At 40.4% G+C, this 288,358-nt stretch overlaps 3 protein-coding genes across 5 annotated transcripts in view; 2 read left to right on the forward strand and 1 right to left on the reverse strand.

Annotated features, from left to right (window-relative positions):
- The first annotated feature begins 660 nt into the window (after window positions 1-660).
- On the forward strand, window positions 661-33,809 carry LOC149314611 (1-aminocyclopropane-1-carboxylate synthase-like protein 1). 2 transcript variants are annotated; one of them, XM_089521482.1, is made up of 15 exons: window positions 661-1,324; window positions 3,933-4,549; window positions 8,363-8,422; window positions 9,890-9,960; window positions 12,944-13,013; window positions 15,397-15,463; window positions 16,814-16,911; window positions 19,511-19,588; window positions 20,284-20,384; window positions 22,136-22,225; window positions 23,468-23,513; window positions 23,659-23,800; window positions 25,842-25,984; window positions 29,643-29,796; window positions 31,610-33,809. In XM_089521482.1, the coding sequence occupies exons 1-15, from the start codon at window positions 661-663 to the stop codon at window positions 31,906-31,908; spliced, it is 2,700 nt and encodes an 899-aa protein (XP_089377608.1). In that variant the 3' UTR covers window positions 31,909-33,809. The 2 variants fall into 2 exon arrangements, with proteins under 2 accessions (XP_089377608.1, XP_089377609.1); XM_089521483.1 differs by lacking the exon at window positions 661-1,324 and adding an exon at window positions 1,900-1,922.
- Window positions 33,810-51,986: 18,177 nt separating this feature from the next.
- On the forward strand, window positions 51,987-180,547 carry LOC149314612 (exostosin-2). Its single transcript, XM_089521484.1, has 14 exons — window positions 51,987-52,160; window positions 57,676-58,241; window positions 59,352-59,441; window positions 69,816-69,932; window positions 75,348-75,543; window positions 87,754-87,893; window positions 88,899-88,992; window positions 126,719-126,850; window positions 133,462-133,651; window positions 154,007-154,173; window positions 172,404-172,547; window positions 174,703-174,831; window positions 175,888-175,970; window positions 179,788-180,547. Exons 2-14 carry the CDS (start codon window positions 57,706-57,708, stop codon window positions 179,924-179,926), a joined length of 2,157 nt encoding a protein of 718 aa, XP_089377610.1. The 5' UTR covers window positions 51,987-52,160; window positions 57,676-57,705; the 3' UTR covers window positions 179,927-180,547.
- An 18,447-nt stretch (window positions 180,548-198,994) lies between these two features.
- ALX4 (ALX homeobox 4) overlaps window positions 198,995-288,358 on the reverse strand; it is a 107,722-nt gene continuing 18,358 nt past the window's right edge. For both annotated transcript variants that reach the window (XM_089523503.1, XM_089523502.1), the window contains 3 exons: window positions 246,224-246,534; window positions 209,123-209,251; window positions 198,995-200,312 (listed from right to left, as the gene is read on the reverse strand). In XM_089523503.1, the coding sequence (XP_089379629.1) occupies window positions 199,989-200,312; window positions 209,123-209,251; window positions 246,224-246,534 (764 nt within the window). In that variant the 3' untranslated portion in view covers window positions 198,995-199,988. The remainder of the gene's footprint in view (window positions 200,313-209,122; window positions 209,252-246,223; window positions 246,535-288,358) is intronic.

A 288,358-nucleotide genomic window follows, 5' to 3' on the forward strand; every position in this document is an offset into this window, starting at 1 on the left:
GGCTGGCCCTTTGGGTCTGCAACTCTACCATTCTGATTCTATCATTGCAGTGGGAAGCCTATGCTTTCTTGAGCACAGTACAGGCATTCGGCCGCTGCGCCGCCCTCACAGATTCCAAGCCAAGCAGGAAGCGCGTGGAGGGGGCGGGGCTTCATCAGTCCCCGCCCCCTTGTTGCTGTGCCGCAGCCCCGCCCCCTCGAGCTCGTTGTGATTGACGCGGGCCAAAGTTTATCCCGGAATAAAGTCAGCACGCATGTGCCGTCACACCGGATGTGAAGGGGCCTCTGCCTTCTCCATTGCTCCAGGGCTGCCTTCGCCTCTTAACATCCCAACGTATATATATATATATATATATATATATATGTCTGTGTAGATATAGAGATATATATAGCCATGACTATAAAGATGTCTATATAGATGCGCCTCGCAAGGAGGAGCCGAGCCAAAGCGCTCTAAACGGAGGCCTTTGCAGAGAAGGCGCGAAATGGCGGCCCTGGCGACTCAGACCCTCGGAGCGAAGGGCGCCATACGCGGGATCTAACCCGGGCCGAACCCGCTCCAAGCGCGCTCTCCCTTGCCTTGCCTTGCCTTGCCTCCCTGGGCGCTGTCTTTGTTTCTTGCCGCCTGCCCCGGAGGGAGGGAGGGAGGGAGGGAGGGTGGATGGAGTTCCGCGGGAAGCGCTACGAGCGCGGGAGCAACTGGTCGGAGGCGGAGGTGTGGGCGCTGCTGGGGCTGTGGGCGGACGCGGCGGTGCAGGCGGAGCTGGAGAGCTGCCTCCGCAACCAGCACGTCTTCAACCGGATCGCGGAGGTGCTGCGCGGGAAGGGCGTCCACCGCACGGGCGACCAGTGCCGGGAGAAGATCAAGAAGATGAAGCTGGAGTACCGGCGGGTCAAGGACAACCCCAAGGCCGCCCCGAGAGGAGCCGGAGCAGGGGCCAGGGCCTGGAAGTTCTACGGCGCCATGGACCGCGTCCTCTCCGGCAGGCAGCCCTTGGCCCACAACGGCGGCGGCGGCGGCGGCGGCCTCCCTGCCGGGCCCCCTCCTCCTCCTCCTCCTCCTCCGCGGCCCTCGGGGCCCCCTGCCTCCGCCTCCTTGGCCTTCCCGGCCCCGCAGTCCCCCGTCCAGCTCATGGAGATCAAGTGCGAGGAGGTGGACGAGGAGGAGGAGGAGGAGGGAGAGCAGGGACTCCGGCCTCAGCCCCCTTTCCCTCCTCCTCCTCCGGGGGACTCGGCCGAGGAGGAGCAGGAGGCGGAGAGGTCGCAGGAGGGCTCCCCCGCCTCCAGAGGGGAGGCCCCCCTCGACACAAGCGTCTCGCCCTCAGGTACGAAGGACAGCCTCTTCCTCAGACTTGGGGGAAGGCGCTTCTGGGGACTACAGCTCCCAGAATCCCCTAGCTATCATGGTCACTGATAGGGCCTCTGGGAGATGTAGTCCCCCAGAGTCACTTTCCCAAGCTTAGCAGAGGCCCTCTGGCCTTCAGGTGGGAGTGGCGCTTCCCCTCATGCCAAAGCCAGAGCTTGGGGAAGTGACTCTTGGGGACTACAGCTCCCAGAATCCCCTGGGGACTGAAGACCTAGTCCCCCAAAGCCACTTTCCCAAGCTTAGCAGAGCCTCTTCTCAAATCTTGAGTAGGCCAAGGTTTACACACCTTGTTGACATATCCCTGTGAGGCAAGTGAGGGGAAGGGAGGATACTAGTCTGTTGACTGGATGGCATTTTGGCACCACAAATTGTTTCACGCACCCCCCACCCCCCCTTTTTGTTTGGAGTAGATCTAGATTTGGCCCCCAGTGCCTTGCAGCCAGTTGCTACGGCTCTTCAGCAAAGAAACTACCACTATTAACTGCATTTCCCAATGGAATAGTAGTCCCGTTTGACTGTGGCAGCAAAAGGAACTAAAGAGTCCTGTGATAATAAAGGTTAATAATAATAACAACACATTTGTTCTGACATGGCTTTTTCCAGACTGTAGCCTTCTTCATGGCAGTTCAGGGCTGGGGATTTTGCAGCTCTCCAGAGGTTGAACTTCAGCTCTCAGCCACCTGCTTCTTACTCAGTGGTGAGAAATTGCAGTACAACCTTTGGAGGGCTGAAGAGTCCCCACCCCTCAAATAGATGGTTACCTGTTGTCATCACTCACACAGCAACACCATAGCTTTTGGCCCTATGTGTGGTGGATGCAACAAGAAAGGAGAAATATACTGTGATGCCCAGGGGCCTCTTGGGCAGAGATGTTTGAGATGGACTGGGATTTCTATCTCTGAACTTGCTGGTTGTATTCTGCAGATAAGGACTAGAGAAATACACTCAATTTGCCTTACTAGTTTACTTGGCAGGTTGCGGTCTGATAGTTCCCATATTGAAATGGAAGTCCCATTATTCCTCATGTCTCTTCCCTTTCGTTTCTGCTGTCTTGTACAACTGGAATTCTGCTCATACTAGCATCTGGGATGAGGTGTAGTAAAAAGCATTATGTGAAACATAGGCTGAGACAGTCTTGACCTCTCTTTCATCAGCAGATATAACAATAGTGGTAGAGGAAATCTTCAGGTTATGATCTGGCAGCCCTCTCTGCACGTTAGTCACTCTTGCTAGTTTGACATCGCAGTTTCATATTTTCCAACATTTCACTTATGAAAACTGGGAAATGTGTTTTGTCCTGGTGACAGAATTTAGTGATGAGGAAGAACATACAAGGTAGGAGAGGCTGCAGCTATCTGCACAGTTCTGCCCTTCCTTTCCTCTCCCCTCTGTTGACTTAACTACTTTTTGGGGAAACTGCTTTTGCACTTTGAACTCAGTCTGCAGCGAGAGAAGTAAGCTGAGGGAAAAGAGGGAGCGTGAAACTGGGACATTTGAGAAACAGCTGAAAAAGTGGAAGGATAGAAGATTAATCAGGACTCTCCCTGCCAAATTGAAACAGTTGAAGGCATCTAGTTCTTTAGCTTGAAAAGATGTATCACCTTAGAGTTTTAATTTTATTCAAGCATGAAAAGTGGGAGCTGTAAAACCAGAGAGTATCTAAAACTGAGCTTTTGGTTACTGCTTGAAATAGGTATGGCAAGATAATTAATGCCTCAGTGGACATTATCTTAAAGATCTGTGATTTCTTTGGTACAGTAGCCCCTTCGTTGATGAAGTTTGCAACTATTGCACACAGTCGTTTTATTTGTAGTTGTTATGGTCATTTCATCGCCTTTAGTCTTGAGGTCAAATTAAATTAGATCAAATTAAAATTAAAATATCCAGTTTTTACACACTGTGGCATGATTTCATTTTATATTCAAATCAGAAACATAGCAATATTGATCAAAACAATATCTATTACTCAGATTATAAAAAGGATTAAAATGCTTTGATTGAGAGTTCCTGCATGGCAGAATGGGGTTGGACTAGATGGCCCTTGTGGTCTCTTCCAACTCTACGATTCTATGATTCTATGAGACTCCTCAAACTGCCAATAGATTCCACTTACACTTTTACCTGTGAAGTGAAAGGGGAAGTATCTCAAAGTCACTTTTGAATTCTCCAATATTTATAATAATTTAATTTAAAAAGAAAAAAGAATAAGTACAACGTAATCCATTATTTGGTATTGTCCATAACTATGACTAAAGACCTCTGGGACTGTAATATCTTTGAGTGTTAGAAGCACCTTCATGGCTGAGCCACTGCAGCCAGCCCCTGTAACTGAATTATGTGGGGGAGGGCTGCCATTTTGCAAAGTGGCAAAAAAGTTTTCCATTTGGGAGGTACGCATCTTATTCTGTAGCATAAAAGGGGGGGGGGGGGGAGAAATGTGGCAACACCTTTAAGACTAACTGGTTTTTATTTTAGTATGAGCTTTCATGGATATAAACTCACTTTTTCAGATGCAGTATTGCTGTTGTTATTTCTATAAATGGTTTCTTTTGTCTGTCTACTTTTAGGTTTCAGTGAGCCCAATATGGCTTCTTCCTCCCGGATCCAAAGTCTTGGGCCGCGACCTGGTTTTTCCACTTTGCACTACTTGAGGAAGAAGCGGAAAGCCCAGAGGCTGAGGGATCCCCTGGATGCACTCTTGCTGAAGACCCTAACTGCACAGAGGGAAATGGAAGAACGCTTTTTGCAAATGGAAGAACGTCGATTCCAGCGTGACCTGGAGGTAGAGGAGCGGCGGATGCAGCTTGAGCAGCGTCGTTTTGAACTGGAACGGGACCATGAATTCCGCATGTTCAATGTTTTTGCCCAGATGCTCAGCATCTTAAAACAGAGCAATACTGGTTCCTCTGCAAGTGGACAGCCTCAGGGTATGGAGCTTAACCAAACATTTTCAGAAAGCCCAGGAGCAGGAGAACGGGTCCAGGAGGAAGGACAGACCTCACAGCTAGGGCGACCCACTTTGGACAGGACAACCAATGTATACAGTTTCTACAACCATAATGATTTCCAAAGCAGCCCCTACCTCTCTGTCCGAGGCAGCATTGCTAGCATCTGCTGGGGCTCAGCAGAAGAAGGTTATAGTGCTTATCATGCTGACAAGTATGATGAAGACAAAAATCCCAACGTGAGTGCCAGTCTTTTTGCTACATGTTTGAAAAAAGTAATTATCACTTTGCTGATCATCCTTTTTAATTATTATTTACACACCAACAGAAGAAGCAACAAAAAAGGCAAGTCTCTCTTATCAGGCAACTATATTTCAACATTTGATTTAATGTTGGTGCAGGGGAGGGAAATGCAGTTATGAGTCTTGGCTCGAAATGGGCAGTGGGGTCCTAACTCAAAGATGTGGTGGCTGTAGGGGTTAGGAATAGGCAGAAGCCTCTTGTGTCAGTCAAACTTGCATTTTGGCAGCATAAACCCCCTCCTGCTGGATGATCTCAGAACTCAGCAAGCAGAAGGACTTACCTGCACAACCACTCTGCAGACTCTAAGATCAGTCAGCAGAAGGAAAAAGAGTGGGGGGGAGCAAGACACCAGCGAGGGAGAAGAGACGCGCCAAGCCCAAACCTCCCAAGACACAGCTAGTATGCTGTACAAAGTTAGGCCAGAGTGATGATAGCCCTAAGTAAATTTTAGGAAAATCCGGGAAGAATTTGGATTCATCACAGCTTTAGCTGGTGCCAGTGTGTTCCAAGGCTGTTATTCTGTGTAAACTTACTTGGGAGCAAGCCTTATTGAAGTTGATGTCCTGTATTTCTCAGGAACTTTGCCTACTTTGGGGCTGTAAGGGATTAGATTTAAAGTTCCGCGGACGGAAAGGATTTGCAGAGAGTGAAAAAAGAATGCCTTAACAAAAATGCTGTTTCTTAGTTCCTAGTTGGAGAATCCTAGAAGTCATAGGAACATGGTTAGCAATAGTTTTTGTAAAATAAATAAATAAAAGTGAGTAGGGGGATGATATTGTTTTCCCGGGAGCCTCAGATTCCCTCTCCCACAAGGTGAAAGTTAGTATTACAGTATAACTCACATTGGTGCATCTGGTAGCTTCCCCCATGCCTGCTAACTGTTACAATTGGGAAGAATGTATTTTTGCCCATATTGTGTTTCAGGAGGTAATGATAAAACCTCTCTTCCCTGCACTTTGTAGTCCTGATAAAAACCAAGAGTAACCCCAGGCATTGTTGCTAGCCACATAATTAAAGTAATACTTAGTTTGGCCCTAATTTTAAATAACAGGTAGAATCATCCAAGATATTCAAGAAGAGTCTTAACTTTACCAGAAAATTTACAGTTACATATTCTTAGTTGTGTCTCTGAATAGTTTGCCTCATGATAGCCCTAGTCCAGAAAGACCTCGTTGTATGCTATGGCCATTTACTTCTACCTCCATTGCTGAAACTACCTGCTCAGTTCTGACTGAAGGGTTGTTTGTTGTGGTCATGATGATAATGCCAGAAACATTTGTGTACACTTTCTATATTACAAAAACTTAGAGGTAATGTGTGCTGCAAAAATAATGCAGTTTGATACTGCTTTAACTGCTATGGCTCAGTGCTATAAAATTCAGGGATTTGTAGTCTTCCCTGACACTTATGCCACAACAAACTACAAATCCCAGGATTCCATAGAACTGAGCCATGACAGTTAAAGCTGTGTCAGACTGCATTATTTCTGTAGTGCTGATGCAGCCTTAATCAAAGTAAGGTCCAAAACACATTACAGAAATACAGTGGTACCCCGGGATACGAATTGATCGCGTTACGAAATTTCCGGGGTACGAAAAAGTTAGATTGGAAAAAACTGTTCCGGGTAACGAAAGATTTTTCGGGTTACGAAATTCATTTCGGCGCGTTTCGGTGCGAAATTCAAATGCGAAGCGCGGCTAGCGGCTTTCCAGCGCTAACGGAAAGCCTTTTCGGGTTGCGAAATGTATCGGGTTACGAACGGCGCCGCGGAACGAATTAATTTCGTAACCCGAGGTAGCACTGTAATCCAATTTGAGACCGCTTTAACTGTCCTGGCTCTGTACTAGGGAATCCTGGGAACTGTAATTTATTGCCGAAACAGAGCTCTCTAACAAAGGCGGGTTACAGACTGCCCGTTTGGGGCGGTCTGCACCCGCCCCTTTCCCCGGTGTATCGGGGCCTCAGTGGTTAGACCAGCAGCCGCTGAGGCCCCGATCCGCCACTTTCCGGGCTGCGGGGAAGCAGCAAAAGGCCGCTTCCCTGCAGCCTGGAAAGGGGTGTCCTTGGGGCTTCAAGCCAAAGAAGGCTAAATGTCTCACAAAACTACAGTTCCCAGGATTCTCTGGTATTGAGCCAGGGCAGGTAAAGCGGTCTCAAGCTGGATTATCTCTGTAGTGTGTTTTGCACCTAAGTTTCTGCACTCCACTGAAGTTTGAAGGATCCCACAATTTTCTCTCCAGAATAATATCAACAACATTTTCTCTCACTTCACATGTATTTTGCACATTTAATTCTTCATTTTTCAGTTCTGAATAGCTCCCAGAGTAGCATGAAGAGGGAAAAACATCACCATTTTGCATCCTTCTGAGGTTGCTAAAATGAGTATCCAAATTGTTGGGGGCAGTTAGCTTACATTTTGTAAACTTAGGGAGTGCTTAAGTGCACTGATAAACTGTATAGAAATGTACTTGCTATTGCTATTTCCATGCTATTTTAAACTTATCACAGCATTAGTATTAGAGCTAAGGGTGTTTACTCTCATTTTTAGCATTATGTCCTTGAAAGTTCCTCTTTCCTTCACTAATAGCGACCCTGGGCGCGTTACAGACGCGCCGAAGGGGCATATTAGGGTTAGGAAGAGGCGTAGTAGGGTTGAGAACCCTAGTACGGACCGAGTCCGTACAAAATGGCGGCACCCATCCACACGGGGGCCGCCATATTGACATAGCAGATGCGTTGCGTCTGCACATTGCACAGCGCAAATGATGCTGCGAGTGCGCCATTGGTGCCTCACGGTGTCATAACCGCGCCGCAAAGAGGAGCACCATTTTGGGGCTTTTTTTTGCAGCGCAGAGGAGCCGCGTGATTTGTACGCTGGGGCTCCTCTGCGCTGCAAATGGCGGTGGTGGCAGACTACCCGTTTTGGGCGGTCTGTAACGCGCCTTAATTCAGTATTAATTTCTATTAATAGTTTTGTTATCTGTGATTTGTTATTTCATGATGGTTAGTGTATTTCATCATATTGAATTGGACAGGACAGTCTTGAGTTCAAGTGTTCGCCTAGCCATGAAGCTTACTGGGTCCATTGGGCTGCTCATAATTTCTCCATCTGTTCTACCTCAACTGGGTTGTTGTGAGGAAACAATGGAATAAGCCCATGAACTTTATAGAGATAGGATATAATATATCATAATACATAATGCTTGTATCTTGGTAAAAGCAGCATCTGGTCTAAGTTACTCTCTCAAAGGAAGATGCTATCTTGCATTTTCTTTTTATATTGTATGAAAAATAAGGCTGTTATGGATGATAATAAATCAGTGGCATGGCATAGCATTAATTGGGAAACATGCATCTGGGCTATATAAATATAGACAAATTAGAACTGAAGTCTCTCATATAATTTATGTAGTGGGATAAATTCTGGAACCCGCCATTGTGGAAACCTCACTCTAAAACTGATTATAAGGTCAGTTACATTCACAAATGACTTGCACAACAAATTACTGGCTATTTACTTTCATAATTGATATTTAAAATATTCTTCTATGAAGTGCTAATTTGCTCTGCTCCTTTTCAAAAAACAAACAAACTCTCCTGTTCACACAGAGAATATTTATGAGAATGTTTACTGATTTTCTATGGAAATGACGTTTGAGATGGCATTGTGTGATGCCAGCTAATACTGAAGACTTATATGTACAGAGATGGATTGTTTGCCTTCACAAAACCTCTATGTCTGTCTCCAGGGTATCATTAATTTTGGCACAAGTGAGAATAAACTCTGCTTTGATCTGATGTCCAAGCGGGTAAGACCATTTTAAATGCATTTCAAGCTGTAATTGTAGCTTTCCAGATCACTCTTGTTCATTTGCACTTTAATTCTAATACTAGTTGGATCTTTACTCTTCTGCTCGGGTAGTTTATGAACTTCTCCCATTTTGTCGTTTGGTGGGGGGAAATGGCATCTTTCTGTGATTGTTTGTTGTCTACCTATATATCCCCTATATCTCTGTCAAAGCTGTGAGACCACTTACTGCCCTGTTTCTCCTCCAAACCTCTACTGTCTCCTTTCTCCCCTGTAGTATGTATGTTTTCAGCTTTTCTTGGAGGAAGTGGGGGGAAACCGCAGGCAAAGGAAGCAGTGGAGAATTGAGAAAGGTGCCTTGACAACCTCCTCCTTTAAAAAAGAGCAGCAGGGATGTCTAGATAAACATTATCTACTTCCAGAGCTCACATAAAATAGTTCTCAGTGACTGACCCGAATATTTTGAACTTCAGCTCCTCAAAATCCCCAGCCAGCATAGCCAGTGGTCTGGGATTCTGCATGCTGAAGTCCATAACATCTGAGGACTAACAGTTGAAAAGTGCTGGAAGTGGAAAGGACTTTAAAAATAATCAAGTCCAACATCCTAGAATATTACTTAATCCTTACCCAGAATACAGTAAGGCTGACATCCATGGCTTGGAAATATATATTTTTTAAAATATCCCAAAAAGCAAACCTTGATTTTTCTGTTTTATATAAGAGACATTTTACTGTTTGGTTGTATTTAATGGGACTTGAACATCCACAGATTTTGATATCCATGGGTGTGGGGGACAGTGTTCTAGAACTAAACCTTAGCAGATCCTAGGGCCCATTGTATCTCACCCTGTCAAAGAAAGGGAAGAATATTTTTTGTTAACCTGGTAGTTTTTCTTTAAATGTCCAGGATTTGCTTCAGATTTTAAATTGTGGGTGCTTTGATTCAAGGGTGTCAATCCATTGCTTATCCCACAAATTTAATGCTTACATAGCATTTGCCATTTGTAATGATATTCTTATTCCAATGAAATTAAATGGTATGGAGTGCTTGATGGAGGTAAAATAGGACCCATACAGACAAGCCAAAATAAAGCTGCTTCGGGTCACTTTGGAGGTATGCATGCATCCTAAAAGGCCGGATGCCATGCCAGAACCATGATCCAGTCCTAAGGGCTGGAGCACAGCTTTGGCACAGCTTCTGGACTCTTAGGACACATGCATCATTTAAACAGCATACCTCCAAAGTGACCTGAAGCAGCTTTATTTTGGCCTGTCTGTATGGGGCCATAGTGATTGTTTGGGGGCTTGGCGGGGTTGTGTGTGCACCTTTTAAAAAATATGTAAGAATAAACCTCAGCTAAAGTCAGAAAGTATTGTCCTAAGTATTAGGTTCTGTTGGTTCATGGTTAGCTTTCCATTTCTGATTATTCCCTTAGTGATAATTTCTTCTCCTTCTCATTGCTGGTAGTTAACGCAAAGTGACATGAATGTCATGGAGCCTCCATGGCTGCAATATCCAGACTGGAAGGGCCACATGTTGTAAGTACGCTGTGCTCTGAATCTTTGAGAATGTGTTCACCCTTTTTTCTCCATATGTGTTAACTAGGTAAGGAGAATTAGTATTATTGTTCTTGTTGAAGTTCCTTTAAAAATTAAGGGTGAAGATCAGTAGCACTACTTAGAAGCAACAAAGGAAATGTGGTTGTTTTGTTTTGGAAAGAAAACACAGGACATGAAGAGGATTGCAGAGTTTACTAAATTATGATATGTGAGAAAAGAATTGATTATCAAAGGTTGACATATGGAGTATTTGACCCTTTGAAGTTTTATCAAATTAGTTTACCTGTTAATAATCATCTATATCTAAACCTTGGTCCTTATGAAGTCAAAACAGCACCACCCAAAAAAGAACTATCAGCTGGATTGAAGTTCGCAAAAGTACAAGATAGCGCCTACCTCTACTTCCAGGACTTGACTAGTGGGAACACAAAAATAGCCCAGTAAAGACTGGACATACTCAGAACACTTAGCATCTTTTTGGTGGGGAGTGAATGGAAAACCAGTAGAGTAGGGCAATGGAATGGAGGGTATTGTTGTTATGTGGCTTCATGGCAACTCTGATTTATGGTGGCCCTTTCCTAGGCTTTGCTTAGCAAGATTTATTCTGAGGAAGTTTGCCGTTGCCCTCTAAGGCTAAGAAAGTAGGATTTGCCGAAGGTCACTCAGTTGATTTCCATAGCTGAGCAAAATTTGAACCCTGGTTAACAATTTTACACAAACCACCACCAGTTTTATAGAGGTGTAATGTATAAAACATCAAAGTTCACTGTTTCCAGGCTAGAAAAATGTGCCAAATGCTCTCCAGAGGTACCAGAAGAGGCAGGAATTGCTGATCTCAAGAGGACTTGGTTGGGATGAGCTGGTTTGGCATTAGGCAATAGTTCCTCTTCAGAGGTGCATACAGACAGAGAGCAAATGGAAAGAACTATGCTCTTCTGCTTTACCTTCTCCAGCAGGCTTCCCAGATGGAGAGTGCACATCAGGAAACACAGAGAGGTAGCCCATCCCCTGCTGGACCTTCTGCTGCAGTTGCAGAGGGCACAATAGAAGAGGCAACACATCTCCAGTACAGCAATCAAATACACTAAAAAGGCCCCCTGCTCCCAAAAGTCATTTACAAAATGCCCACTGAGTTCTCTCTTACCACTCTGTCCTTGCCAAAAGATTCTTTGTCATTTTTACTGCTGCAGCATGCTTAGCAAAGTTACCCATTTTGGCCTTGTTTCTATTACCCTTTTGTTTCCTTTCTATCAGAACCCCTCCACCTGAGCAAGCAAAGGAAACTCTTCCTTCCAGCTACATCAAAACACCAAGATTCCAGTTTCTTCTTCCCCCTCACAATACTATTCTAAGCAAGCAAAGGAAACTCTTTCCTCCTGGCAGTGCCAAGACTGCAATTATTCTTCCCCTCCGCAACTGCCTCAACCTAGGCATGTAAAGAAACCCAATCCAGGCTGCTTATTTTCTTTTCTGATGAGTTGTGCCTTCTCATAATGTGCCCAAAGTAAGACAGCCTCACTTTCATTATCTGGGTTTCCAGTGAGAGTTCAGACTTAATCTATTCAAGGACAGCCAAAAGACACAAATAAATGAATAGGTCATACTTTGTCATACTTTGGGCACATCATGAGAAGGCACAACTCATCAGAAAATAAAATAATTCTAGGAAAGGTTGAAGATAGTAGAAAGAGAAGAAGACTACACATCAGAGGGCTAGACTCAATTAGGGAGGTCATGGGCATGGGTCTACAAAACCTAAGCAGAGCAGTGGAAGACATGGGGTCATGGAGATGTCTCATCCACAGGGTCACCATGACAACAAAAACCCACCAAACACTGATCCTTTTATCAGGTCAAGCAAAATGCACAATCCTTTGCAATCCAATATGTCTCCATGCTTTGTGAGGCCACAGGCCCCTTTGTAGGTGGAGGACATTGAATTTCTCAAGAAGCCTTCATGCTTTTGCATCAGGAAAACTTTAGGTAATGTTGAGGTAAAACATGCCAATCCAGTCCAAAATTTTGGGGAAAAATTGTTTTACAATTGCAAAAACATGAAGGCTTCTTGAGAAATTCAGTGTCTTCCACCTAGAAAGGGTCATGAGGCCTCACAAAGGATGGAGACATTGGATTGCTAATGAAGTATCCTTTTTATGTTGCAAATAGATATTAATTTTCCTGGACTTTGAGACTCTCCCTGTAGCCACAGAAGGCTGAGGTTCCATCCTGCAAGAATACCATTCCATAATATCTGAACTAAGCACAAAGATAGCAAAATGCAGGTCTAAGACAAACATCTTCAATTTTTTTTCTTCCTGTATGGTTTTTAACACCTTACCTGCGGAAGAAGCCAGTGTAACTTTGAAAGCTTTCAACATGTATATTGTGCATTTTGGTTGGCCCAATACAGTATTACTGTTTGGTGGGTTTTGTCAACACGGCCAACACGGCTACCCCTGGGTGTTTTAGGGTCACTATGAGTCGAGCCTGACTGAAGGGCAATAAACAACAACAATTTGTAAGCCATCTTATTTGAGGGGAAAGACAAGGTTTGCATAGAGGAGGAAATGGTGATGATGATGAAAAAAACAACAAAAAGTTCTGATTGATAGACCCATGGAATACATCTCTTGTCACTCACTGAAACTGCTAAGAGTCATGCTTGAGGCTTTAAATTTAAGGGGGAAGTCAAAGAGGATAGGCTGACACTTGGCCAGAAGGAGACTGGCATTTCCAGTCACTACTATGTAAATGTGCCTTATATTGGGGAAAAACACACTCACTCTGACTTTAGCTGACTAGGTAGCCTAGTGGTAGCTGTTTAAAGCCAATGAACATGTTTTCTGGTTGGTTCAGGAACGATATTTATCATAACCCCTTTTTGATCTTCTATAGTACAGCTTTAGAGCAGAGTCAAGTTTTGCAAAAAGTAATTCCATGGTTGCTTTTATGTCTCCTTCAGCTTGCGAGAAGAAGTGGCTCGATTTTTGACCTATTACTGTAAAGCACCTGCACCTCTTAAAGCAGAAAATGTAGGTCAACTTACATCCTAGTTTGTTTGTTTGTTCCCAGAAATGTATTGATGTTCACTGTCAAACAGCTTTATCTAAAATAACTATCTGTCACACCAAACACTGAAAAGCCATATTGTAGCCATTAAATTGAATGTTGTGAGCTGAGGTGCTTTGTTTAAATTTATATATAATATACATTTACCTCTGCTCTGACTGCCTACCTACTGGCAAGGTGTAAAAAATAACCAGAGGTTATGTTCATGACCTGACTTTTATAATGGGTATTTTTCATGATTATGTAATTAAATGCATTAATTTCTTTTTTAAATTGAATTTTCAAACTTATAACATTATACACAATGAATAATAATATGAATAACAATATTTCTTATTCTTTCTGATTGTCTTATTGACAAAAAAGAAGTCAAAAATTTACTTCAAATTAAACTGCTAGGTTTTAACTCTCACAAATTATTAACCTGCATCCCACAAATGTTACTACAGTGGGGAGACAAGCCATATATCTACACAGGTTGTGCTGGTGGGGTAGATGACTTTGTCCTCTTCCAGCTTTCTTGGTTACTGTGATGGACATAGAAGAGCAATGAAACACTCTGTCTTTGGGAGTCATTCTATAAGTGAGAAATTAGCTTATGTGTAAAGTTTTTTCCCTTCCACTGTTGAGTCCTTGCTCTATTTGCCTTATTCACTCTACACCAGTTTGATTATCATCTCTAGCCTTTGATGAACTCCTGTCTTCCAAAATACTGTCTCCCTCCCCCCACATAACTCAGTTTTAAAACCTCCTGGTCAAGTTCGTGAGACTGTTGGCAAAAACGTTTCTGTCATCTGGTGTGAGGTGCAACCCATCCCTTGCCAGAAGACATCTTGTCAGGCTCACAAACCACTGATTCTGTTCCCCTCAGCAAGGAGTTCCTCACACCACCACCACACACTTCCTCAGAGGCTTGGCAGTGGCTATTCCATGTGGCGGTACTCCCATGGTCCCCTGCACTTTTCCCTGAGAAATGTCCCTGCTGCTCTTCCTGATCATTCCTATTAAAGGAGGGGGCTTCAAATTGGTTCTATAGCTGCAAGCTCCCAGAACAATCCCTGGGTTCCCTACTTCTACTTGTCACATTCCTCCAACTGTCTACCTCCTGTGTAATGAAACTGATCTCCCCCCAGAAACTTCCTCTGTGTGTTCCCCATCCAGGACTGTCCATTATCTTCTATCCTGGAAAACCTCTTGCTCCCAAATATGCTGAAGTGTACATACCTGAGCCTCCAGCTGCTGGACCTTCTCTTCCAACTTGCACTTGGTGCAGAGGAGGTTACCTACATCCATAGGCAAGAACACAAGCCTACCATAACTGTTGCAGGTGACTGCAGCAGCTACCTCTCTGTCCATATTCAGAAGACTTAAGTAGGCACTGAAACAGGACTCTGAAATTCCCCCTCAAAAACTCCCGCATTAAACACCCATGTAAAAGACCTATGTTGGCCTGGCTTTTTCACCAAACTCTATCAGCGAGCTGAAGTGAGTGAGGGCTACAATGTAGCTAACTCCTTCCCCAAGCAAGTCTCTGACTCACTTCCCATACTTGACCATGGTTAAGCAGTAAATGCTGATGACAACAAGTGGCTTGTCCTCTCAAAATAACAACTTCCCAGTTTTTGGCCTGTTACAGACTGCCAAAATAAAGCTGCTTCAGGTCTCTTTGGAGGTATGCTATTTAAATGATGCATGCATCCTAAGAATCCGGAAGCTGCACCAAAGCTGGAATGGAGTGTGGCTTTGGCGCGACCTCCAGACCCATGCATCATTTAAATTGCATACCTCCAAAGAGACCCAAAGCAGCTTTATTTTGGCAGTCTGTAACAGGCCTTTGAGTTGTTCATATGCCTCAACCAATTGCCTCATGCAGATTGGGGCTCTCTCTGGTTGAGCATTTAAATTTTTATCTGTATAATATGCTGAGTCATTTTCAAGGTTGATATCTCACCTGTAAAGGCTGATATTAGCCTGTTACAGACAGCCAAAATAAAGCTGCTTCGAGTCACAGTGGAGGTATGGTGTTTCAATGATGCATGCGTCCTAAAAGTCCAGAAGTCGCACCAAAGCCACGCTCCAGCCCTAAGGACTGGAGCATGGCTTTGGTGTGGCTTCTGGACTCTTAGGATGCATGCATCATTGAAACACCATACCTCCACTGTGACTCGAAGCAGCTTTATTTTGGCTGTCTGTAACAGGCCCTTGTGAGGGCAGCATTTTCAGTCCATAAGCAGACCAGCTCTTCATTTTAATTTATCTAATTGGAAGCCATGGATTTAAAAAAAAAAAGATTTTTGTCCTTGCTTTTCACTGGGAATAACATCTGGCCCAACATCTCTTCTGCAGGTGATTGTGCAAAATGGCTGTGGCTCTCTGTTTTCTTCTTTGGCTACAGTTCTCTGTGATCCAGGAGGTAAGTGAAATTGCTTCAGCAATTTAATATATGTATGAGAAGATAACAAAGGAGGAGCTTTGCAGAGAATAATGATGAAAATTTTGATACTTTCTGTAGCATTTATGTCAGACTTTGTCATGCATTTTGCTTGTGCATGAAACAACATACTATTTGTTGTTGTGTGCCTTCAAGTCAGTTCTGCAAGATTTGTTCAGCAGAGGTTTGCCTTTGCCTTCCTTTGAGGCTGAGAGAGTGTGACTTGCCCAAGGTCTTACACTAGTTTTCCATGGATGAGGGGACATTCAAACCATAGTCTCCAGAGTCATAATCCAATGCTCAAACCACTACACTACCATGTACTTTCACTAAATAGTTCCTGTTAATCGGAACAGGTTTGGAGAACCTTGATCCTATGAGATGCTACTGCTGTAAAGTATATTAAAAAAGTGGAGGTAATCATATTGGCTCAAAGAGTAATGCCAAAATTTGTATTCTGGTACTACCTTTATTATTAGAAATCTGTATACAGTATGTTGTCCTTTGATCTTACACTCTACTTTTGGCCTTCTGGGCTTGTAAATCTATCCTTTGTGTAACAATTTTGATATCCATTAATTTTGTGATATCAAGTGTCTACGCCGATTGGAATTTCATGGAGAAAGTGTGGGTTGCAGGAATAGGTTTTATTGGACTGTGTAACAATAGAAACTCTCCCATTTTTGCTAGCAAATGATGTGTCAAAATTTGGTGATATTTGATCCGGCAGACAATGGGAAGATAGGGAAGGAAGTTGTGTTCATTTAGATCTCGTTGAAACTGGTTTTGGATCTTTCCAGTTAGTTTTTTAACATCCATTTTATTCAATACATCTAGGGCACTTGAAGTGCTCTCCATCTCCAGAAATGATGGGCAAGGAAGCACTGGAGAGATATTCTTGTTTTCCCCACTGCATTTCTGGATTATGTTCAAATGGAGAACACTGTGCATTTTCCTGACACTAAGGGTGAATGCTCATCTCCTTATAGGAATTTACACTTCTCCCTTCTTCTGAAGATACAAAGAATAAGGGGCTGATATTAATGAGTAATGTGTCATCTCATTCAACTTTTAAAGAATGTCTAGAGTGCACTAGATATAATTTCCTTATTGCTTTTGTTAACATGTTGATTGGATTACCCTTGCACAAGCTCACTGTTACCTCTTTTCCAAAATTTCTCTATTTCCTCTTCACTCTTGCTTCATATTGGCTAATTTTGTTGTTTTCTTGAATGTACAACAAAAACTGATCACCTGTCTGAAATGGGATTTTGTGAAAAATATTGGTTCTGTTGCAACACTGTTTAACTGGCTTTATTCTTTTTCTTTCAGAAGCCTTCCTGATTCCCTCCCCTTTCTATGGAGGCATCACCCAAAGTGTGTTTCTGTATGGAAATGTCAAGCTGGTCTATGTCTATTTAGACAGTCAGGTGAGAAAGAGAGTAGATACTTGCCACACTGTATAATCCTGTAATATTTTCTGCCTACAAATCTTCTAATTTGACAGTACAGTTGGCCCTCTGTATCCATGGATTCTTTATCCACAGATTCAAGCATCCACAGCTTGAAAATGTTTTTTTTTAAAGTATAAATTCCAAATAGCAAACCTTGATTTTAACATTTTATGTAAGGGACACCACTTTCCTATGCCATTGTATTTAATGGAACTTGATGATTTTGGTATCCACGCAAGGTCCTAGAACCAAACCCCATCATTTAACAAGGGCCCATTATACACATGTTGGGTCTTCCACTCATGGGGAATATTGTGGTGGAGTTGCTGAACTGGCTAGCAGAGGATGTTATAGGCACAGTGCACATATGGGTTGGCATCCTGTTAATGGCATATATAGGTGTAAATTCACCTTATACCTCTGTATGTCTTTTTTTAGTTGTTGCAAAGGCTGGTATTCACCCTCTGCAATGGCCAATCTCCACAACATACAGTTGAGCTGCTGCAGCCTCCACCCATGGCCATTCTGTGGCTGATGCAGAACAAAGAGGATCGGAGAAATGTCTTGCTATGTCCCTTTAGCCATATGTTAAATCAAGGGTAGGCAACCTTTTTGAGCCGGGGGCCGGGTTGCTGTCCCTCAGACAACTGGGGGGCCGAAGCCGGGAGGGGGGAGCTTCCATCCTCCGGGGCGGGGCCGCATGCCGGGGGTGGAGCTTCCACCCTCTGGGGCGGAGCTGCATACCGGGGGCGGAGCTTCCACCCTCCGTGGGCGGGGCTTTCTCTGCTCCCTTTCCCGACCTCCAGCTGTCTGAGAGACAGCTAGAAGTGTGTGTGTGTGGGGGGGAATTGGGAGAGGCGGTGACAGGCACGGGCCTGCTCCTCCTGCCCTTTCTTGGCCACTAGCTGCCTTTCAGAGATAACTGGGGACCAGTAAGGGTCCGTGAGGGGCAGGAGCAAAAGGCGCGCGGCCCCTGCTCCTTTCCTCAGGGCTTCGCCAGGCCTGAGGTGTCCTCCGAAGGACACCTCAGGTCTGCCGAAGCCCCGCAGGGAGGAGGAGGCATGTGCCCGCCCTCTCCTCCTCGGTCCCTTCGGGGCCCTTCGGCCGAAGGGGAGGGAGGCCGAAGGGAAGGGCTTGGGCACCCGTCCCAGGCCCTTCCCTTCGGCTCTTTCCTTCGGGCGAAAGGGCTCCAAGGGGCCCTTTCGGCCGAAGGGAAGGGCTTGGGCAGGCTGCCTCCTGGGCTCCTCCACGGCCCTTGCAGCCCCAGGCCTCTCTCTCCGTGTTGAAATCTCTACATTGGCTGCCGATTAGCTTCCGGGCGCAATACAAAGTGTCGGTTATTACCTATAAAGCCCTATATGGCCTGGGCCGAACTACTTAAGGGAACGCCTCTTCCTACATAATCCACCCCGCACTCTCAGGACATCTGGCACCAAAATATTAGAACACCCCAAAACCAGGTTGAAAACCACCTCTTGTAAAACTCTTTCTGCGATGGCCCCTGGACTTTGGAACAACCTACTGGAAGAGATCCGTCTTATACCTTCTTTAGAAGCCTTCAAGAGGCATTGAAGATGGATCTCTTACAGCAGGCCTATCCAACGGATCTCCTCTAATCTGATTTTGAACATCTGAATACGATGACTTGATTCTTACGACTGTGAGCAATACTGTAACAACTCCTCCTTTTTTATTTCTGATTGATGTATTTTGTATTATCTGTGTATTTTATGATGTTTTTACTGCTGTAATCTCGCTTTGATCCGAAGGGAGAAGCGGGAGATCTAAATAAAATGTATTCTTATTCTTATTATTGTTATTATTGATTCTTGCTTTTTTGTTGGTGGGATATATTTCCTTCTGTGTATCATTAAAGCAGTATAGACAACCTTTTGTTGGTGTAATATGTCTTTAAACAACAGAAAAAATATTGATAGTTGGAATGTTTGGTTGGTTGAGAGTTATGGCTGAAGTAGCAGTGTGGTTTGACTCCTGTGTGTGGACTAGGTTTGGAGCTGTGAAGTAGATTTTGAAGTTGATTTATTATTATTATTAATTTTATTTTTATCCCGCCTTTCTCCAAAAGTGGGACCCAAGGCGGCTAGCAACATATAGAAAACATAAGTATGAAAAGTGGTCAGTATACCAATACCAATAACTGGGAGGTTTTGCTTCTATATTCTGCTATGCACATTGTTTTTGGCTGTAGCTGGGTGATTTTTACCCTAACTGTGCCAGGAGTTGGCCTTGTTCTCAATTATTATTACTGGCAGACACCTTTGTAGTATTTTGCTTGTTTTTGAATTAGCAGTTTGTCATCTTTGTATTCCTATTAACACATAAGTGAATATCCAACTCCCGATAAAAGATGAACTCCATCCTCTGCTAATAGCTGTTTTATTTGTGATATCACCTGGAAGTGTTTTAACAATAAATTTTTATCCCTGTTAATATATAGTTGAAGGGAGCTGAGCCATGACTTGGCTTGTTGCTGTATGAAATAGCAATAGCTCTTGTTTGGTTCAGAAAAGCTATCATGGGGAATCATTTACTGTATTGTTTGGTAATGTTTCAGATCACTGGCACATGCACCCGTCCATTCCAGCTCACTGTGGATAAGCTCAGGAAGGCCTTGCAGGATGCACAGTCAGAGGTGAGTTTGAGAAATCTTACAGTTTCTGGGTTTACTTCCACATAACAGTGTGAGTGTACTCATTGATAGGATCTTGCTAGGAGTGATGTAAAAGTTTTGGATGTACATAGTTTTGAAGTATTTCACTTCCAAGGAATCATCTAGCTGATTTTGGTAGTGTTTCATGTTTTTTGAATGTGGATTGATGGACAACTAACTTTTACAGGGACAGTGTTTGGAATGTATTGAGTGTAAGAGAGGTAGCAACATTGGGTCCAGCCCAAATTAACTAATAAATGCCAAAGAGCTTTTACAGCCTCCTTCCCCCGCATTCCTTCTCATAAACATACTTTGGCACAACCTTACTGTTAGAGTTCCCTTGAACATTTTAACATACTTCATTGTTATAATAATTACCACTCCATTAACAATGTGTGTTGCATATATACAAATACACATACAGCATGTACATTGCAGGATAAATTATTTTATGTCTGATGGTGTGGGATGTGGTCTACAAACGTGAATGTGTTGATCTTTAAGAAGCCACAAGATTCTTAGCTGTTTCCAATACCAAGGGCTGCTAAATTCTATACAGACCACTCTCTCGGGATAATGAGATTTCTTGATAGGCTATATTATATTATGTTATATTATGATATATTATATTGTGTGCATAGTTTTTTTTAATGACTCTGATTATCTTTTTTTTCTAGGGTGTCAGGGTAAAGGGTTTAATCCTCTTGAATCCACAAAATCCTTTGGGGGACATTTATTCTATCTCAGAGTTACATGGCTTCCTGGAGTTTGCCAAAAGGTATGAAAATCTCAGAAACTCAAATAGACGAAATACCTTAGGTTGCCTAATCTGTTTGAAGTGTGTGTGTGTGTGTTGTGTACCTTCAAGTTGTTTCAACCAATGCAACCCTAAGATGAATCTGTCATTACAGTTCTTATCAAAGTTTGTTCAGAGAGGGTTTGCCATTACCTTATCTGAAACTGAGAGAGTGTCACTTGTCCAAGGTCAACTAGTAGGTTTCAGCGGTAGAGCAGGAATTTGAACCCTGGTCTGTCAGATTTCTAGTCCAGCACTCAAAACTACTATACCACATTAACACTCTATTGGAATATTTTAGTATTATTATTATTATTATTATTAACCTTTATTTATGAAGCGCTGTAAATTTACACAGCGCTGTACATACAATCTTTTAGTTAGACGATTCCCTGCCCTCGGGCTTACAATCTAAAAAGACATGACACAGAAGGAGAAGGGAGTGGTGGAGGGAAAGGATAAGAGGTCCAGCAGTTCCTCTCTACCTCCGAGGCCTGGACCAAGGCAGATGGACTGGAGGGAGGGGGAGGCTTCATAATGGATGGTTAATCATTTTCCAGGGAAATACATACTCTCAAGTAGGATAATACATATACAGTACATAGCAATACAGGAAAGGGTTCAATAAACAGGCACCACAAGAACATCAAATAGTGAGCGACAATTATGCAATGCCTGGGAACGCTTCTCTGAACAGGATGGTTTTCAACTCCGTTTTGAAGCTGGTTAAAGAAGTGATGGCTCTTGCTTGTGGGGGAAGAAGGTTCCAGGAGTGAGGGGCAGCAAGTGAAAAGGGGCGAATCCGGGATGGGGCAGAGGAAATCCTGGGCTGAACTGATGCAATTAAAAAATTAAATTTTCACAACCTGGACAGAGAAAATATCTAGAGATCTTTCCTGCTAGGGTTGCAACTTCCACCAGCACTTAACAATATAGGTAATTGTAAAAAATGGGAGTTCAGTAACAGTTGAAGAATCACACTTTGCCCTCCCTGCTCAACCGATATATCTCACTCCTTTTATAACTTGTTGAATAGTTTTCATTAATTTTATAGATTCCAGCTATTAGCATTGGATATGACAGACCCCTGCACTCAGACCTACGCACTGCCTCATTTAGTAATTTTACATAGACAGTGAACATCATAGTGAACAGCAATAGCACAACCGCTGTGGGACCACAGAAATAGTACCCCAGAATCACGTTCTGAAAACAGCTGTCTAATTAAAAATACAACCAGTAGAGCACTGTGCCTAGGTCAGGAGAGAGATTTGAAAGGTGGCACCAAACATATTCAAGGAGAGAGTTCTTAATATAAAAGGCAGCAAAGTAAAATGTGAAGGTCATTCAAGGGAACAGGAAATCTCCAGATGTCTGAATGGTGAATTAGAGAAGCAAAAGTGGGGTTGAATTGCTGGTTTCCATCCCAATAGATTGTTATCTTGTTTTCTTTGTGGGAAAAACTAACTATTGAAGGGAGAATTAGATCAAAGCTGCCTTCTGTCTTTATCAGTGTGTGTCAGAGAAAAGGAATTATTTATAGGGGAAACCTGATGTTGATTGAGGTTTTCCTGCAGGGAGAGAGTGACTGTAGCTGGTAGATATGATGCTTTGGCTCCTTTTGGCTCTGTGATTTGGAAATTATTTTCATAGGCAGCTCCAAATTCCTGCTACCCAGTAATCTCCCTACCCATTACTGAAAAAATTCCCTCTCTTTTTATCTTCTGTCCTAGGCATGAATTGCATGTTATCGTGGATGAGATCTACATGCTGTCAGTTTTTGATGATTCTGCCACATTTCACAGTGTGCTAGAAATGGAGAGGTAAATCCAATTTCAGTGTTTTAGTCACCTATTAGTGACACTTGTCAATAATGTAAAGCTTGGTGAAAAAAAATAGTACTAAGTTAACAGCATTCTGGCAAAGACTGATTTCAGAGATGTACAAGGCCCTCCCATGTCAGAAATCGGAACTACACAATTTCTTTGTAAGAACTAGTGTGATACATTCCTTTGTAATTTGGGAAGAAAATGCTTCCTGTGCTTCTTCACCAGAATAGCCAGGGGTTTCAAAGCATGGGTTTCTAACACCATTTGTCATCAGTGTTAACTTTTTCAATTTTTAAGGGAGAAGCACACTGTACAATTAGTCTTGATATTTCTTTGCATTTAGAGGGCATTTGTTTCAAGCACTTCCCAGCACATTTAGAACAGGGATGGGAACTGTATAACCCTCCAGATATTGTTGGGCTAGAGATCTCATCAGCCCTAGCCAGTATATTCAGTGGTGAGGAATACTGGGAGATAGAGTTCAGCACCCATCTCGAGGACTGAACTGTTCTCACCCTTGTGTGAAAACAATTAAGTCTGTAAACGTTTGTGTGGTCACTGTAAACATGTGTGTGTGGTCATTTGGTGAGAAACCAAATTAGGTTTTCCATATATGTAAACAGAAGAGAAGCCTGAGCACAGTGGAGATGGGGTGAGGGAGAGTTCCCTGCTGTGGTCCTGTTTTTTGTTTTAAGTACTCTGCTGTTTGTATTTTCAATGGCATTTTTCACTGAAATGCAAATGTTATATTAATTATCATTGTTTTACATCACCTTTCGCTCAGTATGTTCAAGGCAGTGTACATGACTTTCTTCCTTTTAGCTTCAGAATAGTCCTGTAATGTGGGTCAGGTTGATAAAGAGTGACTACCTCAAAGCCTCCTGGTTACTTTCTTGGCTCAGTAGGGACCTGAATCTGAATCTCCCACATCTCAGTTCAATACTCTAATCATGAAACCATACTGGCTGACATAGCTGTTGGAGTGAGTGTTTTGTGATGACTGTTACATGAGAAGAAAAATGTCTCTGTCGATGCTATCCTTAGACTACATGTACTTTTCTGTATTTATACCATGCACATCAAGTCTAGTTTGGCTCTTAAGAATGAAGCCTTAATTTTTAAAAACACAGCACAATGAACATGTAATGTCATCTGGAGAATTGAACTGCTGGTCTCATATCAAGAAAGCTCTGCAATTGTTGCTAAAATTACTGTTTTAATTTCGTTTATTTGCAGATTGCCTGATCCACAGAGAACCCATGTCATGTGGGGAACTACTAAGGTGAGTGCTGTTTTCTCAAGTTCAGGTGGTATTATCTCAAAGACCTGGACCATGTGTGAGAAACTGAGTAACAAAATATTGGTTGGATAAAAAGATGTACTCATGTTATAATGGTGTAATTATTTGACCTACTCCACACTGACAGGATTTTGCTATCTCTGGAATTCGGTTTGGAACCTTGTACACACTAAATCAAGATGTCATCAGTGCTGTTGCTTCCTTGTGTTACTTCCATGGAATCTGTGGACCTATGCAATACAAACTTGCACAGTTGCTCAGAGACAGAGGTGAGATACAGGATTCTTGAGACCTTCAGTATTTTGTTCTTCCAAGTGACCGTTGCTGAAACTGCTGCTTTCCAGAACAGTGTTCATAATCTATATTATATGGAACCTTAGAAATTCTGTAGAGGAGTTTCAGAGAGTCCTTAAGCTGACTGCAATAAAAGTATTATTTTGTTTGATTTCCATCCGGTATAAACAAGGGTCTATAGGTTCATTTGATTCTCAAAGGGATGCAGAACCCAAAAGAGGTTAAAAGCTATTAATCTCAGAATATATATTGAAGATGGCTGAAAATTTAGTGGAGCTGTAAATTTAAAAAGATACCCTAATGCAGTCAAGTATAAAATAATTCTGTTTATGAAGTCCTGTCCATATGAATACAAATGCACAAATGTATAAGGAGGAAAGCAGGATCGTGCTTGAGACCATACCTCCAACTTCTTTGCATTCATTCAAATGTATGAAAGGTCTGTTTTTGATATATGGCTGCAACACTATTTGTAACTGTGCTGTACCTACTCAGGGACACTTTTCAGACATTCTTGACAAATGCGTGGATATCATGAGTGTGTTGCCAACAATTGTATTGATACTGTTGGCAGGTCAGCAAGTGCAGCCTTTCTCTAATTCTCCATGTGTTCAGTGAATGGATGGAAGGATCCCTCTGCATTGTAGTTGGGTGAAGAAGATAGATGGTCAAATGTGTGTGAAACGTGCTTTTTAAAGGGTGTCTTCACACATTGCAACTCTTCGTGTACACCTAAACCAAATAAATGTCACTGTAATGAACAGACATGTGGTATAAACAAATAAGACAAGGAAGATTTTGAGTGATGTTTTAGCATTGAAATCTTTGATGGTGGAGAAGGAGAAAGGAAAAATAAGAAAAAGCAGTAGGATGAGGTAACTATTCTAATGTCCTGCATGCGATGTGGATAGTGGTGGAAATTCTCAATGTATTTCTTATCTAAGACTGGTTCAGTAAGTCCTCATTCGATGGTTACTAGCAATGGTCTGTATATGGGAATGGGTCACAGATCAGATAAAACAGGCCGAATGTGCCCATTTCCTTTGTTGATATTGTTATTTGCCTTCAAATCAACATTGACTTATGGCAGCCCTATGAATGAGAGACCTCCAATAGGCCAGGTCATCCATTGACCTCAGGTCTTGTGAACTTGGGGCCATGGCTTCTTTAGAATCATAGAGTTGGAAAGGTCATCCATTCCAAGCCACTGCCATGTTGGAATACACAAAGCACTCCCAACAGGTGGCCAGTGAGCTTTTGTTTAAAAAAATCTCCAAAGAAAGAGACTTCACCACACTCTGAGGCAGCATATTCAACTGCTGAACAGCATTTACTGTCAGGAAGTTCTTCCCAATATTTAGGTGGAATCTCTTTTCCTGTAGTTTGCTTTGTGTACTTCTTTCTGGAACAACAGAAAATAAACTTGTTCCATCCTCAATATGATATCCCTTCAACTATTTAAACATGGCTACCTTGTCACTTCTTAACCTTCTCTTCCCCAAGCTAAACATACCCAGCTCCCTAACCCACTCCTCATAAACTGCTCCTTGACTGAAGTCAGTCCACCTATGCAGTCTCCCCCTTTTTCTGCTACTTCTACTTTACCAAGCATTATTTTCTTATGAACTGAGTTGTATCATCTCATGATATGTCCAAAGTATGATAGCCTCACTTTAGTCATTTTCACTTCTAGTGAGAATTCAGGGTTGATTTTCTCTTAAAGCCATTCATTTGTCTTTTTCATAGTCCATGGTATCCATAAAACTCTCATCCAGCACTATATTTCAGATGAGTTGATTTTCTTCCTGTCAGCTTTCTTCACTGTTCAGCTTCACATCCATGCATAGGAATTGAAAATACTATGGCCTGGATGATTCTGGCTTTGATATTTCTATGCCTGAAGCATAAGCTTTTCATTGGGGTTATTTCACACATTTAGCTGCAAAATCAACAAGAAATCAAGTTAGTATGTGGACATGTTTGATCCTGCCCTAAGTGTCTTCTTTTCTTGGCTAGACTGGATCAACCAGGTGTTCTTACGGACCAATCATGACAGGCTGAAAGCTGCCCATACTTTTGTGACAGATGAGCTGAAGACCCTTGGGGTTCCCTTCCTCAATCGCAATGCTGGCCTCTTTGTGTGGATTGACTTCCGAAAGGTTAGTAGTCATTAGAGGAGACTGGATCCTCTGGATCAAACCCAAGGGTCCATCTGGCCCAGTATTCTTTTTAACAAGGGGAAGACAGATTGTTTTTGTAAGGAAGATAAACACCCAATAGGACTCATCTGTTGTTTGCATACAGAATCTGTTATTCAGATCCATAACAATTTTGGCTGGGTGAGTCTGGAAATTGTTAATCTCAGTAATACCTTTTCCATGCTTTGAGTCATGGGTATACTGCATCAGAACATGAAGTTTCCACTTTGCTATTATAACAATTAGGCAATTATAGACCTATGCTCTGGTAAGCTATTCTGAGGAAGAGGAGTGACAGGTTAGCTCCCCCCCCCCTTTTTTTTTTTCTTTCATTATAAATAATTAATAATTTTTTTTATTTCTATCCCGCTTTTTGCCAGGCAATCAAAGCGGCGTACAACAGGTTAAAATACATCCATATATACATAATACCCCCCCCCCTTTAAAACAAGATTAAACAATGTAAGATTAAAAACTAAGAGCTAAATAAAAATCATCATAGGCAGAGTTCGCTGGATGGGAAGTCTTATTTGTGGCCGAGCATTTTATTCTTCTATACAAGGAAAGCAAGTTCAGGAAGACTGCTCTGTATTGATACTCTCTGTAAAATATTGAACACTGACTTTTCAGGGTTTGAAATTGGATGGAGAGCTTCCACAGATAGCAGAGGCTCCCAAATGACACAGCATCATGTGACACCAATAAGATTAATAGTTTTAGTATGACATGAGGTTTCATGGATGTATACAGTTTACTTGGTTATAGGTGAAATGAAGACCATGAATAGTGACCATTAGATTATGAACAATGGTCAAAGCAAAACACAGACATCCTGGCAATAGGTATAACAGTGAGCATATGTGATGGAATAAGTATCTATTATCTGATATGAACATCCATTCCAATCACTAATCTTTCTTCAAAATCCCTTCACACTGTAAAGCAATGAAGAGATGAGTTTACAGGTGAGAATCTGTGTTGTTCTGTGCTGCTGAAATCACTAAAAGTCCTGTTGCATCTTGAGTGCTTAGTAACATTGGCCCTACACAAAACTATTGTAATGTCCAATATATTAATACATGGCTATACTAAGAAACTACTGTTTCAATTCATTCCTTTGGAAAGTAGCTGAAACAGGAAGAGAGGGAAGTGGGAGAGGAAGGCAAGCACATTCCCACTCAGGGACGTAGCTAGGATTTTAGGAATGGGGGGGGGGGGGTCCAGACTAAGTGCCACCATTATAATGGGGCTTTAGTGTGGTGGTGCAGCAGCACACACAATTCATTTTTCTAATGGAAGGGGGGGTCCGGAACCCAAGAAACCCCCCCCCCTTGGCTACGTCCCTGTCCCACTCCTTGTGTGTTTAATCAACATGAAAATGGAAAGCCAGGATAGAGGTCTTTCTGCATTAATTTGTACAAGTTTATTTGGGCATCTGGTTGCCCACAATGGGAAACTGGATGCTAGACTAGATAGACCTTTGCTCTAATCCATCAAGGCTCTTACAGTTTTATGTTCTTAAAAGGTCTCTGATTTCAGGATGAAATAAAGGTTTAGGCTGGATTTCTGTTGGGACTATGCATCAACTTAACTCCTGGCTGTGTCAGTGATTGTGCTTTTTAAAAGCTTGTGTAAGGAAATAGGTATCTTGCCTAAAGTGCAGTGGACCAATTTACAGACTTTACTCTGTGTGGGCACAGCTCTGCCCTCACATGACCAAAACAGATGCTGATTGACCACAGGTGTGTTGGGAAGCCACCAGGTAAAGTGACTTCCTGCTGCCCTCCAGCTATCTGCCTCTGCTGTCTATGTAGTTATGCTCTGCCAGCTTAGGATCATGGCCCTAGATATATACTATATATACTCATGTATAAGTCTAGAAATTTAAATTTAAAAATTGACCCAAAAAACCTTAGTCAACTTATCCACGGGTCAATGTAAGTATTGTACTTTAACTCTTATTAAAAACAGAAACTATCCTTTGGTGAAAGGCAAGAGTGTTATCTGTCCTGGAAGGACTGACTTCCTTTACTTTTTTATCCATCCAGCCTTTAGTGTGAGCACAAACAGTTATGCCTGCTGGAATGTTGTAAGTTCTTTTGCATTGTTTTTCTTTGCTTCATCGTTTAGATCCTTTGTTATGTGCCCCTACGTTTTACCCTTGACTTATCCACAGGTCATATCAAAATCCATAATTTTCTCCCCAAAACTTGCCCTCAACTTATACATGAGGTTGACTTATAGTTGAGCATATACGATGTGTGAGTGTGAGTGTGTGTATTTAAATAAGATTTACACCCTTCTCAGTTTGAGTATTCATTTTCCAAAATTATATTTATTTTAAAAAAAAAATTTGTAGAGCCTATCCTACCTGTAAATATATAAATGACTTTGTTCAGGTATCTTTTATGAGGCAGTTATGTTGAGTTTTTTGGGTGGTGTAATTCATATGCACTGCTTTTCTGGAATAGATATTATTATTTATTATTATTATTAAGCTTTATTTATATAGCGCTGTAAATTTACACAGCACTGTACATACAATCTTTTAATTGGGCGGTTCCCTGCCCTCAGGCTTACAGTCTAAGAAGACATGACACAAAAGGGGAAGGGAGTGGAGGATGGAGCCAGAAGCCTTCTGGGAAGGGCTCAGTTCCTTTGGGGAGGCCTGGTGGGATTGGCCCACCCCTCTCTCCCTCAGATATGTATTGCTGTGGATGCTGGATTGCTTATGGGACTTACATTTTAATGTTTGTGAAGTGTTTTAGTTGGATTGCTTGTGTTGATAATTTGATTTGGATACTGTACCTAAAATTTTGGGAAGGAACCACTTTTCAATGACAAGGCACATGCTTTCTGTGCAGTAGGTCCCATTTTCAACCATAGATCTCTCCACCAAAATGGATCAGATAGCAACTGATAAGAAAGATCTCTGCTTATGATTCTGGAGAACCATTGTCTGACAGAGGAGACAGTATTGGGGAAGGCAATCTAATGTGGTCTACGGCAACATCTTTATGTCTACTCTGCTTGAAACAACCTAGGGATAAAGTGGCAGGCTTAAATACTGTGAAGGCACCAGATCCCATCTAATTTGGAAGCTAAGCAGGGTCAGGCATGTGTAATACCTGGACGGAGGACCACCATGTCATACCAGTTGCTTAGATTATATTTCAGAGAAAGACAATGACAACCCCCTCTGAATATTATTTTTCTGAGAAAATCCTATGAAATTAATGTAGTTGCCATTAGTTAAAAGTGTTTTGAAGGCACACACACATTTTGTTTTTACTACCATCAAGAAAAATGTATAAGAATCACATTTTTTTTTCTTTTTAGTTCACAGGAAGAATTTGAAAGTGTTCCCATTTTCTTTAACCCCATTTAAACCAATGTTGCCACATTCCCAGAAACAGGGAAATGTTTTCCTTATCTCTATTAAATCTGTTCTTATCTTTGATGGGCAAGGCCTTTAGCTTATTGCTTGATATCTCACTTTCTACTTACCATGTTGAGGATCATAGGTCTTCAGTTTCTTCCTGCAGACAAGAGCATCTGAATATCACTTCTCCTTATGATATGTTTGTTGACTCTTTACTTTAATGTTAACTGATTCCAGTACCTGCGTAGAAGAACATTTGAAGAAGAAATGCAACTCTGGAGGCGCTTCTTGGACAACAAGGTCCTGCTCTCTCATGGGAAAGGTTTTGAATGCAGTGAGCCTGGCTGGTTCCGCATCATCTTTGCTGACAAGATGGATCGGCTTCAGCTAGGTCAGTGTTATTCTTCTCCCACTGGTGAACTGATGAGGCAGATGTAGCCCACCTGCCAGGTATTATAGCTTGATACATCGGACCATTGGCCCATATAGCTATCCATTTCAGTATCCTCTATATTAGTGTTTGAAAAAGTGGAGTCTAGGGGCAGCATGCAGACCACTCCCAATTGTTTGTTAGGTCATCAAGGGACCCCTTCCCCACCCTATTTTTTTAATTTTTTAATTATTAAAAAATAATTTTATTTAAAGTTAGACTCAGAATGCCCTTGCACTCCCAAAAGAAGCCATTTTAAAGCAGGAAGTCAACTGGAATTAACTGTGCTTTAAAAAGGCTCCTCCTGGAACCAGCATTGCTCCCACACTCCCTAACATCTTACAACTTAAAAGCTTTGAATAGTGGGAGATACACCAAGGGTTATGTACAATTCTGAGACTACAGGTAATTGCCCAGCCCAGTCTTAACACTGACTGGTAGTAGCTTTGTAGGGTATGTTCTTTTGAGAACGATGCTGAAAGGTACTTAACCACTCTGGTGTAGTCCTCCACTCTTCCTCCTCCTCCTCCTCCTCATTATTATTATTATTACTTTCCACTGATAAAAACAGTGATTTATTATATTTATTATTTATTTATTATATGATAAAAACAGTAATTTAATATTAATGTCATCATCACCATCACCACCATCATCATCTTTTCCTGCTCCACCCGCATAGGGAACTCAAGGCACCTTATAAATTGAAACAAAAACAATATAGCTAAAAATACAAAATATAAATATTTCAGTAATTAAACCGTTAGCAACATTAAAAACAATCAAAACGGTTGATGTGATTTAATCCCTCCTGACTGCAGTTCTTTGTACCAGATGAAGTCTCCACTTTCCTTCCCTTGCTGTCTCCCCTGTTTTTTTGGTAACTATGCTCCCAGGTAAGAGTCAGACATGTCTGATAGGCTGTGTTTAGCTGAGAGAGGCCTGGTAAAGAAAACCGCTGGCCTGTGAAAGGAGTCACGGCATAGCATCCACACGCTTGATGCCATGACCCCGCCCTCATGGTGCCATTTGGCATGTGTCCATTTACATGGCACACACCATGATGACGCCACTGTGGCACAGCACCTAAATGGCACAGCACAGAAGGAGCATCATCATGGCTTGCCATCACACCTGTGATGTCCCTTCCAGGACGCTAAAAAGAAGCTGCTTTTCAAAGCTTCTTGTGCCCTCCGGAGGCCACGGCATGCGGTTGCTGCAGCCCCAGTCCAGGGTGAAAAGTGGCAGCTACATGCCGCTTGTCTGTACAGCACCAGAGTTAACAGATGAGCATACCATTGTTTTCTCATTATTTTTAACATACTTGCTTTTCCCTGCCTTCTAGGACTTTTTTCTTTATTTTTGGTACCAGGAAGTTATATTAAATCAGGAGGGATTAAATCACATTAAATTTGATGGAGTTCACTTTTACAGTAAAGGATAGATATGACTGGACTGAAGAGTTCTGAAACAATTGATTTGTAGGCAACTGTGATGAATCATGATGAGAATTATGGCAAATGTAGACTAATAAAGAAATACAGCATCTTTCTCCTCCCCCCACCCCAAAGTTGAGAACCTTTGGCTTACATTATTCTTCGGAATATGCACGTAGGACCAGGAATGTGGGGCAAGCCATAAAGTGGTTAGCTGCAGCTTTTCTATGGGGTTGTGACAGTTTGTTAGGCTTGTTTGATGCTGTCCCCTCTCAGCAGTTTTGGCACTTTAGCTACTCATTCCAATCAACTTTTCTTCTGTCCACCTTTTCTGCCAGGCCTGCAGAGGATTCGAGAGGTTCTAGAAGAATGCGAACATGAAATCCTGATTGAAAATAAAGCCCAGTCCTGCCAGTCTGACTCAGAAGGAAAAGCAGACAGCACAGATGAAGTGATCTTTGTGTCTCATCGCCAAGAGCCTGTCTCTAGTGGTAGTGCCAATCTGGGTGATCTTATTGGCCTTCTGCAACAGCAAATGCGTTCATCTGACTGGCTGCAAAAAAACACAGTGGAGCAGTTTGCAGAGGAGAAACCAGAGGTCTATGATGTTTTCAACAAATTGGTGGGGAAACAATAGTGAACTCAAGCACATTTTGTGCAGGGACTGTACTGGAAGTTCTTGCTGGATTGACTGATACAATGTTATATTTTCTATAACAAGTGTTGTAGGGAACCATTTTGTAAACCTCCTTCCTTGGCCCTTCTTTCAAGATTGTACTGGATTGGGGCCAGCTACAAAAGGGTGGCTTTTATGCTATTTCAGCTTCTTGTATTTTATATGCTTGTTTCTAATTATCAAGCTCATGTTTTCATGTGGAGAGAGGCAATGTTGTTTGGGATGTTTCAGGTTTCATGTTTTTTAAAGGAAAGAATTTTTGTTTTTTGGGGGGGTGCGTGGGTTTAACAGCTTCTTAAAGCATTCTCTATGGCCTAAATGAAAACAAAGTACCAATAATCTAACTTGAGCAGTTCATCAACAAGTCACTTTAATACAGAATGTAGATGCAGGTTTAGGTGGACACAAGCTCAGATATTCTAGTACGGGTAAATAATATTTGTATATTAGTCATGTATTCCATTATGTGTTTGTTACTAAATTCCAGTATTCCAAAGACCAGTATAAGAAGTAATGCTTCCTACCTCTGAGAAATGAATAAGGGACCACAAGCTCAGACATACTCCCTCTGTCTGTTTCATTCTCACATATTAATTGTCTCTCTTTGCTCCTGACTTTAACAATTGTGAGATCCCTGAAGTGACATTATTCATGAAGTAGTTCTTATTCCTACAGTGACCATAATCATAATAAACCATAAACATAGCTCACTTGCAGGTAGGATTTGAAGCAAGTTCTGCTTAGTGTTAACTCTATGTTATCCACTATGTGTTCAACCAGATATAGTGGATAATGTTTAAGGCAAGAGAATCCCCATGAAATGGGGAATGGAATATAGCATCTTGCAGTCCCTTCCTGATTCTTTAAGGAAATGTCACTGTTACATCTGCATTAACCTGGAAACATTAACACTAGAAACAAATGAAATCTTTGTGGCTTAAGACTGAAAATTCTGAATTATTTCAATTATCTTCAATCCTCAAGAATTCAAGAGTCTTAGAGATAACAAGTGGTGGCCAGTCTTCAGCCCAAATCCTAGCTCTTCAATTATTGCCATTCATTTGGGTTTTCCATCTATGGTAGAACGGAAGGGCATTCATTCTCAGTTCAAAGACTGACTTTGAACTGTATTATTGCTTCAATCTTGTATTCTTGTTTCCTAAAAGCTATTTGTAGATCTATGATTATACAGTCATATAATGGACGGTGTCACCTGGTGTAATGGTTGTTGGAGAGGTTGAGGAGAAACCAGGAAATAATGTTTCACTTAAATTACATTGGCCTAAATCCAGCCATTGGGACTTGGCAAGTCAAAATTGATGTAAACTCCACTGATTAGATGGCTCTGCTCTGAATGGAACTAGCAACTGGATTTATGCCACTGAGTGAAATGTTAAAAGGACAAAATCCTTAATACTGATCATAATTAAAGCAGAGAAAATGAAATGGTAGAACTATACCATGATACTTATTACTCCAAAATTTGTGGAAAGACACAATTTTTCTGTTAATTTATTTGTTTCTGGCTCTTGCTGAGACTTTATGAAATATGTCAGCTGAATTGAAAAAAATGTTTTCCAGATTTTCTTTAACCAATCAGGTAATTTGTGGCATTTGGAAATATTTGCAGGAAAAGACAATGTAAATTAGAAAAGATTAGATTAGAATGTATTGTTTTTCAATCTGTGTAATATGTAATACCATTGGCAAATTGTTCTTAACCAATTCTTTAATTTTCACTAATTTAATTCCAAAAATATTACACAATATCCAGCTTCAATCCCTCTTCTCTATCTGTTAATTCAAATGCTTGGTCCACTTTGTTTTAAATGAAAATGAGTATGATGATCTTCTAATAATAAACCCTTAACTTTTGTTCACCAGTTTACAATCTGAATACTTTGTAATCCATGTCTCTATTTTTCCCCCCTGGTTTATCTCAAAGATAGTATACTGTAAATGACACATTTGAAAATTCTGAGAAAGAGGAGACTAAAATTGATTATTTAGGCCTGGTACACACTGCCAGGACGTGATGTCCTGGCGGTGATAGTAGGTCTCGAGAGCATGCACTGACCGCACACTCCCAAGCCCTGCTATGTGTGGGTGGTGCCATTACTGAGCGGCACCACCCACACGGGGGATGTAGGGATGATGTGTGGGCATCTCAGTGCCCATGCATCTCTTGCTGGAAGCGTTGCAGCTCTTCTGATGCCACAAAAAAGGAGGCACTCTAGGCGGCTTCTATTTTACTGTGCAGTTGCATCATGGCATTTGGTTGCTGCAGCACACCTGTGCAGTTTAAAGGGCCGGCAATTCTATGCTGGTCTGTACTGCACCCTAGATACTCAGTTCTTACATTGAAATGGTTATAGGTCTATAGTAGGCCCAAAATTAAGGATGAAACAAATGAACTGAATTCTGCTGTTCCCCAAAAAATTGGACACAGGAGATGGCTATAGCTTTTCTTAAAAAATACCTCAGTCATTTGGCTGTATAGGAGAAGTAGATTTGATCATGATCCATGTAGAAGCAGAAACTGTTTATTTACAGGAGTTTAAATATTGACTGCACTACACAATTACAGCACTTTGATACCACTGTATCTGTCATGGCTGTATTTTATGGAATTATGGGATTCGTAGTTTGGATTGAAGTAGAGGATCCAGTGTGTTGTAGTGGTTTGAGAGTTGGATTCTGATTCTGGAGACCAGGGTATGATTTCCAGCTCAGCCACAAAACCCACTGGGTGACTTTGGGCAAGTCACACTCTCTCAGCCTCAGGGGAAAACAATGGCAAACCTCCTCTGAACAACTCTTGCCAAGAAAACCAAATGTCTCCTTCTTTGGAGGTCTTTAAGCAGAGGCTGGATGGCCATCTGTCAGGGATGCTTTGATTGAGAGTTCCTGCATGGCAGGGGGTTGGACTGGATTGCCCTTGTGTTCTCTTCCAACTCTACAATTCTACAATTCTATGATTCAGTGAGGACAGATTCACCTTACAATCACCATAAGTCACAAATGGCTTGAGGGCACACAACAGAACTCTAGCAGAGGCTCCTAAGTACCTAATAAAATTATAAATCTCAGGATTCCACAGCATCGGATAATGGCAGTTAAAGCAGAATCAAAGCGCTCTGATTGAGCAGCATGAAGGGCCCCAAAAGTGACTTCTGGCAGTCTGTCCTTCCCCTATAGAATTTGCTGGGATTAGATTTTTCCAGCCAGTTGCTCTGCTTGTACCACATTTTAGGGGCAAAATGGTGTTTGTGTTAAGTCAACAAGAATGTCTGCTGCATAATGCCCTAGTAATAGATGGAATGTGTATGTAGTTTTATTAAAATGCATTTTTCAGCCCATCTTATCCTGTGGAGGTCATAAAGTACGATGGCATACGTGCTCAATATGAACCTGTGTTGCCTAGCAACATCTTCAGGATGAGGGTTCTAGGAGAAGGATGGAAGATCTTGCTTTATTTTGTAGCTCTGCTGATATAAAGCAACATTTCTCAAATGGTGGCACTGCCAGTACGTAATACTGAGCTCATTTTTCTGTGGGTCAAATATTGCAGCATACCCAGTATCATAAAATCATAGAATTAGAAAGAAACCAGAAGGGTCATCCAGTCCAACCAACACTATGCATGAATACGTAAAGTATTTCCTGAAGGAGGAAGGAATGAAGTAATCCAGGATTAATGGAGAATATGTTAAAAGTAAAAGTATGAAAGGAGAAGACAGGAGAATAGAATCAGAATACTTGTGTGAAGTCACTTAAAGCCTCTGGATAAGCAGCCTTTGACCAAAATGTGGAGGCTATACTGATGCTATAGAACTTCTACCTGGATAGAGAATAAAGACCATAAGCGACGTTGACTAGAATCATGGAATCATAGAATTATCGAGTTGGAAGAGACCTTAAGGGCCATTAAGTCCAACCCCCTGCCATGCAGGAACACACAATCAAAGTACCCCCAACAGATGGCCTCTGTTTAAAGACCTCTAAGGAAGGAGATTCCACTCTATGGAAGTGTGTTCCACTGTCGATGCAGCTGTTTGATTTTGCCTAAGCCTACTGGGAAGGGCAAGATTCTATCTCTTCCTCTCCTCTCCCTTGTTCTGAGCTGAGTGCAAACTGTGTTTGCACTCTGAACTCAGTTTGCAACAGTTGAAGTAAGCTGGGGGAGGGGGAGAGAAAAAGGAGGAGGAGGAGAGAAAAACAGCTGAAGAAATGGGATAACAGAGGATTAACTGACTATCCCTGTCAAATTGGGACAGTTGAAGGGTATGGCATGAGGCATTCTGCTGTGCAAACTGATTTACCTACAGTTATTTATGTCCCTATATACAATTAGGTCTATAAAGTAGGTACATGAAAAATCCCAATGAAACAGGCCCAGCAGTATAGAAGGTATGGTATGCTAAGTAATGATCAGTAAGCTGTCTTTGGTAGGGTACAATGTTAAAGTGGAAGAGAGGGGTGAAGGCAGAGATATATTCAAATCTTTTACACTAAGTGTCAAGTCAAGTTTCAAGTTTCTACCTTCAAGTCTCAGGTTAAGACTCAAGTACTGTACTTGCAAGATACTTTCAAGTCAAGAAGTCAAGTCTTAAGTTTAGGAACCAATTTTAACAGGGAAAAAATGAGATGATGGAGTGTGTGGAGTGGTGGTGATGGAGTTTCAATAACTAGAAAATCGAGAAGACATGCACAAAGTTAGGTAAAAAAAAATGGTCATAGGCAATTTATCAATTTAGAAAAATGAGGTCTACTCAGCAGCCTGTTCTGCTGCACATCAAAGGAGCCTTCTAAAGCTTTCTCTAGGAGCAGCAGGCAAGACTCACTTCTACAGTAGGCAAAAAGCAGTGAGATGGAAGCATTGTTCAAAGAAGGAAAATCATTTTCCATTTTGTAATGCTTCTGGATGAAGTTAGGCCTGCAAGTTGGACACTAAAAATATACAAGTCACAAGTTCAGTCAACTCAGTGCATCATTTATTGCCAAGTCAAGTCCCAGTTGAGTCACTGAAATAAGTAGAGTCTGCCTTGAATCTGAGTCAATCAATTCTAGCCTTCATCAATGGGAGAAGGCATCTGTTCTGCCCCCTCATTGTTGCCCATTCTTTCCTCTTCTCCTCATTGCAGCTCCTCCCAGTGCCCCAGTTATTTTTTTATGCTGGACCTTGTATTACTGATGCATCCTGTCTTTCCACTTCTCCCCGTTCTTCTGATAATGAGAAGTTGGGCAATGGGCACACTACAATTTTGGGAGGAGCATACTTAGTTTGGGCCCTATTCTGAGCCATATATTACTGTATAGCAGGAATGGCAAATGTGTGGCCATGCAGATATTGATGGAGTGCAGATCCCCTCACCCTTCACAATTGGCAGTGCTACTCAACATCTGGAAACCCACACATATTATAGTCTTGTTGCAAAGGAAGGTAGGGCATACTCAAGCATTTAGACACAGCGTTGCATCCTTTGTGCTATCCTAATGTGAGTTCATGGGTTGAGGATAATGCTAGAGCAGGACAGGCTAGGTTCTGGCTCACCTATGGGCTATGTGGCTTCCTAGGTGCTTTGTTTTTCATTACCCAATATACTGTATTTTGCAGGTCGACTGTATTCAGGTTGGTGAGTCATACATCTGTATAGAGTACAGAGACTTGTCTTTTAACTGTGTAACATGGTGGGAGTAGGCTGTATAAAAGAACAACATAAAATGACATTTTACCATGTCCTCAGGTCCAGATTTTTCTGCAATTTCTTGTTCAAAAGAGTTTACTTTTTGTCCTCAGCTAGCTAGGAACATTTATTCATAGTAAAGGACACAAGCAAAGCCAAGCATAACAAAAATATACTGGATAAACCCTGGAAGCAAGTGCTATTTTTAGCTGCTCTGTGTATTCCCTGCTGTTCTCCACTACATTCTGAATGTGTACAGATACATGTACGAGGGCTTAGCTATTCTGGGCGAGCCCTCCTCGTGACCTTTCCTTTCTGAACAAACACTCAAATACAGAAAATGTGTGGTGGATTAAAGATGAATACTATGAGAAACTATGACAACTGCCTTTAATTAATCTTTTTTTTTAGATTGCATTTCTGTGGCAGAAAAAGCTAAACACAGTTGATCAGGCAGTTTTACATCTACAGATAAGATACCTAGGTCAGACTGATTTAGGGGCTGTATGTACAGCCCCGAAGAGGCAGCCTCCAGCCACCCCTTTCCTAGCTGGATCAGGCTGTGGCAACCTCATGCAGAGGCTCCGCAAAAAGGGTGCCATAGCTGTGTTGCCATGGCTATATGGTGCTCCTTTTGTGCTGCATTGTGTGGATGCAAAGCTGGAGGAGCACCATTAGGGTGCCCTGGGGGCTGAGTCAGGTGTGCGTTGTGAGGATGCTACCCCAATCCCACCCCCATGCTGGCCTTAATGGCTGGTGTGTACAGGGCCTTCGCTGATACCATATAAGTTGGGTGTACTTTGAGTTAAACAGAAAAGAACCCCCGAATTTATATGTGTTACATGTTCTTTATGGCTGATGTGGGCCAAACCTCATGTAGCATGAAGCAAACTCTCCTCAGTTTGATGCCCTCCAGACATATTGGATCAAAATTTCATAGTTTCCAAGCAAAATGGTTATGTTGGTTGGGATGGTAGGACTTATAACCCAGTACTTCTGAAGGACATCAGTTTGAGGCAGTTGGCATGCTGTACGTGTGAGTGACAGTGCAGTAGTTTTGTAAAAATAAATTAGGATCTGCTAGATATGTGGTATAGGGAAGTGTACTGTATCATGACCTAAATTTATTTTCTTTTGTTTCTTCTACAATCTTATAGCCAACAGAGGTGTATTATCTAGTATTGGCTTTTCATGTAACTGCCCTCTCAGAATTAATTCAGTCTTAAATTCATTTTTGATCCCAAATTTGGGAGGAATATTTCTTTGCAGGAGTCCTTGGGAGAGGGCTATATCACATCAGAAATTAAACATTTATATGCATTCCTAGTTTATACTTGATACTTTTTCTGACAGTGATACTGATATTTATTTTCTTCTTGAGGGTAATGTAAATCAGGGCTAGCATGTTATGAGAAAAGACCAGAGAACACCACAGTTTTCTATAGTAATCTTAGTCCTAACCCTACAATACTTCAGTTGAAAAGACAACAAGGTGATAACTTTCCGTTTCACTGTACAATATCCTGTCATCATCAATCCAGCATCACTAAAGATACTGTAGCTAGCTAAGGAATTCCAGCTAAGCCCTGTTGCCATTCTGCCTTCCCCTGCAGTTTCAGCTCTATTTAATAACAAGGAACAAATGACAGCCAGTATGCTGCTGCATGGAGAATATGAATGAATGATAGAAGAGTAACTGGCTGCAAGCTGCAGACGATTTGTGATTTGAAACCAATGCTTCACCTCCTTTGTACTGCACATGAACGCAAAAGGGTGGGGAAAAAGCCCTGCTCTGACGCATTTATACAAATTAATAGCTTGTCACCCTGGAGCTGATGAATAATTTTGCAGGATATAAATGGCAAGCCAGAGTCTAAAAATAGACTGGGTTGCTGTAGATCGGTCTGCCTTAGCTACACCACTGGAATATAAACAAGATCCCTTGCTGGGTTTTCTGCAAAGCCAAGGAAATCTCTGTTCAAAAATGTATGTTCCCATTCCCACAAACCTAAGGACAAGAAGAACACTTTAAAAAATAATAACTGAATTCATTTAATTTTATAAACCCCCCCCCCACACACACACACATACACACAGTGAAATTTTCCTTTTTTTACTTGATAGGGTTGAAATTCAATTGCCAAATGTTGCTTTTGTGATAGATCTGACGCATTACTTCTTGAAAATCAGAGAAAATAACAGAAAAGCAGGTTTGTGGGCACTGAATGGGCATCAGCATGGCATGTTCCTTAGGTTATAGTACCCATCTCTGCTTTGCAACCGCACGTAGACTGGCCATGTGACAAAGCTCTTCCCTTGGAGGGCTTCATGACATGTAGTCACTATTTCCACAGATGAGTGCCTCTTCATTCATGAAGCAAAAACACTCAATTCATGATGTACCATTTGTTCTCTGGTATTAATAAAACAGAGTCATGCTATGTGTTTTATCAATGGAAACTTACTGATCTCCACATGTGGGCACATTTCACATGGAATCAGATTTCTCCACACAGCCATTTCCCACTGCTCAAAGGCAGGCAGCACAATCACTTGTATCTTGCAATCACATCTGCTCATGTCATGACATCTGGAAGTCCAATGTCAGAGACCCACAAACGTAACTGTCCACATATTACTGCCTTTATGGAGTTGATCTCCTCCAGTTTGAATGGGATTAAAAGTGCAGGCAAACCTATCCCTTCCTATCAAAGGTAGCCAATTTGTCATGAAAAACAGGAATGGCATGCCTTGTTCTTGCACATTTTAACACCAAATGGATCTCCAGGAACCAGCAGGTGACGCTTTACATAGCACGGAGATAAACTATCACTCACTATGTAGCTTCCCATCATGTTGCTGCTGTTAAAGGCACAACATTCAGGATTGGTTGGCAGCTCATTAAACTGAGTATTTACATCACAAATCAGTGGATTGGATTTAGACTTCTCCTTGTCAACCAAGTCAGCTGCGATTGTGCAGGTACTGAATCAGTGTCTACACACTATAATGGATGAGGACCAATACATTGAAGTTAAATCCGGATAAGATGCAGGCAGTGTGAATTGGTGGCTTTCTTCTCCTTCTTCTTCTTCTTCTTCTTCTTCTTCTTCTTCTTCTTCTTCTTCTTCTTCTTCTTTTGTAACTGGGAAAGCAACTGGATAGGATTGCACTCTGCCTGAAGGAGCAGGTCTATAGTACTTTCAGTACTTCTAGATCCAGATTCTGGCTTTGACTGATCTGGCAGCTACAGCTTTTCCCTGACAGCGATGACTTAGGTGGCATCTGCAGTTCAGAAACAATCCAGTTTGATGCCACTTTAAATGCCATGGCTAAGTTGCAATTCTGGGAACGGTTGTGGCACCAGAGCTCTCTAACAGGGAAGGTTAAACATGTCACAAAATTACAGTGTCCAGAATTCCATAGGATTGAGCCATGATATCAAACTGGATTATTTCTTCAGTGAAGATGCAGCCTCAGGGATAATGTAGTTCGTGCACTGGTAACTTCCTGATTAGACTACTGCAATGCACTCTACATGGGACTGAACTTGAAGATGATTTAAAAGTTGCACCTAAGGCAAAAAACATCAACTGGGTGGCTAATTAGAACATCATATAAAATCTATATAACAAGAGTCTGAAAGGAATTGTACTGGTTGCCAGTACATTTCTGGTCCTAATTCAAGATGCTGATGCTAACATTTGAAGACCTAGACAACGTGGGATTTCAGTATTTAAAGGAATGCCTCTTCCTTTATATGCCTGCTCAAAGATTAAGGTTTACTAGAAAGGTATTCCTCTCACTGGTGGGGCAATAAACTCTATGAGGATATGGAAAAGGTTCTGTTGTGACACTCTAGCTGTGGAATGTCCTATCTTTAGAGGCATGATTGGGAACAATGTTGGCCTCAATTGCAACACAAATTAAAACATTTTTTTAAAAATTAAAGCTTTTGGGGGCTCAGTTTGTGCATGTACATGTGCATGGTTCTATTTTAACTTGTTTTCATTTGTTGTATAGTTCAACATGATAGCTAGTGTGATATAGTGGTTTGAGCTTGTACTATGATGCTGGAGACCAGGGTTGGTTCAAATCCCTACTCAGCTATGGAAACCCACTCAGTGACTTTTGTTACCCCAAAACCTAGGGTCCTAGGAGGGCACCCACAAATTGAATTCAATGGGGAAATTAATGTAGCTGAATAGGGAGTAGTGGGAGGGCCAGGGTAACTCTAGCTGGGATTTGTGGCCTATACAGTACATATCAGTTCTGAACCCAAAGAACCCCAGAGGTAGGTTCAAATTAGTTTACTTTATTTCTAAAAAGGGGAATCAACACACATGCAAAGCACTTTCTTACACACACATGCAAGAACTAAGATATAAAAAGTGGTAGCAGACAGCGAACAAAAGGATTTGCAATGGGAAATGCATACCAGTTCTAGAAGCCATGCTCCAATCTGGAGAAAAGCTGGGAGTTGAATGGGACTCAGTCTGTTGCTGTATGGCACAGGCAGCAGTACTGAGGTGTCAAGCTTGAATCAGACAGAGATTCCAACTGAACCAAAGTGGGAGGACCCAAATGGGCATATATGGGGCAAACTGTCTTGAGGCAATTTGAGTGAATTTTCCAGGAATATTAGAAACAATGAGGTTTCTAGATGGTTGATGGTTTTAACTTTCAAGTTACAAAAGGAATATTTTAGGCTGATGGTAATGACACTGATTTAATCAAGCAGTGATAAAATCAGGAGAACCCCAGGGAGTTTGGGACAGAATAAGGTTTTAGGAAATACAATGGAGGCTAGCAGGGAGATTGGCTTGCTGCTTTAGGCTGACAGACTTCTTTTATCTTTGACATTCAAGAGAAAATGCACGTGGCAGGGGGTTAGGAAGAAGCAATACTTACACCCATTAAGTTACATGGGTCCTTACCATATGCCCTCAGGTCTTATGTGACTACTCATGAGAAGTTCACTTGGCTTTGCAAAGGTCACCATGGCCTCTCCAGCATCGGGCTGTTGGTCTCTATGTAACTGCTATTATAACAAAATATTTGTACCCCAAAATAATACAGAGTATGCAGAGTGTACTAACACCATGGGCAAGTCACACTGTCTCAGCGGAAGGCATCAGTGCAACACCCTCTCAGTAAATCTTGCTAACCATAGTAGGTTCACTTTAGGTTCGCCATAAATTGAAAGTGTCTTGAAGGCATACAATAACAACAACAGTTCAATATATATCTAGACAAGGGTTTCTCAATCATGATTACTTGAAACCTTAGGGTTCTGCAAGAGATCGCTAGGGGTTACACAAGAGAGTGTGATAAAAATGATTTATTTGTCTGTGTATATAATAATTTTTATATAGGGATTCCCAACATGAAGACTAATTTAAGCGTACCCTGAATTTAAAAAGCAGTGAATGCTTGTTCTAGAATCTAAATGATCTTCTACAGTTTTACACCTTAAATTGTTTTAAAATGTTTAAATTGATTATATCCTACTCTGCCTTCAGATCTTTGGATATAGATCAGGATATAAATATTTTAATAAAATAAATGGTAACAGCTATGCTTCCATCACATCATCACCAAATAGATTTCAGTGGGGTTAGTCTAAGCATTAGTACCTTTTGCTCCAGCCCAAGTTTCAGAGTTGTGGCCCTGGAAGAATGATGAAACCTAATTAATTAGATATCTATTTAAGAATCAAAGAAGAAATCCAAATCATCTTATTTCTGCACTGTCTGTCTAGACACCACTCTCTCATTTCTATCTATCCATTGTCCCACTTAGCTATCAACATTCTTATTATAATAATGTAAGCACATTATTTGATATTTGGAACTGCTAGGGAACCCTAGGAACTGTCCTTCTTGCTACTTATCACGTAGACTGGCAGAGCCAGCACATGGAAAAGATCAACTTACTAATGACATCTACATATAAGATTGTCTACATTTCAAGGCATAGGCATCTGCTGTCATGATGACTTACATCCTATAGACATTTAACTTAGACCTCTTAGTCACAAACATCTTATTCCAGAGCTGATGCAACATCATATAAATGCAGATCCCCTGCCAGCCCTAGCTATGCAATGTGTAATTTCATCATCCGCATCAGGACAGTCAGTGGGAGCATGCTCCCCAAAATAGCAAGACATAAGTTTAAGATGAGCATTTCTGCTTGTTTCTAACGGCTGTGTAAACGTGCACGTTCCTAGGAAGAGGTCTCAGCAGAGTTCACTTTCCTTTAAGCAAGCATGGGAAGAGAGCAATATGCTATTCATATAGAGCAATCAGTGTAGCACAGTCCTATGCCTGCTTACATGGAAGTTCTAAATACCATAAAAAGGCACTGTCTGATCTTGGAAGCTAAGGAGGGTCAGCTCTGGTTAGTACTTGGATGGGAAACCACCAACCAATACTAGGTGCTGTAGGCTATATTTCAGAGGAAGGAACTGGCAAAACAAAATCTGAGTATTCCTTGCCTAAGAAAATCCTATGAAACTTGTGGAGTTGCCATAAATTGACAGATGACTCGAAGACACACACACAGAATCACACAAGTTCTACTATTTAAATTTGTGTAAAACCAGTAACTAAACTAACACAATGAACAAAATGGAAATCAGATCCCAAATATGTGAAAATAATAGCCCTTTGGGCAAACATGATCAATCAGACTGGATGTGTGTACTATACCTCTGCATAAGCATCTCCATTATTCACAGTCCTCAAGTTACTGGCCTATGCTAACATCTCCACTCAGTTTAGTGGAGGTTAGTCCCGGGCTAAAATGCATCAGACTGAAGTCTGATCCTTCAATCCTTAGTTGTGTTTTAAACCACTGTGTGCAATGGGGTTAGGGATTCTTAATTCCATGTGATCAGGATGTTACAAATAAGTTCTCTCTATGTTTGACAAAAAGTGTCCTAAACACAAAAGTCCAGTCCCAAACCATCCAGATCAACCATGTATCTTTGGCAACTTTCCACAGACATAACCCCATAGCGAGAGCCATGTGTATTCCACAAATCTGTTATCTGGCACTAAACCATTATTATTATTATTATTATTATTATTATTATTAAGCTTTATTTATATAGCACTGTAGATTTACATAAACATGGGAATATTATTTACAGTACTTCACAAAGGTGATGGGTGATCCAAGACAATGATGATTCTAAAAACACCCTGTGAGTTTTTCAATTAAAAAAACAGACCTAAGGACTTTCTAGTAGTTTCCCCTGACTGATCAGCCAGATGTCTCTACATAGCCCATGTACAGAATATAAATGTAGTGAATCTTTCTCACCTTAATTTTTTTAAAAAAATAACAAGTCAATTAACAGCCACTAATGCTATTAGTGCACTTCTAATGCAAAGAGAGCCAGCATGGTGTAGTGGTTTGAATGTTGGAGTATGACTCTGGAGATGAGGGTTTGCCATGGAAACCCAATTAGAGATCCACATAACTGTAGCACTATCTAGCCCACAGTTAACCAGCTTGCCTGCAAGATCATGGGGACCTTGTGAAAAGCCCTACTGAATCAAGATATAGTACACCCATAGCACTCCCCTGGTCTATAAAGCTTGGCAATTTACCAAAAAAGAGAGAGATGATTAGTTTGGCATGACTTGTTCCTGAGAAGCCCATGCTGGCTCTTTAGTAATTGCATAATTCCTCTCTAAGTGTGCACACACTGACTGGTCAATGATCTGTTCTAGAACCTTTCTTGGTAGTGATGACAAACTAACTCACCAGTAGTTGCATTCTTGGTAGGGCATAGTGCAGGGAGGCAGGTTAAGGGAGAGTCATGAAGAGAATGTGATGGCAGTAGCAGCTCCAGTGGTGCAATTCTGAAGATGTGTCATATTGGCTGCTCTGTATGCAGTATCTTCCCTTTTAAAAATAAATACACTTAGGATTGCTGTGAGGACTTGTGTGGTAAAGACAGTAGGTAGGTATTGCTTTACTACTTTATTTATTCTGGTTTGCAGAATGCTTATTGTATGAATTGTTCTACTTTCACCAGTTAGAACACTGTTTTCCTTTTGGGAGAATCTGCCTGATTCATCAAGGACATTTTTCCAAAAAGCCTTTAAATGGTTAATCTAACTAATTTATTGATTAAGTGGAGAAGCATTGTGTAATACTGATGGTCTCTAGCTGCTATGTTTATCCTCTAACCCATTTTTAAAGCCATGTTGCTCCCTTTTATTTACAGAGGCTTATGACCATGAATTAATTTGCAGAGTATGGTTTTTTAAATGGGGAGGGGGGTTGCTCCCCTTTCATCCTCTTAATTTTAAAATGGTTTTACACTTTTCACTTCAGTGCAGTTTTGATACTTTATTTAATTGGTTTCAGGGTTTTTTAAAAAAATGATAGTATTAAAATTTATTTTAACTGTATTCCATTTTAATTATATTTTCAGGTACTTTAAATCCTGCACAGAGGGAAAGGTGAAGTATTAAATAAATGAATAAATAAATGGGGTCCAAAACTAAAGTTTAGCAATACCTTTATTAGGAACATTATTAAGCCACAATATCTGACCTAATTGTGGTTTTTTTTTACCTTTTCTGCCCCTCCCCTATTCTCTACATTCTCTAAATCATACCCTGATGAAGAATATGGAAAATCTGAAAACTTGCACACTTTCATGGCATTGGAATTGATTTTAATAAAGATATTGTCCAATTTTGGATTTTAACCATAATGACTTAAAATAGACTTTAAATAGAACAGCACTGCCCTCTAGTGTTGATGTTCATGCTACAGCCTTAGGAAAACAAAGGTTAGATGACAGACTTGAGGACAATTCATGATAAGTTATTCATTTAATTTACATCCTATCTTACAAAAAAAAAAAAAAAAAAGCATTTTTAAAGGCATTTTATAGATAATCTATAGGCAGAGTATAGACTCAAGGCCATGTAATACATCAAAAATGAAGATGGCAATGAAGGAAACTCATGTGACTACATGAAAAAGAGAAAAGGACTTCTGGCATCTATGTGAAAGAGGGAACTTCAGCAGTTTATCATAAAAGCTGCATATGCTGAGATTCTCTTTTCCACAAATTTATTAAAGGTACAAGAAAAGGGATTTTGTAATACCTTTGGGACTTGAGGGCATAGTTACACAGGGCAAATGAACCAGTTTATCCTATCCCTCACATCGCCCTGTCTTACAACACAGGGCCACAGGCTCAATTCAACTGTGAATTATCTTCACATGGGAAGGGCAGTTCTGCCCTGAATCTGGGCCATCCCTACATTAAAATAAATGTTTAAAAAAACTTCCTTTAGCTCCAAATATTCCAATAAAATCCAGAGCACTCTGGAGCGACCCCAGACAGCTGTGCCCAGAGCATCCCACTGTGCCACCTGCTCCCCTGTGAGTTGCTCCCTCTGAAGACAAAATGAGGCACCCAGTGATGTGCTCAACACTGGGCATCTCTTTACCTCAGAGGGAGTGACTCACATCATCAGTGGCAGTGGTGGGTGGCACAGCAGGACATGTGTGCAGACAGCTGCCTGGCATTGCTCCCAAGTGCCAAGGTAACGGGGAATTCAAGGCAGCTTTGGGTCCAGAATACGAAAGAAACATCCTGCAGTATTCTGACCTATGTAGATCCACCCTGAAAGAAAAAAAGTTGTCATCTCAACTGAAAAATGTCATCTCAGTATCCCTTTCTATACTGATCCAGATTGACACAGCTATGTCTTTGAATTGTTCATATAGCTATGCTATTTGAAATAGGCAGGCACCCCTTTCCACAAGTGGTAGAATAAAGCAGAGATGTGCTGATGCCAGTTCAAAGTAACTCTGTGGAACAAGTTGTTTTGGGCTATGCATGACTATCAAAAGTCAGCTTCATAAGGGAAGATACTATATGGACAGGAAAGCTAGGCTGGAGAGAGCAACTTTCTTTAGACCAGTGCTATTCCAAGTGGTGGTCCATGGACTGATGTCAGTCTGTGAGCTATTGGCTGCTGGGCTGTGGTAAATTTCCAGGAAAGTAACAAATAGTTGTAGTCAGATATGACACTCTCTTTTAACACATTGGTGGAAAAACTTGCCACTCCCTACATCAGATAGGATCATAGAGCTGGAAAAGACCACAAGGACCATTCAGTGCAATTCCCCTACCATGTAGGAGTACACAATCTAACCACCTCCAACAGACGGCCATCCAGCCTCTGTTTAAAAACCTCCAAAGAAGGAGACTGCACAGTACTCTGAGGCAGCATGTTTGATTGTCAACCAGCTCTTACAATCAGAATTTTCTTCCTAATGTTTAGGTGAAATCTCTTTTCCTGTAGTTTGCATCCATTGCTCCATCCTAGTCTCTGGGAAAGCAGAAAATAAACTTGCTCCATCCTCAATATGATAAGCCTTCAAATATTTGAACATGGATATCCTGTCACCTCTTAACCTTCTCTTCCCCAGGCTAAATATACCCATCTCCCTAAGCTGCTCCTCATAGGGCATGGTTTCATCTAGACCATTGTAGTCATCCTCTTTTGGACATGCTTCCAGCTTGTCTATATTCTTCTTTAATTGTGGTGACCAGAACAGTACACAGTACTCAAGGTGACCAAAGCAGAATAGAGTGGCATTATTACTTCCCTCTGTCTAGACGCTATACTCCTATTGATGCAGCCAAGGGTGATATTGGTTTTGTTTGTTTATTTGTTTGTTTTGTTTTTGCTGCTACCTCACACTGTTGATTCATGTGGTCTACTAAGATTCCTAGATCTCTTTCACATGTGCCATTGTCAAGCCAGATGTCACCCATCCTGTATCTGTGCATTTCATTTGCTCTGCCTCGATACAGTACTTTACATTTCTCCCTGTTGAAATTCATTTAGTTAGTTCTGGCCCAGTTTTTGAGTCTGTGAAAGTCATTTTGAATTGTGATCCTGTCCTCTGGGTATTGGCTACCCCTACTAATTTGGTGTCATCTGCAAATTTGATAAACATGCACTGTATTTCATCATCCAAGTCCTTGATAAAGCTCTTGAATAGCACTAGCCCCAGGACAGTACCTTGTGGCACTCCGCTAGTCACTTCTTCTAAGACTAGGGTTGCCATACCTCAGGACCGCCAGACCGGGACAAATGTAGGACAACGTTTTCAAATGTAGGACACTCCCCCCCTTTTTTTAAATGGAGGACACCCCACGCCCCTTCCCAGCCTCTAAGCAGACCGAGACTGCCTTAAAGGCCAGGAAGGGGCACGGGCGTCGTCCATTTAATAAAAAAAGTATCCTACATAAAAAAAAGTGTCCCTCCTTCCTGGACTCTGGGGAGACCGAGCCCTCCTTAGAAGCCAGGAAAGAGAGGGAGAGGCGGCTGCGATCGCCGCCGGCTTCCTTCTTCTTCCCTGGCCTTTAAGGAAGCTCCAGCCTCCTTAGAAGCCAGGAAAGAGAGGGAAAGCCGGCTGCGATCGCTGCCGGCCTCCTCCCTTTTCCCTGGCCTTTAAGGAGTCCCAGGCCTCCTTAAACGCCAGGAAGGCGAGGGAGAGCTGGCCACGATCGCTGCCCCTGGCCCCTGCTGACGCCTGGGAGGCGCACGCAGAGGAGCCCGTCCCCTTTGGCCAGCTGGCCAAAGGCCGGCTGGCAACAAAGCAGGGGACGAGCTCCTGCTTCAGAGGCCTGCGCGTGGGGCCGGGTCCAATGCATTGCTGGGGGCCAAACCGGACCATGACTGGGAGGGGCCCCCAAAAGTGTGCTTTTCCTGGCGGCCACCGGGTTATGGCATCCCTATCTAAGACGTTTAAGAAACACTCTTTTAAACTACTAAGAGGCTGTACAGACTGGCCATGAAGGCTGGCCTGGGGGTGGAGTCGGGGTGTGGTGTCCTCATGACACAAACCCCAACTCTGCCCCATGCTGGTGTGACACCACATGCCACACCATGCAGCGGGCGGTGTCATGGTTCTCCTCTGGCGCTGTATTTAGATGACTCAGAGCCAAAGGAGTGCTGAAAAGCTGTGGTGCAGGGGGCTATGGCACCCTTTCCATGGCACAGAAAGGTGAGATCAGCGCAGCAGTGTGCAGTTGCTGTGGCCCCAATCTGTCACCAAAAGCCCCATGGCTGCTGGCAACATGGCTTTTCAATGCTCTTTTGGCACTGCATCATCTAGATGCAGCGCCAGAGAAGCACCGTGATGCCGCCCGCCATGTGATGCGACATGCTGGCCCGGAGGTGGGGTCGGGGCATGTCTCATGTGGATGCCACACCCCAACTCCACCCCCAGGATGGCCTTAATGGCCAGTCTGTACAGCCTTTAAGTCAGGGTGGCATATATGAGAGATCTGAGTGTTATATACTCAATTTCTACTAAGGTGTAGGTAAAGGATCTGGAGCCCTGGTGGTGCAGTGGTTAAATGCCTATATTGCAGCCACTCACTCACAAACCATAAGGTTGTGAGTTCAATACCAGCAAAAGGGCTCAAGCTCGACTCAGGCTTGCATCCTTCCAAGGTTACTAAAACAAGTACCCAGATTGTTGGGGGCAATTAGCTTACACTTTGTAAACCGCTTAGGGAGTGCTTAAGTGCAGTGATAAGCGGTATAGAAATGTACTTGCTATTGCTATAGTTCCATTAGTTCAGTGTTTGCTCTCATGTATGTAGTTTTTAGTTTTGCTACCGCGACTCTCCCAAATGAAGGAAGACTGAATGTTGGAGTACCGACCCTTGGGCTTGTACGATGTTGTGAATATGTGATCTGGTTGCTCAAAATTTAAAGCTACACTGTGCATGGTTTTAACTAACAGAAGGACCAAGGAGTTTGGCAGAATGAAATAATTGGGGAGGGCACAGTAGTCTGCAGCAGTCTCACTTCATTTAGAGTCATCTTGAGTTTCTTCTACCCTCCAGAAAAGCATTATTTTGTAAAATGAAGAAGGTAAAAGAAGCTGCTACATCTGCCTTTGTTTCAATCTGCTTCCAGATGAAAAAAAAAGTCAGAAACAAAAACTCTTGCATGATAGGAAATAATTATCCTCAAGACAGCTGTTTCAAGCATAATTGCTTCCCCATAGGCAATCCCTATTAATAACCACTGCATCTTGAATAGGGTACAGATATCATTTGCCTCTCTGAGAATAATGCTATTAAGCATCCTATAAATATTATACAATCAGTTTGGAAATGTAGATGTCTTGTCATCTAATGACTTGCAATAGAAGCACGGAGGTCCTCAGGGAACTGGCGGAGTACATTTGCAGATAATGGTTGCTACCTAAAGGCAAATACACCCAACTGTTGCCTCCTTGCTGTGTACTTGATGTCAGTGGTGGGCAGCTCTGGTGGCTCCAGGTCTGTTTTATTGCATCTTGGCAGAATTGGGGGCGGCACAGCTGTCGAAACATGAAAGTAACAAAACCCAAAGTGGTCAAAAGCCCAGTTCTAATTTTGAAAAGCTCTTCCAGAATTTCAAATAGCACAAGAAACCCTGATGGATTCCAGGAACGGTAATTCATCCTCTTGTTTTACAGGAAAAGGGTAGTCTGGAGGAATTAGGCGGTGTTCAACACCCACAAGCAGAGCCTCAGTGCTTTGCCCATCCCTGATATATACAGGGCACCTGCACCAACCACAAACTTGCCACCGATGGATTTGAACAAAAAAAGGTCCAGCTTTTTAAATGGGTGCGCGTGCACATGGCATCTCGCCCATTGAAAACAATGGCTTTGAGCATCTATGTCTTTTGCTATCCACAAGGGAGTCCAGAATGGCTCCCCCATGGATAGCAAGGGCCGACTGTAGTTGCGGCCATAGTAAAGTCACTGTCCAGGTGTCTATTTCAAGTAGCTATCTCAATGAATACTTGATCTATTTGACGAGCTCCACATGCTCTAGGATGCTCAATGGTTTACGCAGTGTGTTTTCAGTGTTTAAAAAGCCCAACGCATTTCAGCCACATTAGGCCATCTTCAGGGGCTGAAAACAAATATAAATACACTTAAAATGTAGTATTTAAAACACTATGTCAGGAGAGATGGCATCATTTGTCTCTAGTCCCCAAACTGTGCCCTTTAAAAGATGTTGGACTTCAGCTCCCAGAAGCCTCAGCCATGTTGGCCAAATGTCTGGGATTCTGGGAGTTGAAGTCCAAAGTCTCTTAAAGGGCAGAGTTTGGGGATCGCTATGGTCCTGTAATGTGGAGAGTGGTTACAGCGCCAGTGATCCACGGCAACCACAGTGCTGTCAATCAAAACAGGTTACTTCCGCATTGCTCACGCAACCATAGAGAGGTCCTTGCTAGAGTGTCTCGGGCGCAGGGGAAGTGACGTCTCCGGTGGCCGGAAGCCGGAAGCGCCGGGGCGTGTGTGTATGTTTCTGTGAGTGGGGCTGCGGCGGGTGCTCCTCTGGCAGGGCGCCCCTGGAGAAGAGCGGAGGCGGGGTGGCGCCTGCCGGGGGAGCGGAGCGCGCGGCCGGGAAGCCTCCTCCTCCTCCTCCTCCGGGGCCTTCCCTCTCGGCCGGGCGAGCGGGTGAGTCAGTGGAGGCGGAGGCGTTCCGAGGCTGAGTCCAACTGCTCAGTCGTTTACCCGCAGCTGTGGTCCCAGAGACACTGCATGAAGGATCCATTTGAACGTCCTTCAGAGCAGATTTGGAGAGAGAGAGAGCCCTGGCCCTTGAGAGCAGCTTCTTTTCTGCTGCTCCAGAGACTAGGACCCGGAGCAATGGACGCCAGCCCCAGGAGCGCAGCGGAGTCTCCCTCCTTGGGGGTCTTTCAGCAGAGGCTGGAGGGCCATCTGCCACTGGGGTGCTTTGGCGAGAGACCCTGCAGGGCAGAAGGGGGCTGGACTGGGTGGCCCTTCTTGGGCTCTCTTCCGACTCTGAGGTTCTGTGATTCAGAGAACCTGGCTTTCCACTCTGCAGTCACCCCTCGAAGGTGTTCTCTTTGGAGTAGAAGAAAACCTTGGGATAAACAGACACGGAATTTCTATGCTTTTAACTGCCAAGGAACCCTGGTAACTGCAGAATCACAGAGCTGGAAGAGACGGCAAGGGCCAGCCAGTCCAGCCCCTTTATTCTGCCATGCAGGAACTCTCCATCAAAGCACCCCCTTTGACAGATGGCCATCCAGCCTCTGCTTAAAGACCTCCAAGGAGGGAGACTCCACCACACTCCCAGGGAGTGTGCTCCACTCTCCAACAGCCCTTACTCTCAGGACATTCCTCCTAATGTTTCTCTGCAGCTTGCATCCATTGCTCTGGGTCCTGTTCTCTGGAGCAGCAGCAAACAAGCATGCTCCCTCCTCAATATGACATCCCTTCATGTATTTAGACAGAGCTGTAGTTTATTGTGGCACCGGACAGAGGAGCCTAAATATTGCACAAAGCTACATTTCCCAGGATTCCCTAGCACTGAGCCAAGGTAGTCAAAGCAGTCCCAGACTGGATTATTTCTGCCGTGTGTTTCGGTCCCCAGTGGAGTGATACAAACCCATGGATGGAAAGTACAGCAGCAGCAGTGCTGAAGAGCATAATGGTCCATTCAGCGCTGCGGAAATAATCCAGTTTGAGACCGCTTCAACTGCCCTGGCTCAGTGCTTGGGAATCCTGGGAGTTGTAGTTCATTGTGGCCCCAGAGCTCTCTTTGACAGGGAAGGCTAAACGTCTCCCAAAACTACAATTCCCAGGATTCCATAGCATGGAGCCATGGTGGCTAAAGTGGTGTCAAATTGGATTATTTGTGCAGTGCCGACGCAGCCTCATATAATTTGTTAATGTTAATAATTATTTCTTTCACAGGTTTTACTACTATCCCAGTGAGACATCTCCCACATTGCAGTTTTATTCATAGGTCCAAAGTGCACTGCAGAAGTAATCCCTTTTCAGACTGCTTTAACTGCCCTGGCTCAGTGCTGAGGAATTCTGGGAACTGGATATTTAGTCTTCTCTGTCAGTGCTGTCATAATAAATTACAATTCCCTGCAGAGACGTAGCCAAGGGGGGTGGGGTTCTTGGGGTCCAGACCCCCCCTTCCATTAGAAAAATGAATGGTGTGTGCTGCTGTGCCCAAGCCCCATTATAATGGTGGCACTTAGTCTGGATCCCCCCTTCCTAAAATCCTGGTTACGTCCCTGTTCCCTGGATTCCCTAGCACTGAGCCAGGGCAGTTAAAGCGGTCTCAAACTGGATTACTTCTGCAGTGTGGATTGGATCCTTGTGCTGCTGTACTCAGTTTTCATTCCTGGGTTTGTATCTGCCTGCTTTTTGGCCACCTAACAATTATGGTAAAACGGTTGCGCGTTTGGGAGGGAAATATTCTAGAATACTGTAACTTGCTTGAAGTGGCCATTTGATTGCCATTTACTACTACTAAGCTATTTATTTCTGATTTTACAGAAAACCCAGTACAGTTTAGGTATCCCTTATACAAAATGCTTGGGACCCGAAATATTCTGTATTTTGGATCAAGATTTTGACATACCTAGAGATGGGACCCAGGTCTAAACACAGAATTCATTTATGTTTCATATTCACCTTATACAATACACATAGCCTGGAGGAAATTTTATACAATGCTTTAAATAATTTTGTACTTGAAGAAAAGTTTGTGTACATCGAATCATTGGAAAGGAAACGTGTCACTAACTCAGTCACCCATGAAAAGAAATGTGATTTTTATTTCGGAATAAGGGAAGTTCAACCTGTAATGCTATTTCTGTAAAGGGCTGTTTCCATAATCTTAAATTATTCGTTGAAGAATGCAAATGCACTTCCTTTTTCTTTTTGGAGAAGAAAAATTCACTGTTTTAAAACATAATTATTTGGTGCTAAAGGGTTCACTGTTGAGTAATCATCCATATAAATATGAATAAGAACTTCCAAGCAATTACATATGTACTGGAGTCTGAGATGTAAAATATTTTCCTTAACAGCTCAATGTCATAAAGGGCCATCTAAGTGCAGGGTCACCAGATGTCATGACCGCAAAGGAGGAAGGCAAGGCACCGTAAAACTTAGGACATTCAAGAAAAATGGAGGACATTACCAAAGAAAAGCTAAAAACACTCGTAAATAGAAGTTCATGTTCCTTAGGCACATAATGGAGGGTGTTTTGGCATTCTTCCTGGGAGAAGGTTGAAATGGAAAAGAAGGACATCTTGCAGATTGCATTCTCTGTGAATGAAATATGTGATGTTGCATTTGAAGCTCAGAGCCTACCTCTGCCATTGTACCCTGTTCCTTAGCCAAATTACTTGTCTCTGGCCCCATACAGACAGACCAAAATAAAGCTGCTTCGAGTCACTTTGGAAGTATGCTGTTTCAATGATGTATGCATCCTAAGAGTCCGGAAGCTGCATCAAAGCTGCGCTCCAGTTCTTAGGACTGGATTGTGGTTTTGACGTGGCTTCCGGACTCTTAGGACGCATGCATCACTTAAACAGCATGCCTCCAAAGTGACTCGAAGCAGCTTTATTTTGGCCTGTCTGTATGGGGCCTCTGTTTCTTTTGTATAAGATCACTGTTACAGCAGAAGACTATGTATTCAGCATTTTGGTACTTTGGAATTGGGACTTCTCGCCTTGTTCTTACCCTGTATTCCTGTTCTTGAGCAAGTTACTTTTAGCCTCATTAGTTTGGCTTCTGGGAAATGAATGTTTTGTGACTGGCCTACTGTAAGAGTCCCAGAACACTATAAAAATTTCTAATGTTCTTGTTGACCCAAAAAGGCTCTTGAAAATATTAAGACTTCCCAATTCAAAATGTGTGACTTTTCAAGTGGTGCAATGTTTAAACTGAATGATAATCCAATGGAAACTAGGATTCAAATCTCTTCTGACATAAAGGAGAGGGAGACGGGATTGCTAGACACTTCAGTTTTATCTGTGCTGTCTTCTTTCAAGCTAAGTTGAGTCTTTGTACATACTTATAGGATACATCTTTGGTTCCAGCCACTTTGTTATGGCAGTGTTTTACAAATATTGTTGATTGTTATGGCCTGAATCTTACTGTTGATTGCTACTGGATAAGTAGATTTTACATACATGCTGATTCATCATTCATCAGTTGATTTAGTGGATCTGCTTTAGTTGGGACTACCAACAGGATTCAGACTACAGGGACCAGAACACTCTTCGTTGCTTTTGCTGCAACAGACCCCAGTGGAAATTGCTCATATGTTGGGCCTGTCCACCATTATGTCTTTTCTGACATTTTTGAATTTGAGGGCCACTTTGTACGTGATATTTTGTACTTTGATGCCAGTGTTCAGGTACTAAATACTTGTGTAATCATGAAGGATTTCAACATGTATTAATAACTCTTTTTCCTATTAAAATATGCGAACCAAGCGAGCGGCAATTGGGATCTTGCTGGTATATACAAGGTCATGGTCCTGACTTTACAGGACCTGAGCAGTGCAGTTGAAGACAGGGGTCTTGGAGATTCCTTGTACACAGGGTCTCTGTGAGTTGTGGTCGACTCGAGGGCAGTTAACAACTTTGAAACAATGCAGTGTAGATTTATATATTTGTACAAGACCCAGTGTAGTGTAGTGCTTAGAACAGTAATGTCCAAACTCTGACCCTCCAGATGTTTTGGACTTCAGCTCCCAGAAGCCTCAACCACCATGGCCAATGGTCTGGGATGCTGGTAGCTGAAGTCCAAAACTCCTGGAGGGACAGAGTTTGGACATCACTGGCTTAGAGTGTCCAACTGTGACTCCAGAGAACAGGGTTTGATTCTTGGCTCTGCCATGAAACCCACTGGTTGACTTTGGGCAAGTCACATGCTCTCAGCCTCAGGAGGAAACAATGGCACACTACCTCTGAACAAATCTTGCCTAGAAAACCACATGATAAGTTCACCTTAAAAATATATTAATCAAATCCATGAGTTATCAAATTAGTATATTAGCACTAGTATGCGTATATGCCGAACAGTGCATGTGGCTCTTTAATCCCTTTCATGCACTCAGATTCTTTACCAATCCAGACCCTCTGTGATCTGATCATTTCTTAGGACGCATGCATCATTGAAACACCATACCTCCACTGTGACTCGAAGCAGCTTTATTTTGGCTGTCTGTAACAGGCCTATATTAGTGCAAAACCTTTACAAATTGCGAACTGTATTTCAGCAGGCTACCCATATAGCTAAGAGCCTCCTCTGTGAAACAAGAAGTCCTGGCTCAAACCATGATTCTGCTGTGGACTTGAAAGGTGCCTTGGACAAGATATTGTCTCCCGGTGTCAGACCTTCATCACAATATGTAGGCAGTAGTACTAATATACCTTGCAGAGTAATTGTGAGGATTATTGAGAAATTGTGTGATTTGCTTTGGCAAGGCCCCAAGCACTCCATATATGTGTTGTTGACATTTTAGTTTCCTCCAGGAAGGGAGGAATAGTTATTCATAAAAGTCAGCTATAGAATTGGGATGTGGGATGGTGGACAGTTATGATAAATTGCTAAACCAAAACAAAATTTCTGTGTGACAGATTGGTGTGTTGGAAACACTGTTGCAATCCACTGCAGCTAGAGATGTAACAGTTCCAGAAATTTTGAAGCTGTTGTGGAATGTAGATGATTTGTTTGTTGGAAAAAAACAGACATGGTGGCAAATTGAAATATGAAACAAGTTGTTTTTCCTATCAAAATTAAATTTATTGTAGGATTTTAGTGGTTAAGATGCCAATTCTGATGATCGGAAGATTGGAAGGCTGGCAGTTCAAGGCCTGAGTGCCGCATGATGGGATGAGCTCCTGTCCCAGCTTTTGCCAACCTATCAGTTCGAAAGCATGCAAATGCAAGTAAATAGGTACCACTTTGGTGGGAAGGTAACAATGTTTGGTGTAGTCATGTTGGCCATTTGATCACCAGATTAGTCTTCGGACAATGCTGGCTCTTTGGCTTAGTAATAGAAATGAGCACCACTCCTTACGATCACTTACGGCTAGACATTCTTGTCAAGGTACTACCTTTACCTTTTTAACAACATACATTTCTATTTCTAGTTTTAATCTTGTTTTGTATATATTCTTTTCCTCAGAAGCCAGTGGGAAAATTGGCTTGTTCCATTATGTGTGCGTCAGTTAAATATAACACCCGGGGTCCAGCCCTCATCCCAAGAATGAAGACCAAACACCGCATCTACTATATCGCTCTCTTTTCTGTTGTGCTGCTGGGACTTATTGCCACAGGCATGTTTCAGTTTTGGCCCCACTCCATAGAGTCTTCAAATGACTGGACAGTTGAAAAACGGAGCATTCATGATGTACCTGTAGTCAAGATTCCTGCAGACAGTGCCATCCCAGAGCGTGGAGACCGCAGCTGCAGGATGCATACATGTTTTGATGTTTACCGCTGTGGATTCAATCCCAAAAATAAGATCAAGGTCTATATTTACTCTCTAAAGAAGTATGTGGATGAATATGGCATGCCAGTCAGCCATACCATTTCCAGGGAATACAATGAACTGTTGACTGCTATCTCTGACAGTGATTTCTACACAGATGATGTCAACCGTGCCTGCCTTTTTGTGCCATCTATTGATATGCTAAACCAGAACACTCTCCATATCAAGGAAACATCTCAGGCTTTGGCACAGCTCTCCCGGTACCTTCAGAAACCTTACTATGTGTACTAGAGTTAAAATAGGAAATCGGAGACTAAGGGGCTCAACAGACGGCCACCCCTGTGCTGTCCCTAGAAGTACCAGATTGGGGCTGCGGCAACCGTATACCATGGGCCCAATCTGGCCTTTCTGCAGAGCAAAAAGCAACTCCTTTTCATGCTGCAGAAAGGGCGCGTAGCTGCCACTGCCACAGCTTTTTGATGATCCTTTGGTGCAGCATGTTTAAATGCTGAACCAGCAGAGTACCATGATACCCACTGCTGTGCAGTTGGGTGCATGCCATGATACTGATGTGGGGGCGGCCATCGTGCATACTCCATGCCACGCCCACGCCAGTGTATAAAGTCCATCTGTACAGGCTCTAAGGGCCAGAGCAGATGGCAGGAAAAAACTGCTCGGTTCTGGATATTTTGAAAGCAGGTCAAAACCCCACTATCCACATGGCCCACTCCCAAGGCAGGCTGGACACCCACAGGCTGTCTGTACCATGAAGCGTTTAGATGCACTGTGCAGTTTTTTTCTTTGTCGCTTGCCCACCATACATAGGCACCATTGAACAAACCTCCCTCTTCCTGCCCAGATGCCATTCCATTGGACACCTGCCCATATTACCAGCCACACATTTGCATGTGGAATGCACCGCCTGTACAGTGTGTCAGTGCATTGATGTGTCCAGTGATGAGGTCATGAGGTTACCAGCGCATGTACCACAGGTAAACGTAGTGGGAACACCAAACAAGCGTGAATGACCCGTTAGGTGTAATATTGGCCAGATTGTTATCATCTTGGTGATGATTAAGATGATTATCAGGCATGCCAGCTTCAAACTGTTTGAGAGTGACCCTACTTTCAGCCAGATATAGAACTCTTGGCAAAAAGTGAAGCTATGGTGGCCAAAAGTCATGCTACATTATCTCTGTTAAGGTAATGGGAATGACAAAGCCTATGGGAATTCATGATGGTTGGATTATTTTGCTTAGAGGTGTTCAGTTTAGTTTCCTCCAGAGGTCTCTGTACATATCTGCTTCCCCCTGAAGCTCTGGTTCCTGTTAGTGATCAGATTTTTCTTTTCGATATTCTTTCTTTTTCAGCTGGGATCGAGGGACAAATCACCTCTTGTTCAACATGTTGCCTGGAGGAGCACCTGACTACAACACAGCACTAGATGTTCCAAGGGACAGGTAGGCAATTTGTTGCTGCTTCTTTTTTGAGACCCAGTACAGAATACATTATTATTTATTATTATTAACCTTTATTTATGAAGCGCTGTAAATTTACACAGCGCTGTACATACAATCTTTTAGTTAGACGATTCCCTGCCCTCGGGCTTACAATCTAAAAAGACATGACACAGAAGGAGAAGGGAGTGGTGGAGGGAAAGGGTAAGAGGTCCAGCAGTTCCTCTCTACCTCCAAGGCCTGGACCAAGGCAGATGGACTGGAGGGAGGGCGAGGCTTCATAATGGATGGTTAATCATTTTCCAGGCTAATGTAGCCTTTGACGCAAGACTCTCCCAGAGTAAATTTTTCTGGGGTTTGGAGGGGCATTTTTGGCATCGTCTGGAGGGTTCCAGCAACAGAAACTTGGCCTGAGACCAGCTGAAGTTTCTTACTCCATTTTATTACTTGTCAATAAATAAATTAGATTTAAAGTTTCTGAGACTCCAAACATGAATGTTATGGCTTGGGTAATTCAGCCAGTAGAGAAAACACTCATCTTCTTGGCATTTGTGGATTTGGCTTCTTGTGAAATTTAAGTATGGACAAATATACTTTGCATTTCAAGCAGTGTTGTATTTAATTTTCTCTATACTGTTTTCTAATAATAATATGCTCTGTGTTTGTGTAGTGTGCCTTCAAGTCGTTTCCGACTTATCATAACCTTTAATTAGTTGACCCGATTTATAGGTAGTGCTAAAGGCCTTGTTTTATTGAAAATTAAAATGTAGATTTTTGTTTAAATTTAATGGCACTCAGAAATAGGTTTCTAGTTTGTGTCTTGTTACTTTCAATATCTGGGTGTGGTTACATAGAAAGAAAAATCTGGAATCCCAAGAGGATACATCTGCAACAGAATTGCCTATCTCAGTGAATTTGTGGGGAGGGTATTTCCTCCCTTTTGATGGTTCTCCTACATACCACAAACCTTGTAAGAAGTTCTCCAGAGTCCATTTCCAATTTATTTGGGGGTGGGGGTGTAGTGGAGTTCTGTTTCACTGGCACAGTTGTGCCAGAGTGTCAGTGTTTTTAATCTGAAGGGAATTCTTTTTAGTTGAAAGCAATAGAATTTTTGCCAGTGTTTTCATTATGTGACTAGTATCTATATTGCACTCAAATTATACAAGCATACCAGAAGGTTCTTTAGAGCAGTGTGTCTCAGGTTATGTGATGCGAGGGACTAGCAATTATTTTTTCCTGTGTGCTGCAGTCCAGTATCACATTTATGCCTATTGACTAGAATTGCTTATTTCTTTTCTGGTAACTTGTAATTGAGCAGCAACCAATGGCTCAGGGGCTGGCACTGTTTCAGGGATCAGGGATACATTGAGTATCACTTCTTTAGAGTTACAGCTGTCAATGAGTATGTTTGTTTCACCAGTATTTGCTGAATTGTTTACTTAAAAAAAGATTGTACAGTTGTCCCTCCATATTCGCTAGGCTTAGGGGAACAAGACCCCCGTGAATATGGAAAAACCGCAAATAACAAAAACACTGTTTTTAGCTGAGAGGACACCTCTCTAGGAATCTCTAGGTCCTCCAGTGCAACTCTGTGGTCAATGTCCAACATACACTGACCATAGAATGGCACTGGAGTAGCTACAAATGGTCTTTCAGTGCAACTTTTAGTTAAAGTTGACCACAGACTTGCACTGGAGGACCTAGACAGTCCTAGAGAGAACATATTAATGAAATCAGTGAATAAACAAATCCGCAAATATCAAAGCTGCAAATATGGAGGGATGACTGTATATGTTTTAGAAGGGGTAATTGAGTGCAAGCTAGAAAAATGATGACTTCATGTGCACAGGAAATTTAAAAGTAATAGAATAGGTGTCTTTTTAAATTCTTGGATGTAAATATCAACTGTATAGTGGCCTTCTTTTTAAAAAGGCCCTAAACCTGTGTAGATTTCAGATGTGCCTGGCCTCTAGAGGGCAGTCAAACATTATTTGTCTTTCAATCTTTTTTAAAAACAATCAGAAATAGTCTACCTAAGAGAGAGAACATAACTCCTATGTTTGATCATAGAATCATAGCGAAGTTCATCTCCTTGTCTTCAGCCATGGGAAGCCAAATTTTCCTGGGATGTTCATGAGCAAGGTGTGATGTGGTTAATATTCTCAGGTGTTTGTCTCATACATCTGTTGCTCAAACATTTGTTTGAAAATTATTTAAGAGGATACAAATAGAGCAGGTAAATAAATAATTGGAGAACTGGAATAAGGATGTTCCATTTTTATGCTTGTTAGTTGGTAGTAAGGTTGTCTGAACCTTATTTAAAGTTTGTAGTCATTAGTTTAACATGAAGGAATTTATTCTGTTAGTTAATCACAAAATGTGTAAGTAAGTGCTTCCATTTTTGGACATGAGCCAACTACCAGTCAATTACAATGGATGATATTGAGATCAAGTGTTTTAATGTGAAGAAGGTGGAGAAATTATATTGTTCCTCCATCTTTTAAAATTATTTTGTAAATCTTCTAGGTTAGTTTTATATTATTTATTGGATTGGATTGGCCACAATAATTTTTTTATATTCTTAAAAATATTTTTATTGAATTTAATTAATATATATGCATTCATTAGCATGCATAAGTTCTGAATCTTATACAATGTACATATTTTAAATCTTATACTATTTTATACAATCTTGATCTTATAAAATCTAAATATGCTGTCTTTAATACTAACTATATCCTGATTTCCTTAGATATCCTTCCCCCATTATTCATTGATTCTAAGTGCCTTTCTTTATCTTTACTTACAGCCTTTCCCTCTTTACTACTAAGTTGTTATCTTACCTAAATTTAACTTATATTTGTGTCTTTACAGCTGAATAATTACTAATTTCTATATACTAATTCTTTCTTTATTAACATTTCTCATATATATTATAATAAAATAATATTATTCCTCTATAGTATATTTTCCTATCCTAAATATATCTTATCTTTATATCTATATCTTCAAATTACCCCCATTGCTCCTTTATGTATGTAGTTACAGCTGACGACTCTGTATCAAAATTTTCAAAGGCCGTTTCTTAATTTTTGTGTCAATTTATCCATTTCACTCATGTCTAATAAATTAAGTTTCCAATCATCAATCTCTGCTATTTCTGATTTCTTCCAATTTTTTACGTATAAAATTCTTGCGGTAGTTAGCATATAAAATAAGATTTTACCAACTTCTTTTCCAATTCTCTATTTGTCATACCCAACAAAAAGATCTCCGGTTTGAATCCAACTTAATTTTTAATATATCTTTGATTATTTTATTTATATTATTTCAATATTTCTTAGCTAAATCACAGCTCCACCAGCAGTGTATGTATGTCCCTCTTTCTTTACCACATTTCCAGCATTTATGGTTCTGTAATTTATATATTTTAACAGTTTTGTTTGGAGCCACCTAAAGAACATTTTGAACCAGTTTTCTTTTAATCTTTGGGAAACCATATATTTGATTCTTTTATAATCCAACTATATTTGGATTGGCCACAAGAATTTGACAGAAGGTTTGATAATTGCTGAATAGTAAACAGCAACATCAATAAGAGTAGTGAAGAAAACAAGCAATATCTAGTATGGTTTTAAAAATCAAGCATCAGTTAGTCAGTGTTAGCTACTGGGTTCCCACTGGCGGTAGCAGCGTTACAAATGAAAAGAAAAATACTAGTTCTTCCATCTTGCTAAAGAAGCTGGATATTTACTAAATCTCTGTGGAGGTGATCGCTCAGAGCCTGCTAGTGTAGCATTCACTATTAATGTTACTGCTCTGAGCTGATGTAATGCATGATTGCAAATAATAGTATTAGAGACTGTTTAAACTGTGTAAAATAGTGTCCATTGAATTGAAATGCATGGGTATGAGGAGAGATAAACCATCATCTCTTGACAATTACCTTTTTAAAACCCAATACTCTAGCTTTAAGGACAAAATTATTTTTGTTTTATATGAATTGTTTCATAGCGATCCCATAGAATTATAGCGTTGGAAGAGACCACAAGGGCCATCCAGTCCAACCCCCTGCCATGCAGGAACTCACAATCAAAGCACCCCTGACAGATGGCTATCAAGCCTCTGTTTAAAGACCTCCAAAGAAGGAGACTCCATCACACTCCAAGGGAGTGTGTTCTACTATCGAACAGTTCTTACTGTAAGGAAGTTCCTCCTAATGTTGAGGTGGAATCTCTTTTCCTGGAGCTTGCATCCATTGTTCTGGGTCCTATTCTCTGGAGCAGCAGAAAACAAGCATGCTTCATCTTCAACATGACATTCCTTCAAATATTTAAACAAGGCTATCATATCACCTCTTAACTTTCTCTTCTCCAGGCTAAACATACCCAGCTCCCTACGTCGTTCCTCATAGGACATGTTTTCCAGACCCTTCACCATTTTGGTGGCCGTTGTCCGGACATGCTCCAACTTGTCAACACCCTTTTTGAATTGTGGTGCTCAGTAAGGCCTGACCAAGGCAAAATAGAGTTACACTATTACTTCCCTTGATCTAGACACAATACTTGTATTGATGCAGCCTAGAATCACATTGGGTTTTTTAGCTGGTGCATCACACTGTTGACTCATGTTCAACTTGTGGTCTACTAGGACTCCTAGATCCCTTTCACACATAGTCTCAATAAGCCCTAAGTGCCGTACTTAACATTTTTCTGTGTTGAAATTCATTTTATTAGCTTTGTCCCAGATTTCTAATCTATTACGGTCATTTTGAATTTTGATCCTGTCCTCTGGGGTATTACCTATTTCTCCATATCATTTGCAAATTTGGTAAGCATGCCCTCTATTCTTTCATCCAAGTCATTGATAAAAATGTTGAATAGCACTGGGCCCAGGACAGGACCCTATGGCACTCCACTAGTCACTTCTCTCCAGGATGAGAAGTTGAGTAGTTACATTCGTCCAGCCGCCCAGAATGCACTGTTTAAAGAAAACGTTTATGCTTTAAAGCAGCAGTTGTTGCTGACTATCTCTGAACTACTCTGATAGAGTTTTATCAGAGCTTCATAAAATTTCTGCTTCCCTAGGCAAATACAGCACGCCCGTGCCATACGCGGGCGTGCCATACGTGGCCTTGAGCATACGCGCTAAAGCCGTGGGGCGTGCGCGGGGCGTGCGCGGGGCGCGCGCGGGGCGGAAGGGGCGGCACATCCCATTCAATTGAATGGGCGCGCGCACCCGCGCTGCCACGCCACCACGCACGAGCCCCATTGTTTCCAATGGGGCTCGAGCATAGGCGGAATTCGCCTTACGCGGAGGGATCTGGAACGGATCCCCCGCGTAAGGCGAGGACGGACTGTAGTTCCTAGGCAAATTATTTCTGTTGTCCACTGGGCTGTTAAAGGCTGCATGTTCAGGTCTTACCATCACGAAGGTAAGGCTGGTTCCTTAAAAGAATAGAGGTTTTAGGGAGATCAACAAAACAAATGGCATTCTAGGACAAAGAACGAGCATGAATTGAGAAACATTAGTACTAATATGGAAAAGAAACTCAGGAACTAATAATACATTTATCTTGTTTCAGTGACATTGAAAGACTTACATACTTTCAGAGGTCTAAGAGTTAACCTCTTGGTTCTTCTGCTTTAGAAATGGAAATCCAAGCTGAGGTTCTTAACTGGGTGTTTTCTCCCTCTGGCTTACTTAGGTAGATGCACACCTGTTTCCTCAAGGTTAATGAAGTGTTGTTATGTTGCTTATGAGATGTAAATTAAAACAACCTGGTTACTATTTTTTTAATCAGGAAGGAGAAACTAGGTTTAAAAGTGCAGGAAAATTAGCATGTAAGCCAAATCCATTTTTTTGTCCCACACCTCTGAAATTTGGAATGTGATGCTTGAAGGGTAACAGCAGTGTTCTGTAGTGTTACATGGCATGTCACTGAAATAAATGGAAAATTATGCAAAATAATCAGTTTAGGTTTTAGGATTGAAAATTCATCCAACACTTCTGTCATCCAGTACCCAAACAGCTTATTGTACTGCAGAAATACAGATGTCCTAAGCTGGTGTATTTGGACTTGCTTCTCCTTTTCTAAAAAGAGAGCTTTGAAATGTCAGTTTGCTGTAGCACCCTTCATCTGTAATTCTTGCAGCACTTTGCAGTCTACATGTAGTATTAATTGGTTTTCCATGCCAAAATTAAGCACCTGCTCTTACATTTCTATGCTCAAAATAAGCAGAAGAAATGTTCCCATTTCCATATGAAGCAATTATTTGATTTTGTTGGCTGTGGAAATGGTATATAGATGATGGAAGGATTGAATGAAGACTTGACTAATGATCATGTAAAAGAGGAAAGCCCTGTAGTCCTGACCTCCTGAGCATTGGAATTATCATTTTTAGGAGTTAGCTCACAGCTGATTCAGTAGTAAGCAAATTCAGTGAACAGCCACACACCATGACTGGTTTTGCACCTTGCCCATAATGAAAATGATGAATGAAATCTCACAGAACACTAGCTCAAAGTAATACGGTTGCTAGCTGGTTTTATCATGGTTGACAGAGATAATGGTTTGTATCCAGGTTCTTTTCCTTACATAAGATCATCCTGAACAGAGCTTCTAATCACAGAAATAAATAATGGATCCAGTATTTGCTGGTTCTCCCCTTCTTTTATAGACCTCAGCAACACCTTCTCCCTTGCTGTTCCCACAGTCTCACAAACCTCTGGAACAGGTGGGGGGGGGGTGGGCTTGGAAACTGCTTGGAGAAGGAAAATAAACAAAGATTGCTATTTTTTCCATTCCACTAGTGGGATTTGTTCACTGGATGAAAAGCCTCCTGTAAACACAAGGGTAAGATTTTGGATCCATCGCAACAAATGCTGCTGCTGTTCAGGAATGTTGCAATATATATCTTGAGGAATTTGTTGTGTTAGCTTCCTATCCATGCAGGAAATCTCAATCAAAGCATCCCCGACAGATGGGCATCAAGCCTCTGTTTAAAGACCTCCAGTGAGGATACTCCACCACACTCTGAGGGAGTATGTTCCACTGTCGAACAGCCCTTACTGTCAGGAAGTTCTTCCTAATGTTGAGGTGGAATCTCTTTTCCTGGAACTTGCTTCCATTGTTCCGGGTCCTGTTCTCTGGAGCAGCAGAAAACAAGCTTGCTCCCTCCTCAATATGACATCCCTTCAAATATTTAAACAGGGCTATCATATCACCTCTTAACCTTCTTTTCTCCTGGCTAAATATCCCCAGCTCCCTAAGTCATTCCTGATAGGACATGGTTTCCAGGCCCTTCACCATTTTAGTCGCCCTCCTTTGGACACGTTCCAGTTTCTCAATGTTCTTTTTGAATTGTAGTGCCCAGAATTGGGCACAGTATTCCAGGTGGGGGCTGACCAGAGCAGAATAGAGTGGTACTATTACTTCCCTTGATCTAGACACTATACTTTTATTTATGCAACCTAAAATTGCATTGGCCTTTATAGCTGCCACATTGCAAGGTTGACTCATGTTCAACTTGTGGTTTACTTGGAGTCCCAGATCCCTTTCACACGTAATCTCATTCAGCCAGGTGTCCCCCATCCTATATCTGTGCATTTCATTTTTTCCTCCCTAAGTGCAGTACCTTACATTTCTCCCTGTTGAATTTCATTTTGTTAGCTTTGGCCCAGCTTTCTAGTCTATTCAAGTCATTTTGAATTTTGATCCTGTCCTCTGGGGTATTTGCTACTCTTCCTAATTTGATGTTATCTGCAAATTTGATAAGTATACCCCCAATTCTGTCGTCCAAGTCATTGATAAAGATGTTGAATAGCACTGGTCCCTGAACAGAGCCCTGTGGGACCCCACTGGTCACTTCTCTCCAGGATGAAAAGGTGCCATTGTTGAGCACCTTTTGGTTTCGGCTGGTCAACCAATTACAAATCCATGTAACAGTTACCTTGTCTAGCCCACATTTTACAAGCTTCTTTGCAAGAATGCCATGGGGAACCTTGTCAAAGGCCTTACTGAAATCAAGATATACTACATCCACAGCATTCCCTTCATCTAACAAGCTGGTAATTTTATCAAAGAAAGAGATCAGATTTGTCTGGCATGACTTGCTTCTCTGAAACCCATGTTGACTTTTTGTGATTATGGAATTGCCTTCTAGATGTTCACAAACTCTCTGTAATAGTAAAAACAATGGTACAGTCAAGCTAAAAACAGTGTAAAAACAAAGCAAAAACATGGGTTAAAAACATTATATTCTCAACAGGATTCCAACCATTTGCTGTTGGGGATAAAGAATAGAAGAAGGTAATGGTAAAAGCAGTGACGCTACTTGAGGACTGATGTACCTAAAGAAATATGAAAGCAAAATATATATTATGTCCTGTAGTGAAAGACAGAGCTGATAGTCTACATAGGCGTGGTACAGATTGCCAAAAAGAGATGCTGGGGAGGCGCCTCTCTTTGCTCCGCAGCAGCGCCACCGCAACCAAATTGTGTGACGCTCCTGCGCAGCAAAAAAGGAGCGCCCAGATGTGGCTCTTATTTGCGGTGCAGTTGCACTGCCACATGCCACCAGAGGTGGTGTGATGCCATTGCATGCATTTTAACATAGTGGAAGGTTATTTGCCATGGTGTCTTACATTTGTTCTTTGCTACCAGTTTTTGAAATCTTCTAGAGCTGGAGTAAGCAACATCTCTCAGTGGGGTTATTGCACTGGACACCCCCCCCCCAACACACACACACACTCTGGAGGCTGTACCTGACCTATGTTAATGCCAATTAATGGCAGCAAAATAGCTGGATTTAGCCAGATAATGCATTTGTAAGATTATCACTTTTAACCAGTCTATGCTGCTTTTTTCATAAAAACACAGTGCATAGTGGCAGCACACCATGTATTTAAGGTGGATCCCACTCTCAAAAGCATGATGTGCCTTAGGACCAAGACCCACAACTTCCATGTTTGTTTGGCTAAAATCAGCTGCCCACCTTTGCTCTAGAGCTAGGCATTGGAAAGCTTTGTGCTAACTATGGCACTTTACAGACCGCCCAAAAAGGGCGGTCTGCCGGTTCCGCTGGTTGCTGCATCCAGGAACCGCAGCGGCCAAACCGCGTGATTCCCGGATGCAACAAAAAGAAGCCGAAAAAAGCGGCTTCTTTTTGTGCTGCGGAAATGGCACCCCAAAGCGCCAATGGCGCACTGGTGGCATCATTTCCGCCATGTGACGTGCGGACGCTAGGCGTCCGTGACGTTAAGATGGCGGTGCCTGTGTAGAATGGGTGCTGCCATTTTGTACATGCTGAGTGCGTACTAGGGTTAGGGGCGTCCGGAAAGGATGTCCCTTTCTAACCCTAGTAAGTGCGTGGCATGTACTTTTTACCCGTGAGGAACGGGCCTATAATCCATTGGAGTATCCAGGACACTGATTCCATTATATAATTTTCTTCATACTTATACTGGATGACTCCAAGCTAATAGCGATGATATAACAGATAATAGTTTTTCCACTGAGGAAGACAGTTGTCGAAACGCATTTGGTTTTATCTGTATTTGTACATTTGTATGTCACCTGGGACTTCCAGTTTCCAGCATTTTATGCCTATTGGCAAAACTGATGTCTTATATTATTATTATGCCAGCCATGACACTACTTATCAAAAATACTTATCAGTTTTAAATGCAGACATATTGCTAAACACAGCTCAAGGCATAAGCTCAGTGAAACTACAGGGACAAGAACATTGCCTGTTTAAAATTCCAAGGTTGCTTCTTAGAGGAAGACTGTCAAATCCTGCATCTCAAATGAGATGATATGATTTTGGGTATAAAGAAATGGTCTCACTTCGTTCTCCTCAAAAATTGTACTAGAATTGGATTCTTTGCCCCTGTTCATATGTATAGTATTCATTCTTTCATTAAATTAGTATGTCATGTCTAGAAAGGTCCTCAATAAGATTGCCCCATCTCTCTGGACATTTTTTGTTATTTTAGTCTGGCATGTATACTGTGTTTAGATTGTTCCTGGTTAAAGATGAAACTGGGATTCTTCAGGCATATGTTAGTTTCTATTTGGGAATGGCGGACTGAGTGCATACAAAGTGAAGGTTTGCCCACCTCTCTTACTACATATCTATATCAGCCTTTCTATTTCTGAATCATTCAGAGTGGCTCAAAGATGAATAGAGAAATCAAGAGCCAGTATCTGATTTTCCTAGTTAGGCACCTAAGATCTGAATTTTTAAAATATATTATTGTTGAATCAACATACTAGTAATTCTACATAGGAAGTTTCCAGTGCACTTTACCTCAGATTATCTAAATGTATTGCTTGGATAAATGTGGTTTTAACATATTTTTTAAAAATTTCAGAGCTCTATTGGCAGGAGGTGGTTTTTCTACATGGACCTACCGGCAAGGATATGATGTCAGTATTCCCGTCTACAGTCCACTGTCTGCTGAGGTGCAGTTGCCAATTAAAGGACTGGGGTAAGATGACAGTGAGCGGAATGATACAATATATCCCCACTTGTAATGGTTTAGAACATTAGACTTCAATCAGTAAAACCATAAACAGGCAGGAACAGGCAAAATTCTGCTAAAATCTGTGCTCTTGTAATTGTTATGAGCTGTGCAGATGACATGTGGCTACACCTTATCTGTTGGCAAACTGTTCTATATGTAGCATCGTTGAGACTGAAAGAAAGAGGTTGGTAGCCTGATTTTTCGTAAACTTAAGCCTGCTTCCTCAGAAGAATGGTCTATCATGTTTTGTGAGCATGTTCTATAAGCAGTACAGTAACCCCAAGTTCTTACAGAATTCATAAAGGAATTATCTGTTTTCTTTCTATTATGATTTCTGCGCAATAAATGATGTTTCCCTTTGGCAGTCCGGTTTCGTAGGAAACATTAACAATCAGAGGTGTAAAGGGCTGATATACTGCTTGATTTCTGGATCTTCTGTTTATTAAAATTATTATCTAAACCTGTCTTGTGTATCCCTAGATTCTTTTTCCTTCATCACCCTAGTCTCTGACAGTTCCAAACTTCCCTATGCGTATAATGAATAAGAATGCCTAAATTTCACAGTCTTCTTTACCTGTTGAATTCAGCTTTCCTTGTTGAATTATAGATCCTTTAGAAGAAAAATGAAATGAAATTGGATATAATGGAACTAGAACTAGAGCATATAGACATGAGAAATGTCCTGAAAATCACCTAACAAGAGCGTATTCTAGTTCGGTGAAGGATAAAATGTGTTCAGAAGTTGTGAGGTTGTCCCTTATAGCCCCATCCCCCAAACTATACAGTTTGTTCTGTTCTTGCTGTATACACATTAATGTGAGTGTCTCATTTGAGTAAGACTTTGCATGTACCTGTAAGTCCATGTGTATGGATGCCTCCCTGGATTTTGATCCCTGGTTCCAGAATTCAGTGAAGTGTCCATGTTTAAATATTTGGTGTGAAAGCTTCCCCAGTGGTTGTGGCCTCTACCTGCATCAGCCCTCCCTCCAGACTACCTTAAACACAATTTTAAGCAAACTTCTCAAACAGATTGCAGGTCAATGACTCCAGTGCTGTGCCTCTTCTTCTCCTTTGCTTGATGAAGAAGCCAGTGAACTTCAAAAGCTGGCATAATGTATTTTGCATCTTTTGGTTGGCTTAATGAAGGTATCACCATGGTGTGCATTTTGGAATTTATTGTATTTTGATGCATGGTCAACAAGAATACCACTCCATATAACACAAGACCAGGTTTTCATCTGTTTTAGATTTATCATATATACTCAACTATAAGCCAACCTCATGTATAAGTCGAGGGCATGTTTTGGGACCAAAATTATGGATTTTGACATGACTCATTGATAGTTCGAGGTCAAAACTTTGGGGCATGTAACACAGCAAAGTTTCGAAGAGAAAAGCAAAGAAAAACAATGCCAAAGAACTTACAGACAGCAGGCATAACTGTTTGTGGTCACACTAAAGGCAAAATGGATGAGAGAGTAGTGGGTGAGGTGGGGGTCAGTGCTTCCAGAACAGATTACGCTCTTGCCTTTCACCAGGAGATTGTTCCTCTTTTTATAAGAGTTAAAGTACAGTATTTACATTGACCCATTGATAAGTCGACTTAGGGTTTAGGAGTCAATTTTTTGACTAAAATATCTAGACTTATACATGAGTATGTACATTCAATTCTCTGCAAAGGTACTGCATAGATGACAGTATCTTTTAATAGGACTTTGGGGGCTAAATCCAATTTCTGTTTTACATAGAATAGATCCATTGAAATCAATTGGATTTAAGTTAGTTAAAACTAACACCTCACTTTTATTTCTGTGAGTTTGCTGTAAATACGATGAAAACTGCATTTAGCCCTTTGTCCTCAAAGTTATGTTATGTGTGTGAGAGAAAACATTTAAAATTCTGATCTGATTGCAGTTGTGCATTACAGTTATTTGGCTTTGAATTAGAAATTGATCTCTTTTTATAAATTTGTAGCCAAGCGTGACAGATTTTTCTTTCTTTAAAGAATGGCTTCAATCATATGCCACTTAGCTCAGACCATTGGCATTTCTAGCACTTACCTACAGCTGTGCTGATATATACTTTCAACTCTTATTCATTTTGGAGATCTGCTATGAGTTTAAATATATTTTTATTATAAATACATGGTATCATAAAACCAAGACTGCTAATATTAAGTAGGTGAACAGATTCTGATAACAAAACTAACATTTTGTCTTAACATTTTGATCAGAGCATCAAGGCAATGATATTAAGTAGAACAGTGAGCAATGCGTGTTTTCATTTCTGTTACTGAGCTGTAAATTTAAACAACAGACAACTATTAAGAGACAATATAAGTATGAAAAATACTTTATACCTTATACAGTCAGTGTAGACTATCTGGCTCAATTTAAGGCAGCTGCTTTCCCCACATTAACTTGCCAGTTCTTGAGGGTCGTAAAGCAGATGCTCAGCAGACAGAATATCTGTTGAGCAAATGGCTCCAGATGACTCAAGTGAACCAAAACATTCATGAGGGAAAGCACTCTCTCCTTATCCTAAGTATGATGAGGAGCTAAACCCTGACTGTAAGGCACACATTTGTATTTTGATAATGCTCATGTAATTTAATCTATAGAATATTTACACACATTACCTTTAAATACATGATACATGTAAATACATGATTACCTTTAAATACATGATAACTGAAACCTGGTATTGCTTCTTAACAACAGATGTATTATTTTGTTATCTGTACCAGGAAAGTATTGGTAATTCACTAATTCTCGGGTAGTTTTTAAGTGGACTTTTTGTTAAATTATTATTTTCTGTTTTTCCTTAGATGTTAGTTGTTAGAGTGGGGAACTATAAATTAAACAATTTGAAAACAAAAACCATAGCCCCAAACCAAGCAATGATTACTAATTCAAGCACTTAATGAACAGCCAAGCTTTAACTTGGTACCAAAATGATGCCAGCATTCATGCAAGTCTGACTTTTAAGGGAAGGATATTCAATAATGCTACTAAAATAACCCATAGGCCACTCAGCCTATCACTTGGTTCTCTTAACACTAGCATTTTGTTTGCAGAAGAGTTCTTCTTTTTGGAATAGATTCAATGCCTGTGATCTGCAGAGGATAAACCTAAGCTACGAAATATTTGCTGTGTATCTACTGTATTGCTAAGCAAATATAGATATTGGATATATTGGATCCAAATACTGGATATTTCAGCAGCAGACATCAGGAGCAAAATAGCTTCTTTTACATATATTGCCACAGAATCTTTTACAGGCTGCTGTTATGACTGCCATCAAGCCAAATAAAGCAATAGTGTATACCAGTGGTTCTCAACCTTCCTAATGCCGCAACCCTTTAATATAGTTCCTCATGTTGTGGTGACCCCCAGCCATAAAATTATTTTCATTGCTAATATGCAAATATGTGTTTTCCAATGGTCTTAGGTGACCATTGTGAAAAGGTCATTCGACCCCCAAAGGGGTCCCGACCCACAGGTTGGGAACCACTGGTGTATACATTTAGTTTTAGAGGAAATCCTAGTTAGTATGAAACCTAAATTTTTCGGTTTTTTAGTAAAAGGCACATCATTCTGGTGCTTTTCAATTGGCACTTAAAGTGTATCTTCAACAGTGTTTAATAACAACAACATTTTTGAATGAAGTCCCACTTATTTCAGTAGAACTAATGGACATCTGAAGAAAGCCAGTGTGGTATAGTGGTGTGAGTGTTGGACTGTGACTCTGGAGACCAGGGTTTGATTCCCTGTTTGGCCATGATACTCACTCAGTGATCTTGAGCAGGTCACACTCTCTTAGCCTGAGAGGATGGCAATGGCAAACCTCTGAACAACTCTTGACAAGAAAACTCCATGACAGGTTCATTTTAGGGTCACTGATAAGTCAGAGACAACTTGAAGGCACACAGCAGCAACAACAGTGCACATTTACCTGTGAGAAATTTCACTGAATTCATTGGAACTTACATAAGTAAATATGCATAAGTATAAACAGTTGGCACTCCGTATCACGGATTCTTTATTTATGGATTAAAGCATCCACAGTTTGAAAATATTTTTTTAAAGTATAAATTCCAAATAGCAAATCTTGATTTTGCCTTTTTATATATGGGCCACTATTTTACTATTTTACAACACCATTGTATTTAATGGGACTTGAACATCCATGGATTTTGGTATCCACAGAGGGTCCTGGAACCATACTCCAGAGGATAACAAGGGCCCACTGTACATTATGGTGGAATTTATTGTATCTATTGTGTCTTATTCGTAAACGTGTATCTCATTTGTATGCCAGTATCTAATGCTGGCTACATATATAACATATATACAAATCCCTATGAAGTCAAAGGCTTTCATGGCTGGCATCCATAGTTTTTTGTGGGTTTTTTGGGCTATGTGGCTGTCAGCAACTGCTGGGCCCAATAACCATTGTCAGAGTATAGCAGAGTATCTGGTGAATCTTTGAAGCGTGTTCACAGCCCTCAGTGAAGATAACAGCAGAAGGATGTCTTCCAGAAATGATGGAATGCAGGTCACTGGGAACTGTCCAGCTTTCACTGCCAGGCTTCTGCTGATTAACGACCAGACAAGCCAAGCTCCTGAAAGTGCTTATCTTTATTTACAAAGTGCAAACCAAATAACCAACGCGACTTTTACTATACAGAACTCACAATCCACTCCTCTCTCAAAAACCCACAACAATTACCAGAAGTCCCTGAGTTTATATAGACACAATGCCATGTGGTCCTACAAACTCAGCCTCTTCCTGTCCCACACAGAAAACTGTTCCCTTGTCTAAACAGACACATGTTCATCTTCAGACTTCCTGCACGCAGGCAGTAGAATAACCTTGTTGCTATGATCAGCAGCTGTAGCTCATCAGCTTCATCCTGTGGGTGCTGATTGCTCATGGTCACCACACATCTAAACATTTCGTGTTAGTTGGCTTTTAACCCTTAACAGTGGCCATGTTCTATAAGAGTTTATTCCTGACGTTTCACCAGCATCTGTGGCTGGCATCTTCAGAGAATGCTAATCTGGAAGAGAGAGAGAGAGAGAGAGAGAGAGAGAGAGAGAGAGAGAGGGTGTGTGTATATATTCTGTGTGACCCTGGGTGAGGAGGCGTGATTCCCATGTTAATCTGTGTATTGTTCTGTTGTTGATGGCCTTTACTTTTCCAATGTGTGATAGCTTCCAACTGTCATCTTGTTAACTCTAAAATGCTAATGAAGAGGAAATACTTAGAAGCATGTCTATAAGGCTATCAAGCATGACGACATATAGTGTAGTATATACCAGATTACCTAGTGGGAAGACTGCCTGATTTGCAGTTTCTCATTGTTGTTCTCTTCAGTCCTCGCAGGTACTTCCTTCTGTCCTCTCAAATGACTCTTCACCCTGAATACCGTTCTGAATTGGAAACTCTTCAAGCAGAAAATGCAGAGTCTGTGCTGATCTTGGACAAGTGTACCAATCTCTCAGAGGGAATACCATTTATTCGTAAACGTTGCCACAAGAATCAGATCTTTGATTATCCTCAGGTGCTTCAGGTACTGCTTGTTGCTCCTGTCACTTTTTATTCATTTGATTACATGTCAGTATTTCTTTAATGTAGTTTGTAGCCTTTTATTGATTTATACATACTCATTTGGATCCAGAGTTACTTTTCTATGAACAGAAGGGTTCTTTCTGTTAATGAAGGGGTAGACAACTGTTGGGATGTAGGAGACAGGGACCCAGGGGACCTTGTTGGGCTGCTTTCACTTGCCTTTTTAAAAAACAATTGTCCCCCAGTGCCTCTTTGGGACATGGGAGGAATTTTGCCATTTTTTCTCTGTTTTGTACCCAGAGAGGCCTTTTAAAAGACAAAATGACCTCATAGTCAACTTCTAGGCTACTTCCTTTTGAGCCTAAAATGGCCTGGAGAGACCTGAAATATGACAAAATTGCCCCCTTCAACAGTTGGGGACCTAGGGAACAAAACGACAAAAAATGGCACACAGGCCACTCTTTCCCTATTCCTGCTTTAATGGAAGGCACAAACATCCAGTGGAGATTCCTGGTAGAGTCAGGAGGAGGAGAGGTGGTTTTTTCTTGTTCTTTGTTCACCCTTCAGTCTCTGATGCCACTGTCCCACACTCTTCTGGCACACCCTGCAGAGGCCTACACAAATTTGTGAAAGGCACAGGAGGGCTGCAGCAGGAAGGAAGATTTTATGAGAATCACCTCTCATTTCTGACAGTAGTACCCTGTGAGCAGGATTGCATGCGTTGTCATTTCCAGGATGGTTCTTTATAGAATGTCATGTGTTACTTTTTAAGCTAGATAATAGATTATTTATAGAAAAATACTATGTGCTATTGAAAATTGTGCAAGCTTTAGTTTTCTCTGTTGCTTTAAAAGAATTCAGGCTTACACTCTTTGTGTTCTTATGCACCTTCACAATAATTTGAATAAATTAGGTTAAGAGAGAGCAACTGACCTAAAGTCACCTAGTGAGCTTCATGGTGAAGAAGCAATCTACATATTGGTTTCACACATGCTGTAAGTCACACTGGCTTTCATGAGTATCAAGGGATGAGATCTTCTCTTTCCTTTTCTGTTTGGAGTATGCCCAGTATTATTAGAAATTACTAATGCTGGGTTTTTAATTAGACGTTGCTTCTCTCCTGAATTTTGTCTTGCATTCCTCACTCTGATCTCTGATACAACAGCCACTCTTTTCCTCTTCCAGTTGAAAGTTCAAAAGAAAGTGTCTGTCTGTCTATCTATCTATCTATCTATCTATCTATCTATCTATCTTCCTTCTATTTAATATGTTACCTTTCTCCCAAAGTGGGACCCAAGATGGCTTACAAAAGAGATCAATTAAAACCTGACAATAAACATTTTTTAAAAATGATTAAAATGATCAAATTAAAACAGTAAAAATTGTTTAAATTTTATTTATTTATTTACTATATTTATGCCCTGCTCTTCAGCCCTAAAGGCTCTCAGTGCAGCTTACACGTTTTCAGACGGTTTCCTGCCCTCGGGCTTACAATCTAAAAAGACATGACACAAAAGGAGAAGGGAATGGTGGTGGGAAAGGAGATCACATCTAGTGGTTCCTCTCTCCCTCTGAGGCCTGGACCATTGGAGATGGACTTCTTCTTGCTCTGGGTAGCCCTAATGGAATTGAGCCTGCCTTTTCACTCCTTCCTAGGCCAGATGATGACAGATGGACTGGAGGGAGGGCTCTTCTTCATGCTAGCCCTGATGAAGTTGGGACTGCCTTTTCACTCCCTCCCAAGCTGGCATACAAAAAGCATAAAAAACTTTTAAAAATAAAACACACCTCCCCCAGTATGAAGCCTCCCTGTGCATGATGGAACGCACTCCCTCGGAGGGTAATAGAGTCTCCTTCCTTGGAGGTCTTTAAACAGAGGCTGGATGGCCATCTGTCAGGGATGCTTTGATTTGGATTTCCTGCATGGCAGGGGGTTGGACTGGATGGCCCTAGTGGTCTCTTCCAACTCTATGATTCTATGGCCTGTTACAGACAGCCAAAATAAAGCTGCTTCGAGTCACTTTGGAGATATGGTATTTCAATGATGCATGAGTCCTAAGAGTCTGGAAGCTTCACCAAAGCTGCACTCCAGTTCTTAGGACTGGAGCGTGGCTTTGGTGCGGCCTTTGGACTCTTAGGATGCATGTATCATTGAAATACCATACCTCCAAAGTGACTCGAAGCAGCTTTATTTTGGCTGTCTGTAACAGGCCTATGATTACATATTAAAAGCTTGATTAAACAAAAAGGTCTGTCTGCCAGAGAAAGGAGAGCAGGGACGGGGTTAGCCTAACCCAGTGCTTCTCAATTATTTTCTGTCATGCCCCCCCAGGAAGAAGAAAACATTTTGCGCCCCCCCCCCCGCGCGACTGTAAATAGTAATTGCCGAGGTCAAATGAGCCCCCCTTTACGGAGCCTCGTGCCCCCCCCTGGGGGGCGCGCCCCACTATTTGAGAAGTACTGGCCTAACCTCATGTGTAACAGAATTCCAGAGAAGATACAGGGGGTAGCTGTGTTGGCTATTTAGTAAATTTTTACCCAGAGGGTAAGAGCAAGAAACTGAGAAAATTCTCTCCTGTGTCTTCCTGTGATGGTTGTGGGACTGAGAGAGAAAGCCCTCCACCATAGATTTTAAGATTCTAGCAGGTTTGTATAAGAAGATACAGTCTATCAGATAATCTGGACCAAGCATGTGTCACTGTAGCCAGATCTGGCATTTCAATAAACAAATGCAGCTGGTGCACTAGTTTTAACTGTGCAAATGTATTTTGTATTTATTTTCATTATTTATTATTTATTTCATTTCTGTGCTGTTTTTCCCCAGAAAAGGACCTAAGGAGGCTCACAAATAAAACCGTCTAAAAACTTTACAATAAAAATTTAAAAGACAATTAAAATCAACTAGTTAAAAAAATATAAGATTACATAAGAAATGTATATCACGTCCACACCATATGCGGGCTTGCCATACATGGACTCAAGGTCATGCAGGTGGCAAGCCCCCATAGAAGGAATGAGGTTTATACCCAAGCCATGCAGCGTGCGGCGGTGTGCCCCCATTCATACAAAGGGGACTTGAGGTCCTACATTTTTTGCTTGCAAATTTTTTACAGTGGACTGACTATTGAGTAGTGGACTATTGAGTAGTCTTTGTTTTCTTTTTGTGGACCAGAGTTGTACAAAGAACAGTGGAAAGAGCTGGGAGAAGTTAACCACCCCCACCCCCAGTTTCATTCAGCCAAGTCTCTGTAATTCAAGCCAGTTTAGCATTCTCATCCAGGATCAGGTATTGGATCAAGGGTGTTTTTCCATTTACCGACCTGGCATTGAGCAGCAATTTAGGAACCCTGTTGCCAAGGCTGTCCAGATTATTTACAGTGGAGGACAACATGGGGATAACAAACACCCTGTAGCTCTCCCTTCTACCATGATAATAGGACTTTTCCACACTCCATATCTCCCTCTGAACATTATTGTTGTAATGGCTGCTGCCGGGGCAGCTTTCTCTCCTGTGCTCCCCATGTAACACCTTTCTTTCTTTCTTTCTTTCTTTTGGTGGCAGGAATGTTTGTTTTTGAAAAAGAGCACAGCTTCAAATTTTAAAAAGCTATAAAAAAAAACCCCATGCACTCTTCCTCCTCCTTCTAAACAAAGGGACTTGCCCTCACCTCACCCCCAAAGCAGCAACCCCACCGGGAATGGGCCAGCTGCCACACACACCAGGTTTTATCCTCTTGCAAAACAGATGGATGTTCCCCTGATTTGTTAGTTAGTAACTGGCTGAATACCTGAGGACTGATTCTGTGGGGAATATCGATGTTTGGAGCAAGCAACAGTCCATCAGGCAAGATAAAGAGCGACAGGTAGACTTCTTACTGTGGTAATGGTGTTCTTCTCCCTCCCACGTGCTGATTCTCTTCAGACACAAGAGGCACCCAAGTGTTATCCCCTTTCAAAGGGACCCTGTGGCTTGTTAGCCAGTAGCTGGCTGAATACCTTAGGCCTGGTCCTGGTTCTTCAAGGTGTAAAGAATAGAATTTGCTGTTTTCTGGCTTTATATAATCAAAAAATTTCTTATCACTTTGTGAGTGACAATTTGGTTGCTTTCAGCATATGTTTTGTGGATAGGAAATATATAAAATAAGTTATTATGATTATTCTTTGGTAACGCCTTAGATAAATTGGCGTGGTGGGCTGGCTGCTTTCTGGTGAAAGTGTCCAAAGCTAATAGGGCTGTGGCTAGGTTGGATGCTTAAATTAATCTATCAAATTACTGGTAAGTATGTTTTGATTTACATTTATACACAGATGAGGGTGAGAAGCTGGAGTGAAAGTGAGAAGCCACTAGATAGCTAATCAGCAGTAGAGGCAATTTGTGATAAGATTTGGAGAAGTTCTTAAAGCAAATGACAACAAAATTAAAGTAGGGTCCTTGCTGATGAACATGCTTGCATAATTCATCTAGACGTTTTTGAGTTAACCTGGGGATTCTTAATTTCTATTTTTGTCTTCCTTGTCCAAGACCGTCAAAGCAGCAACAGTTTTACAGAATATGGGTATATAACAAGCAAATGTAGAGCAGAAATAAATCCAAGAAACAAAGTAAAAGCAAGGTAGAATATTAATAAATTATCTATATGTTAGCATAAATTCCAGAATTCCTTAATTTAAAATGAATGTATTCCATCTCTGTTCAATAATATATATTTACACTGATGTTCACTCTGTGTATGGATATGGGGTGATGTAGTAAGTGACGCAGCAACCTGATTTTCTTTATATGACCAGGTTTGCTGGAGATGAGTTTTGTCCGTGCATATACTCTCTTTCCTTCTTTCATGGCACACTCTGGGAGATGTTGCAGGTGAATGAGTCTTGCAGTAGCAATGCCCTTTATGTCACACTCTGCAACTAATGTCACTATTTGAGTTCACCCTTGTACTGAGCACTGCTGTAAAGTTTTTTGGGGGGGGTAGGGGGTGTCTCCATACTTACTTATTGGTGAAGATTTTTGTAGGTTTGCATTTCCATTTGTACAAACATATTTCTACAGGAAACTAGCTTTCCTTTTCTGACAAATTGTTTTTAAATGTAGTTTAATTTTAAATTTAAAAATTAGATTTCATATCTGTAATGCTATAATCTGGGAAGTAGCTGTACTTGAGAGGCCTTTTTCTTCAGAAAAGCAAAATAAAACCTGATATGTATGTATGTATGTATGTATGTTGTGCTCCACCATGTACAGCAAGGTAGGCAACACTCAGGCTGCGTGCAAACCCTCAAGGTTGTCTTTCTGTCCCACAGCCCTTCCCTAAACTGCTACTTAAATTCACGGGCAAAAAGCACTATTAAATTTTGGCAGCAAAATGGGAAAACTCTTTCAAAGCATGCAGAAAAATGCTGGCATTAAAGGGGGGAGGGGTATTTCCTACTGAACACACTAAAACAATCATTTCTTGCTACTTTTAAAGGCCTTTTTATGGTTTTCTGCCAAATTTCAAAAGTACATGTGGGGGGAGGCATGGTAGGATTTGGGAATAGGTTTATCTTTGTGCTTCTAACTGTTGCTCCTCATCTCATATTGTACTAAACATTGAACCTTTGGGTTTCTACATGAGGCAAAGGTTTCAACTCTAGCAGAGTGAACTTTTGAGTTGTATAAGAATGATATTAAACGTTTTATAACAAGAAATAAACTGAATTTTTCTTTTCTAATGTGAACTTGTTTGTTTTTGTTACTTCAAAGGGAGGCTGAATTGATGAGAATTTTGACTGTTTTAAAAAGAAGAAAAATCTTATAAGCTGTTGTGGAGAGAGAGTTAAAATACTTTTCTTCACAGAACTCTACATCTTCCTTTGGAATGTCTGGCTGATAACAGCAATGATGTGATGAGAAGATGTATTTATAGTAACTTTTGTCTAGACAGGAAAAGTGGTTAGTTGGGTAGATCCATGTGTGGGTATATTGTTCTGTTAAATCTTATTTTTGCCCTTACCCCTAGCAAAACTAGATCTTTTCTCCTGCAGCTCTATAAACCTGATAAATGGCATTTCTGGTATTACGTTATATTTCATAACATTGTTATGCATGTGAAATTTAATATTGGGATGTCAAGGGAATCAAACCTAGTGGATTACAGTAGGTGTTTTTAGACCTCTCAGTGACTGTCGATACCATTGACCATGGTATCCTTCTGGGATGCCTGGGGGATTTGGGAATTGGAGAAACTGTGCTGCAGTGGTTCTGGTCACACCTCTCAGGCGGGTTCCAGATGGTGGCGCTTGGGGATAGTAGCTCCTCAAAAAAGGATCCCACAAGGTCCCATTCTATCCTCACAAAAAGTCCCACAGGGTGCCATTCTATCCCCAATGCTTTATAACATTTACATGAAACTGCTGGGAGAGATCATCCGGGGACATGGGGTGGGTGTTATCAATACATTGATGACACCCAAACATATTTATCCTTGCCTTCCAAAATACTACAGATAGTGTGCCTCCTCTGAATGAATGCCTGGAGGAAGTATTGGGCTGGATGAGGAAAACAAAATTGAATCCAGCCAAAACAGAGGTGCTGGCCATCAAGGGTCCTAATCTAGGAATGAAGGTGTGCCAACCAGTTCTGGATAGGGTTACACTCCCCCTGAAGGACTGTGTTTGCAGCTTGGAAGTATTCCTGGATGTCAGCCCAGGTAGATGCGATGGTTAGGATACACCAGCTGATACACCAGCTGCGCCCCTTCCTAGATCTGGAGGACCTAAAGATAGTGGTGTACATGCTAGTAACCTCAAGGTTGGACCTCTGCAATGCACTTTACATTGGGCTGCCTTTGTGCCAAGTTCGGAAACTTCAGTTGATTCAAAATATGACAGCCAGATTGGTTAAAGGAACATCCAAGAGTGAACGTATTACACCCATACTCAACTCACTCCATTTGCTTCCAGTTAGTTTCTGGGCAAAGTACAAAGTGTTGGTTTTGACCTTTAAAGCCCTACGTGGTTTGGGTCCAGGTTATCTACAGGATCGCCTTCTCCCGTACAATCCACCCCGAACACTGAGGTCCTCTAGGGGGGCAGTTGCTACAGCTTGCAAGAACCCAACTGGTAGCAGTTACCCAGAGGTCCTTCTCATTGGCCGTCCCAAGACTGTGATCGGGAGCCAGTGAAGAGATTTTAGAACAGGTTATATGGTGAAACCTGGATGAACCAGTGACCAATCTGGCAGCCGCATTTTGAACCAATTGAAGCTTCTGAACTTGGTACAAGGGTAGAATTCATTACAGAAATCAAGACGAGAGATTACCGTGCAAGTATCACTGCTTCCAGGTCCTTTTTGTCCAGATAGGGACACAGTTGGCATATCAACTGAAGTTGGTACCAAGCACTCCTGGCTGTCACATCCACTTGAGATGATAATTGTAGTGACGAGTTCAGGAGTACTCCCAGACTGCTAACTTCTTCCTTTAGGGGAAGTGTGACCCCGTCCAGGACTGGTTCCTGGACTAGGGGTTCCTATTGTGAGTACCTCCGTTTTCTCTGGATTCAACTTGAGTTTCTCAATGTCTTTTTTGAATTGTGCCCAGTGCCCAGAAGTAGACCATAAGTTGAACATGGGTCAACAGTGTGATGCGGCAGCTAACAAGGCCAATACAATTTTAGGCTGCATCAATAAAAGTATAGTGTCTAGATCAAGAGAAGTAATAGTGCCACTGTATTCTGCTTTGGTCAGGCCCCACCTGGAATATTGTGTCCAGTTCTGGGCACCACAATTCAAAAAGGACGTTGAGAAACTTGAGCATGTCCAAAGGGTCTGGAAACCATGTCCTATGAGGAACGACTTAGGGAGCTGGGTATGTTTAGCCAGGAGAAGAGAAAGTTAAGAGGTGATATAATAGACCTGTTTAAATATTTGAAGGGATGTCATATTGAGGAGGGAGCTAGCTTGTTTTTTGCTGCTCCAGAGAACAGGACCTGGAGCAATGCATGCAAGCTACAGGAAAAGAGATTCCACCTCAACATTAAGAGGAACTTCCTGACAGTGAGGGCTGTTTGACAGTGGAACACACTCCCTCAGAGAGTGGTGGAATCTCCTTTCTTGGAAGTCTTTAAACAGAGGCTGGATGGCCATCTGTCGGGTATGCTTTGATTAAGATTTCCTGCATGGCAGGGGGTTGGACTGGATGGCCCTTGTGGTCTGTTCCAACTCTACGATTCTATGATTCTCTTCTGGCAGGCCTATCCAGGCAGTTTTTAATCATGAATTTTAAACATGAATTTTATATTTAATTATTGTCCTATGCATTGTAATATAAATAATGCATAGAGATGTAGCTTAATATGTGTATTTTATGTAATGATTGTGTTTTAACTATGTTGTAATCCACCTCGAGCTGTGAGGAGAGTGGGTAAGAAATAAATTAATAATAATTTTATTTAAGAATATATTATTATTATTATTATTATTATTATTATTATTATTATTTGGAGGAGACGCACAGCACTTCTTGAGCCTTAAATACTCTCTGTCAGTGGAGGGTCCGTCACCAGAGATCTGTACTGTTGCTGTTGTGGAAGAAAATTATTTGGGGAAAACAGACCAAGTGCTGTGTATTCACTTCAATGAAAAAGAGCAAAATGCTACACTGAGAGAACACTATGTCATTCTTGATTTTGGAATGATGTTTTTGTATTTTACTGTCACTGTATTCTTTTTGTATACCACTCTGGAATCCACTTTTTTGGGTTAAGAGTACCGTAGTATCGCTTTTTTATTACAAATACAGTAGTATAAGTGGAAGCGAAATCTGCCCCTTGCTTTAATACTGTGTTTGAGCATGTCGGAAAGAATTACATTTCCCCCTCTTATCTCACAGGTTCTCCTCACTCCAGTCCTTTATAATTCTTGTAGGAGTCGCTGGATGTCTTTCACTTTTATAGGACAAAATAAAACTACAGTATAGGGCATACAGTGCTGAAAGCCAGTTGTGATCAAACCACAGAAGCCTTCCAGTGAAAGCAAATGCATTTCATCGTGTAATTTGTTCCACATGTTAAAATTAGATTTGCTTTGGCACTGTCTGTGCAAGATGCTTTTGTGATTTCTTCATGCTATGACCCTTTAAACAAACAGTGTTTAAGCCAAACTGAAAGGTGAAAATGGGGGAGTTTATTCCATACAAAACTTTTCCCTTTTCTATGAAATAGAACATCTACCTTCCTGAGAGGTTATGTGCACACAGAACATTATCAGCAAAGTTCTTTCCTATTTTATCACAGTAGGTATCTTGCAGTCTCCTCAATTGTTCCTCAAGAGCAATGACAGTGCCCATCCACAATGTGAACACTAATTTTGCAAACCAAATCTGGTTTCTTCACAAAAGTATAATCCTTGTCACAGGCACTGAACATTAATTTGGCACAAAGTACAAACAACATTCTTATTTGAATAATATATAGACAATTTCAGCCCATCCCCTTGAACAAAATTCTGTGTCCTTTGTTACTACTTTTATTGGGTTCCACAAAGGAGTGGGTGTCTTGGGATGTTGCTATTCTAAGAAGCCTTGCAAAAATAGAAAGTGGGTTCCACAACTAATCGGCTATTACAATCCAGAGTAAACTTTGAAATGCTGGTATAGAACTGTCTTCTTTCCCTCCAGTTCACATTGGCATTTGGGTCACTATAACTTGGACCTGACTTCAAGGCACACAACAACAAATATATACATTAGGAAAACCTGATCAGCCAGGGGTCTCTGAATTAGGGCAGTTTAAATACATCTTAATTAGTTAATTGTGTGAATTTTAATTGATTGATCTATGCAGTCTGTATAATTTTGCATATGAATGAAATTATTGAAGAAAATACTTTATTTTCTGTTTTTAAAGATGATACTTGTCCATGTCATCACATAATCCTAGAAGAGGCATTCTTCCTTTTGTGAGAATAGTGGGGCAACAGATGTACAGTGGGGCAAAAAAGTATTTAGTCAGCCACCAATTGTGCAAGTTCTCCCACTTAAAAAGATGAGAGGTGCCTGTAATTGACATCATAGGTAGACCTCAACTATGAGAGACAAAATGAGAAAACAAATCCAGACAATCACTTTGTCTTGATTTGGAAAGAATTTATTTGCAAATTATGGTGGAAAATAAGTATCTGGTCAATATTAAAAGTTCATCTCAATACTTTGTTATATATCCTTTGTTGGCCATGACAGAGGTCAAACGTTTCCTGTAAGTCTTCACAAGGTTGGCACACACTGTTGCTGGTATGTTGGCCCATTCCTCCATGCAGATCTCCTCTACAGTAGTGATGTTTTGGGTCTGTTGCTGGGCAACACGGATTTTCAACTCTCTCCTAAGGTTTTCTATGGGGTTGAGATCTGGAGACTGGCTAGGCCACTCCAGGACCATGCAGTGCTTCTTACAAAGCCACTCCTTCATTGCCCGGGCAGTGTGCTTGGGATTGTTGTCATGCTGAAAGTCCCAGCCACGTTTCATCTTCAATGCCCTTGCTGATGGAAGGAGGTTTGCACTCAAAATCTCACAAGACATGACCCCATTCATTCTTTCCTGTACACGGATCAGTCGTCCTGGTCCCTTTGCAGAGAAACAGACCCAAAGCATGATGTTGCCACCCCCATGCTTCACAGTAGCTTTGGTGTTCTTTGGATGCAACTCGGCATTCTCTCTCCTCCAAACATGATGAGTTGTGTTTCTACCAAACAGTTCTACTTTGGTTTCATCTGACCATATGACATTCTCCCGATCCTCTTCTGGATCATCCACATGCTCTTTAGAAAACTTCAGATGTCCCTGGACATGTTCTTGCTTAAGGAGGGGGACACATCTGGCACTGCAGGATCTGAGTCCCTGGCGGCACAGTGTGTTACTGATGGTAGCCTTTGTTACGTTGGTCCCAGCTCTCCACAGGTCATTGACTAGGTCCCCCCGTGTGGTTCTGAGATTTTTGCTCACCATTCTTGTGATCATTTTGACCCCACGGGGTGAGATCTTGCGTGGAGCCCCAGATCGAGGGCATTTATCAGTGGTCTTGTATGTCTTCCATTTTCTAATTATTGCTCCCACAGTTGATTTCTTTACATCAAGCTGCTTGCCTATTGCAGATTCAGTCTTCCCAGTCTGGTGCAGGTCTACAATGTTGTTTCTGGTGTCCTTCGACAGCTATTTGGTCTTCACCATAATGGAGTTTGGAGTGTGACTGTTTGAGGTTGTGGACAGGTGTCTTTTATACTGATAAAGGGTTCAAACGGGTGCCATTAATACAGGTAATGAGTGGAGGACAGAGGAGCCTCTTAAAGAAGAAGTTACAGGTCTGTGAGAGCCAGAAATCTTGCTTGTTTGACGATGATCAAATACTTATTTTCCATCATATTTTGCAAATAAATTCTTTCCAAATCAAGACAAAGTGATTGTCTGGATTTGTTTTCTCATTTTGTCTCTCATAGTTGAGGTCTACCTATGATGTCAATTACAGGCCCCTCTTATCTTTTTAAGTGGGAGAACGTGCACAATTGGTGGCTGACTAAATACTTTTTTGCCCCACTGTATCTTCTAATATTTGAAGGAGTCATATCAAGCATTTGTTAGCAGTCTTTACAATAAAACACAGTCTAGTTAATTGGGAACACCATTTTAATAATTCAGAAGGCTTCTAAATCTGTCTAGGTAATGGGCAACCCCAGACACATGGACACTGGTGCTTCAGAATGCTTTCACAGGTGTCTGCTTGTTTGGTCTGCACTGGTATACATTTGGCCCTCTGTAGCCACAGATTTCTGCATCCATAGATTCAACCAACCACAGTTCAAAAATATTCACTCACAAAAATATCCAAAAAGGGAATCTTGATGTTGCTGTTTTATATAAGGAATACCATTTTACTATGCTATTGAATAATGGAACTTGAGCATTCACAGATATGGGTATCCACAGGGCATGAAACCAAATCCTAGCAGATACCAAGGGCCTACTAGGAAATCCTCTGGAACCAGTTTTGAGGCAATGAATAATCTATCTATTAGAATAATAATAATAATAATAATAATAATAATAATAGGCACTTGTATTGCAGATAAGTTATAGGAAATAACAGAATCAAGAATAATTCAACTATATTTTTCCAGGCTGCCAGAGTGTGGAAAGGAGTTTGTCTGACCATGTGTATGTTGCTGCTGTTTGCTAACAGGAAGCCACATTCTGCATTGTTCTGCGAGGAGCCCGCTTGGGACAAGCTGTATTGAGTGATGTACTTCAAGCTGGTTGCATTCCTGTTGTCATTGCTGATTCTTACATCCTGCCTTTCTCTGAAGTTCTGGACTGGAAGAGGTATATTCATCATGTGCTTAATAGTTGCATCTTACTTGCAAACTGTGTCAATATGCAGCACTGACACTAAGTGAAATGCTGCAGTTAAGATAATTGTATAGATTGAAATCCATTGGAGCTCATGCAGGGTATATATAAAATATTTATGTGGTGCATTTGGGATAAATAGGTATAATATTTTATTGATCAGTCTTTCCTTACATATTAATTTCCATATGTTCCATACATGAACATATGTTTCATGTTTCTTCTTGTGCTCATCAACCTTGCTACAAGACAAAAGGTTTCCCATTTTAGATTATTAATTAGCTGAATTGAGAAGACACTGAGTTGGATTCAGACTTTTCTCCCACTAGTTGAAACACTCCTTGACTGAAGCTTTACTATGGACATTTTGGCTGAGAGTAATGCGTGGGAAGTGCCAATGTCATGATCCACACATTAGGTGACACCATCTCTCATGGTATCCTGGGGAGTCCTCTTGCTTCAGAGCAGATTTTTAGGGGGTTCAGTGGGAGAGCAAAATTAGCAAAAATCATTTTCATGAATCCACTATTGGAATAAACTGCCTGTGAATGAAGGGGGCTTTCCTACACTTTGCTTTCTTTGAAGTACAGTGGTCCCCCGGGTTACGAAATTAATTCGTTCCGCTGCCCTTTTCGTAACCCGGAAGGCTTTCGCAAGCCGAATTGCCATAGGCGCTAATGGGGAAAAGCCGCGATTTGGTGCGAAATAGCGCCGAAAAGCACCAAAAGTTTTTTCGTAACCCGAAAAAACTTTCGTAACGCGGAACAGTTTTTTTAAATAATTTTTTTTCGTAACCCGGGAATTTCGTAAGGCGGCGCATTCGTATCCCGGGGTACCACTGTATATGGTTGTCATGGGGAGATTGCCAGTACATGTATAGAGTCATAGAATCATGGATCCAGATCGATAGATATAATGTTGTTTTGTGCCATTTTCTAAAACTACCCCTGGTTTCTTTTTTACATTTTTTGTAATTAGAGCTTCTGTAGTGATACCTGAAGAAAAGATGTCTGAGATGTACAGCATTCTTCAAAGCATACCCCAACGACAAATTGAGGAGATGCAAAGACAGGTACAGTAGATCCATGAAGCCAAAGCCTTTGGTTTACAGGTCTTCAGTTTACATGTTGGGATGGAAGTCATAATGTTCTACATGTTTCCATAATGTAACTTTTAAAGTAGTTCAGAGGAGATGCTGATAGTTGCATGTTGCTGACTGAATTGTTTAAAGCTGGTACACTGAAGTTATTAGGACTTACTTTTATATATTATTTTGGATCAACATTGTTTACCTTGAAAGATGAAAATACTGCCTGCAACTTAAACAATTTGGATGGCATTTGCCTCTGCCCAAATGAGTAGGACATGTTTCTGACTTTACAGTTAAATTGTATTTGCTCTTTAGTTTTTGGAAGTGATAAGCAAAATCACAGCAGAAAGGGCTTCAGAGGAGAAATATATAAAGTTTCTTTGAAGAACTGGATAGGAGTTGGAACTTTGGTCATTGCATCCTATTTACCTGTGGAATTTTGAATGATCACTTAGAACCAGCAGGACTGGTCAGTACAGAATTGTGTAAACATAAAATATCTCTTACGAACCTGGTCTTTATTAACAAACACCTTAAATGCATTTTAAAATGTAGTAGGTAATAATAATGTTGTGGTTTTAAAGTTATTTTGTCCAGATCATGAAGCACTAAGGCACCTACTTTATATATTCGCATATAAGTTGAGAAATGTAGGTCAAAAAATTGACCCCAAAATACATGGGTCAATATGGTCCCAAGCCTCTTCCCAGATGGGCTCTCCCTGCAGGGGAAAGCACAGCTGGGGAGAGGCTGGGAAGGGCAACGGATGTATAGCCTAAAGTTCAGCATGTTATTCTTTCCCTGGAGGAGAAAACTTATAATGGTATCGGCAGCATTGGCTTCCAAATACAGATGTTTAAGGAAATACAAGAATATATAAGCTATAACCTTATTGTTTAGTTAAACTATTTAAATTGTTACTATTAAGGTAATGATTGTTTTTCTCCTTCCAGTAAAGTTTAACCAAATCAGTATTCTTTTAATATATATAACTGTTAAACTAATCTGAAAGTGAAACTCTAAAAGTGAAACCTTCATTTGGTTGTAAATATTAAAATTATACCAGCAAGAATTAGTCTTTGGTAACTCTTGAATTGTGTAATATATGTATTATGCCTATAGCAAGGAAGCTCTAAGTACCCTCTGTTTTGTGTGTCAAATGATTAAATCAAGTCTTTCTGAGTAGTGATTTAAATCATGATTTAAGTCAAATTGATTTAAATCAAATCCACCCTGTCTGAGTATTCCTTGCCTGAAGAATACTGTGAAATTAAGCCCTATGAAATTCATAGGATTGCCATAAGTCGACGGGTGACTTGAAAGCACACATACATGCACTTTTGAAATCTAGAGCTGGTAAGGGTTTTCCACAAAAAAGGAGACACAGAAGACTGCAGCAGCTGTAGGACCATAGCATTAATTTTCCATGCAAGCAAAATTATGCTAAAAATTCTGCAGTATAGACTCCTATTATATGTGGACAGAGAAATAGCAGAAGTGCAAGCAGGTTCAGGAAAGGAAGATGCACTAGTGACATATGATGGTTAATGGAGTGTACCAAGGAATTCCAGAAGGAAAACAGCATGTGCTTTATAGACTACAGCAAAGCCTTTGACTGCATAGATCACAAAAAGCTATGGAATGCTCTTAAAAGCATGGGACTGTCACTAGATTTGATAGTCTGATGACAAATCTGTACTTAGGATTTCTTGTTAGAATAGAATATGGAGAAACAGAATAGTCCCAATTGGCAAAAAGGTCAAACAAGACTGCATTCTATCACCCTACTTGTTCAGCTTGTACACAGAAAATATCATATGAAGAGCAAGCTTAGATTTAGAAGATAGAGGAATGAAGATAAGAGAAAGGAACATCAACAATTTAAGATACGCGGGTGACACTATGCTACTAGCAGAAAACATCACAGACTTGGAACAAGTACTAAGGAAGGTCAAAGAAAAAAGTGCATAGGCAGCCTTACTGCTAAACATAAGGAAACATAAGGACCTAAGCAGAACAGTGGAAGATGGGGCAGAACAGTGGAGGGTGCTTGGAGATGTCTCATCCACTGGGTTGCCATGAGTCAGAGTCAACATGAGGGCAGTTAACGACAGTGACAAGAGTTTTACTGTTCCAAGTCCTGGAAACTGATGTACACTTGGATCATGTTCGAGGTAGTTAGATTTGATTACATACTTAAATTTGCTCAGTTGATCTTTTTCTTTTCCCAAGACACTGCAAGTAAAACGTATAGCCAGAAGATGTCTCCCTTCCCTTGCTTCATTCTGATTTTGATAGTTAGAGACAATATGGATGAAAAAACCAATAGACATGAAAATACTAATATTACTTCCTGTGAGAATGTTTATAAATATGATCTGATATCCATGTCTTTTAACTATTCAGATTAGTATTGATTCTTACAGCAAATACAAGAGCACGTGTTTACAGTGAGTAATTTTTGTACTGTGCTTGTAGCAGATGCTGCCAGGGTACACACACAAAGAGAGATTTGGAATTGCTTTTATCGGCATTTCCCCTGTCCTCCATTAAGTCAATGAAGGATGTAAGATTTGTCAAATATAGAAGCATAAAATTAGAGCCACATCTTTCTGTGTTCTGGAATCAGAACTGTAGAGTTGGGAAGGCTCCATCAGTTCATCGACTCAATCCATGACTTAGTATTTAAAGCAAATTTTACTTCTTTTGCTTTAAATTAACTTGTGCCAAGGAAATTACTGCTGTTCCTTCATGGTGTGTGCTGTCAATGTGCAAAAGTACTATAAAGCCTCTCCCACATCCACTGTTAGCATAATGCACGTTTGGTTTAAGTTAGTTCTCCTTAGGGTTGCCAAGTTGGGAAATAACTTGAAGTCACACAACAAAATTAGTGAAATGTTCAGTTTTTTAAAGAAAGGCAGGGGGAGAAAAATTGAACAATATAAGATTCATTGATTGTAATGAATATATGGTACAGTCAGCCCTTCTTATACACAGATTTTTTATACACAGATTCAAGCATACACGCTTTGAAAATGTTCAAAAAAGTATAAATGTCTAATATCAAACCTTGATTTTCCATTTTTTATAAGGGACAGCATTTTGCTATGTCATTATATTTAATGGGACTTGAGTATCCACGGATTTTGTTATACATGGGGGATCTTGGAACCAAACCCCAACGTATAACAAGGGTCCACTGTATAAGGTACTGTAGTTTGTCTTGTGGGAAATATTTTGATACCTCTTCGGAGTAATTTGTGGCCCTAGATGCCTAGGAAAGTTGATCATGGATAGAAATTTCAGATTCTCAGCCAATTTTGATAGAACCAACATCTAATTTTCGGTTTTTAATGAACAGCGGTAGAGGGGATTCCCCCTGCCCCCAGTCCTAGTAGTAGGATTCATATACAGACAAACAAGCCACAATATACCCCTGAGCATACCTAGCCAGTAGTTATTTTACATACTGCTTATGGCATGCTGTGCACAGAACACACAGATTTACTTTATTGTCAGCCTATCTATTAGCAGATGTTCATATAGAGACATCTGTGGAATTTCCAGTGACACATTGGTGTGTGGTAGTTGTGTGAAAAACATATTCAGAAAATTATCTCCAACGTAATTATGAATAACAAACTTGTCCATGGATCACATTCTTCGTTTGGGTTTAAAAGCTCACCACTTGTTCAACAGCTGTTTCCTTTTTTCTTTCTTCTTTCTTCTCCTCCCCCCCCCCCCCCATCTCCTTCTCCTCCTTTTTTACTTCTTCTTCAACCATGATGGCCCTTGACACAAAGGTTGGAAGCATACTTGTTTTCTATCTAGGCTTCTTTTCTTCACTGGTTGTTTAAAAGAGATGCAGTTCTGTGGTGCTGTGAAGGTACCAATGTTTAAATAAGTGAATCATTTTATGAATGCTTCAAGGGTTGTTTTGAATGAAAAATTCAGAGAGAATTCCAAGCCTGGGACTGTTCAAAAGCTGATGCGTTGTGGCATTGTGCGTTGTCACAAGGGGCCAAGGTAATAAAGATATGGGAAACTCTTGGTAGGTTTGGAAAAACTGAAAAATGCTTCTTCCTACAGCTGAAAGGTATTTAAGGCCCTGGACAGATGGGCCCTTTGCGGCGTCATGGTGACATGCTAGGGTTGACTTGGGGCAGTGCGTGCACACACTCTTCAACCCTAGCACGTGATGAGGACGTTGCAGCTGCGCAGCACCATCTACATGGCATGCACAGCTATGATGTCGCAGCAGCACAGCATCCAAACAGCGCTGCGCAGCTGCGATGCCATTGCGCCATCTCCGGTGATTTGCAGCGGTGCAACTGCGCCGCAGAAAGGAACCACTTCTGGGTGTTCCTTTTTTGCTGTGCAGCAGCGTCGTACAATTTGGTTGCTGTGGTGCTGCTGTGGAGCAATGAGAGGCGCCTCCCCGGCACCTCTTTTTGGCGCTCTGTACCACGCCTAACTCACCAACATTTGTTCACTGTGATTTTAATTTCTTCAATAAAGGTTTGTATCCCCTGCTCCTTAGCAATTTTCAGGATTGTTATAGAACAGTGGTTCTTAGCCTGAGGTCCACCGACCCACAGAAGTCATGATGTCCTTCTCACAGGCAGTCTAACAGAATCTTAAAGCTGGAAGGGGCTTCAAAGGGAGCAGAGTTATTGACTTCCATGTGTACAAGTCCCTCCCCCATTGTCACTCAGCTGTACAGCCTGCCTCTTCCCTGGAGCAGAGCAGCCTCAGGACAGGAGCCAAGGCAAAGGCAGACTGGCTGGCTTGGCCTGTGTGTTGCTGTTCAGTTTGTTCCAGCTACAAAGCAGAGATAAGAAGAAGCAGGAGGAAAGTTACCTCCATTTTTTAACCAATGGTATAATTGTTAATTGTTCTGTTGTTGTTATTTTGGGTTTTAAATCCTGAGTTAAGTCTTGAGGGTCCATGACAAGAAAATATATTTAAAGGGGATCCCTGGTAAAGAAAGGGTTAACAACCACTGGCATAAACTTTTGGATTTTTTTTTAAGCCCAGGTAGATCTTGGGAGAAATATCATGTGGCAGTGTGTAGCACTAATTTTCTTCATAATTAATATCCCCCTTTTATTTTACTTATACAGTGCGTCCATACCATACACGGGCGCACTATATGCGGCTTTTTGCTTACGCGGATGTCACACGACAATGTAAACAATGGTGTGTGCGCCTGTGGCGCACACACCACTACACCATAGCATGCACACACACCATTGTTTCCTGTGGGGCACAAGCATACGTGGATTTTCCCTTACGCGGGGGGAGGGTCCGGAACGGATCCCCGCATAAGGGGAGGGTCCACTGTACATTGCACTCGCTCAGTTGCTCAGTATTTAGTTGTGTATCCACTATTTTTATTTTCAGTGATGCTTCTTACTGGTTATATGTGGACTCACACAGCCACTTTTCATGAACTATGTACAAACCAGGAAGCCACAGTTCACTAAAAGTTCTCGGACATCCAACCAAGGAACGATGGTTAACAGTTTCAAGCAACTTACAGTTAAAGTTGGATTCAAGATGCTGGCTTGCTTGTGGTTAACTGTGGCAGCTGTCTCCATTAGTGCTAAGAGAGGAGTGAAGCAACAGCTAAGGGTTGTGTGTAGATGTGCTGAGCTTTTCCATGCTATAGTCTTTAAAACCAGATTTGATTATCTGAACCAAACCACTATAGAGTTTGCATCAGTGATGTGCGTGTAGAACCAGATTCCTGCATTTCCTTCACAAGTGATGGAAGGAACTATGCACGTTCCCTGACTAGTGTTTAGTGTGATGAGGGGAGGAAGCCTTTTACAATACAAATTTGCTGTTTGGAAAGATAAGACTGTCTCAGCTATCTTCCCATATGCTCTGCTCTTGCTGCTACATTGCTTGAATGCTGTAGGGAATTGGGAATGTTCTTTTGACCAGCAAAAGAATGAAACAGCCCTTTGGTGTGGCTTTCATGTTTTTGATTAAAGGTGAAATATAAGGATGGGTGACTTTGGTTCATCTCCCCAAAGTGTAAGATAGGCAGTTCTTCCCTCAAAATGCAAAACACCAAGCCTAAACAAAATAAACAAAAACAAAAAGTGGCTAGAAATCCACATCTAGTTTTGAGTTGGGGGCAGGTGTTGAGGAAGGCTTCTGAGATTGACAAATGCCTCCCTACAGATTTTGAGGAGAAAGAGCTTTGGGGTAGAGGTGTTTAGGTCACGTGGCCCTGCACTTTATTCACCCATCATACAACAAAATATCTTAATTGCATACTACATCATAGGAATTATAGAACTAGAAATCTTGTTCTTCATGCGAAAAAATATTTCTAGCTATTACACTATCGATCTTGTGTGGATTTGAAGGAATATAGCCTTCCTTATATTTCCACAGCAAATTTGTATAGTCTTTGCTACTTGTTCTTGGATCAGTGTCCATATACTGTTTGATGTGCTCCCCTGGTGTTCTTTCAATCTAGAAAAACAATCAGCGCAGTGCATGTAGTGACCTTTGTTGTCAGGTTCCAGACTCTGCAGACTTAGATTTATTATAAGTTAGCTGAGGTGGGAGGGATATTATTTTTCCTAATTTTCTTCATTGATACTATCTTCAGCTTTATAACATGTATTCTTGGGCAAGGGAGATATTATGTTTCTTATGTTTTAGGTACACATGGAAAAACTGGAGGCAAAAGCGCAATGTGGTGTTAGGATACAATTAGCTGTTGACACTTAGTGTTGTGTGCCAACTATGGGATGCAGGGTAATTAAGATATGTATCGGTCTGATGTATCAATCCCTGTGTGCTTTCATTCCCCAGTATATACCATATATACCATATATATTCAACTATAAGTTGACCTCATGTATAATGAGAGAAATTGTGGATTTTGATACAATCTGTGGATAAGTCGAGGGTGAAAATTAGGGACTTGTAACAAAGGATGTAAAGGATAAAACAAAGGAAAACAATGTCAAAGAACTTACAAAACATCAGCAGTTACTGTATAACTGTTTATGATGACACTAAAGACTGGATGGATGAGAGAGAGTAAAGAGTGGTCAGTGCTTCAAGGACAGATGATATTTTTGCCTTTCACCAGGGAATGGTTCCTTTTTTGATAAGAGTTAAAGTACAGTACTTACATTGATCCGTAGATAACTTGACTAAGTTTTTTTTAGGTCAATTTTTTGACTAACATTTCTAGACTTACTATATAGTAATAATATAGACTTATTATATATACTCTAGAAATTTAGGTCAAAAAATTCACCCCCCAAAAACTGACTCGACTTATCCATGGGACGATTAAGTATTGTATTTTAACTCTTATTCAAAAGACAGAACCATCTCCTGATGAGAGGAGTATAATCTAACTTGGAAGCACTGACCTTCCCCCCTACTCTCTCATCCATCCAGCCTTAAGAGTGAGTGCAAAGAGTTATGTCTTCTGAAATTTGGCTTTGCTTCATCCTTTAGATCCTTTGTTATATGCCCCAAAATTTTACCCTTTACTTATCCACAGGTCATATCAAAATCCATAATTCTGGCCCCCAAACTTGACCTTGATTTATACATGAGGTCGACTTGTAGTCAAGTATATATGACATACAAGAGTATATACAGTATATACCTTAGATGTGATATTAATCAGTAAAGTTGGCTACTTTTATGGTAGTTAATTTGTTGATTTCTAGTTATGATGCCTTGCCCATCTGCAATTAGGTGTTTTCCTTCCTGGTCTTAAGAATCTAAACTCCAAAGCCATGTCATAGGTATTGTGTGTGTTTGCATGTGTGCACACACTTTTGTTTCAACTTACTCTGACCTTTATGATGAATTATTATCCACTGTATATTTCTACAGCCAGAGATCTAAGTTTGTAAAAGATTGGCTACGCAAGTATAATTCCAGAGTAATATCGGCCCTGTCCAGATGGGCCTTCAAGTACGTCCTGGCGACATACTATGGTTGCCTTGGTGCGTTGCTTATATACGCCCCGCAACCCTAGTACATCGCCAGGACGTCAAAATGGTGGCGCACTGTCTACATGGGCACTGCCATTTTGACGTAATGGCCACACCGCATCCAAACGGCGCGGTGCGGCTGTTACGTTTTGGTGCCGCTGTAGGGCGCTTGTGGCGCCCTTTCAGCTGTGCCAGAAGCAGCTCCATTTTGGAGCTCCTTCTGCTGTGTGTATCGCTGGTGCAGCCTTTAAAAAGCCGTGCCAGCGATACAGAGAGAAAGGGCCCGAGCGGCCCCTTTCTCCCTTTCCCCGCCACTGTCGGGGTGTCCTTAGGGCATGAAGCTCCAAGGACACCCCTTTCCAGGCAGCAGGGAAGCGGCATTTTGCCACTTCCCCGAGGCCAGGAAAAGCAGTGGATCGGGGCCTCCGGGGCTGCCACTGTGGCAGCTGAGGCCCCGATCTGTTGGGGAAAGGGGCGGGTGCAGGTGGTCCCAAAGGGGTGGTCTGTATCCCGCCATACTTAGATTAACAGGGCTACTGATGTGAAACTGAGATGAAATCCTGAGTAGGGATTCTACATAATACTATGTGAGTGTGATAAAGTTATTTCATTAGTTTATGAAAATGTTTTATAGATTTGGTTAATTTGGAGGAGACATACCCTAGAACAATATAGGAAAACCAAATATGCAGGTTGTGTTCTTTTATCCTAAATGCGTGGGGTAAGAAATGTTTGGGATTTTGGATTTTTTCAGATTTTGGAATATTTGCATAAAATCAATGAGCTATCTTGGAGATGGGGCTAAGTCTAAACATGAAATTAATTTATGTTTTGTATACACATAACCTTAAGGTGTAATTTTACACATAATATTTTAATAATTTTGTGCATGAAACAAAGTGTGTGTACATGAATCATTGGAAAGCAAAGGCATCACTATCTTAGCCATCCATGGGGACAGTTGTGGATTTTGAGTATTTCAGATTTCAGAATTCTGGCTAAGGGATATTCAACCTTTTATTTGTGTTTAAGAAAGTTGAGCTGAATATATCTTGACAGATCACTTTTTTGTTTGAAAATGTCATTGATATTTCAACCCTTGGCAGATATTTGATGAGAAACTTCCCTTTGCTGGTAATCTGGATCCTAGAGTATGAAAATATAAAGAAACATATTTTTGGCATGAACTATTATAATATTTGTGCTGCACACAGAATCATGCATACTAGCGTACACTAGTGTTTAAAAGGGATTAGTTGTATATCAGTATTTCTTATTTAGTGATGGCAACACTAAAACTAGAGTGATGTTTGCTGTAACTTTGAATCGTCACAACTTGAATGTTCTCTTGACACTTCACTGACCAGCTTTACTGAAATTTCTGCTGCTTGTATATCAAAGTACATAACTTGCTGTAAAACTGAAATGGTTTTCTGACACCTGGGCATTCAGATTTTTGATTGAAAATTTTTATCCTTTTAGACTGTTGTGATTAAACCTGTTCTAGAGCACCTCTGTTGTAGCCCCAAGAAGAAAAATCCTTTAAACAAGAAATAGCGTAAAATTTGCAACATGGTCAAGCCTAAAAAATATGTGAGTTTCTGCTGCTTAGAGGGAAATGCATTCCATACTATATTGGAATTAAATCATCTCTTTTAAGGTGGGTGTTCAATATATGCTCATGTGTTACTTTAGCCCCCAGGAAAAGTGCTTGGATATTGTGTAGGCAAACTTTATGTAATGTGACCTTACTTTATAGAACTGCCAGAAAAACATATGAATATAAACCAGAGATGAGAAGCTGTGGGATTTTGTGGCTTGTTCAAAATCTATGAATTGGGAGATTTGAGTTTTATTCTTCCCTCTTTCATCTGCTTTCTGTGATTTGCAGTAAGACCTTGGGCAGGTCTAGCAGTCTCCACCTTTCATAATCAACTAGGCTAAACATTTTGCTACACAGGGCCCCAAACCTACCTGAAATTTTGACACATCTCTGCCTACTAATCCTGCAATCTGATTTGTGTTCATGTTTAATCCCATGCAGTTATGGCTTAAAAGAATAAAAATATGGTGGCCATGTGTGCTTGGAAAATGTATGTATCCCTGTTTTTTTCCCCTTTTTCTGGAAGCCCATCCTTTTTGTTTTACAGAAACCAGAGGTTTCTTTTGGCTTTATCTAACCCCAGCAGACTTGCCACTTGGAAGAGACATGAACCAATTGAACTTAAGAAGTGATAGCAAGCTGGCTGAACACATGGATTTCTGAGACCACCCCATGTCTGCCTAAGCAAATCTGTTGCCAGCAAGATTTCTTTAAAACAAAAACAAAAACCCATAAGCAATTATCTCAGTCTCACTCTGCTTTACATTATATCCACATGAAGCTTGAAAGCAAGAACTACTATGAGTTGTAAGTTTACAGACATCTCTTTCTGTGTATATAGTATAATCCTGTCATTTATAGTGCAGTACATCTCTGCCTTTGGTCTACTTTTAATTCTGCATCACAGCAGACACAGGAATGTTCACAGAGTGTACAAGTTGAGAGGAAAAGACTGTGAATGTGTGTATAAGTAGCAGAGGCAAGTACTTGATTTTTATCCTGTTCTTCCTTTAGGGAGCTCAATTATCTCTCCTTCCTTTTGGTTAACCTCCCAGCAACCCTGCAAAGTTGGTTGCATTGACAGATAGTGACTTTCTCAAGGATACCTTATAATCTTCATAGGAGTGAAGGACTAAACTCCCAATTGTGCAAAAGAAACATGAAAATCTGTGCAAAGGATAAACATAAGTTGAATGATTTGGGGAGCAAAGTGCTTATAGCAGAGTGAGACCGTGTAGAGATAATGGAAGATCAGAGAACAGAAAATGTCAGTAGTCAAGGCAAAGATGACCAAAAAATGAAGCAGAATCTCTGGGCCCTTTCACACCACATAGTTATAGTGCAGTGATTCCACTTCAATTGCTATGGCAACATCCTATGGAATCCTGAAAAGTTTAGGGAGTGGTCTTTAGAATTCTCAGCCAGAGAGCTCTAGTGCCTCCGTAGACTACAAACACTGATATTTCATAGGATGGAACTGTGACAGTTAATGTGGATTCATAATGCTGTGACTTGTGTATTGTAAAGGGGTACTTGGTTGCCGGGGCAGGAAGGAAGGATTAAAACAGACTGCAGGCTGTATATAAGAGCGAAGAGGCTGTTAAAAACAGTGGATAGTGATATTAATTTAGAAGGAAATTGTATGAGGGTAGGATGGTTTAACAGGAAAGTTCAGATCTTGGAAAACTAGGTTTGAAAATTAATTTAATACTATTGAAAGTTAGTAATTGGAAAATCAATTCACTACTTAAATTCTAATAATTAAAAATAATTTAATTAGTAACGTGAATTTGTGTGTAAGTGTGTGTAATTGTTAACACAAATTAACACATTGATTGAAGCATTGTGTTTGAGCAAACAGTGGGATTTACAAAAAATAACATGGAGGTTGGCATTGTTAATTTAGAGGACTACTTTTTGTTACGGGTTTCCACAAAAGGACACTTTTTGGCTTTTAAAGCCTCCTTCCTCTAACCAACCTAGATTTTTTTCAAACAAAACGTATATAGTGTGCTCTTGGTATCTGCTGGGGTTTGGTTCTAGGTGCCTCCCATGGATACCAAAATCTGTGGATGTTCACATCCCATTAAATGCAATGGATGCCCTTATATAAAATGGCAAAATCAAGGTTTGCTTTTTGGAATTTATATATATTGAATTTATGGATAAAAAAATCCAGGTATATGAAGGGCCGACTGTAATATAATTGTTGCCTGGGAATGGTATGTGTAGAAAGAATCAGGTTGGAAAAGCCTTATAACCTCTTCTTCTCAGTTAGTCACTCATCTGCATTTCACTTTTCTTTCCGCCCCTACCAATATGTACACTTCTCTCTTTTCAAATATTATTTTTTTTCAAAATTTGTAAAGAGCTACTCATTTCAGTTAGAGGCTACTAATCCACTGCAAGTACAGTAATAGTAGATAAGTACAAAGATTGGTTAGTGAATGAAGAGCAAATAATTCTTAATCAGAATTTTTGGAAAGTGTCTGAGTATATGTAGAATATTTTTCTGCACAACTGAATCACTCATCCTTTCTGCCTCCCCTTTCCTAGTCAAGACATGTGGTCTGCAAAAATAAATGGTAGAGCACATTCAGGGGCCAGGGATTCTAAATAATAATAATAATAATAATAATAATAATAATAATAATTTGTATACCGCCCTATGGGAAACCAATCCGGGCGGTTGACAACAGTAAAATATAAAATACAATTAAAAACACTTTATCCCTCCCCCCCCTTAAGACAGTATTAAACAGTTTAACATATTAAAAACACAATATCAAAGCATAAAAACAACAATTAAAAACTAAAACCCCTGATATCCCTCTGTTGATCCTCAACCATCACTAAGATGGGGCCACGGGAGGAATGAGGGAATCAGGGAACCTGGGCCGGGATGGTTAATCTGGAAAGGCCTGCCAGAAGAGATCCGTCTTGACAGCTTTTTTAAAGCTGTCTAATGATGTCAACTGACGGATCTCATCTGGCAGGTCGTTCCAGAGTTTGGGGGCAACAGCAGAGAATGCCCTATGGGAGGTCGCCGCAAGCCTAGATTTTAGAGGCTGCAGTAAGTTCTTCCCAGAGGACCGGAGAGCGTGGGGAGGATTGTACGGGAGGAGGCGGTCCCTGAGATAGCTTGGACCCAAGCCATTTAGGGCTTTAAAGGTGATAACCAACACCTTGTACTGGGCCCGGAAGCTGATAGGCAGCCAGTGGAGGGACCTCAAAACCGGAGTAACGTGGTCCCTCCTAGATGTTCCTGAGACAAGCCTGGCTGCCATGTTTTGAACCAGCTGTAATTTCTGAGTCAAGCACAGGGGTAGCCCCATGTAGAGCGCATTACAGAAGTCAAGGCGTGAGGTTACCAGCGCGTGCACAACCGTCTCGAGATCCCTTACTTCCAGAAAAGGGCGCAGCTGGCGTATCAGCCGAAGCTGATAACAGGCACTCCTGACCGTCGCATTTACCTGATTTGTCATCAGGAGCGACGAGTCAAGGAGCACCCCCAGACTGCGAACACAGTCACTGGAGGAGAGTGTGACCCCATCCAGGGCTGGAGGTTGCAACCCAATTCTTGGTTTCGGGGCCGCTACCATGAGCACCTCCGTCTTGTCTGGATTCAGTTTCAATCTGTTTTTCCTCATCTAGCCCATTACCGCCTGAAGACATTCATTGAGAGAAGAGATGCCATCGGAATTCGAGGCCGACGAACGAGATACAGAGAAATAGATTTGGGTGTCATCAGCGTACTGATAACACCCAGCACCATGACTCCGTATTATCTCACCCAGCGGCTTCATATAGATGTTAAATAACATCGGGGACAAAATAGCCCCCTGAGGAACCCCACAAGTGAGGTACCTCTTACTGGAGCTACAGTCCCCGAATAGCACCCTCTGAGACCTGCCCGAGAGAAAGGACCAGAACCACTGCAAAGCAGTGCCCCCGATACCTATCCCCCTCAGGCGGTCTAAGAGGATGCCATGATCTATAGTATCAAAAGCCGCTGAGAGGTCTAAGAGCACCAACAGGGTCACACTCCCCCTGTCAATGCTCAGACGCAGATCATCGGTCAAGGCAACCATGGCAGTCTCAACCCCAAAGCCTGGCATCTTAATTTTAATTATCTTGTAGCTAACAATCCACTTTTCTGTGTTCCCATATTCCTTTAACCGAATAATTAAAAACGGGTGAATAGGATCCTGGCTTGGCCATGGAAACGCACTGGGTGACCTTGGCCAAGTCACATTCTCCCAGCATCAAGATGACAAAGTCAAACCACCTGTGAAAAAAATCTTGCCAAGAAAACCCCATGATAGGGTCACCATAAGTCAGAAATGGCTTTGGAGGCACACAACAACAACTATAAGGATGAAGAATGAGGAAAGGGGAAAGTAAAAAGGCAGAATGGAAAGGATGAAGGAGAGAAGAAGCCATGAGAAAAAGAAATGAATGGGTTAGAGGCAAACTTTTCACTTATTCATCCACATACATAGCACTTTGTTACCACCTTCCTTGGAGGTCTTTAAACAGAGGCTGTATGGCCATCTGTCGGGGGTGCTTTGAGTTCCTGCATGGCAGGAGGTTGGCCTGGATGATCCTTGAGGACTTTTCCAACTCTGTGATTCTGTTATTCTAAGATTACAACAGGATTCACTGCAGTTCATCCCAAATAATAGTATACTGGCCTGTATTCTATGATTCTGTGTATATTATACTGTAATATATAACAGAAACCAGTGCACCATTGTCACACACATCATTGAAAGATTCCAAACACTTTCCCCCCATACAAGCTTGTGGGGAGAGGGCACTTGCTCCTCAGGCCTGAAAGTCCTGGGATTCTGAAATGGCCTGAGGTACTTGAGGATCGTGGTCTCTTGCTATACTAACAGATCATGCCTGCCGTGCAGCCTCATTTCACTCAAAGACTTATGTTTTATTCATTTTTCTTTCCCAAATGCAGCCCTTTTTCTGCTCACTAAACCTGTTTCCTCTGCACTGACCTGGGCTCTAGAAAGTTTTCTCTGTGCCTACTATCTTCCCAAAGAAATCACACAGATTAGCTTGCCAAACATCAAAGCCACATGATGCATTTTCTCCAGTTTTCATCAGCCTTCTCTTGAGGAGCTGTTTTCCTGAATGTGACACAGAGCAGGAGAGAGACAGCTGCAGACACTAGCAAATCTAATGATTTCTGATTATCTAATTCACTAAAAGATATTTTAATCTCAGTATTAATTGTGTATTCTAGTGAGAAGAATTTGCTAGAAATTGTAGCAAGTCAGTAAAGTTTCAAGTTAAATAGTGAGTTAATTCAAGATCTGGAAGGTACTCAAGACACTCAGTTTATGAGGTTGCCATGGAACAGTGAAATGGGCATGGTTCCCCATCACTTTTTCTTTTATTCTGAGGGGTTGTAGGTTCATTGCTGTTTGTCAGCTACTCTGTATTGGCCAGATATTACCTCTAGGCACCTACTGGATACCTGGGCTTCGAACTCATGAACAACAGTATTGCCCAGATAGGGAAATCCACATCAACACTCCCTTTAAGTATAATTAAGGACTGGAATTTCAAGAAATTTATAGTATAGAATGAATACATGATTTTATGTCTTTTTGTGCTGCTTATTCGTCTACAAAGTAGTAGTATACATTCTGCATCACTTGGGAGGATTATTTATCCCATAGGCGTTACTTAGTCTAGGTGCATTGTTTCTCTATGCTGTTAGTAGAGTCTCAGTCTAGGCCTGTGTGTCTCATAATAGACTTCACATAGTCTAGACATCTTTCTTAAATAGACATTACATAGTTTTAGGCAATGTATGCATGCTATTGCTTATGTGGCACATCCCCAAATTTACAAGGCATGTGGTACTCACAGAGCATTGCTATGATAAAGGAGAAGCATCTTATACAATATTGGTTCTCCATAGGTATATCTCACATTACATCTGTAGAGGAACTTAGACATCTCTAAACAGGCATCTCAATATATTTCATTAATCCAGCATAGCTATTGTTACAGAAAGCTAAATTCTGTCTGTTTGGACCAACGTTGTTAATGAAAAGCACTGTGTTCTCACCCATTCTAGTGACTGTTTTTCGCCAAGCAGCCGTGATGTCTTTTAGATGGTCACACAGAGCATCATCTTAAGCACAGTCAGAGACTGGCCCACTTTTATTAGTTTGTCTCTCTTTTATAGAGCTCACAAAGGTTTGTTCATAATTTCTGAACCAGTAAACATACCGTGCCTTGAAAGACAAAATACTCACAGACCACTGACTCACAAATTTTGGCTCTTGGCCTTCATGCATGACTAAGTACTCTACTTGTTTTTCTCACTCTCTTTCACTGGGTTCCTCCATTTGGTTTCTGTCAAGGTCATTACTCTGTCTGGATCTGGTTACATCACTTACTAGATCTCTCAGCTGTAATAGAAAATTGTTTTGCCTTAGTTGTTTTCCTTAGTTTTTGTTTACATTTTAGCCAGCTTGGTAGTCCTTTATTCTACATATTTTACGCTTTCACTGTATATAACAATAGTGTGTAAAAAGAAAAGAGAGGTGGGCTTAAGAGACCTTGGTATGAGCTTCCATTTGTGGCAATACTGAAAGAAAAATTAAACAATGGGGAAAAGGCAGCAGAGAACAAAATCGTGGATACCTGTGGCATAAAGGAGGTCAGGTGGGAAAGTATGTTGGGTTGCATCACAGAAAAGCTGAAAACAGGGAGGGCTAAATAGTGACATTCTTTTGTTTCCTCTTACTGTAAGTTTCTTTGGATCTCTAACTATGGAGATCTAATCCATTGAGATGATCATGTATAAGTGAGTTTTGTTGGACAGGAAGTAGTTCCTGTTCTGTTGGTGACACAGCCTGTTCTAGGTCCTCAGTCCCAAACGTAATCTGGAAAGGTTGGTGGAGGAAAACAGTGTTGCTTTTTAAGCATCTCATATAGTATAAGAGAGTCTGAAATTGAAGTAGTTAAAAGACACTGGTCTTTGAGCTAATGAGCTGGTTTTCTTTTTGTTGGCAGCAGCCACCGTTGCTGCCAAAGTTCTCTTAATTCAGATATTTGGTTTTAACATGTTACTTGATGGGGAACTATGTGTGGTGGCTGCAGTCAGCAGTCTTATCCAAGCTATAAGGAAAATAATAATAATTACATAAGAGTTGGTTTCTGCACAAACTTCATTCATTCTAATGGAACTTGTGCAGGAGATACTCCTAGTGGATTTTGTCCAATGCAGATGGAACCACCTAACTTGTCTGTGAATCCCTTAAGAGAGATATTGTAATAACAAGTGAAGCATCTCTGGACTTAATCAGGTAGCAACCTCAGATTTCTATTATGTCATTTCCCCCTTAATACCAAATGAAAGCGTAAAATTGGTGTTGTCTGGCCTCTTTATTGAAGAGAAACATGTTTCTGGCACTGCAATGGCAGCATTTTTACTTTTGTTCTTATTGTCTCAACTCTGACCTCAAAGTGGGCTTTAGTCTCCAGGTCAAATCAAACATTTGCAAGACTAAATAATTTATTTCTTCTTAATGCCACATTAAAACAGCATGAGTGACTGCTTTCTGTGACCCTTCCCCCTTATAATTTAATGTGCTGCTTTGGGCTCTTCTTTAAAGAGTACTCTGTGGAGTAATTTTGGCTCTTATCAGTTTGCTGACAGCTATATAAGCTATTATTGGGTCCAGACAATATGTGCAGGCATGTGAAACCTCTCATTTTTAAATGAGGAGGAGGGAGGGGTCTGTACCAAATGGATTTTTGGAGCAGGGAGATATGGGAGGGAGGGAAATATGTCCAGGATAGCTGCACACTAACTCCTCTTTCTGTGTATAAACAGCCTCCATTCATGCTACAGTCTATATGTGGATGATTTGAAGAAAATGAAAATGTACAGGATTTTAAAAGAAATGAAAAGAATACCTATGAGCAAATGCTAAGTATTTAGAAGGCTTTTAATGCATATTGGACTTCCAGCTAGCCATCTTCCTCATGAAGGAAAGCAGCTTCTGTCTTAAGGCTTTTTAAAGTCATTATCACATTGAAAAGAACTTTTATCCATCTGCCATTTGCAGTATTTTAGATTGTGTGACTTGAGAGCCTAACCCCACTTTAATCCTCCCAGACTGCCTCTCTAGAATTCTTCCTTCATAAATGTCAGTCTGGGACACTTTTCCATCTTATCAGATATATGAGGCAGAAGCTCTCCTGTTTCCACTGAGAGAGATCTTTGCATCAGACAGTAAGGGAAAGGGGGATGGGAGATGAAGATCCTCTGGCTACTTGCCAAGACTAATAAAAGGAGTTGAAGAATCTTCAGTATTCATTAAATTCTTTTTTACAAAACAAAATAAAACTATAAAGTCAGTTTTCCCTGAGAGATGCCTCCATAGAGTATTTTCTGTTCTGTACTGGTTAGGCACACTTGGACTAATGTTGTCCCATGTGTACACATTTGTATCATTCTAAGTGCCACATTTAACAAAGAATGTTGAACAACTGGACTGTATCCAGAGGACGAGAAGGATGGTGAGGGAATCCCTTTAAGACAAAGCCCATGGGAAGCAATTAAAAGAGATGTATATGTTGCCTAGAAGAAAGAAAGATTGGCATGTTTTAAAGCAAACAAAAATAATAAATAACTAATGAAATTAAGATGAGATGTGATAGATGTGATTAAAATTTACCTTGGCTAATGTTTGTTCTTACAAATCAGTTGCTTCAAGATTGACTGTATCAGTAAAAGGCTTGAATGACCTCCTCTTTTGAATGTTACCTCTGAAGTTATGAGGGTTAGAGGATACCTTGCTTGACCTCAAGTTAGCAGCAGGCACCCTGGCACGTCACAAATGTGCTTGAAGGCAATGATAGAGAAATCCAAGAACAATGATAGAGAAATCCAAAAACAATGTTGCAGCATGAGCCTATGGAAAGCATAGGCTCTTGCTGCAACATCTGCAAAATTGCCCGCAAGGTGACTGAGTTGAAGGCCAAGACTGAGGATTTGGAGCAACAGGAGCAAGAGCTGTACTGGCTTATGATGTGGGTGTGGCAAAGCATCAAAATAATAATAATAACAACAACAACAACAACAAAAGCTTTATTTCTAGCCCGCCTTTCCAAAGATCAAGGCGGGTTACAGTGGTGGATTTTACAATCCAACAACACACAGATTACAATAAAAACATTATAAAAATTACAATTACACTATATAAAACAACAATAACAATAACAATAACAATTCCAAGCTAGCAGCAATGTAATAACGGTTGTAACAACAGTGGGGGGGAGAGGAATCACAACAGGGCTATTGGGGGTATGCCTGTTTGAAAAGATACGTTTCAGCCCTTTTTTAAATTGGGCTAGGGAGGGGGTCGATCAGAACTCGTCGGGGATCGAGTTCCAGAGCTTAGGGGCCGCGGCGGAAAAGGCCCTTTGTGTAGTGATGGCTCGTCTAGCATCTGGAACTCTTAAAAGATGTTTATCACCCGATCTGAGAGTGCGGGGCAGATTATATGGAGAGAGGCGGTCCTCTAAGTACCCTGGGCCCAAGCCATTTAGGGCTTTATAGGTGATAACCAACACCTTGTATTGTGCCCGGAAGCGAATAGGCAGCCAATGTAGATCTTTAAGTACCAGTGTTATATGGCTGGCCCTGGAAGATCCAGTGACCAGCCTTGCTGCCATATTCTGAACCAGTTGAAGCTTCCAGATTTGGTACAAGGGTTGCCCCATGTAAAGCGCATTACAGAAATCCAAACAAGAGGTTACCAGAGCATGTACCACTGTTTCAAGGTCCCCCCGGCCCAGGTAGGGTCGCAGCTGGCGTATCAACCGAAGCTGATAACAGGTACTCCTGACCGTCGCATCCACCTGAGATGTAAGGTGAAGCGACGAGTCCAGGAACACCCCCAGACTGCGAACAGAGTCCTTCAGGGGAAGCGTGACCCCGTCTAGGACAGGTGGACAAATCTCCAAAACCGGACCTGGGGAACCTATCGCAAGTACTTCCGTTTTCTCTGGATTCAGTCTGAGTGTGTTTTCCCTCATCCAGCCCATTACCGAGTCCAGACAAGCATCAAGAGGAGAGATGCCATCCCTGGTCACTGCATCAGTCGGAGACACAGAGAAATATATTTGAGTGTCATCAGCATACTGATAACACCGTGCCCCGTGTCTCATTTCTGTCAATGTACAAAATATCTATATAATGCTTCTTAGGTGACTCACTGCTAGCCCCGTGAGCCTCTCATTTAGATGTTCATGCCCCTGAGGGCTTAAATGGGCAGAAGAAAAAGTAGATCCATCTGAAAAGCACAAGTGGTTCAGTTGATGATCTCCATATCCTGCCTTTCTCACATTGGATTCAAGGCTGCTAGTCAATAAAGATGCCTGGAGTTCTCCTCTGGTGGTATTTCCTGCTCCCCCCCCCAGACCTTATACAATGTCAGACGGTCACTCTTTCTAATCCTCAAAGGTCATTCATTGCTCATTCCTGATAACAACCTGTTTCTAGTCTTACCCAGACATCTGGACCAGTACCCACCTGTACTCAAGACCATGCCTCCTGCCCTCAAAACAGTTAGTGTCACAAAAAGTGAGATCCTGACAGCAGAATCCAAAAGCTGTGGGAAGCTGTACCTATTCACTTCTTCAACAGCACTAGCCAGCCTCTTTGCTGGGCTAGATATATATCCCTTCCAGTCTTCTGCCTAGCTGGGTGGTAGTTCTGTCCTGCTTGGTCCCTGTATCTCTTTTGAGCTGATTAAACAAAATCTACCCATCCCCAGTTTTTCAGCTTCATAAAGTCCCTCTCTTCTTGGAAACAGTTTCGAGCCTCACAAGAGACAGCAGATTACCCTACAATTTTCTCTTGCTGATACAATGACACAGTTGGCAGTTGCGACAATCCATTTCTCAATCCTGACTCTTTGGAGGAAAGTGAATATGCAAAACAGTTACTAGTTTCATTAATTTGTTTGTTTTAAAGAAAAACTACACAGCTAGAGCAAAGAAAATGAAAGCCATTGGCCGACACAGGATCATTATGCTTTGAGATTCAGAAAGAAGAGTGAGACTTGAAATGCCATTTTTCTAAGCACCTTTCATGCATAAATCCAGTTTGCTGAGTTGGCCCAGTACTTTTGCTTCCACTCATTTGTTGAGGTCATCTTGAATACTGAGTCTGCTTTCTTGAGGTATCAGCTACCCCTCCCAGTTTGGTACCATCTGCAAATTTGATAAGCATGCCTTCTATTCTTTCATTCAAATAAATTTTGTGAACAACACTGAGACAGGACAGAACCCTGCAGCTCCTGACTTGTCACTTCTCTCCATGATTTTGTGGATCTATTGATTTGCACTCTTGTGTTCGATCCATCAATCAGTTACAAATCTATATAACAATAACAGTAACTTCATCTACCTTATCAGTAAAAATATTATTGGGCACTTTTACTGAAATCAAGATACAGTGCACCCTTGCCTTACACAGGGGATCCGTTCTGGACCCCTCCGTGTAAGGCAGATAGCATGTATGCTTGAGCCTCATTGAAAATAATAGGGCTTGTAACGCACAGCGCGCCGTTGCAACGCTGTCGCACGGCTTTCAGCATAAACAAAGCCGCGTAAAAGGCGCCCGCGTATGATGCTGGTGCACTGTACATTACAGCCACAAAGTTCCATTGATACACAAAGCTTATAACTGTATTAAAAAAATTAATGTGACATTACTTGTATTTACAATCATAGAGTTGGAAGAGACTGCAAGGGCCATCCAGTCCAACCCCCTGCCATGCAGGAACTCTCAGTCAAAGCATACCCGACAGATGGCCATCCAGTCATATTTAGCTTGTAAGGGCCCATGGTCCAAAACCAGAGGTAGAAGACTGAACTGGGCATGTGAAGAGGATCAAACACATGAAACAATAATATCAGCTAAAGAAGTGTGTAGCAAATGCTCACTATTACTGTCCATGTTTGTTATGGAGCAGATGATGGAGGCTACCACCCCTTTAGAGGAGGGCTGACACCCTACCACTGGGTCACACTTCATCATCGTGCTCTCTAGACTGCAGTTAGACTACACTTGTCAGAATCTTCCAGTCAACTGTGCTGTGGAATTCTAGGGAGTTGAAGTCCAAGACAAGTGGAGGGTACCAAGTTGTGGAAAGACTACAGTAGGTGTTCTTGAATTGTGTGAAACTGGGATCCTTGTGAAGTAGAAACCATGTTTTGTGTGGTCTGGGAGAAAAGATAGTCCTCCAGTATAAGTCTTGCTTTATTTGCAGAAAAAGAAATCTGGCAGTCTTCACGTGTGTGATTGGTATTGGGTTTGTGTTGTGTGTAGCATTTTTACTTAGTATTGGAATAATGAGAAATTTCAAGCAAGATTGATGTTGTGACAATGAACAGCTTTTGTTTGTTTGTGATGCTATATACTAATTAAAGTTTCCAGCCATGTTTTAAACTGGACAGGTCTAGACCCAGGGCAGCTGCCAAGCAAGAGAGATGCTAGGGGGCATTGTACCAAATCACAGTGGGAAACATCAGTATGTAGCTCCAAAAGCTGGGAAAGGTGTAAACAGATCCTCAATTTATCTACCAAGTGGGCAGATAAACAGTGTTTTATTGGACAGTGGCTCCTGCTTTACTAACCTCTAACCTTCATGGTGCTTGGAGGTGCTACCCACTGACCAGCCTTGTCTTTGAACCTCTCTCAGTTCCTGCCACCTCAAAGGCTAGCTGTCGGATTTCTGTGTTTTTCTTGGGACTTCACCTCTCAGCAGGATGCCTATAGCAGGGAAAACTGATCCACCCTTAGAACATTGACATATTTGAAAGTGATACCCTCGAGACCTGAAACCTATTGCTTTCTGTTTCAGGAGCTGTCTGTCACTTGTCAAAAAATATAGCTGAACCTTTTCCACCTTCTTTTCAGTCTGCAGTCATATTGGATGATGACAACGTTTCGGACTGATAGGGTATTTAGTCATAAGGATTGTAAACATTTTCCAGAGGAACTCTTCTGGCTGTCCTTGCTCTTCGCTGAAAGATACTTCAGATTTTTTTCTGACTGGCTGCTTTTTTATTGTCCTGGACACTCACGTCTTCTGTGGCACTTAATGCAATTTTACCTGAGAAGCATGATGTTATTCCTTCTTCCTTTAGAATAATATCACTGTCTCTCACCCAGAGCTAGCAGCCATGCTGGCTGGGGGAATGCATAAGTTAATGATCCCCAAAGTGACCTTTCCCAAGCTGTGCTATAACTCAGCTTTGTATGTAAGCACTTACCTTGGTAGCCTTTGTTGGAAAGAAACAAATGTTGGCTCCTGCATGGAAATTTTTTAAAATGATGGACCAGAGCAGTACTGGAAGCCAGCTAAGACAGGGAAAGAAAGATGTAGCTGAACAGAGACAAGATATAAATGGTATAGCAGCCTTAGGGAGAGAGGAGTTGCACAGTAAGGATGCCTGCGTATTCTCAAAGGTATAAACAGGGAGGATTTAAGGAAGGCAACAGCTTTCCTTCTTAAGGAAAGAGGGCTTTTGCTGCTGAGGTTGGCCATCCTGTGCCTCCCCTCACCATCACAGAAGAACCCTCCATACTGGGCTCCATACAAGCAAGTAAGTCACTTGGCAAAGGAAGGATGTAATAATCTGCACCCATCACATGGAATCTGGTGGGTTCCTGCATACATGGCAGAGCTGTCCATTCCTCTTCTGCCTTTCTCTATATTTGTAAAAAAAATTCAGACTAATAATCAGTGAAATTATTTATATAGCAGCCATAACCATTATCTGCGGCTTTAATCTGGTAAACACTTAGGGTGATAAGTAGAGGAACATGTTTTTGTCCTTAGAACAGTATGTGAGAACAATTGTAATTAAGTAGAAAATGAAAAAAGAAGAGGTCGAAGGAATCTAGCAGCACCTTTGAGTCTAACTGGTTTATTATAGCACAAGCTTTCATCTTTTTAATGTGGTTTTTTCATGCCCATTTGAAAGTTGTCTCTATAAAGACAACAATGCTGTAGATACAACAGTTGCTGTTGTCTTTCAGTAGATCAGAACATCTCATGGGTGGTGTTTTTGCATCAATAGTGCCCAGGGACAAAGTGAATTCCTGGTGTTACAAAGGCCAGCTATTGTTCTGATTGGGCCAGCTGTTCCCTCCCAGTTTGTTGAAATGTTGCTAATATTTTCAGTGACTTTATTTGGTCAGGAAGAGACAAACAAGTATTTCTTCTTCCCAGCCTGCTTTTTCCTTCCTAGCCCTTTTTTTTCAACTGTTCTTTAGTTCATCCAGTGTATCAGCTTTGGCTGCTGGGATAATCCTTGCTGTGGAAATATGTGCACATACAGAGTTTGTGGGGTTAGTCATGGGGTTAGTCTGTACTTGTTTCCCCTTCTGTCCTCACCTTCCTACGTAGGAAGATTAGGCGTTACAGAATATATATGCTAATTGGAAATAAAAGGAAAAATATCACCTGCAAATCCACCAGAAGCGGATATACAGATAAACTGTTTGTTGCTTATTCTAGATATTTTCAAGCATGCAAATATCTAAATGTGTCCTTCCACAAATATTTATCAGCCATAAAATTGCATAAGGACACAGAACGCTTGTAAGTATTCAGCAGTCAAACCAGTAATCATTTCTAAATTTCATTTTTTCATGTTCCATTAAAATAAATGAAGTGTTGTTTTGAAAAGCACTAATATTTGTATGTTCCATTAGCATTAGTAAGTATTGCAGACCAGAAATCTTAGTGAGACAGAACTACTAAAAACACCCCCACACAAAACTTTACCTTCCCTTTTTAATCTCACCATTGGGAACTGTATCTGTGATGTCAGTAGTTTACAGCAATAAAAAGGAGACCCTGTAGACAGCAGCTCCCAAATGGGCAATAATTGGTGGGTCAGACAAAGATTTTGAACTATGACCCTGTTGCACTTTGTGAATTTGAAACTATGAAACAAACCTGGGTAATCACTTTTGTTTACTACATGCATTTAGTTTGCAGATCAGATTCATATAAAACCACAATAAAAGCCTCAGGCATTCATGCTCTTATAAAATCTGGAGTCTCACTGGATAGTATCTAAATTTACCAAACATGCTGGCAGTAGTCCTTTTAAGTAGACTTGGAGTTAAAAGACCATAAAAACTTCCATGTGGGGTCAGTCTCATGGTGCATTGACCTCATCATTCTCTAACAGGGACAAGTTAAGATCCGTGGGGGAGTTCACAAGTGGGGCAGAGCAGTGATATCAGTCTCCCTTTCCCACGTATTCAGTTTTAAACTACCATGGGCTAAATTCAATATTAATCTTAACTAAAGTAGCCCCATTGAGTAAATGTCAAATTTACAATACATTGAATTAGCCCAGTATATGCAGTAGGCTAAGGGGCCTAACTACCCTAAAGATACCAGATCCCATCTGATCTTGGAAGCTAAGCAGGGTCAGCCTTAGTTAGTACTTGGATGGGAGACTGACAATAAATGCCAGGTGCTGTCAGCTATGTTTCAGAGGAAGGAACTGGTAAAACAATTCTTGAGTATTCGTTGCCTAAGAAACCCCTGTGCAATTTACGAGGTTGCCATTGTTAGAATTATGGTTTTGGTTATTTGTTGTTAAATCAGTTTAGCAGTTTAGCAGCAGTGACAAGCATGTACTCCACAGGTATTTGGTAAAAACAACTAGATCTGAGCTTATTGTAAATAAACAGGATACATTGGTAGGTAAAAAGAAACTTAATTTATTGCTACATCTAGGTTCTACAAAATAACTAATCAGGAGAGAAAACTATACTTGGTAGAAAAGTCCCTACAGCTGATTCTCATATGTGTAAGTAAGAAAAAAAAAGATCTTTAGTAGCATGACCTGGTTTCTGCATCCATGCTTGGTGAGAGCAGAGAGAGGAAGAGAACAGGGAACATAGAATCATAGAGTTGGAAGAGACCACAAGGGCCATCCAGTCCAACTCCCTGCTATGCAGGAACTCTCACTCAAAGCATCCCTGACAGATGGCCATTCAGCCTCTGTTTAAAGACCTCCAAGGAAGGAGACTCCACTACACTCCGAGGAAATGTGTTCCACTGTCGAACAGCCCTTACTGTCACGAGGTTCCTCCTGATGTTGAGGTGGAATCTCTTTTCCTGTAGTTTGCATCCATTGTTCCGGGTTCTAGTCTCTGGAGCAGCAGAAAACAAGCTTGCTCGCTCTTCAATATGACATCCCTTCAAATATTTTAACAGCTATCATATCACCTCTTAACCTTCTCTTCTCCAGGCTAAACCTCCCCAGCTCCCTAAGTCATTCCTCATAGGGCATGGTGGTGGATTCACATATGTAGTGCTGGTTTTGCTTTGCTTTCCTATCCTCTTGTGTAGTCAGGCTTGGGTATAGGGAAGTGGAAGTCCCTTATTGTGTGTTTCCCTGATCTATTCTGACCATGGAGAAGTACAGAGGAACAACCACAACCATCGTTTCTAAGAGGCAAAAAATGAAGGAGAACAATCTGGTCTCAGCCATTGTTTTTGTAGAGTATATGGGAAGGAATGAAGGAACTACTGGGAGGGAGAGGACAAGGACAAGCAGGAAGATATCCTACATATCCTACTATCCAATAGGGAAGTTATGAGTTTGCTGTGTAATTTTGGTGCATGAGTCAGAAGTGAGAGGTAGCCATGGAAATGAATGAGTGTAGAAATAAAATTAATTGCAATTGAGGTCTTGTTTTAGTAGAACAAAATACTGTTTAAAAGAATTAATTACTGTATCCTGCCTAAACAGTACAAATAATCTTTAATCCTAACTAAACAGATACAATAACCTGAAATTTGTGAGAAGTGTATTCATATTGGTGCAAGTTTTTAGTTAGCATTTTAGAAGATGTTGATGTTAAATTTGCACTGATTCTTAACTTCAGACATAGTGTGCTATTAACCATAGGGGCCATATTAAAACAAATCATGGCCAAAAAGTTGAAGTAGTTGAAGTAATGTATCTGGGTTGGCAGAGTTACTTTGAGAAGACTAAAACATGAATAATGGAAAAGTTTTATTCAAGCTGGGGAAAGCTGCAGTGCTGTTACAACAGCAACCTCTGTCTGTGTGACCTGATGGCAGTAAACAATGTATAGATTTTCTATAACCCTTTTTCAAACAGAAAGCCATTAAAGTAACTTCTTCCCACATGAAAATAGTAGCAATTCAGAACCTCATAAACTGTGTGAAGTGTGGCACTCTGGGAACACTTGACTCTTGAAATGGGGCAAAATCTTACAACACTATGGCGCCTGACTGTTCGGTTAGACAGTTAACTTTTATTGCTTTCTTCCAAGTTCTTTCACCTTTTCTCTTGGCTGACTTTTTTTTCTTTTCTGAGTAAAACTTCGGCCTAGGTGATTGATGGAAATCAAAAGTTTACCACCAACTGAATGTAATCTGGTGATATAAGAAAGGGAAAAATGGGGAAACCACCAAGGAGGAATTCAAACAAATAGCAAGCATGTGTAGGGTTAAAGTCAGAAAAGCTAAACTCAGGCTTGCTAGAGAAGTTAAGAACAATAAAAAGGGCTTTTTTTGGATATGTTCGCAGCAAAAGGAAGAAGGAGGAAATGATAGGGCCACTATGTGGAGAAATGAAACACACAGATATAGGATGGGGGACACCTGGCTGAATGAAACTATGTGTGAAAGGGATCTGGGAGTCCAAGTAGACCACAAATTGAACATGAGTTAACAGTGCAATGCAGCATGTAACAAGGCCAATGCAATTTTAGGCTGCATCAATAGATGTATAGTGTCTAGATGAAGGGAAGTAATAGTGCCATTGTACTCTGCTCTGGTCAGGCCCCATCTGGAATATTGTGTCCTGTTCTGGGCAACACAATTCAAAAAGGACATTGAGAAACTGGAGCGTGTCCAAAGGGGGATGACCCAAATGGTGAAGGGTCTGGAAACCAAGGCGGGGTACAAACCGCCGCTTTGCGGCGGTCTGCCGCCGCCGCCGGTAGGTCCATGGGGGAGCCGGAGCCTTCAGACGGCGTGGCTCCTGCGCGGACCGAAAAAGAAGCTCCAAAATGGAGCTTCTTTTTCAGTCGCGTTTGTGACGTAGCGAGGCGCCAGGGGCGCACTCACTAGGTCATAAAGGCTGAGACACGTCCGGACGCTCAGCGTCCGATACGTAAAGATGGCGGCGCCCATGTGGAAGGGGCGCCGCCATCTTGTACGTATAGGATACGTACTAGGGTTAGGGGGGTGCGGAAGCACCGCCCCTTCCTAACCCTAGTACGTATCCTATACGTACTATATGGCGGTTTATATCCCGCCAAAGTCTTAAGAGGAACGACTTAGGGAGCTGAGGATGTTTAGCCTGGAGAAGAGAAGGTTAAGAGGTGATATGATAGCCCTGTTTAAATATTTGAAGGGATGTCATATTGAGGAGGGAACAAGCTTGTTTTCTGCTGCTCCAGAGAACAGGATCCAGAACAATGGATGCAAGCTACAGGAAAAGAGATTCCACCTCAACATTAGGAGAAACCTCCTGACAGTAAAGGCTGTTCGACAGTGGAACACACTCCTTTGGAGTGTGGTGGAATCTCCCTCCTTGGAGGTGTTTAAGCAGAGGCTGGATGACCATCTGTCGGGGATGCTTTGATTGAGATTTCCTGCATGACAGGGGGTTGGACTGGATGGCCCTTGTAGTCTATTCCCAGCTGTATGATTCTATGTTAATTTTGCTTTTTCATACCACTCAAAAATAGAAAGAATCTTTCTGATTCTGGAGAAGGTTTAAAACATTTCTTTTTTATTTAGGCAAGGCTTTCTTTGCTTGGTTATTTCATTTCACACATTTAAATTGTTTTAGTGTAAAAGTTTACTGAAAATGGTTGAACTGCTCATCCTTTTTGTGGTGTAGAAACCTGTCCTTATTCATTCCATATTATTTCTGCCTCTGGTACTTTCTGTTAAAGAAGTAATACCAAGGAACCCATCTACTTTTTAACTGAGGTATACCTGTAGATAGTTAGTTATGAAGGTTGAAAGTCTAGACCAGAAGACTGTTGTTTAAATGCATCTTTTATTAGCAAATAGAATATTAGGGAGCAAATTCATATCGTATTAACACACACCCCCTCACAAACACAAACTAATAATGGTTAATAAATCCATTCCAAAAGGAGTGTGTTCGCAGTTGTTCAGTTGAGAAAAGCTATCAACTCAGAAGTAAGTTCCATTGAATTCAGTGGTGTGTGGAACTGCAATTTAAAAATAAACTTGAACAAAGATATTTTGCCTGATCTATAAAATGCCAGAAAGGTTATTCTATGGCAGGTTTCTGGTGTGATTCAGTCTCAAGAGACTTGCAGACCCCAGAAAGATGGCCTACAACTCTGGGATGGGGGTGGGCAACTCAGCTTTTCAAAGCCCTTCAGCAGTTGCTGAATTTCAACTCTTCCTAGCCCCATCTAGCATGGCAAGTGGTCAGGGTTTATGGGAATTGTAGTCTGGCAAAATCTAGAGAGTGATCAATTCTTCACTCTGCTCTGGAGAAACCAAGCAAAAGACAGAGTTCCAGGTATTGTGGTGAATTCCATTTCAATATAAGGTAGAAGAAAAGGTGAGTTCAGCAGCAACTGAATTCATATTTAAAATCTGCCTTCAAGTTTTCTTTTTCCCAGATGGCATGTCCTAGATAAATGTTGTGCCATCTGAACATAGCCATAAGCTGTGTATCCTTTTACTCTAGATTTTTCAAATTGCAAGCTCTGCAGAAAGAAAAAGAAAAATCAATGATTCCTTTGATGAATTAAGGAAGGCACATATCTTCCTAAGTAGCAGAATTTCCTACTCTGCTCAGTTATGTTCTATGCTGGATAGAACTGGATGACTGACTGGGCATGCTAATCAGTTTATTTTCTGGAAAAGCAAACAAGGTAGGAGGAAGCATTGAGGCCTGAAAACATCTGGAAATTTGCAATCCCTCAGAAAGTGTTGAATGCTACCTTTTAAAGAAACTAAAATCAAGAAAGGATTGCCATTTTTGTGAGGTTCATTTTTTAAAAAAATTAATTGCATATAGGCTATAAATATAGAAGCTGAACAAGATGTATGGAAAGTGGAAGCTGTTTGTTGTTTGAGTTAAAATGTTTATATAGTCTCAGTTAACAAAACCTCTGATAAAGACGCTCCTTTTTACGAAGTATTTTTACAAAGTGGGGAGCAGGTAAGACTGCTTCAGCAGATACCTCCAGCATATTAAAGATGCGTAGATCTATAAGTTGGGCTGCTAAAATGGAGAGCATATGAAAAGTAGAGGGTAATGAAAGGTGCAATTCTGAAAGTGCTTGCAAGCAATCTCTAGAAGGTTCAAAATACTTTTGTTTACTTATTGAAGGCTTATTTGACCTGTGTGTTTATTTCACATATGCATGTTGTCAGCTTTGGATAAATTGCTCTTTTTTGTGGGGTAGGAAGCAATACTTGTTTTTTTTTCATATTGTTACTCACTCTGGTACCAAATTTTCTGTCGAAGAAGTTATACCCATGAACACATCAACTTCATTAACTTCATTGAGGTATACCTGTAACCGGTGGGTGACTCCAGTGAGACTAAAGGCTATTTGCAGGGATGATGATGATGATGATGATGATGATGATGATGATGATTTTCATTTTGTTTAAAGTACAGTGTGAGCACATAGTATACTGTGCAGAAAATACCAGTCATTTGAATTAAACAATAAAAGTTTCCAGCAGCATGCTACAACTTCTTAATCTTATTTCATCCACTAATTTGTATCTCCAAGAACATGGTGCTCCCCAGATGTGTTTAACTCTGTTATTACAGCAGAGCTGTATTTGTGGTGCTAATTTTTCTTCTCAGTTAGAAAGTCAGTCCAATAGGTTTAAATATTACTTGGCCATCTGTGTATGTTACACTTCCCCTCTCTCTTTTGGATCTTCAAGTATTAATACTCAGCCAGTATAATGAAGGGCATAAACTTTGCTCACTGTCCCATACATACACATACTTCTGTTGGCTGATATTGTTCCTTAGGGAAGTCTTTAAATTTAAGTACTTCTGGACACTTAAATGTGTTGGAGATTTCTGCAGAAACAATTAAGTTAAGAAGTTAAGGCCAGACCACTTTAGGTATGCTACTTGGTAAGTGTGTTTCCTTTGCAGTTTTCAGAATCAATTTTGTTCTGTGCCCTTACAAATTCTGTTTGTTGCAATTTGTATTAGACAGAAGCTGCTGATTTTTCTTTAATATCCATTGCTTAAACTAAATCAAAATTGGCAGTGGATTAAAATGTCAGGAAAAAGCCACATGGGATATATAGTCACAAGAAATATAATATGTATATGAATGTATTTGAAAGTAACATGACACAGCAAAAGTTATTGAATTGTCACACAGGTGTTGTAAGTAATGTAATTAGAAGGTCCTGAAAGCCAAGGACATATGAGGCAATGACAAAGTGAAAAGGTGCAAATTGATATCACCTGAGAGTCATTGAGTGGACAGTAATGTATGATGCAATGTGAGGTCTAGATTGAGCCAAGTATGGTATGTCAATCATAATGTATGTACACGCCCAGGAGGTGGCAACTGTATAATGAATAGAGAGACAAATGTCTATATAAACAATAATGTATGGCAATACTTTTTGTGGGTATTGAGGAGTATAGTAGTGTGGGTATTGAGGAGTATAGTAGTGTGGGTATTGAGGAGTATAGTAGTGAGAGTTTTGTGAGTAGTGAATTGTTTTGTGCATAGTGTATATAGTAGAATAAAAGTAGATCTTTTTAAGAAGACTACTGTGTTGACTGGTGTCTTGAGAGCTGAACTAGAACCAGCAGACTCCAGAGAAGATTGGAAGACATCTTCAGCCAATTCTCAGAGCTACTGGTCAAACTGGTTGTTCTTCCGCTGACCAAGGGGGTGAGAGTGAAAGCCTGGAGAAGAGCTGCAACTCCCATCATCCCTAACATAAAATGCAATGATAACAAAAGAATGTGCCATTAATTTAGATCTTTGTGCTTTGGGATTGGGACAGTTTTTGTTTTGTGACACAAACAGCAGACTCTTAAAAGAAATTGTATCAACATTTACACGCACCTGTAATTCTTATTTGTATTGTTTATTAAGAGCTAGAGTAGAAACCCACTGGGTGACTTGGGTAAGTCATGCTTTCTCAGCCTCAGGGGAAAGCAATGACAAACCTCTTCTGAACAAATCTTGCCAAGAAAACTTCATGATAGATTCATCTTAGTTGAAAACAAAGGCAAACAACAAGAAGAGTAGTATTTGATTATTCTAGAGAGCTGTTACAAAAAAACAACAAAGCATCCTGTTGTTATGTACAGTTAAGGTCACATTTGCCCTTTAATTCAGTGTGCCTTGTTCCCATGTAAGTGTTTGTCAGTTTGAAACCCACACCACTCATGGCTACTGTTTAATGTTACTGTCACATGAGTAAAAAACAAGTGTAATAACTGAAGGGCTTGTTTAGATGTATAGCCAGGCTATAATCTATTTTGCAACATAGACTCCAACCATACATGGAGAGAGAAATCTCAGAGGTTCAAGCGGGGCTCAGGAAAGGAAGAGGCACTAGGGACCACATTGCAAACATGTGATGGCTAATGGGGCACACCAGGGAATTCCAAAAGAACATCAGTATGTGCTTTACAGAATATAGCAAAGCCTTTGGCTGGATAGGTCATGAAAGGCTATGGAATGCCCTTAAAGACATGGGAATGCCAACACATCTGATAGTCCTGATAAGGAATCTGTACTCCGGTCAAGAGGCTACTGTCAGAACAAGGAGAAACAGAATGGTTCCCAATTGGCAAAGGGTTCAGACAAGGCTGCATCCTTTCACCCTATCTTTTCAACTTGTATGCAGAACATATTATAAGAAAAACAGGCTTGAACACAGAAGAAGGAGGAGTGAAAATAGGAGGAAGGAATATCAACAATCTAAAGATATGCAGATAGTTTTTTATGGGTTTTTAAAGCTTTAAAAAGGCCATTAAGACGGATCTCTTCCGGCAGGCCTTCCCGGAATAAAATGCTCAGCCACAAATAAGACTTCTCGTCTAGTGAACTCTGCCCATGATGATTTTATTTAGCTTAACTGGTTTAATATGTAGTTTGGTTCTCTGTGTCTCTGACTGATGCAGTGACTAGGGATGGCATCTCTCCTCTAAATGCCTGCTTGGAGTCGGTAATGAGCTGGATGAGGGAAAACAAACTCAGTTTGAATCCAGAGAAAACGGAAGTACTAGTGATAGGTTCCCCGGGTCCGGGTAGTGAAATTTGTCTACCTGTCCTGAATGGGGTCACGCTCCCCCTGAAGGACTCAGTTCGCAGCTTGGGAGTGCTTCTGGATTCGTTGCTCCAATTGACATCTCAAGTGGATGCGACGGTCAGAGGCGCTTGTTACCAGCTTCGGTTGATACGCCAGCTGCGATCCTACCTGGACCGGAGGGACCTTGAAACTGTAGTACACGCTCTGGTAACCTCTCGATTGGACTTCTGTAATGCGCTCTACATGGGGCAACCCTTGTACCAAACCCGGAAGCTTCAATTAGTGTAGAACATGGCTGCAAGATTGGTCGCTGGATGTTCCAGGGCAGACCACATAACACCTATCTTGAAACATCTCCATTGGCTGCCTATTCGCTTCCGGGCCCAATACAAGGGGTTGGTAGTTACCTATAAAGCCCTAAATGGCTTGGGCCCAGGGTACTTGGAGGACCGCCTCTCTCCATATAATCTGCCCCGCACACTCGCTGAGGGTCCCAACTGTGCAATATGCGGTGACCTCGCAAAGGGCCTTTTCCATTTTGGCCCCAAAATTATGGAACAACCTTCCCGATGAGCTCCATTCTACCACCTCCCTTGATCTTTTTAAAAAGAATCTTAAGACCTTTTTCTTTTGCCAAGCTTTCCCCCCATGAGATGTGACATCATGTCCTTTCCCCTTATTTTGTAATTGACTTTTGTAAGGTTTTACGGTTCCTCAACTCAGCAGGCTGTGTAATTATTTTTAACATGATATTTTTATATATTGTTTTTATTGCTATGTATGTACTTTGATGTTGGAATTTTAATCTGTACGCCACTTTGATCATTACGGAAAAGCGGGATAAAAATAAAATCTATGATGATGATGATGATTATTATTATTTATTCTTACACTGTTTAATCTTGTTTTAAGGGGGGCATTATGTATATTTGGATGTATTTTAACCTGTTGTAAGCCGCTTTGATTGCCTGGCAAAAAGCGGGATAGAAATAAAAATTTTATTTATTATTTATTATTATTTTTCAGGCTATGTGGCCATGTTCTAGAAGATGCCAGCCACAGATGCTGGCAAAACGTCAGGAATAAAATCTTCTAGAACATGGCCACATAGCCCGAAAAACCCACAAAAAACCATGGCTATGCCGGCCATGAAAGCCTTCGACTTCACATATGCAGAGGACACCTAGTACTAGCAGAAAACTTCAAAGACCTGGAACACCTATTAAAGAAGATCAAAGAAGAAAGTGCAAAGGCAGGCTTAATGCTGAACATAAAGAAAACATAAATAATTACCACTGAGGACCTTCACAAGTTCAACCTTGACAATGAAGAAATAGAAATATTAAAAAAATTACCATACCTGGGATCAAATATTGGGGACTGCAGTCAGGAAACCAGAACAAAATTAAGAATGGGAAGGGTGGCTATGAATGAACTAGAAAAGTTTCTAAAATGCAAGGATATACATCTCAACACAAAGGTTAGAATCATACAAGCCATCGTATTCCCTATTATCATGTATGGATGTGAGAGCTGGATAGTTAAGAAAGATGATAGGAAGAAAATCCATTCATTTAAGATGTGGTGCTGGAGAAAACTGCTGAGGATTCCATGGACAGCCAAAAGGACAAACAAATGGGTCCTGGAACAAATCAAGCCGGAAACCTCCCTGGAAGCCAAGATGACCAAACTGAGGCTGTTGTACTTTGAACACATCATGAGAAGGAAGGAGTCATTGGAAAGACAATAATACTGGGAAAGGTGGAGGGAAGAGAGGAAGGCCACATGCCAGATGGATGAACTCTACAGGTATGGTGTTGCAGAAATTAAGCAGAGCAGTGGAGGACAGGGAATCATGGAGATGTCTCATTATAGGGTCGCCATGAGTTGAGATCTACTCGAAGGCAGACAACAACAATCTATGGAATGCGTTCCACAGGGAAGGTCTCCTGGTATCAACATTGCTATCTTCTAAGCAGCAAGCAAAACTCATTTTATTATCCCAGGACTTTACATTTCTGGCATTTAAAACAATCATGGAGAGAGTCTGTTTTTATTTCGCTGGGATTCTAAAACATGCTTATTGTTGTTATTGTTGATATTTATATGCACCAACCTAGAATGAAAGGTCATATATTAATACTTCAAAGTTAAGTAAGTAAATGCTAGAAGCCCACACCTATAGTTATCAGAAATAACTGCATGAAGGATCTGTGCTTTGGACCTAGGAGGGTTCTCTGCACAGATAATCACTAATTGGAGGCTAAACTACTATGTCAGAATGAAAGAGAAGTGTTCACTTTTGCTTGATTAATGCAAGTTGGTGATTTTACTTATTTGTATTGCATCATTTAGTTGCTTCTCATTGCTTCCCCATCCGTCCTGTCTTTAAAAAAAAAAAGCTTCAGTAGAAAGGTGGCATTTTTCAGTTCATTTGGGGATGGATTGCCTGTGACATGGTTTTTGATGTTAGATGTTGGTGTGTCTAACCCCCTCAAAGCCACTAGCTGTTTTATTGTTTTAAAATACATAGTTTTTTAAAAAATTATATCTACAGAGAGGGGTTTTTTTCAGTTAAAACATTAAAAAGAGGCCTGGGAGAAGAGAAATGAGGAGGAGGATTAAAACATCATGAAAATAAGAGAGTGAGAGATTGGACACACCTACTTTGAGTGCACTGGGCCTCAAACAGATGGACCCAAAATACCACTGTTGAGACGCATTGGGAGTGTGGCGTTTATACTTTTTTTAAAGTATTTTTGAAATTTTACAAAACAAAACAGATTTAATATTCTTTCCATACATACATGCACTTTTGCATCTTATTCATTTTTTTTACAAAAAATCCTACAAAAAATTGCTACCTTCCAAACTTCTTTATACCAATCCTCCAATTTCACAGTTATTTTTGATTTCCAATTTCTTGCTATGATTAATCTTGCAGCAGTAAACAAATTTGTTACAAGGTTTTTTCCTTCTTTCCATTCTACTTCATTATATATTGATAACAATACTATGTTTGGTTTTCTATCTTTATATTCATAATATTTTCTATCTCTAATATTACTATTTCCCAAATTTTTTTGTACATATTTACATTGCCACCACATATGTATATATGATCCTACTTCCTGACAGCCTCTCCAACAATATTTTGAATTATCTTTGTTTATATTATGTAGTCTCACTGGTGTCAAATACCATTTCCAAATCAATTTATAATAATTTTCCTTAATTTTCACCAATAAATTTTTCAGTTGTCTTTGTTCCCAAATCTTATTCCATTCATTATCACAGATTTTACATCCTAATTCACCCTCCCATATTTCTTTTAAAATAATTTGATTTAATTTTTTCCTCTTATTTTCCATTAATATTTTATAAATTTTACTAGTTGTACCTTTCATATTTTCATTTTCCTCCATTTCTTTTCCTTTCTGGATTATTTGTTCAAATTGTGTATATTTTCCTTTTTCTATATTTTTTTTCTTCCAATTTTTTAAACCATTGTTCTATTTGCATAAAATGTTACCAGGACATATTTATTCTCCTAAGTTTTTCTTTTATATTTTCTTTTCCTATTTTTAATTCCATCCAATTTTCTATTTTATCTGTTTTCCTTTCCTTTAATTCTTTATCTAATAAATCTTTTAAATTTGGGGGGAAAGATTTTTCCATTATTATTGGTGTTATCATTGAGTTTTCATTCATTAATCCTTTTTTATATTTATTCCATATTTCTAATATATTTTTCATAAATGGGTTTTCAATTTCTTTAATTTTTTTCCTACTAAATTCTTTTTTTAAAAAAATTCTCTATACAACACACACCCCAAACACAGTCAGAAGCCTGCCCCAACCCAGAAGAGTGAGGCCAAAATTGAGTGGGGAAAAACTGCTCCTTTTTGGCGACTTAGTTCAGGACTATGGTGGCAGCCTGGATTGGGACCAGGCACGTGTGGTTGCTATGGACCCAGTGCGAATGATGGTGGCGCAGCCCCAGCCCAGACCTTTTGGGCTGTCTGCTTGAGCCCCCAGTTCATATGCTGGCCAAATATACTGGTTAAAGAAAACTTTAACATTTCCAGCAGGAGTAAAATATTTTTGGAATACTATGGAAAAAAAGGGGAAATAGCCTGAATCATTGTATGTTTGACCAGTGTCAAACCCACTCTTACCAATCGCAGTGATTTGCCAGAGGAGTGAGTGGTACTTGTTCAGTTAAATGGGAGAAAGTAAAGAGTTATGTTCAGTATGGGCCCTTGCATCTAGCATCCAGGACCTAGGGCCACTTTCACCTTAGTCTAAGGTTTCTACAAGCAGTTTTAGATTTCTGTCCCTTCCCTGTCACTGAACTGAGCAGGAAGAAAGAAGGAATGGGGGATAGATAAACAGACAGAATGAAAGACCAGGATTGGAGAGGAAAATGTGGAAAAGAGAAGATGGCAGAAAGAGCAAAGAGAATGTCTCTGGTCACCACCAGCTTGCAATCCCAAAAAGATTATTGGTAAATGACTATAACCTATAATGGAAAATAGGTTCTGCACTCGTGTCACCTTCCTCCTTAGCTGTGATCCTAATGACCTGTATACTTTGTTCCCTCTTAACATTTGGAGGTAATGAGAAACAAATCTGATATTTGAGATTTGCTCTCTGAGATAATTGTGGTATGAAAATATCATCATACTCCATGTTGGGAGAAAAGCAGGATATAAATCCAATAAATTAAAATAAATAAATTATTTTTTTTGCAGGCACGATGGTTCTGGGAAGCTTATTTTCAGTCAATGAAAACGATTGCATTGGCCACCCTCAAAATTATCAATGACAGGATTTACCCATATGCTGCCACATCATATGAAGAATGGAATGATCCCCCAGTAATTGTAAGTACATTTTTTAAAAATAGAATATGTTGAACATGTTTAAAAAGGAAGTCTCTTAGAATGATTTTTTTATTTTGTTAATTAACAAACAATTGACTTTACTTAAGTTTATTTTAAAAAATAACCTGCATTTCCAAGAAGAAATTTGACTATATTAGTGTCTTACATTGTTTAATTATCACCCATTTTCTCTTAAAATGATGTTTTAAATGACTTTTAAAAATTGTACACAGAAAGAATAAAAAATAAGACACTTACAGGTAGACTTAATTTTTCCTATTTATTAAGTTACTATAAGTAGGACATCCACTTTGACCCATTACAGACAGGTGTTAATATGCGTCCCTCCACATTAGCTGGGGTTAGGGGCAGATGACACCTGTGAATGTGGAAAAACTGCAAATAACAAAAAAACACTATGTTTTTACCTGAGAGATTACCTCTCTGGGAATCTCTAGGTCCTTCAGTCAATTTGGTTGAAATTGACCATAGAGTTGCGCTGGAGGACCTAGATATTCCTAGAGAGTACATATTAATAAAATCCATGAATAATCAAATCAACAAAAGTCAAAGCCACAAATGTGGAGGGAAAGGTGTATTCTTAAAAGAAATTGATGTGCTATAACATTTGATTGTCTTTGTGACCTGTACTCTGGGGAAAAAACAACTGGTAGAATGGAATATGAAGAAACAGAATCATCTCCCATTCGCAAGATTGTCAGACAAGTGTGCACCACAGCTGTTCAATTTATATCCAGAATGTATCATACAGAAATAGGAATTAGATCTGGAGGAAGGAGCTATCGAAATAGGCGAAGAAACATCATTGATTTAAGATAGGCAAATGACACCATATTACTTGTTGGACAATAGCAAAGGCTTGGAATGATCACTGATTAAAAATCAAGGAAGAGAGTTCAAAAGCAGGGTTATAGCTGAATATTTTTTAAAAAGAAAACCAAAAATTATGACTGTAGATGATAAAGATATCAAAATAAAGATTTTCTATATCTTGGGTCAGACATTAATCAAAATGGAGTCTACAATCAAGAAATCAAAAGAATACTAGGAAGGGCAGATATGAATGAACCAGATAATATTCCTAGGTACAATGACACATCATTAAATACTAAAGACAGAATTATCTATGCCATAATATCTCTGATTTACTGTATATACTCGACTATAAGTTGAGAAATTTATGCCCCAAAATGGACTCCAAAATCATGGGTCGACTTATATACAGGGCAAACATGGGCTGACAAACTGATGGACTCATTTGACTCTTCATATTGTTTTTAAATTTCTCTGTTCAAAAGAAAGCAGTCAGAAGAGAAGTTCTAAGCCTATATTTAAGCACTAGCTTGCAAAATGATTGGTTCTCTTTTTCATGGTGCCATTGGATTTTAAATATGGCTGTCATAAATTATATTTTAAACACTGTTATTTTAATACCCACTTGGAGAATCACTATATACAGAGCAATAAATGTACTTAGTAAATCTCCATTATGAATGATTGCCAAAGAGCAGCCTTGCTGTGAGACAGGAAAAGGAACCTTTACTAAATGAAATAACAGATAATTGTTCAAATAATGACTTGTGTATAGGTTAAAGAAGGATAAGAGCTTATACAGAGAATGGTCTCATGGCATGTTCAGTTTTGCTGCTAGAAATAAGCAAGCCTACTTCTGTCAGTCTCATTAATGGATGACTGTTTGAGTCAGTATGCATATTGCTGTGAGCTCTGGGGATAAGCAGATTATAGGGACAAATAAATAATAAAAGATTAGATCTCCAAATGGGCTTTGATTCCTATCTTTCCCTCTGCTGCAGCCAAGTGCAACCTATCTTTCTCCAAGTCTAAACCAGCTCTGTGTGTGATATTTTCTGCATATATGTTGACAAATTAGGGTGATGGAATGCAGCCTTCCCTGATACCATTTTTGATTGGGAACTATTTTGTTTTTCCGTATTTTGTTCTAATTGTAGCCTCTTGTCTTGAGTACTGGTCACACAGCATGCCTCAGAGGAAGGCAATGGCAAACCTCCTTTGAACAAATCTTGCCAAGAAAACACCATGAAAGGTTTGCCTTAGGGTTGCTACAAGTTGTAAATGATTCGAAGGGACACAACAAAAGTACATTATAGTTAGTGGCTAGATAGGGAATTATCCATTTACCACCTATTACAGGTTGGTTTGACAAATCAAAGGACTTATGTTAATCATGGTCAAGATTTCAACCCAAATTACAATGTACAGGCAACCCAAAGTTTGTTTATATAAATGGATAGCAGTAAGCCAAAACAATACATTGAGGATCACAATACCTTAGCTCAGTTTTTTAAATTTTGTCTTCCATAATCTGTGAGGCTTTTTTGTGTGTGATTGTGGGTTTTGGCTGTACTTAGATTTCTGACACAGGGCTACAACCTGCATTTGTCCTACTTGGAGTAGACCCATTGAATTGAATTAGACTTACTAATAACTAAGTTAAATCCCATTGATTTTAGTGGGTCTGCTCTAGATAGACTAATGGTGGATTTAACCTGTAAACTGAAATATAAAAAATATTTATTTTTCATTTATTTTACTGCTGGATTTAATTATGTGAAGTGTGTGTACAGTGTTGCACATCTGTATAAATGTCTCCCAAAGTAGAGGAATAGGTAGTTATAGACAGGTCATAGCCACGTTTAACTATTTTAAACTGCTATCTCATTCCTACTTATATGAGAAAAAGACCCATTGAACTCAGTGGGACTATAATTGGTGCATAACAGTAATTAAAGTGAAGTCACATCCTGATATATTTTAGTATTATGGATAATTAACATATGTGGTAGACCAGTAGAATTCAAAATTGTCTTTTGACAGAGAGGCGGTGTAAAAATAAAGCTTTTATTTTATTTATTATTACAATGAAATGGTAAACTATAGACTTGCAGATTAGGAAGTAAAATTGATACTAGAGAGATTAGTTTCATTAAAACTCCTCAGTTTTGCCATTTATGGGTGGGAAGCATGATGAAATGCTTTCTTAAAGTGTTTAATGGCAATTCATCATGGATAGTAGAGCAAAACTGAATAAATAAAAGCACTTCTTGTCAAGTAATTTATAGTGGAAAACTCATCCTCAAAAAATTATTTTGTAGAGACAACCTATAGATAGAATTTCATCAGTAAAGGGTGATGCAGATAGCATTTTAATCAGTGTATTGTTCAGCCATGTAAATAGTTTAACGTCTGTGTGAACATCCAACAGCTACCGTAATCTACATACCAGTGTGGTCAACTGCAACAAGGATAGGGCCCACTTTTTGTCCAAGTATCTAAAGGTTGCACTTCTTTTCTGGTTTAAAACACATGAAAATACAGAACAAAAGGTTTCCTATTTGAATTTAAGCTAGTTGATTTTGTTAGTCCCTTGCACTGTTAGTGCATTTAACATGGGTTGTGTTTTCAGCTGCTGCTGGGATTTGGTGAAAAGCCCTGAGTTGAATGTTTCAACTGTTCAGTTTTTGTCAGGTACATGGGGGAGTACAAAAAGGGGGTTGTGGGCTATACTTTGACCATCTCTAATTAGAGATGTGAAGGCCTGTAAAAAAAAACACCTGGATTTTTTAAAAGTTGCTTTTTTAAAAATAAAAAAACTTTTCTCCTCCAGAAAAATTGGGGAAAAGTGGATTATGATCTTCTTTTAGAACAAAAAAAAAATACAATATTTAAGACAAGGTGCTACATAAGAGGTAAATAAAAGATGTACAGTATCAGATCATTGCAATTCCTGATTTGAGCTGCATCTGCATGCAGAAATAATCCAGTTTGACACTGTTTTAACTGCCATGACTCAGAGCTATAAGATTCTAGGAATTGTAGTTTTGTGAGATAGTTATCCTTCTCTATCAGAGAGCTTTGGTGCCACAATAAACTACAATTATCAGGATTCCCTAGCAGTTATAGTGATGTTAAACTGGATTATTTCTGGAGTGCAGACTGAGCCTTGATTTCCTTTTCTCGGTTCTTCTTCTTATTATTACTATTATTATTAATAGCATTTATTTATATTCCACTTTTTCTCAAAGAAATCAAAGCCGATTACAGTAATAAAATAACATACAATTGGAAATGACAATGTAATATTTCCTTGACTATGGAATATTAGTGGAATCAAAACAATCTCTGTTTTCTTTGGTTTTTATTGAGGAGTGTTCCTGTTACTACAGTATTTGTAAAACACATAGGTCCCATTTACACTACAGAAATAAACCGGTGTAGAAGCGGTTCTTAAAATAGATATGTGTTGCACTCAGTTAAAAGCTGTGGGAGGGGATTGCTTAGTCTGAGGCAAAGGAAAATGATTCTCTCTTAGCAAATGGAAAGTTTAAAAGTGGATTTCTTTTTGGCTAATGGCAGTCTCACACAAATGGGTTGCTTCGTAGAGAAATGTTCCTATTAAAAAAAAATATCCCCAACGAAAGAACAGTTTCCCAGGCTTCCATTCAGGTTCTGGATTCATTGCTTTGGCTTCTATTGCTGTCTGCGGAGAGGAGACCAGACCGCTGTCAAACAGCCAAGAATTTCAGACCAAGCAATGTGAGATCACTGTTGCAAAGTTGACACTTGCAATCTGATATGGCTTATACATAAAACTGATTCACAATTGTTAGCATACCAATCTTGGGTTAAGTACTGTGACTTTTGTCATGACTATTAGCTGAATGAGGCCTGAGAAAAGGGAGAGTTGCATAGGATTGCTTTAGTCATAGCTGAACATCATCACTTTGTCAAAGATGGTGATGGATGATTATGCCATTGGTAGCAGTTGCTTTGGTCGGAAGGTGAAAATGAGCATTCAGTCAAGTGTCCAATAAAGGACTGATGTGACTAAAACAAATATTTGTTGTCACATTCTCCATTTTTGGGAAGACCATTTCTCACATCATTTATCAATTTCGTGCCCTATGTCCATAATTGGTATTTAATTAGGCTTCTGTTGAGTTGATTACTTGCATTGTTTGCCTTTTTCTAACAGAATTCTAAAAGACACAAGTAAATCATGGAGGTTTAAATTTGCCCAATTTCCTGCCGAAAGTGAGGTCAAAAGGTGCCAGACTGTAGACGCACTTTTCAGGCAGACAGCAGGGGGCTGGCTCTTAGTGGTGCTTCAGCTATGTCTAAATGCCTTTTTGAAATGTTATTCTCAAATAAGGGGGGATGATTTGGGGGGGGTTCACTGTTGGATGTCATGGCAGTAGAACATTCTCTTTCACCTAGCTCATCCATTCTTTCTAGCACCATAAGAAATAATGTACCTAACTGATGTAAAAGAGGCTTCATAGATTTTATGTCTTTGAGGAAAACATCTCAAACATACAGCAGCCTTTATCTGAAGAAATGGAATATCTGCCTATACTTTAAAATCCAGTTGTTCAGATGTTCTGATCTCGTTATTCAGACATTGTTTGAAAGAAAATGTGAAATACACTAATCAGAATTTCTTTCACAGTCATAGCACCAGTAAATAAAATGTTGCCTTCATGATATGGCTCATTTGAGAAGCACAGGTATTGAGATTTGTAGTAGTGCACCCAGAGGACTTGATCTGTCTATAATAACTGTGAAGTGAATTGTGGTGCATTGCTCCATAGGAGTGCACATGTACTCTTGAATGTGTAGCTATGTCAACTAAAGTCCAAAACATACTACAGGAATAATCCAGTTTGAGACCACTTTAACTGCCCTGGCTCAGTGCTAGGGAATCTTGAAAACTGTAGTTTATTGTGGCATAAGAGCTGTCTGACAGAGAAAGCTAAATGTCTCACAAAACTACACTTCCCAGAATTCCTTAGCACGGAGCCAGGGCAGTTAAAGCGATCTCAAACGGGATTATTTCTGCAGTGCGTTTTGGACCTTAATTTGCTTCATTAAATTGGCAGTATTTAAAAATAAGTCTTTAAAAATGTTTAGGGGATATTCTTGTCAAAAATAAGGTGGCAGGAAAACTTTGAATGTCATCTTTGCCTCTCTTGATTTTTTTATGCTTAAATGGTAGACTACTTGAAACCATACAGAAGAACTATTTTTGTTTAAACTAGCTTTTTATCCTTCTATATTGAATGAATAGTAGTTTTCCTTTATATTTGTGCCCATTTTATGTCAGATTTATAAATTTGCTTCTATTTACTTCATTTGGCTCCAGAAATTGTGGTACTAGACTGGCTTTCTGTTTGTTGTCCTAGTCTGACTTAATATAAAATCTAAGCTGTGTTTTGGAAAGAGAGATGTGGAGAAAGCGAGCCAGGGAAGTCAAATCATGAAACCCTCCAGTGTACCTTCCTCTGATCTTTCTTTCTGTATTATGTCCAACATACCTGAACACACTTGGTGGTTAATTATGGCAGGAAAATGCATACAATATATGTTTAACAGAGATTGGTTTCCTGCCACAGAAACATGCTTTTAAACTCTGCCCCCCTCCTGAAAAAATTAAGGTGTTTTAAAAAGTGGTCTGATCTGACCTCTAACTATGGAAATCACAGTTTGTCTTTCTGTTTCTCTATTATAGCTCAAAGTGTCTTTGGTTTGACCTCTCATCTTTTCTCTTGCAGAAATGGAGCAGTGTAAGCAATCCACTCTTTCTCCCATTGATCCCACCTCAGTCACAAGGCTTCACTGCTATTGTATTGACCTATGATCGGGTGGAGAGTCTCTTTCGGGTCATCACCGAGGTCTCAAAAGTGCCAAGCCTCTCCAAGTTGTTAGTAGTTTGGAACAATCAGAATAAAGTCCCACCAGAAGGTAATGCATTTTAATGTCTTAACAGCTTACATTTGTACGTGCCATTTTGAAAGAAAAGTGGTATATATATATATATATATATATATATGGGAGTCATTCAAGTCACTGGTGTACAGTTGCCCCTCCTTTTTCACGTGGGATCCATTCTGGACCCCCTTGTGAAAACAGAGTTTTGCTTCTATTCATTGGCTTGAATATAGGCATGGGTGTGTGTGGGCATGTGGGCACATGCCACGGGCCCACGCGCCCCATTCATTCCCTCTCTGTTCATCCGTCGTGCATAAGCAAGGGACACGAGTCTGAAGACCGTAAGAATAGAGGGAGGACTGTATTTGGTCCTGTAATTCATGGAACTATTTCTGTTTTCCAGTCTCCTTATACTAGTTATATGCCTTCCATGATCAGATTTTCAAAACTGCAAACTAAATCACTTACTTGGCAAGTTGTGCAGTATTACTAAAAAAGGAAAATATGCACTTAAAATTAATGGATGCCACTCTTAACTCCAAACCAGCCACAGACATATTTGCCAGTGGAAGTTTTCTTCCCTGCCAGACCAGTCATAAAATACTGACCAGTTATTTAAACAATTAGTCTCCATCTCACGAGCAGCTCTTGTGTATCAATGCCCATTGCTTTTTTGAGCATCATTACTTTCAGTACTTACTTCATTTTGTTTGTAAACTGAACTAACTCAACATAGTTTATAGTTAAAGAAAATAACTTTTCCATAAAATTTAAATGATAATATATTTCATATGTCTCATTAAGATACTATTTTAACTACAGAAAGTTCAAACAAAATTCCTGAGATGTATATTCCAGGTTGCCCGATGTGTACCAAATGCTGTTCTGAGAAGGGAAGCAGGGATTAGCAAAATCGACACTAGTCTGTGGATAAACATCTTTAATTACTGGCTAAAGTTAAATAATAATCTTGGTGGACTAGCCCAGCTAATTTTGGCAGATAACTATAATTTCTCTTGGGAAATAGCCATCTATAAGAAATTGAATCTTCTTGGACTATCTAGAGATACCATCTTCATGATGGGACTAGAGCAAGTAAAACTGGCCATAAAGCAAAGGATTCTAGACATTGAAGATCAAACTGAAACTGCTACCTTTTCTAGACATTTAGTGATAAACGATCAATTGTTGTTATCTTCTCCAGCATCTTATCTGTACTATGTACCCAAATTTAGAAGAACTCTATCATTAGCTCAATTTAATGCTCTCCCAACTACAGTATTAGATGGGAGATTCACGGCTCTGTTCTTGTGACAATGGTGCTGTAGAAACTACAGCCATGTTCTTCTCTTGTATTGTCAATTGTATAAGGACATTCGCTATCAGATGATTACTCCTCTATTAATTAAACATCCTGGACACTCTGATACCTTTTATTTACGTTATTTGCTAGATAATCAGAATCCAGATGATGTAATTAAGGTAGCTAAATTCTGTTATGTCATATGTAAGATACATTCACAATTGGTCGATGAAAATAGATAGAGTTTGACTCTGCTGTATGCTCCTCGAATTGAATTTTAATAATAGTTAATAATTGTGCTGTGCAATTATTATTTTATTGGTTTTTATTATTTAATATTGGTCTGTGACTGAATAAACAGATTGATTGATTGAGTACAGAAAGTTGTATGCAATATCCTCAGACAATTGCTTGTTTATTTATTTTCTTGCTTTGGATTAATAAAAGTTGCAAACCTAGCATATATCTACTAGAGATAAATAACACAGTATTAAAATGTTAAATCCATGGACTGTCACAGTTAGCAATCTCTGTTTTATATGAAGCTTGTAGAGTAAGTTACAATTTAGTTACTCATTTTCAAGGGACAGTCTGGATTTTTAGCTACCTCTATTCAAAGGGCTTGTACAGTACTGCAACTAAACAAACAAACAAACAAACAAAAATGATTTCTGTTCACAAATCCTAAAAAGCTAGAATGGATGAAACCCAAAAGAGAAAGTGTTCCAAATATATGGAGACATTTTCTAAAATAACAGCATTTCTTTTCATATCTTTCCCTTGTGTATAACAGCAGATTTTTTAAAGCTTTGCTTTGTCTGCATGTTTAATTAGAAAAAGAACTAATTAATATCTCCAGAGAAATTATGCCACTAGCCCGGGTGGGGTGGGGAGGAGGGTTAGATTACCAAATCTAGTTATCTGTTTAAACAGAGGCTGGATGGCCATCTGTTTGGGGTGCTATGATTGTGTGTTCCTGCATGGCAGGGGGTTTGACTAGATGGCTCTTGTGGTATCTTCCAACTCTGGTGATTCTGTGATCCTTTGATTCAGAAATTCTCCAAACCATGACCTGGATAGTGATGTAAAGGAGGCAGACTGTGACATACTGTGACTAAGACATTTCAGGGGGAAAGTCCACTTCAGCCTGGGTGGTACAAATTGTGTATTGCAGTTTGGGAGAGATAAGCTAAAATACTGCCTGGTCCAATGTTGTGAGATTAGTTTCTGTTATGAGATGAACTTGGCTTTTTATATCTAGCCAAAGAGACTAAAGGCATGTGATAAATACTTAGAGGAATTCCACCCACTTTGGAAGAGGAGTAATGAAGGCACCCTTAAAGTATGTTTTTTTGAACTCCCTAGTATTGCACCCATTTTGATCACTTCCTGTACTACGTTTGTAATACTTTAGTAGTCTTAATAAAAGGCATTACATAGCATTATGAAAGTCCCATTCTTTGGCAGGTAATTGCTAGGGAACTCTAGTCACTACAAGTGGAACAAGGTTAACTAAATCCAGATAGTTTATTATTATTATTATTATTATTATTATCAACAACAACAAAAGTGTTTATGTGCCACTTTATAATAATAAAATCTTTATGTGGTAACAGGTAAAAGTATATATAATTCAGTTTTTAAAAAATATAAAACAATTTCAAGGCAATTTGTTTTTTAAAAAATACATCAACAATAATATGCAGATAAAGTAGGGGAAATTATTGTTACTAGCTAAAGGAGCCATGTGTAAATGTTGATCTGGTTTCACGCCTAGCTTGGGCACAAACTGCCATGGTTGCTCAAATGGGCTGGATGCCTCCATTTCATCTCCTGCCAGGGTGAGGGAAAGAGTATTAGAGAAATAAAATCTTGGATTTCAAAAGAAGGCAGCACCCAAACCACAGCCTGGAAGCACCCACTGAGAAGGGTCTCTCCTCTGTCTTTTCTCCCATGTTGTAATATTGTTTCCAGGGCTGTTTATTTTGGGGGTGGGGGAGAGATGACTGCCCCATAGTTTTATGTAACTGACATTAGGATTATGTTTTGTCATTGTTTGGAACAGCTCCACTGGCTCCTGCTCAATTTCTGAACTCAATTCAGAGTGATAGTGTTTATCTTGAGGTCCCTTAGGGTAAGGGTCAGACCAACAAATGTTTTGCATGTAAACTTCTTAAATCCTTATCAGTGACCATATGAGGCCAAGATTGGGGCAGATGTGTACTGTAGTGGCATCTAAATGATGTCATTTCAGGTAACAAGCATTTCAAGTATTTATTTTTCCAGACTTTTTAAACATCCTAAGCCATGTGGGGGGGGGGGGCAATAACTGTTGCACTGTTTTTATCTTTTAGCTGCTGTTTGTTGTTTTTAACTCTGGAATGTGCACATGAAGGATATTCTCATAGCAGTACATTAAATTATTTTCATTTGGCTTTATGCTTAAATGACTGTGGCATGTTTTTATCTGGAGGCTCAGTTCTTTTTACCCTCCATATTTTTTGGATTGATGTTTTACTCAATTTTCTTGTTGATACACTATATCTTGTACACTACTCTGTAACTTGTGTGTCTGAAGGATGACATAGTATTTCAAAGCTTGAAACATTGTACTAAAAAGAAATTGCTTAGTGTTATAGTTACAGTTTTAAAAGTAGCTCATAGTTATTCAAAAATAGCTAAAATAGTTTCTTGTAGTTAATCTCACCTGAACTCTACAAGCAGCTGGTCTGTGGTATAGGCTGAGTTTCCCTTATCTGAAATGCTTGGGACTAGATTGGAGTTATTTTGGAATATTTGCTTATACATAATATGTTAGAAAATGTTTCATTCTTATGTACAGGTAATTTTAGACATGATTTTGTAAAAGTGATGCACATGAAACAAATTTTGCGTACATAAAACCATCAGAAAAGAAAGGTTCACAGCTGCCCATGTGGACAGTTTTGAATTTTGGAATATTCCAGATAAGGGATGCTCAACCAGTACTAAACACATCTGAGCATAATAGGACAACATTAAAAACAATCACAAGCAGACATATTAGAATCACCATCACAACAACAATTCAATATCCCCATCCTACCCACTCAGCAGCAGTACTTAGGTACCTTGGGGAATAATATTTTAATACTTTGAAGATTCACATTTTAAATGCTGTTCTGAGACTGCACTTTAAATTTAAACTTTCTTTAAAGCAGTGTTACTGAAAGTGGGGATACCTGAATCAAAGGCAGTCCCTGAGCCATTGGCTGCTAATCCCTGGCGAGTTTCCAAGGAAAGAAAGAAACAATTGGCTTAAGGAAACAACATGTGAAAGGGATCTAGGAATCCAAGTAGACCACAAGTTGAACATGAGTCAGCAGTGCGATACGGCAGCTAACAAGGCCAATGCAATTTTAGGCAGCGTCAATAGAAGTATAATGTCTAGATCAAGGGAAGTAATAGTGCCACTATATTCTGCTCTGGTCAGGCCCCAGAAGCATGGAATATTGTGTCCAGTTCTGGGCACCACAATTTAAAAAGGACATTGAGAAACTGGAGCATGTCCAAAGGAGGGCGACTAAAATGGTGAAGGGTCTGGAAACCATGCCCTATGAGGAATGCCTTAGGGAGCTGGGGATGTTTAGTCTGGAGAAAAGAAGGTTAAGAGGTGATATGATAGCCCTGTTTAAATATTTGAAGGGATGTCATATTGAGGAGGGAGCAAGCTTGTTTTCTGTTGCTCCAGGAAAAAAGATTCTACCTCAACATTAGGAAGAACTTCCTGACAGTAAGGGCTGTTCGACAGTGGAACACACTCCCTCAGAGTGTAGTGGACTCTCCGTCTTCGGAGGTCTTTAAACAGAGGCTGGATGGCTATCTGTCACGGATGCTTTGATTTGGATTTCCTGCATGGCAGGGGATTGGACTGGATGGTCCTTGTGGTCTCTTCCAACTATGATTCTATGATTCTATGAATTGTACCCAGTGAGATCAAATATAATTCAGGTCCCTGACACCTTGGAAAAATAATAATAATTGTGTGTCCCCCACATCAGATAATCTGGGAAGCATGGATTTAAAAATCTAGTTTCTCATTTAGTTTGTCTGGCAAGGAGTGGCTTTTCACATTCATGACAGTGAGTTGACACTATACCTGCCAGATGCCCACCTCTTAAGGGTCATCCATTCATTCATTCACTTATTCATCCACTCATTGAATTTATATCCTGCTTTCTCCCAGGATGGGATTCAAAGTTGCTTCCAGAAATTTAAAACAAGATTAAATTACAATCTTATTTTTAAAAAGGTCAAAAATATTATTTTAAAACCATGCATAAAATAGTTGGAAACACATTTAAAACATAATTACTAATAAAAGATTTTTTTTAAAAAAAACAGCACACTACTTCATACACCCCTGCTTTATAATTTAAAACTCAAAGACCTGCTTGAATAAATAGGTCTTCACCTGCTGGAAGAAAGAGAACGGGGGGGGGGGGGACTGGACATACCATGGAAGAGTGTCCTACAGCCTGGGAGCAGCCACAGAAAAGGTTCTCTTCCATGTCCTCACCAAACCTGTGTCCAAAGGTGATTGGGCCGAGAGAAAGCCCTTGCCCTGCAGACCTTAAACCTCACAGAAAGCAGAAGGGTTGCCTTTTGCTGCTACTTCACTGTTTTGATAACAGAGGTGTCAGCACCATGGATCAGCTCATGAAAATGGCCCCTATCTCCTTGCCTTTCTTGAACTTTTAGTTGCTTTCAGTTTCCTCTTTCTTTCTTTCTTTCTTTCTTTCTTTCTTTCTTACATTGCACTTTCAATTCAGAACAGCCTTGTAGGGCCAGTTTGACCATTGCTGACCTCAAAATGATTCTCTACATTAGATGGTGATGTAATTGCTGACCTCACATTTTTATTGCTAGCAGGCCATTGATTAATTGCATTGTACTAACACTTTTCTCTCTCTTTTGTGCACAAATATAAAGTCAGACTGAAGTACATACTGTTGTACACCTGTAGCTGTCAATTTCACCTCAGCTAGAAACTGCATCTAAATCTCCACCTGGTTGACATCTGTTGCATCATTACAGTTTTGTTTTGTTTTTTGAAATAACATGAACTCTTCCTTAAAGTCTTCAGTTTAGTTCTCTTCTAAGCTCAGGTCAGCTCTCGATTTTAAAGATACAAGGGTCATTCAATAAATACTTAGCCTACAAAACAAAAACAAAAATTTTGGAAAAGTGGCAATTTATTTTTCAACATAGTCTCCTTTTAGTTCGATACACTTGGCCCAGTGATGCTCCAACTTTTTCAACCTGTCCAAAAAATACGTTTTCCTGAGGTCTGCAAAATAGGCCTCCGTGGCGGCGATGACCTCATTCAACCCAGATCTTTTCCCGAGTGACTTTTTCAGGTTTGGAAACAAAAAGAAGTCACAGGGGGCCAAATCTAGAGAATACGGTGGATGGGGCAGCAATTCGTAGCCCAATTCGACCAATTCGGCCATGGCGATCGCGGAGGTGTGAGCTGGCACGTTGTTGTGGTGGAACAGCACTTTTTTCTTTGCCAAACGGGGCCATTTTTTTTTCAATTCGGTATCAAATCGGCCCAATAAGTCGGCATAGTAGAGCCCCATGACAGTTTTACCCTTCTCGAGGTAATCAATGAGGATCACACCTTGTGAATCCCAGAAAACAGTGGCCATCACCTTTCCAGCCGATAGAACAGTCTTCGCCTTCTTCGGAGCACGTTCGCCGGGTAAAGTCCACTGTTTCGACTGTTCCTTGGTCTCTGGTGTATACCAGTGGATCCATGTTTCGTCGACGGTCATGAAATGATGCAAAAACGCTGCCGGATTGCGCTTAAACAGCGCCAAACACGTTGCCGATGTGGTCTCATGGTTGCGCTTGTTGTCCAGTATGAGCAAACGTGGCACCCATCGCGCCGACAGCTTTCTCATGCCCAGTTCTTCGTGTAAAATATGATGCACCGTTCCTTCTGCGATTCCTACAGTCTCAGCTATCTCACGAACCTTCAATCGGCGGTCTGCCAACACGAGATCGTGGATTTTTTTTACGTTTTCCACCGTAGTAGTAGCCGTTTGCGGGGCACCTGGGTGTGGCTCATCAAAAACCGACGTGCGGCCACGAACAAACTCGTTGAACCAATTCTTGACGGTTGCCATTGAAGGAGAAGAGTCACCATACACAGCATCCAAGCACTCTTTGATTTCACTGCGCGTTTTCCCTTCCAAAAACAAGAATCAAATCACCGAATGATACTGCTCTTTTTCCATTTTTGTAAAACCGACCGACACACTCGCTTCCAAAGGCTATCAAAACAAAACAAATGAAGGGAATTGACTGAAACGTTGACAGTAGGCTTCTAAAAGAATGTACTGCACATTCTTTTGTAACAGCAGTGCCATTGGGCGGTGAGGCTAAGTACTTGTTGAATGACCCTCGTATATCAAATATAGTACCAGGGTGGGAAGAAGAAGGGTAAGATGGTTATCCCATGTCACAACCCACCACTTTTCTAGGTTTAGTCTGCAGGGCAGTAGGATTCAGATAGGCTGTGATATTTTGTCATAATCTCAGCAGCAAGCTATAAGGAGCCTTCCTGCTTCTGTTGGTGCTTGGATTCAGAGAATTCCGGAGTAGTGATGGTGCCTAGTGAAAGTAAACTCCTCTTATTTTTGCCTCTTAGCTTCCTCCAATTCCCTTTGCACAGTATAGACTGCCCCACACCCTTTCCTAATTTCTCTATGTCTTCAGCACACCAGAAACAAATATGGAAGGAACTAGATTATTCTTGGAGTCATCTCCTCCAGCTCTTTTCACATGTCTCTGTGATCTGATGTTCTATAGTCTTTCTGTCCCTCTCCCTCCATCTCTACCTGTCAGCACTCTTATCTCCCCTCCATCTTCTTATTTAACAACAGCAAAAGAGCATGAGGCAATGGGGCATGAGACAGAGCAGAAGCCCACAAGAACTATGATCTAATCTGCACTGCAAAAATAATGAAGTTTGACACTATTTTATCTGTTGTGGCTCTATCCTAAGGAGTCCTGGGATTTGTAGTTTGTTGTGACACCAGAACTCACTGACAGAGAAAGCTAAATATCTCACAAAACTATAAGTGCCAGAATTCCACAGCATTGATTCATGGCAGTTAAAGTGGTGTCAAACTGCATTATTTCTGCAGCGCAGATGAGTCCCATGTGATCTTTCATCTCCTACCCTTCATAGTGAGAGCACACTCTTAAGTAACAAGAAAATATGATTAAATCTTACAGTTATATTATATTGCAAAATGAATGAAATTATTTCTTATTCCAGTACAGTCATATTGTACTGTAGTTTCACACTCAATACAGTGAGCCCACACCATACACAAGCTTATTATAAGCAGCTTCCAGCTTATGCGGAAGCCGCCGTGAGATCAGGAGGATGGTGTGTGGCATGCACGAGCCCCATTATATCTAATGGGGCTCGAGCATATGCGCTTTTTGCCTTATGTGCCGGGGGGAGGGGTCCGGAACGGATCCCCTGCGTAAGGCAAGGGCAGACTGTATTAGTATTTCTGGAGAGGAGAGAACTAATTGCAACTTATTTCATAGAATCATAGGCCCGCTACAAATGGGTCTTTGCGGCGCCCCCGTCACGTGCTAGGGGTTGACCGAGGACCTAGCGTCCACACCGGCCTCACCCCTAGCACATGACACCCCTATACACAAGGGCGCTGCCATTTTACGTGCCGGACGCATAGCGTCCACACGTCACGCCCCGGATATGACGGCGCGAGTGCGCGAGTAGCGCCTCGTGGCGTCCCATCCGGGGTGCAAGAAGAAGCACCATTTTGGGGCTTCTTTTTGCTCCGCAAGGGAGCTGCACAGTTTAGCTGCTGCGGCTCCCTCGTGGAGCAACCAGCAGCAGCGCAAGACCACTCGTTTTGGGCAGTCTGTAACGCGCCATAGAGTTGGAAGAGACCACAAGGGCTGCCATGCAGGAACACTAATCAAAGTACTCTCAACAGAGGGCCATCCAGCTCTCTTTAAAAACTTCCAAAGGAGACTCCACCACATTCCAAGGCAGCATATTGCCCTGTTGAACAGCTCTGACCATCAGGAAGTTCCTCTTGAGGTTTAGGTGGAATCTCTTTTCCTGTAATTTGAATCCATTGCTTCTTGCCCTAGTCTCTGGAGCTGTGGAAAACAAGCCTCTTCCCTCTTCGATATGACATCCCTTCAGATATTTGAACATGGCTATCATATACCCTCTTAACCTTCTTTTTATTAGGCTAAACATTCCCAGTTCCCTCTGCTGCTTCTCATAGGGCATGGCTTCCAGAGGGCAGGATTACTGTCAAAAAGCTATTTTGGTTCCCTTCTTCTGGACACGCTTCAGCTTCCCAACATCCTTCTTGAATTGAAGTGCCCAGAACTGGACACTATTCCAGGTGAGGTCTGACCAAAGCAGAATACATTGGTACCATCACTTCCCTTGATCTAGACACTATACTTCTTTTGACGCAACCAAGAATTGCATCAGCTTTTTTGGCTGCTGCATCATACTCATGTTCACCTTGTGGTCTACTAAGACTCATAGATCACTTTTGCATGAACTGTTGTCTAGCCAGATGTCTCTCATCCTGTATCTGTGCATTTCATTTTTTCTGCCTATGTGGAGGACCTTACATGTTGTTTCTAACATGTTTTTCCAAGTCCTTTTTATAAAAAGCAAATAAATTATGTAGCTGAAGCAATGTTATAAAATATATAACTGAACTACACATTAGGGGTCTTAACCTCAGGTGTCTTCTTGCCATCTTTCTGATACATACCACGTTCATGTTTTTAATCCTGAGGTTTGGATAAAACCATACTGGTTACTATCAAAATTATGGTCATCAAGTATTACTCATTATAATAGCTTGTAGTATATAACACTTTCCTCATTCATATACTATTAAAAACATCTTAAGTCATTGATGTGAAAAATAATTGGCCTCAAAGGTCATAAGTTTATTTCCTTACTGAGACATTTATCTGGCTTTAGTTTCTAATAGATACATATTTTAATAACTTTTGTGGGTGACCACTACCTACTCCCTTCATCTATGTATTTTTAACACTTGGATAGTTTGTGGAATCTGGTCCGCTGTTGAGGGGTTTAATTTAATTTGTTTTAATTCAAATGCATGCACTTCATTCCACCTAGCTCTTTGGTAGGACAGCAGAATTTGGCTTCACTAAGTCTTTCATTCAGTCTGTCTATTACGGCTCCTAATCCTCAGACTTCAAAGCTTCTGCCATTTATAGCCTATTAAAGCCAGGAAGTTTCTGATGGATTAGGACAAGGAATGAGTTTGAAGTTAGTAATGTACACCGCTGTCAACGATAAGGTCTAGTTTATTACCTTATGGTAGTATCAGCACTTTTATGACTATTCTCTTTTAATTGGTTATAGTAAAGCTGGGACCCTTAACCTGCTTGAATATCAAATGCAGGACATCCTGGCCATTCCTGTATAAGGAATGCATTTCAGTATTTGAGCAGAGTCAGGTGTAGAGACTGTTATGTGAACAAGTTGTATTTTTGGTATAATAATAATAATAATAATTATTATTATTATTATTATTATTATTTATTTGTATACCACTTTTCCTCCTGATCAAAGCGGTTCACAACATACAAGATACATGTCACATGCTATGGTATGTGTGGTATGTGTGGATGGCAACTAGAATGAGAAATTGTAAGTTAAATTTCACTCTTGAAGGCATGTAGTGAATTCAAAATTGAACACAACTACCGATAATCTGGCTTGTTCCATGATAGATGTAAAGGCACTTAGCTTATCCTCTCATCACTACCTCACTTCCCCATTGCTGGACCCATGAGAACTTTCTAAATGGAATCCCCTATTTACATATGATCACTGCTCAATTTGTAACTCAGTTATATAATAAAAACATTATGTAGCTTATAAACAAATTAAAGTAAAGAAATAAAAAATGTTTAAGATTTAGTTGAAGCCCTTTCAGGATACGTATTTATAGCCACTTATCCATTTCTGAGGTTCATCGTAAAACACAAGAATGCTAACAAACAAGGTTACAGAATAATAAATCACATTAAAAAAATCATGAGAATTTTTGGCGGACAAAATTTGCACCTATCCAGTACAATAAGCTTCTTCTTCATGGTCTTTGTGCCTGAAACAAATGGGCCTTGTGCCTATCCAGATCCATCTGTGGAATGATCCAGAGCTGAATAGCTTTTTGACAGTAATCCTGCCCTCTCTAGGGCATCATATACAGTGCGCCCGCGCCATACGCGGCCTTCAGCATATGCGCTCAAGCCGCGGGGCGGAAGGGGCGGCGCGTCCCATTCAATTGAATGGGGTTGCGCCCCGCACGCGCCCACGCCGCCGCGCCACCACACACGAGCCCCATTGTTTCCAATGGGGCTCGAGCATAGGCAGAATTCGCCTTACACGGAGGGATCCGGAACGGATCCCCCGCGTAAGGTGAGGATGGACTGTAAATAGTGCCAAGAAGGCACTTCACTCAGTTCCACTGTCCGTTGTCAATGCAGGCAGGCCTGCAAGAAAGGGGGAAAGGGAATGGGTTTGTGTGAGAGCACAGATTATTATTATTATTTATATTTTCCCGCCTCTCCCGGGTGGATCAAGGCGGGATCACAACCTAATTTGGGGTACAATACAGAATAAAACACAACAATTCAATTAAATACATAACAATTAGCTATTAAAAAACAGAACACAAAGCGACACTGAAGTTCAAGAAGGTGGATTCGTGTCTTATATAAAATCGGGTAAGCAATGTATTCTCTCCTCCTTCATGGTCTCTGTAACTCACACAAATGGGTGATTAACTAGCTTCCCAAGGAGTGGGACAGGTCAGTCGAGTATAGATGAAAACATTTGGCCTTCCAAACTGAGAATCCATTCTGGCTCTACAGTCAAGATGATAATGTCAGATGAAAGTTGTAGGCTGTGACCAGGTCACAGCCCTGCAGACCTCAGAAAGGGATCTGAAGACAACATAACTCTAGTAGAGTGAGACCGCAGCAGCAAGGGCTGAGATATGTTTGCCAGTTGATAGGCAATGTGGATTACTTCAAGTACCCATTTGGACAGTCGTTGCGAAGATACAAGAAGACCACAGGGCCCTGTCACAGACAAAAAGTCAGGGAGATTGCCAAGTAGTTGGCATTCAATGAACGTAGAAAGACAATGCTCTGTGGACATCTAGACAGTGTAAGATGTCTCAGTGGACATCTAGACAGTGTAAAATTACCTCAATGTGGGAGGTAGGGCTCTGGCAGAATGTTGAGAAAACCATATCCTGATTCAGGCATGAGACCTATTTGGGTGAGTGCACAGATGACTGCTCAAAGAACTACAATTATAGGTAAGCAACCTGTCCTCCTAGTTCTTTCAGTCATTAACACCACAAGAAAGAAAATATATGTATGTGTGCCATGATACAGTCTAGAACAGCCTACAGGCTCTTCCTGTAAACTTGTAAAGGAAGACTGCAAGGCCAGGTTTAGAGAATATTTTTCTTCAGGACACCAGTTTAGAAGACTACAGTAAGCAGAATAAAAATGTCAGTAACAAGGCAGTTGAGCTCTGTTGTGTCCCTGCAGCAGTATGATCCAATGCACTAAGAAGCTGTGCACAAGCTAGAAAACTAGAGATATCTTAAGATCAGTTATACCTCAAACTAAAATACTAAAAATATCAAATCCATACATATATTTTTAACACAATTTCTCTTATTTTTTATTATTTTGCTAGTCTTTGGGAACACAATGCCTTGTTGATGACACTCAGAAGACCCACTGGGATGTGGCTGTTATTGGGGTATATGTGAGATAGAAAAACATGTAGGCCTGTTACAGACTGCCAAAATAAAGCTGCTTCGGGTCTCTTTGGAGGTATGCTGTTTAAATGATGCATGCACCCTAAGAATCCGGAAGCTGCACCAAACCTGCCCTCCAGTGCTTAGGAATGGAGTGTGGCTTTGGCACGACCTCCAGACTCTTAGGACCCATGCATCATTTAAATAGCATACCTCCAAAGAGACCCGAAGCAGCTTTATTTTGGCAGTCTGTAACAGGCCGTAGTTTGCATTGAGGGGTGTACTAGAAGAGACTTTAGTAATTTCTTGCTACTCCATTGCTAAATATGAATATTCGTGTATAAACAGAAATATCAGGCATATCATAAAACTTCAGCACTCTCTGCTAACAAGGAGATTGGCCCTGATTCCAAACCTACTTGCCAAATGGGAGAGGGAAACGACATGAAAGTTAAATTGGTACTTGCTATCTTGGATTATGGGCCAAGTGTGAGAGCCAGTATGGTGTAGTGGTTTGAGTGTTGGGCTAGGATTCTGGAGACAATTGCCTCCTTTGCTGTGAAACCTATTGAGTGACCTTGGGCAAGTCACACTCTCTTAACCTCAGAGGAAGGTAATGGCAAAGCCCTTCTGAAGAAACTTGCCAAGTGAACCCTATGATAGGGTCACCTTAGGGTCGCCATAAGTCAGAAACAACTTGAAGACACAAGAAGAACAACAACAAATGTAACTAATATTGGATTCTGGGAAGCCGTTTCTTGCAAACTGGAAGTGGGTCTTCTAATGTATTCATTTATTAAATGATGTTTATTCCCTCCTCTCTTTCTACACTAAAATGTACTCAAGGTTGCGCACACTAAAATGTACAAATAATGAAATACTGCAAAGCATTGTGAAAGATACTTCATGCTCCCTTTCCCAGGATTAACCACGGTTTTACATTTAATTGACATTAACGCCACTTATCTTTCTCTTCAGTGTAACCCACTTAGTTTTGAAATGGGTTTGCCAGCCAAATATACAATGCAGCCTTGTAACAATCAGCTTGAATAGGCACATGTGTAGCTAGGGATGGCTGAGCATCTCTAGGCTTGTCCGAGAGCACCCAGGGATCTATTCATATTTCAGAAGAAACATGCACAAGGCATTTATTCTACTTCTGGCCCCTCCTTCTGCTGTCTCAGTTTTTATACTAATTTATCTTTGGACAGATGGAAGATGGGACCCAGTAGGGTCCTTTTATTAGGGAGAACCATGAACACCAGGTTATTTCCCTTCTAGGGGTGCTGCAGCATAAAAAAAATGTATCACCAGAGAACAAACCTGCCCCCTTCTTTTCCTTATACCTTACCAAAGGTAAGTTAGTGCTGAATCTAGAAAATTAAAAACCACTTAAATAAGATTAGAACTTGGATATGTTGTTTTTTATATTAAAATTCCTAAGTCAGTGTGGCCCACTGTTGTCCAAAAAGTAATTTCCCCTAGCTCTGTATTAGATGGTGTCAACTCCAGCTGTCTTTTTCCTTCTCACAACAGACCATATGCAGATCTCTTACAACCTCAGACCTGCTCTGAAACATCAGAGTAAATAACACCACATTTGTGGGTTGCCTTGTTAATGTTTTTGAGATATCCTTATGTGTAACACAAAGGGAAAGGCAATCAATCATTCTCAAATTAGCAAATCATGGTTTGCAAGGTCATATTTGCATGATCAATACACATGCAGCCCATATGCATGGGTCATTTTTTTCACAGTTCACATTTGTGATGTATTTTGAGTGCTGAACAAGTTAAGATCACTTGTTCAATCTTGAGAAACTCATAAGCATTTTAAAATTTGTAATGTAGTTATCTTGTAAAATATCAAAGAATGTTTGGGGACCGTTGGCTCTATACATGTAAACAAGATATTTACAGTCACTAGGACTGTATTTAGTGCATGAGGAGAACTGTCAACTCAGCTGTAGCTCTACTGAATTCATATGACTTTGTAGGATATTAATTTTTTAAAAATAGCTTTGTTGGAGGCTTTGAAATGTTATAGGAGAAACTAATGTTTTTCACTTAGTCTGCATTTACTAAAATAAATATTGTGGTCTAAATGTCTGCTACTAAGAATATTTGTGGAAGCAGAAATGTTATTGCAATTCTCACATACTATTCTGTACTGTTCGTCTTCTACAGCTAGGAATTACTGCTGTTTAGTGGTGAATTCTACCTCAGTGATATTCAGGTAATATCCTGAACATGTAACAAAATTTTGTTCCTGCTACTGACTAGCTGCTTGGTATTGGTGTTGGCATTGGCCAGATATTTTATATTTAAAATTCTTTTTAAAGTTACGTTCAAGGCAACTGTGCATATTTAGGGAAAGTGCAACACCATGCAATACTAAATACACATCTTCATCCAGTCAGATAACTGCCCCCACTTACATTACTTCCCAGTTCCCCTATGCACCTTCCTAGTTTTAGTAGCCAGTGCAGTGTAGTGGTTTGAATGTTGGGCTAGGAATGTTGGGAGATCAGAGTTCAAGTCGTTGCTCAGCCACGGAAATCCTTTGGGTGATCTTGAACAAGTCACGCCCTCATAGATGAAGGCAAGGACAAACCACCTCTGAATAAAAATTGCCAAGAAAATCTTAGGACAGGGTTTCCATAAGTTGGATCCAACTTTAAAGCATATGACAAACAGCAAAGGAATTGTGCCTACCCAACAATTATCGTCCAGTTAGTCTGACATCAATACCAGGAAAGATTCTAGAGCAGATCATTAAACAGAGAGTGTGTGAACATCTAGATGGCAATGCCATAATCACAAAAAGTCAACATGGGTTTCAGAGAAACAAGTCATGCCACATAAATCTTATCACTTCCTTTGATAAAATTACCAGCTTGGTAGATGAAGGGAATGCTGTGGATATAGTATATCTTGATTTCAGTAAGGCCTTTGACAAAGTTCCCCATGACGTTCTTGAAAACAAGCTTATAGAATGTGGGCTAGACAAGGTAACTGTTACATGGATTTGTAATTGGTTGGATGAAAACTCCTTTTCATCCTGGAGAGAAGTGACCAGTGAGGTCCCACAGGGCTCTGTCCTGGGGCCAGTGCTATTCAACATCTTCATCAATGACCTGGATGACCGAATTGGGGGCATACTCATCAAATTTGCAGATGACACCAAATTAGGAGGAATAGCTAATACTCCAGGGGACAGGATCAAAATTCAAAATGACCTGAATAGACTCAAAAGCTGGGCCAAAGCTAAAAAAATGAAATTAAACATGGAGAATGCACTTAGGACAGAAAAATAAAATGCACAGATATAGGATGGGGGACACCTGGCTGAATGAAACTACGTGTGAAAGGGATCTAGGAGTCCAAGTAGACCACAAGTTGAACATGAGTCAACAGTGTGATGTGGCAGCTAAAAAGGCCAATGCAATTTTAGGTTGCATCAATAAAAGTATAGTGTCTAGATCAAGAGAAGTAATAGTGCCACTATATTCTGCTTTGGTCAGGCCCCAGCTGGAATATTGTGTCCAGTTCTGGGTACCACAATTCAAAAAGGACATTGAGAAACTGGAGCATGTCCAAAGGAGGACGACTAAAATGGTGAAGGGTCTGGAAACCATGTCCTATGAGAAACGACTTAGGGAACTGGGGATGTTTAGCCTGGAGAAAAGAAGGTTAAGAGGTGGTATGATAGCTCTGTTTAAATATTTGAAGGGATGTCATATTGAGGAGGGAGCACACTTGTTTTCTGCTGCTTCAGAGAACAGGACCCGGAACAATGGATGCAAGCTACAGGAAAAGAGATTCCATCTCAATATTAGGAGGCTCAACATCCTGACAGTAAGGGCCGTTAAACAGTGGAACAAACTCCCTCTGAATGGGGTGGAGTCTCCTTCTTTGGAGGTCTCTAAGCAAAGGCTGGATGGCCATCTGTCGGGGATGCTTTGACTGAGAGTTCCTGCATGGCAGGGGGTTGGACTGGATGGCCCTTGTGGTCTCTTCCAACTCTACGATTCTATGATTCTATGAATTAAGACTCCACTAATTGCACTTGCAAGGATTAATTGTTTCTAGTATTGTTGTAATCTTTCAGGGGCCACCTTGGTATAGGAAACTGAAATGATTATATTTCCAAATCCTCTTACTCTGTATTTTTCAGTTCTTTTGGTCACCCAGGCCAAAAGAACTTTTATTTTTCTTAAAATCTCTCCAAAGTAAACCCTCTTTTTATAGTTGTTTAGTGTGGTTTGGAAAAGGGTACAGTTTTCCTAAGGAAGCTGTCTCAGGTATTATATTTGGATGCTAGCATGTGAAGTGAACAGAACTTTATATGCTCTTTTGGAGTATTTTATATAAACTATTAAATCAGACTTTCCCTAAGTGAATTTGGATATCCAACTACACTGTTTCTATAAGCCCCCCCCCCCCCCGATGATCCATGCGCCCATAATACACATCTTCTTTGTGTTGTATGCATTAGTAAGCTGTGAGTGATGGCAGATTCCTATATTGCCGTTTACAAAGTGTGATGTTTTTCATAGACTTCCCCATTCCTGTAGCATAGGTAAAATCATATTGTGAAGAGGGTTCCACATTCTCAGAGACTGTTTTCTTTTTTCTATTTTAAACTGCTACCTTGCACTCTAGGCTGCAGATTATTTGGACTCATGATGATCTGTTCTTTTCCCTATACTATCAAGAATATTGGCAAACTCTGTGACTGCTGCTTTCACTGAACATAAATAAAATCTTCCTTTTAGTAATATTTATTCTGCATACAAGAATGATGTCATTCTTCCTATTTAAAACAACATCATATTCTGATGTCATTTTATTCTAATGCCCATATAGCTGTCTTTGTCACCTTTTATTAGATTCAAATATTAGTACTGCTAATACATAGTATATATGTGGCTAATATTCTTTCAAATGTTTTGAATAATTGTGCAGTATTTGTTTCTACAAAAAATATAATATCATCCTTAGCTTCCAAGGTCATTCCATTTCATGCCTATCTTAAAAATTACACACACACACACACACACACACACACACACAGAGAGAGAGAGAGAGAGAGAGAGAGAGTCAACCCTTCTTATACACCGATTTTTTTATACATGGATTCAAGCATATATGGTTTGAAAATGTTCAAAAGAAGTATAAATTTCAAATATCAAACCTTGATTTTCCATTTTTATAAGGGACACCATTTTGCTATGTCATTATATTTAATGGGACTTGAGCATCCACAGATTTTGTTATCCACGGGAGATCTTGGAACCAAACGCCAGCGTATAACAAGGGTCCACTGTGTGGGTGTGTGTGCGTGCGTGCGTGCATGCATGCATAGGTTTACAAAGCTGGAAGAGAATCTAATTTATTGTTTAATTCTCATCAGATTAGCACCCATAATCATATGTATATTTAATGATTATAAAGCAAGTAAGCAAGGAACAGAAAACACTGAATAGCAATAAAGTAGAAGGAGAAAACATTTAAAAGAAATTGTAAACAATAAAAATGTATGAAAAAGTAAACATAAGCAGTGTGCCCAATTAAACTAATAAATAGGCCTAATGTTATTGCTGTATGAATGAGAGAGAACAAAAGTAAGTGCTTAATTCATAAATATGGATGTTAAGTATTGAATTGATTTTAACCCACCAGAACATTTGCATTAGGATGAATTCTCATTTTCTGCTGTCTACCTGTAATGTCAAACTCTCTCACTGAATGGCTGGAATTTAGTGATTTGTATGTTAAGAATGTCAAAAATTAATCTTACCGTGTTTTCTTTAATAAACTGCTGCTGATTGATCTTGCTGGCTTTTCTTTATTTTATTGTCTTATTAGCCTGTGTGTATGTGTGTGTTTGTGCCTGCCTTCAAGTCTCCTGCTGACTTAGGGCAACTCTCTGAGTTTCATAGTTTTCTTAGACAAGTAAAATTACTTAATTTATTTGACAACCCATCAGAGACTCGTTTGAAGTGGATTTCACCTATGCCACATAGTTCGTATTATAAAGAAAACTTCCCAAAACATGTCCTCCAAATTTCTTGTGAATCTGTCCAGCCAGTTTTCAGGAAATTTGTCATGTGCCATGCCAGGAACTCCCAAAAAGGAGTCCTGAAAGAAAGAAGTTCCTAAAAGGAGTAACTGAAAGAAAGAGCATGAGCTTTTGTAGCAGCTTCTTTCTTCCAGTTAGTGTCAAAGGTACTACAAGATCCCTTTGCATACTGATTTTCCAGACTAACATGGCTATGTCTTTGAATTCTGCCAGCTATAATAATGCAACTCTTCCTGCCTTCTGTGTGCAGTCACCTGTGGAATATGTTTTTGTTAACTTTGGACAGTTCTATGTCTCAGTTCTGGAAACATGAGTGGAGAGGGGCTTGTTCTTATATTTCTTTTTATATGGGGTTCCTATTTATGGGTTTGATGAGTTCATTTCCAAGTTGTTCCAGACAATTTACCTGAAGACGTTGACACTTAAATCTATTAGATGGAATGACTTTCAGTATACAGTTGGCCCTCCGTTTTCATGGGGGATCCGTTCTGGACACACACACACCCCATGAAAACAGAGGCTCGTGCATATTCAAGCCTCATAGACTTGAATGGAGTGTGCCCCCATGTGTACGGGCCAGGCACGTTCCCCATAGAAAATAGCGGAGGTAGACCCTCCGCGAGTATTTGAGCACACGAATCTGAGATCCAAGAGTTAAGAAGGCTGACTGTATATCAAAATATATAGTGGCTAGTCTAGCTTTTCTAGATTTTTATCCCCAGTATAATTAAATTAATTGCATTTTAACTTTCTTTTTTAAATGTGTATATTTTCTTTCCAGTTTTTCCCTGTTTAAAACAAATTCCATTACTACCAGTTGCATTTTGCCTCCATGTATTCTTCAAGTAATATCTATATGCAGAATTCTCTTTTTGTATCGTTTAATGCTATGTTTGGCTTCTTTTTATCTTATCAAACAATTGTCATGTTTCACTTGCTTTTTGTTTCTAAATGTTCGAAATAGTTAAAGTCATACCTCTTTGAAAAGTCCTTTGAATTCATTGTGAATTTTCCCACTTACACTCACATGTACTTGATTTAGAGAGTTTAAAGAATAAAACTTCATTTGAGACATAGCACAAATGCAAGTAAAATCTTTCTGATCTTGTGATTCTTCATAGAAACTGTTTGGCCCAAAGTTCGTGTTCCATTAAAAGTTGTGCGAACCACAGAAAACAAACTGAGTAACCGCTTCTTCCCCTATGATGAGATTGAAACAGAAGCAGTGTTGGCAATTGATGATGATATAATCATGCTGACCTCAGATGAGCTACAGTTTGGTTATGAGGTAAGATGGCTTCTCATTCCCAGATGACAGAGCAAATGCTTGTGGGGACAAATAGTCAGTTATAGTATTCACATCCGTCATGAAATATCATGATGCATAAATAAAACGTTAGCAGTTAGTCTGTCAATTCTGTGAATTTTTCTGTTTGTTGTTGACGCTAACCTACCCACACATTCACTGTTTCAAGACTTATGTGGTCCTTTCTTTTCTCATAAACAATGTATGCCAGACAGCCTGGAAGATGGACTTGTTAGGCAGATGCCTCTTGTGAAAGGTGAAGAACTGTTCTTGGTAATGCATTTGTTGCCATTCCAAATCTGTATATTTGCATTATAGAAGTTTACATAGAGGTTTAGTCATCAGGTTGTTTATTTATTATTTATGAAATTAATAGGGTACTGTAACAAAGTGAGTTGTGCCTCCTCATGATATGGCTGAAGTATAGCAGCCTCAATTTGATCATCTTGGATTCCAAGGAGATTCAGGCTTGATCTATTCATTTGTTTGTCTTTTTGGATGTCCAAGGTATTTTCAACACTCACTACATTTCAAATGAGTTTATTTTCTTTTTATCTGCATTTTTCACTGTCCATCTCTCACATCTGTACCTGGTGATGGGAAATACTGTGGCTTAGATGATTCTAACTTCAGTGCTCAGTTGTATATCTTTGCTTCTTAGGATCTTTTCTAGTTCTTTCATAGTTGCCCTCCCCGTTCCTAGTCTTCTTCTGATTTCTTGATTTCAGTCTCCATTTTGATCACTGTTGGATCCTAGGTATAGGAACTCTTGAACTATTTTGATTGCCTGATTGTCTAGGTTGGATTTATGTATTTTTTCCAATGGTCATTGTTTTTGTTTTATGTTCAGCGTTAAGCCTGTCTTGCATTTTCTTCTTTGACCTTCCTTAGTAGTTGCTCCAGGTCTGTGATGTTTTCTGCTGGTAATATGATGTTGTCCACATATCTAAGATTGTTGATGTTGCTTCTTCCTATCTCCACTCCTCAGTCTAACATGCTTTTCTTATGATATTTTCTGCATACAAGTTGAACAAATAGGGTGATAGAATGCAATTTTGCCTTACTCCTTTGCCAATTCAGAACTCTGTTTCTCTGAATTCTGTTCTAAAAAGAGCCTCTTGTCCGAAGTACAGATTTCTCATCTAATTTCCCTAATAATAACAAAATTATTAGGACAGGCTTCATTTTTTTAAAAAAATAAAGCTTACTAACAACAACAAGAATAAAGACATACAACATGTTGCAATATGAGGTTTTAAAAGAGATCATGAGCAAAGAGTAATGACATTATTTGTGCTGTTTGCTAAATAAACAAGTGGGAAAATAGAAAGGTATTCTTTACCAAAAAGACAGTGGATTTAGTGTGTCCTGGGAATAGCTTTCCCCCCAAACCACCTGTACTTTACCTGGTGAATGTTCCTAGAGAAAGGCTTCTGACGTTTTTATATATTTCTTTCTCACACATTCATATCCAGCCAGTAATAGATTCTTTGCACAATTTGTAAATAAATGCAACAATAAAATATAGTGTAAAACAATGGAAAGAAAAATAGAGATTTTGAACTGAGGAACGGATTATTTTAAAAAGAAAAGTTCTTCACTTTGGTTGCTGAAATCAATATAGATTGGAGCCAGACTAATCTTTCTAGACTACTGAGGTTCATCACAAGAAATACCAATTACTGTGATCGTGTGCCTTTATCTTCTTTGGTAAGATCTCTTAGAACATAGTCTAGCCTTTGAAGATTTTAAGTTTAGTATAGAAAGAGGAGGAACTTCCTGACAGTAAGGGCTGTTCAACAGTGGAACACACTCCCTCGGAGTGTAATGGAGTCTCCCTCCTTGGAGGTCTTTAAGCAGAGGCTGGATGGCCATCTGTCGGGGATGCTTTGACTGAGAGTTCCTGCATGGCAGGGGGTTGGACTGGATGGCCCTTGCGGTCTCTTCCAGCTCTATGATTCTGTGATTCTAACCTTTCAGATAACCTAGACCAAATTGATCGCATTATTTAAAATTGAAAGCCACATTTTAAATTGTAACCCAAAACAGATTAAGAACTATTGCAGATGACAGTGAATAGACAGAATGTTGTCCTATTCTTGATCTAATATAGTTTCTGAAATATTTTTAAAGGCAGATCTGTGTACAATGCTGCTCTTCTGGCCAAGCTGACTCCATACAGATAAGATCTCAGTTGTCATATTTGTCAAAGCTGATAAAAAAACACATTGAGCCACATAGATTTTTTGAGGCTCTGCTGGGTAAGTAAGAACACCCCCCCCCCCCCAGAAAGAGAGCGTGCGAGAGAGAGAGAGAGAGATCAGGAGTTTAACCCAGTTGACACTCTGAGCTCCATTTTGGGTGGCAGCCAAGATAGAGTTGGGGGACACTAATCAAAGTGGGTGAGCTAGCAATCAAGAAGTGACCTCACAATTTCCCCAGGAATCCAAGAGGAATCTGTTATAACAATGAAATGGTACTATCCTGGTACTTTTTGGAATAGTCATCACAAATAATGTGGCCAAATGTATGTGAAAGAAAAAGACAAAAGAAAGAGGGATCAGAGATGTGTCTGGTGGACAGAATAAATGAGAACAAAAGAGGTTATTGAAGAAATAGCAGGGATTTAGAGTACAGTATTGTACAACTATCTTGACAGTAGCAGAGAAGGCCCAAAGCCATGGAGTATGCATCACAGAAGCTGATGGTGAGACAGGTATGAAAAAATAACAAGAAGGAACGCTTTAGCTGAGGAAGAGGAAATCAGGATGGAGTACAGCAAAACTGGGCATCTATTTCATGTTTTTTCTTGAGGTTTGTACAGTGCTTGAGAAGTGGCAGAGAGAGGGGGTTTAGAGGGGAATTCAAAGTTGGGGAAAATATTACTTAAATTCTGAATTAGGGAAATTGTGATTAATTAGAAAAGAGAAACAGGTGTGTAAACAACAGCACTGTAGAAACGCCCTATTGTCTTCAGATTTTTTTAAGAGTCTTTGAGTCAGTTAAAGTTATATGGTTTCATTTTGACAATTGACATACTGACCCTCAGCCATTATAAAAATATATGTGGAGGGGAAAAAATAATACCATATATGTCTCCAGATGGGTAGTTTCTCCCACGGGGATTAAAAGTTATATGGGCAGCAAAGCTTGTGTTTTCTTGTTCTCTGGGAACATCCAGATGGGAGGTTAAAGTGTTGCCTGTCAGGAATTGTAACAGCAAAACAGGAGTGTAGACAGGTAACAGACTCACCGAGATTTGCAGTGGAAAACAAGACAAGTGAAATCAGTCAGAATTTATTCATATATGCTCCTCCTGATATGGTGCATACTCACAGTGGGTCTGTGTGGCTTCACACAGTCCACCATCTTTGGGTATTCCAACTTTGTCCCTGAGGCCTGGTTAGGCTCTGTGGCAAAACATAGTCTTCAGCTTAGGTTAGTACACCAGCTGCAGCCTCTTCTGGTGAGAGAGAATCTCTCAATTCAACCAGTGTATTGTGTTTGCCTTTGCTAATTGTGACAGGTGATTCTGAAGGTATTATATCAGTGTTTAAAGAATTTCACTGGCTGCTCTCGCATCACTGACTGCAGTACATGGTGTTGGGGCTTTAGTAGCCTGTAGCCCATGTATCTACAGAAACTCATCCTTCCCATTTATTGAGGTAATTTTCCAGCTATTTGGAAATTTAAACTAGTCATAGAATTATAGAATTGGAAAGGGTTCCACAGGCCATCAAGTCCACACACATACACACACACCACGTTCAATGCAGGAACTCCAGCTAGAGTATCCCCAAAAATTAGAAGTGCAGCTCTTTTTTTGAAGATATCCAGAGAAAGAGACTATCACTTCTCTAGGTAATTGGTTTCATTGTTTAACAGGCAAGAAGATCCTTTTAATGCTCAACTGAAATCTACTCTCCTGTAACTTAAAGCCATTAAACCTGGTCCTACCCTCTGGAGCAGCAGAGAACAAACTTACACCCTTCTATCTGTGACTGTCCTTTAGATATTTAAAGTGTGCAATCATGTCCCCTCTCAGTCTTCGGTTCGCCAGGCTGAGCATGCCCAACTCCCTCAAGTTCTCTTCATATGTTTTATTCTTTGTATCTCCTGTCATCCTTGCTATCCTTTTCTGAACCTGCTCTGAACCTGAACTTGTCTATATCTTTCCTAAAATAAGGTGACTAGAACAATGGCGTGCAACAAGTTTTGACTCTGTGTTCTGAACAAATAATACAAGTTCTGGGATACCTGCACTGGCCAACAGTTTGTTTCCAAGCCTAACTCAGAGTATTAGTGTTGATCTATTCTCTCTGTGGCTGTACCATATGAAATCTGGAAAGTGTCACTGGAAGAATGAATCTTTTTTTTTTATAGCCCTCCAGATATTAAATGATCCACCTAAGGAAGCTTGCCTAATATCAGTGTTGTCATGTTTTAGGTGAAGATGCTTCTAATAGAGATTTGCTTGACTCATTACCTCAAAAATCACTTTTCTCCATATGGATCTACCTGGCCATAAGATTTACATTAGTTCATATGTACTCCATCTTGAGCTCCTGCTGTGATGCGTAGTGCAGTGCGGATGCTTATATACAGGGAAAATGGCATGCCCTGATATAAAATGCATGTGTGTGGAATTCATAGAAAACATGCACATGTTTGCAAAGAAGTAGTCTTTGTTCTTACTATTTTAGATTGTGCCAATGGGCTGATATTTCACTTTAGAAGTAAAGGTGTGTTGCAAATAGGATAAACACTATCAAACATGTCCTGCTATTTTTGTATACAGCACAATATAGATGTTTATAACTGTAGCATAGCTGAATCAGGGATCTGCAACTCCCAGCCCCACACTTGAACTTCTAGGTTCTTTTTACCTATTTTGTCTGACTTGTGTTGGCCAGATGCTTGGATTGTGGAACTGCCTGCATAACAGCCTAAATAGTCTTCGTCTGAACTTCATGCCATTTGGACTGAACTTTTTCTGTTTTGGCAGATACATCTAAGACTTGCAAACACTGTTTTTGAAATCATCATCACCATCATTGCCCTTAACTTATAAAATAATTCTATAACCTAGAGCAGTACTATACATTTGGAATTTTTCAGTCTAACAAAATTGATCTGGGTGGATACAAGATCCTGATAACTGGAATGAGGATTAGTATCTTGCTTGTTCTTTGTCTCTTTCTCTCTGTGTGTATGTGGATGTGATTTAAAAAGAAGAAATAGTTGATTCAGACAGTAGTATGGCAGCTCTTTTGTGGGGTGGTGAGTGGAATTTTCTTTCTAAGAAAGCATAAAGGGAAATGTATAAATGCAGCTCCTACCTTCAACCCACAAATCACCAGCTGCAGATCAATCTTCCCTGGGCCAGAGTGTCTTTGACTTGCTTGACAGGCCTGAGCTGGCTACCAGATGTTAAACTTGTCCTCGGTCTGTAGTAATTTATTTATCTGTTTACGTATTTCATCAGGAAAGTATCTGTTGCATTTCTGAGTGGTTTGCAAGAAAATTCTGAGGGAACAGTAGCAGCATATAATGTTACCGGGAGGGTTTCTTTTTTAAGTGTTGCTCCAATCAAGAGAAACATTTGGAAACGTGATGTTGGTTAATGTTTTCCCCCTCTTTATACTCCAGATCTTGTTTTTAAACATGTGGCTGAACTCTGTAGCAGCCCAGGCTTGTCTGGCTATATCGATTAAGCTCTTTTATGAAAAAAAGAAGAAGAAGAAAAGAAGGGGGTACTTTGATCTCTGTACACTTTCAGCCATAAAAATTAAAGTAACACTCAAAGTGTCAGGCATTTTTTACTTGTTAAAAGTGAACTATTAGGGTCTCTAATGATTTATTGAATGCTACAAAACTACTGAAGCAAAGAGCAATATAGTGCCTATGTGCTGTTTAATTTAAGGAGGCATAGGCATATCTGTGGCTGTATGTGACTTGAACTCTAAGTGTTATAAGTACAAGGACAACTTTTCAGCATTGTGTTGACAGAAATACTGACAGATATTGTACTTTACTCTTAAACAGTTAGGACTATACAACATTTCTACCCATTCATCAGCTGTTTCTTTTCCTTTTACAAGAAATATAAAAGAAAAAGAGCAAAGAAATGTAACAGCTGATCATAATTTTTAAAAATGAAGGAAAGCCAACCCAGTCTTGTTCTAAACTAGATTTTACAGTTTGAACTTACAAGACCCTGGAAGTTACCATTCCTTAATCTTGATTTGTCCTTTTGAAAAATCTAGAGTTAAAATGTTGTCTCCAAAATTACAATTTTAGTAATAGTCCTATTACTTAGGAGTTTACCCATCACAGTATTGGAGTTCTGAAAAAGAGGGACATGAAAGGAATGCTAACTCCCAGATCCATTGGTAAAAGAGGTTAGGAGGACAGATGTCTCTCCCAACCAATGGGAAGGGGTTTGTCTGCAAACTCAAATCTGCTGTTGGCAGTAAGTCCTGAAACAGAACATTCTGCTTCCGAATGATTAGAGTTAGCCATGGATACACTGGATCCAAAAACCCTTCATTCCAAGAGTGGTCCATTAGGTCCCCTCAACAAACCATCCTGAGACTGACATAGTTCATTTTTTTCTTTTCTCTTGAAACCAATGAGGGTGTGAGGGTTAATATACAAAACCAACAAATTTTGTTAATTTGTTGCATATTTCCCACCCTGGATATGGTAGACAATCTAGTGTTATACTTCCTACCCCCAGTTGTAATTGCTCTTTCCATCTTTTTACAAGCACATTCTTATACTGAGGTTGTTTTGTTTTGTTTTGTTTTATTCTTCAAATGGCTTGCACATTAATAATTAATGCTAAGTGTTTGTAGAGGGTAAATTTCAAGATTTCCCTGTTTACTGTGTAAGATTTAACTTGGCTCACTTTGTGTATATTCATAGAAAAATAAGTCTGTCTTTATATAAAACCAGAGTATGTTGGCTAAATATGGAAAATGTTTGACTGCTGCTGTTTTCTTCTTTACCTCGTTCTAATGCTCTTTGACATTCAGTGACTAGCCTTAAAGTTTGCCATTCTTCTGCCACAGTAATAAAGTATGGTAAGCACTATGTCCTGTATGAACCACAGCTTTTTTCCATATTATTCCAACCTTTCCATTGAAGAGATTTTCCTAAGTGGTTATGAAAGGAGATGTTGTATTCTCTCTGTATAAGTATATGCTTACCTGTTTATGTGGCAACTAGTCGGTAATAAATTGCTACAACTACAACCCCTTGCTTTGCTTTTTCTGATTGCATCCTAATATCACATTTCGAATCGTGATATTATGGTTTGAAGACCAGAAATATGGTGTTTGAATGTACCTTCTTATCTTTTTTCATTTAAGGCAAGAACAATTAAGCCTTCTATTTCTATATAAAGAGCTATGTGCAGTTCATACACATCCTACCTTATGAAAGAAGTGATGTTTGCTATTTCTTTCAGGATCCTTCCATTATTTCTCCTTCAGTACAGAATGCAGCTATATTTTGGGTGCTTCAGGAGCCATGGAGTGAACAGATATGTGTCAGATATCTTTGTTTGTTTGTTTGTTTGTTTTATATGCTGCCTGTCTTCTAAATTGGACCCAGGGCAGGTCACAGAGATGATTTTGAATGATAAATAATCAGCTTCTATAGATGTGTATCCCTTGTTTTGAATTCCAAAATGGTCCATATGGGTGGCTGAGTTAGTGACACCTTTGCTCTCTGATGGTTCAGTGTACACATATGTTGTTTCATACACAAAATTAATAAAAATATTGTGTATAAAAATACCTCAGACTATGTATATAAGGTGTATCAGAAACATAAATGAATTTCATGTTTAAACTTGGGTCCGATCTCCAAGATATCTCATTGTGTACAGTATATGCAAATATCCCAAAATTCAACAAAATCCAAAAGTCAGTACTTTTCCAAAGCATTTTGGATAATGGACACTCAGCTGTATCAGTATTACAAATCTATTTAGCCTCCCTTACATTAAATACAGTAAGTAAATTACATGATTACAAACAGACTGCATAATCAAATGTAGAGGTGTAAAATTTCTGGAAATTTTGAAGCCATGGGGGAAAAAACATTTTTTTTTTTTGGGGGGGGGGGGGGCTGGAAAAAATGGAAATTTTTTGAAAAATTGAAAAAAATGCAACATTAGCATTTTTATATATTGAAAGCCACTCTGTTACTTTAGGAACATAAAATATAAATATGTAAATCATGATTGGTATATTAAAATACAATGTTTTCAAACAATTATTACGAACAGAATTTACTTTTATTTTTAATTTTTTAAAATTTGTAACAAGTGGAGTAATAATCTCCTGAACTTTGGTTTTAATGCTTTATGTGGAGCAGGCAAAACAGTAAAAAAGTCAAAATAAAATAAAACAGAAGAAATCATCAACACTGGTAACAAAGAAAATTATTTATATTTCCTCTGCATAGTATCAAATAGACATAAAGCATGCATTCCCATAAAAATAATTGAGGGGGAGAAAGTGTGTGGAAGGGAGAACAGACTAATCCAATTAATAAGCATGGAATTTAATCAGACTCATTTTCCAAGCTCAGGGCTGCATCCACACTGCAGAAATATTCCAGTTTGACACCACTTTAACTGTCACAGTTCAATGCTATGGGAATTCTGGGAATTGTAGTTTGTTGTGGCACCAGAACACTTTGACAGAGAAGGCTAAATGTCTCATAAAACTACAGAATTCCATGGCATTGAGCCAGGGCAATTAAAGTGGTCTCAAACTGCATATTTCTGCAGTGTGGATGTAATCCTGGTTATCACTTTCAGTTTCTGCTTCTGCTTCATTATGTTTGCCATCATCACAGTTATCATGGACTTCTAAAAACCAAAGGTTTATGCACATTAAAACAAGCTTCTCTACCCTTTCCCATGTCAGTTTATTTCTTTAGTGTGAGTGTTTCCAAATATAGACCAGATTCTTTCAATGCCCCCTAAAAGAAGAAATGCATCTTAATCTTGCATTAGAAAATTCAGTTTGTAACCTAGGAGTGGGCTCTTGTTGTTGTTTTATTCTTTCACTGTGGTTAATTCCTTAAGTAACGTTAGTCGGTTTACATGGTATTTCCAGCTGAACCTGGCTGTTCCCAACTTCCTTCTATAGCCTCTTTTATTTATTTTTCAACTATCCATTCTCACTTCTCTTGTAATTATCCTTTTCAGTCTCCATTTCCATCAAACTGAGTTCTCCAGTTCTGTCCTTCAGCATCCAATCTGCCCTCCCTTTAACACAGGGGTGGAGTCATGAGATTATCTAGATGATGTTGTACTGCAAAGTTTACCAATCCTGGGTAGCCTAGCCAGTGGTGAAGAATGTTGGGAGTTTCAGCCCAAGAAAAATGTAGAGATTTGTGCAATTCCCACCCCTACAGTAGCAAAAGATCTAATGTTATGACATTACATTTTCTCCTTCTCATTGTCAGGTTCAAGAAGTCACACATGCAGAGCAGCCAGTATTATTATTATTATTATTATTATTATTATTATTATTTATATAGTACTGAAGATTTACACAGCACTGTACATACAGACAATAAAATCGATAAAAATGAAACCTGCCAATGGCGTACATTCTCCAAAATACATATAAAACAATAGATAGTAATACAAGATAGAATTAGATAAAATAAGGAGGCAACAGATTGAGAACATCAGAGATCAAATAAATAAAATAATCAGATAACAATCAGATAAACAGTCACACAATGCCTGGGAACACTTCCCTGAACAATATAGTCTTCAACTCAGTTTTGAAACTGGTTAAAGAAGTGATGACCCTTGCTTGTGGAGGAAGGAGGTTCCAGGAGTGAGGGGCAGCAAGTGAAAAGGGATGAATCCGGGCCTGGGCAGTGGAGAGCCTGGGCTGGGACAGCAGATCTTGACTACCAGAATGGAGGGTATAAGTGGGAATGTGGGGAGGAAGAAGTTCAGATAAATAAGAGGGCCCAGCCCATGCAGAGCTTTAAAAGTTAACAACAGAAGCTTATACTGAATACGGAAGGGGAAGGGGAGCCAGTGAAGGGATGAGAATAGAGGAAAAACATGGTCAGAGCGGTGAGCAGATGTAATAATGCGTGAAGCTGAATGCTGGACTGAAATTAAAGGATGGAGGTGAGAGAGAGGAAGCCCTTCCAGAAGGAGATTACAGTAATCTAGTTGCGAGACGACCAGAGCGTGGACCAAATCCTTGGCAGTAGAGGCAGAGAGAAATGGACAGATTTTAGCAATGTTGTAGAGAAAGAATCTACAGGCCTTGGCTGTGGCCTGGATCTGGGGGATACACGACAGAGAAGAATAAAAAATGAAGCCAAGACTGCGGGTTCCCTGGACCGGTCGAATAGAGATGTCATCAACAGAAAAGGAGTATTGAAAGGTGGACTTAGGTGGAAAGACAAGAAGCTCTGTCTTGGACATGTTGAGCTTCAAACGCCGATGGTGCATCCACTGCAAGACAGCTGTAAGACAAGATGAAACTTGCTGTTCAAGACCCGGAGAAAGGTCAGGGGTGGAAAGATACAGCTGAGTGTCATCAGTGTACTGATGATATTAAAAACAAAAAGAACTGATAAGTTTTCCTAGGGACAGTGTGAAAAGAGAGAACAGTAGGGGACCCAAACAGAGCCCTGGGGAACTCCAACAGATAAGGGAACAGAGGTCGAAGTCTCACCACCTGTGACCCCTGCAAAAGATCTGCCTGACAAATAAGATCTAAACCAGTCGAGAACAGAGTCTGAGAACCCAAGGTCAGAAAGTATGTCAACTGGAAGGCAGTGATCAACGGTGTCAAAGGCTGCAGACAGATCAAGAAGGATGAGAACAGAGTAAAGGCCATTAGCCTTGGCCCGCAAAAGATGATTCAAGATCTTTGTGAAGGCCATTTCTGTAGAGTGCCGTGGGTGTAAACCGGACTGAAGGGGATCTAGAATGGAGTTGGCTTCAAAAAACTTAAGACAGTGAGAATAAATGACCCATTCCAAATCCTTAGAAAGAAAAGGAAGAAGAGAAATCGGACAATAGCTAGACAAAGAAGAGGGGTCAAGAGGTTTTTTCAGAATTTGGGAAATGAGAGCCTGGAGAGAGAGAGAGAGATTAAAGATATAGAGAAGCGAGGGCAGAAAAGAAGGGGCTATAGAGTACTAAAAACAAACAAACAAAAACACCCCCTTTCTTTCTTTCTTTCTTTCTTTCTTTTTCCAGAAAAAAGGGATGAATGGCCATTCTGGAGACTTCCCGGATCAGCAGTTCACCTTTTAAGTTGATATGCTTTCAAAATGTTCTTAATAGTTTAATTATATTTTAACTTTTGTATGATGTTAAATTTTAGCTGTATCAGTTTAAATTTTTGTAAGCTGCCTTTGAGTCCCAGGGCTAGAGAAAAGGCAGGATATTAAATAAATAAATAAATAAGATCTGCGCTATTAGCAATATACAATGGTTTGCAGAGGTGAAAGTCACACAAGCAGACTCTAAATGCTGTCTTCTGCTTTTAGGCAGCTACCTCATATCAGGTCAGACTATGTATCCATCTACCCAGTATTATCTTCTTTAATTGACAGCAGTTCTGTAGGCAAAGAGGTCTGCCATCCCCCGCTACCCGATCCTTCTAACTGGAGATGCCAGGGATTAATCCTGAGACTTCACGCATGCCAAGCATGGGCCCTATCACTTAAATATGGTCCCTCCCCAGCAACTGGTATTTACTAGCATACTTCCTGTGAAACTGGATGTCCACTGTATGCTTACATATGCACAACTTCTCTTCATGCTTTGCAGTGTTTGGTATAATAAACACTTGTACACACATAACAGACATAGCTGTCACATCATACCTAAAGTATCATGTAATGGCTAGAGACAGGACACATACACGAAAAAACCATTTCATTTCCCCTTAAATGTTGTGATTTTTTAAAATATTACAACTCATGCTCATTTTATTAAATTTTTAAAATTGTTCATAACATAGGTGAATGTGTCTGTATATCTGTAGTGACTAGCAGAACAGATATTAAAGACCTAGAGGAAGACTTGGCTTCCTCCTCCTTCAACAGCTCTGATGTCAGTCAAAGGACACAATCTGTAGGCCAGGGTCCTGCACTGATTTAAAACTTTAATATCAGTCACTGTAATAAATATAAATATCCTTCTGGGAGCCTGAGCAAGCTTGTCTTTACGCACCTGCTTGATGCTTTAATTTTATTTCTTTTTTTATTTCTTTCAAGGATTTATATCCCATCTTTCTCCCACAATGGAATTCAAGGTGGGTACAATGGGATTCAAGGCTTTTAAAATTTCTGTGTATACCTATGAGTCAGTGTACTAAATCTCTCTGTCGTCATCATCATCGTTCCCCGCCACCGCCGCCAGCCTTGCTCACTGCCTGAAAACCGGGTCTAGAAAGTTTTTCTACCTCCCAGATCTGACTTCGTGAGCCATGCTGGGGAGAGGGTTGCTCCCTCATTCATTCATTTATTTTATTTATTTCATTTTATTTATATCCCAGCTTTCTCCCACAATGACATTCAAGGCGAGTTTCTTTTGGATCTCAGAAACATCCTGAATGCATATTCAAGAATGCTAGAGTTCTTTGACAGTTGCAGTTTTGCTGCTCATTGAAGGCCTCTTGGAAAATGTCCATTGAACAATGCTAGCAATATATAGAATGTTTGTTGTTGTTATCCACCCTCAAGTCAAACTCAACCCATGGTGACCCTGTAGATGAGACATCTCTAAGACCCCTTATCCCCCACTGCCCTGCTCAGGTCCTTTAATTTCATACCCGTGACCTCTTTCATAGAATCCATCATCTAGCATGCAGCCTTCCTCTCTTTCTGCTTCTCTCTACCTTACCTAGCATTATTGTTTTTTCCAATAAGTCATGCCTTCTCATGATGCGCCCAAAGTACAACAGCATCAATCTAGTCCTCTTGGCTTCCAGAGAGATTTCTGGTTTGATCTGCTCTATGATGCATTTGTTTGACTTCGTGGCTGTCCATGATATCCTCAGCACTCTTCTCTGCACCATATCTCAAATAAATCAATTTTCTTCCTATCATCTTTCTTAACTGTCTGGCTCTCACATTCATATATGGTAATAGGAAATACGATGGTTTGTATGATTCTAACTTTTGTGTTGAGTTGTATATCTTTGCATTTTAGAATCTTTTCTAGTTCTTTCATAAGCCACCCTTCCCATTCTTAATCTTCTGATTTCCTGACTGCTGTCCCCATTTCTATCAATGTTTGATCCCAGGTATGGGAATTCTTTTACTATTACTAGTTCTTCATTGCCTAGGTTGAACTTGTGAAGGTCCTTGGTGGTAATTGTTTTTTTTCTTTATGTTCAAGAATAAGCCTGCCTTTGCACTTTTCTCTTTGATCTTCCTTAATAGTTATTCCAAATCTGTGATGTTTTCAGTTAGTCGTATGTGTCATCTGCATATCTTAGATTGTTGATATTCCTTCATCCTGTTTTCACTCCTCCTTCTTCTGTTTCCATTTTTGCTTTTCGTATGTTATGTTTTGCATACAAGTTGAACAGATGGGGTGAGAGGATGCAGCCTTGTCTGGCCCCTTTGCCAATTGGGAACCATTTTCTTTCTCCGTGTTTTGTCCTGACACTAGCCTCTTGTCCTGAATACAGATTCCTCATTAGGACTATCAGATGTTTTGGCATTCCCATGTCTTTAAGGGCATTCAATAATCTTTCGTGATCTATGCAGTCAAAGGCCTTGCTATTTTCTTTCGGAATTACTTGGTGTACTCCATTAGCTATCATATGTTTGCAGTGTGATCCCTAGTGCCTCTTCCTTTACTGAATCCTGCTTGTACTTCTGAGATTTCTCTCTCCATGTATGGTTGGAGTCTATGTTGCATGAACATGATTTTGCTTGCATGAGATTTTGCTTGTATGAGTTGCTGCAGTCTTTTGTATCTCCTTTGTTGTGGATGGCGGTGTATATTGATAATTTCCAATCGGTTGACCATCGTTTTGTTTTCCATATATGTTAACATATGTTGGTTAGCACTTATGTTGATTCTGTTAGTGTGGATTGAAGTAATTTGACTGGAATATCGTCTGTTCCTGGTGATTTATTTTTTCCCATTTCTCTAATTGTAGCTTTCACCTCTCTTTACAATTTGGGGTAAATCTTCATATGACTCTTTGATCCATGTGTTCTTCAATTTGTTATCCCTTTTATATAGCTCTTCTGTGTACTGCATCCAGCATCTTTATACAGTGCGCCCGCGCCATACGCGGGCGCACCATACGCGGACTTGAGTGTATGCGCTCAAGCCGCGGGGCGGAAGGGGCGGCGTGTCCCATTCAATTGAATGGGCGCTTGCGCCCTGCGTGCGCCCGCGCCACCGCGCGCGAGCCCCATTGTTTCCAATGGGGCTCAAGCATAGGCGGAATTCGCCTTACGCGGAGGGATCCGGAACGGATCCCCCGCGTAAGGCGAGGACACACTGTATTCCTTCCTGGTCTTGAATTATGTTGTTTTTATTGTCATAGAGTATCCCGCTCCTTGGTTTTAATTTCTGTTTGTTTTCCCTGATTTGGTGGAATAGGTCTCTTGTTCTTCTCTTTTTATTGTGGTCCTTTATCTCTCTGCATTGATCATTTAGTATTTGTCTTTATCTTTTCACAATATTTGTTGAACTGTAGCATTCATGGTTCTGAGTTTGTTCCTGTCTCCCTTTTGTTTTGTTTCTCTTCTTTCTTTAACTGCTTGTAGTGCTTTATCTGTCATCCATGGTTTCTTCTCTTTCTTTTTGACTACTGTAAGTGTCTCTCTGCATTCTTCTTTTATTATGTCCCTTGCCTCTGACCACAATTCTTCTGGTTCCCAGTCTATTGTGCTTAGTAGGGCAAATCTGTTCCTTATATTGTCAATAAATTCTATTGAGATATTATTTAGATCAATTTTTGGTATGATGACAGGTTTTGTTCTTTTCTTAAGTTTTATTCTTATTCTTGCAATAAGTAATGTGTGGTCTGTGCCACAGTCAGCACCTGGTCTAGTCTTCTCCATCTTTTGCTTCCAATTATATAATCTATTTTGTTTTTGTGTTGTCCATCTGGTGATGTCCATGTGTATAACCTTCTCTTTGGCTGTATGAAAAAGGTGTTTGCAATGAATAAAGTGTTGGCTTCACAGAAATCTATCAGACACTCATATAGAATGTAGAGGATGTATTAATGATGATTTGTCCCTGTTTCTGTCACTTGTGGTTTGATCTGGTCTTCACTGGTAGAGTAATGAAGTGATAGGAGTAGCATCTTGATTGTATCCAGGTGGCAGGAACAAGGCAAGAGCACAGAAATCTTAGTGACAGTTTCACCCAAGCACCCAGTAAGAAACAAGAAAGATATGAAGTATAAACTTTTGGTTTCTAAGCATATGTTTTATGACAAAGAAGGAAAATCTGTGTTGATTCTGATTTATAAATGTGTCATAGGCTATAGCTGTTAGCAATATATTTTGTCTAAAAACTGGTGTATTTTGATTATACTTTTCCGTATAAAAAAGTTAACTAAAATAAAAGTCTTCCCTTCATCTAAACACTAAAACCAGAATTATTTCTATGGGTCTTCAAACATTTTTTTTCATTTTTGAAAATGAACATATTGTGAAATGCTTGTTTGTGTCTGCGCATCCTTTATGAAGCTTGATTGTTTGAGATAGCTGTTTTACTAGACTGATTTTCACCCACTGCAAATGGGTTATTTGCCACAGAATGTTGGGAAATGTAGTTCTTTCTTGAGGATCGTTAGAAACTCAGAAAGTAAGCAAGATTGTTTAATCTCACTAGCAAAGCTTACTCAGCAGAAAAAATGATGATGGTGATGCAAGCAGGAATAAAACTTTATCTAGCTCACTCCTCTCCCAGCCACGTGTCCCCAATAAAAACACACACTCACTTGGTTAAAAGTGAAAAAGAAAATAAGTTTACTTACAAAATCATGTGTATGAAGAGATACACAGGTCTAGCTTCATGTTGCAAGAAAAATGAGGTAGAAAAGGTAGTCTCCATGCATCTTAAGAAGTATGCTATCCCAGCATCTTCTCAGCTCCAGGCATAGACATGCTGATTAGTTAGTAAGCAAGTTTAGTAATGGAGTCTCATCTCTGCTGCTTCTTCACCCCAAGAACAAAGGTAATTAAGTGTCCTCATGGTAAACAGGAAATGAGGAGGGGAAGTGAGGAGGGGTTGTTAATAGCAATAAAACTACCATTGACATGCATTCCTAGAAAAGGTCTTGGCCTAAAAGCATCATAGAGATATAGTGCTAGAAAGGCTTAGCATGCGAAGTTGCTATATCCCAACACAGAATGAAATGAAAACCTTTTATTTTAAACCTGAAATGGTTCAGGGGAACATGTGGTAACTAAAAAGAAATGATGAAAGTGGCATAGATTACATAGATTGTCAGGAAAAACAATTTTATGATTCTTTCTGCCAGGATCCAGTGGGGATACATCTGCTGAGACGAAACTGCATCCATCAGTGGAATGGTGGAGATTGTCCCCCCTTTCGTCGTCGTTGTTGTTGTTGTTGTTGTTGTTGTTGTTGTTGTGTGCCTTCAAGTAATTTCCGACATATGGTGACTCCATATCACAAGGTTTTCTTGGCAAGATTTGTAATATACCCCAGAACACTCCTCCAGCAAGTTCTGAATTTCAGCCCTGAAAATATGCTCTATACATTTGCAAGCATTTGTGTGTCTCATTACATTTTTTTAATGAGCCATTTAAAACTATGAATGGAGGAAAGCTTTCTTCATGATTATCTTATTACATGAGTACAGAAAAACAAAATAGGCAATAGTTTTGAGCATGTGTGAAAATCGCACACTCATCTTCCATACATAAATGTTAGAATAGCTATGTTGGATCAAATCCAAGACTATCTAGTCTAGCATATTTAGTGACCAAATAGATGCCTTTGGGAGGCCCACAAGCAGGACATGAGTGCAACTGCAAGTTCTTGCTCATGTTTGCTTGTAACTGACATGAGTGCAACTGCAAGTTCTTGCTCATGTTTGCTTGTAACTGGTATACAGAAATATACTGTCTCTCTGACACTGAGGTTGATATACAGCAGCCACGCTGGTTGCCACGGGTAGCCTTGTGTCCCATGAATTTGTCTATTCCTCTTGTAGTATGAAGTTCCTTATTTTAATTATGCAGTGCGTGAAGAGTGCTGACTTCTAACTGTCTGGAATTTTTTGCCCTGTAACATCATTACATGACCCCATATCTAACATTATGAGAGGAAGTTTTTTCCCCTGCTATCTATTTTCATCACTTTCTTTCTGTGCATGATTTCATACAGTTCTGGCATGTTTCACCTTTCATAAGCTAAAGAGATAGAAATCTTTCCTCATTGGGAAGCTGCTCTAGAGTCTAGGATGATTCTTGGTTACCTTTTTGTTCACCTTTTCCCGCTCTAAAATATTATTTTTAAGGTATCACCTGTATCCAAGTACTGTATAGTCATTCCGTAGATTTGTAAAAAGCATTATGATATTTGTAGTTCCTTTCCTAATGATTCCTGTCATGGAATTTGCCTTTTTCATAGCTGCTGTGTAGTGACTTAGTATTTTAATTCACAACCACAGCCCCAAGACACGTTTTCTGAGCCTTGAAGTTGTTCCACATCCTTGCAGGCTTCCTGAAATCCTTTGAATTTATGTATGTTATGCAGGCCTTCTATACAGCATAGCAAGCATGGTGCAGTGGCCAATTGTCACAACAAATCAGAAGATAACATTTATGTGAAAGTGCCTGGCACACCATTCTCATAAGAGCAGGATTTCTCTTGAGATTTTGTTTTTTAGAGCCAAGGGAGGCTTTGCAACTTACCGAATTACCTTTTTAAATGGGGACAGCAGTTGCTAAGAAAACTTCATGAGTTTCATACAGCTGAAGCCTGTTGCTGAAATAATTTAAGAAAACTTTCATTTGTATCTCTAACCTGTAGCATGCAGAAGTTTTGCCCACTGACTTAACTATACATATTCTCTAATAATGTATTTATCTCTGTTAGCTGATCTTTTTTTTACAGTACAATCCTGTTCAATGAAATTGTTCCATTTTAGAGCAGATGCCATTATATTGTAACATTCGATTGTCCTCTGTAGGTGTGGAGAGAGTTTCCTGACAGATTAGTTGGATATCCTGGTCGCCTGCACTTGTGGGACCATGAAACAAATAAATGGAAGTATGAGTCAGAATGGACCAATGAAGTTTCAATGGTACTGACAGGGGCAGCATTTTACCACAAGGTAAAGTATATATCTTTGAAGACATGTGACATAAAGTAGAGACTTTACATTCACATGTAGCTAAGTAAGAAAGTCTTATAAGTCAGTAGTGGAGGATGGGAACTTCATAGTACAGTGCAAGTAGAATTAGGCTTATATTTCCTGCAAAATATAAAAGTGATCCAGAAAAGACTACATTCTATTGATGAGTCTTTTTATAAAGTACCTGAGAATAACTTCTTTACAGCATGTTAGACGTAAAGTATATCCTGTTTCTGTTATCACATTCATCTTGATCATTATAGTGTGTACTGTGCTGATTATTCTTCTGAATAAAATCCAGTTGTTAGTTCCAGCTAGAATAAATCCACTGGATAAATGGAATTTCCTAAAGTGTAATCTTACTAAAGTCCCATTGATTCAATGGGTTTACTCTAGTTGGGCCTAATAGTTGATTTAGTCCTCAGTTTTAGAAGATGTTTGCCATGAGAAGCTGTATTTGAATAGTGGAAATCCAGACCTACCATGGGTTTCTTGAACTAGCTTTGTAGTACACTGGTTCTATCCATTTGAACTGTTGCAGTGCTCAGAGTCTTAAAAAAGCATAGTGAAACATGTGAAATGAGGAAGGGATGCAATATTGATTTACTTATTTGTGTATTTTATCCAAGTAAGTTCAATATTGCAGCGTTGAATGAATACATTAGTGCTCTCATTTTAAGAGCACATATTTGATAATGTATGTCCTAAGCAGATAAAAATGGCATAGGGATAGATCCTACACATGATAAACTGGATGTATCAGTCATCTAGCGAAAACTGTATCAAAAAGAATAGGGCACAAAAAAGCACTGAGTTTTCAAGCTCTGTTTTGCTGAAAAACAGTCTGCTCCCTCATAACTGCCCATGTACTAATTTATTCCTTGCAGGCCTTCTCCAGATGTCCCACCTTCTAAAATTAGGTGGATGGTGGTGACCAGAAACATCCTTTTCTGCAGAGCATGGGAAAGTTTCATTTTTTAACTGTAACTCCCAGAATACTCCTAGTCAGCATACTGAGCACTCATGTGGTTGGGGAATTTGGGCAGATGTCATCAAAAAAGTAACTTTTCCAACCTCTGATTGGAAATCCTCTGCTTTTCAGTTTGCTGCTCCAGTATGCTCTTTTTAATGCTATCTTTAGAAAAGCTTGCTTTGTGTCTAGTTTGCTTTTTCAGTGCAAGAAAAAAAAGTATTTTAAAATTGTCAACAGCATTTAGATTTATTATTTTGGTGTAAATTGCTGCTTTACCTGTTACTGTGTGGAGAACCAGCATGGTGTAGTTGTTTGAGCATTGGATTAGGAGTCTGGAGATCAGGATTTGAATTTCTGCTTGGCCATAGAAACCCACTGGGTGACCTCAGACAAGTCGCACATTCTCAACCTCAGAGGATGACAGTGGCAAACCCCTCTGAAGAAACCTGTCAAGAAAACTCCATGATTGCCATAAATTGGGAACGACTTGAAGGCACACAGCAACAACAAATGTTATTGTGTAGTTTATTAGTACAGTCCACCCTTGCCTTACGCAGGGGATCCGTTGCGGACCCCCCCCCCCACGTAAAGCCAAACGTGCATATGCTTGAGCCCCATTAGATATAATAGGGATTGTGCACGCCGCATGGCCCTGTGCATGCACTATGGGCGCACGGGCCATTCTCCCATTCCCCGCACAGCTTCTACTGACATGGTCAGAGCCAATTAGGTTTTCAAAACCCAAATAGTTAACAAGCCAGTTAACAAGCCTTAAACTACAGACAGCACCATAAGCAGTGGATACATTAATTCAGTAAAAATAACAGGAAAAGCAACCAATAGCATGATTTAAAATGACACCACTTATGGGAGAATGAATCCTATTGAGCTCAGCAAAACATTATTGAATTATTTTGAATTGTCAGAGGCCACCCTAAAAGAAATTGAAGATAGGGCACAGGATAAATTAAAAAAAAAACCTTTTATGTAGAATTCTATTACTTTCATTGGTGTGTGCCCAAAAGAAATTCCCAGTGGAACCTGCCCATCCAGTTTTAAGATACCTAGTTTATATTTTTTTTATTTCTCACCATTTGAGAAGCCTGCAGCTGTTTGTATATGTTTATAAAGCTCCTTTTTATTCTGTTTCTCATTCTGCAGTATTTTAACTACCTGTACACATACAAAATGCCAGGGGATATCAAGAACTGGGTGGATGCTCATATGAATTGTGAAGACATTGCTATGAATTTTCTAGTTGCCAATGTTACTGGGAAAGCAGTCATAAAGGTGAGGCTCTATTTGACTAGCTACCATTACAATGCCATAAACTGTTGGTAGTATGTTGAATACAACTAAGTATATTTCTGAGCCCCTCTTCTCATTTCCTTTTGGCATAGTCCTGCGTACTTGTAAAAAGTCTGCTTTGCTGAAATTCATAAGCCATTGGGGGTAATAAATCATGTGGGCTCTGTTGGGCTATGATCATTCAAATCAGACAAATGTATGAGAGTGCACATTTACTGACCATAATTAAAAGGAGGAAAAATACCAACCCATTCCATCCCTGTCTATCTCAACTGCAACAGCTGATTTATAGGAATGTTAATTGCAAGAATGTTAATTACAAGATCAGTTTTTAAATGAACTTTTATCCCTGAATTAATTTCCTGACATGTTTCAACACATTTTTTTTGCCTGGATGTTCACGTTGTCTGCTCATTTCAGAGTGTGTCAACTCAGAATGAGATTTAGAGGCCTCCAGGCATTACTTCAATTAGCAAGGTCTGCTTTCCTGCCTGTCCATCATCATTTACCCAGACCAGTGGTTGTGTTTCCTAGAAAAGCCTTAGACGATAAAGCATGTGTATTTGCTGTGAGAGTTGCTGAACTGTGCAGGGGCACTACATAGTAATTTGGCACCTCAGTGCAGTTGGGAAAGCCTCACAGAGTTTGCCAGTCAGCTATTAAGTGAGCAAAGTGTGTCTGTTGGATTAAGGTTACGGTGAAGTATGGGAAGCTATATTTCATCACTCTTATGGCTACAAGAACAAATGGTGTTTATACAGACCTTGGCAGTGAGAAAACAGTCATTAAACAGGAATTAAGGAGCTTGTCATCACCACTACTTTCCACTTACAGAAGGCAAAACCCCTCCAAGCCCTTTTTTTATTGGGCTATTGCAAGCTTTGCAGTCAACTAGGCCAGATGGAACTAAATGGCATAGATGTTTTTTCTTCTCAAGTTTGACTTATACATTAGATATGTGCAAGGGCTTGCTTGGCTGAGCAAGAGGATTAATGTCTGCATTATTAACAGTGTTGTTATCGCATTGACTTTGCACAGGTGACCCCCAGAAAAAAATTCAAATGTCCAGAATGCACAGCCATAGATGGGTTATCGCTAGACCAGACACACATGGTGGAAAGGTCAGTGCTCATTGTCTCTCTTTGCCATTCCCACAGTTTAATCTGCAGTTTCTGTTCAGTTAGGATCAAATCACTCCCTGCTTGTGTTCACAATGAAAATAGGTCTGAAGGCCAATTTTCTACTTATTTGGCTCTTGGGGGAATGCAAGGACTGCTGCCCACTTCCCAACTCCAAAAATCAGTAGTGGCAGAAAGCCCAGATCTGGTTTTGAAAAATCAGTATCTTTAATGTTAAACAGAAGATTGGGGTGCAGCCTATTTAAATGTTGAATTGGCACTCATGAAAGCTTAACAAAGAGTATACCTTATAAAGCTGGTCAGATTAAGAGTGGCCTGTGGAATTGGAGGGGTCATGGGTTGCAGAAAACAACTTGGGGGCCATACTGTGAATCTAGGGCCACATTTTGACAACACTTAATTCCACAAAGTATTGTTATGTAAATCTAATCTGCCACAGAAGTTTTAACATGAAGCAGGAGTTGGCCATGGCATCAATAAAAATCTCAAACTCAGTAGCTCTGTTTTTTGTAAATACTTTTGTACATGTGGATGACCACATCCATGGCATGATTATTTTGAAGGGATTTTACAGCAAGAGTGCATATAATCATTACTTCAAATAAATTAAAGTGAATGGCTTTATTTGAGTGCGAGAACATCAGAAACAAAATTAGGAATAAATTAGAAGACCAGGATAAAATGGAGAAAGAATTACCTGAGCTCTGGCAACTGAAACAGCAGTTTGGAAGCACAAACCCTATTAATATTTTATTATGAAAGCATTAGTCTAGAAGTCAAATGCCGCTAGTAGCTATTAATACATAATGTATATACTTCATGTCTTTTGCTGTATCTCCTATATGTGTTCTGCGACTGAGTGTTGAAAGCTTATCTTACTCCTTTCTGAAATAGGATTAGAGGTGCTTGCTCTATGTATAGAGACAGTTTCATCATGGTGCCTTTTTCTGGAGTGGGACTTGTTATGGCTCTGTCAAGTCCATATAGTCCAGAAAGAGGAAAAGTGTATGTTTAGAGGAGAGAGGGAGCAGGAATATCATGTTGCAAAATGCTAATATTAAATATGCCTAAAACAAATTACAGTACATCATGTGTGGAAATTGTAACATATTTTAGAGCTCTGTAGTTTTGTATAGAAGGGAGAAGCAGGTCAAATGTCCTATTGGTCACTGCTTGGAGGTCACAGTAACTATTACATATCTGCTCTTCCTTTCCTACAATATTACAATGAGAATTTTGTTTTCACTTTGTGTACTTTTCAAGTCCAGGTTTAACTGAGAAGTTAGACATCACTACTGAAACGGATACTGTCATAGGCCTCAGGAAAGCTTGATTTATGAGATGAGATTAAGAAAAGTATATATAGCCTGGATAAGAAATAACTAAATAAGTATAAGTCTTCAGGGATTTAAAAGTGTAAACACCAAGCATGGCGATAAGTTATTTCTGGTGGCATAAGGATATATAATGTGAAATAAGGGGATTAAATTCAGGAAAAAGTATCAGGAAGCAGTGCTTAATCTTGACATCATATGCTATAGAATAGTTTCCAAAGGGAAGTGGTGGATTCTTTGCAAACTTTAAATGTGAAATAAACCTATCCTGTTTCTACAACAAGGGGTCTCAGGCACTACATCATAAGCCTGCCAAAGCAATAGAGCTCTTTCAAAGAAAGAAAGAAAGAAAGAAAGTTGGGGTGGGAGCCGTATTTTTCATATTCTAATTAGACATTAACTTGTTTTAATTTTGAAAGGTGAAATATGGCAGGACCTTCTCCTGTCTGACATTTATAGACAATTATAGACTTTGGAGGTGGGGGTGGGAGTGAGGGGTGAGAATTAGTTGCCGAATATTTTTTATTTCCAGGTTAATATCAGAACATCAAAGGGCAGAATCCCTCTTAATTATCCCTCATTTAGATCTTGTGTCTGGTTTTTCAAGTCGTCAGGGATGAAAAATTCTAAAACTGCACCTTGTTGGCACCACTTCCCCAGCCCATTTAAATGAGGATGGCAGTGAGAATGATCTGTGTGTGAGGAAAGAGCTAATGTGGGTGAATGTACCCATTCTGTCTTTAGTAGTGCAAGCAATATTTCTCTTATCAGCTTATGTTGATGCTTCATCTTTGATCCAGATGTGCCATGCCTTAAGGGTAGAAAGCACATTTGGCTTTAATATCCACTTGGTTTACAGGATGCCACATTGCCATTTATATCAGTAGCTTTTATCATGCAGATACCTGTTCTCCCCAAGGAGGAGATCTAGTTGAAGTTCATTTCACACAGGATATTAAAGAACTAATATGCTGATGTTAGGACTCTCTTCTTACTGTATATTTCTGTATTCATTTTGCAGATGAGGAACTAAGAGTTGGTTGGCTTTGGAAACTCGGCTTTCTAATTCTGATATTTGCTGAGTAAACCTTTCATGCTTATAGACACTGAGTTCTTCTAACTTAGAGGAAAACTGAAAGTCCTAGCAAATGGGACACTAGTGTCTTGCGTAGCTCTCTAGATTACCTTTATGACAACTGTTCTTGCTCCCTCAATCTATAGGCCACTTTTTCCATAGTTGTTACCATTGTTCCTGTCATCATCTCATTCCTTGCTTAAAATGTCTTCCATCATGACACTGTCTCAGCTGTCTGGCACTGACTGCTCAAGTGTGCTAGGGAAATGGTGGATTTCCCCTACACAGAGGAAGTGGAGAGTGCAAGGAACAGGAAGTAAAACTATGTATACTGAAACTGTTGCAAGCATCAGTCCAGGTAGTAAAAAATGCTGGCAAGGTTCTGTGAAAAAGTGCTAGTACTGTATTTAATAAGTATATTAAGTATTTTTAAAAAACAGTTTAAAAAAGAGGGAGGAAATTGTGTCATCTGTTTTGAATAAGTTATGTGTAGGCCTTGACTCTATTGACATATAGTGTGCCAAGATTTACTTAGATACCTTCCAGGCATCAGAATTCGAACAATTATATTTTTAAAAGAAATGTATTATGTGTCTTATTTTTAACACTATATTTTGTGGAGCAAGGCATAGCAGACTGAACATCTAACTTCTTTTTTTAAAAACTGGATGTTTTATTTCATTTAGCTTGGGCAATGAAAATAAATCAGTCAGTTTCAGGTTTTTGGTATTTTAGGAAATGTTGTGTTCTAAGCTTTCAAGAACAATCAGTGCTGTAGACACCATGAAGAAAACACTTGTTTATTTTGAGCTGGGGGCAAACCCTTTCTCCAGTGGTTTTTTTTTAATTTAAAAACCCAAGAAATATTTCTTTATTCCTTTTGTTCCCTACATGCTTATTTTTGCAAGCTCTGTGCTGAGCCAAATTTGACCTGACAGTGGCTCTTTAAGAGATATGTTGGCAGCTAATCCACCCTAGTTTACAGCATGTACATTGCTTTAAGAATGCCTGGAATTCTGGTGGGGAGGGAACAGTGAAGCTTTGACCTCTCTGTGCACATGTGCAGCTAACAGCATCTCCTTTCTCTTTGCTATGATTAACAACTTCAATCAAAGAAGTTCACTTTTTTGCCAAATCCTGTATGATGTGAAGCTCCACCTCCTGTTTGCTACCTCTGACAGAGTAGTCAATAGTTTTTAAAACCTTGTGCCATTGGATTTTAAGTCATCACTGGACTTTTCATTGTTTATTAAAGTTTACTAACAACAGCTTCTGTACAAAACACTTTGAGGGGACATCAGGTTACTGTGAGCTAGTTAATAAGCTGTCTGTAGTTAAATTTACAGCGAGACAGTTCTCTTACTAATCAGTGCACTGTTTCTTTTCGTAGGTCTGAATGCATTAACAAGTTTGCCTCTGTCTTTGGGACTATGCCTCTGAAAGTGGTGGAGCACCGAGCAGATCCAGTCTTGTACAAAGATGACTTCCCTGAAAAACTGAAGAGCTTTCCTAACATAGGGAGCTTGTAAAGAATAACTGTTATCAAAATTGGGCATTGGGCTCCAATATATAAACAGGATTGATGCTAAGAAAAGCGTCAAATTTTAGAGACATGTGCCAGGGAATGTTACAGAGAGAAGTTACAGAGATAAATGTTCCACTCCTGGTATGACTCAAACCTCTTCTGCACAGCACAAGCCTCTTCAAAACAAGGCAAAGTAGCAGTCTCTGTACAGTATCAAAACAAACACTGCTGCCTTTTCTACTTGCGTCTACTGAAATGTCAGACAGCTATTTGTTTCATAGAAATTATATGCAGACATAGAAAGGCACACACAATACACAACCCTCCCTTATATACAACAGAAAGAATTTCTTTTCTAAAGTTGCTTGTTATCTCTTAAATCTTTTAAATTTTAAATCCAGATTGAGGATACATTGCTAACTTCTTTCCAGGCTGTTCCCTGTTCTGCCCAGAAGTCATCTGCCTTATCTGTGCACAGTTGACTTACCTGCAGCTTTTGAGGTTCAGGATTAGCATTAACTTGACTGCAGACTTGCCAGCCTTTTGGTTCAGAGAAGTTAGAAAAGAAAAGTGTTGTGACATTTATTAGATTCATGTTCTCATTACCAAAAATAATGGGGGGGGGGGGGGGGGCGGAGGGAAGGATACCATTTGGGATCATATAAAGTAACAGCCCAATATTTCCTTTATTGAATAAACTTGCTCATATCTTCTTTTCTTTCACCATCATAGAGGAGAGGACTGTACAGCTGACCACCACTAGACCAACACACGTATTTAGTATTGCAGTGGAATTTTCTGTCTTGGGGTAATGTCTGAGTTACATTTCCTTACCATAGTGGAATAATTTTCAGTTCAGATACATGTAATCAGTGCATAATACAGCATTTAAAGTAGTAGTGTTCAGAGTCCTTTTAAAAAATGACATGCAGGTTCTGAAAGATGTTTCTGGGGGAGTTAACGTCACTCACTTGGATTGGGTATATGTGCAATACATTGACAGGTAATAGAAATAAACTGTTCTAATCTTTTTATTTCCTGAACATTACCATGGTTTCCTGTTTAGAATTCAGTGCCACAAGATGACTAAAACCCATTAAGTAAGTGACTGATAGTAAAGTAAACTTGAAACTTCCAAGAACATGTGCTGGGGATAATGAGAGGGCAGTGCTATTACATTTCAAAATTCACTGTCACATCTTACCCTTTGAAAATAGTTTATCATGAATTAATAGTTAAGGTGATACAATACCATGTGAGATGGCCTGAGATAAGAACATGGAAGCTTCTGAATTATCCAAAACTCTTGGCTTACACCTTTCTTCCTTTGTCCAGCGCAGCAGGAGCTATCTTCCACCAAAACTATAAATGAGTTCTCTCCCTTTTAATTGAAATAATAATTTAAAAAAATCCTTCCTCAATAAACTGAATTATATCTAGGGGAAGGAAAAAAAGTTTTCTCATTGGACAGAATTATGATATTTTAACTAAATTTGAATTGTAATTTCAATTGAAATGACCGTTTCTGACCCAGTCAGCTTTTGTTGTTGGAGGTTACAGAGTCTACAGAGTCCTATTCAAGTGATTTGCCCAGAATTTTTATGAACAACATGGGTCATACTAAGAATCTTAATCATTCTCTTCATTTGAGACTGAAGGAGGTAAATTGATAAAAACACAAACTTCAGGCCAGAGACAGGAAATACTTGATCATTGCCTGAAGCTTCCTGGTAAAAGTGCAACTGATTCAATAGATGTTCCAATTTAAAATTCTCAGGGAATTGTTTACAAAGCAGACTAACTTGTGTCTTATGAAAGAGTGTTTAATTACATTTCTCCCCGTAAGCTGTCTTTGGATCACGTGATTTGCTGTATTTTTGTCTAGAAGTTGGTACTGCCTGGTATACAAGGCTCAAAGGTGGACATAACATCAGGGTCTTTCTTTTTGAATTATACAAGCTTCTTTACCAGAAGCTGGTTTGAATGTCACGTGTTGCTACAACCAATTTTGACACTCTTCTGCATGAAAGAATGAGCAAAGGGCCTTTTCCTATTCCAAATTCCTCCAGACTCCAAAATTCTTCATCTAGGCTGCTTCTGCCATATAACCCTCTTATCTTTGATAACAGTGTGGTGTCATATGGAGAGGCTGCTTTTCACATGCCATGGCTTGAATGACAAGCAGCTAAGGTGAGAGGTTGATATTGGTCAAGGGACACCTCATTGTCTTTGTATGAAATGTTACATTTTAATCAGTAAAAGCTTCATTTCCACAATTGTGTTGTTTAAGGATACCTTTGCAGTCCTTGGCAATAAAATATATGAGTCCTTCAGTTTTTCTTCATCAGTATTCTACAGCCATGAATATGTTATCCCTCTTATCTTAAATCCTGATTCAATCAGATTCCGCTCGGGTTAGTTTGTATCTCTGCTCATCCTCCAACTGCATTTTGGTATCTTGACAATTATCCTTGTTTCTTTACTCTCAACACTGCTCACCTGATTCTATTTTACCTTTTCCACTTCAAGGCTCTGCTGTCTTCCTTGTGCTACCTTCTTTCTACACAGTTTGACTATGCAGTTAATCACTAAACTGGTAGAATGAAAGTCACTATTGCACAAAATTGTTCAAGGCTATTCCATATGATATAATTTCTTTATATTGTTTTGAAATTTGCCATGCAAGTTTATCCCAACTATTATTCCATCTGTCATTTGGATTAACAGGGATCAGCATAGTTATGGGCACAATTCCATCCAATTTTGAGCTGTTCAGTATGCCTTGAACTGAAAGAAACATCTTGTGTGTACTTTCTATTTGTTTCCAGAAGGGTCATTATGCCACTATACTATTAGCTAAAATTTGTCCCAAACATTATTTTTACCCTATTTGTATCTTTCCTAAAGTCAAGTATACAAAGTATACCTGACTGAGTGTGTAATTATATCCACATAGACTCCAGTCTAGACTTGATAGACTGCCAAATGGAATTCTGGTTGGTAAATGTAATATGATGGCTTAGTACCATTTTGCACAAAATATTTTTTAGATGTGCACCATGGTATTTTAAACAAACATCAAACAGGTGTTGAATACATTAATGTGATAAAGCTGTTTGTACTCTTGTCAGGGACTGTGATTGGCTACAATAATGGCAAATTGAGATTTGCCATTGTGGAATGTGAAAACCATACAATCTAAGCAGAAATACCCACTTTTGCCCATCCAGAAAGATTTAAGTGAATGAGCAACACTCTTAATGGTCTTTGATAATATGGGGAAGCCTCAGTGAATGTCCAACTTCTAAAGCAGACTTCTTCAAACAATAAAATGTTATCAGATAATTGTCCTAAGCATTTCACTGTACTTTTGTACTGCCAACATTTTTTTAAAAAATAAAAACCTGACTGTTACCATTCTGTAGTATAGAAGTTATCCAGGGACCATGTTTATCAACATCTATGTGTGTGAAATCATTTTCTAAAAAATAAAAATAAACATATTTGTAAAAGTGAAGTGGCTGAGTCAATATGCTTTCTTGACCATTTGATACTACAGTTCCCTCTCTCTTCCTTTAATGTGTCAAGCAAGTAGCATGGTGTTGATATTCCTTCCTCCTATCTTTACACCTCCTTCGTCTGAGTATAAACCTGCTCTTCATATATTTCAACAAGTATGGAGATAAAATGCAACCTTGTCTGATCTTTTTGCCATTTAGGAACCATTTTTTTCTCCATATTGGCCTGTTACAGACTGCCAAAATAAAGCTGCTTTGGGTCTCTTTAGAGGTATGCTGTTTAAATGACGCATGGGTCCTAAGAGTCTGGAGGTTGCGCCAAAGCCACACTCCATTCCTAAGCACTGGAGGGCAGCTTTGGTGCAGCTTCCAGATTCTTAGGGTGCATGCATCATTTAAACAGCATACCTCCAAAGAGACCCAAAGCAGCTTTATTTTGGCAGTCTGTAACAGGCCATTGTTTTCTAAAGTAGCCTCTTGTCCTATGTACAGATTTCTCATCAGGACTATCAAATGTAGTAGTACTCTCATGTGTTTAAGGATGGTCTATGGCATGCAGTCAGAGGCTTTGCTGTCATTGTATACAAGACTGATACATAGTTATTGTATATAACAGTAAGTTGCACACATGAATTCAGGGGGATCTTGGCATGTTTTCCCCAATACAACCGGTGGTGGTGGTGATTGTATTTATTTTATTCACTTATATCCCATAGTTCTCTCAATGATGAGTCTCAAGGCAGCTAAGAACATATTTAAAAAACTACAGATTGAAACTATACAAAAGCTTCAATGAAAGTATAAATCTATTTTTTAAAAAACAAACAATAAAACTGCAATTGCTAGACTTCCAAAAGTGGGAAATGGCTTCGAGTTTCCAAAAAGGATAAATACAGTGATCCACAATAGGCATAGTTTCTTTGCCATTAGTCAGAGACAGATTGTTTGAAAGGTTCTTGTAATTGGCCTGTGTCAAGAGTGGGCAACGGCAGGGGCCTGAGCCTATAGGAGGCAATCATCACCATCAAAAAGCCCCCTGTCAAAGGGAGCAATTTCACCATATTTTTGGACCATCCTGGGCATTTGTATGCCCAGGGGAGCTTTTTTCAGACAGGCCTCTCCTAGGCCTAAAATGACTGGAAGACATGCCACATTTGCTCTTTGCATCCCCAATGCCTCCCCAATGGTTGCAGGGCATTGTTTGTTTGTTTGTTTTAAATCCAAACTCTTTTTCTGCCAAAATATTTGTAGGAATGAAATGCTGTATCTCATGCTTAGGTTGGAATCTCTGAAAAAGATTATATATAATGGCTTATAGTGACCAAGAAAGCACTCTACTGCGACTCATACTAAAGAACCTTTTTCTTCCTGTTTGGGCATGGAAACAAGTTTGACAACTGGAAATGTAATAAAAATTGATCACCACTCTACTTTCTTAATCCATCCAATAATAGCTTGTGTCTCAGTGCAGCACAGTCTCCTCACCACAGAACATTAAGCTGAATTCCAAACATCACACTACACTTTCTGTGTAGTATGCAGCTGTGTCTCCAAAGTTTTAATATATTAACTAATTAGTTATTTTAATTATATAATTGATGTTTTGATATATTAATTAATTAATTGGAGAGAGGAGAGAAGTAAATATGCTTTTGAGCATATCTTGTTGGGTGAGTGGGCTTACCTCTTCCCCTTCCAGCCATGTTCCAGATGAAATTGTACAAGATTAAATCAAACTACTGCAGCAAACACCCAAAATACTGTATAGGCATAAAACCATAAATCATTTTACAGTCTGTGAAAACTGAATCTTCTACATCAATCCTTCAAATGTATTGGCTCCCCTTGCATGGCTTGGAATTTGAGGGGGGGGGGGAATTTCCACATTTGTGGGTTTCATGTTGGGGGGTTCAGTTTTCCCACAGGCTGAGATTTATAGCTTTTTACACACACTTTGGATGTTTATCCCAGTTCTGAATCACCCTTGAAACAGGAGGTAGGGCAGTAAATGTTCTACTGTGGGTGAAACTGAAGCCATGAGAGACCTGAGTGCTACCAAACCCACAGGAAGACATCTGAACCAAGATGGCTTTCCTTCATGGCAAGCAGCCTTTGCCTGAAGCACTAGGTAAGCCAGCACCAAGCCATCAGCCTGTCAGTATGTATTACTGGTGTGAGCATTGCTTGCTCTCAGCCTACCTCAGGTTTGAAGCTGTTTGGAATCACTTGCCCTTTCTGTGTAATTTCAGTTGAGAACAAACCACTGTTTTACAGTCCTGCATCTGCTGATCTTCAGGACTCCACTGCCTGCCAGGTTCTTGTGGCGGTGGCTGTGAAGGAAAGTTGTGTTTCTCATTAAGGGGATAACGAATGGCAACATTTGAGACAATTAGTTGAAATGGAGCAGCAATGGCGGTGGCTGAGGCATAATCCACTGGAGGAAACGCAGCACAGCCCTGATAGGTATTTCCCAGCAGAAATTCCAGCAGGATTGCTGAGAAGGGATACTGAATGGAGAGAGGCCCCTGTTTGCCAGCTTCATTTTCCGGAGTTGGTTCCAACAATTCCTCTCCAAATGTCCTTGACTTTATCCTCCTTTGCCTTGATTGTCAGTTTACTTGGGGAAAGAAGGAAATGCTTAACTTGTTCCTTGCCTAACCCTGTAAAAAAGCTGCCCTCTAGATTTAGGTAGGTAGGTAAATATATAGTAGTTTATAAAATCGAGAGCACTATAACAGCTGTTGCTAGAGTTTAAATCAGACTCTTAATGTCACTTTTAATAAACCAAACCATAAGGAATGCTTCTGGATGTATGTTCAAAGAGGAGAGCCAGAGGATGGGTGGGATTACAAAACCTGTGCATTTGATTAACAAAAGTTGGGAATTGTTTTCTGCTTGAGGGATAAATCCTGAAATTGGGCTGTAGCTGAATAATCAGGCATGTTTTTCTGCTCATACTCTTAAAAAGTGCATCCACCCATTTCATATTGCTCAAGTATAGCACTGTGATTCTGAGCCCCAGAGCTCTAGTGCCTCACCTCACTACAAAGGCCAGGATTCCATCATACCCAACCATGGCAGTTCAAGTAGAATTGTAGTGCTACACCTGTGTAACTGGTTCATTAGTTTCTGGTCACCATTTGCATTCAGCAAATATTGCATCGTATATCACCGTGGTGGATGTAGTAGTTCCGGAGCTTCATGTGCTAATATTTGGATTATTTTCACATGAAACCATGCCATCAAGACCTTTAAAAAAAGTCTCTGTTATTTAGAACTACATCTGAAACTGGATCTTCTAGTGCAAATTAGCAGAATGGAAACTCATAGGAAAATTATGTAAGCAATGTGGGGCAGGATGAAGCAATAGCTTACTGGTATTTATGTGCAAATATCGCTATGGTTTCTAAAAGTATGAGGGCAAAGACATACTGAATTGCTATTTCATTTATTCTGAGAAAGCAAGTCTCAGTGTGGTGGAGAGGATTGAATGTGTGACTAGGACTCCAGGAGACCAGGGTTTGGCTTTGGAAAGTCACTGAGTGACCTTGGGCATGCTCTCTTAGCCTCAGAGGAAGACAGTGGTAATGAAAGAATGAAATTGCCTCTGATTAAAAACCCTATGATGGGTTCACCTTGTTTTGTTACTTCAAGTCATTTCCAACATGAGGCAACCCTAAAAGAAACCTATCATGTTTGGTTTTTGGGGTGCAAGATTTGTTCACAGGGAGGTTTGCCTTTGATGTCCTCTGAAGCTGAGAGTGTGTGTCTTGCACAAGATCACCCAGTGGATTTCCATGGTCAAGTGGGGAGTCAAACTCTAGTCTCCAGAGTCATAGTCAAACACTATACCATGCTTGGCTCTCAGGTTCACCTTAGGACCCCATAAATCAGAAATGACTTGAAAGCGCATTACATAGAAAGCAATTAGAATACTGCACTAGCTACTATAATGTTTGTATTTGCATTTATTTATTCATATCAGTCTATAGATATGAGAGAGACTGAGTGTGAATAGACTTATTTCTTATGTAACCTGTATTTTTTTTTAGACAATGCACTTGTTTATTTTGATGTATTGCACCACTGGTGAAGAGTGCAGGTGTGTAGAAAGTGATACCTTTCCTTTTAAAATATCCATGCTGCTGCTAAATAAACATCCTGAGAAAGAAAGAACCTAGGAGGGTACATGAAAGGCCAAGGACATGCATCTGTCTATCAGCAGTTTTCAGTCTAAAGATATGTGGCTAGTTGTAAGTGGAAAGTAGAGGATACAAACCAACAAACTCTTATTTGTCTTGGATTAAATGCAACACCTTGACACATGGTCTCCATATGACCATAAAGAGATGCCTCTGCTATTTTCTCATATGTTTAGCAGCTATGATTGGTCTGTATTATTAAAAGATTAACCTGCTCATCTTTGAAAAGGAAAATATTTTTAAACCCCACAAAAAATCAAGCTAGTACCATATTAAACATTACCATGCCATGATGAAATTTCACACCTAAATAGGTTCAGACCATTAAACAGCTTTCATTCTTCAGTGGAAAATAATTCAACATCTGTTTATGGAGTATTTGTACTCTGTACTCAGTGTCTTAATCTGGCCAGCTATTGCAGCAAATGAATGAATAACCCAGAAACCTCTGGGTTTTCCTTTTATTTTGTACAATTATTTGCTGATATCCCTCACTAGCCATCTCTCATTCTGTAATCACAATGGGCTTCAGATGACATCTCACATGTTCCCTTGAGGCTTGGAGGAGTTGAGACATGCAGGAAGAAATTTAAACCCTCACTTTTTGGATTGCACCTCTCAGTATCCAACAGCCAGCATTGCTAGTGGCATATAGCCCCCAAAAATGACTTTTCCAAGCTTTGCATGTGGACTCATTGTGGCACTTGTTTTAGACCATGCCCCTGAGCAGGGGGTTTACACACATAGGAAGATGTGTACATAGAGATCCTTTATATTAGATTGAATGTGTTACTGGTTATAGAGATGATGATGATGATGATAATAATAATAATAATAATAATAATAATAATAATTTTATTTATATTTCCCGCCTCTCCCTGCGGATCAAGGTGGGATTACAACAAATAATACAATATTATCTAAAAATACAAGCGATAAAACGGACAGCAGTACTGCTACCAATCATTAAAATGACCAAATTGTCATCTGTTTTCCATGCTATCAAATCAGAAGTGGGAGTGTTCTTTGGAATCAGCTATAGAAGATCAGATGGGTAGGCCCACCGGAAGAGATCCGTCTTAAGTGCCTTCTTAAAGGCTTCTAAGGTGGTAATGAGATGGATCTCTTCCGGTAAGTTGTTCCATAATTTAGGGGTGGCGGCTGTGAAGGCATTATGGGAAGTTGTAACTAGTCTGGTTTTTGTATATTCTAATAATTTCTTCCCTAATGTTCTGAGAGTGCAGGGCGGATTGTGTAGGGAGAGGCATTCCCTTAACTTGGACCCAAGCCATGTAGAGATGGTTTTCAATCATAGAGCTGTGGTGTGGAACTGGTCACCAAACATTTGCCTGCTTCTCTCTCCCTTAGTGTGTGCACCCTGGTGCCATACATCTGTGTTAAGTAGGCCTACATTCATTATATTCACTTGTTAGATTTGAAAGGGCTTTTAAAAATTATTTGGAGTAGTAAAAGCAGTAAAAAAAATTGTCTACCAATTGCTCGAAGGCACATTATATAAAAAGTACCCAAGGTCTTAACATCTGCAGCCTATCAGTGAAATGGGAAGGATATAGGTATGTGCAGTAGCATGACCTTCAATGCAAAGTGGCACTGATTCTATACAAGTACCATCCCTAGGCTGGGTGGTATATTGGCATCTGCACAGTGGTCTGTTATAGCACTGACAAAGCTGAAATGGTTTAGTAAAATTTCAGCGAGCAATTGTGGGGACAGAAGGTGATGAAAATGTGTTTCCGAAAATCTGTTATGTGATCCTGAGTAAATTCAGAGGCTACCCACTCCAAATGCCAGATGTTTGCTTCCTTTGAAGCTGAGCTTGAACTGTAAAAGCCTAAAAATTCTGAGCACAAAATGCCCCAGAGACAGATGCATTCTCTTTGGCGTTTGTGATCTCCAGGATGAATCATGAATGCTTTCTTAATTCTACCATCCATAGTGCCACTTGACTAATATAGCAAGAAGCATTTAAAGTCAAAGTTTTCATGGCCAGCATCCATAGTTTTTTGTGAGTTTTTTAGGCTATGTGGCCATGTTCTAGAAAAGTTTTACCAGCATCTACTCTGAAAATGGCAGCTGCAGATGTCAACGAAACGTCAGAAATAAACTCTTCTAGAACATAGCCCAAAAAAGCCATAAAAAACTATTTAAAGAACCACTTGTATTGGCTTCTCTGTAACTATATAATTTCCTCTTCTTAGAGGAGGAGGGGTTATAGATAAGTGGAAGAACACAGTCAGTAAACAGAAGGTCCTAAATTCTGTTCATTGCTTCTCCAACCAAAGGAGGTGATAGAACTGGTAAAAACCCCAATACAAGAAGACCTCAGAACCACCATTCATCAATACAGATGGTATTGGCCACGGGGTGTCTTCATGGTACTAAAGGTCTGCCAGTACCGGATCCAGAAACCACTAGACAAGCATACCTGCCAACATTTCACAGATGAAAACTGGGACATGTGTGGCCTAGCAATATCAGAGTGTGGCCAAGATAGCAAAAATTATTAATGCGGAAGAATGCACAAGGGAGGAGAGACTGCAATAGTTTGGTTTTGCCTGAGATTACTAAAACCCCACTTCTCCATCTCTCCTCTTCCATCTGCTGCATTAATAGACTGCCAACTGCTCTTGTGCTTTGAATTCAGGGAGGAAGAGGGAGAAACTGGTACATTTTAAAGCCAATTGAAAAGTGAGATGGCAGAGAATTAACTGGGACTTTTGTCAGATGGGGACATTTGGAGGGCATAGACCAACTATTTAACGGCCCTGGATGTGGGTGTATGGGGGTCTTTTGAGGGGTTAAATATTGGTTGTAGTTCCCCTGTTGGATTTTAATGGGTGGTTTTCTATATCTTTTAAGCTGTACTTCCTCATCTGTAGCTTACAGGATGCTGCTGCATGATGCAGCCATAGAGTTAAATCTGATTAATGTATTAGAGTCAGCCCTCTGTTTTTGTGGGGGATCCGTTCCCCCTCCCATGAAAATGGAAACTCAGATATTCAAGCCCCATAGGCTTGAATGAGGGCATGTGCACCATTTTAACCCCCTCCATTTGCTCCTCGCGAATAAGCAAGGGTCATGGACCTGAAGACTGCGAAAACAGAGGGGCAACTGTATATTATAATCTAGAATGACCTCAGTTGTCCAGACCTTCCCACCAGTACCACCAACATCACCAACAGTCCAATAAAACAAAACTATGAAACAGGGTATATTGGATTTTCTGCAGTCTTTGTTGTTGTTAACTCCCTCGAGTCGATCTCGACTCATAGCTGCCCTGTGGATGAGACATCTCCAGTATTCCCTGTCCTCCACTACTGTCCCCAGTTCTTGCATATTCTTTTCCATGGCCTCCCTGATGGAGTCCATCCACCTAGTGCATGGTCTTCCTCTCTTTATCTTTCCTTCCACCTTTCCTAGCATTATGTGGGGATGTTTAGCCTGGAGAAGAGAAGGTTAAGAGGTGATATGATAGCCCTATTTAAATACTTGAAGGGATGCCATACTGAGGAGGGAGCTAGCTTGTTTTCTGCTGCTCCAGAGACTAGGACCCGGAGCAATGGATGCAAGCTCCAGGAAAAGAGATTCCACCTCAACATTAGGATGAACTTCCTGACAGTAAGGACTGTTTGACAGTGGAACAAACTCTCTCAGAGTGTAGTGGAGTCTCCTTTTTTGGTGGTATTTAAGCAAAGGCTGGATGGCCATCTGTCAGGGATGCTTTGATTTAGATTTCCTGCATGGCAGGGGGTTGGACTGGATGGTCCTTGTGGTCTCTTCTAACTCTAAGATTCTATGATCTTTTTAAATCAGCCATGTCTTCTCATGATATGGCCAAAAGTATGACAGTCTCAGTTTAGTCATCTTGGCTTCCAGGAAGCTCTCAGGCCTAATCTGTTCTATGACCCATTTGTTTGTCTTTTTGACTGGCCGTGGTATCTTCAGCATTCTCCTCCAGCACCACAATTAGAATAATTTTTTAAAAATCTGATTTCTTAATTGTCCAACTTTTGCATCCATACATAGCAATGGGGAACACAATTGCTTGTACAATTCTTACTTTCATGCTTAGTTGTATGCCCTTACTCTTGAGGCCCTTTTCTATGGCTATGAAAGAAGTGCTCAGTACTGCAGAGAGGCAAAGTGTGAGCCGTGTGTGACCCTCCCAAGGTAATTTCTGCAGCCATTGGGTCTCCCCAGTAATTTTTTAAAAGCCTTCACAGGAGCAGTAAATTTGCCATCCCCCCTAAATTTGGTGTCATCTGCATAACAGATAAGTATGCCTTCTATCCCATCATCTAAACTATTTAGAGAGATGTTGAACTATACCAGGCCCTGGACAGAACCTTGTGGCACCCCACAAGTGACTTTCTTTCTAAGTGCACACAAACTGACTGCTTAATTATTTGTTCTAGAAGTTTCGACTTCAGACTGACTGACTGGTAGTTTCTAAAGTCCGCTTTTGAGTCCTTTTTGAAGATGGGGATAATATTTGTCCTCCTCCAATCGTAAGGGACCTCTCCTGTCCTCCAAAACTTTCAAAAATAATTAAGTGATTATATCTGTAAATTCCTTTCATACTTGTGTATGCATTTATTCCATTCTTAGTTACTTGAATTCATTTAGAGTTGCTAGTAATTCCTTTACTACCACTTTACCTACTTTGGGCTGCAGTCCCTAGTGGATAATTTGTTCTATTTCCACCTGTTAGACCACTGTTTTCCTTTTGGGAGAAGAATGAGATAAGTATGGTGTTGAACAGTTCTGCCTTCTGTCTATCCTGTTAGCCTCAGGGATGTAGCCAAGGGGTCTAGACCCCCCCTTCCATTAGATGCAATGAATGCTGTGTGCCACTGCACCGCCACGCCCAAGCCCCATTATAATGGCGGCACTTAGTCTCCCCCCCCCCTTCCCAAAATCCTGGCTACATCCCTGTTAGCCTTTCACCATTTTATCTATGCAGTGGCCTGTTTCCTTCTTTTTCCTCTCATTCCTAACAGAGCCAACCCCCCAAGGTCCAATTTTGTTGTTTTTAATCTCTCTAGCTCAGCCTAAGATCATTCTGAATGTTTGCTTTTCTAGCTTTCTCCTTACAAGTAATGGCTGTTCATTTGTATGCTTTTATGATTTTCCCTCTTTAATTTCTTATACATGTCTCTTTTAAATCTCAGCTCATTCAAAAGTTCTGTGTACATCTAGTCTGGTTTCTTTAGACACTTCCCACTTTTCGAGCATCTCAGATCATGGAATCTCACCCAATAATTATCTAAGCTTACTCAAACCGGCTTCTTTGAAGTCCAGAGTCTGATTACATTTAGGTTCCCCTTTCCTCTGTATAACAAATCCCAAGAGGGCATGGATTGGGCACACTCACCAATGGGTCCCACTACTTCCACCCCATTGACCAGTTAATTGCTGTTGGCTAGGACTGAGTTAAGATTCAAATAAAAAATAATTCATCCCTTTGTTGTCTCCTTCTGGACTATGAATTTGGTGTCTAGATGTTATTTTCAATTTCCATTCTTGACTGATATGCGTATGTACCTCAATCCAGCAAGGGTAATCTGTGTATGGGAATTTACACTACACATGTAGCTGGTTGAACTTCTAAATTGCAATGTAGATTTTTTTTTCAGGTGCAATTATTTTTACACAACTAGAGCTGGTCTATGAAAGGAACATGAAGGAAATTTAAACAAAAAACAAATGTCAGAATTCATTATTTGTGTAATTTTTCAAGCAGCTATCCAGAAAACAGAAACCTAGGTTACTTTTGTAACAAAGTTACATGGAGACCCCAAACCCAGCCCAATAATACCAACCAATGAACTCCAGTGTCAGCTTACAATCATCTTCTAAATTCATGGTGTCCCCATTTTGGAAGGAGTCATTTCTGTGATCAGGTCTGCCAGCAGTCTGTCTCAGCAACTCATCTGCTGGCTCCCACTTTGCCTTTAGGATGTTCCCTCCACTGCTTCTTGGTTGCTGAGGCTCTCTAGAGGCAGCAGGCCTGCAAGCTGCCACCTGTTGTTAATCTAGCCTTGTTTAATCCATTCTGCTCTGTGTCAGCAGTTCAAAAGGGCACTGTTAGTATTTTTTGCCAACTTCAATTAATGTGAGATTTTGGAGGCCCCCCTCCGATCACATTTCATCTGTCATGAGTCAGGAACAAAATAAGACAGATTTCAGTTGAAAGAAGAGACCGTTTATTGCAAGTAACAACAATAATATTAATATTTCTTTGGATCTCCTCTGTTTGTGCTCTGGAAACTTTATTGGTTTACCAGTTCTTTTCCAGCAACTTTTCCTGTGTTTAATTTTTGTTTGCAGCATTTAGAAATTTCACCTCTCTGGAAAACGTTGATATGCAATAACTTCTAACAAAATGAAAAAGCCAGATGCAAAGTGGTTTGTTCTTTTTTTTAATATTACAATGTAATGAATTTGCAATACACATCTGTATAGGCAGTAAAATTGTATGGCACAACCTCACACAGCAATTTTTATGCATTCCCTCCCCATTCTATTGTTTTATTTTTCAACATTTTTTGAATGCATATTTTAATATATTCTACCCCAGGCCGTAAAGCTAAAGGGAAAATGTTGCATTTATACAAGGTTACAATATTTTACAACAATAATATTGACTGAGGTTTATTTTCTTGCAATCTTTCTCCCACTCTTGCTCTCAAACACTGCACACCCAAAAACGGATATATTATTATACATTGAAAACTGTCCTTCAACATCAGTAGTATAAAAGTCCTAACACTGTCAATGGTAGGAGGGCTGGGCAATACATTACCACCTAAAATTTGCTGTTAAGGGTTGGGACAGAAGGAAAGGGTCAGACTTTGTCTTCCCCAGAATACCATACATGAAGTTGAAAGCGGTCAAAAAGCCTTCATCTGCTCAACTTAACTCTGCCCCAGTTCCTGTTTGGGCTCCGTTTTTTAATTCTGAGTGTTTGCTTTTTTTTCTGTGTCAGTCAAAGCAGCAAAATAAACAGAGTCCTGAGCAACTGGGTCCGCCTGATTATTTTTTCAAACTATTTCCAGGAAACTACCTTTTTTTCCACTGTTGTTTGTTTTCAAAGTGTTTTACAACATACTGTGAAATCTTGGTGCACTCTGAGACAAGGAACAGCCGTACAAGCACTAACCCGAAAAGACAGAGGAATATTGTGCCCCAAAAAGTGGAAAATGTCCATATAGCCCATACTATATTGTTCTGGACAGAAATTAATTTTATTGAAGGAGGAAGTGAAAATGCACTATTTGTAGTCAGTGTAATAAACAGGGGTGGTCATGTTGGTTGTTAGAAAAAGTTTAAACCAATACTGTGCTAATACCTTTATTAGGCTAATGAAAACAGCACAATGTAATGTCAACACAGTACCAATTCGTATGTTGAGAATCATCACCGAAGATTTCTTCTTCAGGATGCATTCAAAGTATTTATTTATGCATTCAAAGTGAAATATTGTGGCCAGAATCCTCTTGTGCCTTTATGATAGCAAACTAGGGGTTTACACAAGCACAACACCTCTTTTTGGCACTGCATAAGAGTTAACCATTTTCTCCAAATGGAAATGCAAATTTTAAAAACCACTTTTTTTTTTACCTGAGAGAACACCTCCTTAGGAATATCTAGGATGGTCCTCCTTGCAACTGAATGATCAATATTTGCTGGAAGATGACCACAGTATTGTGCTGGAGGACCTACAAATGCCTAGAGAAGTGTTCTCTCTAGAAATCTCTAGGTCCTTCAGTGCAATGTCAAGCAGACATTGACCACAGAGTTGTGCTGGAGGACCTAGAGAGAACATATTAATTAAACATGTGACTATCAAATCCACAAAAGTCAAAGCTGCAAATGCAGAGGGCCAGCTCTATATTGTTTTTGGCAGACACTGTAAATATACATTGACTCATTGAAACACAATGTTGCTTTTGAACTGACTTTAGCATACATCAAACACACATTGGCAGATCGTAGTCTGGTACAGAGTCCATTTTGATTACGTTTTTGCACAATGCTTTTTCAAACATCCCCCCCCCCCCAGAAATATCCACTGCACACTAATGCAGCTGTAGCCATTTTGCACAGCTGTTCAGCTATGCTCAGACAAAATCATATTGTCTGTTTCAGTCATACAGCAATGTACTTCTAAAAATTCAGGGTGCAACCAAGCAACAGTTTAAGGAGTTACCAGTTTAGCACTGACAGCTAAGGTGAAAGCATGAAAAACTACTAATTGGTGCCTTCTAAGTTAATATGGAAAGCACATTGGACAGAATGTATGGACAGTGCTAATACTTGGCTGGCATCAGTAATCCCCTCCTCAACCCAAGAGATGGCAAACCTAGCTGTTAATACAGTAAACATACTTTCATGGTCAGTACACACAAAATGTATTCTTCTAGATATGCACGCTTAGGCACACAAAAACATAGTTAGGCATGGATAATAGTACTTATGCATGGGCACACAAACACACGCACACACACACACTTTTATTCCTTGCATGAATATTCTAGCTATCATGCTCCAAGATACCCTTTCATTATTATTTTTTACAGCTCAGTGATGTTCATTCATGGGTATTAGGATTTTACTGCCTGAGAAGTGACAGTTAGACTTTGATTTAGTAACTTAAAAGGATTGGTGGGTGACCAAACAACAACCCTTTCCCCCTCACTATTAATGTAAATAGAATGACAAATGCAAGGTTGTTACACATTTATTGTGGGGAAACTCAAGTGTCTTCTCTAAAGGTAGCATGTTTTATCAGTGAGGTGTTACACTTCCCCTGACTTCGACCTACATTAGAACTTGAGCCAAACACAATGTTCAGTGCTGAGCTGAGCACTTCCACAGAAAACTATAGTGCTTCAAGGTGCTTAACTTTTATAATGGTGCTGGGAAAGCTATTACACTCTGCAGCTAGCATTGTCCATTGTGGCTCAGAGTGTTTTAAAATGAGGTTGTGCAATTGTTACAGGCATGCATTTAAATATTCAACATGCCACAGACACACTTGTTGGCACAACATTAATTGTGACCTGATCAGAACTACAGAGGCTCCTAAGGATGTGGCACTGAAAATGGTGGTGGTGGTGGGGGGATATGTCTTTCCCTCCTGATTCTTCTGCTGCCTGTGTTTCAGAAAATGGGATGCTTCCCATTTTTGTTGTTGTTGTTGCTTTTTCATTCAGATTCTCTGCTGATTTCTCCTCCTGAGGGCTCAGATTCTCCTCCTGGAGAACAGAAAGCTGACTGTGTGTTTGTCTTTCTGTTTGACTTCCCTACTGCATCTTTCTCCTTCCTTATGCTGGAGTGTAAATATCTTTAGCCACATGTAAACTAGAAGGCAGGTGTAGCTTACATCTGAAGTGGGAACCCCCACTTGCCACCCCCTCACCCCCAGGTTTGACACATACCAGTCTTGCTCTTGCTTCGAACACAGAGAAATCTATGTGAATTGCAAAGCAGCTGCTCACTGGATAGAAGGAGGCTAGTAGCTACCAATCTAGTAAACACCTCTTAAAAACCAGATGGGCAGTTTGAAGCACTTTCAGCCTCTCCTCTGGTGGAGGTGGATCTGTGCATAAGAAAAAGCAGAAACCCAAACACTATAATAAGTCTTGCAAGTTGGACATGCTCACAGCTGACTTGCACCAAATCTTCTTTGATCCACCTATAAAGAAAGCAGCATGAGGAGCTGGGAAATTGCCATCATCCTCATGAATGAGAATGACAGGAGGCTGGTTTGTGTCTTTTAAAAGCTCTGGGCTGAAAGCAAAGGAATTTCTACCTAACCCCTACCTTGGGTTTTTCCTCTCCAGGAAAGCTCTCTGGCAGTTTCCATTTGTTTGGGAGGAACCCATGTTTCAGGAAGGAACGATTTGAAGGAGACACAAGCAAAGTGGTTTCAGCTGGTTTGCTGGCAGAGGTGGTGTACCTATACTTTCTTAATTTAAATACCTTTTCTTCTGAAAATGACAGAGATCTCCTGTTACTACCCGGATGCTTGTACATAAAATAATGCAGGAAGAGAAAATGGTATGCCTTGGCTCTATTTAGAACTAAATATAACACACATACAGGAAAAGAGGAGAATGCACTCATATTTTATTGCCCATGGCCTTCTCTCAGCTTTGGTCTTTATTTAATCTTCAATTAGGCTACATGTAATTGATGGTAATATCTCCTATAGCTGACTTAATAAGTCAGCATGAAATCAGTGTCTGTATTCTTGCTAGAGAACTATGCTAGTGTGAAATTACTTGCACAAGCAGTTATGCCTTCTCAGAAATTACCTAAGTGTAGTGCACAAGTGCACATAGAAACTTTGCTCTCAGTTTTGGTTGGTTGGGAGCTAAATGGCTGTTGCATAATGGGTAAGCTCAAGGAAGTAGCACCCATTTCACAACTGTAGGATTGCGCATTAACTACATTGGACTTTACTTACTCTGTGCCAAAATGTATAGGGCCTTGGCCAGTGTGTGTGTTGTGGGAGCAAAGAAAGCTATTGCAAGGAATTAGTACAGGCTGAGCCTCCCTTATCTAGAATTCCAAAATCTGAGATACTCCAAAAATCCTAAACCTCTTTCATGGGTGGCTAAGTTGGTGACACTTTCATTTTCTGATGGTTCATTGTACACAAACTTTGTTTAATGCACAAAAGCATTGTTAAAATATTGTATAAAAGTATCTTCAGACTATGTGTACATGGTATACATGAAATATAAAATGAATTTTGTGTTTAAACTTGGGTCCCATCTCCAAGAGAGCTTATGTATGTATGTATGTATGTATGTATGTATGTATGTATGTATATGCAAATACAGGTATTCCCAAATCCAAAAAAAATCTGGCCCCAGGCATTTTGGATGAGAAAGACTCAACCTGTACCAATAAACACAAGAGATTCCACAAAATCTGCTACTTCAGAATGTGCCATCCTGCAAGTCCTTTGCTTGTCAATTGAATGAGAAAAGCAGGGTTGTCGATCTGCAATTTGGATATTCCTTTGTACCAGTGTAATCTCTGCTGACTCAGGAGATGACACTGTTTTGGCTTCTCCTGTTAGTTTTACCATGTGTTGAAGCCTTGCTTGTTGTGTGAGACCCTAGGAGTCATGTTTATAACAGCAGGTTGGAAAAGGATAGATTCCAGAGAAGGAGATAAATGAAAGATGAGGCAATTGATGCATCTTTTGCTCAATTTTAGTTGGACATTAAGATGTGGGACAACCTCTATTTGCCTGGTGTCCTGTGTGATGAATCAACATACTTTATACTCAACACACACATATACACCCCTGATTCACTCTGTTACTAGCCAACTACATTTGTCTTGCAGGATGCTGGAAAGGGGCGAAGGTGGAGACAGAGTCCCACTCCCCAGGACTAGACAGGGGTGCTGAGCTCCCCCACCCAAATAATTTGGAAATGTTGGACCACCTAGCTTTCCATGTAGTTGACTCTCCTCAGGCATTATAAATCAGAAGTGTACCAAATGATCAAGCACTAAAAAAAATATTATGGCAGCTATTGTCTCTGAACCCTCCCAGAAATAATTAAGGCTGCACAAAATCTAGTCTATGCACTCTTACTTTGGAGTAAGCTACACTATATGCATGGAGGGCACTTTTAAGTACACATTGTGCTTGTAAGGGTTTTCATATCTAAGGATGTTTCAATGAAGACACATGGGGAAAGTAATTTGCCACCCCACCCCCCGCAAGTACCTATAAGCAGGCAAATTAATAAAAACCTGCCTTGCAAATTTTGAGGTCTTGGGTGGCTATATTGTGTTTCTCTTCTTTTTTGGGGCAAGCAAAAAAGATGGGCAAGCAGCAAGGAAATACTGGAGGGTGTTACAAATGGAAGATAACATCTTCTGGACTGTTTCCATTAATTTTTATGGTGATTGCAGGATAAAAATCTTATCTGGAAGCACCCTTGGTGTCAGAGGAAGCAGGTGGAATGAGTGTCCTTTTTCATGGGCCATCAAGAGAGTGTCTCTATAAGGGAAACATGCCATGTGAACAAAAACATAAACTTGTTTGGTGTGATTGAAACACCCACAATTTCCTTCCAAATGTCTGTCCTTGTGTAGGGAACAAAAAAGTCCCTATGGTTAAAACACTCCAAATATGGTAAAATACTCAATGTGATTACACCCAAGGTAGCTAAAAGTGCTGCATTCAGATCTCTGAGGAGGAGCACTGGCTGCCTCAAGTCCAAGAGTGGATGGATTGGCTTGACTGTTCCTGTCTGCTCTGTCAAGTGTCATGAGGGCATCGGATGCAGCCCTGTCATGTTGCCCATGAGATGGCAGCGCTGTGCTCCTTGGCTTTCATCCGCAGAGCTGCAATGCTGGAGGATTTGCGGTCAGGCTCACCATTCAGCTCATACCCGTTGATGCCAGGACTGATACCTGCACTGCCAAAGAGGCTGCCCATGTGAGTCTGCCCCACATGGGTGCCAGGACCTGAGACGCTCAGGAATTCAGAGACTCCTCCAGTTGCGTGGGGATGAGCATGAGGAGACATGCAGGAAGGCACTGAGTCACAGGGCACTACACAGGCAGGTACAGGGGAGGCGGCACCGTTGTTGCCAATCCAGGATGGATTCTGGATCTGAAATTGGGGTGGGGGAGATGGAAGAATGGAAAGATACCAGTTAGGTCCCTTTGGCTTATCACATGAGCATTAAGCAAAATGTACACACTAAACAGATGGATGGAGGGTCAACTTGCCCTCCATTCTTTGTATATGTGTTGGCCAAAATCAGCAGGGCCCTTTCCTGCTCCACAACTATGACTCTATGATTCCACTTTAACTGTCATAGTTCCATCCTATGGAATCCCGGGGCTTGCAGTTGAGGAAGGGGCATTTTAAATCATCAGCCAAAAAACTCTAGTCCCTCACCAAACTCACCAAACTACAAACCCCAGGATTCAACAGGATATTGTCATGGCAGATAAACTGAAACACCATAATTGCGTAGCATGAAAGGGCCCAGGGGTGGGAATTGTATATCCTTCCAGATGTGATTGAACTGCAACTCCCAGTAGCCCTAGGCAACATAGCCAGTGTTCAACTACAGTTAAATCCGTGACCTCAATTCAACTGCTAAATCTCCAGGTAGAGTAAAATTAATGGGATGTACATATGTGTTGGCTTACCAATCAGCAACCAATTCTGTGCCTCCACTCCAGTTGGGACCAATGCCTACCATTATGCTGAAGGCCATTTATGTTCTTTTTTCTTTCTAGCTTTTTTGTTTCTTTGAAACCACTCCATGAAAATCTTCACACATGCTTCATGGCCCAACATTTCCCATCCTTGTCATCTAAACGATCACAGTGAGCCAGGTATTTTCATCTGTAAAAATTTGTTGGTTTTGGCATTTTTGTTTTATTTTGGGTTCTTTTGCATTTTTTGCATCTTTCACATGAATGCAAAAACATTAAGTATTTAGAATGTACATTTGATTTAAATTTGGTTCTGGATTTTGTATATTGTATTAATAATATTCACAACTGTTCATCATTTGAGTGTAATGTGTAAAAACACCCAAAGGGCCATACTTTTAAAGACAAGGAAATCAAGGACCTGCGAAATCCAAATTTCTGGAGTATATGATATTCTGGACTTTTATTTGAACCAACAGGCATCCATTTATGTATCCCCAAGGCCGGAGAGTTTTAGAATAAGAGCCATCAGGCAATAACAGGTGCCAAAATTAGCTGACATTTAACAATGGGATCAGCTGTCTTTGGCTCTCTCTCAACTGTCACTTAACAGTACTTAGCAACACTCATTCCATTAGGCTACCTGAACTGCTTCCATCCCAGTTGGTCATATAAGAACTGTAAGACTGTCTCCTCATAAGGTTTTCTAGGAAGAAAGCATTCAGAGCAGGTTTACTGGTGCATTCTTCTGCACTGTACTAACAAAGGATAGCTAAAATTATATGTATTTTATGACATTTTGTAATCCTGCTTCGATGTGAAGGGAGAAGCGGGAAATATAAGTAAAACATTATTATTATTATTATTATTATTATTATTAGTCACTGTCATAGTCTCTAAGGGCCTGAACAGACAGGCCAAAATAAAGCTGCTTCGGGTCACTTTGGAAGTGTGCTATTTAAATGCTGCATGTGTTCTAAGAGGCTGGAAGTCGCGCCAAAGCCATACTCCAGTCCTAAGGTGCAGCTTCTGGTCTCTTAAGATGTGTCATTTAAACAGTATACCTCCAAAGTGACCCAAAGCAGCTTTATTTTAGCATGTCTGTTCAGGTCCTAAGAGATCTCTGTCACCATCACCTCCCACTACTGTTGCTGCCTAGTAGCTTTCCTTCCAGAGTTTCTCTATCCTACTTGCCACTGGAACTAGCAGTTCCCTTCTGCTAATGCAACCATTACTCCCTGAAGAAGATGGATGAGTCTTATGGCTTTGAGCTTTCTGGTTTGGGTGATCCTGTTAGGTACATGGACTCTTAAAAGAGCCTAGATTCTTTTAAGCTTTCGTGACACTTTCAAACTCCCTTATCATATTATGGTGTGCATCCAAAAGAACAGTGTTTCATGTGACAGAGATAGAAAGTATCTCTCTATCAAAAATCTAACAAGTCTAACAAAAATTTCCCAAAAATATTGAAAAGAAAACAATGGCAAATGGACTGGATATGCACCACATATATTCTAAATAAATAAATAAATAAATAAATAAAGCCCAAGATTTTACAACAAAAACTGTTATACATGAAGCAAGAAATGTCAGCTGACCAAACTGAGCTCAGAAAGGAAGAGGCAATAAAGATCACATTGCAAACATATGTTGGGTAATAGAGCACAGCAAAGTATTTCAGAAGAAAATCAGCTAGAGCAAAGCCTTTGATTATGTTGATGAAAAACTATGGATTAATCTAAAAGATGCATAACTATATTTTGAACTAGAGGCCACTACAAGATCAAAAAATAAAGAAATAGAATGGCTTCCAACCGGCAAAGTTGTCAGACAAGGATGATAATGACATTAATGGTGATTTCTATCCCTCCTTTTCCCCACTTTGTGCCCCAAAGCAGCATATATTTTTTTAAAAACATAGTTACAAATCCACAAGATTTAAAAGTTAAAATGAGATTAAATGATCAAAAATATTAAAACCATATTAAAACATACATCATTAAAATGCACACACACACCGGCACAACAATTAGCATGATCTACTACATTATTTGGTGGGACAGATCTTATACAATCAATCATCAAATGCCTGTTGAAACAGAAAGACTTTACTAGTCTGCAAAAAGAAAGCAAGGAGGCTGCCAGTCTAACATCTTTGGGAAGAGAGCTCCAGAGCCCTCTTCTATGTTCCCACCAGATGTACCTGTGAGGATGGTGGGACAGAGAGAAGGGCCTCAATAGCAGATCTCAAAGCATGGGTTAGTTTATATGGGAAAACACGGTCCTTCAGATAACCTGGACCTGAGCCATATGGGGCTTTATAGGTCAAAATCAGCACTATGAATTCTGCTTGGAAACAATCAGCAGCTAGTGGAATTCTTGCAACAAGGGAGTCCTGTGTTGCCTGTAGCCAGCCCCAGTTAGCAATCTGACTGCAGCTCTTTGGACACTCTGAACACTCTTCAAAGACAGCTCCACATAAAGTGTGTTACAGTAATCCAACTAAGGTGTGTGTCACCGTGGCCAGATATGACATCTCAAGGCATGGGTGCAGCTTGCAAACAAGTTTTAACTGTGCAAATGCACTTCTAGCAACAGCTGAAACCTGTGATTCCATGCTCAGAGTTGAGTCCACTCAAACTGTAGACTTGCATCTTCAAGGGGAGTGTAACACCTTCCAGTGTACTGTGATAGAATGCACATTACTGGTAGAAAATAGCAGACTTGGAAAGACTATTAATGCAATTTCATGAAGAAAATGCTAAAGCTGGGTTACAGCTGAATATTTAGAAGTCAAAAAAATAATGACCACAAAAATGTACCTAACTATAAAGCTGCTGATGAAGACATCAACTTTGTTAAAGATTATTTTATATCTTAGCTGAGTTATTAATTAAAATAGTAACTGTAGTCAAGAAATTATTCTAAATTAAGGCTGTTGCACTTTGGCCACATCATGAGGAAAAATTTATCATTAGAAAATACAATGATGCTAGGAAAATACAATGATGCTAGGAAGGAAGTAGAAAGAAAAGAAAATCACATGACAGATACTGTAGTTAGATTCAATCAGGGAAGAAATGGGCCTGGGCCTGCAGGAACGGAGTAAGAAGTTATGGACAGGGGGTCTTTGAGATGTCTTATCCACAGGGTTGCCATGAGTCAAAGTCGACTCAAGGGCAGTTAATAACAAAAGTCAAGAAATCAGAAAACTAAGGCCCAAAGCAGATGGGCCAAAAGGGCTGTTCCAGAACCATGCCGGGACTGCAGTGTCAACACAGGCCTGGGCCTGATCCAGGCCACTGCTGCGGTCCTGAATCAGGCTGCCAGAAGGAGCAGATTGTATCAGCTCCTTTTTGGTCTGGTTCTGCTTGCTTGGTGAGGCATCACTGTGGCTTCTGGCAGTGTTCGGAACATGTGTCATCTAAATGCCATGCCCCCAACACGGCCCAAAGCTACATCATTTTAGCAGTGTGTTTTGGTCCACAGTCATCAGAAGCTGAAGCTGACTTGACAGCACATATCACCAACAACCTATTTTATGAACTGGTGCCTGTGTTTACTTTTTCTCTTTTCTCTCCTCATCTCCTTTTCCTTTTATATAAAGTGTTTTAGATTATAAATTTGTGGACAAGGAATGTCCTGATTTTACTCTTCTGCCATCTGTGAACATTTGAGAGAGTTATGGGGATAAAAAGCAGAGTTAAAATGCTGATTTTTATTGTAACAATAACCATGATTATGATAGCAATGATGATGTACAGTGAATAGAGTTAGAACAAACTGAGCCCATCAATATCAGGTCAGCAGCCATTATGTTTATTACTACTGTTAAGGTGTGATAAAGTAACATGGTCCTGACATCCAACAAATATCAGTTCCTAAAACAAAGGTGAATTATCTGCAATGTAAGAGGAAAGTTCAATGTTGGTAAAATGAAGGGAAGCCCTGTTTGGGTCACAAGAATTTAACTAATTCTATTTTATATTACTACCTACTATTTATATGTATTTTGTAGATTGTACGCCATTGGCAGCTTTTATATTTTATTAATTTGGTTATCTGTATGTACAGCGCTGTGTACATTTGCAGTGGTATAGAAATAAACTATAATAATAATAATAATAATAATAATAATAATAATAAGTGACCATCCCAAGCCTCACTTCGCATGCCCAGTGTGTCATCTACTGGACTGATAAAAATAAACCAGAGAAACAACCAGCCCTACATTCAGATCACTGTTAATTTGTTCATGCTGACTGACATAGGTTTATGCTTACATTACAAAAAATGAGGCTGCCATATTTTCCCAACGAATGTAATTGGAGGCAGCAGGAACTGTGGCAGATTCAGGAGCCAATTTGTATGTCAAAGGCTATATGGGTGTGTAAAAATGCTTTCCCCTCCCTAAAAAGAAAATCCCCAACAATAAATGGAAATGGTCAGAAGTGAACATTTGGTTTTGAAAAACAAGTTTGGGAGGGGGGGTGTTTTTTATATTAATAGAAGAGGGTAGTGGTCCTGCAACCTATTTAAAAAGTAATGGGGTTCTGTGCTACCTACTTAAATGGCTCCTCCTTCAGGCTTCCAAGAAAAGCAGTGCACTTTTGGAAAGGGATGGATTAGGGTGACACAGAAAATGTGGAGAAGACAAGTGTCACAAATGCAACCTTGGGCACAGATTGTCCACCCATTCCCTAACAGAAATTTTGTGCCTTGAACATAAGCATGGCAGGCACCAATTCCACTGATGCAGCTCCTTTCAGAGTAAAGAAGCAGTAATTTGAAAAAGCTTAGCTGGAATGATTTTCAGTCATTCATCAGTTAAAGGCATGGAGCCCCTCCAAATATGTGAGAACCCAAAGAAATGTCAGCCTTCTAATCAATCAGGCCCATTTCCTGTCTAAGCCAGAACTGTCAGCCTGTCAAGGACAATACACACTTCTAATCTAGATAAGATGGCCTTTTTATTTCAAAAAGGGCTATTTCCAGTATTTTCCTGAAGTTACTTTTTTGGACCATAACATCTAGAACCCCCTCCCCCCAGCCTACATGCCTAGTGGCAATTCAAGCTGGAAGATTCTGGGACCAGGAGGAGCCATCTGCTGGCTGTAGAATTCTGAGAAATGTAGCCCCAAAAGGGTAACTTTTACATCTTACAGGAAGTGGTTAAATGCCAGTACTGCAGTCACAAGGTTGTGAGTTCGATCCCAGATAGGGCTTCAATGTCCATTCAGCCTTCCATCCTTTCATAACTCTGTAAAATGATACCCAGCTTGGGGAGGAGCCATTTACTGGCTATAGAATTCTGGGAAATGTAGTCCAAAAAGGTAACTTTTACATCTTACAGGAGCCCTGGTGGTGTAGTGGTTAAATGCCTGTACTGCAGCCACTCACTCACAAACCACAAGGTTGTGAGTTCAATACCAGCCAGGGGCTGAGGGTCTACTCAGCCTTTCATCCTTCCGAGGTCACTAAAATGAATACCCAGCCTTTTGGGGGCAATTAGCTTACACATTGTAAACCACTTAGGGGGTGCTTAAGTGCATTGATAAGTGATATGGGAATGTATTTGCTATTGCTATTGCTATTGGGGGCAATTGGCTTACACACTGTACTGTTTAGGGAGTACTAGTTCACTGATAAGCAGTATAGAAAATGTACTTGCTATTGCTGTCTCTGATTTCCAAATGAAACTCGAAATTTCCACTTGGGGTGTTTTAAACATGAATACACACTCTAGCTCTGGGCTTCTTTCTCCTTTCCTTGTTTTCTCATTTTGCTCATGGTGGGAAAGAGAAAGGCATTTTTCCTCACAATAACAAGGGGGCATTGGAAATCCTGCTCCTCAAACGTATTGTCTAAGAAGCTAAAAGCTGAAATGATCCTACCAAAGAGAAAAGAACGGATGGCCTTCTTTAACAGCAGCAGCAACAGGAGGCCATTTGAAAGGTGGGGAGGGGGGAGGTTTGATGCAGGGAATGTGAGATGAAAGAATGCAACTGGAGAGGATCCATATGGAGAGTAGAAAAAGGCACATCTCCAAACTGCCTGCATTCCACAGCCTTCCACCACCACTTCCTCTGGCTACGCTGCTGACCTTTTACCCCTGGCATACTACATATGCCTGGCAAAGTAGTAGGGTTGACAAGTAAGACTAGGAAATCATGGACCCTCAAACCAGGAAGACTGATAATACTATTGTAAACAAAATGACTGCCATATTTAGAATCTTGTGTACAACCCTGCACCAGGATTGGTGCACATGTTACACTTGCCAGAGGCCCAGTAAAGCAGGGCTTCTCATAGTATCTGATGTGACAGATTTCCCTCCCTAATAAGCCAGGCACTGGTGCTATATTTGTGTATTTGCATAGTTTCCTGAAAACTCAACAGATCCATCAGTGCTACTTTGAGTAGCACTAAAATATATCCCTGTATCACTCTCTATATCAGCTGTGAACAACTTAAGCATAATTATATGAAAGCCTCCATACATCTGCTAGAAATTTCAGGTAGCCATTTTATCTATGGCAAGAATTATGAGTGCTTCAGGAGTCAGAGCACTGGTTTTCAAAATTTTCCATTTAGGTAGCCTCTGCTTTTGGACCTCATCGCTCAGGATGCCAAGGAATGTCATAGGATAATGTTTTGTTCATCCAGCTCACTGGCAAGTGCTGTTGGGCCAATTGCTTTCTCGTGTACCCTAGAACACTTTCAACAATATCATGTGGTAGCACACTGAAGAGGGAAGCAGATTATGGACTACTACAACTACTACTACTACTAGAATGCCCCAGCCAGAATGGCCACTGTAGTGTTTCCAAGTTCTCTGGTGATGTTCAGTACTGATGACCAAACTGTCTTTCATCTGTCTCCCATGTTTTATACAGACTTTTCAACCATCATTGATCTTCCTATGAAAGAACCTGGCCATGTTTTATGAAAGGTACAGGGTTGCCCATAAAACAATTTGGACAACTAAAGCAGTGATGGAAAATTTGTGGCTTCCCAGATGTTGTTAGATCCCCTCTCCTCAGTACCAGACACCACGAACAATGTTCAAGGAGGATGGAAACTGACATCAGAAGGCTCCCAAACTCTCCCCACCTTAAGCTAGCAAATGGATAGGAGGGTACAATGTGTGAGCAGACGTTATTAGTAAGTTATGTTTACAAAGTTAAGTAAGGTTAGTAAGTTCAATTTAAAAGATGGTTCTTCAAGATAAGCTACTGATGGTGTGGCAACAAAGGTGAAGTCATACTTTCTGTTCATACACATATTTACTCTGAAGTAGGTCTCACTCAGTTCAGCTGGACTTATTCCCAAGTAATGTGCATAGAATTGCAGATGGTGGGAATCGTAATGTACTTCTAGTTCTTGTCAATTACAATGTCCTTCCAAATGTTGTTGGAGTATAACTCCCAGCATTCTTTACTATTGGCTAGATTGGGTAACACTTGCACTCTAACAACATCTAGAGGGCTGCATGATTCCCACCTTTGGTCTACTGATTCTTCAAACTACTTTAACTTCTCCAGGTAAACAACTAAACAGAGTAAACAAAGTACATGTTGCTCCCTGCAGCAGCCTGTGGTCCAAGCAAGGAAGGAAGCTCATTTCACAGTGGCAGGTCCCCTGCTGGGACAACAGAATGCATGCATTTCTGCCTGTTTCTAAAGCTCAGGAGTATATTCCATAATGGTTACAAAGGGTTAAATTACCCTATATACTGTACTTGTCAACTATAAGTCGACTTCATGTCTAAGTTGAGGTCAGGTTTTGGGGCTAAAATGATGGATTTTGATATGACCCATGTATAAGTCGAGGGTAAAATTTAGGGGCATGTGACAGCGGAGCTATAGGATGAAGCAAAGGAACATGATGCCAAAGAACTTTAAAAAGTTCCAGCAGGCATAACTGTTTGTGCTCCCACTAGAGTCTGAATGGATGAGAGAGCAGTGCTTTCAGGACAGATTACACTTTTGCCTTTCACCAAGGGATGATTCCATTTTTATAAGAGTTAAAGTACAGTACTTACATTGACCCATGGATAAGTCGACTCAGGTTTTTGGGGGCAATTTTTTGACTAAAATTTCTAGACTTATACATGAGTGTATACAGTAATGCAACAGAACATCCATTTGCTGAATTGTGCAATACTTGTTTCATTCAACTGTTTCTCACTTGATGTAAAGTAGAGCCTTTGTCAGCAGCTGAAGCACAGGGACACTGGTGATGGACACTCACCTGGGCATAATTCTCTGCTCTAGTTAGCAAGGGCAGCTCATAGGCTGTGGAGAAGTGGGTGCGAACCTGTTGCATTTGGCCAAACCGCTCCCGTTTCCTCCATTTTGCTCGTCTGTTCTGAAACCACACCTAAGAAAATAAGCACAAGAAGAGCCACATTAGGGAACACATGAGTTGGGGAGTATTATTAATATCTTTACAGCTTTAGGCAAACATCCCCCCCCCCCGAGAAGTAAATGACTTGAAAGACAGAATATTTTGCTAATTTATGAGGTTGGAAACAACTGGTTAAAAATGAATTTGTTCGCCCTGTTATATTACAATTTTTAATTAATACTGAGGTTTCTCCTCAGGAAGTCTACATATTGAACTCTTAATGGTTAATGATATTTCTCTGAAGAAGTGTAAAAATGTAGACTCACAATATTACACAACAACACTGAAAATGGAAGAAAATCTACACATTACACATTACCAAAGATTGGCAATGAGTCGACTTTAAAGTGGTAATATTGAAAAAACATGCACCTAGACCATACTGCATCATCTAACAGTTCATTAATTCATTGACTGATTGAGGGTATTTGGAATGTTTGCTTTGCAATAGGTGTATGGCCCTAAACTTATTCCCGCCTGGGTGCCCAGACTCACCACCACATTCCACCCCACCACCACAGATTTCCAAACAATTCATACAGCTTTCTTTTTCCCAGCTGCTGCTACCCTAGAACTAGCTAGGGAAGCCAAGAAGGCTCCCTCTTTGTTGTTCTTCCATTGGCAGGTCAAAACCTTTCTATTCCAACAGACCTTGAGGCAATGACTGCAAGAGCATTTGATAGTGTACTCTTCTAACAGTTAAATCTTTTGCCTTTTAAAACAGATTTGTTTTAAATAGTTTTACTTCTATAGATACCTTAATAGCATTTTGTACACTTTTTCTTATGTCTCTGTATGTGTGTGTGTTTCTATCCTCATTTTAATCTTACAAACTGTCTTGAGTCCAAGTTTCAGAGAAAGGTGGACTATAAGTGAATTGATGATGATGATGATGATGATTATGATTATGATTGATGATGCCTCCAGTATCAAGATATCTAATCAGGAAGAGGGAAGAGAAGGCTCATAATTTATTTCCCAACAACTATAATAGAGATATCCATCCCAGCAAAGTCTTACCATGAGAATCTCTGTGGATGTTTCTATGAGGAGTTATTTCCATGAGAATCTCTGGGCTACAGATTGGATAGCTTTTTCTACACACACACACACAATCCTCATACATATCAGTCTTTAGATGCTGCAGAAAGAGTGAAGTCTACCTGTTCCAGATGGTGGCCTCCATATGATGCAGATACTCCATTACCCTAAGTGCCAATCCCTGTTTCCAAAACAGGGTCAGCTATTGGACAGTTTACACCTTGGACAGCTCCTTTCAAGTTTGAATTAAACCTCAGAGTTCAGTTCTAAACCTCTGATAAAAATTGGATACCCTTAGAAGGAAGACCACACTAGAGGGAAAGAAAGAGCTCCATAGAAGACAGAGGCCGTGCCACAGTTTGCTGTTATTGCCTGTTCTTCTGCCTTCTGCTGCCTCATTCCCTGGTGGACAGCTGCCTGTTTTACATATCCCTCCAGGCCCTCTCAGCTGGTGGTGGTGGTGATGGTGATGGTATCATCATCATCATCATCATCATCATCATCATCATCATCATCATCCCACTTTCCCCCTAAAATTGCTATTCAAAGCAGCTTACAATGTAAAAGCACAGTAAAATTAAAAACATACAAAAATATGTAGTATTGAGCCAGATGCTGACAAATTGCCAACCAGACTTCCACCTATTGCCTTCCACCCCCTAAAAGCTGTGTGCCTGAGGTAGTTTCAGGGGGATGACTCCAAATAGGGGGTCTCATTTTAGGGACTCACTTTGGAGGTGGAGTGAGGGTGAAGGCCAGTGCACCTGCTGGGAAAGCTGGGGGTGGGGGGTTTCTCTGTTATATTTATTAAATTTGGTCTTTAACAACTTGGTCTGCCAGCAGATACAATGCCTCATACAGACAGCAGGGGAAGACAAGCAAGGGATCGCGGATCAGTCATAGGTACAGTAATGGGTAGAGAGAGATTCATCACGGGGAGGTAATAACACCCCCCAAATTGTTTCCCATTTCAAATAGCCTGCACATAGTCCTGGTCCTGGATTTGGTCCTGGATGTATATGATGACTTGGCCTGTGGCCTGTCTCACATTCTACTGAGTTTGAGTGTGTGCATTTGAAGGAAGGTGACTAGGATGGAACAGGAATTCTGTTGGCATATTACCCACCCTTCTGCTCAACAGTCTCCCTTCTGAACTGACAGAATTGGTCTCATTGATGGTGCTGGAGTCCTCCCAGATTGTTTTGCTGAGGTACTTCAAATTCGTCCTAAGACCACTTTCAAGGGAGAAGCTCAGGCCTTCATGTTCTCTGTGATGACCATGGGTCTGTCCCAAGTAGTATCTGGTATCGCACAAGCTGCAGAACACACTCGCAAGTTAGTTTTATGCTGAGCAGGATGACAGTGATCTGAGTGTAGAGTAACTTTCAATAGTTCTGTTGTTCTGCAGTTTTGTTGTCATGGGCAGATTACTACCTGGTGGGGTTTAGACTCACTGGGATTCAGACCCTCTGCATGGGTGGGAATCTGATTAAGATGATCAGCCCCAGAAGGCTTATGGATCCAGATGGATTCCTGATGGCTCTTGGGTTGGTTTCCGGGTGCCATGACAGGTGATTTTGACAAAGTGGTGTCAAAAGACAAAGCCCTGCTAAATCCCTTAGAATGGGGAAATGACTACTGTGGTGGACACAATTGTGCAGCCTGATGGTGTGGACAGGAGCATGGGAGAGGTGAGAGCTACCATGTGTATATTGGATCCTTGCCATTCCTGGCTGTTTAAAGCTGCCAAAAAGGGACTGGTTGAGTGGGTAGTGGAAGTGATCAATCCCTCACTGGAGCAAGGTGCTTAAAAGAGGCCACAGTGAATCTATTACTAAAAAATTAAACAAACAACAAACAAACACCCCGTACTAGACAATTCCACTCTTCAATATTCCTCCAATATTCAAGGTCCTGGAATGTATTGGGGCTTTCTGGTTGAAACAGATTATCTAGACCTATTTCAATCTGGTTTTAAGCCTGGTTGTGGAACAGAGACAGCTTTTGTCACCTTTGTGGCAATGCCAGGAATTTCATGGGGCAGTGACTTTTGATACCAGCAGCCATTGTGTTCTTCTGAGTCACCTTTCTTGGATGAGACTCATAGGCACTGTTTCATGGAGGAGTTACTAAGAAGACAGTTGGGGGAAGGGACTCCTGGCCATTGGTCTGTGATATCCCTCATGATTCAGTTCTGTCCATCATGCTGTTTAATATCTACATGAAACTGGTGGGAGAGGTTAACTGGAGATTTGGGATTCAATGTGACTGATGACACCTTACCCTCTCTCCTTTTCATATAACCCCAAGGATGCTGTTTCAATACTAAATCAGTGTGTTGTCTATAATGGAGTGGATGAGGGCAAACAAATTGACATTTAATCAGAGGTTCTCCAGATCAGTCAAAAGGCAGATCAGGAAACAGCAACCGAGATTCAGCTGGATGCAGTGGCACTCCCTTTGGAATCTCAAGTTTGTAGCTTGGGCATACTCTTGGACTCATCTCTGAGCCTGGAAAACCAGGTTTTGGCAGTGGCCAGAAGTATACCAGCTATAGCCTTGAGATCTCAGATTAACCACAGTAGCACATGCCTTGATTAAATTTCATTTGGATTATAGTAATGAACTGTACATGGGAAACCTTTGCAAACTGTGCAGAAACATCAACTGCTCCAAAATGCTGCAGCTAGACTGCTGGCCAGGGCTGGTTATAAGGATCATACACATTTCCTTGTTGAAACAACTTCACTGGCTAGCTGAGTTAGCCTGAGTAATCATAGAATCATAGAAATATAGAGTTGGAAGAGACCACAAGGGCCATCCAGTCCAACCCCCTGCCATGCAAGAACTCTCAGTCAAAGCATCCCTGACAGATGGCCATCCAGTCTCTAAAGACCTCTAAGGAAGAAGACTCCATTACACTCCAAGGGAGTATGTTCCACTGTCGAACAGCCCTTACTGTCAGGAAGTTCTTCCTAATGTTGAGGTGGAATCTCTTTTCCTGTAGCTTGCATCCATTGTTCCAGTTTCTGTTCTCTGGAGCAGCAGAAAACAAGTTTGCTCCCTCCTCAATATGACATCCCTTCAAGTATTTAAACAGGGCTATCATATCACCTCTTAACCTTCTCTTCTCCAGGCTAAACATTCCCAGCTCCTTAAGTCATTTCTCATAGGACATGGTTTCCAGACCTTTCACCATTTTAGTCGCCCTCCTTTGGACACATCCTTTTTAAATTGTGGTGCCCAGAACTGGATGTTCAGGGATTGTAAATCTTGATTTTTCCCACATCCTCACATGTTGAAAACAATGAAAGAATTTTTCATTCTGTAACTTCAAGACACTCAGAATGGTTTGCATTTTGTGCACTTTCCCCAAATATATAGCAAAAAAACAACGTAAGCAGGTTATAATGTTCTTTTCTCACTTTTCTGCACAAAGTAAAAAAGACTATGTGTATAAGTTTTTATTGCAAAGCTGAACAGTTTGTCAGAATCTTACACAGTTCTCAAACAGTGTGCACTTTATGTTGTACTCAGATCAAAACAACCTCTGTGCCATTTTAATTCCCATGTAAGTTTCTCAGAGTATCAGGAACTCCAAATTTGATAGATCCAGTATGTGCTATGCCTGAATTGGGAAGATAGGAACAGTTTTACAAGGTTAATGTTTCAAAACTGAAGACTTCCTGAAACCATAATTGAGTCAATCAATTAAAGTAAACAAGATTCAGCCATGAGGATCAGCTGTGAGTCCAAATAGCCATATGCTTCAGGCCAGGGTTTAGTTTGTGTATATCACATGCAACACAAGCTAATTTTTTAGAATGACACAAACCTGATTCAAAAGTGTCAAATCTGGGAGGGAGCTACACAGTTCAGCAGCTTCACTTTCTGTCTCCTTCTCAAATACTCTTTTTCTTGGGATATCACAAAATTCAAGAATCTTTGCTGAGAAACACTGATATTGTCATAATAGTATATTGTCACAATAGTATAATTATATATTCATATTAAAAATCTTGTAAAAAGATGCACCAAACTAATTCTAAACTACAATTATGATCAGTTACCATTTTTTCTGCCCTTTTATGCAATCTCACAGTGGTTAAATGGTTAGTTTTGCTACTACAGCTGGCCCTCTGTATCCACAGATTCTTTATCCATAGTTTCAACCATTCATGGCTTGAAAATATGTTTAAAAATATAAATTACAAAGGAAACCTTGATTTTGCTATTTTATATAAAGAACACCATTTCACTACAGCATAATATTTAACAGGACTTGAACATCCACAGATTTTGGTATCTACATGGGTGGCGGTCCTGGAACCAAACCCCAGTAGCTACCAAGGACCCTTTGTATATATTTGAGTTTTTTTACTATAGCCATCGCTTTATGCAGCTGTTAAATAAGGGGGGATACAAATGGGCAGCTCCATGCCGCCCGTCTTTACCCCTTGTTGGTTTCTTTTTAGGAGCGCCATAATGGTGCTCTCGTGCCTTGCTGCCACTGGTTCCAGCAAGTGCTGCTTGGGCATGCGGAAGCCCGCACATCATTGTCACGGACCCCATGTGGGCAGGGCCATAGCAAGATGGCACACGGGTGCTGCTAGTAGGGCTGGGCGCATATGGATGTCCAGCCCTACCGAGCCCTAAAATCGGCCACAGGACAGCACTTTGTGCCAGTCTGTATCAAACCTAAATCTTGAAATAATGGCCTAAAGCAAAAGTGGGAAAAGCACAGCCCTCCAGATGTTATTGAACTGAAACTCCCATCAACCCCAGCCTGTGTAACTGGTGAAGCGGAATGCTGACATCTGCAGTCCAGAAACATATGAAAGGCTTCACTTTTGCCTAAATCCAGTGGTTAATTGCACCTAGAATAGACGTATCGAATCAATAGAACTTATGTAAGAGTTGACTTGTTAAGCTCCCACCAATTCATTGGTCTACTTAGGCACTGAACAGGCCACCCCTAAGGGGCAGCCTGCAGCCACCTCTTTCTTCGCTGGACCGGGGGCATGGCAACTACATGCCACAGCCCCAAGCGGCTCTTTTTTGGACTGTGGAAAGGGTGCCATAGCCACCGGTGTTGCGGCTTTTCAATGCTCCTTTGACACTTCGTCATCTGGATGCAGCGCCAGAGGAGCGCTGTGATGCCGCCTACCTTGTGGTTGGATGCAGAGCGTGACAGCAGTGTCAGAGAAGCATCGGGGCATCCGTCATGTGGACACCACACCCACACTCTGCCCCCAGGGTAGCATTTATTGCCGGTCTGTTAAGGTCCTTAGTTGGGAATAGTTGGTACCTCTTGGAGTTCAAAACCAAAACTTTGTGCCCTGTTTCAGATGTGTTTGGTCCACCACCTAGTCCAAAGCTGGGCATGGTCTGGAAATGGTGGGGGCAGGTGGCGGAGAAACTGACACATACTGGATTAGTGGCACTTCTGGAGCTTTGGAAGGCCTTGGAGTGGATTTGAGGGCAATTAACAACAACAGCATTGTTTTCTCTCTGCTGCCCCAAAGGGTAGAACCAGATATAATGGTTTGAAGTTGCAGGAGAGTAGATTTTGGTTGAACATTAGAAGGAACTTCTTGACAGTGAGAGCAATTTGGCAATGGAACCAATTGCTTAGAGAGGTGGTAGGGGGTCCAACAAACACCACATACTGTAGACTACATTTCAGAAGAAGAAAATGGCAAAACCACCTCTGAGTATTCCTTGCCTAAGAAAATCCTATGAAATTAATGGAATCGCCATTTGTCGGCAGGTGCTTTGAAGGCAGGTGTGTGTGCATGCATGCATGTGTGCTCACACACACAAACACATGATGCTGAGGTAGGATCCTGTACATGGCCATTTTCAAAGTGTACATTGTAGGTGTAGAATGCCTATATGGTAGGTCTGGTTCTCTGTAAGCTGTCTCAAGTCCCATTACTCAGAGATGATGATAAGGAGCCCTAGTGGCACAGTGGTTAAATGCCAGTACTGCAACCACAAGGTTGTGGGTTTGATCACTGGGGCTCCAAGGCTGACTCAGCCTTCCATCCTTTCATAGGTCGGTAAAATGAATACCCAGCTTGTTGGGGGGCAACTGGCTTACAGACTGTAAACCACTTAGAGAATGCTGAGTTCAATGATAAGCAGTATAGAGATGTAAATACTATTGCTATGATGGCAGTGAAGATGTGGATTTTGCAATAAAAGGTAGATTGCAATGTCCTGCCTTGATTCATGATCCTTAGCATGCTGATGTTAATATCCAGTTTTATGCTGTGTCCTTTCCCACAGCCCAGCTGCTATGTCTCTTAGCAATTAGGACAGTGTTTGTGGACCCCCCCCCCCTCCATCCATCTACATCTCTTCTGTTCTCACAACATCTCTCTCCTCTGCTTAGGCATGGTGCTTGTAAATGGCTGGAGTCAGATTTGCCACTGATAGCATTTTGCTTTGATCTCCAAGAGGAGATTTCTCTCTTCCTGTTTAAGCTCTCTCTCTCTCTCAATTCTTCTTCTTCTTCTTCTTCTTCTTCTTCTTCTTCTTCTTCTTCTTCTTCTTCTTCTTCTTCTCCTCTGTGTGTGTGTGTGTGTGTGTGTGTGTGGCATGTATATGCATATGCTTTCAAGTCACCTGTCAACTTATGGTAACCCCATGAACTTTTCATAAGATTTTCTTAGGTGAGGAATAGTCAGAGCTGCTTTTGCCAGTTCCTTCATCTGATATATAGTCTACAGCACATGATATTTGTTGGTGGTCCCCCATCCAAGTGCTAACCATGACTGACCATGATCAGACAGGATCTGGTGCCAGCAGTGTATTTAGGCCCTTTAAGGGTTGCAAAGCCATATCAATGACCTTGAGATTTTGTCCCCACCTGGTCCTGGGACAATTTACCACTCATCCAAACAGCAGCAACGGCAAGAAGGTCGAAATGTGAAATGGCTTGGGGTGCATCAGTTCCGTGAATATGACAGCCATGTTAATTTGGGTTGGAGGAGTTTTCCTCATCTGGCCCGCATCCCAGTGCAAGAGATGAAGATACGGATCCATTAAAAGGAACCCCAGGGAGACTATCAGGCCAAACACTGTATCTTGTTGCCATGGAGAGGCAGCACAGGAGCCAAACTGGGCTGCATCATCTTTGAAACAGGATTGAACACTTAGGTAGTGAGAGAATAGTACTATACACTGGGACTGAAAGCATATTTTCTCCTCATCTGTCTGCTTTCCCTTCACCCTAGGTTGACATTGCTCCCTCCCATAAGCAGTCCAGCTGGCAGCCAGTCACAGACCTGGCCAGCCCCATAGATCTTTTGATCTGCAGATGGGAGCCCATTATGGTGACCCTGCTGGGTAGAGAGGAATGGAGAGCAGGTAGAGAGGGAGCTTTACAGTGCAAGCAGAACATGTGTTGCACACCTGTGTCCATTCCCATACATTGCAAGCCCACTTCTTTCTGTCAGTTTGTTAAGAGCCCACCATGGGGCTGCTCTTGAATATGTATGGCCTGCTTCATCTAAGCAGTCTAGAGCATCCAGGAGTTGCCCTTGGGCAAGCAGAAACCTTGACAGACAACTTCCAGAAGTATGGGGTGGGGTTGTGTTGGCAATGTGTGTAAAAGCCCAAATATCAAAGCAGCTTTCATATTCACAGGCTAAAACCTTCAGAGGAATAAAATGACCCTGGGCCTCTGAGTCAGTTTGAAAAGGAAATAAGATTTTGTTTTACATTTTTTGAAAGAGCAGCACTCACAGTTTTGATTGACAGCGTCCAATACCTGAAGCAGTCAAACAACAGTGCCATCCCAGCAGGATGAGTTTGAACTCCCTTCCCCCATAATAGGGCTAGCTAGCCAAGTGTTGAAGTAAGGAATGTAATATGCAATGCCATACAAATATCCCTCCACTCTGTCACTTCCATGGTAAATTCATCTCCATGGTTCCTGTGCTCCAGTGGTAGGTGACATCTCATCCCTTCATGTTCCACTTACCATTGCTGTGGCCTTTAAGATGGAAGGAGGACACCCAGGAATTTAATTCCCATCCCACCATGAACTTTTTCTTGTGCATCTTGTCTTACTGAGATTATAAACCCGTGGGCAGGGAACCATCAAAATGTAAGCCACTCTGGAAATCTTTGTGGCTGAAAGCCAAGGGATGCTTTAACTAAGGAAAGGCAGCTATGAAGGAACTAGCCAAGATCTTAATGTGCAAAGTTATAAAACTGAATACTAATGTTAGAATTGTCCAAGGCATTGTGTTCTCCATTACCATGTACAGATGTGAGACAAAAGCAGATAGCAAGAAAATCAACTCATTTGAGATGTGATGCTGGAAAATAGTGCTAAGGATCCTGTGGACAGCCCAAAAATCAAACACACACGTTCTAGAACAGATCAAGCCTGAGTTCTCACTGGAAGCCAAGATGACTAAATTGAGGCTGTTGTACTTTGGTCACATCACGAGAAGGCACAACTCATTAGAAAAGACAATAATGTTTTCATATATATTAAAAATGAATGGAACATAAACTATGACTTGTGTTAAAGAGATTTAAAGATAATCAGACGTAAATACAGAGAAACCTCTCCTCAATAAGCTACCTTTCAATGTGGTAATGCCTTTGGCCCCATTCCCACTGGCCCAGTTAATGTGGGTGGAACTGGGTAGATCTGGATGCCCCTCCCCCGAATCTCTCCGTGAGCGAGTGCCCACTACAATTGAGGGGTATTTTAACCCAAATGCCTTATTGGGTTTAACTTGAGGGTGCCTGCTGTCAATCAAGCAATCGTCATAGGTGACGTTTGCAGGGGCATCGGAAGTGTCCTCCCCCCTCCTTTTTTTTAAAGATCCATGCACAATGCCCAAAAGTGTGCACCTTTTGTCAATTTAAAATCTCTCTTGTGTGTGTGTGGGGGGGGAGCATTTGGGTCAGGGCAGGGTATGATCTGCCTTTGGCCCCATTTTCAACCCCAAAATGCAAGTTAATGCATCCTGTATCCCCCACTCCTTGCCACCCCAGATTGCCTCTTACACATGTAATAATAATAATAATAATAATAATAATAATAAATTCCTCACCTCGGAAATGCCAGAAAAGGATGCAATTGCCTTGCATTCTTTTTTGCTTTTAAAAGCAATTCAGGGCTGCCCCTGAATTCCTTGCAAAAGCATGTATCGTTTTGCCAGTTGCCTAATTGACAAGAGCAAAAAATGTAACATTCACATTTTTGGATTGATTCGCAAAGGAAAAAAAGGCTAGCCCATTTGCAACATTTCCCCTTTGCTGGAAGACAGCAAATGAAAGGGAAAGGGAACAAGCTGCCAGCCACGTTCTATCTATCTATATTTCTGCCACAAGAAAAAACAAAACAAAACATGCGCATATTTTGTCAAAATTAATTTAAAAAAAATAAAAAAGGGAGGAAAGTGCCTGATGGGAGCTCCGTTCATGCCCTGCCTTTGACCTGACCTGACCTGACCCCTTTCTTCCTGCTTACACTTTGCCATTGCCTTCCACTGAGGCTGAGAGAGAGTGACCTGTCAGTTCCAACTGACCCATGGAATCAATTGGGAATAAAAGGGAAATGCAGCACAGGCATTCTGACTGTAGCATCTGCATATAACACTAATAATAAAGGCTCTTAAGTTCCATGAGCAAGAGGAAAGCAAGCACCCAAAAAATCATGCGCATAAATTGTCAAAAGAGGCTGCTTCTGCTGCATCCATTTCCCTACATCCCCCAGCCTGGGCAATCCTCCTCCTCATCCTCCTCCTCCTCCACCATCACTTTCTCCATCTCCCCCCCACCCCCAGCCCTTTGCAGCCCAATCCCCTTTTGCCTCCTGTCACCCTGTGCATCCAGATTCCCCTTTTTCCTTGGGCTCTTTCCTCCTCTCCCTCCCCTCCGATGAGGGGAGGGAATGCTCTAACCCATGGAATCAATTGGGAATAAAAGGGAAATGCAACGCAGGCATTCTGACTGTAGCATCCACATATAACACTACTACTACTACTAATAATAATAATAATAATCCAGGAGCAAGAGGAAATAAAGCACAAGCAAGAGGAAATAAAGCACAGGCCCCTTCCCCACCACCACTCCCTTCTCCTTCTGTGTCGTGTCTTTTTAGATTGTAAGCCTGAGGGCAGGGAACCGTCCAATTAAAAAGATTGTATGTACAGCGCTGTGTAAATTTACAGCGCTTTATAAATAAAGGTTAATAATAACAATAATAAAGCAAACACACAGACATGTCACCCAAAAAATCATGAGCATAAATTGTCAAAAGAGGCTGCTTCTGCTGCATCCATTTCCCTACATCCCCTAGCTTAGCCCCACAGCCCTATTTCCCTGGGCAATCCTCCTCCTCCTCTTTTCTTCCGACCTTCCCCTCCCAAGCTGCCCCGGCTCCTTCATCCTCCTCCTCCTCCTGCTCCATTATAGGATGCCCTCTATGGCTCCCTTATTCCCAGGGCTCCTCCTCCTCCTCCTCCTCCTCCTCCTCCTCCTCCTCCTCCTCCATCACTTTCTCCACTCCCCCCTCCCTCTTACAGCCCTTTGCAGCCCCGTCAGTCACCCTGATTTCCCCTTTTGCCTCCTCTCAGCCTCCAGTCCTTCAGCTCTTTCCTCCTCCTCCTCCCCTCGGATGAGGGGAGGGAATGCTCTGCCTTCAGCCCACCCTCCGACCCTAATCCCTTCCTGAATTTGCCCCGAACATGATCAAGGGCAAGTTCATATTTTGCGGAACCCGGGTCTTTTGGGAAAAGACAGATTTTAGCCCGAATCTGGATACCCCGGGGTAAGGGGCATTTCCTTGTGTAAGCCTCAACATGGATTGTGACGGAATTGGGCCCAATATGAACTTCACGTGCAAAATTTGAATCCGGAACCAGGTTAAATTGTAGTCTGAATGGCCCCTTTGTTAGTTTAGTTGTAACAGGAAATAAGTTATATTCTAAAGTGTAATGCATCAAAATGGCCTACAAGACATATAAATAATAGAATAGAAAAAAGAATTTAAATGTTTTTGTTTGATTGTTTATTTGTCCTCATTTACATGAAGGTACACCAGAATACTTTGAATGAACGCGTAAGGTTATAAAATGATATAAATAAAAAACAAAAGGAGAAAGCAAAATATAAAGATAATCAAAAGGGATAGAAAATGTCTCTAATGTACACATAAGGAAGAAAGGTATTAAATGTATGGATATTAATATACCAGAGAGACATACAATAAAGGTCCTATGTAAGAATTATTTAATAATGAACTAAATGAGGTACATAGATATACAAAATGTAACAAAAGATATTGGGGAAACTATAAACATAGGGAAGTAATTTTTAGTTAATAAAGGGAGCAAGTTTGATATGGATGTATGTGATATATAAATAAGATGTATTGTTTTATATGTCTTTTTTTAATGTTACATGTAATAAAATCCCAATAAAAGGGGGGGGGGGAAGAAAAGAAAAGACAACAATGCAAGGAAAGGTAGAGGGAAGTTGAAAGAGAGGATGACTGCATACTAGATGGATTGACTCAATCAAGGAGGCCACGGCCCTGAGCCTGCAGGACCTGAACAGAGTAGTTGAGGACAGGGGTATCTGATTCACAAGGTCACCATGAGTAGAGGTTGATTTGAAGGCAGTTAACAACAACAAACTCTAACTACAGTGGAACCTTATTATACGCGAGGGATCCGTTCCGGATCCCTCCGCGTATAAAAAAATCCGCCTATGCTCGAGCCCCATTGTTACCAATGGGGCTCGTGCGCGCCGGCGCAGCGGCGCAGCAGCGCAGGAGGCGCAACGGGTGCGCGCGCCCATTCAATTGAATGGGACGCGCCGCCCCTTCCGCCCCGCACGCGCCGGCGGCTTTGAGCGCCTATGCTCAAAGCCGCCTATAAAAAGGCAGCGTATGCGGAGGCTCCACTGTAATTAAATAACCTAACTTCACCAGTCAAACAATTCAAATCTGTCCAGAACATGGAAAAATTATTATTTTGAATTAGAGTTCCCACAACCTCCTAGCCAGAACAGAGAGGTTCAGAAGACTGTAGATCTTGACATGTACCCAGAGTTTGAAAAGGTGTTTTTAAAAGCTTCATTTCCCAAAGATATTTGGCATACAAAGTTAGAAAGAAAACAGAAAAAAGTGTGATTTTGGAAATCCTGGAAGGACAAAATAAGTTTACTGAATTGGACAAAATTTAAAAAATACTTTATAACTTCTACAAAGATTTATATAAAGAAACATCAAATAAGAAACAATGAAAGGGTAACCTAGAAAAATACTTTGAAAATATCAAAAAATTAAAAAGTTCTAAAGAAGAAAAAGACAGCTTGAACAGAAAAATTACCATATCTGAAATAATACAAGCTATATCCAAAGCAAAACATGGAAGAGCACCTGGCCCAGTTGGGTTTTCTATAGCATATTACAAAACCTTTCAAAAAGTACTGTTAGATCCCTTGCAAAATACATTCAATGCTATTCTCCAAGAAGGAATTCCAAATACATGGAAGGAAGCAAATATTGTTTTAATCCCTAAGGAAGACAAAGATAAATTAATTCCTCAAAACTATCATCCTATATCACTACTAAACAATGGCTATAAAATCTTCACGAACATCATAGCAGAAAGATTAAAGAAAATTCTCAAAAATTAGATTAATGATGATCAATGCGGATTCTTACCCAAGAGACGTGCAAAGCTACATATAAGAACCATAATAAATCTAATTGAATACTACAAAAAGAACCCAGGGAAAAATTCGGCTTTTTTACTACTGGATGCAGAAAAAGCTTTTGATAATCTGGAATGGAATTTTATATTTGAAGTAATGGAGAAATTAGATTTTGGAGAAACAGTATTAAACTGGATTAAACAAATATACAAAGAACAGAGCACAAAAGTCATTATAAATGGAAGCAAAACAGAAGAAATCAAAATAGGTAAAGGGACAAGACAGGGATGTCCCCTATCCCCCTTGTTATTTATAATGTGTTTAGAAATATTATGTATTAAAATAAGAGAAGAGAAACTAATACAAGGAACAAGAATCAAAGGAGAGGAAATTAAAATAGAAGCTTATGCAGACGACTTAATGATCTTAACGGAAGAACCCAAATCAAGAATTCCGAAGGCATTGGAAACAATAAAAGAATATGGAAGATGGGCCAGTTTAAAAGTTGACAAAACAAAATCTTCGATATTAATACTTAATATGACAGAGAAAGAGAAAAATCGGTTACAAGAAAAGACGGAAATACAAATACAAAAGAAAGTAAAATATCTTGGAATATACCTGACAAAAAAGAATGTAGAGCTCTTCAACAATAACTATAGGAAAATCTGGAATGAAATCAAAATAAAACTAATGAAATGGTCTAATTTACAAATCTCACTAATGGGAAGGATATCTATTATAAAAATGAATATTCTGCCAAAGATCATGTATTACTTTCAAAACCTACCTATTATATCAAAAGATTCCATCTTTAATTTGTGGAAAAAAGATATACTAAAATTCATCTGGGCAGGTAGGAAACCAAGGATCAAATGGAAGATCCTAAGTGACACCAAAGAAAGGGGTGGCCTAGCACTACCGGATTTTAGGATCTATTATTACGCAAATTGCTTGGAATGGACAAAAGATTGGATTAATTTGGAAAACAAAAAAATATTAAATTTGGAGGGATACAACATAAGATTTGGGTGGCATGCATACCTGTGGTAAGGTAAGGTAAACTAGACCAAAACAAAGATTTTAAGGAACATATTATAAGAAAGTCTTTGTTAACAATATGGATGAAATATAAAAATAAGATATACAGACAGATCCCAGGCTAGGTGTCACCTGCAAGAGGCATTTTTCAAAAGAGGGAAATTGGAAGGAAAGGATTGGCTGAGATACAATGTTTTGTTGAAAAAAGAAGAAGGAAAGCTATATATGAAAAGTAAAGAAGACTTAGAAAGTAAAGATATAAGATTAAATTGGTTCCCATACAGACAGCTATTAGAGAGATATAGGCCTGTTACAGACTGCCAAAATAAAGCTGCTTCGGGTCTCTTTGGAGATATGCTGTTTAAATGATGCATGCATCCAAACAATCCGAAAGCTGCACCAAAACTGCACAACAGTGCTTAGGAATGGAGTGTGGCTTTGGCGCGACCTCCGGACTCTTAGGACCCATGCATCATTTAAATAGCATACCTCCAAAGAGACCCGAAGCAGCTTTATTTTGGCAGTCTGTAACAGGCCATAGAAAAGATGTAATGCAAGAAGGGATCGCGTTGGAAAAGACAGAATTAGATGAAATAATGAGTAACAACAAAGGGGGAAGTATTGCAAGATTATACAGAATGTGTTTAAAATTAGAACTAGAAGAAGAAACAGTTAAAAACTGTATGATAGAATGGGCAAAAAACATTGGGAGACATGGGAGAAGGCGTGGGGGAAAGATTTAAATTTCACTTGTTGTATTGACATGAAGGAAAATTTTATGAAAATGCTACACAGATGGTATCTACCAACCTTAGTTCATTAATTAATAAATGACAAAATGGTACAGTTTTATAATTGTGATTAAATAGGATATGAAAACACTGTAAACAAAAAACGTATAAGAGATAAATAACAGGTAGCAGTGGCTGAGATAATGCGCCACAGAAGTATTAAGAATATTACAGTTATAAGGAGGAGGAAAAAGATAAATGCCTTCATTAAAAAGGAAATGAAAATAATGTATGATGAATATATAAGGAAAACCATACATAGACAGTGATTTAAAATCAGAAATACTTAGATACATAGAGTGAGATGTGGGCTCGGTAGAATATCATGTATAGAGGAATATGTTAGACAGAACACTGTTTCCTCCCCCCCCCCCCCCCACTTAAAGTTAAAGAAGATAACATTTGGGAAACAGAAAGGGGGGGGCTAAAGGAAAATAGAATTATTGAAGCTAATATTTTATGTGTTTTGTGTGTTTCTTTTTTATTTTATGATGTCTGTAAATGAAATGTATATCTGTAATAAAATATTTTTTAATAATAATAATAAAGAAAAAGCTTTATTTCCCAAAATTTTCCACTTATCCCAATAGCATCATGCACTTCATGCCAAGGTTTCAAGAATGTTAAGATGAAGACTGCAACTATAATTAAACCAGTTTCTCAGATCAGACTGGGGAGAGTCCACCCATCCCTTTTGCTAATGGCTGATGATTTTTCTGCCAGTGCATGTATGGATAAATTCCAAGACCAACATAAGGGTATCACATATTGACGTTATGCCTGGGCTCTTACATCCTTTGCCAGGTACTTCAAGAAGTGGAATGTGAGACACTGAAGGACCCCAACTACCATTTTTTCCCTTCTGGCTTAAAGGTGTTCTGAATGCATACACAGGCCTCCTGATACAGGCTGAGTATCCCTTATCCAGAATTCCAAATTGTGAAATACTCCAAAATCCCAAATTGTCCACAAGTGGCTAAGATAGTGTCACCTATTTCATGTTTAGATTTGGGTCCCATTTCAAGATATCTCATTATGTATATCTAAATATTCCAAAATTTGAAACAATCTGAAATCCAAAACACTTCTGGTCCCAAGGATTTCATATAAGGGATATTCAACCTCTAATTATAGGCATGCATAAGTTCCTCTACTCATTTACAAGGGTTAAATACCCTAAAGGCACCAGATCCCCTCTGATCGTGGATGCTAAGCAAGGTCAGCCTTGATTAGTACATGATTAGGACAAAAATATCAAGTGCTGTAGGCTATATTTCAGAGGAAGGTACTGGCAAAACTACCTCTGAGTATTCCTTGCCTAAGAAGAGCCTATGAAATTTATGGGTTCGCCATAAGTCGACAGACAACTTAAAGACACACAGACACACATAGATACACAATTACATTTTTTTTTCTAATGCAGAAGCCTATTCAGATGGTGGTTGTAAAAACAGGAGAAGATATTCCACCCCAACATCAGGAAGAAGTTCCTGATAGTAAGAGCTGTTCAACAGTGGAACACACTCCCTCAGAATATGGTAGAGTCTACTTTCTTGAAAGTTTTTAAACAGAGGCTGGATGGACATCTGTTCGGAGTGCTTTGATCGTGGGTTCCTGCATGGCAGGGTGTTGGACTGGATGATCATTGAGGTACTTTCCAACTTTATGATTCTATTATTCTAAGAGTTACATAAGTAGTGTATGTGTGGTGCTACTCCACATGCAGAAGTGCATTGTACTTTACAAAAGTGCATTTCATATTTTCATATTCAGTTGCACAGTGTTGCAATTCATTAATGCATAATTGTCACCTAACTCTGCATCTGTCCTGGATAGAATCATAGAATCATTGAGTTGGAAGAGACCACAAGGGCCATCCAGACCAACCCCCTGCCATGCAGGAACTCTCAGTCAAGGCATCCCCGACAGATGACCATCCAGTCTATGCATAAAGACCTCCAAAGAAAGAGACTCCACTACACTCTGAGGGAGTGTGTTCCACTGTCAAACAACCCTTACTGTCAGGACGTTCCTCCTAATGTTGAGGTGGAATATCTCTTCCTGTAGCTTGCATCCATTGTTCTGGGTCCTGTTCTCTGGAGCAGCAGAAAACAAGCTTGCTCCCTCCTCAATATGACATCCCTTCAAATATTTAAACAGGGTTATCATCTCACCTCTTAACCTCCTCTTCTCCAGACTAAACATCCCCAGCTCCCTAAGGCATTCCTCATAGGGCATGGTTTCTAGACCCTTCACCATTTTTGAGTTCAGATTCTAGACTAGGAAAGAAATTAAATGCAGAAAGAACTGACAATGACATGTGCAGTTAACACTGCCTATTCACAGTGTTTTTGCTGATAACGCAAACATCCTGGCAGTAAATAAGCCAATTAACACATAAGAAGAAATTATTATCCTATCAGAATAATGATTGAATCAGAATAATCATATCTTATCATACATCTGCTGCAATTTGATAATTCCTGGGGCCAAAGGATGAATCAGAAATCACTATCTGAGGCTTTCAATTACTCTCCTAACTTGGAGGGGGAAATCCCAGCTCAGATCCCCTCTCCCAGCACTTATCCAGTCACCACAAAGGTTACCATTGTAACTTATTTCCAAATTTAGAAATTCCAGTCTCATAGATATAGAAGGTCAAAGGGGGTCATGTTGGGGGTAATGGGCAGAGAGGAAGAAGGCATGAACTCACAAGACTCATGAGCCTGTTAGTTCTTAGCCATACACACCAACATGGAGAGAAATGCTTCTCAGAGTATATCTAACTTAATCCCCTTCACCACTGCATGCAATGGGAGGAGGGAGTTTTGGTTTCAAACAAAAATGTCTCATGAGACAAATCCACACAGATATATCCTTCTTTTGGTAGTGAATGCTGACATTTAAAAAAAAACAACGTACCACCCTCTTTCATTTAAAACCATTGTAACCACTCACATTACTTCTTGGAAAAATTCCCTTTGTTCCACAACACATGTTCTTTAATCTTTCACATGCTCTTTGAATTGTTTCTGAATTGTTTCAGTTCTCTCAAAGTAGGAGGTATAAATGTTTATGGGAACATTTAAGGGTATAAATAATTCTGTGTCACAATCCTGGGGGTGCCACTATTGATGCTGCCTGCTGCTTTCCCACCCCCAAATCATCACATAATCCAAGCTGTATGATACCTTACTAGCCTGATGTAATACTTCATATTTAGAATCCCCCCATTTTATTTCTAAATGCTTGTTTTTTCACTGACTTGTAGCAGCGGCATGACTAGGAGAATGTGGACCACACCAGGTGACACCCTAAAGGGCGGGATCACTGCTCCTCAGACACCTAACTTTGGGCAGAAACGGGCTGTGACATTCATCTGCTTCCCTTTAAAATGCTTTAAGAGATGGTGGGATTGGGGTGGAGCTCAGTTGGAGGAAAAAGGAGAGGCCTACAAAAATTTTAAAATTAAAATTTCAAATTTCAAAGTTTTAATTTTTAAAATTTTTCTTTAAAAACATCACATTTTAACCAAATATTCACTATCTATATGGTATTGTAATTTGAAGGTATAATTTTAATTTTGCTAGTTGTTTATGTCAACTATTATGTACAACTATTATGTACAACTATTAGCATTGCATTTAGTGCATTAAGATTTATGAGTAACATGTGTGCATAAAAGCATTACTAAGCATTCTGTATGGTGTGAAATAGGAGGCGGTCAATGCCGGGGTGACACCATGAGTTGCCGCACCAGGTGACACCAATCCTAGAGCTGCCACTGACCTGTAGCTTTCTAAAACTTTAAATATTACAATTAAACATACGTCTGCTCAGAAGTAAGCCCCACTGGCTTCAGCAGGACATACGTCTGGAAAAATGCATACAGGGTTGCTATTTCAGTCTTAGTGGAAGTAAGAGTGAGAGGTGAGGAATGAAAGTTCAACTTCTGGGCGGCAGTTTTTGCAAAAAATATTTCCTGCTTTGGGACAGAAAACTTTTTTCCATCCCATTTTTTTAATGCTTCTCTAGGCACACTACAATGGTCGGCATACTGTTGGGATATTACATCATCATGACCCTGCATGGTGTAGTGGTCTGAACATTGGACAACAGTTCTGGAGACCAGGGTTCAATTCCACTCTCAGCCATGGAAATCCACTGGATGAACTTGGGTGAGTCACACACTCTCAGCCCCAGAAAACTCTGTAACGGGGTCACCTTAGGGTCACCATAAGTCTGAAATAATTTGAAGGCACACAGCAGTAGCAGCAGCAGCAGCAAGCCTACTCACAATTTCCTAAAGATGAATCGTGCAGTTGCACAATATTCATATTCTCAGGAAGGGAGTGGAGATGTAGCTACATAATTGAGACCACTGTGCAAGTAGAGTCAGCAGCGTGGGCACTGCACAAGTGTCATGATGTGCAACATGTCCCATTTTCCAATAGGAGTCCTCATTTGCAATGGATCATCTTGTACATAGCTTCATTGTGCATTGTTGCAATTCACTAGCACAGCTGTTACGCAGAACTAAGGTCAATTGATTTTAGGAGAACTTAAAAGATTGCAATTCTCATATTAGTTAGTGGGAGAAGAGTAGCTGAGTTGCAAAAAGAAGTCCTGCTTTTGGGTGGGAGGAGCCTCTTCTTTCCTCTGTCTCGTTTTTTGAATGTTTTGATTATTCAGGAACAATGCAACACATGTCTACTCAGAAGTAAGTCCTACTAACTTCAATGGAATTTATTCCTTTCTGTATTCAGAAGGCATTCTCTCTGCCTCCTCCACCCATTGGAAAGAAAATCATAAAATAGGTAAAACTGAAAGGGATCTTTTAACTGCACACATTGATTTCAGGATTCAATAGGGAATTACCAGGATCCGGCCTAATTACCACTGCGGATCTGCTACCTGAGAAAAAAAGGGGGTGAGAATGAGTGAGCAAGTGAGAGGGTTACAATGATAAGAACCTGGATCTGCTGCTGCTTCTGAATAATGGTTCCTTGTGGCATGGAGGGTTGCAGTTGCAAGGGGAACAAAAGAAGCAAAGGATTACAAGACAATGAACTGCAAGCCCCCAAAGAAGTGACTAAAGTCGCAACCAATTTAATTTGTTGCTTTAATCACACACAGGAGAGAAAAAAAACTACTGTGACGGTGGAAATGGTTCTTAATAACTTTGGATGTTTGTGTGTATCATGTGAACTGAAAATTTAAAGCTGGGAACACCAGTACATTTTCAAGTACATATATGATAGAGGAGAAATAAAAACAAATTTTGGATGAAATAGCATTACTAAGATTGAAGCATTCTATTTAACAGTCTCCTTGCCTTTAGAACTGCTTCCTAAATGTGTTAATTGGCTTACTTAACTAAAGGATGTTTGTGTTAACAGCAACTGTTTGTGTTAATAACGTAATTATGTGTTAATGTAATTTTGTGTTCATAATGTAATTGGCACTCCTAGTACTTTTCTCCCTCTAATTTCCCTTTGATTTCACTGTTTGTAATACCACCCACAACCAAATGTTTGAAATTATAGCCGTAGCAATAGCAAGTATATTTCTATATCACTTATCAGTGCACTTAAGCACTCCCTAAGCAGTAAACATTGACAAATTCTGAGTAACATTTGATGCTTCTGATGAAGAGGGTTATAGTCCATAAAAGTTAATGCTAAAATGTCTTAGTCTTTAACAGCTGCAGAGCTTCTCAGGCACCATCTTTGCCCCCACCAACACAGTTTGAAATGTTAAGAGGACCATATTCTCCTACAGAAGCAAGCCCACACTTTGAGATTTCCAAGGGAAGGCCTTCTCTTGGTCCCACCACCCAAAAAAGGAACCCAAGAAAGTGTCATTTCAGTGACTCCTCCTGGCCTTTGGAATGCCCTTCCTAAATTAATTAGATGGGCTCCTTCCTTGGCATCCTTTTGTTGGCTGGTGAAGCCTTCTTAAAAAAATTGGCAAGGCTTGTTAATAGCATGATATACTGTTTTATTACTTGCCTTTCCGGATATATGTTTTCAAAAGGTATCAATTCTATCGATACCTTAATTATATTTTAATGTTTTGTATGTTCTTACTGATGTGATTTTACATGTAACTTTTTAAATTTTTGTAAACCAATCTGAGTGAAAGAGCTGCTGGAAGAGTATAAAAATAATAATACAACAGCAATATTCTTACTACAGTAGAACAGACCTGTGCGTGCTAAAATAGATTCTGCACTGAGACACTATATATATTTATATTCTTCCAAACCAAGCAAAACTGCCTATATAAGCTAAATTCAGACTTTTGATCTGTTGCAGTGCTCATTCAGATCAGATCTCATCTGTTTGGAAGCAACTGCTCTGGTTTCTAGTCTGCTTCCAGGCATAGCACAAAGTGCTGGATCCAACCTTAAAAACCTGCATAGACCACTTACTCCCATATGGGCTTGTCTAAGCCCTGGTGGGTTCTTCTTTGGTCTTTACCACCATCTGTGACAAGCCTGACCCAGGTGGTCTTGGTAATTCTTTCCACAAAGAAACTGGCTTGGCCCTGCTTCAAGAATGGGAACCATGTTAGTCGGTTCCAGCAAAAACAACAGTCTGGTGACACCTAAAGATTAAGAGGTTTATTGTGGTGTAAGCTTACATGGGCATGCTTGAAGAAATGGTGTTACCACAGGAACACATACTTAGCACTGTGCCGATTCCCCCTCCCCCCCAGTATCTTTTCATTTGTCTTTTAGATGTTTTGAGTATGTTTTATCTTACTGGTATGGGGTTTTAAGTAATTTAACTTCTGCCACTGCCACTAATGTTCTGTTATTTTATTGTTTCCATGTGATAATTTCTGCCTTAAATGGTTTTAACTGTTAGCCATTGGAGATCTTCAGAAATGCTACAAGCTACAAATAGCTTTTCAATAAAAAAGAATTCAGTGTGTCTGACTGCTTCTAGTACAGCTACAAGTCTAGCCACCTGAAACTTGGTAGGGGTATTAGCAGGCCCCTAAGAATGATGAGGATGGTGATGATGATGATGATGATGATGATGATGAAGGAGGAGGAGGAGGAAGAGGAAGAGGAAGGGAAGGAGAAGCAGATTTCATTTATACCCTGCCTTCCCCCTCAAACTAGGGCTCAAGATAGTTTACAAAAATTAAAACCATTTACAAAGGTATAAATAAAAGCACACAAAATTTATTGTCAAAATGCAATTAAACTATGCATATAATCCATTTAAAACAAGATCATAAAAGACAAAGGTCACTTATACTATCTTAAAAGCCCTTGCCATCAATTCCTAAACAGTCTTTCAGAACAGAAAACTTTTCAGTTGTCAGTGGCGCGTTACAGACCGCCTGTTTGGGGCGGCCTGTATCTGGCCCTTTCCCCACCGGATCAGGGCCTCAGCTGCCACAGCGGCAGCCTCTGAGGCCCCGATCCACTGCTTTCCAGCCTGCTTCCCCGCAGCCTGGAAAGGGGTGTCCTTGGGGCTTCATGCCCCAAAGACACCCGACGGCGGCGGGGAGAAGGAGATAGGGGCCGAGGAGGAGAAAAGGGCCCCTTTCTGCCTTGCGTCGCTGGTGCAGCTGTCTAAAGGCTGCGCCAGCGACACAAATCCTGGAAGGAGCTCCATTTTGGAGCTCCTTCCGGGGCTGCAAAAAAGGCGTCCCAGACGCCCTCGCGCACTGCGAGGACGTCACATCAGCGCCACCCCATTTGGAGGTGGCATGTTTGTGATGTCCTAATGGCGGCGCCCATCTAGAATGGGCGCAGCCATTTTGTACGTACCGTGTATGTACTAGGGTTGGGGGCGTCTGGAAGAGACGCCCCCGGGCAACCCTAGTATGTACACGGTACGTACTTTTGGCGCATGTGTAATGCGCCAATGTCAGGACAGCAAGGAGGGAACCATCCTAGTTCCATAGGGAAGGAGTTCCAAAGCCTGAAAGCAGCCACCTAAAAGGTCCTCTCCTATGCTCCTATGAGACACATTTGTAAAGGTGGAGGCACTAGGAGAAGGGTTTTCCCTAAAGATAGAGCTCAGCCAAGTCCTCATAGGGTTCATCAGATAGCTTGGACCTGACCTATAAATAGGTTTATAGATAATAACTAGCATTTTGAACTTTGTCCAGAAATGGACTGGCAGCCAGTGGAGGTGTTACAGTAAAGGAATTGTATGCTTCTTGTTGTCATTTGTTGTTTTGTGCCTTCAAATCCTTTCTGACTTATGGTAACCCCATCATGGGGTTTTCTTGGCAAAATTTGTGCAGAGAGGGGTTGTGCTCCTGTAACCAGCCCCATTTAACAATCTTGCTGTAACTCTTTGGGCTGAATTATGTTTCTGACTACAGAAATGTTTCCTTATGGATTAATTATGTTTAGTTAATGGGTATATGTTGGTTCTCCACAGGCCCATCTCTAGATGCTAAGCACCCCTATTCTCCCCTAGAGACAAGGCTAGAAGATGGCCTAAGAGATTTACTTCTTCACAGGACCTCCAAATAATTTCATATCCTGGTTTTCTCTGCAGGGGCCCCTGCTCTCATCAAGAGAAAGAGAGAATCCCTTGGCTTAGTACATGGGGGGCGGGGGGAGGGGAAGGAAAAGGTGAATGAGCAGAGCTGGAGAGAGAAAAAACGTGGGAAAGAAAAAACTAGAAAAGGAGGGGTAAGGAGAAGGGAGAAGAAAAGAAGAAGAGAGAGCTGCAGGACACAAGAATCGCTTGCAGGTACAGAACACTAAGGGATTTCTTTCCCATAGGAAGCTGGTACTTTTGCTCATGTATAAATAAATAAACTTATTTTGAAAAGTGTGTTTTGACCTTTTCTATTCATGGGGTACAGAGCTATTCAAGTCACAATTCTACTAAATCATACATTTAAATAGCTCAGCTAGCTTCAGTTACTCCAGTACCACACATAATGGGTAACAAAATTCTGCCTCATGTTGCTCTTCATAATATGTTTTTCATTCTGTTGTGTAAATCAATGCACTGTTGCCTCCATTAGCAACAATGATAGAGACTGGAGTAACTGGAGCAAAGCGCAGGCTGTCGTGACATCACAACACAAGGATGTTATCCACATGTTATGGAAGTGTACAAAAAACTCAGGAAGTGACAGTATCCCTGCAGGCCAGGCTATATGAGATGACAGAGGTCTCTGATCAGATCTCTTATCTCTTTAAGTTTTGAAAAAAACAGCCACAGAAGAAGGTGGTTGAATTAAACTGGGACGATACTGCTAGGGGCATGAGGGTTTAGTTTTTCTCTTGCACCATTTTCCTAAAGAAAATAGTCTTTCTCCCCAAACATTTAGGAAAAAGAATTGTCCTGATAGAAAACATGCACATGCCACCTAGGACATAAATGGGATTGTTCTTTATAAAAGGCTGCAATGGGCCATATGGCAGGTGAAAACCAATTAAACTGGTCTGCAAAGGACTTCTAAATAACACTGGATTATATACTGGAAGATCTGCTATCACTAGTACAACACTCACATGGAAAGCTATTTTTTTGAAAAAGATAATTCATTTCCATTACTCATTATGCTGTTTGAGAAATTACCTCTTACCATTATCATTATGGTATGGAAGCAATAAGTTTTCACATTGCTCATTGTATTGCTTTTTTAATTTGTCCCTATGTTAAGTTTCTGAGAGGGGAAAACACTGAGGTTTAATGCAGAGAATGGCATCACACATCTGTCAAAAATATCTTGTTGAAATGCTGTTTAAAAGTAACTTTTTCAAGTAGGAGTGGGAATTGTGTGACTCTGAGGTTGCCTCCATACTTCCAGCATTCCAGTAACTAAAAAATTCATTTGAGCATTTAGAAATACAGTTTAATTATCCAAAGAAAAGAGGCAGGGAAAATTACCCAGAATGAGAATACAGCAAGTAAAGAGTTCTAAGTGTGAACAATTTTCAATGTCTCACTCTCTGCAATATGAGAAATTTGGGGACTGAAGGAATATTTCAAGGGCAGGCATAATTCTTATGGAGGGGGGGGGACTCTCATATTACCCTCTCCCCCTGTAACAATATCCCTTGCATTGTATTATTTCAGCATCCTTTTCCTCCCCAAAATGCTGGGGTTGGAGAGCCCCCTAATAAAACCATTCAGTAACAAAACAATACCTCTCCTCCATCTTCTCACCCCAGTGTTTTACTGATATGGAAAGCTTACGAAGAAATTTACCAGGCTCTGGAAACATTCCACTGCATCTAAATTGCAAACAAATGTTCAGAAACATTCAGATTCAGTCCGCAACCAACTTGTACCTTCTCTGTTCCAATTTCATTTCCTTTTCTGTGATGTCTTAGACTATATATTTAAGGATGGGGACAACATTATTATTGATTTTATAAACAGCTTTAGGAGCCTTTTCACATCCTTGTTGGAGGGGAATAAAGAAGGGAGTTTTAAAATTGCTACAAATAAATAAATCCAAAATAGCTGTCATTTCTCTGGTTTTGAATGTACAATTGTGGATTATTATCTCCAACTCATTTTTAACTAGATAAGTCCCAAAATATGATTTCTTATTCCTCAGGGGAGACCTGCACGTGCAGGTTGACAGACCTATGAAGTCTGCACAGGCCACCTGAAAATTTCAAATGCTGCAGCATGACAGACTCATACAATGACACAGATGGTTCCTCCTGTGTATTCTTGCTAGGTTCCCATGCTTTTTTCTTGGCAGTACATACCCATCCAGTCTTTTGTTTCTTTCCCTCAACAGCTACTCAACTAGTATTTTCTTTAAAAAAATCTTTATGAAAAATGATTCCTGACATTCAATACTTCAGTTATGGCTCTGTAACCTAAAGTTACAAATCCATAATTGCTCTGTATTGAATAAGACTATGTACAGTCACCCCTCCTTTCTCGCAGACTTGAGATCTGCGTTCTTGCTTATACACGGATGGGCGACCTCCATTAACCCCAATGGGGCATACCCTGTGGTGCGCACCCCATTCAAGCCTATGGCCTATGGGACTTGAATACATGAGAGTCTCTGTTTTCACGTTGAATACATGGGAGTCTCTGTTTTCGCGGGGTTGGGTGAATCCGGAACAGATCCCCTGCAAAAACAGAGGGTCGACTGTAATCTTACTGTAAGACTACATAAATTCCACCCCACACTAGTTTAATAATAAGCAGCCAGATCATACAAAGAAACTCCATTCAGCTTCTGATCAGGTTGCAAGGAGGCCAATGTTTCAACATCCCCCTCCCACCAGCAAGTGAATCTGAGACAATCAGAATCAGGGCCCCTATTAAAAATCCTTATCCCAACTTTGCTTGCTGGTGGGAGGGGGCAGAAATGTAGTCCTCCTCGTATGCTGACTGGAAGCGGAATGGACCTCCATTGCTTGATAGGACCTCTGTCTCAAGGCAGGCTGGGAGGGAGTAGTGCCAAACAATGTTAGTTATACATGCATAACTACATAGCTGATGTAGATTATTGGCATGTATATCTGCAAACCTTTGGATGCTCCAAGCCAGATGAAGCCTCGCTCTTGTGCATCAGTGACAACCATTTTTATACTATCAAGATATAATAGCTGTATGATTCATGCAGCTCTCCAGATGTTTGTTGTTGTTGTGTGCCTCCAAGTCTTTTTTTAAACTTATGGTGACTCTAAGGTGAACCTACCTTAGGGTTTTCTTGGCAAGTTTCTTCAGAAGGTGTTTGCCATTGCCATTCTTTGGGATTGAGAGAGCATAACTTTCCAAAGGTCACCCAGTGGGATTTTATGCTTGAAAGGGGAATTGAACCCTGATCTCCAGAGTCAAAGTCCAACATCAGACCATTATACCATGCTGGCCCTCCAGATGTTATTGCGCTGCAATATCCAGCATCCTCATCATTGCCTATGCTGGCTAAATGCTGGGATTTTAAATCTAATAAAATCTGGAGGGCCTTGTGATTTGATAATGGTCCAAAGCTAGAACTGGGAAAATTTACTTTTTGGATGGCAGGCCCCAGACTCTCACACCAACATGGTCACTGGTCATTCTGGGTGGGGGATTCTGGGAGATGTCAACTAAAATGTACATGTTTCAAGCTCTGGATGCTTTATAAACTATTATTCAGTGTTTATTCCTAACAATTTAAGCTAGTTTTCACATGCATGGATATAATTTGTCCCTTTCTCGTGGTCTCTGTCCCTTCCTCACCCTCTGACAACCTTTCTCACACCACAACTTCCACTCTCTTGAGTTCCTTGTCTGCTTGGCCTCCTTCCCTCCCCACCCCACACTTCTCCCTTCTGTCTTGCTGAGGGCCACAAGCCCTTCTCCTGCCTGCTTGCTTGAATGTAGGAACAGAGCCAGAATTCATCTCTAAGCACTGAAACTGGACACCATTTTATCAGTGGCCTGGAATGGGAAATTGGAGCCTGGGATGAGAGAGCTGAATAACTTGAGCTTGTTTTCATTTCATGTTTAATTTCCTGCAGGCTTAGCTCAGCCTTTCCGCTTCTTCCAACAGCCTCCCAGGGTTTTATGGGAGAAAAGGGATCAAGATATATTACTTCTTGCTTTGCTCTCTCCTCACCAAAACTTTTCTTCTTCTTCATTTTCTTCACCCAGGCGGCAATTTTGCTACAGCAAAGTTTGACATTTCCACCTTGCTTTCAGAGACCCTGCCACATCACAGGGTCTCTGTTGGAAAAGATTTCCATTAACAACAGTGTTCTCTGGGGATGAGTGAAGGTTTCTTGGCACTCAGCACAGAAGGAGGAGGGAAGCGAGCAAGCGAAGCGACAGGCTGCCAAAGAGAAACAACCAATTGGGGGAAACAACTATGAGCCATGCTGTCTGAATAAGCCTGCAGCAAAAGACAGGCAGGAGAGAGACTGAAATGCTTCTCAGTATCTATATCCTTTTATCTATATACAAACCTATAGTGATTTGGACACAGGCAGCTGATTTATGCTGAGTCAGACCACTGCACAATTTAGTCCAGAATTGTTTATACCAGGGACCTTCTGCGCTACTCAGTTATAATGCTATCACTCCATTCTAGCTGCCATGCCAACATCCTATGGAATCTTGGGGTTTGTCATAGGAAGAAGGACTTGAATCCTCAGCTAAAGAGCTCAGCAAACTACAAACCCCAGCCATGGAAGCAGCCATGACAGTTAAAGTATAATGTAATGCTATACAGTGGGCTCTTGGTATCACCTGAGGTTTGGTTCCAGGTTCCCCTATGGATTCCAAAATTTGTGGATGCTCAAGTCCGATGACATAATACAATAGTGTCCATTATATAAAATGGCAAAATCAAGGTTTGCTTTTCTGGAATTTTCTTTTTTAAATATGAATGGTTTAAATGCAAGTCAATACTTGGTGGGAGAGAAGGTTAAATTAGATAATAAACAGTTTGTAACATGTCCATATGTAATCCTGTGATGTCTTTTTTTGGTCATTGTGAAGTCGGCATTCTCTTCCACCCTATGTCATGACCAAACTAATCCTTCCCAGAAGTCACTGCAATAGCCCTCTTGAAAATCCATCCCTTGGCTTGTGGAGAGTGTAGTGGATCAGTGAAGCATGTGGCTATGTCCCACAACTAGACACAGGCCACTGACACATCCACCAAGACAGTGGAAGACATCATCATTTTGTGTCTACCTACTGGGAATAGCTAGATGCTTCTCTGATGTCCCTCCTCACTCCAACAGCCACAAAACAGCTGTTCAAGGGGGCTATCACAGCAAAAACAAGAGTCCTGGGCATGATGAGCAGGGAGCTATACTGAAGTTCTCCCTGAAGAATATGCTAGGGAATGTTGGGCAATGCAGGGTCTTGGCCACATTATGTAAATAAGATGCTGGTATAAACATTTGGAAGAATGCATTAAAATGTGAAAGAAATTCATGCAAAAGGGCCCCCACAAACCTTTGAAACTTGACAAAAATTTCAAAAATATAGCTGGGATTTGGAGAAATGCAAAGAAACTGAGATTAAGGAATGTTTCCCTCCCTCTCATTAATGGATGTGCATGGCAACTGCCATTTTAGCTGAGTGCTCAAGATACAGAAGCAGATCAGAACTTGATTAGTTGAATTAAGCATTCATGATGTAGCAGAACCAATGATGGCAGCAAACCTGGATTTGCCACTGATTGCAAACTTGACAGAGAGGATGGAGGTACAGTCAAATCCTTTCTTGTCAATGACTATGCTCAGGTAAAACATGTTTGGTCACTAACTCATTACATTATTAGATACACACCTATCTCAGATGCATACCTAGAAATGTAAAGCAGCTCACAGACATGTATATAGCTTTGGCTCATGCATATGGATGGGGGACACCTGACTTGAAAGCAGTACATGTGGAAAAATCTAGGGGTCTCTATAGACTGCAAGCTAAACATGAGTCAACAGGATGATGCAGTAGCCCAAAAAAGCCAATGCAATTCTAGGCTACATCAACAGGAACACAGTGTCAAGTTCAATGGAAATAGTAGTGCCAATCTATTCTCCTTTGGGCAGAACTCATTTGGAATACTGTATACATATTGTAATTGCTATTTTTATGTTTTTTCTATCAGGTATTATGTTATGTTTATATGTAATTTGCTTAATATTGTTTTGATGTGGACCTGTGCTGAGGGGTTGGGGAAAGGATTTTCTATGAACCTTGTTTGACTTGTAAAGTTCTTATGTTTTCCTATTGATTGTGACTGTATTGATATTGCTTATTGTTATTGTCTGCTTTATATGGTCGGGGAGCTGGGAAGGGATTAGTTTGTTTTTTATTGTATTTTTATACTTCCACTGTTGTTAGCCATTTGGATTCCTCGTTGATTGGGTGGGATACAAATAAATTATTTATTATTATTATTTATTATACAGTTCAGGGCACCACAGTTCAAAAAGGATACTGACAAGCTAGAATGTATCCATCAAAAGGTGACCAAAATAATTAAAGGTTTGGAAACCAAGCCTTATGAGAAACAACGTAGGGAATTGGGTATGTTTAGCTAGGAGAAGAGAAGATTGAGAGATGACATTACAGCTATCTTTTAATATCTGGATGCCATGTAAAAGATGGAGCCAGATTATGTTCTGTTGCTGCAGAGACTACTACAAGAAAAGATATTCTACCTATACATTATAATAATTTTTTATAGTAAGAACTGATTGAGAGTGGAATAAACTGCCTCGGAGAGTGGTAGATTCTCCTTAATTGGAGGTCTTTAAAAAGAAGTGGGGTGGGATTTTTCTTCTTTTTTGTGTGTTTTCTTGTATGACAGGGGATAACTAGATGGCCCTTGTGATCCCTTCCAACTCTACATTTCTATGACTCTATGATTTACCACTCTGGATCCTAAGCTGTAGCCACTGAACACCGCACACCGCCCATGCCTTGTGCCTGGCCAAGAGCAAACAGTTCACAGAAGCATCTGGCCATGTCCCCATAGTAAGGTGAAAACCAATTACATCATCTATGGAGGTCACTGAAAGTCACAGTGACTGATGTAATCATTTTGTGTCTGGGCATGAGAGCATAGCCAGATGCTTCTGCTCTTCTACAGGCACCAAATGGCCATGGGCAGTTGTAGTTACCAGTTGTATAGTAGGTCTGAAGGGGGCTTTTGGTCACTGCGAGGACAGAAGGAAACACCAAGTATAACATACGTTTGCAGTAAAAATAACAAAATTAGCATCTGTTACTATGTACACAACCAGCCACAGATACCCCTCACAGTAGAATATTTTTTTTAAATGGTAGAAAAAATAATTTTGGGGCCTGTATTTCCCAGAATCTCCCAAACAATTCTTCTAACCATTGTGAAAACCCAAGAAGGAATGGATTGGTGCTATAGGGAGCTGTTTCAACCCCAGAAGGCTCCAGCATGCTTGCAACTACCTTCCATCACCTTCCACATCCTAGATCAGTGGTTCCCAAACTTTGGTCCTCCCGCTGTTTTAGACTTCAGCACCCAGAATTCCTGATTGTTAGAGAAACAGTCTAGGATTCTGAGAGTTCAAGTCCAAAATACCTGGATGACCAAAGTTTGGGAAACACTGTCCTAGATGATAATTTGTGGGCCCTTGGGATTCTGGGGTCATAGAATCATAGAATCATAGAATCGTAGAGTTGGAAGAGACCACTAGGGCCATCCAGTCCAACCCCCTGCCATGCAGGAAATCCAAATCAAAGCATCCCTGACAGATGGCCATCCAGCCTCTGTTTAAAGACCTCCAAGGAAGGAGACTCTATTACCCTCCGAGGGTCCTGGACTTTGGTTTAGTTTCCAGACCTATGTGCATGACAGATTGGCAGTGAAATTTTCTTTTCTGCAATAGCAAGAAACATTATTGTTATTTGGGGAGCCTCCCACAGAGAAAGGTCCTGAAGGTGCAGAAAATGGAGACAGACGAACTGCTTTATTAACATCACAAGGCAAATAGTCTTCATATGTCAATATGGTTTTCATGCCAGTTGGCAGAAATGTTTTTGCCAATAGTGTCAAAAATCTGTTCAGGAGGGCTTTAAACTGAGTTACGTAGGGGAGGGGGACAATATTTTGGAAAGCAGGAGTACATCAAGGGCTGAAGATACTGGTCAAAGTGTTATAGAGGGAACAAGGCAAATAATGCAAGGACCCAACAGTGGGAGGGAAAAAATTTTTACACTGGCAGCTAGTGGGGAGGACCCATGGTCTTCGATGTGTTTACACTAATGCACAGAGCATAGGAAATAAACAAGATGAACTTGAACTCCTAGAAAAACAAAGCAAATACAATATAATAGGCATCACTGAAACCTGATGGGATGAGCCTTATTATTCGAATGTAGAAATAGAGAGGTATAACCTTTTAAGAGAAACAGGCCAAACAGGAAAGGAGGAGGAATAGCACTATATGTCAGGGACATTTACACCAGTGAAGAGATCCAGGACTTAAATCCTGGAAGCCAGGTGGAGAACATCTGGGTAAAAATTAAAGGGGAGGAAAACAACAGGGATGTTATGGTGGGAGTCTACTACAGACCTCCAAGTCAGACTGAGGAATTGGATAATGCCTTTCTAGAACAATTGACCACACACTCAGGAAGGAGAGATGTAGTAGTGATGGGTGACTTCAACTATCTTGAAATTTGCTGGAAATAGGGTTGCCATAATTGTCCACTATTACCAGGGACAAAATGTAGGACAAATTCGAGACCAAACTGTAGGACAACTACAGGACAAAACTCAGCCCAAAATGTAGGACATTTAAGGCCCTCCATTTTCTTAAATGTCCCACATTTTGGGCTGAGTTTTGTCCTGCAGTTGTCCTACAGTTTGGTCTAGAATTTGGTCTAGACATTTTGTTTGGTCTAGACATACAGTTTGGTCTAGACATTTTGTCCCTGGTAATAGTGGACAATTATGGCAACCCTGGCTGGAAATAAAACTCATCCAAAACTTTAAGGTCTTGCAAATTCCTCGCTTGCCTCGAAGACAATTTCATTGTCCAGATGATGGAAGAAGCAACAAAAGAATCAGCTGTTTTAGATCTGATTCTAACCAACAGGGATGACTTGGTTAATGGGTGGCAAGTGGTGGGATCCTTAGGTGAGAGTGAACATGTTCTCTCAGAGTTTGTTATACAGTGGAAAGGAGAAGCCAGGCATAGTCAGACATACATTCTAGACTTTAAGAGAGTGGATTTCAATAAACCTAGGGAAATAATGGGGATGACTCCATGGTCAGGAATACTAAAAAGAAAAGAGAGTTCAGTGTGAATGGGAGTTTCTCAAAAGGGAGATACTAAAGGCACAATTTCAAACAGTTCCAATGAGGAGGAAAAATGGGAGGTGTTTCAAAACAAACCAAACAAACAAGCTTCATTTATATACCGCTTCATACCACCTAAGCAGTGTCTAAGCGGTTTACAACTGTAAGCTAATTTGCCCCCAACAATCTGGGTACTCATTTTAATGACCTCAGAAGGATGCAAGCCTGAGTCAAGCTTGAGCCCTTTTTCTGGTCATGAACTCGCAACCTTGTGGTTTTGAGTGAGTGGCTGCAGTACAGGCATTTAACCACTGCGCCACCAGGGCTCCTCCTCAAGAAACCAGGATGGATGGATGAATAAACAGCTTTCAACTGAGCTAAGTTTTAAATAGAACATGTACAAGAAATGGAAAAAGGGGGACATCACCAAAGAGGAATTCAAACAAATATCCAGCATGTGTAGGGATAAAGTTAGAAAAGCAAAAGTGCACAATGAGCTCAGGCTTGCTAGAGAGGTTAAGAACAATAAAAAGGGCTTTTGGGGGATTATATCCATAGCAAAAGGAAGAAGAAGGAAATGGTAGGACCACTGTGTAGAGAAGTTGGTAGAATGCTGAAAGGGGACAGAGAAAAGGCAGAATTACTCAATACCTTCTTTGCTTCAGTCTTCTCAGAAAAGGAAAAGGGTGCTCAACCTGAGGAAAATGGAGCAGAGGACAGAACAGGGGAAATGCAGCACAGAATAAGTAAAGAGGTAGTATAGGAATACCTGTTTAATCTAAATGAATTTAAGTCTCCAGGACCAGATGAACTACATCCAAGGGTATTAAAAGAACTGGGAAATATAATCTCGGAACCCTTAGCAATAATCTTTGAGAACTCCTGGAGAAGTCCCAGCAGACTGGAGGAGGGCAAACGTTGTCCCCATCTTCAAAAAGGGAAAAAAAAGAGGACCCCAACAATTATTGTCTAGTTAGTCTGACATCAATACAAGGAATTATTCTAGAGCAGCTCATTAAACAGAAAGTCTGTGAACATTTAGAAGGGAATGCCATAATCACAAAAAGTCAACATCAGTTTCAGAGAGACAAGTCATGCCAGACTAATCTGACATCTTTTTTTAAAAAATAAAACTACCAGCTTGGTAGATGAAGGGAATAGTGTGGATAAAGCATATATTGATTTCAGTATGGCCTTTGACAAGGTTCTCCATGATATTCTTGCAAACAAGCTAATAAAATGTGGGATAGAGAATGCAACTATTAAATGGATTTGTAATTGGTTGACTGGCCAAACCCAAAGGGTGCTCAACAATGGCTCCTCTTCATCCTGGAAAGAACTGACCAGTGGGGTGCCACAGGGCTCTGTCCTGGGGCCAGTGCTATTAAACATCTTTATCAATGACTTGGATAACAGAATTGGGGGCATGTTTATCAAATTTGCAAATGACAACAAATTAGGAGGAATAGCTAATATCCCAGAGGAGAGGATCAAAATTTAAAATGACCTGAATAGATTAGAAAGCTGGGCCAAAGCTAAGAAAATGAATTTCAGCATGGAGAAATGTAAGGCACTGCACTTATGGTGGAAAAATGAAATGCATAGATATAGGATGGGGGACACCTGGCTTAACAAGACTAGGAGTCCTAGTAAACCACAAGTTGGACATGAGTCAACAATGTCATGCAGCAGTTAAAAATCCAATGTGATTTTAGGCTGCATGAATAGAAGTATAGTGTCTAGATCAAAGTAAGTAACAGTGCCACTCGGTTCTACTTTGGTCAGGCCTCACCTGGAATACTCTGTCCAGTTCTGGGCACCACAGTTCAAAAAGGATGTCCAAAGAAGGGGGACCAAAATGGAGAAAGGTCTGTAAACCATGCCCTATGAGGAGAGACTGAGTAAGCTGGGTGTGTTTAGCCTGGAGAAGAGAAAGTTATGAGATGATATGATAGCCCTATTTGAAGAGATGTTATATTGAGGATGCAGCAAGCTTGTTTTCTGTTGCTTCAGTGAATAGGACCCGGAACAATGGATGCAAGCAAGCTACAGGAAAAGAAGTTCAACCTAAACATTAGGAAAAACTTCCTGACAGTAAGAGCTGTTTGACAGTGGAACACACTCCATCGGAGTGTAGTGGAGTCTCCTTCTTTGGAGGTCTTTAATCAGAGGCTGGATGGCCATCTGTCGGGGTGCTTTGATTCTGTGTTCCTGCATGGCAGGGAGTTGGACTGGATGGCCCTTGTGGTCTCTTCCAATGCTATGATTCTGTGATTCTATCACACCAGCTGTGGAGACTAACATACTAGGCAACCAAACAAGTGAACAATTCTGTTATCTGGAAAGATGCCAAGGAACAAGAAACATTTCCTCTCAAATCAAAAAGTCAACAGTTTTCAGCAACTCACAAAATTATTATGGCACTCTAAGTGGGCTCTTCTATTCAGGTGCCTGGTTTTTATTAAGGTGCCTTACTATCACATGTTAAACCAGAGAGATTCAGAGGCAGAATCAAGCAACACTGAATGGTGTTTTATCAGTCCCATCAAACTGGCTTTGTGACTGGATCTTGGACAATTTTTTTTAGTTGTCAACAGAAGAGAAAATGTAAGAGGAGCAAGCTAGCTTGATCTAGCTAGATCTCTCATTATCTTTCAGCTCTGTGGCTCATCTGATTTTGGTGATGAGTGGGAGATGCTTGTGAAGCAATAGTTACACCAGACCATAGTATAAAATGGTTAGTGCCAGAATGACAGTTAGGAAGCCCAAATTCAAGTACCCTCTGAGTCATGAAACTCACTGATTCTGCTTGGACCAGTCACTCTGTCTTGGCCTGACTTGCTTCACAGAGTGGTTATGAGGATAAAGTGAAGTGGAGATTTACATCTATGCTGTCTTTTGAGCTCATTGGAGGAAAAGCAGGCAAATATAAATAAAGACATACATAATAAATTAAGTTGGTTTGGTGATTTCTCGGAAGGACAATAAAAGAGATGTTGCTGAGGTGCATGGAATCTGGTTGACGATTTGGTCACAGGTTGCCTTCTGTCCTGCTTAATGTATATGGCAAAGATGCTGTGGCCATCCAGATGTTGTTTAATTGCAGCTCCCAGCATTCTTTTCCACTGGTTATGCTGACTAAGGCTTCTGGAATTGGTAGTTCTGCAATACTGAGAGGGCTCCATAGTACCTATCCTCAATCTAAAGGAAGCTGGTGGGATAGACTATCCAGAGGTTTCCACAATCAGTATTATTTTGACACCATCTCTTTTCCTTTTTTTTCCACTAGCCCTGGGAGAGGAATCCAATTGTTTACCGGCCACACAGATTGTGGTAAGGAGAATAAAACTGACCCCAGACAAATGGAAAGGAAGTTGCTATATGGTTCATATGAAAGCAGATGTAACACCAGGAATGAAAATCATGTGACCTCCAGATGTTGCTGGACTGCAGCTCTTGTCTATCCTAGATAGTATAGCTAGGGATAGGGGATCATGGGAGTCACAGTCCCCCCACTGCTATGGTACACTGCCATACAGGGGCAGATACAATAGCAGCAATAAGTGTAGAAACAGAAGCCCATATGTCTGCCTGTTTCCTCTGAAACATCTCCCAAAGCTTCTGCCCTTACCTGTACTCGTGCCTCAGTGAGATCTGTCCTCATGGCTAGCTGCTCTCTGGCATAGACATCTGGGTAATGGGTCTTCTGAAAGACCTTTTCCAGCTCTTCCAGCTGATAGCTGGTGAAGGTGGTGCGGTTTCGTCTTTTCTTGCCTTTGTTGCTCTCTGAATCAGTCTTGTCCATTGGGCTGGGAAGATCGTTGCTTGCTCTCTCTTGAGATACCTTCACTCCAGTCTCTTTCACATTGAGGTAACTGCCATCCATTCCAGCAGGATCTGAGCCTGGCTGTAGCTCTGTCTCTCCCAAGGAACTCTCTTTAGCTGTGTATATGGGGGTGGGAGTGAGAAAGGGAGCAGAAAAGGAGAGAAAGAAAACATCAGGCTGTGGGTAAATGAATTAGTCTGAGCTGGATTTACACCACTGTGGAAAGGAGGGAAAACCACATAAATACATATAGGGAACGAGATGGGCTGATAAGGATTTAGGAAGAAGAGGGTGAGTCAAAAGGAGGGAAGGAAGCATGGAACTTTACGAAAGGATAAAGACAAGGCCTTTTGGCTTAGGCCATATACGAAAGGTGGAAGGAAGCAGCTGGAGACCAATAAAATAAATAAAGGGATTCTGTTTTAATGACTTAAGGGAGATTAGCATTAGACTCCATGCCGGCAGGGATGTGAATTTGTCTTGCTAGTTCTGCTGTGATTTCCTGTACTGAACCAGATGACTTCACAGTGCATAACAGACGATAAGGGGGATATCATACATATCTTATAGGCTTTCACAGAGTGTTCCATTGATTACATAATATTAAACTAAAAGCAGTTGTTGAATTGAAAGTTGTGAAGTGACAGCTGGCAGGCTTCTGAATCGTGTGTCCTCGATTATAAAACAGGCATCCTATATTTAATTATATAAAGGTAATCAAATTACACGGTGCTGTCTTATTTATTCATGTGCTATGAGGGTATGTGAAGAAGAAAGAAACCCAGAATTCTAAGGATAGAAAAGAAACTTTTAGTGACCAGGCATGAAAATACACATTGAAGCACAACAAAAATGAATACATCAATCTGACCTGAAAGCACTAGTGCAAACAGATGACTGTCTTACAGCACAATCCATAATTCCATCTGATAAGAATATCTCAATTAATTTAATAGGACTTACTACAAGGCAAATGGATACAGAATTATAGCTGTACAGGTGGAAGGCCATCTTTAACCAGTATTACATTGTTTTTGACTATATCTGGTCCAATTCAAAAAATACACAGTTTAACATTACATATCCTGAAAAAAAGGGAGCTGTAACAAAATGTTTCAGTAAATACAGGTGAGCCTGTGTATCCATGGATTCCTTATCCATGGCTTGAAAATATATATTAGCTTACAGTTGTAAACTGCTTAGAGACTGCTTAGGCGGTATGAAGTGGTATATAAATGAAGCTGCTATTCCAAAAAGCAAACCTTGATTTTGTCATTTTATATACAGGACATAATTTTACTACATCACTGTATTTAATGGAGTTGGAAGATTTTTGCATTCCCCCCCCTTAGTTAGATAGGGAATTCCTCCATGCAAACTCCCCTCTCTCTCATTCAAACTAACCATGTGACTTATGTCACTCCCCCTTTGTGACTAACTGACATTTTCGCTCAAAGATTTTAATCTGAGCAGTTGTGTTTCTATCTTCCTGCTCTCTCAACTTTTTTTGGAAAGATGGTGACATAAATATTTATTTTTACCTGAACCATTCACTAGATTAGGATATAGCCTTTTATGTAAATATAGATTAAAGCCATTAGTAAACATAGGAAAGCATAGTTAGACAAGAGCATATTTCTGCTACACTGCTGTTTTGAAGCTAGACACTAACAGGCTTTGCTTTGATATTTTGATATTTAAATATTTTTGTTTCCTTAAAAAGGCTGAAGCCTTTGGAAACTTAAATTACCTTCCAAATGGGACTCGAGCATTCACAGATTTTGGTATCCATGGAGGGCCCCAGAACTAAACCCCAACATATACATACAAACACACTTTTCAAAATAGTTCTCTCATCTGGAGACTCCTCGCTCTTATCCTGAGGACTGGAGAAGAATGTTCATGCCTGAGAGTCAGACCTGGCTCTGAGTTCTGGGAAGCTTGTTCCTGGGTGTCTTGGTAATGCTAACTTGGTAATGCTAAATCTTATGTTAATGCCGTATACCAAATCAAGACCGGAATCCCATCATTAGTCCCAATGAGAGCTAAGATCATCAGTAAGACTTACTGATGTTTCAATTCACCAATCAACAGTTGTTTCAGTGAGTCCATTTTAGTTGGCATTAACCACTAAGGAGCCATTCAGACTACCTTTGGATTAAAAGCGGGAAGTTCATATTGGCCCTGATTCTTTAACACCTGAATTTGCACACCCGTTGAGGGGCAAATGCCCCTTGGCGCGGGTCTTTTGAAAGCGGAGTTTTACCTGTATTTTTTGAGAAAAACCAGGTCCCGGCAAATGTAAACTTGGCCTCGGTCATGATTGGGTCAAGTTCAGGGGAGGGATTAGGTCAGAGGAGGACAGAGGGCAGAACATGCCTCCCCTCTCGCAAGCAGCTCTCTCTCTCTCTCTCTCGGAATTTTTATTTTTGACCGACTATGTGAATAGTTCTACAGGTTGATGCATATACATATTGATAGAATGTGTCTGCTTGTGCTACATTTCCCTTTCTGCTTGCTGCCGACACGGCACCTCACTTTGCAAGAGACTTTTTTTAAAAAAAATTGTGTGTGTAATATGTGAATGCTACAATGTGAATGTTACAAAAATTTCCCTTTCAATTTAGCAAATTGATACAATATGTGAATGCCTTTGCTACATAGTGGGTTGTTTGCACTTTAAATCTAGTTTCTGCCTCTGTGTGATAAACTCCTAATAGTGAGAGACCAGTTGATTCTCTGCCAGTACAGTCGGCCCTTCTTATACACGGATTTGTTATACACGGATTCAAGCATACACGGTTTGAAAATGTTAAAAAAAAAGTATAAATTTCCAGTATCAAACCTTGATTTTCCATTTATTATTAGGGACACCATTTTGCTTTGTCATTATATCTAATGGGACTTGAGCATACACGGATTTTGTTATACACGGGGGATCTTGGAACCAAACCCCAGCGTATAACAAGGGTCCACTGTACTCCTAATCCTTTACACTCCTGATAGTTCTCCTTTTTAAATACACTCTGGATTCCTGCCTCCTGCTCCAGAAGGGCTACAATTATTTTGTATTCAATTAACTTGGCAGGAAGTCATTCTGACTTGGCAGGAAACCATTTAGTCATCCTGGCTTCAAGAGGGAGTTCAAGCTTGATCTGCTCTAGAACCAAATTGTTTGTTTTCGTGGCCATCCATGGTATTCTCAGCACTCCTCTCCAGAACCACATCTCAAATGAGTGGATTTTCCTTCTATTGGTTTTCTTCACTGTTCAGCTCTCACATCTGTACAGAATGATGGGGAATACAATGGCTTGAACAATCCTCACTTTAGTGTTCACAGTTATATCTTTGCACTTAGGATCTTGTCCAGTTCTTTCATAGCTGCCCTTCCCAATTCTATTCTTCTTCTAAATTCTTGACTGCAGACACCATTCTGGTCTATATTTGATCCAAGGTATGGGAATTCTTTGACAACTTCAATTTTCTCATTATCTAGGATGAATTCTTGTAGATTTTCCATGGTCTCTATTTTTGTTTTCTTAATGTTCATCATTAAGCCTATCTTGGCACTTTCCCCCTTTACCTTCTTCAGTAACTGCTCTTTGGTCTTTGTTGGTTTCTGCTATTATTATGGGGTCATCTGCTTATCTTAGGTTGTTGTTCCTTCCTCCAATCTTCACTCCTCCTGCCTTGAATCTAATCCTGCTCTGCATGTGATATTTTCTGCATGCAGGTTGAATAAGTAGGGTGATAGGATGCACCCTTGCCTGACTGCTTTTCTGACTGGGAACCATTCTGTCTCTCCATATTCAGTTTTGATGCCATTTGTCCTCAGTATAGCTTACACATCAGGACAAAATGTAGTGGCACTCCCCTTTCTTTCAGCACATTCCACAGCTTTTTGTGATCTATGCAGTCAAAGGCTTTGCTGTAGTGAATAAAACACATGTAGATGTTCATTTGGAATTCTTTGGTGCACTCCATTATCCATTGTGTATTTGCAATGTGTTTCCTAGTGCTTCTTCCTTTCCTGAATCCAGCTTGCATCTCTGGGATTTCTCACTCCATATATGGTAGGAGTCTTTGCTGAAGAATTTTAAGCATGACTTTACTTACATGGGAAATTAGTGCAATGGTCCTGTAGTTACTGTAATCTTTTGTGTCTCCTTTTTTGTGACTTGGAATATATATTGATCATTTCCAGTCCGTGGGCCACAGCTTTGTTTTTGCCCACTCACACCACATGACTGCCAGCATATCACATTTGCAATGGAACAAAATGATTGCATCAGAAGCAACATCCAGACAGCAGTGATATTGGAGACATTAATGGTGTTATCCCATTAATGGCTCTAATATCAAAAAATATGCAATCCAATAATGACTGAAATGCAGTGCAACAATGAGAGAGTCATAATACTGTATGATAAGAAAAAAAAACATTGAACTAAACCTGTGCAATAGTGCAACAAATCTATTGTGTAATAAAGCCCATAAATTATTTCCCACTGATGTTGTAAAACCTCCAATCTGGTAACTATTATATCAACATTTTCCAAATCCATATCCTTCTTTATGGCCCTCCTTAATTTGTCACGCCAACTAAGCCATTAATTGTTCAATGGGACTTACGAGAAGACTCCATGTGAACTTGGAGCCACAGGCCTTGTCTCTTCAGAGCTGGCAGCTAAAAGCAAAAAGAACAATAGCTGGAGAGGAGGTTGATTGCCATCTGCCAACTTTTATTCACATAGCTTTCATGTCTGCTCACTTGTTTTTTCCAATAGAGGAGGGAGCTCATTGTGTATAAAAGAATTATTGCAAAAAGGAAGAAAATGCATGTGCACACATCACATGAAGAGGGAAAAATAATTATTGGACTGATCAAACTTGATTGGCTGCAGAACAAACTAGAGAAAGAAAACAAGCCAAGAGCTTTCAACAAATGTTGATTTCTACTGCCTGCAAGCAAATAATCCTAGACAATAGATTTACACTTATGCAAGCTGTCATGACTGGTCTTGGGGACTGCTATCAACTAAGTAACCTCCACCAGATCTTTGGTTTTATTATAGGATGTAAAGTGGTTGAGGGCTAGTAACATGGTGATGAATTATGTATAAAATACCCTGAAGGCAAACTGGTATTGGTAGGCCTGTGATTCATTTAATATCAGGTACAGCTTTGTAGACAACTGCTGTCCCTTGCAGCCCCTTGCAAGAGGTATTTTTGGGTCATAATCAGGTCATAGTTTCATTACTGATTAGAGGCTGTTTTCTGGTGTGCATGCTGCAGAGAGGCTGCTTTCTGGTGTGCATGTTGGAGACACAGTTTGGGGATAATGCAAGAACTTTATTAGTTTTGCTATTTCTGCTCTGTGTATGTCATATCAGAAATCATGTACATCTTGCTCTTCAAGGAAGCGAGAATTGTGAAGGAATTATTCCATTTTATTCTTACTACACTCATTTGAGGCAAGTTAGCCAAGACACAGCGTCTAGCCCCAAACCATCTATATGGAATATCATGGAAGAACTCACAGGAACATCACCCTCTTGCTATGAGGAACCTCACCCCTATGTGCTTCCACCCCCAGAGCTGAGACCCAAGCCAGGCTGTATCTGAAATGGGCAAAAAGATTGCCTCCTTCCCCTACCTGTGTGCCTGCTCTCATTATCCTGGATCCTCTTGCTAGTTCCAACTAGACCCATTGAATCTATGAGATTCACTTTTATGTTGACTCACCACTTAGCAATTGATCATCAATGGCAGTCACTCAAGTCCTTCCCTCACCTAATCAATGCACTTTTCCTACTCCTGGCAATGTCAGTGGCAGCATTTTAAAGGTGGAGCTGAGGTCCTAAGCAAGGACTGAACTGGACAGGGATGGAGATAGTGGTGCGAAGAGAGTCAGCAAAAAGACAGGCAGTGATGGCTAAGTGGGCAGCAGGTATAAAGTCTCAAGATAGGGCTGACCCTGTTCTTTTTAGTCCTCATAAGCCTGACAATTGTGATGAATTACAAGTGCAAACAGAAACAGCACATGAGGCATGCTTTTTCTTTGCACAATCTGGCCAAAGAAAAATCTCATTCATTTCCATGGAAAGAGAAGCATTGCTCAAATTCTTTATATAAAACTGACAGCACTTGAGGCAGCTTCAGCTTTTAGGCAGTTTATGTAACAAACATGAGTTGTACAAATATTTGTACAACCACTTAGGAATAAGCTCCGTTTTGTTGTAATAAAGAATATTATGAAAGTAAAAATAATGATAATACTTGGCACTGCATCTGAAGAAGAAGGTTTATATAAAAAAAAAGTGCATGCAAAAATAAAAACTAGCTAGAATAAAGGTGCTGCCACATTTCTTTCTTCTTTTTCTCCTCCTTCCTTCCTCCTTTATAAAAATAATGAGTTCTCTATGACCAAAGTCCTGTCAGATAGCTGTTCCCTAGCTATGAAATGTTTTTTAGAATGAAAGAATGAAAAAGAAACTAATTCCTTAAGGATGGACAAGAAGGATAATTTGCCAAAGCTATACTGACAGCTCCACATAAAACATTACAAAATCAGAAATCCAAGAATACTGTTAATATCAATATTGGATATCAATCAAGATCTCCTAATACTGCCAGCTCATGAAAAGATACTTTATACTAGACTACAATAAGAGATTGAATTTCAAACAGTTTGGCACCCTTTTCATGAGTTTTATAGAGAATATGGCCCTGAGCACATGACAATAGGAGCATACCACATGGCACAAATTAAGATTTACTATCTTGTTTTTCTCATTTCTTGGGATCCGTTTTTTTTTTTAAGATTCTTTCCTCTCCTCCTCCTTCTCTATAAACAAATTGTATTAAGTTAAATCAAACAACAGTACTGTAAAATGCAAAGACAGGATCTGATGCATTGGCACAGTAGGATGGTAGAGGTGGCTATAATAGCTGTTTAATTGTATTTGAAAACTCATCAACTGCCAAATTAAAACATTAAATTGGGGAAGAAAGATGTTATAATGAGCAGCATCACCATAGGTTTGCTCACACCCTTCTCAAGAGTTTTCTTCACAATGAGATAGCAAGGAACATTTGCATGTTTGAAGTTTATTTTTTAAAAGAAGTTTCTCTTGGAAAGGACTGACCTACTCCAGAACTTGCCAGCTATTTACCAATATAGATTAATGGTGGGTTCCCCCCAGCACCATATCCTTCTCCTCTCCCTCTGTTTTGCATGGCCATGTTAGTCCAGCTGCCAGGCTTGTCATAGCCTCCAGTGGGAATGGAGCAAGTTAGGTTCTCAGCAGAGCAGTTCTCAATCCTTGGTCCTCCCAAGTATTTTGGACTTCAGCTCTGAGAAACCTCACTCACCTTCAAAAACAGTCAGGCATTCTGGGACCTGGAGTCCAAAATATCTTGAAGACCAAAATTTGAGAAGCACTGGGCTAAATGTCCATCTCAAAGTTCAGGCCATGCTGCATCATGGTTCAAATAAAGCCAGCTTGGAGCAAAATTAATTGCTAAGGCTAAACACTCACTCTTGGGATACTGATGTGCTTCTTAAAGTACAAGGCAGGGAAGGAGTGACAAAACCTGTTGTTGAGAAGCTGCTAATGACAAAGGCCAATATGCTTTAAGTGATGTACTTATGCTGGTGTTGTGCCTTTTGAGATACTGTCCAAGGGCCTTGTCCTGACTGTGATTGTGCAAGCAGAATCCTGCCAGTGTAATCCTTTTACCGTTGGCCTGCCCCACCTATGGGGATTAGGTGCCAGGCCCCACCCCCAAACACAGATACAAAAAACCTCAGGATCTCAAATCCTATTATTGTCAATGGAGGTGTGGGAAATCAGAACAGAGACTGCAGTTGAGAAATAAAAAGAAGACTAGGTAGGGCCTGAGACAGATGAATGGAAAGCGCTGTCGTCAGGCCGAAACTAGGATTCAGGAGCGTGCAGCATCCACACACTCCCGAATTCTAGTGCATAGTGGCGGCACCATCATGGCAGCCACCTGCCCACATGGGAGCTGCTATGATGATGCAAGCGTAGCGCAGCATCTGCACATTGTGGCGTAGCGCTTGCATCATGGATGTGCCACAGTGTGCTAATGGCGGCACCCGCACCCGCCAAAAACCCCCGCTTTTAGTAGATTCTTTTTGGTGCAGAGGGAGCCCACATGGTTTGGTTGCTGCAGGCTCCCTTGGGAGCAAAATGGGCAGACTCCAGGTCCAGACCACCCTTTTGGGTCGAGCCCCTAGGAATGAAAAGAGCAGCAATGAAAAAACTAGAAAAGATCCTAAAAAATAAAGATATACAACTGAGCCCCAAAGTTAGAACCATCCAATTCATTGTATTTCCTATCACCATGTACAGATGTGCGAGTTGGGCAGTGAAGAAGGCAGATAAAAAGAAAATCAGCTCCTTTGAGATGTGGTGCTGGGAAGAGTGCTAAGAACACCATGGACAGCCAAAAACACAAACAAATGGGTCCTTGAACAGATCAAGCCTGAACTTTCCCTGGAAGCCAAAATGATCAAATTGAGGCTTTCACACTTTGGCCACATTATGAGAAAGCATGACTCATGGTAGTAGAATGAGAGGAAGACAACATGCCAGATGGATAGACTCAATGAGGGAGCCCATGGGCATTAAACGGCAGGATCTAAGCAGAGCAGTGGAGGATAGAGTGTCTTAGAGATGTCTCATCCACAGGGATTGCCATGAGTCAGGGATGACTTAAGGGTAGTTAACAACAGTTTTTGAGAACTGAAACAAGAGATGAGAGATTAAACAACATAGGACAAATGATCTCCATAACTGTTGAGGAGTATGAAGGTGGGTCAGCTCTGGTTAGTACTTGCATGGGAGACCACCAAAGAATACCAGGTGACATAGGCTATATCTCAGAGGAAGTTACTTGCAAAACCACCTGTGAGCATTCCTTGCTTAAGAAAACCCTATGAAATTCATGGGATCACCATATGCCAATGGGTGACTTGAAGACACGAGCATACCACCCATGGTGGTTCAGGTTTGGCAAAACATAACAAAAATCAATCAGACCACTGCTGGAGTCTACAACAACTACACTGACTGAGGTGGGGAAAAACCACCTACTTGGGATTTTAATTGATCTCTGTTGTAATCGAAGGCACTATGGGATGGTTTGGTCTTGGGTAAACAAGACCCACTAGCTTTACAAAAAACATGCTCTTCAGTCTATCTCTATAAGAGTGTGCTTCCTTTTCTTCTTTTCCTTCTGCCACTTGTCTTTATTTTATGTACAGGCCAAGCATCCCTTATATGGAAATCAAAAATGTTTCAAAATCCAGTGACATCTTTGCTTTCTGGTGGTTCAATGTACACAAACTTTGTTTCATGCACAAAATGATTTTAAAATAGTGTATATAAAATTACCTTCAAGCTATGTGTATAAGATGTATATGAAACATAAATGAATTTCATATGTAGACTTGAACCCCATCTCAAAGCTGTCTCATTATTTCAAAATCTGAAAAAAATCCAAAATCACCTCTGGTTCCAAGCAGATAAGGGATGCTAAACCTGTATATTATGATGGCTGTATTGCTTTTCCAATTCAGGATCACCTTTTTCTTCCCTCGTTTAGGATGGGGGACACCTGGCTGAATGAGACTATGTCTGAAAGGGATCTGGGAGTCCAAGTAGACGACAAGTTGAACATGAGTCAACAGTGCGATGCGGCAGCTAACAAGGCCAATGCGATTTTAGGCTGCATCAATAGAAGTACAGTGTCTAGATCAAGGGAAGTAATAGTGCCACTATATTCTGCTCTGGTCAGGCCCCACCTGGAATATTGTGTCCAGTTCTGGGCGCCACAATTCAAAAAGGACATTGAGAAACTGGAGTGTGTCCAAAAGAGGTTGACTAAAATGGTGAAGTATCTGGAAACCATGCCCTATGAGGAATGATTTAGGGAGCTGGGGATGTTTAGCCTGGAGAAGAGAGGTGATTTTATAGCCCTGTTTAAAAATTTGAAGCGATATCATATTGAGGAGGGAGCAAGTTTGTTTTCTGCTGCTCCAGAGAACAGGACCCGGAACAATGGATGCAAGCTACAGGAAGAGAGATTCCACCTCAACATTAGGAGAAACCTCCTGACAGTAAGGGCTGTTCGACAGTGGAACACACTCCCTCAGAGAGTGGTGGAGTCTCCTTCCCTGGAGATCTTTAAACAGAGGCTGGATGGTCATCTGTCGCATATGCTTTGCTTGAGATTTCAGGCATGGCAGGGGGTTGGACTGGCTGGCCCTTGTAGTCTCTTCCAAATCTATGATTCTGCAAAGTGTATAAAACTTAATTTAAAAACAAAAGACCTGTTCCCCAGAGAGGTAGAAACTCTACAATTTTTTGTTTTAAAATATAGATCAATACAAATGCATGTATGTTCAGATTGTCTTTGGGGAGGATGTCATTACAGAGGCTATTGTTATATGAGGCCCTAAACTGTTCACACTGGCTGCCATTAAGCCATTCATTTTCTTTGACAGACTAACCTACTTTTGTGATTACTGTGAGGATAAAAGTGAACGAAGTATGCTTTCCTGGAGGAAAGGTATGATTAAAATGTAATGCATTCTGTGAAACTGAAGGGGGAGCAAAAGGACTCAAGTTTACTAGGTTAACCTCTTCTGAAAGGCTATAATACTATAATCAGAGGGCCATCACCAAAAAGATCTTCTCCATGCAATCTACCTTATTTTCTTTGGAGGAAAGACTTTGACCAGAGTTTATGAAGACAATATTCTGGTTTAGGTAGCTAGACATATGGGAGAAGTTTGTATTTCAAACTTCTTGGCCTTTTGGCTAAGATCGTGTGTGTGTGTGTGTGTGTGTGTGTCTTTCAAGTAACTTGGCTACAAGCCATTCAGTGTCTTAAAGCCTAATACCAGCACATAAAATTCATCCCAAAATGGATTTGGAACCAAAACCACTAATGAGGCACAGAAATAATATGGTCAAATCTGGTGATCCTATTTTGGATCAGCCGTAGTTTTTTAACTCTTTCAGATGGTCTGGAAACAAATGAACACAGCTTCTGAACTTTTCAGAAATCTGCCTTTAAGGGAACCACTTTGAAGTTAGCTGTATTTTGAGGGGTGGGAGAGAAAATGACCCCTGTTATTTTGACATCTGAAGGGAAACAAAGGGGTTTTTTTTGAAAATCCAATTGTTGTGAATAGAGGCGGCAGCAAAAAACAACAACATTAAAGTATGCTACATAGAGTTCAAAAGAGAAGCCATGGTGTATGTTCTTATGGGATTAAAGAAATTGCCAGGAGCAGATCTTTATGAGGATATATCATAACATGTGGAAGCATCTGGAAAGTGTGAACTACTAGATCTCTTCAGCTGGCTAATAAAACTTTCATCGTATGTACACAGTTGCCATTGACGCTGGTAGCTCATTGATGTAACGTGGCTGTAGTGCAGCTCTTTCTATGTATGAGTGCTTTCTTCAATGGTCATTTTTTCATTATTCATGTCTCTCCTAAAGCACCTGTTTTAAAGGGTGCATGAGGCTTTGATTTCTGAGGATACAGAAGGTTAAGATATTCTGGCCTTCATCCAGTGAAAGAAAGTTGTGATAAAGTCCTGTTGGAACCAATATGACTTTATGAGTCATAACGAAGTTGGTTCCATGGTTTTCAACACAAACCTGGGCACAGTGAACTTTCTGGAATAAGGTACATATGGCAAGCCAAACATTATATGTTTAAATTGCAAGCAGCATTGCTAGAAGAGCCTTAATCAAATCCTCCCTTTTAAAAGCAAATGCACCCAAAAGTACCTGGTTTGTGTCTTTCAAATGAGGTGTGACATTTAAAATGGAAGAGGGGAAGACCATAGAGAAGGACATAGAGGAGACAGTGAACAAGAGTTAAGCTTTTACCATTCCTTTAACATATAGCCCTTGTTTCCTAGAGAATGGAATGCAAAGAATTGAGCAGGGAGGAGGTTTTGGTGAGCATGTGTCTTGTGTCTGTGCAGTCACCTCCATCAGCCAGATGCTGTTAAAACTTTGTCTTAGAGTCTGACTGCTATGCTGATCTTTAGAGATAAAAGTAGGCATGATTTTTTTTCTTTTAAATTAATTTATGCTAGAATAGAAATAGGTAAGCCATTTAAGTTCTATGGAATTCTTCATCAGGCTGAACAGGAAGGGAACAAAGTGAAACCATTTTTCAATGTAGACAGTGGATTATTTCCACAAAAGGCCATGGATGGGTTTGGAGAGGATACTTTTTGGATGATTCGTCTTGTGGCCATGATGGCAGGGTATTCTGGGATTGTAATCCAAAAAGTATAGAATCATAGAATCATAAAGTTGGAAGAGACCACAAGGGCCATTCAGTCCAACCTCCTGCCATGCAGGAAATCTAAATCAAAGCATCCCTGACAGATGGCCATCCAGCCTCTGCTTAAAGACCTCCAAGGAAGGAGACTCCACTACACTCCAAGGGAGTGTGTTCCACTGTCGAACAGCCCTTACTGTTGGGAAGTTCCTCTTAATGTTGAATCTCTCTTGCGGAAAACATCAGTGTTAAAAATATATGGGTTAAATGGGTCTAGCGTGTGTCCCCCCCCCTTTTCAAATCACTTCAGTGAATTGATTCAAGTGGGAACCAGGGTGATTTGAACTAGTTCAAACTGATTTGTGATCCAGTTTAAAAGGTAGTGGGAATCAGGCCCTGGAGAGACAGAAAAAGCCCTCCCTTTGAGGATCTTAAAACTCTGGCAGGTTTGTGGAGGGAGATTATGATCTCTCAGATAGTCTGGATCCTAGCCGTATAGTGCTTTATGGGTCATAACCAACACTTTGAACTGTTCCTGGAAACAAACTAGAATGTAGTGAACTCCCTATTTCAACAAGGGAGTTATATGTTCCCTGTAACTAGTCCCACTCAGCAATTTGGTGCAACATTTTGGATTACTGCCTCCAAAGGCAGCCCCAGAAAGAGTGTATTATAGTAATCCAAACAAGGTATAATCAAATCATGGGTCACTGTAGCCACATCTGATCTCTCTTGGAATGGGCACAACTTAGGCATACCTTTGAAGTGTCCTATGTATTTTTATTTTAAGCCAAGGAGAGAGGGAGCAGAAAGGTAGATGATTTGCAGCGACACATGCAAGTCAACTGGCTAAAAGCAATTCTTTTATACTGACTATGAAGGGAAAAGTTTTTAATTTTGTTTCTTTCCTCTAGGAAAATCTAAAGTTTGCTGTTGTCATAGTTTTAGGTCTACTGCTGATTGGCTTCGTCAACTGCCTTCACAGATGTTGTGCCAGTGATATGTATGAAATTATCAAGTAACCAAAAATAATTGTGAACATAGAAACTGACTCTTAACTATTGCCATGTACATCCACTAGGTGGCAATTTACATGAAAATGTAATAAATAATAATGTGTTTTTCTGAAGCTATGACAACAACCTTATGCGCATTTATTTAAGAGTACAGGCCACTGAACTTATTAGGTGAGTAAATACTCTTTGTCCTACACTTTCCACTTCACAGGTAGAAATAGAGACATGTTTGTTATAACATTCTTATTGATATACAGAGTCTGAGCACTTGGGGAAATTACTTTTCAGGGACATAACTGCTAGGAGATTCAGGGAGTTTTGGTTAAAAAAAGGAACTTTTCTAAGTAGCTTATCAGATCTGCTCCTGAGTCTCCCCACACTCACTATAGCCTTCTGCATTTTGTATTCATTTGGACTTCCCAGGAGGAGAATGAAGGACTAGCAAGAGAGGCCCTTTAACATCTTTGCCCCCCCCCCCCTCCAGCCCCGATCAACTCAGAATGAGCAGTGGCCCATAAAGCCTGGGGAGATAAGAAGAACATTATTTTGTTGCTAATTTTTAGTCTCCCCCTTTTTCAGGGTGTTAGACTGTAATCTTTTAATTGTAACCTCTTAACTGTAATCTTGTAACGTGCTATGTTTTATTTGTTTTACTATTTCATTGTTTTTTGGCATTTGCCTTGTTATTTTTTGAATGAGGGGTTGGAAATGGGGATTTCCTGTAATAATTACTGATTTGAGTGTAATCCTTTGTGTTATCCTTTGTCATTATTGAATTGTTATGAAACGATGATGATGATGATGATGATGATGATGATGATGATTATTTGCTATGTATTGCTATATTGTTTTATTATTTTCATGTTTATTGTTATTGCTTTGTATTATTCCCACTGTTGTAAGCCGCCCAGATTCCCAGTGATTGCATGGGATATAAATAAATCCTATTATTATTATTATTATTATTATTATTATTTATATTGCAATAAGTCTTAAATGCCATGAGACACATTGTTCTTTCATATGAAGTTACACTGTGGGTGGGTAGATGAGTGATGGTGGTAGAGGTGATTCGGAACATAATTGCCCTACAATATGTTTTTCACTGTTTTAGATACATCTTAGAGCCACAGTGTGTAAAATAGCAGGATCTGTACTTGACATTACATGTTTACATGGTGGATCATCAAAGACTGGAGATGTGTCAGCTTAAGACAAACACCCTCATCTGTGAAATTCAAGCGGTCAGACTTCTGAGTAGTGTTAGCTTCTAGAATATCCATGGAGAAGATAGATCATTAATGGAGAATGGCTCTAGCAAGTTACCTACACACACACTAACAAACATTGAACAAGAACTTGCAGTTTAAAAGCATCTGGGTAGACATGCTGGAAGAGACTGGTCTTTAGTGCTGTTTTAAAGTGTGACAGTGCAACCAGCTGTCAAGTCATTCCACAGTCTGAGGGCAGCTGAAAACATGTAATCTGGGTAAAACTTGCCAGTCTAGTCATAGCTGATTGAAGTAAGTGTCCCCCAGAGGACCTGAATGCATGGGGTAGGTTATACAGGAGAAAATGGTGCCATAGGGAACCTGGACCCAACCAGGTGGTGCTTTAAAGGTAATAACCAACACTTTCTGCCTTGCCTGGAAACTAAATGGCAGCCAGTGGAATGATTTTAATATAGGTATAATAATGAAGGAATTGGTATTCTTTGCCTAAGAAAACTCTATGAAATTCATGGGTTGTTCTAAATCGACAGGTGATTTGAAGGCACATACACATATATTGTGATCACTCCTAGAAGTACCAGTGATCAACCTGGCTGCCATGTTTCGAACTAACTGAAGTTTCTGAACCTGGTACAGAGGTAGTCTACATTGCAGACATCCAGCCTTGTGGTTTCCAGCATGAACTGTATAGCAGTGGTCTCCTGTTCATCCATCCAGAATGTGTTCTAACATCTTTAGACCCTCCAGCTCCAGGAAGTAAAGCAGCAGGCGTAACAGATGAAGCTGATAGTGGGCACTCCTATCCATCACATATTTACCATGGTTTTCTTATCTCACATTTATCATGTAACACCAGGCAAATCATAATGCATTTGAGATATTAATTTCCATGTTCAGAAAATACTAGACATCAGCAATGGACTTTATCTTATGGAAAACAATCTAAAATAGATGCTTTAATGGAAAAAAAATATTCCTTTACATTTTGTGCATGTATGCTTTTACCTTTCAAACCTTCTACATTATGGCTTTGAGTAGAGGGGAGACAGCACACTTTACAATAGGATTAAAACTACTCAGTTTATCCAAAATTTTAGATCGTAAGATATTTAAAATGTTTAGAACAGAGAATAAGAACTTTACCCATGGTATTTCTCCCATCCCATCTCTTCCTCAATCATTCTGGGACACATAATTGCTCTGTCCAATGCTGAGAGCCTACACTTTTGCTGGTGTAGTCACATCACCTCCCTCTACTGCACTGGCAGCAAACATCCTGGGTCATTTTTAGGGCTTGGAGAAGTTACATTTTGCACAACTCCTCCTACAATTTCCCAGCAATATCACCAAGGGCCATGGAAGATGGCATACCCTCCAACATTTCACAGACGAAAACTGGGATATGTGTGGCCAAGTAACAGAGTGTAAAGATAGCAAAAGTAATTAATAAGGAAGAATATTTAAGACAGAAGAAATTGAAGCAGTTTGCTTTGTCTATGTCTGCTGGGAAGAGTGAGATTCTGCCCCCTCTTGTCCTATCCCTCCAATGAATTGAATTTAAACTGAAGTAAACTGAGAACAAAGGGGGAGCGTGGGAGGAGAAGAGAAAAACTGAGACATTTTAAAAGCAGCTGAAAAAGTGGGACTGCAGATGATTAACTGGGATTTGCCCATGACAAACTATTGCAATTAGAGGGTGTGAGGTAGAGATTCTGGAAAGTGGTAATCGAAAAAAGTAACTTTTCCAGGCTCTGGTTACTGAATGATGTCATCTGTACATCTGAGTCCAGTGTTGCTGTTGTTGTTGTTGTTGTTATCCTGCCTTTGCATTTTACAATCCTGTGCAATTTACACAATTTTTAAAGCTCCAGGTCCTCCTGCAAAAAACCATTCATAGTTTAGGACTGCAGTATATATATATATATATTTTTAAAAAGCCTGATTCATTGTATTAAGGTGGAGCTGTATCATCAGTTTTCAAAAACGTTTCTGCCCTCTTCTTGTTTCCATAGCATCCCTAACTTAAGACCATCACATCACCTGCAAAATTACAGCCTCACTGGAATGTCTTCAGACACCTCCTCCCACATGACAGCTCAGGATACCATGCAGACATCACAGCTGCCAAAACAGTACTCAGGGAGACCAGTAAACCAATGTACACAAATATAGACACTGCAAATTGAATGCCAAGCTAAATACAAAAACTACCACAAGCACAAAACACAAACACAAAAACTACCACAAACACTATTCTGCACATAAAGAAGTGATTAAATAGGTACTGCAATAAATAGGTCACTAAATAGGTACTGAGAAGCAAAGAGCAATGATTGAAAATTAAATCAAGACACTTATTGTAATATGAATAGTAAGGGGAAAGATTCATACACTGTGTGTAAATCCAAATTGCAGACAGGAGTAATTAAAAATTTCTATCCAAGGTTAAAAGACAAACCTGTAACTAGTCTGAACAACATAATTGTAGGTGAGTATAGCATTTATAGGTGAAAACAGTTTGCTGCTATCCCTGGTCTAGGAAAATTGGGCCAGATCAAGGCAGTCCAGCAAGGATATATTACACAAGATTACAGTGTATTTATTTACCAAGCTCATATTCCATCCATTTCCCTGGAAAGGAACTCCAAGCAGTGACTGAGCTAACAATATTAGACAACCCAAATAAGCAACAATAGGTTTATAATGATAGCAATTAGAATGAACTAAAACCTTTAAAAGCCACATTTTTAATATTCCATCTAAAACAGGTTAGTGTCAGGACTTCACGAATCTCTCTTGGCAATCAATTCCACAAAGAAGGTGAAAGAACCTAAAGGCTCTACATCCTTATGACTGCATGCTTAACTTCTTGAAGCCAGGGGATCTGAAGTAGTGAGTCTGGGGATCAGTGGAGTTTGTGAGGGAAGAAGTTGACTTGAGGTGATCAGATCACAAGCAAGTTAGGGCTCTAAAGGGTAACACTAACACCTTGAATTAGAAAGAACTGTTTGACAGTGGAGTCATTTTCTTTGGAGGTCTTTAAACAGAGGCTGGATGGCCATCTGTCGGGGATGCTTTGACTGTGATTTCCTGCATGGCAGGGGGTTGGACTGGATGGCCCTTGTGGTCTCTTCCAACTCTATGATTCTACAATTCCTCCCAATGAGCCTTGTCCCACACACACAATCTCTTCATCATTTTAAAGGGACACAGGCAAACATCACAGCCCATTTCTGCCAAAAAGCAGATGTTTCGTGAACAATAGTGTCAGCCCTCCTCAGTGTATCACCTGGTGCATTCTGCACACACCCAACACACACTCCACTAATGACATCTCTGGTCATAATGCACAGATCAGATGATGAGATAACTTTAGCTAGTGGCTTCATGTTGAATAGCTGACGGGACAAGATAGACCCATATGTGGCCAAAGAAAGCAGCAGCAGCACTTTTGGCATCATATCTAACAGGGGTGAATGAAACTATCTCAGTACAAGTACCACAAATCCTAATCACCTCAAGAGAACCCAGAAGGACGTTATGAAACACTGCTGAGAGATCCAAGAGAATCAACAGGGTTACATTTCTTCAGTCTTAGTTTCTAGTGCAAGTAATATACAGGACAATCAAGGCAGTTTTCACCCCCACCCCCCACCCCAAATCTGGCCAAACTACCTCTGAGGCCATAACAGCACCATAACATGCCCCCCCAATATATTTAAGACTAAGTAATAACCACTCAGAGCTAAAGAATACGAAGATTTTTTTCCTCGACTGAGGCACTTACCGCCTTTTTCAGTATTCTACTGCTACTTGGACCGCTGCCTTCCAAGTGCCTCCTAAGAAGCAGAGACCTCCCTCCAGTTCATCTGGTGCCATCCCACCATGGAGGGAGAGATGCAGGCTCAGCTCTATTGAGCCTGGCCTGAATTAAGAAGAAGAGTCCTCCCTCCAGTCCATCTGCCTTGGTCCAGGCCTCAGAGGGAGAGAAGAACTGCTGGACCTGATCCCTTTCCCCACCACCATTCCCTTCTCCTTTTGTGTCGTGTCTTTTTCGATTGTAAGCCTGCACGCAGGGAACCATCTAATTAAAAATAATAATATTTGTAAGCCGCTCTTTAGGGCTGAAGGGCAGGCTATAAATACCATAAATAAATCAATAAATAAATATTCTAGGAACAACACTGACTGCATCACAGAACCAGGTGGGCAAGAATGGTGGTATTTTCACAAGCCACAATGGACAAGCATTGGTTGCACAAATGCCAAGTTGCATTTCCCCAAGAATTCTGATACCATCTGGAGGTGGAACATGGTGAACATTGTTTCAACACAACAGGATAAATGGAGTCAGTAGCCTGCTCTAGAACTGCTCATCAGTTTTATATCCCACCTTTCCCATTTCAGAATGAAACTCTCAAGGCAGCTACCATGTTCACAAATTAAAAATAGCAGTAGAAATTTCAAAATTATAAAACAATTCTGGGAGGAAGGATGTGTACCTCGAAAGAACAAATATGTTTAATCAAAGCCAGGCCAAAGGCCTGCCAAACCAAACAGAAACAAACAAACAAAAATTCATAAAGCAGCCACAAAGCTGTAAAGAGGGAGTGAGTCACTTTGCCTGGAGCAGGGAGTTCCACATTCTGGTTGCCACAACAAAACTGCCCTTTCTCCTGTTCCATCAACAGGAGATGTCCTCCCAGGATCTCTCCCACCAAATGGAGTAGAAGAGCAAGTTCACACAGGGGGTGGGGATCCTTTAGATCTTTTTAGACAATTCTGGTTACATTCTGTTGTAGGACTTCAGATTTTTAAAAAATCAATCAATCAATCACTTTATTATTATTCCACCTTTTCCCCAAGAATGGGACTCAAGGCAATTTACAGAACAAAAAGGAATACAAGTAAAATCACACATAACTAAAAATATACAAAACGCTAAGAATAAAATAATATCAAATTGCCTAAAAAGTTAAAACTACATAAAACATTAACTTAAAAGTATGGATTAAAAGCACTAAAACAGAAAGCTCATTATACAAAACAATTAGTTCCTAAATGCCAGTTTTCACCTGTCAACAAAAAGGATATTAAGGAAGGAATCAGTCTTGCCTCCCTACAAAGGGAGTTCCAGAACCTAAAAACACCCCAAGAAGGCCCTCTCCTATGCCCCCCCAAAATGTGCCTATGAAGGTGATGGGATTGAGGGGACCTCCCTTGAAGATCTCAGCATTTGGGCAGGCTCATCCAAGAAGATACAGTGGGCCATTGGTATCCATTGGGTTTTGGTTCCAGGACCCCCTGCAGATAACAAAATCCATGGATGCTCAAGTCCCATTAAATACTCTCTCTCTCTCTCTCTCTCTCTGGCTTTGCTTCGCGAACGAGATTCAGGAAGGACTCATCCCGCCCTTTGTACAGGCGCGTTGATGACTAAAAAGGCCAATCCGGGACAAACAGGTCCGGTTGCAGAAAGCACAGTGGGTTGTGGTTCTTTCTGCGTTGTCATTTCTCTTTGAGACTCGTTCGGCATGAGCTTTTGAAAAAAGCTACAGCATCGTGGATAGTGTGTCTCCATGCCTCCCGATGCAAGGCCAGGGCAGACCATTGTTGGTGATCAATTTGGCCAAGCCTGAGATGTTGTTTCAGAGAGTCCTTGTATCTCTTCTTTGGGGTGCCCCTCTTGTGCTGACCCATGGATACAATGGCATAGTAAAATGATATCCCTTATATAAAATGGCAAAATTAAAATTTTTGCTTTTTAATTTTTATATTTTAAAAATATTTTCAAGCCTTGGATGGTTGGTTGGACTGATGGACAAAGAATCTGTGAATATGGAGGGCTAACTGTATAGTATTTCAGATGGCCTGGACCCAATCCATATAGAGCTCATAACCAGCACTTTGAATTGTGTCCAGAAATGGACTAGCAGCCAGTGAAGCAGTTGCAACAAGGGAGTAAAGACAGAACATAAACCTGAGCCTCTCTCTTGCTCGCTCACTCTAATTTTTTTCTGTTTATGCATACACTAAGTCCATGACTCACTGGAAAGCTAAAGCTGGATCTCCCAAATCCCTGTCCAACACTCTGACCATTACACCACATAGGGGTACATAAGCCACAGCACTTCCACAAAAATCCTCATCTGGAAGCAGGCCTATGTGGTCTGAGCCATACACCCACTATTTCGGTAGACTAGAGCTTGCTTGACTGGTAGATCATGGTCCTTCTTTTGTTAAACAGAACTGAATAAGGCTACATGTGATGAGGGCGGGTGGGGGACCTGTGATCCTGCTTTCCTGTGTTTAAACAAAAATGTAGGATAATGAGATGCATCATTATAAGTGTAAATACATCACTGACCAAGTGTGGAGGGAATGTTTGATGACTCCCAGTGCCCCTCAGACACAGTCTAAACAAATATTTATTTAAATTACTCAAAATGCCTCCGTCCTTTATATATATCCCAGAAGACCACCATAAAACATCTACAAACAGGATTCCATTAACCTTTGGTGCCCTGAGTTAGAGGAGCATATTTCAGCAGCAGTTAAATTGAAGTTTAATAAACTCTCTGGGCCTCTGTCAGCTCCCACCTCCTTCCTTTCCTTCCTCCTCGCAGCCCTACCTCCTTCTGCCTTTCCAGCTTGACTTAGGGCACCCGGATTCTGGCTCAACAGCAGCTGCCAATATGGGGGACTCATTAGCCTTGCTCCAGCTTCTGATCTGAACGGCAAAGCACCTGAAAGTGTTCCATCAATCACAGCTCTAACTGACTGGTACAGCAGTCACACACCTCTTATTTCTTCTCTCAGGGAGAAGATTTCTCTCTTTGAAGAGCTCTCCCATTTCCCCACCATTTGTTTCCCTTCTGACTCAGGCCTAATGGAACTTAAACCAGGAGCAGCTTCCCAAATGTTCTGCAGAATCAGAGGTTTGAGAAAGGGTTGCTCCCCAGCATTTCAAAACTGCACTTCAATAATGTCTAATAAAGCAACACCATACAAGAATCCCATTCAGATTTTCTCAGCTTAAGCTGGGTCAGCCATATGGAAACCTAAATATCCACCTGGAACAATGATATGATGGTGATGAAGATGATGATATCAATAATAATAATAATTATAATGATCACAATCATACACTCATTCGAACATGACTGAACCCAAGACCCAAGAAGAATGCTGCTAAATCAAGCCAGTTCTCCTCTTGTCCAGCATCCTGCTAAACATATGACTAAACAAGTTCTCAAGCAGGCCATCAACACAACAGCACAAGGGGTGTAGCAAAACAATTTTCACTGGGGGGGGGGGGCAGTGACAAAAATGGAGGGGCAAAAGTTTTTAGGTATCCATTGTTATAAAAGAGATTTCTGTGGAAAAAATGTTTTCTGCATGCAAAATAGACTGTTGCCACACTGCAGAATTCATGCAGTTTGTGGTTTGTTCTGGCACCAGAATCGCTGACAGAGAATGCTAAATAGCTCACAAAACTACAAATCCTAGAATTCTATAGCATGGAGCCATGACAGTTAAAGTGATGTCTAACTGCATTAATTCTGCAGTGTAGATGCAGCCATAGTTGTGTAAACTAAATGGCAGTGACTAGAAAACAAATGCATATTGTGCAATCTTCCTATTTCAATGATATGAGCTGTTAATATAGTCTAATGTGCCATGGTTTTCCTGCACACTTACAGAGAAACTATTCACCTGAAATTCTTTCAAAATGTGCTACTTTCAAAAGCAAGATTACTCCTTTTCTCTGATGAAGCGCTGAACATCTGTATGGTGTCAGTCCATGTATCATGAATTTTCACAAGCAGCTGTAAATACTTAAAAGGTGAGTCCTTTAGCAGACATAATGTACATGCATGGAAAAGCTTCCTTGTATGCGTGCAATGTTTTAGTAAGTTCATGAAGGATTTGTGTTGGATTTTTACAGGATTTCTAGTATATGCTTTCTTTGGATGCCTAAATTGTATTACTGAATGATCTATTGCAATGGTGGAGAGCAAATCTGCAATTGCAAAGGCAAACAAATCGGAATAAATCTTGCCAAGAAAACCCTACAATAGGTTTGCCATACATCAGAAACAATTTGAAGACACACAAAAACAACTACTGCAATGACAGAAATGTGGAGACTGAAGGAAAAGTTAATTGGAGGGTAATATTTGCATTTGCCCTCCCCCGCCCTCCATCACTACACCCTGAATAGCATCCTCTCCTATGTTTTCCCCCAAAGGGATATTGATGGATGCATTGCCTGTAATCCTGGAGAAGGTTCAAGAACTTAGGATATCCTGAATCTTATCCAAAGTTGTGGGTATGCTCTTATTCCACTTTCATCTATTTCATAAATAAGAGATGAATCATTTCCAGAGCATCTAGACAAAATAATGTAAATCCAAAAACTACTCTTCAAAATGTACTGCGAATCTCATAAGTATACAATTTTTAGATCTTTCTACTTAACAGAGACAGTGTGGTATAGTGGTTTGAACTTTGGACTACAACTCTGGAGATCAGGGTATGATTCCCCATTCAGCCATGGAAACCCACTGGATGGCCTGGGTGAATCACACACTCTAAGCCTCAGAAAACCCCTTGATAGGATCCCCACAAGTCACAAACAACAGTTATGAACAGCTGTGTAACAGCTATGAAATGATTAAATACTTCAGAAGACCTACTCTGCTAATATAATAATAATAATAATAATAATAATATTTTAATTTTTATTTATATACCGCTATTCCAAGGATCACAGCAGTGCACAGCAAGAGATAAAAAACAGTTAAAAACATCACAAACCCCAGTACCCCCAGCAAATAACAACAATTAACAATAACAACAATAGACAACCAAACAGCTCCCCATACAAATGGCTGTGTAGAATGGAATACAACGTAACACTGCCAAGGGGAAAGAATGACAGACAAGGCTCATGGGGGAAAAGCCTGGCGGAACAAGAAGGTCTTTAGATCCTTCTTAAAAATATCAAGGGAGGAGGAAGTACGGAGCTCATTGGGGAGGGAGTTCCAGAGCTGTGGGGCTGAAATAGAAAAAGCCCTCCGAGTTGATACATAATGAGCATCTGGAACTCTTAATAGATGTCTCTCACCCGATCTGAGTGTGCGGGGTGGATTATATGGGGAGAGGCGGTCTTCCAAGTACCCTGGGCCCAAGCCATTTAGGGCTTTATAGGTAATAACCAACACCTTGTATTTGGCCCGGAAACAAATAGGCAGCCAATGAAGATCTTTCAAGACTGGCATTATATGGCTGGCCCTGGAACATCCAGTAACCAGCCTAGCAGCCATATTCTGCACTAATTGAAGCTTCCGGGTTTGGTACAAGGGTTGCCCCATGTAGAGCGCATTACAGAAATCTAATCGAGAGGTTACCAGAACATGTACAACAGTTTCAAGGTCCCCCCGGCCAAGGAAGGGTCGCAGTTGGCTTATCAGCCGAAGCTGATAGCAGGTGCTCCTGACTGTCGCATCCACCTGACCAATAAGGTGAAGCGACGAGTCCAGAAGCACCCCCAAACTGCAAACAGAGTCCTTCACAGGGAGCGTGACCCCATTTAGGACAGGTGGAAAAATGTCCTTACCTGGGCCAGGAGAGCCAGTCACCAGTACTTCCATTTTCTCTGGATTCAGGCTGAGTTTGTTTTCCCTCATCCAGCCCATTACCGACTCCAAGCAGACATTTAGAGGAGAGATGCCATCCTTAGTTACTGCATCAGTCGGAGACACAGAGAAGACTATTTGGGTGTCATCAGCGTACTGATAACACCGCGCCCCGTGTCTCCGGATGATCTCTCCCAGCGGCTTCATGTAAATGTTAAATAGCATAGGGGACAAAATTGCTCCCTGAGGGACCCCAGATGCCAGGGCCCTCCTATCGGAGTGACAGTCCCCCAGCTCCACCATCTGGGATCTGCCCGAGAGGTAGGAACGGAACCACTGCAAAGCAGAGCCCCCGATACCTAACTCCCTCAGGCGTCCCAGAAGGATACCATGGTCGATGGTATCGAAGGCCGCTGAGATGTCCAGAAGCACTAACAGGGACACGCTCCCCCTGTCCATGCCCAGACGGAGATCATCAACTAAGGCGACCATGGCAGTCTCAACTCCATAGCCCGTCCGGAAGCCGGTTTGAAATGGGTCCAGATAATCCGTCTCCTCCAAGATCCCTTGAAGCTGAAAGGCAACTGCCCTCTCGATCACCTTCCCTAAAAATGGCAGCAGCGAGACAGGCTGATAATTGTTCCGAATTAGGGGGTCAAGGGAGGGCTTTTTTAACAAAGGTTTTATGATGGCCGTCTTCAGAGTAGATGGAAACTGCCCATCCCTGAAGGATGAATTAATAATGCGGTGCAACAAATTTGTTACAATCGCTCCCCTTTGAGCTGTCGGCCATGTAGGACAGGGATCGAGAGAGCAAGTCGTCTTCCTAACACTTCGAAGGATCTTGTCCACATCCTCGGTATTAACAGACTCAAAGTGATCCAGAACAACAGGGTCCATGGAAGTAATTAGCACTACACAACACACATGCAAAAGAAAAAAATCCAAACTGATGCCGGAGCTTGGAAAATTTATTTCAAGTATTCTTCTCCTTCCCATTTTATCATTACAATCACAATTACTACTTTAGGAATTAACTCCTTACTTTTGCATGTCTCAAAAGTGATTGAAACAGTTACCCTTTGTGACTTAAAAAATAGATCTGAATATTTTAAGCCACTGCTCTGTGGCACAAAACTCATTCTCCTCCTACCCAACTCCTTGTCTCAGTGAGCAGAGTATGAAGCAGTAGCACAATGGCAACAAAAGCCAGCATTTGAACCATGTGGTATGTCTTCTCTACAATTTATTGGGCCAACACTGTGTAACTGAAAAAGCAACTTTAAAGTTACAGTTATAGTACAAACGTTGTAAAATTATCCCAGTGTAATAGTGTAGTTATGCTCCTGTTACTGGGGAAAGGAATTAAGCACAGACTAGAGTTCATCCATTCAGCCTTTCAAATCTCAGTATCTAACTGCAAATTATGCAAATTACACTTATATGTGTTTATTATTTGCATTCTAAATATGTATATTTAGCAGAATAATAATTGCATTTTCTACCACTATGTTCCAGCCACTTTTATGGAAACTATTCTTCTGAGAAAACTGGAACAAAATAATGTTTGAAGTGCTGGGCTTGGAACACGCTTGTTTGGAATTCACCATGAGCCCTTGAGCCATCACTGCATCTCAGCAAATCAATCTAACAGGGTTATTGTGGAGATTAATAGCAAGACAGTACAATGACCATGAGCATCCTTGGTGAAGTGAAAGGCCAACAACAACAACATTCTGTCATCAACAATCACTTCTACTGCATACTCATCATATCCCTGTAGGGTGGGTTTGGGTTTTTTGTTTGTTTTGTTTTTGCCATCAGGGTTTTGTTTTGTTTTTTTAACTGATGACAAAATGGCATTGTCCCATGAAAATACCACAGGAAGCTCTTGAGAACGACTGCCATTTGATTCACAAAGGCAGAAGAAAGTAAGGGCAAACATACAAACTACCACTCCTTCCCTCATTGTACCAACTTCTCTTCCTCCTTGCACCATCACACTTTGTCACCCCTCTTTTCCTCTCTTTTGCCACATCTCTGTGGCAATCACAGTGCCTCCTTCCCTTATTTTGTGGCTGCACTTCTCTCTCTCTTTCTTGTCTCACCTTGAATCTACACGATGCTGTGCTGCTTCGTTGCTTCTTGTGCTTTGCCACTTATATCCCCATCCCTCCATGTTCTCCTTGCCTTACCTTGTGCTGCCACCCCCCTCCTATCTTCTGTCACCTTATCCCTGCATCTCCTACCCTTTCCATTCCCCCAGCTTCTTCACTGTGACTTTGCCCTTGTGCCATTGTTCCCTCCTTTGCAGCTTCATATCCAACCCCTTCTTTCTCTACCCCGCCACCATGCTTGCTTCACTTCATACTGCTGCCTGCCTACCTGTCCTCTAAAAGGGTTTAAACAACAGGGAGGGAAATGGGCATGTGAAGATAGTGGTGCCATTTTTGTTGCAAGACAAGGAGCAAGAGGAAAAGGAGGCAAAACTAGAGTCCCGTTCACACTAGCACTTTTGTTGTGGGTAGATGTGGGCAGATTCATTCATCCAATACTGAATCTGTCCCAAACAGAAGTTCACGCTATCGTTACCCCAATCAAACATCTCAAGTGCAATTTAACCCGACTGATGTTCACACTGACAAAAGTAACGTTTTAAGATGGAGCCTCCTTATTGATTACATTCAATCATTCCTGGGGTTTTTTGTTCTGTCAATCAAATGATGCACATATACATTGTTCTACTTTTATTGTCTCTCCTTCTGGGAGAGATATGCCTTTGTCCAGGGACATCTATATGGATGGCCAAGCCATGCTAAACTTCCTTGCTGATGCCTCCTTCCTAGAAAATTCACTTAGGTCCTAAATATTGCCCTGGGATAGGTTTTGCCCTATAAATGTGCCTACTTGGGCAGTACTAATTCGGTCTTGCTTTGGATTCAGACAGACACTCTGTCAGTATCTCACTTGTGGACGGAGGCTGAGCCATTTCACAGAATCTCATGACTGGAACTTTCTCTTCTGGAACCGATACAGTATTACCTTCTGCAGTCCTTAAAATTGTTTTTTGATACCACTCCTTATATCATTATCATTAGTTCTTGTGAGTGTGTGAGAGACAGAGCATGTTTTTTTTCTGTGTGGCAATTCCCCTTTACAAATAAAAACTATTTGGAACTTGCATGTTGGGGTTCAGCTTTTCAGAACTATTATACCCAGGTCTGACCCGCTTTAGTTGCCCAAGCACTCTCACAGCTGTTAATTGAGGTAAAAAAAAATTCTCCTATTTGAATATTGATTGTGGATGCCCTCTTGGCACAAAACACGTTTTAGGTAACACAGTGCATGCAGGCACATCCACTACAAATAAGCCCAGTTGAATATGGTATGACTTACTTCTATTTAACATGTATAGGGTAAGGACCTAAATTCCATAAAGGAACCAGATCCTGTCTGGAGTTAAGTTGGGTCAGCCCTCGTTTGTACTTGGATGGGAAACCACCAATTAATACCAGGTGCTGTAGGCTATATTTCAGAGGAAAGAACTGGCAAATATTCTTAGTGAAAAATCAAGGATCATTAGGAGGAACCTCTTGACAGTAAGAGCTGTTTGACAGTGGAACGCACTCCCTTAGAGAATGATGGAGTCTCCTTTCTTGGAGGTCTTTAAGCAGAGGCTGGATGGCCATCTGTTGGGGATGCTTTGATTATGAGTTCCTGCATGGCAGAATGGGGTTGGACTGGATGGCCCTTGAGGTCTCTTTCAACTCTAGGATTCTATGATCAGACCTCTATGTTTTTGTGGGGTGTTGGGACTCTGAAGATGCCAGCCACAGATGCTGGTGAAATGTCAGTAATAAACTCTTCCAGAACATGGCCACATAGCCTGGAAACCCCACAAAAAACTATGGATTCCAGCCATGAAAGCCTTAGATTCCACCTCTAAGTATTTCTTGCCTAAGAAAACCCTATGAAATTGATGGAGTTGCTATAGGTCAATGGATGAATTGAAGGCACATACACATCTATAGCAATCACAGAACTGTGTCATTCATTGCCCTATGATTAATTTTTACTTGGTGGTTGTATGGTCAATCAGTCCAGGTATCCCTTTTAGCTCTCAATATAAATTATAAATATTACAGAGGATGCTTCACACATTACTTTTGTCCATTTGGAAATGAATGTGAGAGTGGCAGAGCAAACATATATTTGGAAATGAGACACTTGGAGTTTACTCTGAATCATGTTCTACCAGTTGTGAGCCCCTGGGCCTATTTTCTATGCCAGATTTTATCTTTGGAAGATGTGAAGGAAAACCATGACCAAGAATTAGTCTGACCATGTGGAAGGAGCATTCTCACTTCCAGTATGATGCTGTAACCTAAACATATATATTTAGAATTAGACAAGAGAATTTTGATAACATTAGTCTTAGAATTAGGGGACAGGATTTTCAGATCAAGGACTACAACTGTGGGAATACCCCAGACAACACAGCCAGTGCATTATGATTGTTAGAAGGAGATTCTTAACATTTTAGTCCCCAAAAGTAACTGTTCCAAAGCCTGTGTAAGAAGTAAAGCTTCCAAGAAAATGTGAAACCTACAGTTTCCTAGTCTGAAAACTAACCAGCAACATACACTTCAGGGAGTTATTGTATTCAGTAGTATCCAGCTATAACACAACACAACTTGAACTCGCAACCTTATGGTTTTGAGTGAGTGGCTGCAGTACAAGCATTTAAACACTGCGCCACCAGGGATCCTTCAGAGAAAGGTGCAGAGACAAGATTTACATTAAAGTCCAGAAGTCCTTGGATATTACAGGTAGCCACATACAAACACACACACACACACTCACAAACACTCCTAAAAAGCAATGTATATTAGAAGCAATTGTTCTGGTTGATTTTTGTGTTATATCCCACACAACTTTAAAGTGACTGTGCACATGGCTCCTTCTTAATCTCTATATTTGTAAGTAAACAGTTAATTACAAGAAGAGTGATAAACTTCCAGTCTTCTTCTGGTAATAGTTTTGCCGGTTTTGAGAAATGTTCAGGATTTGCTGCTCTAACAGAACCTCATCTTAGCACCACATCCAAATGTAAATATGAAAAAACCAAATCAGATTTAGAGTTGCCATATTTAATGCTAATACTCTTTTGTAGAAATACATGTTTTTCATATGTACAATAAGATCAAAAATGAGTTTTGCATTATCCATATCTATTCAACATTTTCAAATAAGACATAGCCACCAAGTTTTGAATATGTGACATTTTTCATTTTGACACTAGGAATTTACAGTTTGACATCATTTTTTCTGTCCTGAGCAAAACAAACAAACAAACAAACAAACAAAGGATTTATCACTCAAAGAGAAATGCAATCCTATTTCCTTGAAGAGATTCTAACCATCTATTGTGTGCCAACAAAGGAATGGTATGACCAGATACACATTCCTGAATTAAACAAAACAAAAGCCACAATTTGTTCAACATTGAAGGATCTGCAAAGGACTGAAGCTTAACCAAATCATCTGCACTGATCTTACAAGCTGTGACTACTAAACCAGAGGAGAGCATTTGCCATCTACAATGTGCTTCAAACTGTTCATGCAACATTTGAAGTGGAAGGCTGACTCCAGCTCTCATTGAAACTCTTGAGAAGGTCTCATTCTGCTGCTAGGATCTCCTAAGACTGTTTCCTATTCTTTTCCTGGTAGTACAGAATTATGGATGACTTTTATTGATACATTTGTACATTTCAATCAGGTATTTACTAAACCGGAGACCTAAATATCCTAAAGGTAACATATCGCATATGATCATAGAAGTTCAGCAGACACAGTCCTGGTTAGTACTTGGATGAAGGACCACTAACAAAAAACAGGTGATGTATGCTGTATTTCATAGGAAGGAACCAACAAACCACCTTTGAGTATTCCTTGCCTAAGGAAACCCTATGAAATTAATGGGGTCACTATAAGTTAACAGTTGTCTTGAAGGAACATATTTACACACACTTAACGAAACCATGTTAAATGGTATTTTACAGGCAGATGCTAAAGCAATGAATGGTGCTCTGTTGCATTTTTTGTTATTCATCACTATCATTCCTTTCTATGAACCTCTTCAGAAGCAGTCAACATAAAAAAAGGGATATGCAAATAAAGAGCATAACTAACTAAGGGCATTTGATCAATTTGCAACCAAACCTGGGGCAAAAAGGACTCCCTGCAGTAGGTAGGAGGATACCCTTGCTTAAGTGACCATTATGGACCAAAGTGGAGTGGGTCCAACCCTGTCCTAGAAGGCAATCTGCTAATCTGGCACAGATATCTTAGAAGGGGAAAAGATTTAAAGTTAACTGAGAACTTCTCATGGAAATAGAAGCAGGAAACAGCAGCTGTGGCTCTCCAGATGGTTTGCTTTATAGTTTGAAACTTCTGGCTGATAGTCACTTCTCATCAGCTGGTATCCATGAGGCATCATGGGCAAAGCCACAGCCTTACTTCACATTACTTCCATTGCCAACTTAACCACTTCTTTCTCCTGCCCCCTCCTCTACCTGCAATGCTAAGAAGAGGAGAAGGGAGCAAATATCTCAAATTCTGTTCACGAAAAGGGTCTGGATATAAAACATAATCCCCAGGACATCTTGGAAGGCAGAGTAGAGATAAACTGGTTTATGTTTATTATATAAGCATGCTCAGTCACAGTTAAACTCTAAGGTTATCCAAATGGGACCTAAAACTAAGAGCACACAGGGCTGGGGGAAGAATATTTATGGTGCCTCCTCTAAACACAATTCAGGGAAAATTAAACACATCAGGAGCAATTATCTGAGTATATGTTCCAGAAGGAATTTGAATGGGTGGGTGGAAAATACAAGATTCAATATGGTAGCATGGGAATACATCAGAGCCAGTGTGGATGGCTATTTAAACAGCAATTATAACAATGCCAAGTGGAACGTAGGGCAAACTATTGCACCGTGCAATACTCCTGTCTACTGCTCCAGTCAGTCACTGTTGCCCTCTCTTAAAATACTCCATTCCATTTTCCTTCAACACTCACTCCCATCATTCAGTTAGCATTACGTAGCCTATGAGTATGTCCACTCCTCATTAAATGTTTTAACCGTGTAGGGTTAACTTGTCAAGAGGATGTGCACAACAGCCAAGAACAGCTATAGATATACCTGTTGTTATGCAAGTGAGAAGTTGGAACATAAATGAAAAGGAGACACCAACATCAATGAAGCCCTGTATCACCAGCACACTAGTACTGTATCAATTATCTGCATTAACCTCTGTAAAGACAAAGTGGCCACTTTCCAGTACACAGCTCTGTGCTGAAGCCTGGTTCACACATTTAAAAAATATATATATTATAAGTATATAGAGATGCCATTGAATGTACTTGTGTGGGTTATTTTTTTAAAAACTGTATTGTGTGAAATGTCCTTTATTTCCAAGGGAATGGCTTGAGGACTGGGGTGCCAAGAAATAATAAACATATGCACAGACAAATGGAAGGCTCAGGATGCATGGATCTAGATGGAATTGCTTTGAAGTTTTTTTCAAGGCCCATGTCAAGCCCCCTCCCTGCCCATTTCCGTTTTCCCAACTGTTTTGAGATATGCCTATCTCCAGGGGTCTGGAAAGAATGAAATTAAGGAAGAAGAAGAAGAGATAAACATTTTAGATTCCAATAGATGAAAGATACTGGAATTCGCAGCAGGAAATCAGAGAAAGGGGAGCCTGCCAGCCTTGGCAGAGTCTGATTCTCAAGCCGTCCCCAGAATCCAAAGCTGGAAGAATGTCTGAAAAGGGAAGTTGTCCATTTTTTGTTTCTGTGTTCATTTGCTAAACCAACACACAATTCTTGCTGGGCTCACCCATCTTCTTAGCTTTGCTCACAACTAGATCAGACTCATGCAAGAGCTTCTGAAGAGAAAATGAAGCAAAAGGTGTTTGTGTACCTGTGTGATGTGGAGAGGAAATCAATTCAGTTTCTGGGCTTATTCTCTGGCAAGAATCCATACAATCCAGTCCAAGTCCTGAAGATGAAACAACACCCCCAAAGTTCCATACAAAAACATACTCTTGCTGATTTTTGCTCTTTGAAAGACTGAGAAGAGTTTAATGTAATTGTAAACAAAGATAAGAAGCAAGCAAGTTTACCTTTCCATACTGCCTGGAAGGACATTATTAGGTTTTAGGGAGTTGAATCTCTACAGATATTAATAGCTGTGCTATTTCCTTGGTGGAATAACCACCAAAAACATCTATTTATTGGTCCTCTAAATAAATACAAATAGAAAGCTTTCTGTTTGGCTAACTCCCTATGTTCTGTTGATAATAAAATAGAATGAAGATTCCAGTGGAGTGGCTATGATTACCTTTACCATTTTTACCTGTTAAGTTTCACTAAAGAAAAGGAAATTTATTCCAAGGAGGGCATGCCTAAGACTCCAGCCTTACAGCCCCAGTGTATGCATGTTTACATGGAAATAGGTCTGACTACATTCCACAGAATTTAATTACTCCCCCCAAAAAGGTACATGGGTTATATGTATTTGAAACAAAAACAACAAGGTCTATCGTAGTTGGTATAAAGACTAACAATTTTATTATACTGTCGGGGGTCCCCCCCCCCCCCCACAGCTATACACAAAGTTACAATTATTTGAACTTAGAAAAGTTCTGTTAGGGGCTAAAATTCCCAGAAATACAGACAGCAGAGAAATCATTTTCCCAGCAACTCTCCAGATAGCTTATAAACATTTTATCTGCATATGTGTGCACATACAGTATGTAGCAAATGAAAACAAAATGTCCCACATCTGACAGAGTTGTCTGTAGTCTACCTTGTCTCTTATATTTAGCTAATTTTATTAAGTCTTTAAGATAAGTATTGCTGTAATCCAATACTCACTTAGCTGTGATTAAGTCCATTGAGCATACTTCTAAGCAGACATCATAGCAACCTTATAATTCATTCTCTCTCTGTACACACACACACACACAGTATATATAATGGGGGAGAGAAGCACATATTCTTTCTCTTTCCTCATGCTTTCCCTTCTCTCTACTTGTTGTGTGCCTTCAAATCAATTCTGACTCCTGGTGACTCTAAGGCAAACTCATCACAGAGTTCCCTCGACTACTTCTGATGTTTTCTCTGTGTTGAATTTTGTATTACAAGCATCTTCCTCTGGTGCTCCTTTTTATTATGTGCCATATATCTTGACACTACCATATTATATAATCAATGCAAAGAAGAAGCAGAGGGACAGGGAATGCCTTGCTTTGGTTTAATATCATATTTGGAGATTGTTATTGTTGCAAGTAGTTTAATAGTTTAATTATACTTGTACATTGCCCTGGAATCCATATGGATGAAAGACCGTTTAAAAATCATAACAAATAAAATACTTACAGACAAACAGACATACACACTAGTACACATCATAATAAGCTTCAACATAACTTATTGTTTCTGAAACAATATATCTGGGACCAGCCCATGTCTTGGAACAGTTTTACCTCCATTATGTGCACTCATCAGTGCATTATGGGAAAGGAAGGCAAGGACACACCCAATCCAGGTTCACAGACACATACTCCCATACTCACACATATCACTTCTGTACAAGAGAGGCACCAGTTTCTCTTGGTTCTTATGCTGCCTGCTTGAGTAATTTCTGATTTATGGCAACTCTAAGGTGACTCTAGCATGGGGTTTTCTTGTCAAGATTCGTTCAGAGGAGGTTTGCCATTGTTTTCCCCTGAGGCTGAGAGAGTGTGACTTGCCCAAGGTCACCCAGTGGGTTTTATGGCCAAGCTGGGAATTGAACCCTGGTCTCTAGAGTCGTTCCAACACTCAAACCCCTATGCCATGCTGGCTCTCCAGCTTGAGGCACCCAGGTCAAAAGTTGACCATGTGATAAAGGAAAATACGTACTCCTCTAGAATAGGTATTTGGGAAAGTTTGACAAAATGGAGCATTGCCACTGGGTTTGCCAGTAAGTGCACCAAAATGAGTTAAATTCTTTCTAGACTTACAGAAATTAAGTAGAGGTGTTGCACTATGACTCAGATCAGGTTCTGAATCTCTTCTTGGCCATGGAAACCCACTGGGTGACCTTGGGAATGTCACACTCTCTCAGCCTCAGAGGAAAGCAAAGGCAACCCCCCCCCCTCCCTGGGACAAATCTTTCCAAGAAAACCTCAAGATAGGTTTGCTTTATGGTTGCCATAAGTTGGAAATAACGAAGGAACACAACAGTATCAGGAAGCTGAACAAGCACATAGTCCAGGCTGTATATAAGAGGTAGACATTCCCACATTACAAGACTACTAGAATCAAATATTCCCACAGGCTATAGAGAGAAGGTAGGAACAGGGAGAGAACAAGACATCTGAATGAGACAAAGAACAGGATGGCATCCTCTGTCTGCCATTCCACATGCAGAGGCTTGCTAGACCAGCCTGATGTCTGGACAGCATCCTTCACTGCTTTTGATATCAGTAGTTGGGAGAATATAGGGTTCAAATATCAGCTTGGCCATGGAAACCTTTGGGCAGGTCACACTCTCTCAGCTTCAGAGGGTGATAATGGCAAACCCCCTCTGAAGAAATTTGCCAAGGAAACACTATGATAGATTTGCCTGGGATACCCATAAGTTGGAAATGATGTGAAGGCATTCTGACAAGTCATGAATAACATGCAAGGTCTATCTACCCCACCGTACCCACCACCAAAGTTTCAATTTGGCCAGTCAATTTAATCTTGCAGGAGGAGTCTCCCTTTGTAAATCTATTGTAAATGGTTAAATGTCAACTCCTCTATTTTCATCCTATTTCTGGAACACTAATTCAGCCATTGTACCCCATCTCCTATTGTATCCATGCTGGATTCACCAGAGGGAAGAGAATCAATCACATTTCCCAGAGCTTCTGAGAAAGTATGCAAGCAATGTAGCTGTTTTATCATCCTGAAAGGTGGGGGTGATGCTGTTAAAAACATAATGGATCACTGGGTGCCTGTTCTGAATTAAATCCAGAGTGTAGACATCATATCAAAGTGATATTAATTGCATAAATGAAGTCAGACAGCAGAAAGTGAGAGGAAATGGCCATGTCTTCAGTCTTAAGAAAATATTCAGTTTGACAAGCACATCAAAATGTTAGAAGTCTGTTGTTTGACTTTGCTATTTCCCCCCTAGTTCTTCAGTCTGGGAATGTGAATTTTGATCCAATTCAAGTCACATCCCATCCAAAGGCTCACTAAATGGCTATACGTACTCCCCTTTCTTTCAGACCTTTCCATCTGTGATATGCCAGCCTACCTGGCAGGGTTGTTGTGGGGATTACTGGGAGCATATGTATAATGTTTGACCACTGAAAAGCACCACTTACGAAAACTATTAACTGATGGTTTATTTTTGCAAAAGTGCAGACTCATTTTTGTGTTTGCCCTCATCACCATGCTGTTTTACATTGGGGATAAAGATTGATGGAGAGATTGCTTTTCCAAGGCCATTCAAGACCTGTCCACATCCTAGATCAGCTATTTCCCATGGCATCACTAGGGTTGGTGTCGCCCAGTGCAGTAACTCATGGTGTCACCCTCCCATTGATCTCCTCCCATTCTACACCACACAGAACCCTTAGTAGTGTACTAATTTGTACTAATGTTACTCACATTACTACTGGAGTGGTGGGCAAGACACAAGCTATTTACATGTTCCTTTTGTCCCTACAGTCACCAAAGTTGCCCCTGCCACAAAAGTTCCAGTAGTTCTTCTGGAAAACAAGACACGTGGGAAGAATCATACTCCCAACGGACTGCCAAGAGTACAATTAAGATGGGAAACAAGGTAGACACTCCCCCCTCCATGCCATGCTTCTTATATGGTGTTCTTTGAGGCTGGAGCAGCAGGAATTTAAGTGGCAGATGTATTTTGGCAGCAGCACATATGTATAATGCTTCTTTGATGTTTATTTGATGCCAGGAAAGTTGCTCACCCCTGACATCACAAATCTGGAATCTGGGTTGTAATCTGGATGTGAACATAGTGAAGTGGGATGGACCCATAAACCCTTTTTTGGAAGTTCCTACCTAATACAAGGAAACATGGACCAGGATTTGGTCAAATAGTTCAGCCCCTCTTCCTTTAAGATCCTCATACATCTTCAAAACCTGCTCCAGAGGACTGGGAGAGAAAGAAATTCCCATCATACTAGGGGTCAGATGCCACTATGGCATCCACTTTTACTCCATGGAAGAGAGTAGATTATCTTGACTGCACACAACTTTTAAAATTTTAAAAAGGCATTATTACTGGTTTGCCAGATCCACAAAGAAAAAAACATACAATATGGTCATGAAACAAAGCTACAAATGGCCACTATAATTCATGTGTTGTTCCACTTTTCTGATTTGTTCCAGATTTCACAAAACTGTCAAGCTGCTGTACCAATGATCTAACATTCTGATATCAGAAAACCAAATGTATTGTAGCCAGCCAAAGAAACAGTAATAATGTGCTTAAGTGGCATAATTCTGCATTCCCTGTAATGCATTTCTAAAGGGGCACCCATGTTAGCTCACTGCAAAATACATACATACATATATACCCCTCCCCTCCAGCAAATGTATACATCTTGCTTGCGAAATAAGAAGTCCCAATAAAAACAGTGAGGCTCACTCTTCTACAAACATGCAGCTTCATTCTGAGTTATGATGAGGTGATGATGATGAAGGTACGCTCTTCTGTTTTTAGCTGTTATTTTCTATATGCTTCTTTTGTAAGTGAACTGGAGCAAAATTAATTTGGGAACTACCCTCGTGGTGTGGATGTATTACGCTTGGAAAACTCTGATTTAAAGTTCTCTTTCTTTCATATCATCAAGCTAGGATGCTAAAAATGTTCTCTTGAGAGGTTAGTCTGGCATCATTGTTCAGTGTAGTATTATACTTTAAACAAATATGTTGGTGCTAACGCAGCTACTGCCTACATAGATAGCTCATGAAAATGAACCTTTGCAGACAGGAACCCAAATGGTACAGACCAATGCTGCTCAAAAAGTAATGGTCCCTGGATTGGTGCTGATCTCTGAGTGATTAGCTGCTGGTTCCTGACTAGTTTCCAGGAAGGAAGGAAGGAAGGAAGGAAGGAAGGGAAGAGTTGTACCCAATAAGCACAAATATAGTGCTGGATCCTGGCACTGGAAAAAATATAATTGCCATTCCCCTACATCAGATAGCCTTACAAGTCCTGGTACAGACAATATAAAACCATCTTACTGTTTCCAGGTTGTTTTTTCACATCCAAAATCAGGCAAGTTGTATCAAAATGTAATGCGATATAGAAATGTACTTGCTGTTGCTATTAAACTGTTATTTCCTTTTACATTTCCCAGCTTGTACATTGATTGTACATCTTCCAGCATAGGTTGGTTATATTGTTAGAATATTATGTTGTTATGTGTATTTTTCATTATTATAGCAAATCAGTGATCTGCTCAACAGCTGTTGGGAAGAATTTAGGATCCTGACAATAGCAATCATAATTACCTGTGTCATGTATGTGAAGCCTCATTGAAAGGTTTTGATTTAGATTACACGGTTTTACCACGTGGGAAAACAAGCCATAGTAGAAAGAATCTTGAAAGGTTGTACCTATAATACAATTATAAAGAAAATATAAGGTCCTGATTTTATTCTGCTGTTTAGCTTTTTTATTTAAAAGTTTCATGGCCATTAGTCTGAGCTGAAATTTCCGTTTTTTTCATATGGCATATCCACTGCCCTCTGGCTTTAAACTATGCTCACATCTTTCTAGAGAGCCACTACATGAAGGTAGAACACAATTTCATTCCAATTCATTTTCTGTCTTTTTAGCAAAGGAAAGTCACATTTAATTTGTGTGCATTTTTCTTTGAAAACATCTCATAAAACATATATTTGATATGCATGTTCCATTAAATACCAAATTTTGTATGCATTTTCCATTAAATTTTGTATGCATTTTTTTAAATCTGGTAGGTGCATCACAAAATTCAGAGCAATGGATCTCTATGTTCCAGCACCCATATGAATCCAGCCAATGTGCAATTAGTTTGGTTCACTTAAAAATATAGGCCAAACAATTTTTTTCAACACCCCTAGACAGAACATAAGGCAGAAAGATACAGGTAATACTAAAGTATTACTTGTGTATACATGGTATATGAAACTGATAGGGGCAAATCTATTCTGTTGTTTCATGTATAATTCACCAAGATAAAAAAAAACCAACATCCTGGAAGCATTGCTAATGCAGACAAGAGTAATTGATGACACCAAATAAGATTAATTTTCAAATTTTCTGCTGAAATATATGGTTTGCATTTTGGCCTTATTGCTGTTTTATACCATATTTTGTATCACACTATATGTTGTGTTCATTATTGTAAGCAAGTGACTAATCATCTAAATTTGAATGGTCATTTTTTAAAGGATGCCCAACATTTCACAGATGAAAAATGAGACATATGTGGCTAGTAGAGACCTGGCCAGGTGAGATAAAGCTCCTGTAATCACACAAATGACACCTGAAGAAATTCCACTTTCTACATGGCTATTAAAGGTACAGAAGCCCTGTCCTTTATTTTACCTGACTTAGGGCCAAGCAACATCAGAGTGTAGATGGCAGAAATTATCAGCTAGGAGAGGCTGCAGCAGTTTGCTTTTGCCTGAGTCTACTGGGAAGGACAGGATTCCATCCCCATCTCTCTCCTCTTCTATGTTAACTGAGTGCCAACTACGTTTGCATTTTGAACTAAGTTTGCAGCAACTGACGCAAGCTGAGGACAAAGGGGGAAAGTGGGAAGGTGAAAGAAACTGGGACATTTGAAAAGCAGCTGGAAAAATGCCACAGCAGTGGATTTATTGGGACAATTGAAGAGCATGTGCACAGACAGACTTTAAAAGATGACACATGCTTAATGTGTTTTAAACTTTAATTTAACATTGCTCACTTAGGGATGAGGTAACCATTCTATGTGCAAACATCAGTGTAAACGGATAGTGGATATCTGTGAGAAAGTATCTAAGAAATGTGGATTCTCAACTAAAATTTTAAGAGTCTCAAGTTGGATGTCCAGCTCCTTTGTCCTGGTCACTTACTTCTAGTTTATTGGTTACCTATTCTATATGGATCCCAAACTGGAAGAAATGCAGGATATAAAATAAATACATAGACAACAAATTAAAAATATAACAACATACTGGAACATAACACTATTTGCTCACAGCCAGCCATGAAACACCATTTCCCTTCCTCTGGGTACTACTCAAAGCAGTGGTCCCTGGACCAGTGTTGGTCCTTGGCAAATTTCCAGGGGGGAAAAGAAACAGTTATAGCCAATGGGCACAGATATGGTGCTAGTACTGGAAAAAATAAATTGCCAGTCCCCTACATTAAACATCCTGGGGAACACTGCCATAGGGCATATCTACAGGGCATACCTACACAACAGTTTTGTTGTTGTTGTCATTTTAGCAATAATCCTCTCTCACTAGGAGCAGCCTATCAACTATCCTGAGACAGTCTTGAATCACTGCTGGAGAATCCTCAGCACACAGGCCAAATTACAATTCCCAGATTCCTTGGAGAAACACATGGGCTCATTTACCCTATACAGTTGTAGTGCTATGGTCCTGCTTTAACTGCCATGGCAACATCCTATGGAATCCTGGTGTTTGCAATTTAGAGAGAGGCATTTTTAATTCTCAGCCACAGTGCTCCAGTGCCCCACAAAACTACCAACCTCAGGATTCATACCGTATACAGCCATGGCAGTCAAAGTGGAATCATAACACAATAATCCTGTGGTGTGAAAGAGCCCCATGACACTTAAATACAATCAGACCTCCTTATCCACGGATTCTGCAACCATAGATTCCACCACCCACAGATTGAAAATATATATTTTTAAAAAATCCCAAATGCAAACCTTAATTTTGCCATTTCTATAAGGGACACCATTTTACTAAGCCATTCTATATAATGGGGTTTGAGCAGCTACAGATTTTGGTCTCCACAAGAGTCCTGGAACCAAAACCCAGTGAATACCAACTTCCTTACCTAAAAACACTGGCTAATGCTTCATTCCTTTAATACAAGAGTAGAAACTGTGCAGCTCCCCAGAGGTTGTTAGACTGCACCTGGCAGCAGGAATTCTGGGAGGTGCAGTTCGGCAACATCTGGAGAACTGCACAGTTCCTATCCCTGCTGAACATCTACCTATGAGTAAGTTCCACTGAAATGCACGCAGTTATTCTGAGTAGAGAAGCAGGGGATTGCTCTGTTCTTTTTTACACCATGTGCAGCCCTCCAGAGGTTGTGAGACTGCAACTCCCAGCAGGAATTCTGAGAGGTGCAGTTCAGCAACATCTGGAAGCCTCAATTCCTAGGAGTAGGTTCCACTGAATGTGAAACAGGTTTATTCTGAGTAGAGAGGCAGAGGGATTGCTTTCTAATTTTTTGCACCCTCGCGCCATCTTAATGAATTTCTGGCAATTTAATAAAAGTGAAACATCATATAGGCAGCTGATGAATGTAAAAGGTAGAATCACAGAATCATAGAGTTGGAAGAGATCCCAAGGGCCATCCAGTCCAACCCTTTGCCATGCAGGAATTCACATTGAAAGCATCCCCAACAGATGGCCATCCAGGCTCTGTTTAAAGCCTTCCAAGGAAGGAGACTCCACCACACTATGAAGTGTACCACACTCTGTACAATATTATATTATACAAAAAAGAGTATGAAAAAAATGGTTTTGTCTCTCGCACTGAAAAGCGTGAAGAATGTTGGGGCATCTTCAAACATTAACATCAGTTGCTCGGGTTTCTATCTAAGAATCTATAGGACTGACAACTAAGGGATGGCTCTAGGCTAGTTCAATATCTATTTATTCATATATTGATATATTGATATCTCAGCTGTGTTATGCAGGGAGGTATACAACACAATCAGTTAAACCATTTAACTTATATAAATCTGACCAGTTAAAACAAGAGAATCAACACCAGCAAAGGCAATTTAAAACCATAATCTGTGGGGAGATGTCACCCCAGAACCCCAGAAGCTCAAGAGAAAGCCATGTTTCTCCTCGATGTGAGCATGAAAAATAGGTAGGGGGAAAGATAGAACAGGGCTGGCCCTGAACCATCCCTCCTCTAGCGATAAGGGGAGCTGGTTCCATACAGGCTCTGCTTCAGGTGGCAAAATACTGTATATACTTGACTATAAGTCTACCTCAAGGGCAAGTTTTGTGGCCGGAATTATGGATTTTGATATGACTCATGGATAAGTCGAGGGGAAAACTTAGGGGGCATATAGCAAAGGATCTAAAGATGAAGCAATGTCAAAAAACTTACAAAATTCCAGAAGACATATCTCTTTGTGCTCACTCTTAAGGCTGGATGAATGAGAGAGTAGAGAGGACCAGTGCTTTCAGGACAAATTATACTGGTTCCTTCTTTTAAATAGGGAGTTAAGATACAATACTTACATTGAACCACGGACAAGTCGACTCAGGTTTTTTGGGTCAATTGTTTGACCTAAATTTCTAGACTTATACATGAGTATATACAGTATCTTGGGCTGCCACTGGGGGAAGGAGGAGAGATGTGACTGGCAAGCTC

The sequence above is a fragment of the Sceloporus occidentalis genome, unplaced genomic scaffold (assembly GCF_023333645.1).
Source record: "Sceloporus occidentalis isolate IW3139 unplaced genomic scaffold, rSceOcc1.0.p SCAF_4, whole genome shotgun sequence".
In the NCBI taxonomy this organism is placed as follows: Eukaryota; Metazoa; Chordata; class Lepidosauria; order Squamata; family Phrynosomatidae; genus Sceloporus; species Sceloporus occidentalis.

Bases quoted from the DNA above. Each gene is read 5' to 3' on its own strand.
- LOC149314612 (XM_089521484.1), top strand. From the start codon at position 57,706: ATGTGTGCGTCAGTTAAATATAACACCCGGGGTCCAGCCCTCATCCCA. The intron at 88,993-126,718 runs GTACAGTAGATC...TTTTTTTTGCAG, and splicing joins TTGAGGAGATGCAAAGACAG to GCACGATGGTTCTGGGAAGC. The intron at 133,652-154,006 runs GTAATGCATTTT...GATTCTTCATAG, and splicing joins GAATAAAGTCCCACCAGAAG to AAACTGTTTGGCCCAAAGTT.
- LOC149314611 (XM_089521482.1), top strand. From the start codon at position 661: ATGGAGTTCCGCGGGAAGCGCTACGAGCGCGGGAGCAACTGGTCGGAG. The intron at 4,550-8,362 runs GTGAGTGCCAGT...GTCTGTCTCCAG, and splicing joins ATGAAGACAAAAATCCCAAC to GGTATCATTAATTTTGGCAC. The intron at 23,514-23,658 runs GTGAGTGCTGTT...CCACACTGACAG, and splicing joins TCATGTGGGGAACTACTAAG to GATTTTGCTATCTCTGGAAT.